Consider the following 249,997-nt stretch of genomic DNA (forward strand, 5'->3'; position numbering starts at 1 on the left):
AAGGACGCGGTCTCTTGACATGTCTTCACCACAAAATTTCAAATGCTATTAGATTATTAATGATAATCTTAAACTATAATTTATTTTATTATTAAGTTTATTTATTTTATTTAGCCTTGTTGTGCAAGTTCTCTGGAGCTTGTGCAGAGGCAGCAGCTTTTGCCAGAGGGGAACTGGAATCCCCTGGTTGGGCCTGGGTTCTCCTGAGGTTTTTTTTCTCGATTAGAGTTTTGGGTTCCTCGCCACCGTTTGCATACTGTTTTTGCACTATCTGCCTGACCGGGGGGGCTGCTTTAGAATTTTATTCTGTCACCATTCTGCCTGTCATGTTTTGTTTTGGCCACTAGGAGTCCCCATTGTGTTCTGGTTTTGATCCCTGTTTAATTTGAGTAGTTGTTTTCACCTGTGCCTTGTTTTCCCGTGTAGTACTTAAACCTTACTTTTTCCTCAGTTCCTTGCACTATGTTTGTATGTCTGAACTCAACCTTGTGTGTTCTACCCATGTGGACTATTGCTTGTTTGCCTGCTTCCCGAGACTGGATTTCTACTGTGACCTTTTTTTGGTATGTGTTTGTTCCCCTGTGAACCCTGCCTTTTTTGAGTTTGTTCTATTTTTGATCACGAGGTTTTTTTGATTTTGGACTTTGTGGATTTACCTCTCCACCTTTTGGATTATTTACTTTTGTGAAGACCCTGCGTTTGCTTTTGGCTTTTTATTTTATTAAACTGGAATACTCAATCTGCTGTGTCTGCCTATATCTTCTGGGTTCCATCTAATACCACGTGGCTCGACTGGTGTAGTGATTATCCCTTACACCAGAGACCCGAGTTCGAAGCCGGGTCCTGACACCCGGAGTGCTGAAAAAAAATCTTAACTGTGTTTAAAGATGTTATGTATGTAATGAAGACTATTTATATATCATTGAAATTTAAGAACATTTGAAGAGTTTGGCTTGAGATAGTATCTTATTTTACTTTATAATATATTATACTAATATTAATATGATTCTAGCAAATACTTATGAGAAATGTGTGTTGTCTATACATTATCGTTAGTGGCCAAACTTGCACATAAAATTAATCTCTCTCACCTCTCTTGCATAAAGATAACCACCCTGTCGATGCTCAGCTAGAATGTAAATATCAGAATTGGCCAGTACCCTGGCATCATGTAAATATCTGTGAAACTATTAACAAAATACGACAAACTGTGATTAAAAAATAAATTGCTCAAGCAAAGGGAATAAAGCTGGATGTATAGTTACAGTACTTGCCACATTTTGTGATCAACTATCCCCTGTAGAATTACTGAATACCAGCCTTTACGATTGTGATAGTCTGCGGGGTTTTCTGTGGGTGCTATAATGGGGATGTGTGTACCATCAATAGCACCCACGCAGAAAGGCATTCCTCATTTGGCAAAACCAGATACGTTTTGTTCAAGTTCATTGCCATATGGAAGTTGTATGTATTTTTTAAGCATTAGTTTTTTAATTCCATGGCAAACTTCACGAATAAGTATGCATAATGTCGCCTCGCCGATGCCGAACAATTCAGCCACAGTCCTGTATTCACAAGGTGTTGCAAACCACCAAAGGACAGCAGCGAGCCGGCGTGTATACTGAATTGGCTTTCGCCAGTTTGTAATTTTCTTCTGAAGAGCTGGTTGAAGTTCATTAGCCAACGACATAAACGTTTCCCGACTCATCCTAAAATGCTTGATCCAATCAGTGTTACTGTAACTCTGCACCGTTATGTTCCAAAACAGATCTCCTTGTGGGCGATATTTCACCCATATACGCCGGTTTGGCGACGCCTGTTGTTCTGACTGAAAAGCTAACGCTAACATCATAGCTCGCTTCTTGTGTATTCTCCAAAGGCACTTTCTGGTTCTTTGAAACCACTTTCGCCTTCGTTTAATCCTACGGCGATGTGCCCGATGCAGTGAGTCAACATTTCTTTCGAGTGTTTGTTCCAGCTGAAACAATTTTATTATAAAAAAGAAAAACGCTACAAGTACCAAAGCAGGCAACATTGTAATAATAGACATCAAAGCGTGCGTCATAACACGCGCAGGAAATATATTTACACGTCGTATTATTTATTCCAAGTTTAATATTATTCATTAAATGTTAAATAATTATTTTGATTAAATGTGATAAATAGTGGCATTATTATGCATAATTTTAATTCCTGTGTAAATGCATTTATGCCGCTTTAGAGCCGCAATAACGGTCTGTGTAAATACATATTTTCGTGGATTTATGCCGCTTCAGATTCGGTTACTGTGCCGCCTTTGCTGTGTAAAGACGACATTGGAATATTATCCATCATGTGCATGAAAAAGATCGATTTGTAAACGTGAGCTAGTTTGTGAAATACGTTAACTTACATACAAAAGCAATGTGAAACTTGATGAAACAGCGCTGAATTTATAATATGAACAAAACCGAACTGGTTAAATAGTGTCTCTGTGGTCACTCACAAATGATTAGCACGAACACCATTTTTATTTTTTATGTCCGAGTGAAAAATGCGGAAAAAACGTATTTGTTAAAAACAAATTCACCCACGCGTTACTAAAAAATTCAAGTTGGTAATGTTACCGCTGAATTCTAAAAGTCTGTTGCCTCTCATCAACAGATATTTATCGTTGAGTAAAATGTAAAGTAATTAAACTCACCATGCGGCAATAAAGCAATAAGTTACAGCAGTGGGTTACAGTGCATGTTATAACAGCTACGGGGTTTTAGGCACTCCGCTTCGCGTCGTGCCACAACGCCCTTAGTTGTTATAACATGCACTGTAACCCACTGCTTCCCGGGGCTTATTGCTTTTATAAAACGGTTATTCCTTATGCTTATCAAGGTTTCATAAAATAATATTTAGGCTATGTGGTGCGGTCAGCCGTTATATATTGAGGTATTTTATAACGGCTTAGAACTCCGGTCAGCCAATCAGAATCAAGGACCAGAACTGACCGTTTTATAAACGTTGATGGAAACGCGCCAAAGTCAACCATGTTGTGATCCAGTGTTCTGACTGATGTCTCGTGTCCCGGACCGGTCCTGCCTCTTCTTCAGCCCGTTGCTATGACAACTGACTAAAATACGCTTTCTTACATTAAATGAACTTAAAACAATCGGTAGGCTTACAAAACATAGGCAAATCGTGCACTTAACTCAAAAAAAGTGAATAATACAGCAAAAGTAATAGGATGTATGTTTATTGTCTTAAATCAATTTGGGTTGAAACAACTTCAGGGATAACAGTGTAGAAAGTTATTGCTTTGTGTTTTGAATATATAAAATCCTCTCTCAAGGATACAATGGAGCAGACCCCAAGCAGCCTTATATATTTGCAAGAAGTAAAATAATCAATTACATTAGAAGCAGAGGGGCAAACAAATCTATCTATAAGCAATTGATGAACACAAAATGGAGAATGCCTGCAAGTGTAAATATTAAGTGCCTCTCATAGGGTGAATGCAGAATGGAAGAATGGAATTTGAGAAGGCATACACGACAAAGAGAGATACTATTGGTCAGTGTTTGTCCTTTTTGTGCATGTGTGTATAGTTGTGTATGTATGCTTAAAAAAAATGTATATATATGTATAGGAAGTGAGAATCACAATTTCACCTGTTATCGTGGCAGAATTGAGATACAAGATCTTTATACAGTATATTTATTTGCGACCCATTGTTAATGTGTATGTGTCATACTATTCATATTGATTCAAACCTAAGGACATATAGAGAAATTAAATGAAAATGTCAGGTTTTTCTTCATTTCAAATGCATATCTTTGGTTTCTAACCCAGAAAAAGGTTGAGTAGATAAGCAAACTCTTTAAAAAATACTTTAGTCTATTGAACACATTTACAGATCACTCTCTCACATCACATTGTCTGAAATACAAACTTGGTTGAGAACACATTGCTTTTCACTGCAGTAAAAGTTTAAATAGGTAGGCACGAAGGCTTTGGTTAATAAATGGATGTTGTCTTGCTTTGATGGTCTCTAAAGACTCATGTCCCTTAAGTTGTTACTTGTACCATGAATTGAAAAAAAAAACATGAAAAGTTCTCCTACAGTCTCAGAGGGAACTAAGCACTATTGATGTTGTTCCTTTCTTGACCTCACAGCTTCCAGATCCGGTGTGGGAGCACTCACGGGGCCCCAGACAAAACGGAACTAACACAATGATAAATTAGCAACGTCCCATGCGACTCATGGGAGAAAATGGGAGGAAGATTAGAGACGTTGCTCTTCTCCCAGCAGGAGCGGCTATCGAATCACAGGCCGCGGACGGGGTGGTTTTTAATGAGCCATAAAACATATTAAGACTGATAAAAACAGCCATATCCTCTAATTTGCCTTCGTTAATTAGACGGAAGCCAGACTCATCAAATGCAACAGGAGTCTCCACATGGTGGGAACAGGAATGGGGTAAAGAGGGGAGATTTGGTTTCAGGGCGATTTAAAGGGATAGTTCACCCAAACATTCACCCAACTATAGGGCTGTGACGATATATATTGTGAATCACACTAATTATACAGTGCCTGTCTACGTCAATTCTGAAATCGCAAAGGCTTCGATTCTGTGTTTTATGCACAGCTCTTCCATGAACTACGGCTCTTTGATCAGTAGGAAGTACTGCTCGATCTAAAATCACTACGAGATTGAATCTTTTATAATGTGCATTTGATAAAGCAACACTCGTCATACATCATCATTTTAAATATACTTTATTATCACGAAAACACCTGAAAAGGTTTGAAGAACAGCGATATGACCATGGGCATTTCCTGGAACTACGTTTGTACATCATTCTTCTTCTGTGTCCTTATTCGGAGTTTCTGCGCGAGAGCACCCTCTGGCTTTCGGATGTGGCGGCATTTAACCGTAATTCATTGAGAAACTGAACATAAATATTACACAATATACCGTCCCAGCCCTACATCCAACATTCTTCAAAATATCTTATTTTCTGTTCTGCAGAAGAAAGAAAGTCATACAGGTTTGAAATGACATGAGGATGAGTACATGCACTGTAAAACATTATAGCATCATTAAGTTATGTCTACTAACAATTTCTATTTAATTTCAATAATCATGACAAGTTTTATATATTAAACTTTAGTTTATACGTTTTTAAAAACTCGGACTTAAATTTACAAGTTGTCTGAACTACTTATGAGTTGTCTCTGGGTAGTCGACATCCATTCAACTCACTTCTGTAAGTTATAAATTAGAAGGAGGGGGAGGGGTGTTTGATTTCTAAAAGACCGCAGAAAGTTCAGTTACGTCAGGCGCCACTAGTGCTGCTCAGCAGCTGAATTGTCATTAATACATGTTATATACGGCGGCGAAGAGGTAAGTTATCATTTTTGTCTTGATTCAATGGTGTTATGCTTTATTATATATATAAAAGACATTTTTATAATGTTAAAAGAAAGTTTAGCATGTTGACGATGCTCTGCGAGTGCGACGGTGTCACGGCCTGAAAACCTAATCCACGGGTCTATATCGGATAATGTAGTTAGTGAGGGCGTATATAGATTTTAAATGCATAGTAACGTTATGGCATAGTTTGCATTAAATAAATATTTTGATTTTCAGTGTGTGTCAGGGAACGTAAGCTAGCTGGCTGCACTATCAAGGCTAACGTTAAATATTCAGGGGCATGCACGTCTATTTTTATATATCAAAGTAAGTAAATGGGTTATGTAGTGTAGTTTTTATGGGGCTCTCAGTTGGACACACAGGTGGACTAACGTTACCAGATTTTGGGAAAGTAACGTTACTCGAGATCTGTTTGTTGGATGGAAACATATTTTTATTATCGAACTGTTCAGTGTTCACAGCTGGCTTCTTGGAGCATCGAAGGTGTTATGAGCTTATCAACGGTAACTGTGGTGGCGCAACTACATCCCCCTGGTTGCATAAAGTTACCCTGTTGAAGGAAAGCTGCTCGACACCTCGAGGACGTTCGCGTTACAATAAGGTGTTGTTAATGTACTGTTTGCCTAATGCTATAACTTTAATACATTTGCTGTAGATTGTGTAGGTCTTTTCTCATTATCAAGGCCGGAATTACCATTGGCCTTGACTGGGCTCCAGCCCAGGGGCCCCGCCCTTCAGGGGGCCCGCCTGCTGTCGTTAATTTGATTTGTTTAGTTATATGCCAGTAATTTTATTTTTCATTTAAACTTTGTGCATTGGCCTACCAATGTTCAATAGCACTGCCTTATGTAAGGAACGATGTCGTTTAATTGGCTAATCGTTCCGTCAGTCATGTTGGCGTTTCCTGATTGGTCATTTGTGGATTCTATCCGTTACGTTTACCGCAGTTGAAACCCGTCTGCTCATTAAGACGCTTGTTCTAATGGCTGACAAGCGCAATCGCAGTGCCGCGCTTAAAGAAAACCAAAAACTGAGAGACAAGAACGCGAAAGAACAGCATTTAGAAAATAATGATTCTTTACACCCATGGCACCACACCTTGATCTTTAGGCAGAGAATCCACAGCATACCTGGCACCATCTCCCGCCAGGCCACCACCCTCCGGTTTTATTTCAGTTATTTCTCCTTTGAAACTCGCGGACCGACGTGAGCCGGAACGCGTTCACGGGGTGGCACTGTGGCTTGAGCCGCTGCCCATTTGCCCTCACAGGCTGGCGCCCGTCTTTGGTAGGCAAATTGAACGGTAGCCGAAGTAGAGTAGAGAGGATTCACATCCCCGCGAAAAACTTTCTCTTATTACACCGCTATATGATTCCACTCCGCATTTTCCATTTGACGCTCGCACCTCACAGTCTGTGTCCGCTCACTGAAAACGACAGATAGATTCATCAACAGGTAGATGCAGTAGAGTCTACTAGCTGTTGTTGTTGTTACACTTTCTTTGCTTTTACAAAAAACGTGTTATGAAAAGTGTTGTGTTCTGCAGACATCTCTGAATAAAAACAGGTAATATAGAGTTTATTTCTAATATTTCCCGTTCTGTGGCCATAAACGGTTCTTGTAAATAATATGCAAACACTGTTAAGTCCATCCATGTAAATAAAAAATGAAAACATTCCGCTAACTAATAAGCAAAGTTAACACAACCGAACTACGGGACGCCTGAAGGGACAAACTGCTCGTGCTTTTTCAAACTGCGTTTAGATAGTTATTTCATGTCTGACGTTGAGATCTCTGGCAAAATGTAAATGCTAAATTAAGATGATACCTTGCAGATATACCATTCATGGATTCGTGGCCTGTGAGCTGCATTAAACAGTCTCTTAGATTTACATTTAAGAATTTGACATGAAAATGATGTTATGTTAGTCATAAAGTAATTAAAAGATTTAAAACGATTTATAACAGAAGGGTGCCCTATTTGCCCTGCAAAACCTCAGTTAACTAGACTTTACAAAACTATGGACCCATCTCATTATTATGAAACTATTTAAGCCATAATAAGACGTTTCATCTCATTATATGAATACAATTTTAATGTGCATTTCAAACTCATAGATCTGTCATATGCTTTACTGATGGAATTGCAATAGAATACTAATATATTTTTAACACTTTACACCGTTGCATTTGTTAACATTAGTTAAGCATTAGATTACATGTCTGCATTTGTTCATCTTTATTTTCAGTATTTACTAATATTTTTAAAAACATGCACCTGAACTAACATGAACAATTGTATTTGGCATTAACTAACAATAAACAAGATTAATAAATGCTGACAACTGTATTGCTCATTGTTGGTTTCATGTTAATGCAGGTGTTCTCAAATTTTAGATCCAAGACGTATAATCTCTCAACATCCTCCAGAAATACAGGGAGAACACACACATTTGTTCCTTTTTAGTAGTTTTCTTATTATGGATCAATAAATTTAATTTTAATTTTAAAATACATAATGGTAGGGCTGTATGATTATGTCAAAAACTATATTAGTCCCCTTGATATTGTAATGTTGATTATTAATGTTGATTGGATTTTACATTTAAGTATGTTTGAAACTTCCTACATGCTATAAACGCACCACTTGTGGCTCCCACTGTCAAAACAAGCATTATAAACGTGTAAACCAATGATCAAGTGTCATTGGAGAAAAAAAACATTTACTAATGCTAACAAACATATGATTTTAAATGGTACGGGGGCCCCGAAAACAACTCAAGCCCAGGGGCCCCCAACCTCCTAAGTCCGGCCCTGCTCATTATACATTGTCTCCTCGTCTTTTTTTTTTCAGTCTTATTTTGTCACTGTGCCTCTCATTGGTTTCATACCCTGTTGAAGGAAAGCTGCTTGTCTATTGAGGACGTTCACTTTACAATAAGGTTTTGTTAATGCACTATTTGCCTAATGCTATCATTTTAATACATTTGCTGTAGATTGTGTTGTTCTTTTCTCACTGTACATTGTCTCTTTTTTTCAAAGAAGAAAGAAAATCATAGGTGATGAGCCACTCATCTCTGTAGTAATGGACAGGTGGCCTGCATTATGTGATCAGAGACAGGTAACATGTTTTTTAAATGTGATGCATAAATAAACTGTATTGTATTGTAAGTATATTCTGATGACAGTATTTGCTCTGAATTTCAGAATAATTTTCAATTGTACTTACTGTGCCTCAACTTTGCTGTTTTCATTATTCAATTACCTCATTACCACTTTGCTGTCTTATGTGTCTATTTCAGATAAGTGCAAAGTTCAATAGAATAGTCACTACAGGTTTGCTGCGGTCCAGCCGTGGTGGTGGAGGAGACGATTGTTCTTTATAACTTCAGAGATGTGCTCACTGCTTTTGCTATGCTAATGGGAACCTACTGCCTAAACCTCCAATATGAAGTACTTGTTTGAATTCCTGCAGAAAGTTGTCATGAAGATTAAACCTGACCACTGTTCAGCTCGGATACACGGACTTAGAAATAAACTGCTGAGGTATCCTTTATAGACTGGTGCCAAGCCTTAAAGGAATAGTTTACTTAAATATGAAAATTCTGTCATATTTTTCTTACTTTCATGTCATGCTAGGTGTTTATGATATCCATTCTTTAGTGTAACAGAGTTATTGTGACTCTTCCTTGTTTTATAATGCTGTTGATGGATATGCGTGAGGAATGGAAGTCATACACACCTAGGATGACTTGAGGGTGAACCAGTTATAACAGAATTTTCATATTTAAGTAAACTATTCCTTTGACTGGATGGAGATGGTGTGCTGACTTGTATAGGCGTGTTCTGAAAAGGACATTTAAATGCTGGTATATCTGAGAGCTTTAGTTACTTGACTTTGTTAGATTAATTTGTAATTTTGCTTACTTAAAGGAAAACTGTCTGATTTTGCACTGTTGATGTTTTGTTAGCATTGAATATATCTGTTTTTATTGCAACTAAGAACGATTTTACTATGTTAATGTTCAGCGTAATAAATGGACAAGTATTGTTTGAACCATTCATGTCAAAATTCTTTTTATTCATCTTACTCTTTATCATTCTCCCAATTAAACATTGAAGAACTCCATGTAATATTTTAAAACTGATGTTTTTAGAATATGTTTGTATGTTGAAATGCATTTTCAAGCCAATGTTAAAATCTGCATAACATGCTTGTTAAAATAAATGTTATATTTTTGGACTAAAGTTGTAAGTTGATTGTGTGAATAACATTAGTCAATATGAAAATTAATTTAAATAAGATGGGAAATTTAAATTTAACAAAAAAAAGAGTTTTCTGTAGTTGATAATGTAATAAAGCAAGTTATTTTAACTCAGATTTACAAGTTAAAACGACAAATGATCATCAGTTAAACACAATGTAAAACATATCTCTTTAAGTTGAAACAAAGAATATCTATAAGTTCAGTTAACTCACGTTCTTAAGGCAGCAGGTGAACTTTCGTTTCTAAGTTTAACCAACTTAAAATGTTTTACAGTGTGATGACAGAATTTTCCTTTTTGAGTGAACTATCACTTTAAATTTGCTCCTGGGATATCTTCTATGTGAGCAACAGACAGAAAGACAGAGAGGCTGTTGGAAAAAGAGGGGCCGGATGAAAGAACATTTAATCACCTCTCCAGGAAATGTTCTTAAATATAGAATTCTTGTACAGATTATGTAAGGCACCAAATAATATGAGTATTAATAGTACCATTATTTGAGCAAACCCTGTATATTAGAATTCAATAACATATGCAACTTGTTTTTGGGGCAGGTCACACTCTTTGTCACAGGCATCCCTGGGTTTCATACTCTCCCAGGGCTGAGTAAATAGAACATTATTGTTTTATCTACTGTGGCAAGTGTGTACTAAAATTGTGTGTTTTTGTTGTTGCTGATGCAGGACACCAGGAGACAGAGACACGTCTTTGACTGTGAATACCTTCTGGCATGTCCTCAAAGAAAACACTCTTGGGAAGAAAAAAGGGAAAAAACAATGGGTTGAATTTGGGATTAACAAATAAAAACTGACCAATAAACCACCATTAATCCTGATCTTTACTGGAGGGAAGTTTACATAATGATGCACTTATGACACTGCAGGAAATTTTGACGGCACCCTTCTGACACAAGCGTGAAAATGAAAACCAGCTTAAACTGAAAGAACTCAAGTGTTCCATAAAGGTTAGACTAGCTAGGGGCGACCGAGGATTTGACAAGAAAACACAGACACTTAAAATAAAGCAAAAGAAGGATCTGCTAGTGCAGCATTGCCTCAGGTTAGCATGAGTCTGCCTTTTACTGTTGGGAGAGCGAATTACAATGGAGTCAATCTTCCTCAATATATTTCTCAATGTAATTCCACTTCTTCTTCAGTCCCTTTACTTCTCGGTATACAACAATTTTCTCTTTAAACCCCACTTGAGCCGGGTGTGAATATATCTCAGCCCCTGAACTGGTGAGGAAATTAAACTAAACCGACACACACTAGCAGGCTTGTATTGCATCTGCATGAATTAGCGCTTTCATTTGTCAGCCAGGTAAGACACGAGCAAAAGCGAGCCTGGAAAAAGCATGCGAGATGGGCCCTGTTGACTTGCTGAAATATGTTGCCAACCTTTACTCATGAATTCTAAATCAGAATGAATTAATTCATGTACAAAGCCCGCTGCAAACAGAAAAATTCCTCGGCGGGTGTACGAGTTCTCTTAGACTCTGTGCGGGAGGCATTTTTCAATGTCGACTCACCTCTGTAGGCCGTGTAAGAATGTGGTTTTCACATTTTGGAGTAAATATTGTTGCACCACTATATTTAGGCCAGCGGTTAGCGCAGAGCTATGTCTGTACGTATTTAGCATCAGGGGGTTGATCTAGGTTTTGCTTTCCTTGTCTATTCTAATCACCATCAGTTGGATGTAAAAGGCATATATTACAATATATTACAAACCATCTGGGGCATGATTATAACATATGCTAAGGCTGGCCTTTAGGTGCACATGCTGAGGTGCTACATGTATAGCAATTCTGGAATAAAGAGTCCTGCTTAGCCTCCAAGGAAATTCCCAGAAATATCTATTGAATGATTGGACTGCCGAGAATGTTCTTGAACACTCTGTAGTCCATTAGGATTATGCGGTAGATGGAGATGACAATTCCAGGAAAAAAAGCTTTATATTCTGTATTAGTATTAGTATTAGTATTATTTTCGATTATTTTAAAGCTGCAATCTGTAACTTTTTTATTTATGAAAAAGCAGTTATCGAGGCAATGTATAATTTTTTTTTTTTTAATTCTTTGGAAAGATCAGTTTAATTTCATTTACGTTTAATAATAAGTGTCAAGGAACACTGAAATTTTTTTTCTAAAACAAGTCTTATTTTCTTGGGTCGTTTTACTCATCAAGAAAATGCATCTTGATTCAAGAATTTTTAGACATTTGTAATGGAAAACAAGACATACTTAGTAAGAAAGTCATTCTTTGCAGTGAATGTCATCTTTCAAGCAGAGATGGCGATATAGTTACAGTACAGATTGCAGCTTTTAGCACAATTTTGTTAAAGTTTTTAAAAAAGTGTTTTTCTGTGTCTTTGGTGTGTTATAAGTTGCCCATGCATGCATGTATTAGACACGTAAAATTGCTAAAATTAAAGTGTCGGAACAAAAGATGCATTCTATATAAAAGCGAATGCGAACCCAGACCTGCCTGAAACACCTCATGTAACCACACCCCGACGAATCTACGTCACTTCATTGGTAACAAACATGATTTGACTTAAGGCCGACTTAAGGCCGCCCAAATCTAAACGCAAGTGAGGTGGGCGTACTTGTAAATCTCATTGTATCGCCATCGCAGCAGCCATGTCACGGAGACGCTGTGTGTTTCATTGCGAAAAGAAACACTCTTTGTTTGCCATACCAAAAGATGAGACAACTAAAAACGAATGGTTTCAAACACTGTTCCAGAAAAGTACAATCCGAATTTTCAAGTTTGTGCAGCACATTTCACAGATGATTGCTTCATGAACCTGGGAGAGATCAAGGCCGGCAATGCACGAAAGCTTTGGTTAAAAAGTGGGGCCATTCCAACCATTAAAACTTCGCTGGCGCTTCAGATTCGCAACCTGTAAGTATATTTTTATTGTAAAAGACTGTTACAGACTAACGCGAGTTGAGTTTGTCGTGTGTTTGTGATCTGCAAATGCAGACACGGGCGCAACGTGGAAAAAAAGACAACATAAGTCCTAATACTCAGTAATAATGTTCCCACTAGAGGCAACAAATGTCGTGTTTATAATGTATTTTTATATTTAGTATTTATTTTGGGTTTATTGTCTTTGTTGAGTCGCGACGAGACGTGGCGTAACACTGGTTGATCAAGAAGGGCCAAAGCGTTCGCGTTATTTATACCATTCCCTGCTGTAATGCGAGCTTGTTTCTGTCTCACTCAAACTCTGTATGATGTATATGGTTGTTTGTTTATAGTCTTTATAACGTCATATATAAAAGGTAAAACAGCTATAGTTTTTAACTATTTAACATCATTTTTTTAAAACCTTACCAATCCTTTACATCCTGCTCAAATTGCGCTGGCAAAGTTGATGTATCGGCTTGATCATCTTCATTTTCCATATCAGATTCAGGCTCGAATTGATATAAGGAAGTACCGATGACATTTTATCACCTGTCTGTACAATTGCGTGGGAACATGATTTTCCGAATATGGTAAGAGGCGTTACATTTCCGTGAAACGCTTGCAGTATTCGACCAATCACTACGCACTGGTTAACTGGACAATCATAGCATACCTCGCTTTTCAGAGCGATGAGCTTTGTAAAAAATCAGCGCGTTTCAGAGAGGCGGGGCAAAGAGGAGATACAAACATGCACGGTATGGAAAATACAGCGTTTTTGAACCTTAAATTATGTATACACATTGCATTCCATCTAAAACAAACGATAATATTAGTTTTAGCCCTGTCATATGACCCCTTTAAACAATTCAGTGATTTTGAAAACCCCAGGGAAGTTCCCCTGTTGTGGCATAACTCACAACATAAAGTGATTTAATAAAAGCTATCACATGTAATTACATTTATATGCTCCCCTCCAGATGTTATTAAGTCTAGCACTCCCTGCGTCTGTCCCACCTATTACTGAAAACTCTATTTGCACACCACTGAGTTAAATGCAAATGGCTGTTTAGAGTTTTAATATAAAAATCTCTCTTTAGACATAATAGTCAGAGGAAATGGCAAACAACACTAAGCATCCAAAATTTAAAGAGAATTCCACACATACAATTACAAAGTTATGGATATGTGGTGGTGGGCAGCACTGAGCCAAACAAGGAATTTGATAGACAAATGCATGGTGGGACTAGGTTATGGTACAATAATTCTCATAAATTCCGCAATTAAACAGCCATTAAAATCGAAGTGTAACAAAGGAAGTGGTTAAGAGTTTAAACCTTTTTAGTGCGAGGAACTCGGTGAATAATTGCAAGCTGCAAACCACAGTGACACACAATTTTTTTCCCCTTTTAAAGGTGTTTGTTCATAATAGTCAATCCTTGTGGTGAATGAGTTTTTATTACTTTTACGAGAAAAATGTTGTAATGACTTTTGGTAGGTACCTGGTTGCACGTCGTCTTTCTCTGGTGAGACATTGTAGTGTAATTGCTAATGGCACTGAAATACTGTCACAATCTTACAATTATGTGTCTTTGATAGAGCACAGTGAGAGCAAATGGAAATGACTAATTGTTACAATGACCTTCCAGCTCCTTTAAGTCATATATGGGTGCATATAGCCACAAGCCTGTCAAAGCAGATTTGTAGGTAAGAAACAGTGATGGCTGGGAAAACGAACAGAAAATGGGGAAGAAATGAGTTATTGGTAAGTCTTTTATACTGTCCGGAAGTAACATGCAACACTCACTGGTTTAGAGGGATAAGGTGTGGGGATGTAACTAAAAGGTTGATGAATGTTATGTGATGTGTTTGAGTTTGAGTGCTGACTATGTGAATGAATGAGTGAGAGACATTATTTTTGAATAAACATCAGAGAAAGAGAGAGGCCACTTGAAAAAGTGTGCTATCAACAACTGTAAACAAATCTGCTCAAATTTTGCTACATTTGATCAGTTTCAGATTCAGCTGTCCTTTTAGAAAAGCTAATTTTTCACTGACTATATGAACTAATAACTGCACAAACCCGTGAGACACCTCTCTTATCAGTCCCTTTCAGAAAACATCACATTTCTCTCTAAATGCTCATGCTGTGAAAACTTCCACAAACACTGAAAAGATGTTATCTCTTTCAGCTCGGAACGCTGGCTCTCCATTTCACCTGCTCATGCGGTGTGCTTCCAACTTTCTGCTCCTGGTTATATTTAATTGAAAACCTGATTAAATTTTAAAACCTCCATTTGGTACAATGTGAAACTGTCTTTTTGTGTGAAGCAGCCAGTTGTGCGTCTTTGGAGGGTGAGACTGCCTAGAGGTACTGCTGAAATATGCCATCCTTAAAACTGCTTCAACCTTACCTGGATATTACATTATACAGTATATCAGGTTGTGCAATAAAATGCACCGTACTGGTCTCAGGCAAGTATTTATATATACAGTATATCATGCATATTTTATTCATTATTTTTATTTCACTACGTTTAAACTTAAACATCCAGTTCATAGTTTAAAGCAAATCAATCAAGCAAAGGTCACTCAATCTTGTTTTTAAAATTTAAATTCACAAATAAATGTACACTTTAAAAAATAATGTTATGCCGTCAGCCTATTTGCACGGTTATCTGCAGTCCAGTGGAGAGTAATTGCTACCCACTGTTTGATAGCAAACATCTCCCCACGTGTCTGTTCACACAGTTTTTCATCCATCTGCGCAAATCAATCACACCCCGTCTCTCGGTAAAGAGCTCTCTCATTTGACATCTCACAATGTGTTAACTCGCTGCTACTCTGAATGCAAAACCTGACACATGAATACTGTCATACATGAATTGCTGGAGCAACAGCTCCTCACCACATGCAGCCTGTTGGGTCAGACAAGGCGACATGCTCCACAGAGCGAGGATCAGATCCTGCAGGCTAAGGAAGCATCAAAGCCTCGGATAGTCGACCCTAGAGTTTCCCTTTCGCCCCCGAGCCAGAGATAAGACAGACTTCATAACAACAGCAAATAGTTTGATCAATGATGCATCGGGGTTCGGTTTTCTGATTACGTGGGATAAAATTCTCATTGATTACGGGGAAAAAAACACAGCTGCCAAATGTGTTTGCATTTTTAATGTTCATTCATTTAAAAATGTCTAGGTGTGCTGACTTGTGATGAGCTTTTTTTCTGTGATATTTAATTAAACAAGTTGTTTTGTTCACTCACCATCTGAAATCCGTACGATCGTTGAGATCTGTACATTTTCACACGATTATGGCGACTTTAAATAATCTAATAATGATCAAATGAGGCGAAAACTGGTTTCAGGTGCTGTGTTGAAGCAATGCTTTATTCCTGTAAAGTATGTCAGATCGCAGTAATCTAATGCATCCTCTACCGAGAACTACAGAGAACTGACCCGCAAGATTGTAAATACGGTGTGAAAATTACATTCAGCACTACGTTTTTGAGCATGTTCGCAATGTTACCTGATTTGCATAATTCCTGCAGAGAATCATGAATTAAAGGACTATCAAATTGATGATCCACGCTTACAATCGAGCAATTCTTGGACAGAATAAGAAAAAAATTGAGCCAGATTGTCGATAGTAAAAAAGCCTGGCTCTGCTGAATTTGCTCTGGTGAGGATATTTAGACACACTTTATCACACTGCCCTTCCTGAGCCTATGTGTGTCACATTACATAAGAATGTGTTGCTGTGTGCCAGTGGCAGAAGCAATGCTGATGACCGCCATGTCACAGCTGGAAGTTTGAGTCTATACTGTCATTTATCTGATGATATATCAGTTTTACTGTCTTTTCTGTTACCTAATATAATCACCTAATACAAGCATGCAAACAGACACAACAATGGTCTAAAAGGTTCAAATATTTTCTGCAAGTTCTGCCTTTTTCAAGAATCAAAGTGATATCTTTCTCTGTGTTCATCAGAACAAAGAAATGTATACACATTAGGAACAACTCGAAGGTGAGTAAATGATGACAGAATTTTCATTTTTGGGTGAAATTTCACTTCAAGATTCTAAAATCCCAGGCATTATAAGAATTTGCTACAGTAGCTCTAATGTTCTACTTACGTTTTTGAATTTGTAATAGATACTTGAGTGCATTTTTGGAAACTTTCAGCGTAAACCCTAACATGGAATTCATGTTATCTTTGATAATCACTAGTTCCAGAAAAGCAGTACTTCAGCAATACAGTTGCACATGATTATGAATCCCTGTGATTCCCAGAACTGCAAAAACCTAATACAAATGTGGAGACCCCTGGTAGCTGTCACTTATCAAATAACAAGCCCTTAAACAGCCCTCTCAATGATGCACAACAATATGATTCTTGTGATGATTCTGCCGCTTCAATGAATCTCCAAAGCCATGCACAATCATCTAGACGTTGAATATCCACACTACAGCTGTCAGCAACCCATTCTTAGAATCTTCTGTTCCCGCTCCATTTCTCATGCACTTCAGGCCAGAGATGTGGATGCTTTGTAATGGCTTTGGCGGCAGAATGATTTACAGATGAATGCAGTGCAGTCTGAATACTGTATACCTCTGTAAAGGTCAGCTGGATTGCGAGAGAATAGGAGCAGCGCCTGTCTGAGACTCATATCATGCTGCCTGTTCCTCTGGGTAGAGCTTGTCCTTTCAAGCTGATTTAGGATCAGGCTTCCCCTGAGTAAATCTTACATTCATGGTGAGAGCAGAAGTACAACAGATTTTGGATCAGTGTGGAACCGGAACTTCAGCCGACTTCTTTCATGTGCAGTCAGGTTGCAGAAATGAATAGCCATCACATGGGAAGACAGCAAGCACACAGAACACAAAAGTACTCTTACTATGCAGTAAAGATGCATCCTTTGCATAATAAAACACTCCTAGGTCTGAAGATATGCAGGCTATTTTTGTAAGAAAGGGGCTGAAGGCTTTTTTATTGCTGATCTGTGTTGGTGTAAAAATGGAGCTGCAAAGATGTACAAGTGCAGACGTTGGTGGCCCACAAACTCATTCCCATGTGTAGAGATTTGTTAAGATACATTTCCACAGGGAATTCTCAGAGATTTAAACAGAAAGCCCATTGTTGTTCACTAAGCCTGATAGAGAAAAGCTCCACTTGACACTCCCCACTGGATTATTAAATTGCAAGTGCAACACTGAAAGAAAGAGGAGCAGGGTGGCTCCACTTTAATTTAATACTCTTTGGGGGGGAAGTCTTTTTAATTAATAGCCATTTCTGCACCATTTGTGAAAGACCATCTCGATGAGCTCCATTCTGGAACATGGCGTAATGAACACTTCTTGGAGTAATGTGCCGCCCCATTACAGTAAACCTGCTTGTACTGCATAAATTAACCCAACATGCTTTTAGTACTACAGCATAAGAGCTCTATAGGACAGGAAAATCTGCGCACAAGTAGCATGCAATAAACAAATCTACTGTAAATGTTGTAATCATCCAAAATGTAGTAATTAGTCTGTGATCGCCCACGAATGGTTCCGTCGTGTTGTTAGTTAAAGCACTGACCCAATTCAACCTTTGTTATTGTACCATTTTCACTTAATGTATTGAAACTTGTAACTTAATTATGGCTGTACGCGTGTAACCTTGTTCGAGCTGGCTGTGGTGTGAACAGCATGACAAATTATCCAAAGACACTCTTGAAACATTTGGCGAAACTCCAGCTTAAATGTTATGCCACTGTTTTAAAGCTATTTATCTCTGGTTAGGGTTAATAAAAAGTGGAGTTAGGAGGATTTTGTAATGAGAACAAAAATAGGGAACGAAACAAAAGTTCAGATCACCTCAAGCACCAGAACATTTAGTAGAAACCATGTGAACGCAATCCAGATTTTCGGTCCCTGCACTTCTGATATCCTAAGAGGCATAGACACCGATCCTTTTGGGATAGCAAGATCAGTGCAGTGTGATTTTGGGATAGCAGGATCAGTGCAGTGTGATTTGGCAATCACCTTTTGGCGTTTGAGATCAAAGTACAATGAGAGCAGACTGCTCCACATATACTCAATATGTTCTCGAATTGCTCTCACGGTACTTTGATGTTGGGGGGATGCAAGATGAGCACCAACTGCAGAAACATAAATTGACACATACAGCATGCTAAATAAAGAACCAGTTATTGCAGATTTATGGATTTCAGATTTAACCTAATATGCTTTTAATATTTCTATGTTGTGTACAAATCACGAGAGAAGGGTTAACTTTAATTCCCATGTGAAACCCAAGGGATCACAAACAAAACGTGATCTCATGTGCAACATGTGGTGACATGTGAAAAACATGTGATCTGTGGAGACATATCACCAAACGTTGAAGATGTGATCCCATGGGTTGCATATGGGAATTCACACAAACGTGTTCCAAAACACACATTTCATGTGTGTTCGCGTGAGTTTTTTTGCACACGTGAATTTCGTGTGTCTTTTCTGTAAGGGAATGGAAGATTTTGATCCTCAGACATTGTGCTTAGTCACTAAGTCCTAAAAAAAGACCAGACATCGGTAAACATCTTTCTTATACTCATCTGACTGTTCTAGAAAAGGTTGAGAATCAACCGCAGGAACAGCCAGAGTTAATGAAGAAGTCTGTAAACTGTCAATGTATGTCTATACCACTCGAAACCAGGCCAATAAGTTCCTCTTAAAAAAAGAGAAAATATTGTGTTTCAGCAACCATAGTGTGTAAGATCCCATTGAACACTTTGGTAACAGTAATCAAATAATGTTTTACAAAAACAACTCCAGTAATAATCCTTTTAGAATTTGTTTGGTAGTAAACAACAAAATATACAAAAGGCTATTAGAGTTTTCAAGTGGTCCTTTGGTATCTCAATAAGGCCCATTTTAAAAATCACAGTTTTAGTGCAAATATTTGAAGGTCACTTTTTAATACATTTAAAGCTCTCAAATTAATTTTCTGTATTACAATGTTTTTAAAAGAGACCAAGATTATTTATGATGTAATAAATATTTAAGTTTACGAAATTGCAACTTTACTTTGGGTGCTGTGTGTCCTCTATGGGTCTGGCCTTTGTATTGTTATTCTCTAGATTAGTTTTCATTAATAACTGGACTTGTGAAATCATCTACTGAATGAAATACAAGTGTTAGAAGTAAATTATAGGATGAATATATTTTACCTTTATCTAGTCCGCCAAGTTCAGCCATCTTAATGCACTAACTTTGCAAAAATATTATTTTATATTTGAAGAGTTCAGATGCAAAACCCTCTAAATTCATCAGAAGACATAACATTTTCCATCAGGCTCCTACATTTACTTTCAGCAATACCAAATATTTACACAGAGTGTAGTATTTAGTGGGTTTTGAAGATAAATTATTTGAGTAACGTTATGTATACTATTGGTGTAGAGCATTCACTTAACACCGTAATCTCTTTTCTGCTTTAATAGTATACATAACGTTACTCCTATTGAATCTGTCTGCTGCCTTTGACACTGTTAACCACCACATACTCCTGTCGACCCTCAAGGCTATGAGTGTCTCTGGAGTGGTGCTACAATGGTTCACGTCTTACCTCACAGGTAGGTCATTTAGAGTATCCTGGAGAGGAGAGGTCTCTGAGTCCCAACATCTCGACACAGGGGTGCCTCAGGGCTCCGTGCTTGGTCCGATGCTATTTTCTATATACACGACATCCCTAGGCTCTGTCATTCGGAAACATGGCTTTTCCTATCACTGCTATGCGGCTGATACACAACTCCACCTGTCATTTCAGCCTGACGATCCGACTGTTTCTGCACGCATTTCAGCATGCCTAGCCGACATCTCGCTCTGGATGAACGACTATCACCTGCAGCTGAACCTTGCTAAAACAGAACTGCTTGTAATCCCAGCCGACACAAAGAGTCATCACAACTTCTCCATTCAACTGGGCTCAGCAACCATCACATCTTCCAGAATGGCCAGGAACCTGGGAGTGGTGATCGACGATCGGCTTAACTTCACTGATCATGTTGCCAGCACCACCCGGTCCTGTAGATTCATCCTCTACAATATTAGGAAAATTAGACCTTTCCTATCCCAGCATGCTACGCAAATCCTAGTCCAGGCTCTTGCTCTGTCCAGACTGGACTACTGCAATGCGCTACTGACTGGACTTCCAGCTTGCACAACCAAACCTCTACAGATGATCCAGAATGCGGCGGCAAGAGTGGTCTTCAATGAACCGAAGAGAGCGCACGTCACTCCTCTCTTCACTAAGTTACATTGGCTCCCTATAGTCGCTTGAATCAAATTCAAGACTCTGCTCCTAGCCTACAAGACCACCACCGATTTGGCACCCCTTAACCTTCACTCACTAATGCAGACTTATATACCGCCAGATCCCTATGCTCTGCAAACGAACGACGTCTTGTGGTGCCATCCCAAAAAGCTAAAAAATCTCTCTCACGTACCTTCTCGGGATCAGTTCCTCATTTATGGAATGATCTGCCTGCTGCTACAAGATCAGCAGATTCTGTAGCCATCTTTAAGAACCGTCTGAAAACACATATCTTCCATCAACACCTGACTGATCAGCGCTGACTTCTATCTCTTTTCTACTCTTTAAAATATAATTATCTTTGTTCTTTTTTTTTGGCTATGTGAGGCCAATTTTCTTTTTTTGCACTTTTGCTTTTTGTTGTCCTTATGTTGTTCCAATTGCTTCCATTGTTTCCCTCATCTGTAAGTCGCTTTGGATAAAAGTGTCTGCTAAATGACTAAATGGAAATGATGTAATGTAATCTGTTGTAGTTTGAACAACCTTGCAGCACTTCATATTTTCCTGCCCTTTGTCTCCTTGAAAAAAGTGTCTGGTAAAGGAAAAACTCTCAGACAACTGAATCATGTGTAAATATGAAATGGAAATGGAAAAACGTTTTAGCTTTTATGGCTTGTTAGCAGCTTCTCCAATCCTAGCAGTGTGCATAATTCCTAAATACTAAATCCAAGTAGGCGTGAACAGAAATTACACCAATCATTGGAGCTGCGTGACATAGAGAGAGCTTCTGCACCAGTGACATCCACTCAAGCAAAGCCTTGAAAATGTAATGCTCAGATATGCCTCTGATGCGTCTACAATGGCAAAGCCTTTGTTACTGAATGTAACATTTCATCAGCACCTTCCAAGGACTTGTCTCTCAAGCATAACAAAAATGGAGCAGGGGATTGAAATGACATGGGGCTTTATGAATGTAATACATATATATATATATATATTTTTTTTTTTGTCGAACACATAATGTATCTCTATGACAACCTTTTAGACTGAATTACACTACACCACTAGCACTGACATTTGCTGTTGGGGCAAGATGGGGTAAGTTGGTGCTGGTTGCTGCGACGAGTCACTCTACAGATTTGGGGCAATCTGAGTTGACATGTTTTACAGAAAATCTCATAGTTTATGATTCTGTTTTTTGTCTTTGGACTATGATTCCATCTAGTTAGTGGATATTAAACATTTTTTACTCAAATCTGAGGTTTCATAAGCCATCATTTCATGGCTGTGAATTTTGAATATAACACAATACAGTTATTTCTGAAAGCACCTGACTTGTGATATGTATGTTTGCATTTCCAGTAAACTAATGTAAGCATTTACCCTTCACTTATTTACCATGGTGGGTTCAATAAATAATCAAATGCAAAAAATCAGCATCTACAGAAGGTCAGAACTTCATGCAGCCCCACTGCTGCTTTCCATTTGAGATGAATGACTTCCGATGTATCAAACATAGTTTGCGGAGAAAGTGAAAAAGTACATTTAGTGTGCGATGACCAGTATTTCAAAACCTGTTTTACAAATCATGCAATGCAATCTAGTCATTTTACTGGCCGTTTCTATTCTGAGCCAAGTTGCACGGAGGCTGTCTGACATTAAAATAAATGTGTGGTGGTGTCTAAAACACAATCAGTTCTAATCCAAATCAGTTACTGCTGGGTACTGTGGTCACATATCGGATGTTCAAGGTTACAGCTGTCAGCATGTAGCCTCTCGGTTTAGAATGACCGCATTAAACAAGCTAAAGTCTCTGTTTGATGATGCTGTTGACACTAACCGATAAGTCTGAATTACGAGGAGGAAAGGCAAAGATAGAGGACCAAAGCCAAAGTAATGCCAGGGAGCAGTTGAGACAGTTTCACTTAATAAAACAGATTGATTTTTTTATTGAATTTCAAGGGTTAATGCTACTCCAAACAAATATGATTGTTAGTTTATGTAAATCGGGAGATTCTGCCTGAGGGCTGCATGCAAGCTGCAGGAATTAATTTCCAAACTACAGGGCGGCACATGATCAACAGCAATCAAATTGCAATTAAGATTTTGCTGTAGTACATACAGCTTGGTTAACCATGGCAATATTGAATGGCACAGATTTATGATTAGGTAGTTTGATTCAATAAATATGCAAACACAATAAGATCAAATTGAAACCTCTGAATATGTGCAGATATGTGTATGTATGGTTGTGTGTATAGAATGGGTATACAATACAGAATCTGGTGTATGTCTGTGTTCAAAAGGTATTTTGAAAAAGTGAACATTTAACTGGAAATATCAAAGACAGACAACAATTTAAGTTTATTAAAGACTAGAATGTCTAGAGTGTGTCTAGAATGTACTGTAGCTCTCCCACACCAGCAAAGAAAAAAAACAGATAAGAATAAACTGCACTAAATAGGTTAAATCATGCATACAGACGTGACAGCCACAAGGGACATCATTGCTTTGCTTTCGTCAGTTCCGCTTTTTTTCTCGTGCACTCATTCGCGAAGCTGAACAGCCAATCAGAGTATGTATTCTTGTAGAAGAGCTCCACACCCACGTGCAGATTCAACACACAGAATCGACTGAAAAACAGCTAATGGTGTCTGACTAGAGTAAACAATGGGGAACACACAGACAAAACTAAAGCTGACACTCAAAAATCACCTAGCATTGCCCAGCTGCCGACTGTCGGCTTGGTGTGTCCCAGGCTTCAAGCCAGCTCAGACTACAAACTACAAAAAGAAAAAAGTCCAGTGGAGTGCTCCCTCTGGCATGTGTGCCTTGTAATGTGAGCATGTTTGAGATTTGAGAGAAGAAAATCTGTCAAGATTCTCCTTGTATGTGTGATTTGAACCCATTTTTCATAGTCAGTTAGGATTTTAAAAACTGTAGTCTGAGCTGTTTTCCTCCATCTCCTCCATTAGAATCTCTGGTATAAGATCAGTTGGATGTTTCAACTGTCCTATCACTTTACGTGTCTGTGTTTGCATTAGTCAGGCTTGTCAGTCTGTGCATTAGAATAAAAAAATAGCAGGTAACATTGGTACAGTATGTCAGTGATTATCTTGACAGGAACAAAACATATCTAATGCATGTAGCTCAAAGACCATCAACAGTCGATTCTGCTTTGATTTCATATAGAGTAATTTTTGTTGACAGAGGAAAATAAACAAAGTAACGGGCAATATTGTGTCAAACATTTACTTAATAATTATTCAAAGTTTCTTATTAAACTGCTGTATAAACATATTGTTGTTTTAATATCAGCACAGCTGTAATTATCTCTGACAACATACCTCAGAGCAGCTGATATTAAAAAAGAACAGTAAGTGTGATATTGCCAAATTATTTCTTATAGAGCCATATAAGGTGGCTAAAACAATACAAATCTTTACATAGTTTGTAACTGTTTATAGTAAGTCATAAAAATGATGGCGATTTAAATGAAAAGTCTTTTTATTCCCAATATGGCAATATTTTCTTTGACTTCTTTATTAGATTGGTCCTATTAACTTACACTGTAAAACTTTGCTGTAATTTCACAGCAGGTTTGCCAGTAACATACTGTAGAGTTAATGTACAATTTTGTTTTAAGCATATGGTATCAGTTTTGCATAAAATATTCAACAAGTGAATTGACCAGAAGCATTCTTGCAAGCACAATGAAGTCCAGCTAGTGCATAAACATTGTGCGTTGTGTAAACTCCCATGTTGTGCCTGACTCCCATGTCGGGCCGATCACTCCCACCCACTTTACTCCCACTTGAAACAGTTTCGGATTAAAGACATACAAACGAAACAGGCCGTTTCACAGAGGTATGTTAATAAAATGCAAGTGAAACTACATTTTGAGAAAAGTGGGTTTAGAATGAGGGTTGGAAAAATAGTGTATTTTCGACATGGTAGCATCTCAACCAGGCCTCGCCCTGTTTCTTGTGTGTTCTATAAGCGGCGTTTATTTAAATGAGGGCCATTGCAGTTCTTGAAAAACATTTTCTGTTAAAGAGAATATATCATTTTGCAGTGGATTTTGAGCTTTGTATCATTGCAGATCTTTTTATGATCACACAACACCAAGTGATGCACTCTACGCAAAAGGGGCCTTACAACGAAAACGTTTGAGAACCACTGATCTACTGTACCTGTATAGTTCACTTTGTACCCCATCTAATATAAGGCAACTTTGACAAAAAGGCAAAGTAACATTTTAAAGTAGTAAAGTGGTGTAATGAAAAGTGTAAACAAGGTAAAACTTTGGAACTTAAACATCATTCTGTGTCTCAAAGAACTTAACTGTACATTTAGACAATGTCACAGAGAGATCAAATGTTGTCACTGGCTAGTCATATCCTTCAGGAGGGGCAGAGGTGCTGGTATTTGACCTGAAATAGATTTTAATTTGTGATTCATGCAACTGCTGCAAGTCTCACAGCATGGACTGTCAGGAAATAGATGATATTAGCCTAAGGGCGTTCGATAACTAATTTAACCCCAGACGCTAATGCTGAGTCTGACAGATCAATCAAGAATGTGTTAGATTTTCTGATGCTTGTGATTCTCTGTGGGACTGTCAACCTGGTCTGTTAAGTGGAACTGACAACATTAGTGAACTCAATCAAACATCAGAAGTCATAAATGCTAATTATAGCTGATTATCACAAATTTAATTCTTTAGGTTCTACTCAAAGAAGCATTATGTAAGATATTACTTAGAGACTGTACTTCAGGAGAATATTTGAAGAGTTTGGTTCCAAAATAAGATAACTCCATTTTTTTTTGTTATCATGTTTTTATTGTGTTTTACTGTGTTAGTAAGCTGTATTTTTTATTATTGCTTAAATCAAAACAAACCAACTGCAGTTTGATTGATATTAATTGGAATGCACAATAAAAAAAAACGTGATTTTTGAAAAATATTATTTTGGAACCAAAACTTTTCATTTGTACCAAACAGCTTATTCATGAAACTAGTCAGGCTAATCCTGCTTGCACCCTGCCCTGACATTGTATTATCTGATCAGTCTTATAAGGGTTGTCGAAGGTGGTAGTGAGTAACATCTGCATCAGAGTAATGTTTATTAAGTATCTGTCAAGTAGGAGACTGGAATAAGTGATTTACAGGGAGAGAGTAAGCTATTTTGAGCACATAATAAAGAAGAAGCTGTGGGTTAACTTCTACCACCAATACCTGTTCAGCCATCCTGTAAAGCTATGATTCCTTTATTAGTAATAACAGACTACCTTCCAGGTCAGCTATTTTACTGTAAGTGCAGATCAAAATATTTTGTGTTGAATGTTTAAATCATGTGTAAAAATAATTTTGTGTATGTGTATTGGGGAAGGCCTATTATCCAGCACTTTAACTGAGAAAAGTACACACTTCATTTGAAATGATCCTGTAGGTAAGTTTTACTTCCAAGCATATTGGGATCAATATGGTCCGATATCAAAAGGGTTACCATGAAGGAAGCAATTATGGCTTCCTATCAAGCAGTCCGAATTTCTGCCACTCATTCAAATGTAATTAAATGGTTGTCGATACTTCACATTTTACAAGAGGCACATGGCCAACTGTCATGGCAGAGCGTGGAAGAACCCAAGCGCAGGCAGAGATGAAGGGGTAAACACTGAAGACTTTAATAAACCCACGAGAACAAGAGGCAACATGAGCACGAACATACACACACAACGAAAGAGCACAGGACAATGAAACAAGAGGGCATTAAATAGGGCAAGACAAACGAGGGATAATGACACAGGGCAAGTGAGGGTAATGGAACACGGCCGGGAAGTAATACGGGAAATGAGAGGGGCGGGGCCAATGACAAGACACTGGAGAGAACGCATATTATTGTCAAAAGGACAAAATGTTTCTCTCCACACATAACCAAAGACTTTGTCATGGCTCTGCCTCAGGACCAGGAAATCCAAGACTAAAAGAAGCAGAACCATGACAGCCAACTCTTGATCTTGCACTCGTCCTTGCTTTCCTTATTTCAAGTGCAGTAAGATGTTACAATAGAATGCAAAATAACTCTCTTTTACAATTGAACAAATCCATTATTGGTGGGAAACAAACAAATTACCTAAAATTGCTATAATAAGATACAAAGATGTTTTGCTGTCGAGAAAAAGGGAGGTTGTTTTCAGTCCTGCTGCGCAGCATGTTGCAATCTGTAAGTGCTGATTCACAAATCGATTGAAGGGCGCGGATAGCTTTTTGATTAAGAACCTCAATCTCTCTCTCTCTCTCTCTCTCTCTCTCTCTCTCTTTGTGTCTGTCTCACTGTCTCTCTGTCTATTTCTCCATGTTCTTCATTTTTCCTTCAATTTTCTTTCTTTTTTTCCCTTCTATACTGTACTTGTCTTCTGTAAAAATAAAGCTTTCCTCTGCAGAGCGTTGATCATGTGAGCACAGCTATCTGAAGATGCACATGGGTTTGTGACGTATGGAATGCATTGAACACACTGTTACAGATGGGCTGCAGGTGGTGTATTGATCGGACCCAAAAACTCCATTCCAGAATTTTTTTCCCATGGATTCAGCATCTTGGACATCACTCTGCATCATGTCCTTCCCTCCTTTAACTGATGAGTCCATCCCATCCTTTTGGAGGCTAAAGACACAGTCCAACATCCCCATGATCAAACAAGAAAAAAATGGTTTAATTTCGACAGGCTGTTTAATTCTCTTTGGATGGAGCCATGATTCATGAGTGGTTGTCAGTAATGAAGTGCAAAACATACATTTAAAGCATTGTTTATTGGAAAAACACTGCTCATGTTGCCCCTGGCAAGCACTGTGTGTAACTGTTTGTCTTCTGATAATGTGAACCCTGTTACCCTGCTATGCTTAGAAAGAAACATAGATGAAAAAAATCAAGCTGCTAAACACATTTGTAAAACATATTTTAGTTTATGTAACCCAGAATATTTTTAAGGTAACCTACGCTGTAAAAAATCCCATAAAAAATCCCGGAAATTTTACAGCAGCTGGGTTGCCAGAAATATACTGTAAAAAAACAAAATCTGTGAAATGATTTGTTTGTTTAAATTTGCATTCTTTTTTCTGTAATTTGATGGTTTTGACCGTATTTCAAAAATACATTAAAATTACAATGTAAAAATGTCTTTTGGACATTATATGTGAAAAAATGTGTAAAAAAAAGAACAGTAAAATTCTATAAAATTACGTTTTTATTTGTAGTGTTCAGAGCTGTGTACCTTCAGTTGAACATTCTAGCATCTACACTGTAAAAAATGATTGCGCCAATTAGTTATCACAACTTAACATTTTGAATTAGGTTAACTTCTCTAGGTTTAACTTGTTGAGATAACTCAAATATCAATGTTTATCATGGCTGCACTTATCAGACTTAAAAGTGGGAGTCAACTGAACTCAAACATATTAGTTAAAATAACTATGCTTAAATTATCTGGCTTTTACATAGTGCAAATGAGACTGTGCAAATATAAAATACATTATATTTTATTATGTTAAAAAAAATGTTTATGCAGTATGCCATACATGTTATACTGCACTGTAAGACCGAACAGTACAAGTAAAAAAAAAGAAAGTGGGTTGTAAATACTCAAAAAAACAAAACAAGTTCATTTGCCTTGAATAGTAATTTCATTATTACCACTTTAAATTCAGGTATCAGTGTTTGAAAAACCTGATATGAATTGGACTGTACAAACATTGAGAGGGAAAAGGACTTTCTGGAAGAGGACACGGTGTTTGCACATTCATTGCCTCAGTGCGCCTCTGTCCACAGGTCTTTGTCCTACCTAGTGTTGTCTACGGTTACACATAAATGTGTGTCTTACACACACACTCAAACTCGAATACAACACATAAACAATGTTTATGTAAAAGAGTTTCTCAGGATAAGTTCTGTCCTGTCCACACTGTGATTCTGTCCTTCAAAGGGAAGATTAGAAGATCCATACTGTGCACATTTGAAACAAATCTTCATCTCGCACAAGACAGCAGTGTGTAATCCCAAAAATTGACATCTGATACCTCTGTAAATCAAATACTCACTCAAGCAGACATTATTGCTATCTTTCCCAATCTGTTAAAACACATCTTCCTAGCCTCTGTTATAGGGTTGTAGTAGGATATCGTCGCCATCAAACTGAAACCTTGTATCTCCATTTTTCATAATTATTCCTTATATCATTACTTTTGGTCACTCTTCATGTTTTTGAAAAAAAGTTGTCAACTTTGACAACAAAGTGCGTAATTATTAAAAAATTGTTTTCATTACCTGTAAAATGGCAGTTTTGGATATGCACGCTTTCAGTCCGATAGTGGCGATATGCTCCTTTTTACTGATGTGAGACCAGTTTTATTAAATATTTAGTCTAGAATCCCCAGGGAAAGTGGTCCGGTAAATAAAATTAAAGGGCACTTTCTACCTAGAGCAACAATATGCTATAGACATTAAAGGACAAATTTATAACATGAGAGATCAACATGCAAGCACCACAGACCTTTTCATTTCAGCTGATGCAGAATTAATTTACTGTGCACTTCTAGCTGGCTTGACTAGCTCACATGACAGAAGAGCAATGTACTGTAGGTTATAGACCATCTGGATTTTGATCAGTGAGCATTATTTTATTGGTGGAATTCTGGGTCAGGTAAGGTTGATCGGTGCAAGAAAGAATTGCATTTTAAGTCGGCTTTGACTTGCTTTAGTATTATGTATGGAATAAAGTATTTGTCCACCAGACTTAAGAGGGTTTAAATGAACCTAAAAGAAAGATCTGTTCTCACTCATGCCGTTCCAAACCTGTATGACTTTCTTCTCCAAGAGCATGATCCTATTGTACTGTATATAAATATATTCATATATATCATCATATATGGGTCATATAATGTTTGCCCACCACGTGCCACAGAGTGTCATGGTTCTGCCCCATCTTGTCTGGCTTTTCCATGGCAGAACCTCTTGTTTCATGTGGAGAGAGGCGTTTTGGCCCTTTTGGTTTGCCATACGCTCTCCGGTCTCGTCATCGTTCCTGCCCTCTTGTTTCCTCGTTAGTGCTCGTTATTAGTTCATGCCCCACACCTGTCCCCTCTTGATTTGGCCACCGGGCTCCCTTCCAGGGTCAAGGCCGCCGGGATCCCTTCCAGGGTTGAGACCGCCGGGCTCCCTTCCAGGGTCGAGGTCATCGGGTTCCCCCCCAGGGTCGAGACCGCCGGTGTCCTGTTCCCGCCACAGATCCCTGCCGGCATCCCAACCGGTACCCAGGCCTGTCCAGTCGACACCCTGTCCTATGTGTTGTTCCTGTCCCGCCGGCGATCCAGCCGGTGTCCTAGTTGCTGCCTAGCTGCCAGAGAGCGCTGCCCAGCCGTTGGAGAATGCTGCCCAGCTGCCAGAGAGCGCTGCCCAGCCACCGACATCCTGTCTTGTCTTGTCGACGCCCAGCCCTGCTTAGTGCTCGTTATTAGTTTATTCCCCACACCTGTCCCCTCTTGATTTGATCCCTTATGTAATGCCCCTTTGTTCTCTGTCCTGTGCTGGTTCAATGTACTGTTGTGTTTGTGTCATCTGTGGTGAGGTCTGTGTTTTGTGTAGTCTAGTGTATTGTAGTTATATGTCAAGTGTTATTATTAGTTTAGTCTACTTAGTCCTTGTTCCCATTGCCATGTTTTGTTAAAAATCGGACTTATTTAATCATATATTCATTTTGAACTGATCCTAAAATACACGTAAAACATTAGTGTTGTGTTGTTTAAACATGAATACTAACTTTGTAGTATCCAAAAACTTTTTTGCTATTTTGACCAGTTTGTCCATTCCCTTCTCTGCAGTAATATTCAATGAAAAACATGTTCTTCATTTGTAAAATAAATTGTTTTCATAAATTCACAGAATGAAACAAAAATCATAATCACTTTTTACTTAAACATACCTAAAACTGTTAATTAAAATCAATTAAAACCATTTGGCGTGATCTCCTAATTTTTTCCACAGCTGTATGTTGAAAAAATTTAAATACCGGAGCAACTTGTACGGAGCCTTGTACTGCTCATCTTTCTAAATGCTACTTATCATTTGGAAGCACCAATGTTTCACCACAGCTGTGTTATCTATTATCACAAGGTTGGGTTGCTTTGGCAATACTTCCTCACTACTCTACCTTTTTTCACAGGAAGACATGACTTAATTGTCCCTACTCTCTGACAAAGACACCAGTTTCTCTAAGAGATGCCTATTCTGTGTCATGATGTTTGATTATTTTATTGCAAAAAATAATAATAATAAAAAAAAGTAACTGCCTCTTCTCCACAAACCAAAAAGAACTAGTGGACCATCATTTAAAAGGACACTCCACCCAAAAATGAAAATTCTGTCCAAGTTGTTTCAAACCTGTATACATTTCTTTGTTCTGTTGAACACAAAGAAATATATTTGGAAAATGTTAACAACTGGAATTTCTGGGGCATCTTTGACTCCCAGGAAAAAGTTTGCTCTAGAACTGTTTGCTTTCCTTAATTCTTTAAAATAACTCATTTTGTGTTCAAAAGAACAAAAAAAATGATACAATAATTTTTCTACAATGATGTCCCAGCAAACATTTTTTTAAATATCTTTGTGTTAAGCAGAACAAAGACATTTATTCAGGTTTGGAACAACTTGAAGCTCAGTAAACAAAGACAGAATTTACATTTTTGGGTGGAGTATCACTTCAGAATCAGAATCAGAAGGAGCTTTATTGCCAAATATGTTTACACAGACAAGGAATTTGACTTGGCGACAGGAGCTTAGTGTAGAAGAAAGTGCAAACATAGACATGTAGATTAAGATAGAAAAAATGAAAATTTTAATAATAACAATAATGCACTGTATACAAAAGTGAAAAAAATATATAGACAAAAAACTACATATAATTGTTTAAATGAATGTTCAGAAGTGTTATTTACAGGTTTATCATATGGTTGCTTACAATGTACAGTTTCCAGATGTGCAATGTGCAAGTGTGCAATGTGATAGATAGATAGATTAATTAAGTGAAAGTGAAGTGAAGTGAGTGAAAGTGAAGTGAAAGTGACCTATTAGTCAGATATGGTGACCCATACCCGAAATGTGACATCTGCATTTAACCCATCCAGAGAGTAGTGAACACACGCACAGCAAGTGGTGAACACACGTACATCCGGAGCAGTGGGCAGCTATCACTGCAGCGCCCAGGGAGCAAGTAGGGGTTGGTGCCTTGCTCAAGGACACCTCAGTCGTTACCCGCCGGCCCTGGGAATCGAACCGGCAACCTAATTATCTGCCATTTCAAACAGCTTACATCTGATTATGGCAATGAGTGAAGATGTACTATAAGATGAGGAATCCTATCCTTAAACTGTTCCTGCATTCATTGTTTCAGCTCCTAATTTTTTTTTTTGGTTCCGTCGCTTGTAACAAGTCATCAACAGCAGATCTTACTAACCGGCAAGCAACTCCCCCAGCGGATCTTTCAGATGTTAAAAAAAAGTGTCAACAGAGAATTTAGTGATGGCTCATGTTCTCACTTAAGTTGGTTCTTTTTAGCATGCTTCAACCAGGAAATCAAGCTCTTTGGTCTTTCGTGGACACCTTCCCCACTGAACAGTTACATTTATTCGAGGAAACTACAGTAGAAGAGTTTTATAAACACCTGACTTTGTTCCACTTCATCTACTTCGTAATGTTGGGCTATTTTTAAAAAATGGGTCTTACTGGGACTCTGGAGAACTTTCTATTTTCTTCGGCGCAAAACTAGTCTACATCCAACTCTACCATAACTAGACACTGTCAAATGTCAACAGTAGCCTGCTTGTGAAGAAGGTATGGGGAATAAACTACCCCCAGAGAATCTTTCAAATGAATGCCACAGTGTAGGAAATGACAATGCTGTGTCCTACTGAACACAACACATGCAGGTAAATATATGCATTCTACATATATTTGGTATCTATCCTCAGCAATCACAGATCATGACCAGAGATCAAGATACATACATCTCATACACAGCTTCAGCACAACACTACCTAAAGGCATTTTAAATCACTGCACACATGCAGCCAAACATGCTTAAAATTACAATAACAAGATTACAGACAAGCTTACAGTTACCACAAACACCACATGAAAACTTAACAAACAGTCACTGAGATATTCAAACAAACCAGAAACACACTTCAACAACCACATACATGTAGTCCTATTCCCAACCATTTTTTGTGGTGTGAGAGGACAGTAAAATACTGAAATAATGCAAATATGTTATCTAGAAAAATGCAATACATGATGTTCAATTAACAAAGTTCGGGAGGAACCGAAGCATATAATCAACACAGCCGGTCAACCATCAGCAATCACCGCTTCTACCTATCAGCTCAAGCAAGCTATCTCATCACAATCAGCCCGGCTGGTCCACCATCAGCAATCACTGCATCTACCCTATCAGCTCAAGCAAGCTCTCCCATAAATAGACAAACCATCTTACCGCTGCATCTCGCCAGATAAACATCGACCAGTCGATATCATGTCCGAGACTCTCGTCATTACCGACGTTTCAACTGCCCTCAAACCTTCAGCGCTGCCATGCGCACCCCATCTTTACAGCTCCGGGCCAGATTCAACAGACGATTCCCAAGATTCGCCATGGGGCTGCCAGCCCCGCTGCTCTGTGCGGAGAGCAGCTAGGAAAAGGGGTTCGTCTTCTCATCCTCCTACGAGGACTCCACCTCCTTCACCGGTGTCGTCATACACCTCAGCGCTCCCCACGATCCCCGCCTTCCACAAATGGACAGTCCAGGGCCTACGTATGGCCCTCTCCAATGCGGAAGTCCATTACAGCTGGCGGCTGACCAAAGCGGAGCTTTACTCTCTATACGTCGCATCCCAGACCGACGCCCCCTCACTGAGGTCTGCTCGCCCGAAAGCCACCGTCAAGACAGGCCCGGCTCATGGGTCTCCCTATTCCCGGCCCGGGCAATCCACCTCCGCGGCTCAATGAGGCCTCCCTCACACAAGCCACCGCAGTGGGAAATCAGCGAATCTGGGTCGCGCTCCGGTTTCCCAAGCCGAGTGCTTCCAGCAGCCCGCTGCATCACAGCTAGCAGCACAGGCCTATGTCTTGCCAGCAGCTGACACTGCTAGCCGCCCAGGCCAAGCAGGCCGGCAACCAACCGGAGCCCCGGTTCAACCATTCACTTTCCCCACCCCAGGCTATTGGCCCGCGGCGCCGGAGTCAGTCTCTAGCGTGAGGCTGCCTCCACTAGAGACTCAGGCAAGGATCTCCGGACCCCATTTTTTCAACGCCGCAGCCGCCGCTAGCGCGAGCTTAACTCCGCTAGACGCCCAAACATCCGCTATTCCCTCCCTTCTCTCTCTTCAGCAGCCACGCTCTCAATTTTCATTTGCCACTGCAACGGCTATACCCGCGCCTTCCAATGCGCCAGCGCTGGAACCACCACCCGTCTCCAGCAGCATCAGAGCCCAGATTTTGGCAGGTACGGACACAGATCTTTATTTTCTCCTCTCACCTCTATCACCTCCATCAACCGAGTGGCAGATTACTTACGGCGATTTATCTTTCACTTTAAAAAACGCATCACCTCACCACTTCCGTACGCTGTCAATTCCAGAATTCACTGTAGCTTTCTCCCGCTACAGCGAAGTCATCTGCACTGTGTTTCCTCATAGGAGATGCGAGCTAAGCGATTACCTAGCCATCGTGGCAGGGCTCACTCTCTCCTATGGGGGTACACACTTTTACACGTACCACAAGCTTTTTGCCGCCAAATGTACCTTGCGTGTAGCTCAGTGGAACCAGTGCCCTTACTGGGGAGCACTGAACACTGAGCTGCATAGTAGAGTATTCCTGGGTGTACGCAACATTTCGTGCGCAGTCTGCCGCTCAGTGGTTCACCACACCAGCAACTGCCCCCTAGTCACTACCTCTCTTCCCTCATTCCCATCTCCGCCTCAACAGTCCACTTCATCGGTTCCACGCCTGCCAAATCGCCCCACACACTCAACCTCGCACGCACGAAGTGTGCAATAATTTCAACCAGGGAAGATCCACCAGACAGAGCTGTCACTTCCTGCACGTATGCAGCTTCTGCAGCGGAGCTCACGCTCGCATAGTTTGCCCAGTCTTGCAATATTCTAATAAAAACCTCAAAAAGTACCTCTCGACTCCTGTGAACAGTTCTTGTTTGTCATTTGAATTGTCTTTGCACCCCGACACACAGTTCACGGATTATCTCCTGACCGGCCTCTCGAACGGATTCGACCCCGGAATTCTCAGTCTCCCTTCGCACAGCCTTATTTGCCCCAACCTCCAGTCTGCGATTGCCGAACCAGAGGCAATCGATCTCCTCTTGTAAAAGGAGATTGACGCTGAATTTATTATCGGCCCCTTCGAGGCTCCTCCTTTTACCGCATTTCGCATCAGCCCCATCGGCATAGCTACACAAATATTTTCTGGCAAAAAACGTCTAATATTCGACCTCTCGTCACCGCATGGCTCTTCCTTTCCGAGCATTAACAGCCTCATTCCAATCGAAGAATTTTCCCTGCACTATCATAACATCGACCAAGCCATCACTCTGATTAAAAATGCCGGTCGAGGTGTTTGGCTAGCCAAAGTCGACATCACCTCAGCGTTCAAAGTCATGCCCATCCACCCAGATTACTGGCATCTATTCGGCATACGCTGGCGCGACAACTTTTACTTTTCAGTCTGCCTAACTTTTGGCTGCAGAAGCAGCCCTAAAATTTTCATCATATTGTCAGAGGCAATCTGCTGGATTCTCTCTAACAATTATGCAATCCCATACCTCATCCATTTACTTGATGAGTTTTTTATAATCTCGCCACCCGATTCCGTGCCAGCCGCGCATCTCGCCACAGTCCAACAAGTATTCGAGAAGCTCGGCATTCCCCTCGCCCCAGACAAAACATCAGGACCAAGCACATCCATCGAATTTCTCGGCATTAAATTAGACTCGCTCACATTCCAGGCTTCTCTGCCAAAGGATAAAATCGACAGAACGATACTGATCGCTTCCTCTCTAATAACCGTTCCCCGTTGCTCAAAACGCGAGCTCCTGTCCGTTCTCGGCCACTTGAATTTTGCGATGCGCATAATCCCGCAAGGCCGGCCATTTGTTTCGCACCTCCTCACTCTCGCTTCCTCCGCCCACGCCCTCGAGGACACAGTCTTCCTATCCACCTCTTGCCGAGATGAGCTGAGTTTATGGATAAAATTCCTCGAACAATGGAACGGCTTGTCATTTTTCTACAGTGACATGGTCTCCTCTCCCGTCGATATTAGCCTGTTCACAGACGCCGCCCCTTCCGTAGGTTTCGGAGGTTTTTACCAATATCGTTGGTTTACATCCACTTGGCCCCCCCAGCTCTCGGAACTTCTGCAGGCTCTCGCATCGTCAGCACTTTTCGAGCTATACCCACTGGTCGTCGCAGCATCCCTATGGGGGAATGAGTGGGCAGCTTCCAGCATCATCGTGCACTGCGACAACGAGGCAACAGTGCATTGCATTAACAAAGGTTGCTCTCACTTCCCCGCCTTAATGCCATTCCTCAGACGCCTCATCTGGATATCAGCCTGTGACCAATTCATGATAACAGCCAAACACATTCCGGGATCAAAAAAAAACTGATCGCTGACGCCCTTTCACGTTTTGCCTTACAGAAGTTCAGGCTGCTGGCGCCCGAAGCGGACCCTATGCCAACACCTGTACCACCCTATTCGGAGTTGATCTTCCTGTAAACCACCCACTGCAAACCCTCCTCAATGCCTCTCTCAAATCCATCACTTAGGCCGTTTCCCCTACAATCATATCTTACAGCGTGGAAAAGTTTCAGGTCGTTTCACCAGGCTTTCAACATTCCCTTCCCCGATTTTTCTCTCCTCACCATCACCCCCTACATCTCCTTCCTTAACACTGCGAATTGCCTTCAGGCCAGCTCTATTAGAGGATACTTGAGCGGAATTCAGTTCTTCCACAAATTAATCTTCAACTCTCCATCAACAGCCATAACCAGCCCCCAAACATCCATGATCATCAAAGGCATACAGAGAGCCCAACCTGCCCGTCCAGACGCCAGGCGACCCATAACCCTGGAAATTCTCACCAAATGCATCTCCACCCTCCGCAAAGGATATCACTTCACGCACGTTGCCAGAATACTCGATGCCACGTTCACCTTGGCATTCTTCGGTTTTTTAAGATGCTCGGAAATCTCCACCACGTCCAAATTTGAACCCTTAGTTCACCCAACCGTGTCTGACCTACTAGTACTGGATTCAGAGACGATATCATACTCGATCAAGCAAAGCAAGACGGACCAAACCAGGAGAGGCCATTTCATCTACGTCTTCAATCTCCAGTCACGATTCAACGGTACCAAACCCTCCTAGCCTACCTTCACTTCAGGAAACCTCGGACCACAGCCGCATCGGATCCCCTCTTCGTCGACGACTCTAATAGCCCGGCCACATGCTTTTGGTTTCAAAAGCACCTCAAAGTCGTCCTGCTACAATCCGGCATCCCAGCAGACCACTTTTCCGGTCACTCCTTCCGCATAGCAGCAGATACCACAGCCGCCCAAAAGGGCATCTCTCAGCCACAAATCTTCCGCTGGTCATCGGAAGATTTCAAAAGCTACATCCGAACAGACCTCTCACTCATCAGGGAAGCCCATAGAACCCTCATTTCCAGTATCATCTAAACAACTCCTCTGTCGCCCTGCACAGGATTGAACCCCAACCACTTCAGCAGTATATTCCCCAGCAGGACACCCCACCATCGCAGCAATCACCAGCGCTTCGATGTTAAGACTTGTCGCTACAGACCACCTCTGCAGGGGCCAGCACTCGCATCTGGCGCTTTGCAGCGACAGACTTCATAGCTGAAGTCAGCAACGCCATAAATCATCTCCGAAGAGGCCAGCGCTTCAATCTCGAATGTAGAAATCAGCTTCACGAAGCCAGTATCGCCGCAGCAACCGCCCCCGCAGGGGCCCGTGCTTCCTCCCATGCTTTGCCGCAGCAGTCACATCACATCTCCTATCCATTCCCTTCCAACCACCTCCCTGAAGCCAGTATCACGCAGTGACTGCCCCCACAGGAGCCCGTGCTTCCTCTCGTGCTCTGCCGCAGCAGTCACATCTCCTATCCAATCCCTTCCAACCACCTCCCCAAAGCCAGTACCCCTGCAGGGGCCCGTGCTTCCTCCCGTGCTTTGCCGCAGCAGTCACATCACATCTCCTATCCATTCCCTTCCAACCACCTCCCTGAAGCCAGTATCACCGCAGTGACCGCCCCCACAGGGGTCCGTGCTTCCTCCCGTGCTCTGCCGCAGCAGTCACATCACATCTCCTATCCATTCCCTTCCAACCACCTCCGTGAAGCCAGTATCGCTGCAGCGACCGCCCCCGCAGGGGCCCGTGCTTCCTCCCATGCTCTGCCGCAGCAGTCACAATCACTATCCAATCCCTTCCAATCACCTCCCTGAAGCCAGTATCGCCGCAGCGACCGCCTCTATGGAGGCCAGTGCTCCCATCATTCATCTCACCAGAGACCCGTACGTCCATAACGCTTTCTTCTACAGCGGAAGCCTCCTTCAGTCGCCCCCTTACCAGTCACAGTTTCACCACCAGGGACACTTAAGTAGCCCAGCCTGCTCCAGCTGGTTATGACATCACCATCATCACAACCTCTAAACACAATGCTCCATGCCGATTCCGGAAATCGACATCCCACCGATCTAACAAGCAAACTCATTTCACTGTCGGAACCTCAACCGTCCCCGGAGGAGTCTCTACCCCAGTTTCCATCTCATCAATCACATTCCCGAAGGGCCCTTATCCTCTTGTCTCACCTGCATTCAGGTCAACACCTCCGTAATGTCTAGAATCGCATTTTGGGGGGGTATGCGTACTCCGGCTGCTGTCCAATTTTTATCATGCCTTTGGGGGGTGTGTTCTGGGCTCGAGCCGGTTCCGAGCCCGGCGCACTTGCCCTGACCCGGGTAGAGTGCTCCGGGTTCGGATAGATCCGGCGAGCTCGGAGCCCGCTCCCTGTACAGCACGCCAAATACACATAAACTGCATACCCATGCTCTATCATTACTATCCCTGCAACATAGCTGTTTATCTGCGCAGGTGAACTCGTGAAGTGGGCTTTTTTGTAGCTGCAACATAAATGGTACATAAAGCAAAGTAATATTGCAGTCAGTTATAACAAGATGATCTCAACCCCTCAGTGGTCAACAACTACAGACCAATCTCACTCCTGCCTTTCCTTTCCAAGGACCTCGAAAGGGTAGTATTTAAAGTGGCCATGCAATGGTGTTCCATGCATTCTGACTTCTTTACAATGTTAAACGTGCTGTCTTCTCATGCTTAACATGGTCAACTTGTCAAAAAAGGAATTGGGCGTATTACGTAGCATTTCTGTGCTTGATACACTCCCCCAGCGATTGTGCAGGTTTCGACATATAAAACTGTTTCGTAACAAATTTTCTTAGTCCCTTATTGAACAATTCTCCCGGAAAAGCATGCAGCACGCCCACGCGGCAGCAAGGAGAGCAGGAGAAGGAGCATGTGCTAGGGCTGTAGTCAAGTCCACCATTGTCGAGTCCAAGACCAGGACTAGTCTAGACCGAGTCAAGTCCGAGTCCAAAGAGGTTCGAGTCCAAGTCAAGTCCGAGTCCAAAGAGGTTCGAGTCCAAGTAAAGACCGAGTCCAATTGAGACAGTCAAGACAGAGACAGAAAAAAATCATGACTACAAGACCACATACTTAACTATTGATAATTTATGTGATGCAAGAGACAGCATATCTTCTATTCTAAGATAATCATTTTCATTATTGTTTGTAATGATCAAAAAGCAGATAAAATAAGGTCATTTTATTTTTACTATATAGGTATAGCACTAAAGTCACAAAGCCGAAGTGTAACTGTTTATTACTGTTGGGTTTGCCCCACTGAAACTGGTGATTATGATATTGATCACTACAGTACTCTGATCAAGGAGTTAGAGACATCGGATTGAGGTTGGCCATCTATTGCACTAGTGACCATATATACATTTGAGGTAGGCAGACATATGTATATAGGTAGTTTCTGAAATAAATAAAATAACAGAAATCAATATGTAAATAGGATAAATGAGATCACAACGTAAATTACAAATTCAATAAACAATATGTGCATTGTTTAAATATACAAAATCTTAACCAAGGCTTGTCCATTATAATCATAAGTTACATAGCGCAATGCAATTTAACACTTGAAATCCGACTTGTATGGCAATTACAAACATTTATACAGCCAGTAATAATGCTAAGTCCTGACAAACGTCAGAGCACCAAGAACATTATCTCTCAGCCACAAATCTTCCGCTGGTCATCGGAAGATTTCAAAAGCTACATCCGAACAGACCTCTCACTCATCAGGGAAGCCCATAGAACCCTCATTTCCAGTATCATCTAAACAACTCCTCTGTCGCCCAGCACAGGATTGAACCCCAACCACTTCAGCAGTATATTCCCCAGCAGGACACCCCACCATCGCAGCAATCACCAGCGCTTCGATGTTAAGACTTGTCGCTACAGACCACCTCTGCAGGGGCCAGCACTCGCATCTGGCGCTTTGCAGCGACAGACTTCATAGCTGAAGTCAGCAACGCCATAAATCATCTCCGAAGAGGCCAGCGCTTCAATCTAGAATGTAGAAATCAGCTTCACGAAGCCAGTATCGCCGCAGCAACCGCCCCCGCAGGGGCCCATGCTTCCTCCCATGCTTTGCCGCAGCAGTCACATCACATCTCCTATCCATTCCCTTCCAACCACCTCCCTGAAGCCAGTATCACGCAGTGACTGCCCCCACAGGAGCCCGTGCTTCCTCACGTGCTCTGCCGCAGCAGTCACATCTCCTATCCAATCCCTTCCAACCACCTCCCCAAAGCCAGTACCCCTGCAGGGGCCCGTGCTTCCTCCCGTGCTTTGCCGCAGCAGTCACATCACATCTCCTATCCATTCCCTTCCAACCACCTCCCTGAAGCCAGTATCACCGCAGTGACCGCCCCCACAGGGGTCCGTGCTTCCTCCCGTGCTCTGCCGCAGCAGTCACATCACATCTCCTATCCATTCCCTTCCAACCACCTCCCTGAAGCCAGTATCGCTGCAGCGACCGCCCCCGCAGGGGCCCGTGCTTCCTCCCATGCTCTGCCGCAGCAGTCACAATCACTATCCAATCCCTTCCAATCACCTCCCTGAAGCCAGTATCGCCGCAGCGACCGCCTCTATGGAGGCCAGTGCTCCCATCATTCATCTCACCAGAGACCCGTACGTCCATAACGCTTTCTTCTACAGCGGAAGCCTCCTTCAGTCGCCCCCTTACCAGTCGCAGTTTCACCACCAGGGACACTTAAGTAGCCCAGCCTGCTCCAGCTGGTTATGACATCACCATCATCACAACCTCTAAACACAATGCTCCATGCCGATTCCGGAAATCGACATCCCACCGATCTACCAAGCAAACTCATTTCACTGTCGGAACCTCAACCGTCCCCGGAGGAGTCTCTACCCCAGTTTCCATCTCATCAATCACATTCCCGAAGGGCCCTTATCCTCTTGTCTCACCTGCATTCAGGTCAACACCTCCGTAATGTCTAGAATCGCATTTTGGGGGGGTATGCGTACTCCGGCTGCTGTCCAATTTTTATCATGCCTTTGGGGGGTGTGTTCTGGGCTCGAGCCGGTTCCGAGCCCGGCGCACTTGCCCTGACCCGGGTAGAGTGCTCCGGGTTCGGATAGATCCGGCGAGCTCGGAGCCCGCTCCCTGTACAGCACGCCAAATACACATAAACTGCATACCCATGCTCTATCATTACTATCCCTGCAACATAGCTGTTTATCTGCGCAGGTGAACTCGTGAAGTGGGCTTTTTTGTAGCTGCAACCTAAATGGTACATAAAGCAAAGTAATATTGCAGTCAGTTATAACAAGATGATCTCAACCCCTCAGTGGTCAACAACTACAGACCAATCTCACTCCTGCCTTTCCTTTCCAAGGACCTCGAAAGGGTAGTATTTAAAGTGGCCATGCAATGGTGTTCCATGCATTCTGACTTCTTTACAATGTTAAACGTGCTGTCTTCTCATGCTTAACATGGTCAACTTGTCAAAAAAGGAATTGGGCGTATTACGTAGCATTTCTGTGCTTGATACACTCCCCCAGCGATTGTGCAGGTTTCGACATATAAAACTGTTTCGTAACAAATTTTCTTAGTCCCTTATTGAACAATTCTCCCGGAAAAGCATGCAGCACGCCCACGCGGCAGCAAGGAGAGCAGGAGAAGGAGCATGTGCTAGGGCTGTAGTCAAGTCCACCATTGTCGAGTCCAAGACCAGGACTAGTCTAGACCGAGTCAAGTCCGAGTCCAAAGAGGTTCGAGTCCAAGTCAAGTCCGAGTCCAAAGAGGTTCGAGTCCAAGTGAAGACCGAGTCCAATTGAGACAGTCAAGACAGAGACAGAAAAAAATCATGACTACAAGACCACATACTTAACTATTGATAATTTATGTGATGCAAGAGACAGCATATCTTCTATTCTAAGATAATCATTTTCATTATTGTTTGTAATGATCAAAAAGCAGATAAAATAAGGTCATTTTATTTTTACTATATAGGTATAGCACTAAAGTCACAAAGCCGAAGTGTAACTGTTTATTACTGTTGGGTTTGCCCCACTGAAACTGGTGATTATGATATTGATCACTACAGTACTCTGATCAAGGAGTTAGAGACATCGGATTGAGGTTGGCCATTTATTGCACTAGTGACCATATATACATTTGAGGTAGGCAGACATATGTATATAGGTAGTTTCTGAAATAAATAAAATAACAGAAATCAATATGTAAATAGGATAAATGAGATCACAACGTAAATTACAAATTCAATAAACAATATGTGCATTGTTTAAATATACAAAATCTTAACCAAGGCTTGTCCATTATAATCATAAGTTACATAGCGCAATGCAATTTAACACTTGAAATCCGACTTGTATGGCAATTACAAACATTTATACAGCCAGTAATAATGCTAAGTCCTGACAAACGTCAGAGCACCAAGAACATTAAATGACAACTAGAAATTGTGGAAACATTTCCAGCACGAGCCGAGATGCTAGCGGGCTAATGTACTGCAGGTGCAAGTGCAAACATAAACGTTATCTCGTAACCAACATAAGAATTACACAGATGGCAATCGCATTACACAAACTGTGCCATTGTTAGCAAACATAAATGCAAACTTACTGGTTTATAAACTTTATCTAGCGCATGAAAACGACCCTAGTGCTAGTCTGCTGACGGACAGCTGCGTCTGATTAACTCTATGAATAAGCAGCTGCGCTAAGTCCGCCTGCCCTAGAAACACTGCATTACGTAACTTACGTACCTCGTAACCTCACGCGTCACACCGGTAAAACACAATATACTTAGAGGGGGAATTCACAACAATTACTTTTTTAAGGAACTTTTTTATCAGCCCTCCTAACAGCAAGGTTGTGCAGCAATGAACACTTTTGTGCGTGTGTGTGTGCGTGTGCGTGCGTGCGCGCGCCTGCCCGTGCACGTGCGTGTTCGATAGAGGAGCCGCTTGAAAGAGCAGAGGCTCCACGGCTCGTTTATAAGCACGTCGGTGCCCATCCTTAAATAACATGTTCATCACAATGACAATAAAAATACGATCAATCTTATCTTTAAGCCCTACTTTCCAAACTTTCTAAAATACTCAAATGCAATGCTAACTCTGAAACATGGCATTAACTTACCTCTCTTTGTGATGCCTTTGCAGGTGTCTTACGAAATTGGATGTTGTCCCACATGTTTCGGGGAAAGTTTTGTTGCAAAAAGTTTCCTTTTAAGCGCACTGTCGATACATTTATTATGGTTTGTAAAACCAATCTGTATTATGCCGCTGCTGGCTGACATCGTGCCTGATGAATGATTGACGCTGGTTCGCGCCGCGGACGAATCGTTCATTTGAACCGGTTCTTTCTTTTTAGTGAACCGGTGGAACCAGTTCAGCTGAATCGTTCCCGTTTAGCGTCTCCCGTAAACACTTAATATTATCCACAAATTAATTCAGTTATTCACTTTATGGCGTGCATGACACTCCCGCGAACTTGAACCAATATACCAGAGTTATTTAGTTACAACAACAGCACACACTGAACTGAACTGCTGTGTGAAGAGAGAACTTATGAGCACGCGCAGCTCTCGTTCTAGAGTCGAGAGTCGGCAACAATTTTCGGATCATTAGTTTTCGGATCACAAGAATATTGCTCTATCAATGTTTTGTTTTGAAGGAGAAAATAAAACATATATCGCTGGACTCGGACGAGACCGATTAGAACATTTTCGAGTCCAATGACCACGTCCGAGACAAGTCCGAGTTCAAATACCAACGAGTCCAAGACAAGTCCGAGACCATTAAAAACGTCTCGAGTCCGGACTCGAGTCCGAGACCGGACTCGAGTACTACAGCACTAGCATGCGCAGACGTCACTTTCACTTGTGTGCAGGAGAGAGAGAGCATACGTTCGCGAAGTTCAGGTGTTTGTTCACTGCATTTGGGTGATGAATGTTATATAAACGGTGGATATAACGCTGGATTTGGAGATCGTTTGAAACTGATATATGGATCCGTCCCAGCACTAAAAGATGCCGGACATGAACCGCATGCGAAACTGTACCGTAAGTGAAACTGAAGTCTGTGTTTTGTTGGCAATGGGTGCGCACGTGCTTTAGTTCAGCTTTAATTTTCTTATGTAAATTGTTGTCACGGATGAGGCAAGCTATTAAAGTGATTAGATACAACAAAGGGCCCTATTTTCATGATCTAAGCGCATGGTTTAAAGCGCACGGCGCAGGTGCACTCAGGGCATGTCCGAATCCATGTTTGCTAATTTAACGACGGGAAAACGGTCAGCGCGCCCGGGCACATGGTCTAAACAGGTTGTCCCGATTCTCTTAATGAGTAATGGGTGTTTTTTGGGTGTAACGTGCAGTAAACCAATCGTCTCATCTCTCATTCCCTTTAAGAGCCAGTTGCGCTCGCGCCATGGCGGATTCGCTACTTACACGGCCGAATTTGGAAGAGCAAAGACTGGACGCTTCTCTAGAGAGGAAAGTGAAAGCGCGTTGTATGTGGACTCGCCCAGAGGCACATTTTCTACTAATGTGCTCTTTTTTTAAACAAAAAAAATATTGCGCCATTGACTTTAGACCAGGTTTGAGTTGGTCTATGGTCCAGTCTTTTTTCAGTTCCTCAAAATAGCAACACGCCAACAATGCACCAGAGCACACCTCTTTTTTTAGACCAACACACCCATGGGCGCACAAATGAGTGCAAATGCATTTGCTATTTAAACAACGCAGCGCCGGAAGGGAAAATGAGAACTGCGTCATACGACCATTAGTATTAAAGTGTATTAAGTATTAGGCTGCTTCAACCATGTAGTATTACCGAGTGTTAAACTTGTGTTAAACTATTGTTTTTCCTAAAAATCATATAACATAATCAATATTAAAATTCATGTAATCCTGGTGGTGGTGTAAGGGGAGGGATTTTCCGCAAGACATCACTGTAAACATCACTGAAGTGGAGCTCTGACAAGAATCTGGCTTGATTAAAATACAGCGGCTGTTTCCGTATATGGATCACAAGTACCCGAAAGTTGTAGTTCCCTTTCTGTCGGTCTCTCGACGTTGTGTCGAACCGACAGAATGGGGTTTGTCTTGAGAACCTATCATCTTCTGAGTATTTAGAAAAGGCCAATGAAAATTGGCGAATGAAATTTGCATGCCGGGCTCCTCCCCGGATGTCCGGGTATAAGAGGGAAGCCGGCGTGCTCATTCATTCACCTTTGTTCTTCAGAGCCTACGCATCTGTGAGCTTCTCTACGATCTGGGTGATCATTCTTTCTGCTGGAATCTACACGTGGACAGCGGACGGTCCCTTCCTGCAGTGACTCTCCCCTGGGCGTCTCGGCAGTTCCGGAGGTGTTCGAGCAAATTTCTTTTCTAAAAGAGCAAATTTCTCCAGCGTGGCTTGTCCCGCTGTTATTGCCTGTGATTGTGAGTTTTGTGTGTTTGCCTTGATTTCCCTGCCATGTTTTTTGTAGACGTTTGGTCGAGTTTTTGAGTTAGGTTTTTTGCTTCTCTTTGGTTTTACGTTTTGCCCCCACGTGGGAAGTCTTTTGTTTTGTGTATATATATATCTCAGTTTCGTTTTCCCCATTGTGGGTGTTTTTGTTTTGTGTTTTTTGTAAATAAATATATCTTGTTTAACCCCTTCACCACTGCCTGCCTGCTATTGGGTTCTTCCACCTCACCATTCATGACAGAATACAACGAGTCATCGAGCCGGCGATCCAGTCGTGCGCCCAGCCGCCCAGCCGCGTCGCCAGCCGCCGTTCCAGCCGGCGTCAAGCCCTGTCCAGCCGGCCTTCAGCCGGCGTCAAGCCCTGTCCAGCCGGCCTTCCAGCCGGCGTCAAGCCCTGTCCAGCCGGCCTTCCAGCCGGCGTCAAGCCCTGTTCCAGCCGGCCTTCCAGCCGGTCCCTGGGAGACTCCCAGGGCAAGGACTGTTCCCCCAGGACTCCCCTAAGTCCCCCAGGACTCCGCGCCCTCGAGCGCAGCCGGGGACGGGACTTCTCCCCACCTCCCTTTTGGACTGCCCCCTATGGGCCCTTGTTTGGCCCCACCCCCCCTCCCATGTTTGTTGTTTTTATTGTCTCACCCTAGTCCCTTTGTATTTTGTCTTGTCTGCCACTGATTTTGTTTCCATGTTTTGTCTGTTCATTGTCTGTCTCAGTCTCCTTGTCTGTCCGTCTACCCCTTGGTGAGCACCTGGAGGTGCTCATTAAAGGGGGGGCTTCTGTCATGGCTCTGCTTCATTTAGTCATGTTTTTCTTGGTCCTGTAGCAGAGTCATGGCAAAGCCTTTGGTTATGTGTGGAGAGAAACATATTATTGTCCTTTTGACAATAATATACGTTCTCTCCAGTGTCTTGTCATTGGCCCCGCTCCTCTCGTTTCCTTGTTATCTTTCCCTGAGTGTTTGATTTCCCACACCTGCCCCGTGTCGTTATCCCTCGTTTGTCTTTCCTTTAAATACCCTCTTGTTTCTTTGTCTTGTGCTCGTGTATTGCGTTGTGTATGTGCTCGTGGTGTTACCCTGGTTCCTGTTCTCTGCCTTGTCCTTGATTTGTGAGTTTTGTGTGTTTGCCTTGATTTCCCTGCCATGTTTTTTGTTGACGTTTGGTCGAGTTTGAGTTAGGTTTTTTGCTTCTCTTTGGTTTTACGTTTTGCCCCCACGTGGGAAGTCTTTTATATCTGTTTCGTTTTCCCCATTGTGGGTGTTTTTGTTTTGTGTTTTTTGTAAATAAATATATCTTGTTTAACCCCTTCACCACTGCCTGCCTGCTATTGGGTTCTTCCACCTCATTCCTTGACAGAACCATATTCAACCATATACCATTTTTTGGTTGGTACTGGGGTCTTGAATGACTGTTCAGTCTGCCATTGGCTGGTATTCTGAGCCTTTGCTGTCAAAGTTCTCTTCAAAGGCATTGTTCTTGTGCATTATAGCAAAATCAATACTGTTCCTGATATCAAGCCATTCATTTTACTTCATCATACATGGACTGTCTTCACTTAGGAAACAAAGCAGACGTTTTTTAGGAAAAATCTGGGGAGTTAAATATGTTACAAGAATTGTCAAACTAGCCAGAACTATAAATAATTAACATTCAGAGGGAGGGAGATATGTGAAACGATAGCATTCAGATTCCATGGAAATCTGTGGAGCTTTCTGTGTATGACTGATTCTATGTCCGCCTGCTTGTAATCATATAAAATTGTTGCTAAGAGAAATTGTGCTTCTGAGAAAAAATATATAGTTCTGCTGGGACAGAGGTGTGCTGCTGTGATGTATAATTCTGTGAAAGTGTTTGTGGAATGTGATATGGGACCACAATGAATTGATATGAATGAAGAAAACTATTTCTGTTCCTTTTAATGGTTTGGGGAAAATATATTTTATTTTAAAGTCAGTATTTATGCAGCTCAGAACAATTCAATTTGATTTCCTGATTGAAAAGTGTGTCTTGTATTCTTAAACTAATTAATATTCAACTATAAACAACAATTGGACAATTGGACAATTACAGTGTTAATGCATTTTTTTAAACTAAATTAGTAAAAAAAAGTACATAATTCAAATATGGTAAAATATCAGTATAAGAAAAGAGAACTATGACAGCAAAGGCTCAGAATACCAGCCAATGGCAGACTGAACAGTCATTCAAGACCCCAGTACCAACCAAAGAATGGAATATGGTTGAATATGGTTCAGTCAAAATAAATGAATCCTTGGCAATAATATCAACAAAACACTATGAATGTTTATCAGAAGCTCAAAAAGGACAACCTTAAAATAAGAGTCAAAATAAGGTGACCATGAGGTGTTGCATTTGCCAAGCATTTGCATTGCTGCTAATAGAACCTCAACCACCCTCAGTTAAACCTGAGGCTTTAAGACATCAGCTGTGTTACACAGCAACTGTACAAAGACTTATTTTTGAAAAAGTGAGAATCTCACACATGCATGCACGCGTGCATATATTTTAATATTATATAATTTAATGTGAGTGTGCGTGTGCGTGTGACTAGGATGTGCAGTTTTATTCATTTTGCCTATGTAAGTGTGTTTATGTTTTTGCTGTGATCTCATATAGAGCTAGGCAACACATTGAATATTTACAATGTAGTTGCAATGGTTTGTATAGCGAGATAATCTTTGTTTTGGACATTTTTTTCTAAAGAAATAGTCTATATTTAGCATACCAATATCAAAACATTCAATTTTGGACTCAATTTATTAAAATAATGACGCTGGCCTTTTCACCTATTAAGTGTTTAGGAAACCTTTCTGATTATTATTGTTGTTTATACATTGTGTATTGTGCTTATTTAAATTATAGTTTTTAAATGATATTAATAAATTATATTTGCTACATTTCACTGTATTTTAATTCTAGCGTTTTGGCTCAAAGGCTGTGTGGATAAAAGCATGGTTCCTCTTGTCAAAAATAAACAACATCTTTTTAAAGGAGCAATGTGGAGATTTTTGCGTCAGCTATAGCGGTCAGGTTGACAAACTGCAACAATTCACTTCACCTCTCCCTTTCAAAGCACTATGGTGGCTGACACTGGAATAAGATGTTGTCACATTGTCACTTCTTTGCCGAAGGAAATAACGTAGTATGAAACGCGCACTGAAGAGAGTTTGTCTATTTGTAAACTCTTAAAATGGATGTGTTATCTTATTTAACACATAATGTGTTATTTTTAACACATGTGTTGTCCCAAGAAATAACACAGAGATGTGTTCGGTAAAGGACAACACTTTAATGTGTTGTCCTTAACTGAACACAAAATGTGTGGTTTTTAACAAACTGTAGAGTGTAGAAACAACATTGTGAATTTCATGCAAGGGGACTTTAGATAGAAAGCTCTTTCTAAGGTAATAAAAACATAACGCTTCATTATTTGAGGTCTTTATACACCTCTGAAGACATAGTTATGTATATTATATTATATTATTATATTGCATTTCAATATTCAATATTTCAGATATACAAAAATCTCAAGATTTATATAAAATGTTATCAGAAAGCTAATAAAAAATAACTATGCATTTTAGATATATTAGACAGTCTTGTGTGTGTGTGTGTGTGTGTGTGTGTGTGTCTCTGTGATTGTCTGGGGAGCTAGAATCACCACATCTGTAAGCAGGTCATTCTTCCGAAACTCCCCATGAGTAAACCATAAGACTTCCAACACTAATGATTCACTACCACTTTCCAAGAAAGTGGAACATTCTATCCTCCTGACCTTATAAAAAAATATAATAAGATACAAACATCTCAGTCATTAAGCCTACTCACCACACCCACCCCGGTTTTATTCTTGTTTAATAGCATTAAAACACAATGAACTCCACACAAGAACTTTATTTGCTTTTTTTCCACTGATCGACAAAAAGACTCTTTAACGTCAAAACGCAATCTGATTTCTACGAAGTGATCCATAAATGTACATATCCAGAATATATTTTACAGTGTTCTCTTTAACATGATGCACCTCAATCACTAGTTCTGTACAATCAGGTTTAAGTCATAACATAATATAGATTGACTGTGTTTAATCAATGGGGTTGAATAACAGATTGCAGTACAGTATGCACACACTGTGTACGGTCCAACTTGGTCAGTATTTTGTCAGAAATTACAGCTGAAAGAAAAATGACCACTCCAAACAACTCTGTGAAAAAAGTAAATGGAAATCACAACCAAGGGATGGATACAAGATGATTTTAATGTGATTAAATATCATTTTGAGGGTTTACAATTAAATAATAAACAAATTGAAACCAAGAGCAGACCATGCAATATGGAGACTGGTGAGGGAGGAGTCAGTAGCTGAGGAGAGACTGTTGCCTGGGTGCCAGTCAAAGCTTTATGGGAGAGTACAGACAAATACACTGTTAAAAAATATGATCTGAATCTCAGCTACAGTTTGCCAGGCAAGGGAGACTTTGGGAGACTTTGAGGCCAGCTGGAAGAAGGGTCTATTGGGTCTATCTCAAGCTTGGACACCTTGTCCTACAGAGCGCTGGCTGAACGTATGATGCACAAGGTACACTTTTGAGACACTTCAGGCGTTTTCTTTGCAAGTTGAACTGTGATTGTTAATTTTACATGTCAGCCAGGTGGCCTCTTGGGTGCACTGTAAAAAATTGCTGTTAAAAAACAGCCAAATTCTGACAGTAACATACCGTTTTTTGTTAAAACAGTAATATACTGTAGAAAACAATGCATCCTGGGCTTGCTGTTAAAAAACAGCCAAATTCTGACAGTAACATACCGTTTTTTGTTAAAACAGTAATATACTGTAGAAAACAATGCATCCTGGGCTTGCTGTTAAAAAACAGCCAAATTCTGACAGTAACATACCGTTTTTTGTTAAAACAGTAATATACTGTAGAAAACAATGCATCCTGGGCTTGCTGTTAAAAAACAGCCAAATTCTGACAGTAATATACTGTAGAAAACAATGCATCCTGGGCTTGCTGTTAAAAAAACAGCCAAATTCTGACAGTAACATACCGTTTTCTGTTAAAACAGTAATGTACTGTAGAAAACAATGCATCCTGGGCATTATTTTGCAGTTTAAGAAACTGCTGTTAATTTACAGCCATCTGTCAACAGTAATCTACTGTTGTACTGTATGCAATGCATTGTGGGCTGTGTTAACCCCTTCAGACCCTGCTTCAATAAGAATGGACATATTATGTCTTTTTTGGTTTAGACCAATAAAACTGCATGTTTCTATCATTTTAATAATACCTCACAGATTGTTTACCAAGTTAATGGTAACCTCATTGTCTTGTCCCTGTTATATTTTATTTGATTATGTTATGTTTTTCAAAAAAATCTAAAGATATTTTAGAGTTGTACAACACAGGATTTTATTTATTTAATGTCCATCCCAGTGGACATGCAGTCTTAAAAATTATAAAATGGCAGACTTTTTTGCACTCCAGCTCATTACACACAATTGGCATTTCACAACATTGATCCCTTGATTACCAAGCACAAGCATAAATATGATCAAATCAGCCATCAAGTATACGCAGAAACCCAACAGGCACAATCAGACTAGGGCCTATATATGGCTACACATGTGGTACACATACTGAAATACTGCAAAAAAATATGTTTTTTCTATTTACTTATTGTATTACTGTATTACAATAAATATGTATTTTGTTAGCATTTTTTTTTTACTTTGACTTCTATCTCACTGTTTAGGTTTAAATTATAATTCACATGATTAAAACATGCGATTTTATGTTGCTTCAGTTGGGGTTTACAGTGTTGTGGACTTGAAAAAAAAACATACAAAATCGTAAATTAAAGAACAGTTAATGTCAACTGAATATTTTTGCATATCCTTTTAGCATAGGAAAATATCAGAGGGTAAATAACAGTACAATGCAGTATTTTTCTGGAGCATGATAATTAGTTTTGTGAAAGTTCGTGATTGTTTCGTCAGTTCAGTAAGTTCATAATTCTTTAGCATCATTTTCAGTCAGGTACTTTTGGCCAGGTGGAGTTTTCCCACAAATATCAGACTTTTATGCCCGAAGAGGACCCACGCAAGGACGGACCATCCGAAGCGCTTTATCTGCACCAACCTGCATTTGCAGGTTCAAATTACACAGTAAATAAAGCATTTTTTTACTTTTATCGAGAGTATGTGGTTCAGAAAGTAAGTATTATCAAGTAACGTTTGAAATTGCTGCCTAACAAGCTGTAGTTAGTAAGTAACTTAAGCGATTTAAAAAGGGCTCATCATCTCCGAGATATAACCCAAATGTTCATATTTACTTGCATTTTACAGACCCCAAGTTTTATCGGCTTGTTTTGTCATCTCTGAACTTTCAAAACTGTGGTTATTGCAAACTAACCTTAGTAATCTTAAACAGTCTGTTGCTAATGCTAATAACAGTAGCTGCAAATCACCACTAAACGTAATGTTTGAAATTGCGATGATTTTCCGTTTAAATGTGGCTTATGTTTGAAAGGAAAGTAAACTGATAGTTTGAGTGTTTAGCAAATACAGATTGATTTAGCATCACTTGCGTAATGATTAGACATGGTGGTGGAAAAAATGAGAGGGAAGAGAAAAATCTTTTTTAAAGCTTTTGCGTTATCTCGCAAAACTTTTGCGTTCACGCGAGAAACATTGCGTTCTCTCGCAAAGATATTTGCGTTATCTTGCAAAACATTCAAACGTCCTGTTGTCCCGCTCCGTACATTAACAATGGAGCGGTTTATAGTAGATTCCCAATAACTCGTGAGCTAAACGTTGTTATAACACAAATAACACACAATTCCTTAGATTAGGATCTACATCCCAGTCTTCCTCAAAATGAGAATATAAATTGATATCATCTGAGCAGGCGACATGGACAAGTCCAAAGGAACCGTCTGCAAAGACACTGTAAATCCGAAAAGCGTTACTAGAAAAATAGTAATTAATAACTTAAATGTTACATACTGAAGTCTCACCAAATTCAGTTTACACATTAATGCTCTCCTGCTGAATTTAAACTGGTTTTAGTTATACTACAGTATGTAACACTGAAGTTAATGACTATTATTAGTAGCCTAATGCTATTCGTGTTTTGCACTTTGCAGACGATCCCTTCGGTATTGTCTCAGCCAGCTCCCGTCTGAGATCAATAAAAGGCTCGATTTGTGGAAAATTAAGTTAAAGTTCATTGTTTACGTTACATAGAATGATGTGTAATTTGTGTTATAAGAACATTTAGCTCACAAGTTATTGGTCCGGGAATCTGCGACTATAGACCAATGTTTATGTAGCCTACGGAGCTAGTCTTAAATTCTGCCAGCGGGACATTAAACATGAAGTGTTTGCGAGATAACGCAAATATGTTTGCGAGGGAGCGCAAATATCTTTGCGAGAGAACGTAATGTTTCTCGCGTGAACGCAAAAGTTTTGCGAGATAACGCAAAAGCTTTAAAAAATATTTTTCTCTTCCCTCTCATTTTTTTCCACCACCATGTCCCTAAAAGAGCTCCGTGTAATACTGATATTGGTCACATGGAAAATTTAGCCATTTATTCTCGTCTCATTTCCGACATATTTGAGCCTTATATCGCTGCATATTTAGTGTTTAGTGTCAACGCTTATATAAATGTTGATTAAATTTAATTTGAGAATTTTTTAGTTTTCTGCTGTTTTACAGTGTTCCATGGAATACATCAGGGAGAAAAACAAGCAACCAACGTTATGGTCATCTGCAACAGATGGTTGATGGATAGTTCCTAATTACATTTTTGAATGCCAGCACCTTCAGTATCTCATAAGACTCTTAATAAATGTACTCTCATGTTTTAAATATGTCAAGTTTAAAGGGGGTAGCCTCTGTTATTTAACCTGTTTTATTGCCATTGTTTTTATTTGTAAGTTTCAATTATTTTTTTTTTTGCTACTGAAAAACTTGACTTGGTTGCTTGGTACTTGAGTCATTCTTTTTTGTGTTGCTGCTCTTAAATAAAAAAGTTGTTTATGTCCTTTCTAAAACATTTGCTTATAATTTATTTTTTATTTTTATCATAGATATTTTATGTTAAGCAGACATGTGTAGCCCAAAGGACAATATTGTGCAATAAAGATGAAGTTAAAAAACAGCTATGTACTGTCGTTAATTCTTACAGCAATATACCGTAAAATAATTCCACAGCATGAATAACGTAAAATTACGGTAAATTACTGGCATCTCTGCTGCCAGCATTTTACCGTTAAATACGGGAAAAACAGCAATGCACTGTATTTTGTTTTTACAGCAATATACCGTAAAATAATTTCACAGCATGAATAACGTAAAATTACTGGCATCTCTGCTGCCAGCATTTTACCGTTAAATATGGGAAAAACAGCAATGCACTGTATTTCGTTTTTACAGCAATATACCGTAAAATAATTTCACAGCATGAATAACGTAAAATTACGGTAAATTACTGGCGTCTCTGCTGCCAGCATTTTACCGTTAAATACAGGAAAAACAGCAATGCACTGTATTTAGTTTTTACAGCAATATACCGTAAAATAATTTCACAGCATGAATAACGTAAAATTACGGTAAATTACTGGCGTCTCTGCTGCCAGCATTTTACCGTTATTTTACGGAACATTTTTTTACAGTGTGGTTTTTGGCCAAAGAACGCAGCTATCGAGCACAAACCTTTCGGGGTCAGTCTGAAGGACTGGCTCAAGACTACAGCATCCATATCATGAAGGCTTGGAAGGGTAGAAGGTAAAATGAATTCTTGGGTGAAACCTCATAAAGAAAAAACTGTTACTTGGGAGAAGGTTTGTTTTCCAGTGAGACAATGGCCCCAAGCAAAAAAAGAAAGTTACATGGGAAGGGCTTCAAAACAATGTTAAAGTCTTGGAGGGCCAGTATGATGACCTCAACACAATTAAAATGCAATTGAATGAGATTTAAAGCTTTCCAGTTCTGTTCTCCAAACAAAGTCTTACTAGAGGACTTTTACTGTATATGCAAAAAGACTGTGAAAAATAAGTACCTGTAATGGCTGCAGAAGGTGCATTTTCACATTAAATATTATGTTGATCAGTGTAAAAATAAAGACAAATTTATAGACAAATGAATCTACCACTGGCACACATTTATTCCTTATATTTTGTACACAAGATTATTTCTGCCATATACAAAAATCTAGTCACATTTATTATTTAAATAATATTAAACAAAACAACTATATTGATTTGTTGGTTGTAATAAAGTAGATGAGATTTGTTTGTTGTAATTACCAATTAAATTTAATATTGTTGCATATTCGCCCGAAGCAATAATTCACTTCCATGTGAAAAGAGCATAATGTACACTGTAAAAAATGATTCTGTGTCGTAGTAGATTTCATGAAATTAATTGAGTAAACTTGACTTAATACAACTGTGTTCTTGTTTTTTAACCAAAATTTAAGTATTTAATTATTTTGTGGTGGAACTACATGAATTATTTAAGTTAATTTCCCTAGCATGCTCTGCATGCGACAGCATTAGGAGAGTCATTTTTGTGAAAAAGTGCTGTTTTATGTGCTTTAGAATAAAATGAAAGACTTGATAGTGTTTATTGTTCAGTTGTCTTTAAGATTTAGAAGATATTCTGTTTGTATTTCTGAGTTTCGTGGTTACCATCTTTCAGAAGAGTGGTGCTTGTGCATAGGTTGTGGGAGTCCTCAAACTGTTTGTTTTTTCACACAGTGAAGACTAATGCTGCTAATGTCAGTACTGAGTCAACTCTCATCTTACTTGTACATCATATATGTTATAAACAATAATAAATGTTAAACTCAAGTTAAAAAAAATCAAGAAGTTACAGTGGCTTGCAAAAGTGTTCAACCTCCTTCATTTTATTCACATTTTGTTATGCTGCTGCCTTATCTTAAACTACTTTAAATGATTATTTTTTACATTAATCTACACTCCATGCACAATAATGACAAAACAGACAACAAACAGACAAAACAAAACTGATTTTTGACAGCTTTGCAAATTTATTAAAAATAAAAAACAAAAATAAGTACATTGCATAAGTATTCACACCCTTAACTCAGAAAATGGTTATAGCGCCTTTACAGACTCAAATATTTTTGGGTATGATGTGAAAAGCTTTACACATCTGCATTTGGCAATTTTCTGTCATTCTTCTCCACAGATCCTCTCAAACTCTGTCAGGTTGGATGGAGATCATCAGTAGACAAACATTTTCAGGTTTCTACAGAGAATGTTCAGTTGGGTTCAAGCACTAGCTGGGCCACTCAAGGACATAGACAGAGTTGTCCATAAGCCACTCTTGCATTGTTTTAGTTGTGTGCTTAGGATCATTGTCATGTTGGAGAATGAACCTTCTGCCCTGTCCGAGGTTCTGAATGTTCTGGGCTAGGTTTTCATGATCATTATCTTCGTATTTTGTGTACAGTCCCTGAAGCTGAAAAACATCCCCATATCATGATGCTGTTTCCACTACACTTTACTGATAAGACGGTATTGTACAGGTGTTGAGCAGTGCTTGTTTTTCTCCAGACATGATGCATGAATCTGAGATTCATCAGACCAGAATATCTTGTTTCTGACTGTTTGAATACTTATGCAATGTACTTATTTTTGTTTTTTATTTTTAATAAATTTGCAAAGCTGTCAAAAATCAGTTTTTTGTTTTGTCATTATTGTGCATGGAGTGTAGATTAATAAAAAAAAAAAAATCATTTAAAGTAGTTTAAGATAAGGCAGCAGCATAACAAAATGTGAATAAAATAAAGGGGGTTGAACACTTTTGCAAGCCACTGTATCTTCAATGCTCAAATTAGTATTTCTAAAGTTTTTCTAAAGATTTTTTAAAGTTTATCGTGTGACGTGCTTAAATACTTTAGGTAATTTTATTTGATTTATTCGTGGAATATTGCGTTAAAATATGTCTTAAAGTACTTAAAAATATTTTGTGTAATATTTTTACCTTATTTTTTTAAAGTAAATATCTGTGTCATTTTTTACAGTGTAGTAAATATTTATACCTCACTGTGATGTAATGCTACACAAGTATGATTTATTTATTTTCATGTGATATGCCTGATTGAACCGTGTCAACATATTCACATGAGATGAGTCAGTGAATGAAGAATTTACGTCAAAACTGTCAAACATTCTAACTAAGATACTCAGTCAAGCATACTCTATGTGGACTTGACAGCATTTAGAGTTTGCAATTAATTGATAGCCCATTCACTGGCCATCTACTCAATAAGTCTTTTAATTATTTATATTTCAGGGAGCATATTTTAAAGTTACAAATATTAATAAGCCATTAGAATGAAAGAGGCACTTTTGAAAACGTTCATAAATTATTAACAGCTCAGGTCAAACCACATCATCCGTATCCATCAACGGGTTCCGTTTTGACATTGATCTTTCCCCTGTTGCCTTCCATATCTGTTGCTGCTGAAGGACAGTAACACTCCAGTTCTTATTTTAGCTGGTCTCTTAATATGGAGATCCTTCAGCATTGGACCACTCTATCTGTCCATCAGCCCTTGTGAAACTGGCAGATGTCACAGAGCATTCGTGTCAAAGACATAGCTTTTCTGTCTGACCTGGGATAATGTGGACCCTGTGGTCGATGTCTGCGTGATGCTTTCGGGTGAGGGAAAGGTTGCACCCTCTTTGGGTCATTTTACCTTGCTTTCTCCTTTTTAACGTCTCATAACCCTGTGACTGTGAGGCATACAGAGCGTTGGAACTCTAGATGTTACGGTTTAGGGAATATATACTGTAAGTGTAAGTGATATAGCTACCCAGAAGTATATTCCTTGTGGTTAAATCGTGCTTTTTACCAACACTTTTTTTGTCGGTAATACATAATAAGCCAAAGACTATACGGGTGTTGTAAATTCGGACTCCAGAATGAATTCAAATTTCACCCTCACATTCTCTAAAGAATATACTGTTCCCTTTCTGTCGGTCTCTCGACGTTGTGTCGAACCGACAGATGGGGTTCGTCCTTGAGAACCAATCACTTCCGACTTCTTAGAAAAGGCCAATGAAAATTGGCGAATGAAATTTGCATGCCGGACTCTGCCCCCGGATATCCGGGTATAAAAGGGAGACGGCGTGCCTCATTCATTCACCTTTTGTTCTTTGGAGCCTTCGCTCATGATCAACAGACTTCGCTACAAGACTGCCGGCTCTACGACGTGGTGCAGCGGACTGTCCCTTCCTGCAGCGTCTCGGCGGTTCCAGAAGTGTTCGAGTTTTTTTCTCTAAAAGAGCAAATTTCTCCAGCGTGGCATGTCCCGCTGTTCTCTTGGGTGCAACACACTCATCGAGGAGGGGGACGGACACGATGTCTGCTTCCAGTACGCTGGGGCAGATGTTGTGGATACGTCCTGCCCGCACTGCGGGCGGCTGACGATTCAGACGTTGCGTCACGGGTGGCTGTGTTCCCACGGGACTCAGTCACCACCTTGTCTTCTTCCCGTTCCATGACGGCAGGACTACGGCCCTGCCGCCCGCTACGGCGAGCAACGAGGATGATATGAGGATTACTGTGAACGCTAATCCGTCAGCCACTGGCTCGCGGACCGCTCGCACCTCGCCTTGCTCGTCTGACCATTCCCCATAAGACGGTCCGCCGTCTTATTCCTCAATCACGTATATCGGACATGGTACGTGATGATGATGAGATGTCTGTTGCAGCATCGGAGGGTGACTTACTGGCATCAGACTCCGACGATTCCTTGAAGCTCCCTCCCTCGGGGGGTCGAGATCAGGAAGAAGCGGATGTCGAAATGTCAGCCATGCTTTCCCGGGCCGCCGGCATTGGGTTGCGGTGCACCGCACTGCCTCTCCCAATGCTAGCAGCTGGATACACGGTACATCGGGCTTGAGAGCGGCTCCAAACCTGGAAAGCCCCATTCGGCGCGTACACGTCAACTAGTTCCATCACCCTTTCTTCCCTCGATGGTGGGGCAGCTAGAGGATATGTCGGTCCCCCCGGGGCTCGACCTAGACTCCCGTCCAAAGCACGTAGGCTTTTCGGCATCTGAGGTGTCGAGAGCTTACTCTGCTGCGGGCCAAGCTGTCCCCTCTCTCCATGCTATGGCCTTCCTGCAGGCCAATGCGAGGAGAGAGCTCCACGAGGGTAAGACCGACCCAGCGCTTATGCAGGAACTCCGCGGCTTCACCGACCTCGCTCTCGGGCGAACAAGGTGATCGCGCCGACCCTGGGTCGGGCAATGTCCACACTTGTGGTCCAGGAGAGACACCTCTGGCTAAACCTTGCACAGGTGAGTAACTCTGAGAAAGTCCGCTTTCTTGATGCACCCATCTCGCAAGGGGGGGCTGTTTGGTGATACTGTCGAGTTCGACAGTTAGGGAGCAGACAGAGGATATCACGTATGTCCTCCCCAGCCACGACTCGATTGCCTTCTGGCCGCCGAGACATCCGTGCACCGTCTGCTTCCCAGCAGCCCTGGTCCTCTTCGAGACATCGAAGAGGAGACCACCACCCCATCAGCAGCCGCAGTGAAAGCCATGTGGCCCTCATGGGAAGACCCCAGGGAGTTCGAGAATACCTTTCTAAAAGTTTTTCTCCCTCTCTGGGAGTTTATCACAGCCGCTCTCACCCTCTACACGACGGTGTTCGGCAACTCGACGTTGCGTCACGGCGAGACCCAATGTCGAGGATAATCAGCAGCCTATGCACTCTCAATCGATGGTGCTTTGTGCCACATCATCATCTGGGTATTATCACAGCCACTCTCACCCTCTGCACGACGGTGTTCGGCAACTCGACGTTGCGGCAAGACCCAATGTCAAGGATAGTCATCAGCCTAAAGCACTCTCATTCGATGGTGCATTGTGCTACATCTTCGCCAGACAGGTAAAACTGCAGAGACAATCTCCTCCCCGGGGGTCCCCCCCACGGCGAGGGATCCGTACTGCCAGCCATCGAACCACCCCCGGGAGGTCGATGAAGCAGAACGTACCCCTAGCCTCCCTGTCGGTCCCTGGGAGCCTGACAAGAGCTTCCCAAACCGTCACGGTGACTACGGGATACGGTCCGTCTCGGCTACGCGATCCAACTCCCCGGACGCCCGCCCAAGTTTCGGGGCATCCTCTTAACCTCAGCAGAGGCAAGGATGCCCCGTGCTTCGGGCCGAGGTCGCCAACCCTCTGGTGAGGAAGCGATCGTGCTTGTCCCTCTAGCCGAGATGTTCAACGGGTTTTACAGCCCGTTCTTCATCGTCCCCAAAAGAGCGGGGGTCGCTAGATCTGCGTACCCTGAACAGGCACCTACTCAAGCTGCCGTTCTGGATGCTCACGCAGAAGCGCATCCTGGGCATCTGTCAGATGTCAAGATGGATTCATGGCAATCGACCTGAAGGACACTTACTCTCATGTCTCTTTCTCCCTCGTCATCGCCCTTTCCTACGGTTCGCTTTCCAGGGTCAGGCATATTAGTACAGAGTAATTCCCTTCGGTCTGTCCCTGGCCCCACGAGTCTTCACGAAGATCGTGGAAGCCGCCCCCACTCCCCTCAGGGAGAGAGGTGTGCGGGTACTAAACTATCTCGACGACTGGCTCATTTGACACACTCGTGAGATCTGTTATGTACACACAGGGACCTAGTGCTTAGGAACCTAGATCGATTGGGACCACAGGTCAACCAAAAAGGAGCTGGCTCTCCTCTGTGCAGAGCATACTCTTTTTTGGTATGGAACTCAACTCTGTTACAGCGCGACTGCGCTCAGTCAGTGTTGAACTGCCTGGAATATTTCAAGCAGTTAGCGGGAGGAGGCTCCTGGGTACATGGCATCCTCGACGGTGGTGATACCCCTCCGGTTGATGCACATGAGACCGCTCCAACACTGGCTACAGAGTCGAGTTCCCTGGAGAGCGTGGCACACCGGCAGCAGGCGGGTGGTGATTACGCTTTTCTGCCAACGCACCCTAACCCCTTGGTCTTCAATGACCTTTTCTACGGACGGGGTCCCTCTCGGGCAGGCGAGACGCGTCAGGGTCGACAGACGCCTCCCTGCAGGGTTGGGGTGCCGTGTGCAACAGGCACGCAGTGTCAGGGCGATGGACGGGCCCCCGCCTGCGCAGGCATATCAATTGCCTAGAGTTGTTGGATGTGCTACCCGCACTGAAGGGGTTACAACCTCTCGTGCGGAACAAGCACGTGCTGGTCCGGTCGGACTGCACTACTGCCATAGCGTTTTTAACAGCCAGGATGGCGTTCGCTTATGGCAGCTAACACGACTTGCCCGACGCCTCCTCCTGTGGAGTCAGCAGGGCCACACATATCCCAGGTGACATGAACCAGACAGCCGATGTGCTCTCTCGTCAGTTGACGCCTCGCGGAGAGTGGCGACTCCACCCCCGCGTAGCCAGCTCATTGGGGACAGTCAGGGCGGGCTCAGGTAGACCCATTCGCCTCCATGGACACCACCCATTGCCGCTAAGGTACTCCCTGCCTAGGCACGGATGCTCTAGCGCACAGCTGGCCGTGGGACAAGCGGAAGTACGTCTTCCCCCAGTGAGCCTCATTGCATAGACCCTGTGCAAGGTCAGGGAGAGGAGCATCAAGTGTACTAGTTGCGCCATACTGGTCCAACCGGACTTGCTTCTCGGAGCTATTGCTCTTGATGACAGCTCCCCACTGGCCGATTCCCCTGACGAAGGACCTGCTTTCCCAGGGGAAGGGCACGTTATGGCATCACGGGCTAGACCTCTGGAACCTCCATGGCTGGCCCCTGGACGGAACGAGGAGATCCTGAGTGGCCTAACCCCATCGGCGGTTAAGACCACTACTCAGGCTAGGGCCCTGGCCACTAGGTGACGATACGCCTAGTGGTGCCTCTTCTCATCCTGGTGCTCTTCTCGAGGAGAAGACCCGCGGAGTTGCTTGATCAAGTGGGTGCGGTCCTTCCAGAGACTCGAGAATAATCTCTCCCCTTCCACACTGAACTTGTATGTAGCCGCTGTTGCCGCTCATCACGACCCAGTTGCTGGTAGTCTCTAGGACAGCACAACCTGATCATTTGGTTCCTAAGAGGCGCAGGAAGGCTACCACCTCACCCACGCTCCGTATCCTCTTACGACCTTGATGCGGTCCTGGAGACCCTCGGAGATGCCGCTCTTTCTCACTTCACGATGAAGACGGCTCTTGGGAGGACGCTCAAGAGGGTAGCGGACCTACAAGCATTCTCCATGTCCACAGATTGCCTAGAACTCGGGCCCGGTTATTCTCACGCTATCCTGAGACCCCGGCCCGGCTACGTGCCCAAAGTTCCCACCACTCCCCCGAGACACCAGGTGGTGAACTTACAGGCGCTCCCCACCGGGGAGGAAGACCCAACCCCATCCGTGTTGTGTCCAGTATGCGCATTGCGCCTCTGCTTGGACCGCACGCAGAGCAGCAGTAGCTCTGAGCAGCTCTTTGTCTGTTTTGGAGATCAGCAGGGAGGGGTGTCTCAAACAGAGATTGGCGCATTGGATCATGGACGCCGTCACTGTGGCGTACCTGTCCTAGTTCACCTACGCCCACTGGGTGAGAGCTCTCTCCTCAGCCTCCTCGTGGGCATTGGCTCGAGGCGCCTCTCTGGCAGACATCTGCAGAGCTGCGGGTTGGGCTACACCCATCACCTTCGCAAGGTCCTACAGCCTTTGCGTAAAACCGGTTGGTGAGTCTTGCGGGCATCAGGCAAGACCGGCGACCGGTACGGTGTACGCCTATGACAGTACCTGACCCTAGGGGGTCAGCATACTACTAGCCTCCCTTCTTCCCCCACTGGGTGAAGAACAGGCACTCCATCCATCACTAGCAAGCACCTCCTGTGGGCGGGCTGGGCAGAGCAGCCCTGCCCCTTAGGCCGGGTATCACCTGAGTTATTCGCAACATAGCTCTAACCGGACCTAGTGCTACCAGACGTTGCAACCCCCCAGCAGGGCGGTTCCGTCTCATGTATCCTCATGCTGGTTCCAACCTTGGTAACCCATGACCTCCTTAGGTGGACCTCCACCTCGCGGTTAACTCCTTCAGTCCGCACTTTCTTCCCATGAGTTCTCCCCCATCGGTGAGACCATGTTGGTATCTCCACTAGTCTCCTCCCTGTGGTAGGAAGTGGTCTCTGTAGCGCATCCCCCGCTTGAGGAAGTAGTGCTTACCCAGTGCCCTTATGGCCTTATGGCGGCTTCTCGCTGTTAGAGAAACAAGGCCGCCGCCTGTGAGGCCGAAGGTAGGGGCCTTCCCACCTTTCAAGAAAGCTCTGGGACCCCCTACCTACCCACTGGTAGGTTACAATTTCGCGGTAGCGTCACGGCTGACATGCCCAGGCCAGTCACCGTCGCTTCGTTGAGATTGTGACAGGGCACAGTGTTATGGCGTTTTCCATTGGAACCCCATCTGTCAGTTTGACACAACGTCGAGAGACCGACAGAAAGGGAACGTCTCGGTTACATTTGTAACCTCGGTTCCCTGATGGAGGGAACGAGACGTTGTGTCCTCTTGCCACAACACGTGCTGTCCACTGCAGCAGTTGTGAGAGGTCTCAGGCTCCTCAGAACTAAGATGAATGAATGAGGCACGCCGTCTCCCTTTTATACCCGGATATCCGGGGGCGGAGTCCGGCATGCAAATTTCTTTCGCCAATTTTCATTGGCCTTTTCTAAGAAGTCGGAAGTGATTGGTTCTCAAGGACGAACCCCATCTGTCAGTTCGACACAACGTCTCGTTCCCTCCATCAGGGAACCGAGGTTACAAACGTAACCGAGACGTTTTCATGCTCAATATGTAGGTACTTTATCTAATTCAGTATCTACTCTCACAGTATGTGATTTTGGATGCAGTCTGATTGTTATTGTTACCCCCATCTAACAGCAATGTGAAAGACTGACAGCATGACAAGACATATGAAAACTGTGATAAAAATCAAGGTCATCACCCAAAATATTTGTTTTTACTTTTCCTAAATTGCACAAATATTACTGTTGTATTGCTTAAATGTGAAATTGAACTTGTTTTCTTTGCAGTATTTGGGGTCTGAAAAAATACAGAGCATCTTTTCTGTATTTTGACGTGTTTCTCCAGTTTTTTTTCTGCAAATAGAAAGAATATTTTAGTTTTATTATTTGAAATTTTCATAAAATTATTGTTAGTAGTTCACAGAATGAAAGAAAAATGCTTTTCCATGGCACCGTAGTACCCTGTGCCTGTCATCGCTGTGTGCTTAGAGCTTTGTCCTTGTTTTCTGAGTTAGATCTATTAAATAGAACATATTTATTATTTGGGGATTAAAAGTTTGAGTACCTTTGATCAGATGATCATGCAAATTACTTTTCCAGAGTTGTCTATACAGCCATTCATAGTCTGCTGTGTCTTTATTTATCTCTTTCATGCTCTTTTCATGTTTTAGATGAACCTGCCCAAATACCCCCCCCCCCATACAATATATTATGGTGTCTATAAGTAAACAATGTTTAGTCTTTTTACATGTTGGGCAAATTTTTCCTCGGGTAGGTCAGAAAAAGCAGAATTTAGAACATGTACAACCTTCCAATGTGAGACGATGATACAAATGGCAACTCACTTGATTCTTTATAACAAGACTGTGACATTTCACCAAATTACATTCTGTCTCATTTAACAGCAGAGGTGGAATTTTCATCAAACCTGAAATCTCATCAAGATATGTCACTGATGAGTAACATGGTTTTCACAATTTACATCTAGTTAAATTCACAAAGAAAACTGTTAAGGAATTAATTCTCAGAAAATATATTTAGAAATGCATTAGGTCAGAGGGAGTTAGTAAATGATTATTTATTCATGCATATATTTAAATTGCATATTAATATTCATTGAGATTAAGAATCCATATTTATCATATAAAGTAGATGTACAGATACAGTATGGGAGTCATTTCTCTCTGAATATCTGCACACAGATTATCTGGCACATTATTCGCTTCACTTTTACTCAATAATCTTAAAGTATGCAAGCAAGCATGAACATATACTATATAAAATATATTATGTATATTATTATATCAAGTCTTTTATTGTAAAATAAAAAAAAAACATTAATCAAATTGTATTGTACAGCACTTTGGCCAACTTAATGTGATTGACTAATAAAGCAGGCTTTACAATTCCACCCCCATCACAAGAAGAAAGATTACTGGTCCCATTTTGACCTAAAATAGACTTCTCAGTATGGAATCATGAATATGGCTCAACCAAGATATGCCAGACACAGATTTTCTACAAGTGTATCTCTAAACCTTTCTGTATTTCAGCTTTCTCCCCAAAGCCTAACCTTTTGTCACAGTTGGATCCACATGGAAACGTTTTTACTGTATAGTACTGAAGTCAAATGTAATTTGCAATATCAGATCAATACAGCTACAGTGTATGGCAAATTAAGAACATTAAATATTAAAGAACATTCGGTTCAGTCTTCTTCTTTTTCTCCCTCATTCTTTCTGACAGGCACACTTCAGGTGTAAAAGCTGATATGATATTCCATACCGCCCACAGCTCGTGGCCAGTTCTCAGCAGCCACTGATGCAAGTGTCATGTCCGATACATCATAGGCTTTCCACTGGAGACATTGCAATTGTTGCGTGGCTGCAGGATGCAGCCAGATTAAATGTGTGAATATGTTTGGGGTCAGCATGCACTAAACAGATCCCTGCTAGACTGAAAACAGGTAGACCGTGAGAAACTGGCTGAAGCAAAGAAGTGAGAGAATATAAAAGATGACCTAAAGTTATTCAGATAGAAAATGTTGATGTCGGTTGACTCAAATGTAATTGAGTAATTGGTGAGCGGTTAGAATGGACTGGAGTTTCCAGTTTGATTTGGAGACTAAGTATTGTATTGTAGGTTTTCACACAGAAGATTGCACATCAAGTGTGTGGTATATGATTACATTTTAAAATAATCATGCTTTGTAAAAGATTTGAAGAATAGCGAGTAAACAGTAACAGGGATCTATATACTCGCATGGGCCCTCAGCTGCCATATGAATCCATTTGCTGCCCTGAGGCAACAACCTTCATCTGTGCCGGGAGTTTGAACGCCTGGAGAAATGAGCGCCCCTGGTCTATGATCTATCTCGCGTTGTGATTGTATCTCTGCAATCTAAAGCACTTAGGCACGCTCAGTAATTTCCACTATAGCCACCGCAGCACAGTGCACCAGCCACTGTAATACCTTCCAAGCAGCGCAAATTACATAACGACTCCTCTTTTCAATGTTAACATCCAATTAAACCTGCAATCAGTAATAATAAAAATAAAAAGGATAAAACCTTGTATTTAAACAAACTGCTTAATATATAAATATTGCTTAAATCTGCTTAAATCACTTAAGTCGTTGCCAACTCAATGATCCAACTAATATCAGGTGTTTTTAACTGCTTTAAAAAAAATATTTTGTGTGTAAGAGACAAACTGTATGTATGTATTGTATCCACAGTACATGTATCTAAAAAACAACCACAAACACTCTGCAATTAGAAAGGTAATAGCAACTGTTTAGAGTGTGATAGAGTGAACGCGGCAATATATTGGTTGTAGGCACTGTAAATTTCATTCAGCGCAGTCCAATAGCAACTGGATAGAGAGAGAGAGAGAGAGAGAGAGAGAGAGAGAGAGAGGGGGGGGGGGGGGGGGGGGGGATTGGTACAGCATCGGTCTCTCTCTCTTTAATCTCTTTTTTGTCAGCAGTCCGTGCTGCCTCTTTCTCTTTCTATGGAGACAATCATATTCTCTACAATTTACTGTTCTTCCGCAGTGATTTCCTTGCATTACCTTCATCTATATGGAACATTTCCATCAAAAATGTTGTGTCTCCACTGAGCAGCCCCCTGTGTGCCACCTCTCTATCGGACGGCAGGATCTTGTTGGATTCTAAAAGGGGTAGAACGGAGTTTTATTCCCCCCTCGAATTGCCCATACATTCTGACCGTACCTCGGAAAGTCGGGGCGGCAGGACCGAAGCCGTACAATGCAGATACCGCAAAGGTAAGACAGGCGAGCAGTCATTGAAGTCAAAGTATTTCTATTTTGTGCCTATACAGAGTTGTAGCTACTGTTGGGCTGGTGTCGCGTACGTGCGTATTTTCAGCTGGCACCCAGGATTTTTTCTCTCCCTCGCACTGAAAGCGCAGCTTCATCTAACGGACGACGCAAAGATTTTAAATTTAGCATTTAATACGCTCAGAGCATATGTGCTGATTTGCATTAAAATCGTATATCATACAACCTGTTTACAATATTTTATTTTGGAAATAAATCATTGCCATACATTTTTTTTACATTGAAATGATTAATATGCTTAACCAAAACGTTATAATATGCCCTATTAGTATCACTAGAAACATTTAGAGGCGCAAATACACAGCATGAAAGAGTCGGTAATCTTTCACGAGTCATATAAATACATGTACGCAGTTGGAGACAGTAGATAGTGGCAAGGGCTTTGTTGACAGGGAATTCGTGTGGCAGAAGTGTTTTATGTATCATTACTTACCTGTGGCTAATCGAAGCTTTGTTATATTGGCAATCTCTCTATGTGAACTATAAGAGATGTTGTGTGTTTGTTTTCTTATCGTCCTACTGTTATCTGCGGTGCGTATCCATATGCGTAACACTCGTCTCCTACAGATCTGGCAGCAGTAAATCTTTCGAGATGTTATTTTTCGAGAGTCATTAATTCGTTGGCCCAGGGTTTCAGAAATGTAATTCAATAGCTATAACATAAATTAACAGTCCGTGGCCAAAACTTTCAAAGTGTCTTCAGATATAAGATCTGTTTTGTACGTTCTCACTTGCCTTGCTATATTTTTGGTTGTTCTCCTGAAAAGAGTCCGGACTTTCATCACATGGACCATTCTCCATCACAAGTTAGTACAGCGGTGAGCCACAAGGTGGTACTGTGGACATCTCCTCGTTTTTGGAACCGATGGTATGAGGTGGGGAAATGGGTCCGTCTCTCGAACATTCGTTCTGTGTTACATTTTAACCTTCATTTCTCTCAGAATAGGCGGCAACATGAGCAAGTCTGTTCATGCTCTGAGTTACGTGTTTTTAAAAGGCACAATTTCAAAACGATAGTTTTGTCTTTGTACTGTACAGTCTCTGGCAGATGTCCAGCTATATCACTGTCAAATTTCTGAAAATAAATAATTTAAAACTTCATTGCAGGTTTTAGTCGCCCTGCACCGATCATAACATTAAGATAGTGTTGGGCAGACAAAAGACAAAAACATGTTTGCTGTGGTATTTAATTGTTATTAATTTTATCTGTGCCAATGCACAAATATAACTAATGACAGAGCTGCATTTGAGAGGTCACCAGAATTAGGGATATAACAAAATATGCTCTTTTTTTAAACATTAAACTGGATCACTGCAGTTTAGATATGGGGTTCGATTTTATCAGTTCTGCGATCTCTTTCTCTCTTTGCTCCCTGGAGTTCTTGTCCTTACTCAGTCTACTGCCAGAAAGATGGAGGGAGTGAATATAGTTGAAAAAAAAACAAATTCCAACCGATTTGCTTGCCCAGGCGCCGTGTTGAATAAGTCATAGCGCATTTGCTGCAGAATCACACCACGTTTATCCGAAGTTCACTGAAAGGTCACTTTGGCTTCTATGCTTTTTTCTTTGCTTTTTTGTCCATCGCTTTGACAGAATCAATTCTGTCATCTTTGCAATGTGTCTGTCTTGTGCAACTGTTACAGCCTCTGTCAAGCATATCATTTATTATAATTAAAATGCAAAGCAAGACCCAGAACCTTAATTGAAATGCGTCATCTTTGGATACCACACAGGCAGTAAATGCTATTTTCTCTCCTTTTAGTCCCCTTAGTCTCATCTCAAACTTTGTGTGGTTGTTATACTCTCTCACGACACGAGATGTATTTATGTGGTAAATTTCCAATGAACAATTTTAACAAAACCTCTTATCCGTGATTTGAAATAGGCCCAAATACCAGTTTGTGTTTTAGAGAAAATTTGACCAGGGATTAAAAATAACACATGAAGTGCTACCCAAACACACGTTCAGGTAATCTAAAATATGATGTGTACATATTTTACATATTTTGGTGTGAATTGGGAGTGTTATTTGATGAGATATGCCGAATTTGTAAAATTCTAATACACATTATTACACTTATAATATAACACAAAATGTGTAATAATGCATTTACAAAGGTACCTGACTGAATTGCATTTTGGGATTTTCGGGCTGGTTTAAGGACAAATTAAAAAATTGTTATATATTAGCACGTTTCACCAGACCCTGTCAATCTTGAGCCATTCCACCAAATGGGTGCCTTTTCCTTGTTGAAACTCTTCAAAATTAAACTTCCTTTTTTTACTTTTTTCAAAACAGAATCTAATAACACACATACTTAACTATTCAAAATGAGTATTGGTCCATTTCGAGTACTTAATTTTATTTTCAGAAGGTTTATAAGTGGAAGATGGATGCACTATGAGTAAAAGGACTGAAAGTAACAGGACTGAGGTTGTAGCATAAAATTAGCAAATATATGCTAATAGTACAAATTGGTTTACCAAATATGTGCATTTTTACACTAAACAATTGACATCTATTCTATTCTATATCTATCTATCTACAGTATTTTCAAAATGGCGCCCCCAGTTCTCATTACAATATCATCAAATATATAATAATAAATAAGAGACACCTTGCTCTTCCCATGGCCTTCAAAATATCCAAATGATGCAACTTCCTGTTGAAAAACAGATTTATGGAAATTCCCCAGTTTTTCAGAGGGGGGAATGGGTTAGGGTAACAGGACTGAGTGAAAACTTGTGGACACGACTAAAATGTGTTTTTTTATCCAAGATATTATATATATATATATATATAGTATACTTATATAATATGTTATTATATAATATAATATATATATTTTATATTTTTAATATTTTAATATTTTATTTGAGCAAGATGATATATGGAGTCCAAAAGTAAGAATAAAAAATTAATTTTATCATATATGGTTATGTGGTACATTTCAGTTTTATCAAATGTTTTCTTAAGACAAGGCCGGACTTACCATTGGCCTTGACTGGGCTCCAGCCCAGGGGCCCCGCCCTTCAGGGGGCCCGCCTGCTGTCGTTAATTTGATTTGTTTAGTTATATGCCAGTCATTTTATTTTTCATTTAAACTTTGTGCATTGGCCTACCAATGTTCAATAGCACTGCCTTATGTAAGGAACGATGTCGTTTAATTGGCTAATCGTTCCGTCAGTCATGTTGGCGTTTCCTGATTGGTCATATGTGGATTCTATCCGTTACGTTTACCGCAGTTGAAACCTGTCTGCTCATTAAGACGCTTGTTCTAATGGCTGACAAGCGCAATCGCAGTGCCGCGCTTAAAGAAAACCAAAAACTGAGAGACAAGAACGCGAAAGAACAGCATTTAGGAAATAATGATTCTTTACACCCATGGCACCACACCTTGATCTTTAGGCAGAGAATCCAGAGCATACCTGTCACCATCTCCCGCCAGGCCGCCACCCTCCGGTTTTATTTCAGTTATTTCTCCTTTGAAACTCGCGGACCGACGTGGCTGGCGCCCGCCTTTGGTAGGCGAAGTTGAACGGTAGCCGAAGTAGAGTAGAGAGGATTCACATCCCCGCGAAAAACTTTCTCTTATTACACCGCTATATGATTCCACTCCGCGTTTTCCATTTGACGCTCGCGCCTCACAGTCTGTGTCCGCTCACTGAAGACGACAGATTGTTTCATCGACAGGTAGATGCAGTAGAGTCTACTAGCTGTTGTTGTTGTTACACTTTCTTTGCTTTTACAAAAAACGTGTTATGAAAAGTGTTGTGTTCTGCAGACATCTCTGAATAAAAACAGGTAATATAGAGTTTATTTCTAATATTTCCCGTTCTGTGGCCATAAGCGGTTCTTGTAAATAATACGCAAACACTGTTAAATCCATCCATGTAAATAAAAAATGAAAACATTCTGCTAACTAATAAACAAAGTTAAAACAACCGAACTACGGGACGCGTGAAGGGACAAACTGCGTTTAGATAGTTATTTCATTTCTGACGTTGAGATCTCTGGCAAAATGTAAATGCTAAATTAAGATGATACCTTGCAGATATACCATTCATGGATTCATGGCCTGTGAGCTGCATTAAACTGTCTCTTAGATTTACATTTAAGAATTTGACATTAAAATGATGTTATGTTAGTCATAAAGTAATTAAAACGATTTATAACAGAGGGGTGCCCTATTTGCCCTGCACAACCTCAGTTAACTAGACTTTACAAAACTATGGACCCATCTCATTATTATGAAACTATTTAAGCCATAATAAGACGTTTCATCTCATTATATGAATACAATTTTAATGTGCATTTCAAACTCATAGATCTGTCATATGCTTTACTGATGGAATTGCAATAGAATACTAATATATTTTTAACACTTTACACCGTTGCATTTGTTAACATTAGTTAAGCATTAGATTACATGTCTGCATTTGTTAATCTTTATTTTCAGTATTTACTAATATTTTTAAAAACATGCACCTGAACTAACATGAACAATTGTATTTGGCATTAACTAACAATAAACAAGATTAATAAATGCTGACAACTGTATTGCTCATTGTTGGTTTCATGTTAATGCAGGTGTTCTCAAATTTTAGATCCAAGACGTATAATCTCTCAACATCCTCGAGAAATACAGGGAGAACACACACATTTGTTCCTTTTTAGTAGTTTTCTTATTATGGATCAATAAATTTAATTTTAAAATACATAATGGTAGGGCTGTATGATTATGTCAAAAACTATACAATATCAAGGGGACTAATAATGTTGATTATTAATGTTGATTGGATTTTACATTTAAGTATGTTTGAAACTTCCTACACGCTATAAACGCACCACTTGTGGCTCCCACTGTCAAAACAAGCATTATAAACGTGTAAACCAATGAACACGTGTTATTGTTAGTCATTGGAGAGAAAAAACATTTACTAATGCTAACAAACACATGATTTTAAATAGTACGGGGCCCGAAAACAACTCAAGCCCAGGGGCCCCCACCCTCCTAAGTCCGGCCCTGATTATAAGTGTTGTGTTAGAGACTGGGGACAAGCAATAAACTCTATTTTTCAGTGTTTAAGGTAGTTTTTATCAATCTTTTAAATGGTGCAGCTTAAATTTGAAGTTAGAATAGTATGTAGGACACTTGCTTAATAATAAAATGTATTTTTGAAATACTTTTCATGCATATGTAAGGGGTGTAATGATACACTCAGCTCAGGATTCTACATACACTGAAAAAGGGGTTTCATTCAACCAATTAAAAAAAATTAGGGTAAGAATTCACATCTATATTTTATAACTTAAGCCAATGAAAAATAATAAAGAAAAGGTATATATTTTAAGTTGGCTCAAGTTATAAAATTTAGATGTGAACCCTTACCCTAAAATATTTTAATTGGTTGAATGAAACCCTTTTTTTCAGTGTATCTCGGTGCTGGGTTCACGATACGATACACATCTCGGTATTTTGAACAAAATTAAAAAATGAAACTGAAAGTCAAATAACATTTATTTTCAAAATATTAACAATTTCAATTATTTTGTTGCACATACAACTTAATCAAGAATTTTAACATTTTAAGGCTTAACTGAAATTATCATTAAGATCAGTGACAATTTTGACAGCAAATTTTGATTTAGTTTTAGTCATAGTCTTTTGACTAAAATGCAATTTAGTTTTTGTCATCCCAATTTATCATAGTTTTAGTCTATTTTAATCGACGAAATCTACATTATATTAGTCTACTAAAATCTATCTGGATTAACTCATTTAATTGGTGTAATTAAATGTTCCATAAAAAGATTGAACTGTTTCGACATAATTTACTTTACCTTGGAATTAAATTAAACTGGTCATTACCTTTATTTTTCAGAAAAGTTGAGTAACTACTGGATATGCATTGTTGTAACACAAAGAATATTAGACCATGAACGACATGTAGCAGTCTCATTTTGACTCAATTGACTCGTTCGTTCAGTGAAAGGCGTGTTCATTCAGTAAATTCAACCAATGAAATGCTCTGACAGAGCTCACACTCAAGCGCTATTGGCTCGTGTCTCTTTGAAGCTGCGCTGTCGTTGCTTGAGACAGTAATGAATGAGAAAAATCTTTCAAAAAGACATGTGATATGCAACATAAAGTAAGCCAAAAAAAAAAAAACAGCGCTGTTCCGATCAGAGAAGTGATGAAGTGAGTCGTACTGTATATTAAAAGATCAAATGACAGGCTAAAAAACAAGTATGTGATTTGCATGATTGAAGAAATGTAATAAAGTTTATGTAATACTGTATAGCTTCTAAACGGAAAAACACAAATCAGATGTTTTTCTGAAAGGATTAAAAAAGTCTAGGAAAAGTTTTTTGGGGGGCAAAAACTCCATTAATAATATAATTATATAGAAAACTCATATCAAGACCCAATTAAAGTTAAACATTGCTTAAACATGTAGCAATATTGGCATGAAGCTACTGAACAAATCCCTCTGGGCTGGTCTAGCCAAGCACCAGACACAGTGCACATGGAAGCTGGTGGATGTTGCATAGTTTTCTTTTCTGCATTGGAAATTAAATTGCCTGCCAGACATTCAGGCCCATCTGCCTCAGAGGACAAAGATGTACGTGAGAGAGATTCTGAAGTGCCCATCCCAATTTCGTGATGTCTGATGATCACGCACAAAGTGATAGAGAGCTAATGTTAGCTTGCCACCTAAAAACCACTACCTGTTAAATCTCTGGGAGGTTTTTTGATGGATGGAGCTGTCTTTTTCACGTTTAAATCATGTTTATTTTTGGTGGACAAGTTCTCTTAATGACTTTGCAATGGCTTTGTTTCAGCATGCAGAAATACAGAGTAAACAACAAAGCACAGGCCTTGATATCTGGGATAAATAATGGTTTTAATTTAAAAAAAGAAAGGACTTAAAACCCTAGGGTGTAAGGAGATGGGTATTTCTCAGACCAACAATAACGTTATTTTAAAGTGTGTCATGTGTGCAGGGACTCGAGTCTTATTAAAGTCTACTCCTTCATTAGATGCAGTCTTAGATGAATATCACCTTTAACATGCTTCTAAACCCCAGTAAATATTTATCAGAATAATGTTTCCAGTCAGTTCTTGGACGAAGGGGTGTTTCTGTATTGCTGAGTGTAGGAAACAATGCTCTCCTCTTGTGACTGTAGGTGCTTTAAATACTTTCCATGTCTTCTAGCATTTTGTTATGAAGTGGTGATAACACCAATCCTTTTGTAATTTAGCATTGTTCAACAGCAATTTCAGCTAATGTCACTGGCTCATTGAGTCAGTGTTATATCTTCACTGCTTTGTTTGCACGATTAGCTTTCCACAGACTTACTATCTACCATCTGATCTCTGCTGAAATTGATTCTGTGATATTATGAACTGAAAAGCTATCCAATCATTTGTTGAATTTTAAAAGATTATTTAGAAGGATTTTGAACATTTCGCTATATGTAGATCTAAGAAAACTGATAGGTTTAATGCAGTCTAGCAGTGTGCTGGCTGTGACATTTGTGGAGGTCACAATATTCACAGCTGTTGGCAAAACCATGTATTTTGTTAATGTCCTTGTATGATTTCTGTTAGACGTTGAATAAGAGGTACAGATCTAAAACCAGTGCTTGGAGGATGCTTCCCCGATCTGCTGTCGCTGACAGAGCTATTAATGGAGAGATCAGAGAGAACGAGCGAGTTCATAGCTATTAGATTTACTCTGGACTCAGGTCATTAAGTTACCCTCCAGAGGCTCCACAAGTCCAGTTCACTAATTTGAGACGCGTGCATGATCAGTGCGTATGATTAACTGTTTATGAATTTCAACAAATCGGAGCAATGCTTTTGTGTGATTAAACTTCAAGAGTATCGAAAGCACCAAGTGGGGATTACATGAATATCATCTTAAACCCTTTTCGTTTTCACACCCACTCCCTTCCCTTTCGTGGATGAAATGCATGGAGCATTCATTATTCACATTCTCACTAAGGGTAGAATTTCTTGTGTATAATTTGTTCTCAGCTTTGAGTGGTTCTTCTGTTTGCTCATTCAGGTGGAAAGATGATCATTTGTTCAGACAATATGTGTGATGCAGACATTTCGTTTGACTATTAACATATATTAAAATTTGAGGCGAATTTGTATTCATGTCTACTCCGGTATATATGTCTCTAAAGAAAATTTCAGTTGAATGTTTTTATTTATTCCAGAGAATTTGCTGGAAAGATTTCTGGACATGCTTTAACCGTCAACGTTTATTTCTTTTTCCATAATTATGTGACAGGTTGCCTATTTTTAAATTCTCAAAATTGTAATGTAACAGACGCAGTCAAGGTTAATGGACAGATCTATTCTAGATGACTAGAGATGACTCAGCAATCAGTGACGTGATGAATTCAGAGAGAATGAAAACTGTTCAAAGCCTATGGTCATTTTATTCATTAAATGAATAGTGAATGTATACAGTGGACTCCACTGTTGCTCTAAACCTAACTGCCAAATCAAAGAGCCTATTTCAGACATACAGTGGATAGACAGTTTCCAGGCCAATAGATCAATAAACGTTCTGAGCGTCCTCATTCAGTTAAACTAACCTCATAAATGGATATACTGCATTTTGTGTGTACACTATGCAGTTATTTGAGACTATCAATTTACCTAACCACTTGTAAAATCATGGACCAGACAATGTGAATGTAGAATCATATTTCAAAATAGCCCGTGTTTGAATCTTGAGTAAATAATGATTTCTGAGTGTTATCATTTATTTTCTCAATATGGTTCCATATCTGATATCCGATATAAAATTAGTACTTTACAATAAATTCTGAATTTCTCAGGCATTTTGCCTGGTTTTTGCCAGCAGGATATTGTTGCACTAGAGTAAAAATAATGTATTTGGCCTATTTATGTTGGTAAGGTACCCCATTGCAGTTAGATCACTGATATTGTGAATATCATGATAATCACATACTGTACAAAGTACCAGTTCATTTTTCATTTTTGTTTGAATCTAGACTATATAATGATGTCTGAGTGCTATCCTTTATTTTCTCAATATGTTTCCGTCTTACAGTGCAAGGTTACTGTGATAACCTCCAATCCACATTGCAAAGTTCACACGTTAATTACAATAAAGTAATATTGCTCTGTTTTGCCCATGATAACAATTGTGAATTTATACAGGCCATGTTTTCTTTTCTGCAGGCAGGCACATAAAGGAGGAATTGAAAGTGGGAAATAGTTAAACCAGTGGACAGCTTAAGGGAAAGAACCACGTTCTGCTACTCATAAAAAAAGGATAGGACTTACAAACAACACAAGAACACAGCCGAGATCCAGAATCGCACTCATGGCATGTGTCAATGCCATGATTGTTGAGCTGATTGGTGGGTCTGTTGTTTATCATATTTTCATTACAGCCTGAGGGCAGGGTTTCACCTTGGCTGCGGGAGAAGGAGTACATACTGTGAATTCAACCATCTCTGCCAACCGCAGCTGGACCATGTCACGGCTCGGAGGAACCACATGGATACCTCTCAGCATGATTCATTCGCTGGCTACTCTACGCCTTTTTACATGGATTGTGCTTGCAGCTGCATGGGTGTCTAAAGCATGGGCACAACAGCACCCTATTGTCACAACAAACTACGGCAAGCTGAGAGGCTTAAAAACAGCTCTACCCAATGAGATTCTTGGGCCTGTGGAACAATATCTGGGGATTCCTTATGCCCTTCCACCCACAGGGGAGAGAAGGTTTCAGCCCCCTGAGCCTCCCATGTCCTGGCCAGGGATTCGAAATGCCACACAGTTTGCCCCTGTTTGTCCTCAGTTTCTGGAAGACAGGTTTTTACTCAATGATATGCTACCCGTATGGTTCACGGCCAACTTGGATACTGTTGTTACCTACGTACAAGATCAAAGTGAAGACTGTCTGTATCTAAACATTTATGTACCCACAGAGGACGGTAAGTGTTCTTCTTTTCTCAGAAACTATATTGTAATGTACTGTATGTCCTTTATGTATTAAATTTGACAAGTTTCATCATCATTTTATTTGTTTATTGGTTTGCTTATTTGTTTATTGTTTGGTAGGTTTCTGAGATCATTTTGCCTTGCTTACAGCGGCAAAATCGGTTTGAGTTAGCACCAACATAAAAGGATCAGATATCTTTCCAGTAAATTCAGATTTCCCTATGGATTTTTGCCTGGTTGCTCCAAGCATGATATTGTTGCACTAGACTGAAAACATATTTAGCCTCTTTTTGTTGGTAAGTTTCCTCATTTCAGTTAGAACACTAATATTATAAATATTGTCATAATTACATGCAAAAAATACAATAGGAGACAGTTCTTTGTTTTCATGCAGATTCATTGAGTATTTTTAGGGGTTGATTCTCTTTTGGAAATGATTTTAGTCTGACTTTAGCTTCTTATTTTTTTTATTTTAGTTAAATAATTAACATTTCAATTTTTTTAGGTACATTTCGTAAAATGTGTTCATTTTACTAAGTCTCAATCGAAAGGAAGAATGGTTTTAATGGCATAAAATTTTTGAGATGTGCTGTGAGTCGTCATTGGTTTGATTGTTTGTCTCATCTTAAATTGAATGACAGTGTATTAAATTTAGCTTGGGCTTTTGACTGACAGTTTGAATATGAGAGAAAAGGAATTAACTCACAATTGAAAATCCAAATGCATATAATAACAGATATAGTTCTGTTAGAAATGTCTCATTATGACATAATTGACAGAAATTTTATTTTCAGCATTTCCGTGAATTACAGTAATTGATGGGAAGGGAAATAAACTATATGTCTCCAGCATTATTTAGGAATATGACTACTGGTAAATAGAATTGCATTTAAATAGAATTGTCGTCAAGTTTTGACATAATGTACTGAGCTAAATCATTATTGAAATTAATTTAAAGGGGTCATATGGAAATACTTGAGTGGAAGCCACTATGTGCCCCACAGACCTTGACTTGCAAAATATTCTGCTGCTGCTGAATAAATACAAATATTTATTATTTTCCAAGTCATGCTTCAACATGCAGTAAAAAATGTCAAAATATTCTGAAAGCCCAGTTTGCCTTAAAAATTCCCTCTTGTGAATTTAATATTCAGTCCAGTTTTGTGGCCCACTGAAGATGGTCATCCCCTGTTAGTTTTCAGAATCCAGCCGCCCATCATGCTTCAGCTCTCCGAAATGCCCTTTTCAAAATCTTGTGTAATATGGGAACATCCTGCCATTTTTGACTCAAAGAGGGACTTTCTCTGCAGTTGTGTTTCTCCTGAAGCAGGATCACTGATAAAAAGTCCTTTAGTGCAAAGACCAAATCAAAAGCAAATGCATGAAATTCAATGTTAGCATGGAATACTGGGATCAACTGTTCCTGATCTTCAGTTGGCTCAGAAAAGAAAGGTTAGTGAAGGATAAATTCCCTTTGTCTGTTAGTGACGGAGTTGGCTTTATCTCCCGAAACAGTTACAAGGGAAGGCTATGGAGGTGGCATCCTGTTTTTCTGTGAATTAATCACAATGAATGGCTCAGCCTGAAGGGACGGTCTGGGTGAAGAGACAATGCAGGCTCCCCTCCATTCTTTAATTGGGAAAGCTAGTCACTTTCATTACCATTGGACTATTCAAAAAGCCCATTCAAGAAAGAGATTCAAAGGAGGCAGTCGTGACAAATCAGCTCTTGTTTCCTTTTTTTTACAGTGTCTACATGTTAATGGATAGACTTCTTTAACATACTGTCTAAAAATCCAGTCTTGTTATAGATATGTAGTGTGCAAAGCAGGAAACTGTCACATATCAATGAATTATTTCCCTACTGTGCAGTGGTCTATTATCGTAACTCTTACTTACTCTTGCTCTTGTTTTCCCCTCTACTTTCTCTCTATGTAGGCACATAACTTAAAGCTATTAAACATTTTCACCAATAATTCATGGGAAAATGTAGTTTACACAAGTGACCTAGTGACAACATGCCTCAATAACAAGGCATGTCCGCACCCTGTTCCCACAAACAGCATTTACATTTTGCTTTTGAAATACATGTAAAAATAAAATAATTATAAAGCACAAAACAATTACTGTAACAGCAAAAAATCATGTTGGTTCCATAAAAATGATTAAACCATTGTTTGACCTTTGTTTTTCAAACTTAATTGATATAGGAAAAAAATGCAGAAAAATTTAGATATGGATAGGTATAGAACATCCATTTTTATTTAAAAAATTAATAGCGGTTAACCAGTTGTCTCAAACCTGCATTACTTTATTTTTATTTTTGTGTTCCATGGATATAAGAAAGTCTTACGCTGTGTCAACACTTAGAATCAGTTGTACCTTGTTGTGCATCACAGTTACGGTTGGTGTACAAAAAGACATGATAACACAATAAAGAAACATGAATTGTTAACATTATTTAGCAAATAAACATATAGGTATTATATTGGGAATAAACGTAAATAAGGCAAATAACTGACAGATTATTTGCTGATCCATATGCTTCTGATTAGTTCAGTTCGTATGTTCTGGTCTGCTCACAAAGCGAATTTAAAAAAGTCCCTCCAAGCTGTTTTACATTTCATCATTTAGTTACCAGTCATTGATCTGCCACTTGAGGTTGGCACAGGGCTTCACTTCTGCCTCAGTGAAGTCAATAACTGTCCTATAGTTTGTGGTGGAGTGGAACTGCTGGTTGACCCAGATGTGTGTTTAAAACAATGAATTACTCTTGCAATAACAAACACTTGTTGTGAAGTTGATGTAATAGAATTGAATGACCTTACAGGTAGATAATGGTGAAAGAAAGATTAAAAATAAAATTCTGATTTGATGTACAGCTCAGCAAATGGCATTAAATGAACTTGATAATGTTATGCATCTGATTTAAAGTTTTTTTTAATCAATTTAAATAGTTATGCTACACAATACATTAAATATATTTGGCACATTTCTAAACTGTGGGATTTATTTGGAAATTTCAGCCACACTTAAAATGTGTGAATGTATGGGCATTATATAACAAAATATCATTCTGAGTGCCATATGCTTAAAAACACACGCACACACGCACACACACACACACACACACACACACACACACACACACGCACACACACACACACACACACACACACACACACACACACACACCCACACACACACACACACACACACACACACACACACACACACACACACACACACACACACATACACACACACAGGCTTTGGTTGACTATCCCCGTGGGGACAGTCCATAGGCGTAATGTTTTTATACTGTACAAACTGTATATTCTATCCCCTATCCCTAACCCTATCCCTAAACCTAAAGATCATAGAACACTTTTTGCATTTTTAGATTTGTAAAAAATATTGTTCTGTACAATTTATTAGCTTTTTTGCCCCTGGGGACCTCAATTTTGGTCCCCACGGTGACACAAGTCCCCATGTGTTGGTGTGTATTCAGGTTTAGGTCCCCACCGGGATATACAAACATGAACACAAACGCACACACACACGCACACACGTGCACACACACGCACACACAGGCACACGCACACGCGCACACGCACACACACCAAAACTGACTTTCCATGTGAAACTTAAAAAAACGTAACCTTGAGTCCAAAGGTTAAAAGCTGTTCTGAAAAAGTTAGCATGATTTTTTTATTTTATTTATTTATTGTTCCTCTTATGCAGCAATATTTGTATATATGTTCAAAGGTGTCTAAATACTTTATACATCCATGACCGTTGATCTTTGAGACTTTTTTCGACATAACAGTTTCCAGAAAATAGGGTAGGCTAGCAGTTCTGTGGGTGAAATAGCTTCATTCGAAAGAGGGGTCATAGGAGAATGGCCAGCTGACAGGATGAGACACCAACTGAATTATGCAGTGCAACAGTGGTATGCAGAAAAGCATCTCTGCACAACATTTTGAACCTGTCTGGGCTACAGAACACACCAGATTGAACTGACACCTGTCAGTTAAAAACAATAAATCAATGCTATGCTGAGAACAGGCTCGCCAATCTCTGTTTCTGCTGCGACATTCAGTACAGACAGGCAGGGTCAGAAATTGGTGTAAACAGAATAAATCCATGGATCCATCCTGCCGGCTCAGGCGGCTGATGGTGTTTAAATTGTGAAGAGACTATTTTCTTCCCACACATTAGGCACCTTAATACCAAATTGAGCATTGTTTAAATGACAGAGCCACCTAGGGTGTATTGTTGCACTTTACGGCCACAGTGTAACCATTTCCTAATAGCTAATGTGACTTGTCACAAAGCATGTCATCTCAAACTGATTCCACAAATATTTCTCAGTGTGTTTTAGTAGCCCCCTAGCAACAAGAACGTGACCACTCAATGTATTAGTTTGTATTGGTAATACAAACAACATGAGTTGTGATTGATGTTGAAATTTGTTGTTTAGTTTTTCATGAATTACATCACGTTTCGTAACAATAACGTACATTACATTTACATTTATGCATTTGGCAGATGCTTTTATCCTAACCTAAGTCCTCATTCTGTACATCCTTATATCATGACTTTTAATTTGTCACTGCCAATGACCAGTAGGAATAATTGGCTATTTCTCCCAGTTAATGTGTTTTGTGTGAAACTTATTAGGACTGTGTGGACAGTATTGACTTTTGGGTAATGACATGTCCTTTGATGCTCAGCTGAAAAATGTGTTCAAAGCTAGTGTGACTTTGTTCCTCATATTCTTGCGGTTGAATTATTAATGAACATCATGTAATGATATAAAAAACGAATTGATGTGCTTCATTTTCATCCTAAAAGTACAGATTCAGCCAAATTTTTTCTTTCTTCTTTTGCACTTAATATAGTGGCAGGTACAGGGTATCCCTGTGATTTTCCATTTAAGTTGCCCACCTACTTTTCAACATAACAAGTGGAATAACAATAGCTGTACATCTGTTTTCATTCATTTTCAATGCAATTAACTTAAAGGAAACTTCATCCAAAAATGAAAATTCTGTCATCATTTACTCACCCTTAGCTTGTTCCATACATGAAGACGCGCGGCAGGCAAATAGGCGAGCAACGTGGTCGGCGCTGCATCGAGATGGAAATAGTTAAACTTTTCAGAGTGCCACGCGCACACCACAGGTCATTTGACTAGAGAAAGCACTGCGGCTTGCATTTTCCACGTGGTTTTAGACACGAAATGTGAATCGCCCCTTAATCTCTTTGTTTTTGGAAGATCTCACCCACCATTTACTGCCATAGTAGGGAAAATAAATACTATGGGAGTCAATGGGGGTGAGATTTGGCAATCTTCCAGATATCTTCCTGTGTGTTCAGCAGAACAAAGACATGTCTACAGGTTTTGAATAATCTGAGGGTGAGTAAATGATGACAGAATTATTTTTTTTGAGAGAACTATACCTTTAAGAACAAACATGCCTAACACTATTACAGCAGAATTTATCTACTTGAATTTTTATTGAATTTGAACACACAACACATATTTGTCTAAGAATAAAACAAGATATTTAAAACACTGGAAAAGCAAGAAATATAATTCTACATTTTACAATTAAGTGTGTGCTGTATAAGGCCCTATTTCGCTGTGGAATTGTGGGTAATACATGAAATATTGTTCATTCCCACATAATCTGTGCACAATTTATTTTAAACAAATTAATCCAAACAGATTAACATTTAAAAAATTAAAAAAATATGTTTAAATCAGTAGAATGAAATCAGTGCTACGGCATCCTCCATCTTTCACATCACACTACTTCTGCCCTATAAGGGAGCTGCCACAAAAACAATTGCTCGTTTGACTAGAAAGACAGCCACATTAAAAGTGTGTCTAATGCTAGAAGGTGAAGAGGTAACAGCCTACTCAAAAGAGACTCCATCATCATTACTTCATAGCACACCCATCACATTTCTAATATCCGGCATCTCTCACTGCTGGGTGCTAGGGGCTGGGAACCAACCTTATAATTTTGTCCCAAGCTCTATGAATTTTAGAGGCAGAACTGCTGAAATATTTCTTGATTGTAAGTGGAAGTGGAAAGAAAAAAAAAACTGTCATGTCATCTTATTGTGAACCATAAATAATAGAAGAGGCGGGAGCTAACAGTATTTTTTGAAAACACAGCAATATGTGAAAATACAGAACAGCTAAAAATCTGCACATTAAATTCTAATTCTAAATTGAATGCTTAATCTGAACTAAACATTAACCCGGTTTCACAGACAAGGTTTATCTTAAACCAGGACTATGCCTTTAGGTTATGCCTTTAGTCGCTTTTATTAAAATGCCTTTATTAAAAATATTACTGGTGTGCACCTTGAGCCAAAACAATGGCAATGACATATCTTATGATATGTCAGGGCAATTATTTTTTCAATTAAGACAGCTCAAACTTTCATTTTAGTCTAGGACTAGTCTTAAACCTTGTCTGTGAAACCGGGCATAAATGTTTAGTAAATTGTCAGGACACCATGCAGGACATTTGTGGTTACCCTAATGCAAAGTCTGCTCACGTAATAACTGTTCTTTGTTTTTTTTTAACCAAAATCCTTCGTTCCAGAATTTTTGCTCATATATTAGACACCCCAATGTACTTTAGAGGCAGATCTTTTTTTCAGAGTAGGCCAACCTTTTGAAATATACAGCTGGCTATTCTAATTTCATATTGATGTTAATTATATTCACCCCCTGTGATGCAGCAGTGTAGCAAAACAAGATAAGCAATAACTAAATAAATAAAAATGGATTGTAAAATCTAGCATTTAATTGATAACATACCAAAAATGTACCTAGAGCTATTTATGTTTTATGGCTTTGGGAATTTAAACTGTTCAAGAACAGTTATTATGTTCTGGGAATTCATCCTTTAAAAGAATTATCATTTACAGTTCGAAAATATGTCCTTTGTGTTAGATGTTTCTCCTAAACTTTGTGCCAAAGATTGATTTCCATGTATTCTTGTTGTTGTCTAAGAGAAACAACATTTCATTTGTGATTTTTATTTTCTTATGGGAAGGGGCAAACATTTAGCAGTCATAGCTGTTCTTGTCAACTTGTGAATAAAATTCTTCTCAGTCTTGGCATCAATAACATATTTTTAGGTAATTTTGTGCAAGCAATCTGTATAAGCCAGTGTATCCATAACATTTAGTTACTAACTAAATGCTAAAACTCTCTTGGGTAGATAATAAACAGTTCTGGAATAGTTTTTGTACTTGAAGCTACACTAGTCAGAGTACCTTTGGGTAATTTGCTGAGCACCTTGGATTATTTATTTATATTTGTATTTCTGTTCAGTAAATGTTAAACTGTTACCACAGCAATTAATCTGTTTTTTATTGTTTGAATTATAAAGTCTATTTGTTAGCCATTTATAGACAGATAAATTAGACATTTTAAAAAAAACATGTTTTGACACTGCACTATGTGTCAATTCCTTGTTCAACCAATGGTGTCATAAGTGTGGAACTACCTTTGTTTGATTAATGATAAATAGGAGTTTGAGCTGATGGGAAACCTATGTGGTTCTTTTTTTTTATTCTGTTCAGTGCCGCTGGAGAAGAAAGTGTATGCTTCTCTTCTTCAGAGTCCATTCTGGCTGTGCACAAGAGATTGATGTGTAAGGTATCTGTGAAAGGAACCTTGGTGCCCCAACTTTGTCTGAGAGCACAAAACTGCGTCATAAGGGGTGGAACATGTCCAAGCGATTACCCAGCAATGTGTAGGGCAGTGAATGTCCTTCTTCTGACAGATACCAAGTCAAATGTGTGGAAAGATGGAGTAAGTGTCTGTGGGGTCGGTCAACCATAGAGAGCAAATGTTCCTGTTGAGCGACACAACACATGGGGCCCATGTGTTCATAGATACGATCACATGCACAGAGTAAACCACAAATGTACACACATGCAAACATGATTGCGCAATGCCCCCTCGGTCCATCGATGCACAATGTCCACACTTAAAGTGAAATCGAGGTGTGATGCAACAAAATGACAGCCAATGAAGAGCTCTTTCTTGTCGTGTACTTCCTACTACTGACAACACCTTCATCTGAAGAGAACAAAACTTACATACATACCTTATATTTTCAAATGTGTCCCATATAGGCTATGCGGTGATTTAATTCCAAATAGTTCATTGATATAATTTCCAATTAACAGTTATAACAATTATATGGGCAAAGGCAAGTTATATTCAGTTAAGACAGGTCACACAATCCTTTTAGTCTGAGACTAGCCTTAAGTCTTGTCTGTGAAACTGGGCCATTATGTTAATAAAAACAAAATATATTATACTGTTGTATTATATGTAGTATGATCGTTTTAATCATGTAAGGCCAATGTCTTGTTTCTACTATTTATACTAATTGCCCTGTGGGGATATAAATAAAGTTGAAATAGAAAACTGTTTCATGCCAAAAGCAAAACATCAAATAAAACTCATTAAAATAAAAATCATTAAAAATTGACTTTAAAAAGAGGCTTAGATAATTTTCTATGTCCATACACCACAGCTACCAAAATAAAATTTAAACATCAAAGTACAAGCTATCTTCTGGTACAACACTGGTGCAAAACCTGGTCAAATCTGTTAATACACACTGAGAAAGGATGAGATGCAAAATCTGAAAACTGCCAGAAAGATGCTGAACCTGGAAAAGTTCCAGACAAAATCATTGTTGGAAAAAAAACATTGTAAAATGTGTTTTTGTTACTGCTATAAATTTAGAATGTAGAATTTAGCTAAATTTGAAAGTTCATAAATGTCAATTTAAGACTCCTTAAATATAAACAGGACATATAAAGATGTCTAGGACATGACACTGTTTCTATAGATATTGGCTGTAATATTTTGCTCATATAAAAAAAAATATTCTGAAGATTAGGCTAATGGATTATCTTTTATATTTTTTTATCAAGCATTGTGTTTTTATGTATAATCAAGTCAGGACTGAAAACAAGCATTTCTGGTGAAATTTTAATCATGTATTACTTTTTAGAAGTTTAATTATTAGCAAAACTATTGCCTACTTTTTTATTGACATTATAGGCTGATTATTTGGGATGGCTCATAGTCATTTCTCTTTCAAGTCAATCACATTCATATTTAGCCTTGAAATCTAACCTTAAAAGACAGTAAGCCTACATTTAAATTATTGAGCCACCAGGAATATAATACAGATGTAAAGTCCTTAGGCTTTGAGTAAAATCTGCCATTTCCCAGCATTTTATGATTATGCACAAATGAGAGCAATTTTCCATCTTATTTAAGGCAGTCAGACCCTTTAGTAAAGGCACAAGCCATTATCCCTACACAAGTCATTAGTTCAGTTTACTTTTTATCAGCAAAAAGACAATTTTCTTATGATAGACATGACACAAATACATAAATATAAGAGTATAAAATAGCAATAGGGGGTGTAAGAAGAGGTTGTACTGTACTTTAAACTTACTAAGAAAGCAAGAAGACAAAGAGAGGCGGCATTAGTTTGAGGTCATGGAGACCAATGGCCAAGAAAACAGTAAAAGTGCACCATTGTAACAGAGCAGCACATAATACAAGTCTGTATGGGAGGGTGACAGAATTAGCCATTACTCAAAAAGTACTGAGTAAAAGTTCAGAGTTTGCTGAAATTCATAATCAAAAAGCTGTATCATAGTATTGTACTTTGTAAGGGTTAGGTTATGTTTAGGACTGGTACAGTGCCAACTATAATCAGTTATTCAAAAAGCATTACAGTACCTAGAGTAAGGACTGTAAAATAAAGTGCTACCACATTATTAAAGCTACTAAGGCTATTTTTATTTTATTTATGTATTTATTGTCAAGATCAGTGATGAAGTTGAAACAAGAAACAAACAGAGCATAAATACCACAGACTCTGGGAGAGTCTATGCATGCTGTGAAATATGTAGTAAAGCAAGATCAGAAAAGTATGTTAATTAGGCTTTTAACCATTTCTTGGTTAAAATGTTTCAACAAATGTTTCTACAGTCAGATTTTATAATCCATGTAGTGAAGTGCTATGGCCCACCATGGTGGGTGTGTTGTTCACACTCTAGTGATTAACACACAACTTGCTTTTGTTTGTACAGCTTGACATCCCACAATCCTTTGTTAACTGAGCGTATATTGGACCCCGCATGCTCTCTCAGCGGGAGCCAATGTTAACACACAGTGTTGTATTTTTAATGAGCCAAGGTCATTTACAGAAACACCGGAATCCTCATGCAAGATTTAATTCATTTAGTTAATCTTGTAGTGTTGGCACTTTATTCAAACTTTACAAAAAAAAAACTACTATTTATATAGTATGTAATAAAATATTTGTATAATTGGACTTCTACTATTGTGTGCATAGATAAAGTTATAAACAAATACTTTGACCTTCATTCTTCTGTCCTAATAACTAATGTATGTTAGCTGTTTATGTATATTCCACTTCAATTTCTATAAAAAAAAAATATTTGTGTGAGCTGATGTTTTAAAGTATGTACCTCCTTTATCCTCTTTACTTTTCCCCTGTTGTTGACAGTAGGAGCCCACACAGTCAAAGGCGATGATTTCACCAAAAATGAGGGTGGCGATAATAAAGGTATTTTTTATGTTTTCTCCATTCTTCCTAGAGACAAAAAAACCTGAGAGACCAGCCTGATACTTGTGCATGAAAGCGAAACCTAGCATCTTTTCCCTTTAATTAACTCTTAACATTTTTTTAATTTTAATTTTACCCTTTTTGGCCATTGAAGCATACCACCACAAAGCACCTCGCGGAACCCTTTTTGACACCTCTTTCCTTTTTGAGGATTCCAAGCACATAATTGAAGTACTGTGTGGAAAGGCAAACATTTGCCTCTGAAGAAAATTCAAGAGCATCGCCTAAATAACAGTTCTCGTACCTTCTCCCAGTGCTGCAAAATGAAAGATGGTCGACTAAAACGCTGCATGCTATTATTCTCTGCTCCTCAAAGAAATTATTGAACAGTCATGTTTCGCCATATTTTTTTTCTCTGTTTGGTTATTTTTTTACCTTCATTGCCCTGCGAAGCATGAGCACTAACCTGTTTTGTTTTGACAGTGAAAATCTGTTCATTTGTAACTTGTGTAAAATGCTGGGGTATAGAAACTGCTCACAATGTAATATTAATGGCTTGCTGCTTTGCAGGCCATTACACTTAGACAAGTGACATTTTGTAAGACACAATGCATTATTAGGCAATGAAAGGGTAGGGTTGTATAAATGAAAGGAGTGGAGTACACTATAGTTCTCAAGCCAGCACAGGTCTGTGATCTCCACGTATATGATAATTAAATGGATTTATGTTTGGTACAGGATGTGGTCGTGTCTTCATGACATGTCTGATAAATTACCAGAGTGGATTCACACTGTGGTTTGTGGAGTTGCTGAGGTAGTCAGGTGTCATGATCTATGAGTGATGCGCATCATCATCGATTGCTGCTGTTTACGCATGTTATACTCGATTTTGCTTTATTTCCTTCTGATACCATAGTAGAGGGTAATCATGAGTGCTTTATTTAGCTGGGTAACTCAGTTGAGATTCATAGCAAACTCCTTTAACCTTCTCAGTTCTTTCTTGTAAACAAATGCAAACTGGTATGAAGGTTCTAAGCTTTCTAAAGTTACCATGTATGTCTAGTTTTGCCCAGAGGTAATGTAGGAATCTGAGTACAACATCTAGTTGAATAACATAAAATTTTACTCCGCCTAAGTTACTACTTATTTTAAAGTGGTCAAGTTAACATTATTTATTAAATAGGTTTCCATTTCAATCAAAAAATGATATAGTAAACCAGATTAGTGTGACCCTTTAAAAGAACAAAGGATGCCTTTGTATAGGTTTTGCAGCAAGGGCGCTGCCATTTTGCAGTACAGCTGACGATGGAATTCACCATGTTGTTTACAGTAGCCCTAAATGGACAAACTGCTCTACGAAGTATGTTTCGTAAATACTTTATCTCCTTCACCAAGGAAGCAAAAATGTGTCGACATCTTAGTTCTGTGTCAGCCACCATAGTGCTTCGAAAGGGAGGAGTGGAGTTAGCCGTTGCTAGATGCTATGACACTAATTTCATACACAGGACCTTAAGGAAAAATCTTAATGGCCTGATTTTTACAGACAAGGCTTAGCTTAAGTCAGGACTGTGCCTTAGTTAAATTAGGATATTTAAGTCACTTAAAAAAATGCCTTAGAAAAAAAACATTACTGGTGTGCAAGATATTTCAGGCCAAGTTATTTTTAGTTAAAAATATCTCCCTTTGCTGTGACCTTTGAGCATTGTAACGTTGCAGATGTTATTTATGCTCAAATAGCTACATACACACCAACTAAAGTTGAAAAAGTTAAATTGCATCCGACATTCCCCTTAAGTCTTGTCTGTGAAACCATGCATCAAATATTATTTTAATATTCCTCAGCGGGTGCCAAAATGGTGAAAAGGTTATTATGTAAATACAAATAAATAAAAACAGAAGGAAGCCTAATGTTTGGTTAGAATGGTAAACCTCACTAGTAAAATTACATTTTTTTACATCCAGCTAGTTAAAACGCATACAGGCTTGTCTTTCAAGTACCTCCACCAAGTGCTCCTTGTGCTGAAAAGACGAAGACAGTGTTTTCAGCAGGGCAGGATCGATGCACTCTGTCTGTGTGTACATCTGCAGTGGCGATGAATTACTCTTCCTGGCTCCCTTGAGGTTACCTATGCCATAAGACTCCCCTGCAAATCACCCTACAGCAATGCACAAGCCTCCACAATTTCCTGCCACCTTTAAAACTCACCCAGAAAGACTCTTTTAATGTATAGATATAAAATAGAGAGCCGCTCTCTTCCTCTGTAGTCTGTTTGTAAGGATCATGCTCTTAAGACACAGTCTGCACAGAGACAAAAAGAGCTTTCGTTTAAATGAACAAATGAAAGAATATCACTTGTCAGCCGTGTCTTAATTGGTTAACATGGCGTCTGAATGCCTACGGCATTACTTTAACAGCTTTATTAAAGGTTGATGTTAAAAGCTTACATTTAAAACCAAGTAGCAGTACATGAATACCAAGCAAGGTTCATGTCCAGCGGCCACAATTTACTACGGCTTCATGTGGAACAGAAGTCTGACCGACAGTCGTCATATAGTTGCCATTAATGATATATGTTTTAGCTTGTGTGCCCATCCCATATCGCATTTAAATTAGTTTCAGAGTCAGCGAACATCTAAAGAGAACATTGCTATTGCACTGCATGGTCAATAACTGTCTTTCCGTACTGTTTAAAGACATAGATCACCCAAAATTGAAATTCTGTCATTAGTTGTATTCAGCCTCATTTCGTTTCAAAATCACATGACTTTTATGTGGCAGACAGGGACAGTCCTGGTCACCATTTAATATCTTTGTACAGAAAAGATCAGCTCGGACATTATTTCTGGACTCAATAGTGTGTTCCATAGAAGAAAGTAAGTTACTTCAGTGGGTAAATGATATCTGTTGAGTCTAATGAAGAATTCAACTCTTTCTCTCTTTTTGTGTCTCTCTATATTTATCCCCCTCTCTCTCATTCTGTATAAAGATGAGTAATGTGTGCGGTGCCGTGCAGCACATGAGGGAATATATTATCCTCCTCGGCCTGTCCTGGCAATGATGAATGTCCAGGGTGTGTGCACTGCAGAGTCACCCCCACACGCTCTCTCTTTCTGTTTGTTCTCCCTTTTCTCTTTGACACTCACTGTTAAAAAAAAATCTGTAAAAAAACGGTAAAAAGTCTGGCAGCAGAGTTTCCAGACATTTTCCGTAAAATTACGGAAAAGAACTGTTTCACAAAATTACATGAAATGAACTGTAAAAATACAGAGCCAATTTTACGGTCAAAATTGGTTAAATTACAGTATAGCACTGTTGATAATTGCTCATTAAACTGTGTAAAAACAGATCAATTATATCAAAATACATTAAAAAGCAACTTCTTTTCAGGGTAATCTCTGTAAATTTAGGAATTTTTAAGTAATTTTATTAAACTTCTCTGTCAATCTACAAAGGAATTTACTTTTAAAAAACATTTTAAATGTATAATAACTAAGAAACTACTAATAAAAACCTAATGTCTGTACATTTACCAGTTATAATAAAGATATATATTGTTAAAATACACCAAAAGTAGCTACATTTAAAACCTACAATACTGTTAATTAAAAGTAATTAGCAGTTATTTGAATCTATCAGGTCACAGGCCTACAATAATTTCCTGTTAAATTCTTTACATGTAAAATAAATACGCAATATTAAAAAACAGAACTTTATTTTGTACCTTCAATGAAACAGAAAAAGACATTCTGGGGAAATGCAAAAATATTTATTTTTTAAAATGTTCATCTGACAGTGGGAATACAAGCGAAGTATATCAGATTCAGAACATAGCTCTGTACATGCAAGGAATTTGTTACACATCTAGACATTATTTGAACAACTTGAGTCATATAGATTACTTATGCTACCTATAGGTGACTTAGATTGTCAAGAGTTTTGGTCCCGCTCACTGTCATTATATGCCTTCTATAAATCCTGAAGTTATCTGCTGAAGAAAGAAAAACATACATTTTAGATGGCATCAGGTAAACGTATTTTTCAGATATCAACGGTCGCAGCAAAATACTTAGACTGACTGCAAATCTCTATGTACATTATACACTATATTCAGTTGACTTTCTTATAGCAAAACCTCCCAAGAGTTACTTTTGCAGTAACACATCTTGCACAGTCACAGTGGACCCACAAGGACAACACAAATTATTAATAATGAATATTATAGGAAAATGATACCGTGTAGATCAAATTTAATTTATTGCCACTGTCAAAGCAATCCTATGGAATCAAATTACTTGTCTGTCTTTGGCAATGTAGATTTTAGATTATAAACAGTCCAATCTTTTCCATACCTGGATTGTTATGGTCACCTGCGGTAGATTAGCACAAGCAGTCGATCCACAGAACCTGAAAATATTTAAATAAATTGTATTACGTTCACACATACAAAGTAGATTTTAGATTATAAACAGTCCAGTTTTTTCCATACCTGGATTGTCATGGTCATCTGCTGTAGATTATCACAAGCAGTAGTTCACAGAACCTGAAAATAAAATATTTAAAATAAATTGTATTACGTTCACACGTACAAAGTAGATTTTAGATTATAAACAGTCCAATATTTTCCATACCTGGATTGTCATGGTCACCTGCGGTAGATTAGCAAAAGCAGTAGTTCACAGTACCTGAAAATAAAATATTTAAAATAAATTGTATTACGTTCACACGTACAATGTAGATTTTAGATTATAAACAGTCCAATCTTTTCCATACCTGGATTGTCATGGTCACCTGCGGTAGATTATCACAAGCATTAGATCCCCAGAACCTGAAAATAAAATATTAAAAATAAATTTGTATTACATTCACACGTACAAGGTAGATTTTAGATTATAAACAGTCCAATTGTTTCCATACCTGGATTGTCATGGTCATCTGCTGTAGATTATCACAAGCATTAGATCCCTAGAACCTGAAAATAAAATATTAAAAATAAATTGTTTGTATTAACATTTACACATACAAAGCACAAGTTCCACAGATAGACATACAAAACATCAACAAGAAAATTAAGATATAACGTTAGAGTATTGCTATGAAATTAAAACAAAATGTATAGGGAAAACATTAGATCATTTTTACCTACACTGCAAAAAGTGCCATTCTTACTAAGCAGCAGTTTTGTCTTGTTTTTATTAAAAATATCTAAAACTTCTTAAATCGATATACAATTACTTGACAAGAAAAGTGACCAAAGGTATTTAGGCTCGGTTTCACAGACAAGGTTTAAGACTAGTCCCAGACTAAAATGAATTTTGAGCTGTCTTAACTGAAATTTTTTAAATATATCAGTGCCATTGTTTTGTTTTAAGATGCACATCAGTAATGTTTTTTCTGTTGCATTTTAATAAAAGCAACTTAAATAGCCTAATTTAACTAAGGCATAATCCTGGCTAAGGCTAAGCCTTGTCTTTGAAACCGGGCCTTAGTCTTGTTTTATGTAAAATTATATAAGAATTAAGTACGTTTATGGTAAAAACAGGCAAAAAAATCTGCCAATGGGGTGAGATTTGTTGTCACTTAGCAAGAATGTCATTTTTTGCAGTGTAACTTTACCTACAGGTGTAATAATCATCTATCTGGATCGGAAACACATTTCTATAACCAAAAACGTTCATAAAAACGTCTCTGAAAAAAAAACTTTTATCTTGAGAACACAAATTACTGTATTATATATACTAACGTTAACGTTACTCCTTAGCTAACATTACAGTAACGTTAGGCCTCCAGGTTTATCAGAAGAGTTCTAACAATTAGCTTCAAGACAAAAAGTGCAGCACACGACATGAAATAATAAAATAATCGTTTAAATGTGTTATAAAACGCTTACCTCATCCGGCGGTCGGTTGCTCTGACTGACATGGTGAGACGAGTATAGTGAAGCAGGCGCTAAAGGCGCGTTGTTTTCCTCACAGTTTCAAAAGTATTGGCGCTTTAAATGTAGCCTACATGTCATATATTTCCATCGGAGCGGAAGAAATTTCTTCACAGTCACTCACTCGCACGCTACTGCTCACTGCTGTTCTCAGAGATGTTTCCCGCGGTGCCTACCTGGCTACCATAGGAATCCACTGGAGTTTGAAAACTCCCGCTCTGGCTCTGCTGCTCGCACTAGTACCGCCACTCACAGCCGTTAGGACGCAAGTGCGCCAAATTTAAATTTGCAGCCTCTGATTGGATGATGGAAGTCTTACAAAACTAAAATATATATGCCCAAAAGGAGAGTTATAAATTTGATTGCAGATTAATTACAATATTGTTGTTTAAATTACAAATACTGCCGTACTGTAATATATTACAGAAATTATTACAAATTGTTAAAATACTGTATGTTGTATTAGCTATAGTGAATCGATAACCGTTGCACACGTAAATACTTTATTTTAATATTTAATATGTCAGGCAAAGTTTCAAAAACGTAATAGGATCTAGCAGTTTTACTACAGTTTACTATATTTAAGTTGTCAAAATGCAAAGTTGTATGTTGTTTAGGTGAGAACAACAATAAATGTCAAAATAAATTACATTTGTGTCTGTAGAATTACCAGTTGACCTCTAAAATACCCTAAATATATAATGATATTCAACTGCATTTAATTACAAAGCAGTTGCAATTTTACATATTTTTTTTACAGAGAAAATCCGTAAATTTTTACTTCATTGCATTTTGGGAATTGTAAAAATACTATAAATTGCTTTTAAAAAAACATAATATTTCTGTAATTTAAAATTACAGGAAATTAACCATAATTTAATAGGTAGTATTTTTTAGTACAGCAAAAATCTGTAAAATAACAGGCATTAACTTTTTAATGGAAAAAAGGAAAAATTCTGTAAAATAATACAGACCATTACCTGTAAAATTACACTTTTTTTTAACAGTGCTTGCTCTCTCTCTATCATTTCCTTTTACTTTCATTTTGTCTTTCATGTTCTCTCATCACCTCTCATCATCTTTACCTTCTACCTCTGCCTGCACAATGCCACAGATAAAATAAAAAAGGTAGGGCCGAATCAAAGGGCCGTGGACATAAACATTACAAAGTTCCTCCAACCTGTCCAATGATGCAACTCAATACCTTCTTTTAAGCTTGTCTGTAAATAAAAAACAGAAATCTAGAAATGTCTAAACTAAGGGGTTTATCTACCAGAAAATTGTGTCACTGTTGCAATGTTGTGTGCACTATTTGTGCTGTTACCGTATTTGCATAATGTCTTTGGTGAAACGGGCGTCAACCCGGAAAATATTTTTTGGTGAATTCTACTGGAGTGCTTTATTTTTAGCCAATTTGTAATTTCTTGTTAGACATTGTTAGCATTGAAAAATGACTTTTAGTAATCCAAAAACAAAAGGTTTTAACAAAAGGTCATTCACAAACAAGGGTCCTTGTTTTGCTCATTGGTATCGGGGAATAAAGGCCCCTAAGAGTCTGAGACCCGAGGCATGTCCCTTACAATTCAGCTGAGTAAACCTGTCTTGACAGAGGGGAACTTTTATAATATCTCCTAAGCTAGTGAAATGCTGGGCGTTGACATCTCACTTGGTCTGCTTCATCATATCTCAAGAGCCTAAATGCGTTTCCAATGTCAATTGAGTTTCGGCACACCTGGGATACAAAATGTGTTTAGATGTTACTGTCTTGTTGCTAATACCCCATCTAATATGTCCCCTTGATCTATTTGTTTTGCTGTGAAGAACCCTAAGATGTGTATCTGTATCTAAGCTTGACAAGTTCATGGCAGAACTCATTCCCTTAATGTGTTTTTTGGAAAGTTCCACTCACTTCCAATAGCTGTTGAGATGAACGATTTAAATGGTCTTCTTGGACACTGTCCATAAAATTAGCAGTCTAGTGCCTACTGGGTAACCATGTAGTTTATTTTTTTCTTCTTAGCTAAAATAACCTTGCTTTGGATGTCTGACAGGCTGATCAGCCTGACCGGTTTAGGCTCAGAGCCTGGGCATTTCCCTCCATCAGGCCACTTCTCTCCATTGGAGTCTGTCAGACAAGAGTGCTAATACCAGATCTTTCTGTGTCTAGTCTGTGTGTCTGGAAAGTTTTATAAGTGGGGACATAATAAGTACATTTACAACTTTGGGTCAGAAAAGGTCATCCTAGCCCAGTGTAAAGGGTAAACCGTGAACTGAAAGCTTGTGTAATATCTCCACTAAACCAGAATTCCCTTCGCAGCTATTAGTCTGCCTGGCTGAGAGGCGTAGTGTTAGACAGGAGGTTCTGGCCTTGCTGACGATCCAATGAAATAAAGGCCCTGCAACGGTGAAAGTTGTACACCAGCAAAGAGCTGCAAAATAGATGCACTCGCATTAGTGCGCTGCCTGGCGCCCACTCAGAACCCGACTGAGATTAATCACCTGTCACGAAGGGTTGTTTTCTACCTCTCTTTCTCTCTCTCTGTTTCTCTCTCCCTCTCTCTGTTTTCTTTTGCGGGGGAGTACGATACACAGACTTGCCTTTAATTCTGCTCGCCTGCCCACAGGCGCTACAGGATTGTGCCAACTCTGCTGCAGACAACAATGTATGTGTGTGTGTGTGTGTGTGTGTGTGTGTGCGTGCGTGCGTGCGTGCGTGCGTGCGTGTGTGTGTGCGTGTGTGTGTGAGCAGCCTCTTCAGTTAATGAAGGCATATGCAACAGAAACCAATAATCAAAGTACAGTCAGGAGGCATATCAATTATTCCCGGTCTTATGCTGGCCCTCTGCTGGACTGCACTCTTGTCTGAGAAGCCAGCAAGGGCTTTTTTAATAGAGACATATTGCTCCCATTGACAGCTGTTTGCAATATGTACACAGAGGATGCTGAAGCAGACACACAGACTTACAAGAATTGTATGTCCCATTGTATCAGATAGTTTAGGCAGGCTGAAACCGTTATCTGTAACACTTTACATTAAGGTTGCCCTTATAAAGCATTTGTAAATGTGTTCATTAATGATTAATAAGTCATTTACAAGTGCATTATAAAGCAAGCTGAAGATAAAACAATGATATACAGTGTAAACTCTATGTACAGGGGTTTTAAAACCTTGGGGTCATGTTAAAATACAATTTTCAATTAGGAAATAGAGGGGAAGTTTCCAGGACAGGGCTTAAGCCTAATGTTAGAGGTGTCTTGATGGAAAAGAATTTACATTTGTATATCTTAAAATATATCAGCGCGGTTGTTTTGTCTTAAAATGCATACAGTAATGCTTTTTGTAAAGTGTGTTTCTAAAAAACGACTTAAATATCCTAATTTATGTAACTAAGCCCTAGTTTTGGTTTAAGCTAATTGCTGAAATATGAAATGTGAAATATTTGAAACCTGTGTAATTTTTAGATAATTAAAATAACTAAAGCAAATTTGTATCATTGACCATGTGAAGGGCAGGGTAGTAAGTGAGTTATCTGTTTTTGCAAATTAACTTTTCAAGTATAGGCACATCTCTGGTGTGTGTGATGCTGAACCCTTATGGTGGGTGGTGTACTAGCTTATGGTGTACTAGCTGCCAGTGTGTCACAATAAACTTTAACAGAGACACTATTACTGTTCTGCTTTATGTATGAGCGAAACGATGTTGACATTTCATAAAATTATTGTTTTTGTCAGTCATCTTATAGTGTATTTGCTGCAGCACTTTTATGGCTTAAAAAAAGCCTAGCTCCTTAATAAAGTATAACCAACCGTCAGAAATGTAAGCCATTACACCAGAAATATTTCTAAAAAATGAAGAGGCCAAAGGGTTCCTGCTGTGCAGCCCTGAGCTGACCAAAGTTGAGTAGCTTTACCATAGAGCGTTAAATACACTTATCATTCACCCTCAAAAACCCCATAACCAGTAATTTCCTAATCCTTCAGAATAACTTTTTTAGTTTTAGAGGTTATACTGAATTCAGATCTTTTTATTACAATTGCAGTTTCCACCAAGATGCATAGATATGAATGTTCTGTAATAAGCTTATTCTTCTAGAAACGTTGAATGCATTTCCATTGCAACTAATCGCTGGAGACATCTGCATCTACATCAGCTGTCCTGTTCAGGACCATTAGATATCTGATGTGTTAAATCTAGTCTAGTAAGCCTGCCTGAAATTTGTAAAATGTTATCAAAGATTCTTCGCCATTCGAAGGCTCCATGTATCCGATTTTATAATCAGCCTCCTACACATGTACTAATCAGAGGCTTTAATCAGAACAAGAGAGCCCCACAAATAATCAACTCATCTGGAGCAATTATGGACTTTCCTCTGCATTAGACACATCTTGAGGTGTATCTCTGAAAGGTGACATTCGTTTCCATGAAAAAAACTGCTTGGTATTTGTATAAAGAAGCTATTTAAATTGAGATGTAGGTCTGGTTTTATCATTTGATGATCGACAGATTATTTTTATAGAGTACAGTATAACTTTTCAAATAGTTAAGCAAAAAGTAGGCTTCTCACACTTCTCACACTTTTGTAAGGTCAATATCCATTGAAGAAACCTTTGTATATTAATTGTCAGGTACAGTATGAGTCTTTATAATGGTTCGTTCAAATGGTTGTTAATTTGTGTTTCCACAGACATCCATGATGAGAATGGACTGAGGCCAGTCATGGTATACATTCATGGTGGGTCATACATGGAAGGTACGGGGAACATGATCGATGGCAGCATTCTGGCCAGTTATGGAAATGTCATCGTGGTGACCCTGAACTACAGGCTGGGGGTGCTGGGTAAGTCCTTCTTTTTATTGAATAACTCTGCATGGTTTTTAAAGAGAAATCTTTCTGACCTTTTATGTTATTTTTATGTTCAGCCTGTAATACATGTAATAAACATCTACACATGTATTGAATAGGCTGATGACCTTGGAATGGTTAAAGAAGGGAAGGATCATCATTTAAAAGGTCTCATTAAAAACTGAGATGATGTGAAATTTGTGCTTTTGTTCACCAGCAATAATCATAAAATGCAATCATGTTGTGGTTTTAAGTGCTTATTGGTTATTATTGTCACGAACGTGGTGCAGAGAAGAACCCAAGCGCAGGCAGGCAGTGAAGGGGTTAACAGAAAATATTTAATTACAAAAACACACAAAACAAAACCCACGAGGGGGTATAAAACAGGAACTAAACTAAGAAACAAACTTGAAATAAAAGACTTCCCACGAGGGGGCAAAATGAAAACAAGAACTAAACTAAAGGACACGACCAAACGTCTTAAATCAAAAACACAACAGGGTAGACCACAAGACTCACGGAACAAGGACAAGGCTGGAAACAGGAACACTGGACAAGGCACGGAATCAAGACGACAGGCATGAACACAATACACGGTACATAAGAACAATCCACGAGCACAGGACAAAGAAACATGAGGGTATATATAGGAACACAAACGAGGGATAACGACATGGGGCAGGTGTGGGACATTAAACACTCAGGGAAGGATAACGAGGAAACGAGATGGCGGGAACAGAGACGAGACACTGGAAAAACACATGAGAGGCATAAACATCTCATGGTCTTCCCACATAAAACCCAAGAACTCTGTCCCGATCCCACCACACGACTAGAATTTCATAAACAAGACGGTGGGACCGTGACAGAGCCCCGCCCTTAATGAACACCTCCAGGTGTTCACCAAGGGGTGACTAACAAGACCTGACAGTCTGGACCAAAGACAAAAACCAGACAAACATGGTGAACAAGACAAGGGGCAGACAGGACAACAAGACCACAGGATTGGGGTGGGACAACAAAAATAACAAACATGGGAGGGGGCGGCCCCTGACGCCGACAACCAACAAGAGACAGGGTATAGAGTATGCAGATGGTAGCGCGGTAGAGCGGCGAGAGGAACACCTCGACCGGGTCTGAACTCTGCATGAGGCGCTCTCGAAAATAGCGACATAATCAGAAAAGGGGGTTGTAGTGCGCGAAAGCCCCCACCGGCAACCGCCGCGCGAAGGGGGCGCGAGTTGCCATAACTAGAAGGGCTGATCCGGGCTCGGCAAGGGAATGGGGCTCAAACGGCCGGCGGGGGGGGTAGCCTCCTCCGGGGCCGACGCAGCCCATAGTGCACTGGTACAATTGAGGCGGAGTTGGTTGGAACGTCACTCGGGGTTAGGGGCAAGTGCTACTAGGCGCGCCCAAGCCGCGCCCATCAATAAGGGCCTCCCAACACCTAGGGGGGGTTTTTTTTTTTATTGGTGGTGTTTTTCTATTTTTTTTTTAGTTTTATTTTTTTTTTTTTGGTTTTTTTTTACGGCCTGGTCTCGGCGAATTTTTTTTTGGGAGCGGCGCCGGCGGATTGCTTTCTTCTTTTTTCAGTTTTTTTGCCGACCATCCCTCTCCATGGGAGTCCCCAACCCCCACCCCACCCCTTCTTACCACCCCCCCTTCTTGTTTCGCCTCCCCCATACCCCTCCCTCCCATCTCTTATCTCCCTTCTCTTCTCTTCTTCTCTTTCTATCTCTAAGTAACCCTATCTGTTGTATTCTTTTATTCCATCACCCTCGCGCTCTTCAGAGGCGCTTATCTTTCTCATTTTTTTATTTCTTCCGGTGTTTTGACATGTCTGATTCTTCTGGTTCTCCAGGGACCGGCTACAGGGCTTGACGCCGCTGGAAGGCGGTTCTACAGCTATCTCTGGGAAGCGGCTGACTATGCTTGACGCGCTGTTTAAGGCCGGTTGACATTGGCTTAGCGCCGCTGGAAAAAGGTGGGGAGGACCGCTTACATGCTTGGACCCGCTGGAAGCCGGTCCGACATGGCTTGACTGGCCTTCATCTTGACGCCGTGCTGGACAGGCTTGACGGCCGGCTGAAAGGCCGGTCTGCATGGCTTGACCCGACTGAAATGCCGCGGACAGGCTTGATCCTCTTTATGAAAGCCGCGGACATGCTGCCCGCTTATATCCTCTCTATGCTTATCTCCTCTATACCTCTTTGTCTTATCTAGTCTGACGCCGGCGAAGTGCCTGCTGGACATGGCTGACGCGGTGATCGCCGAGTCCCTTATCTCTTTCTTCTCTGGTGTCTCCGACTTCTCTCGGAGCGCCCGATCTCTCGCTCTCCTATTTCTGCCGCTGATCTCGCTGCTTTCTCCTGTTTGGATCCCCGTTTATTTCCCTTGTCTGGTTATTTCCTACTCTGGTACTTGTCTTCCTTCTTTTATCATTCCGGACTGGACGCCGGCTGGATCACCGGACTGGACGCCGGCGGAGGACTGGACACGGACTGGACACAGGACTGGACACAAGACTGACACAGGACTGGACACAGCACTAGACACAGACTGGACACAAGACTAGACACAGGACTGGACACAAGGACTGGACACAAGACTAGACTGACAAGACTGACACAAGACTAGACACAAGGACTGGACACCGGCTGCACCGGACTGGATCCGGCTGCACCGGACTGGACGCCGGCTTGCACCGGACTGGACGCCGGCTGCACCGGACTGGACGCCGGCTGTCACCGCTGGAGCAGGCTGGACTGACTGAGCCGGCTGCACCGGACTGGACGCCGGCTGCACCGGACTGGACGCCGGCTGCACCGGACTGGACGCCGGCTGCACCGGACTGGACGACCGGCTCCGACTGCACCGGACTGGAAGGAGCCTGCGCTGCCCGCCGCTGCCTCTTCTTCTTCAGCCGAGCCACCCGCCTGGAGGTCGGCTGAAGGAAGGATGTAGAAGGCATGGCTGGTTCCGGCTGGGACTCCTCGGAGGTGGACTCCCAGGATGCTCGCCTCCCCCGCTTGCCAACGAGGTGGATGGTGGAGAGGCTGCCGAGAGTGGGAAGGATGGAGTGGCGGTGCCCACAACCCCGATCTGCAGGGAACCACGCTCAGGAATCGTGACCAGCGGAGATGGGTAGCTGGTAATTGCTGAGGCCGTGGACTCCGATCGTTCCGCGGCGGACAGCCACACAGCGTCGAAGTCCAACGGTCTCAACGCCCTCATCTCCGCCCGCAAAAGTGGGTCCCTGAGACCGGAGTTAAATAGCACCGCGAGCTCCTCCTCCCCGAAGACGCCATTCTCGACGACGTCCAGGAACCTGTCCACGTACTCATCCATGCTCTCGTTCCCCTGGCGAAGTCCGCAGAGGAGGCGAGCTAGGTGGGACCGCCCGGTGCTCATGCTGCCTGCTGGGTTCAGTGATGGCTCGTGGATTCTTCATCATTGTGGTGCAGAGAAGAACCCAAGCGCAGGCAGGCAGTGAAGGGGTTAACAGAAAATATTTAATTACAAACACACAAAACAAAACCCACGAGGGGGTATAAAACAGGAACTAAACTAAGAAACAAACTTGAAATAAAAGACTTCCCACGAGGGGGCAAAATGAAAACAAGAACTAAACTAAAGGACACGACCAAACGTCTTAAATCAAAAACACAACAGGGTAGACCACAAGACTCACGGAACAAGGACAAGGCTGGAAACAGGAACACTGGACAAGGCACGGAATCAAGACGACAGGCATGAACACAATACACGGTACATAAGAACAATCCACGAGCACAGGACAAAGAAACATGAGGGTATATATAGGAACACAAACAAGGGATAACGACATGGGGCAGGTGTGGGACATTAAACACTCAGGGAAGGATAACGAGGAAACGAGATGGCGGGAACAGAGACGAGACACTGGAAAAACACATGAGAGGCATAAACATCTCATGGTCTTCCCACATAAAACCCAAGAACTCTGTCCCGATCCCACCACACGACTAGAATTTCATAAACAAGACGGTGGGACCGTGACAATTATACTACAATACTGTATATTGGCCGAGGACTGTGTGCTCCAGCCAAGCAACTTACTTTGAAATAAATAGGAAATGGTAGCAGATAGAGAACGCCAGCAAGAGGGCATTAAACTTCAAAATGTTACTATAGGTCGATTCGTAATATGTCGAAATGGGCTATCTTATAACCTTTAAAAAAGTCTGGATTACATAAACCCTTTTCTATCACCAGCCATTGCAGTACAGTTATGCCTCAGTAGGATGTGCAATCAATTAAAGTTTGAGAGACTCAGTCCTTCAATCTATTCCTTTTCCACTTGGCTGTGCCAGGTAAACATTGACATGGCATCATCGTCTTCCATTTCAGCTGTTCTCAGCCTTCATTATCAGCTACAGTAGTCTGTGAGGCTGACTATATTTAGACATGTTAGAGCCAGGGGGAAAAGGTGTAGACCTGCTGGAAAAAGTGTGTACTGCGGACTCAAGACAGGAAATGGTGGAGGGAATGAATCTGGAGGAGAGGGAGAAAAATGTCTTTGTTAAATGTGTTTCTGCTTCTCTGCCTGACAACGCTCAGTATGAAGTTGATGGAGATAGTCTAAAGTGCCTGGCTGTCTCCATCTTGCCTAGTTTTTATGGAGAACAGTTTGAAGCACAGTGGCTGTGAAAAGCAGTGCCCTAGATGTGATTGGGATATGCTCCCAAGGATGGGAAATTGCAGGCTTGTGTCCCCTTTGTACCCCCTTCTCAAAGAGTGAGAGCTCTATCTCCAACTTAAAAGTTCAATTTTTAACACCTCTGAGGTATGCTGCTGACAGAATGTGAGTGTGTTGGTGAAAGCTGCACAGACTTCTGCCTAGTTGGCTGAAGCCCAGTCAGCCACCAGTGAGACAGATTTTCTTCTCAGCTGTTTTTAGACCTAGTGTTACAATGGCTTTATCCCGCTTTTAGACACATGCTCAATGATTAGCGGAGGGTGAGGCGACCGTTCCGGTGTGAAGATACCATTCACAGAAAGTCATACATTTCTCTGCGGGATTAGGTAGTGACAGTAAATGGCAGACAAATTGAGATAGATACAATTATCATATGCTTAACGGGGTTGTTAGTGTGATAATAATCTGGGAATGGTTGCGATTATATGGGTATGCATTAATAAAATAATATTGCATGAGCAAGAGCAAGAGCAAGAGTAAGAGTATGTTTTGCTTATATTCAGTATGTGCAAAGGGTATACAGTGTGTTTGCATGCTGACAGACTACCGTTCAAAGTTTAGGGTTACTTTTTAACGATTTAGAATAATAATTAACTGTAAACAATGGAATAACATATGTCGTGATTCACGGCAGGATCCCTTGTTATGTGTGGAAACGTATTATTGTCCTCTTGACAATAATATGCGTTCTCTCCGGTGTCGCGTCTTCTAGCCCCGCCCTCTCGTTACCTCGTTAGCTTCTCCTTAGTGTTTGATCCCTGTCACCTGCCCGTCACCCTCAGGCCCGGATTAAGAACTCAGAGGCCCCTGGGCACAAGTGTCTTATGGACCCCCCCATACACACACATGCGCACAATAAAGTTTTAAATTAGCCTAGGGTACTATGTGTATGAAACACCTCTATGTTTCAGGATTACAGGATTACACTGACAAATTACAAACTATGATCACAACCTGAAGGACAATATCAACACCTGTACACATCCTCCATCATACAGGATTTACAACAAGATTGCAACAAGGCCTTCCTGGACCAGCAACAACAATATTAAGACCTTTCCCTGCATACTGTAACTCACTGGCATATTCAAGCACACACTACCACACCTCAACCTTTTAATTCAGTTCTATCAGATTCTTCCATAATTCAACACAAACATGCCAGATTCACAAAACTGTTCTTAAGAGAAAATATAAGAACTTTCTTCAGATAAATTACAGAAAGTTTTTAAAAATATTCTTAAATGCAATTCTAAAATATTTCCATCTTCATTTTTTCAAAGACTAAACGGGCAGGGCTTTGTCAATGATTATACTACAAGAGAAATTTGCATTTGTTAAACTTTATTTGTCTAACAAGCACCTCTGGACTCACGTTATTATGTAAGCTTGTAATGTGTTACAGTAAACGACATTAACAAGTATTATAAGTATTATTTAGCATATATATTATGACATCTTTTTTTTAAACATTTTGCAATGTATGTAAAAGCACTGTGGATTACCAATATTTAGCCTTCATTATTAGATAAAGTAAGGCAGTTACTGATCAACATTATATCAATATAAAATAATTCACAATTGGCAAGGAAACACCACCAAATGTAAAAAAACCTCTAATCTTTTAAGATTTAAGACAGCCACGAGGGTATATCAACTCATTATATTTACAACAATAAAATCGTTCTCATTGACATATTTTCAGTTTCTGTTGTCAGTTCATGACGCGACATCATCTAACAACTTAGAATAAAAAGCGGTGATTTCGACTATTTGTTCTTTCACACAGCCTCATGGTAACCATGTGCATATTTACCGACGAACTTTGTTCATATTTATATATCCAAACAGTCGATAACAGTAAGCGGGTTTCCATCACTCTGGTTTTATTCGTATTTTGAAGTTTCGCATCAGACACGAGTGATGGAAACGCCAAATTTCGAATTAAAAACCCTTAATTCGCAAAAAAGTTTTTAAGATCGCTTGAGGTGGTTTTTCATTTTTGCGAAAAAGGGTTAATGCGAATAATAGGAGATGGAAACGCATTTGCCGAATAAATTCCTCCAAAAAGTCACGTAACTGCACTATGAGACGGCCGGTGTAACCTGACTAACCAGAGAACTGATCTTGTGACACAGCATCAGAAATGTTGTGATGGTCATTCTTAAACGCCTGAGCAAAGTCGTCAAGTATTTCTGTAATTGCCTCTTAGAACTGTCACGACTGTGTTTCCCGAACAGCAGGCATCCACAAAAGCACCGCATTTATTGAGTTTTCTAATCGTCTGTTTGCGCAAGTATTATTATATATGAAAACTATTATATTCAGTGGCTTCTCTTACTTTTCTTACTGATATTTAGTGCCAGTTTATTAGGAAGTGACGGTTGACTAGTTGGATGGAAACGGTGCTTATTCGCAAATGTTTTATGCGATATTCCAATTTTGCGCATAAGCTAAATTGGCAACTTTGGATGGAAACCCGGCTAGTGACAGGTTGTTGGAAACGCTGTTTTGTACTCATTTTATTCACGAGTTACCTGTCGTATGGTGCTGCTTCTTCCTGCCGGGAAGAGAGACCTCGCGCTCGTGGGGCAGCACTGGCGATATTTTCCCACTGAATGAAAGCTAAGGTTTATCCAAGAAGTCGCTAGATTTGTCGCTATGCGCTTCTTCTAAACAAAAGCCGCTGGAGGGCTCGTAAAAGTGATTAAATCAGAAGACAGACTTCCTAATTTAGAAACACTGTTTTGTGTGTGCACCTCCATGTGCGCGGGAGAGAGAAGCGCACGGCAGAATGAATATGGCGTAAACGCTGTTATGTGAAAATGTTTTCTCTTGCCTGGGCCCCAAGCGCGCATGGGCCCCTGGGCCTGTGCCCATAATGCCCATTGGATAATCCGGCCCTGGTCAACCTCCCTGTGTTATCATCCCTCGTTTGTATTCCCCTATATATTAACCTTGTGTCTCTTGTCTTGTGCTGATTCGTTTTGTATTACCTTGTATTGTTCCTGGTCTCAAGCTCTAGTAAGTTGTCTCGTATATATTGTTTTTGCTATGTCTTGCGTTTATCTAGTGTTAGTCCTGTCTCAGTTTTATATGGTTCTTTTAGTTACCTCGTCTGCCAGTTTTGTCCCCCACGTGGGAAGTTTTGGTTTATGTTTTATATGTGGTTATAGTGCTGTTCTCTTTTTGTCTTCCCCCATCGTGGGTGTTTGATTTGTGTTTTTTGTAATAAATTCTGTTAACCCCTTCTACGCTGTCTGCATCTGGATCCTCATTGAGAATCATGACAAACATAGATGTAACTTTGGGAATTATGTTGTGACAAAATAAATAAATAAATGTCATGGCTCTGCTTCATTTTGTCATGTTTTTCTTGGTCCTGTAGCAGAGCCATGGCAAAGCCTTAGGTTTTGTGTGAGAAGACCATGGGATGTTTATCTTCTGATATCTCATGTGTTTTCTCGTGTCTTGTCATTGGCCCCGCCCCTCTCGTCTCATGAATTGCTTTCCTGCCGTGTCTAATGTTTCCCACCTGCCCTCGTTAATTATCCTTAGTTTGTCTACCCTTTAAATAGTCCTCATGTTTCATTGTCTTGTTGCTCGTGGATTACGTACGTTCCTTGTACCTGTGATGTCGTGTTTTATTTCAAACCTGTCCAAATTGATGTTCCCTGTTCCCACCGTGAGTCATTCTTGGTCTTGTTTATGTCAGTTTAAGTCAAGTGTTTTATAGTCTAGTTAATAGTTCTTGGTTCCTGTGTTTTCCTGTTATCATTTATTCCCATTGTCTTTGCCATTTTTCCCCTGCGTGGGTTTTTGTTTTATTTGTTTGTAGAATAAAATACCCCTGTTAACACCTTACCTGCCGTTACCTGCACTTGGGTTCTCCCGCCATGAAAATTGTGACAATAAATCTATGTTAACTTGAGTTTAGTATCCAGTGCTGTAGTTAAAATGTGATAAAAGAAGGCACTTTATCAATTCTTCTTAAAGTATCAATACGAGATGTGTTTTTAAACATCTATTCTAGCATGTTATTATTGCTTTCTTTTTCTTCAATATTCAGACAAAACCATCCATTTCAAAAGCATTTTTATTAAATACAATGATATGTTGGATTTGTATTGAAGTAAATTATTATGCATGGCACAGTTAGAGTACGTTTACATGTCTGCTGGTCATAGAGGTACAGTAAAACTTTTTGGCTGGAGAAATGATAATAAGTACAGTATGTCACGCTGCAAAAACATACAGCATGGAGGCTGCCATTATTGTTTTGGGAATACTCGCACATGCCTACAGACTGAATGCGTAATGACATCATCGTTTTTTGAAAATGCCGCCTTCAGAGTTTACACGGAGACGATAACGCTGTCTTTTTCAGAAGCTTGCACTTTGAGACCCATTTTCAAAAGTTAGCATTTTCAGTCCTCCAAAACGCTGTTGTCATGTAAATTAACAGTCAAAACGCATAAAAAGTTTTCAGTTTTTCGTTGAAAACATTTAAGCATATCCCTCAGATCAAAAGTGTCACGGTTCTGCCTTCTTGTTTCTGAACTTCTAGTCGTGTGGTAGGATCGGGACAGAGCCCTTAGGTTTTATGTGAGAAAGCCATGGGTTGTTTATGTTTTCACATCTCAGGTGCTTTCTCGTGTCTTGTCATTGGCCCCGCCCCTCTCGTTTCATGTATTGCCTCCATGCCATGTCTAATGTTTTCCACCTGCCCTGTGTTGTTATCCCTCGTTTGTGTTCCCTTTAAATGCCCTCATGTTTCATTGTCCTGTGCTCATTCGTTTTGTATTGTTTCCGTTACTTGTTCATAGTGCCATGCGTTTGTCTTGCCTTACCTAAAACTACCCTTGCCTTGCCATGTAAGACGTTGTGTCATTGTTTTTATTTAGTTTATTTTTTGCCCCCTCGTGGGAAGTGTTTTGTTTTGAAGTCTTCTTTTGTTACTGTGTCCCTAGGTCGTGCTTTGTTATAGTTTCCCCTATTGTGGGTGTTTTGTTTTGTATTAATAAATTTGTGTTAACCCCTTCATCCCCGCTGCCTGCATCTGGGTTCTCCTCACTGCCAACCGTGACAGAACGAACGAGCCACCACCGAACCCAGTAGGCAGCATGAACGCTGGACGTACCCACCTGGCTCGCCTCCTCTGCGGACTTCGCCAGGGGAGCGATAGTGTCGACGAGTACGTGGAGAGATTCCTGGATGTCGCCGAGAATGACGTCTTCAGGGAGGAGGAACTCGCGGTGCTGTTCAACTCCGGTCTCAGGAATCCACTCTCGAGGGCGGAGATGAGAGCGTTGAGGCCGCTGGACTTCGACACCATGTGGCTGTCTGCCGTGGAGCGATCGGAGTCCACGGTCTCAATGTATACCCGTTACTCGTCTCCGCTGATCACGATCCCTGAGAGTGGTTCCCTGCAGATCGGGGTTGTGGGCACCGCCACGCCATCCTCCTCACCCTCTGCAGCCTCTCCACCGTCCACCAGCCTCATTGGCAAGCGGGGGAGGCGATCATCCTGGGGGTCCACATCTGAGGAGTCCCAGCCGGATCCAGCCGAGCCGTTTGCCTTTTTCCTTCAGCCGACCTCCAGGCTGAAGAAGAAGAGGCAGCGGCGGGCAGCGCGGGCCTCTTCCCAGCCGGTGCAGCAGTCGGCGTCCAGTCCTGCGTCCTGCGTCCAGGAACTAACTGTTGTATAGTTGTGTAGTGTGTTTCCTATAGGATAAATTGATGTGTGTATATATGCAAACATGTCTTAACCTCTGTGTGTGTGTGTGTGTGTGTGTGCATGCGTGTGTGCGTGCACTTGTAAAAGGTTTACGAGGTGTGTAATGACATGTATAACAACATACTGTAAACATGGTTTACAGGGACACTTCCTAAATCCTAATACTTCCATACTAAATGGTAATTTAAAAAATACAAAAATCATTACGTCACTACGCGTGTGTGTGTGTGTGTGCATGCGTGTTTCATGCTCTCCTAGTAATTGCACCATCTGCAAATGGACACATGTGGCCTGCCGATGGAGGCTGTTAGAATGAACTGAGATGTGTCACTGGCACATGACTCTCTCTCTCCCTCTTTCTCTCGTACCGATGTGAGCAGACTGCTAATGCACTTTATAAAACAGCAGCATGTGCCTGTTTCTGCACTTAACCCTCTATCACAGAACATTATTGTACCGCTTCCACAATTTGGATTGGATTTCTCTAAACAACATCCAACAGTTCCAATAATCAGCTCTGGACATCTGTGATTTCATGTACTGATTTGGACAGGACTGGGATCTTTGTAATTATTACTAAAACGGAAGAGTCTATTATCTGTACATGGGCTTTTCAAAAAAGGTTTTATAAGAAAGAAAATAAAGCATGCATGCGTTCAATTCATTTGGTATTAAAAACTAATCAAAGTGCATCTGTGAGGAATTTACCTAACCTTTCCCCCCAACCTCAAAACCTATAACCTTGAAAGCTTGCCCTGTCTGAATAGCACTTAAGTTTAATTTCTCATTATGCTTTCTTAATGCAGTATTAAAATGAAGAGTAATATCAGATTCATGCTCTTTATATCACTGATCTCTGGCTGCATCGTTGGGAACTTCGAGACACAGTGCAGCTGCTTCCTGGTACTTTTCACTAAAGTCTATACCATAAAATTGAACCGCAGAGAGTCTTGCAGGATCAGTGCATATCAGCTTTTATCAAACAGGGCATTAAAAAGCTCCCCAAATCACCCTTCAGTCATTTAACAGGCAGTAGCTTACGCTAATAGACCCTTCTGCATTGGGACAATATCCACACAAAATCTTTATTCTATTGGTTTCTGTCTCTGTCAGTCTCTGTCTCCCATCTTGGCCGCAGCAGCCTGTGCGTGAGTCTCCTTAGCAGGGCAAGGACAGACACTGCCCAGGGGAGGATGGCAAAGCAGGCCTCATATTCTCAATCCACAACAGCGAATGAGAAACACAGTGATTTTGGGTCATGTTTTAAGGCAGGGGTGTCAAATTAATTTTAGGTCATGGTCCACGTCGGATTAAATGTCGCTTCATGTGGCTCCATTTCTGGTATTAGTTAAACCCAGGTGCACCCAAGGAGAGTATCTGAGCAATACAAGCACCTCTGGCGTAAGAATATAAATGGTCTTAACTGAATAGCTTTAATAAGGCACCTGAAAGTGAACAGTAAGGGGATAGTTCACTCAAAAATAAAAATTCTGTCATTAGTTTTGATAGTTCAAAGCCATATGACTCTTTATTCTCTGGGACACAGAAGAAGATATTTTGAGAAATGTCTTTGTTGTTTTTTTCTGTGCAATGGAAGTCAATGGGGGCCAGTTTTGTTTGGTTACCAGCGTTTTTTTTAAATAAATAAATGAATTAATTTATTTATTATAAATTAATTATTTTGCAAAATAATTAAGGTCATGCAGGTTTTACACAACATGAGGGTTTGGAAATGGTGAAAGAATTTCATTTTTAGCTGCAGTAGCCATTTAACACTAAATTAATCCCAAGACTAAAGAGAACTGCCAACACAATGTCATGGCAATTCTTAACCATTTTACAATGTGGCAATTTCTTATGAATTTGTACTCATTCACAATAACCTCAATTATAAATGTCCTGGTTTTGTGCAAGTGAGGGGTCGAATTATCGGTGACGCTTCATTATTGCTTTTTTCCAATAATTGTGTTTTTGTACAATTCACCATAACATTTTTTACAAATTATTATGAATTTTACACCACTAAAATAGTTCTGAATCGCTGTGAAATCTGGCTGGTACTGCTTATTTTAATTATAGCCATATGGTAACATATGGTATGAATTGGAAACAATTGAGAAATGAATACCTTAAAATCTTCCTTATAGAGTGCCGCTGGGATGAAGTGTTGTGTAGACCAACCCAGAAGTTAGCATTGTAGTGCAAAGGTCGCACTTTCGCATTACATTTTTGTGCAGTAATTACTTCATCCACAAGGTGACAACTGTGTCTGTGTCATTTGGCACACAGTGAAACCTGCCTAACTGCACCTTATGGACCCCTGTAGGCCAGAAGAGATATTGCAATTTGTTGGAATGCCCATGCGTTGAACACCTGTTTGCCTTTGACTGTGTGAAATATCAAATATCATTTTTACCCTCAAATCATTTATGGGATATCATTCCTCTGTGTGTCATGTATTTGACAAGTTTTTTAAGCAATAGATGAGCAATATCGTGTTGCAATAATAACATTTTTGTGACTGTTAATCTGCATTTAATATAATTAGTCATTTTAATAATTTGTTGAAATTAGATAATTAAAAATAGATAATACCATCATTAGATAATACCTAGTGGTCTTAAACTTTTGGACCCCAGTGTTTTTAGTATGCCATTATAGCATACAGTATTTCCTGTCCCCACTTCCTGTCATCTGTCTACATTTCTGGTGAATAGTGAATAGGATGGATGCATAAGGAAGAAGAAGGAACAATGTGAAGTTTGAAGTTGAGGCAACTGCCTGAGGGGAGTCTTTATAGCGTGACACATGCAGCACATGCAAAGCTGTGCTGTTAATGTTTTCCCACCACAATCAGCATAGAACACACAAACAATAGGTAAACAAGCTCCTTCTCTTGGCACTGATACCCAAGGCGGGTGAAAGAGCTGATTTGTATTTACCAAAAGAATAAAAACAAAACCTAATTAAAGACAGATCAAGCCCCCACTGGCATTTTCCTTTTAACACGTACACACACACGCACACACACACGCGCGCACACACACACGCACGTACGCACGCACGCACGCACCCACACCCACACACGCACGCACGCACGCACGCACGCACGCACGCACACACACACACACACACACACACCTCAGATGCTTTTAGAAACGCATACCTCAGAATCCTCTCTGGATGATGCAAGTCCTCTTGTTGTGATTATTCAGACATTTTGAATCACCATGGTCCTGGGAGAGGGTCTGGTTGCTCTGATAAGGTAGGCTACCTTGAGAGCCACTTGTTGAAATTCCTTGGTTGTGTAATTTATTACCTTGTAGCATGTTAATCTTTCCAACATAAAATAAGCTCAAAGGGGAGTGGGGTAAACTGTGTCACTTGTTACTCAAATTGTCCTCTAGGCAAAGAGAAAGGTGACTTAAAATGAATACGACAGATTATGTTATAGGATGGCTGAAATCAAGAAAGTGTGTAATAGGTTCATATACAGTGGGGCCATAAAGCCTACTACATAACTTAATGTATTGGTAATTTATTTATTGATTGTAATTTATCAGTTATATTTAGTCAACAAACATTTTGCCTTAAGAACCTTTAAAAATAGGCTACAGGCTGCAATGTTCAGCCCAATTTTGCCCTATAATGTTTGGTTGTTGTTTTTCCTCTTGTAAATGTCATTATTGTCAGTTTCATCATGGGTGGTAAACACACACTCAGATCCCCCCAGACACATCTTGTTGGGTTTCCATGTTTTATAAGGACATTCCATAGAAATAATGATTTTTATACTGTACAAACTATATTTTCTACCCCTATCCCTAAACGCTCACACAAACCTTATTCCATTTTTCCATTTTCAAATAAACACAACTTAATTTGATTTATAAGCTGTTTTAGTCATGGGGACCAAAAAATATTCCCACAGGGTCGAACATACTGGTATTACTATCTTTGTAGAGACATTTGGTCCCCACACTGTATAAAACCTAAACAAGCATCATTCTTAAATACATTTCTGTTAGCTCAGAAGTTTGTGAATTAGACACATTTTTAACAATCCTCATTTGAAAATAAAAGCTATTTTTGCACATATTGTGGCTGGTTAGGCTGAACTGCAGGCACATGAAGAAACATATTCATTTGTTTGTGCTGAAATATTGTATGCTTAAGTACTGTGTAATGCATTACAGGAAAGAGAACAGACCTTGAAAATGACTTGATCACATACTGGATCAATGATTTTTGTTTACAGACCTGCAGTCATCAGTAAACAATTATCTTCCTGTCATCTAAACCTAAGATATACCTTGTCTGGTATAACCATATCGACAGCGAGCTGAATTTGACCTGAAAATTGACCTTTTTCGTGAACCAGATGTACTGGAGAAACCTGGCCTTGTTTTCCCAATAACTCTAGATGGCCTGGTACCTTTGAGATGAGGATCCCTCAGTGTGTTGATTGGTTAATCCTTTGAAAACTGTCTGAAGTGCTGTGGATGACAGCTTGGCATTCAGAGACCCTGTGTGCAGGGGCACAAAGGGCAAAGGGTTAATATGAATCTGGCTGATGGCTCTCCGGCTGGTTCAGGCCTCATGCGCAGTCACGCTTACTCTGTTTTTGACTGCTGTGTAAGGGTAGATGTGCAGTTCTTTGCCCTGTGTTCATCATGTGGATGCTAATGTGTTGTTTATACTGCTTATTTTTTGGTTTTGAGCTGCAATGTTGCAGTGGGATGGGATGCAGTACGAAGTGTAATTGCGAAAAACACAACATCTTATTTACTAATTGCACATAGAGTCCGAAATTTGCGACCTCACTTTGTCAATCACATTTCCACACTGCCTCCGATATTTTCGTCTGTCGTAAAAAATTCGGACGGGGTTCGATTTTCTGCGTTTTTCGCATCCGTAGCAAGCATTTTGAGAGACACCATACTGTACAAACGAGTGCCAAAATCGAGGATGGCGTCTCAGTGCACTTCGTCTCGCAGCACAAGATACTCTATGAGAAACAAAGTGCGTATTAGACAGAATATAAAGAGAGAGTGTGGCAGATGATTGCGGAACAGCTTGATAAGAGGATAGTATGGACTGATTTTCTAGCCACGGTGCTAAATGCAAGAAGAACATACCTCAAAATTTGAGCAAAATTACCAAAATCCGGGAGACCAGTGGGGTTTCGGGGTTCCCGGGGCTTTTCGCGGCCTCCGTCGGTCTGTTCGCGAAACTGAAATAAATGGATTGATGGCGGCAGATGGGTGTGAAAAACGGTGTTGACAGATTCAAGAAAATGCAGGCAGAGAGAGTGAGGACAGCCTACCTAGTGAGCCAGTACTGTAAATGGAGAGAAGCAAGGGATGAAAGTAGAGATAAGGAGAGAGGCAGAGCGAACGCACGGTCAGGATGTATAGTTTTGCATATTTTTCCGCAAAGGATTAAATAATACGCATCGGAGTGTGCAAGGTTTCTGTGCGTGACAAATTTTTAGGATAACAAATACGAAAAAACGCATATGAAAATTTCGGACAGTATGTGCTAAGACCTTTAGACTGTATTGCTCCCTATTGTGTCAGCAGATACACATTAGACGCGTGTCTGATATTATTTCAATGCTCTTTCCTAAGACTGTACTAATGTGTATCTGCAGACAGGTGCTTTTATACTAAATATCTGCACAGCTGTGGCATTGACAAAAAAGACACTTTTAACCACAGGTTGGTACAAAATGGCTTGCATGATATTGCTAGTTCGTATATTCTTGAAAATAACAATTCTTAAATAGCTCCCTGCCATGCTGTATTGTTCCATAAAGAATTGTTAACATCCACAGAACATTTCTGTTGCATAGAAGAGAAAAAAAGGATCTACAGACTATAAAATGTAAGAACGAGATGATTATTTTTGGCAATGTTGCTTTAGCCAAAAATTCAAGTGGCCTGTCAAGCTTTGTATATTTCCGAACAATTTACACACCAGAACAAAGTGTAAATGGAGTGGGGAAACTGTAATTCCACCCAAAACCTTCTCTACTTTGATTTTTCCATTTTCTGCTTGTCGCCCGCCCCATGCTCACTCTTGAGGAAAACATTACTTTTAGTGATCCTGCAGTGAGAGCAAACATTGACACTCACTCTATATACAGTATAACTCCATCTCCATTCCTTCACTTTTACTTGTCTATGTAAACACAAACAAACAGTGATAAACAACGTTCCAGTGCTGCTATATGCTAATAAGAACCGGATCTGTTGTTTTCAACTATTAAATAATAAAGCAATTTTTTGCCCCAAGCCCTGTAATTTCAGAAATTAGTTTAACCTCATAGTAAGAACATCCATGGTCTTGTGAATATACCTGTAAAATAACATGAGTTTAGAAAGCACAGTGCTGCCAAGCTTGCCAAATGGGCACTGCTAATAGCTGCTAAAGTGTGAAATAAACTGCATTTGGCTAGTTATTTTTTCAAGGGGGGGTTGGGGGGGTACTGTTGCAAAATAATTCACATTTTACGTCCTCATCACAGCAAATGCATAGTGACTTAATAACCATTACATTTAAAATGCAATACTTTCACAATTTCTGTGACACATTTTGCTTTTTTTTTGTTGTTTCCAACCTAACAACTTCTCATTTAATTTGCGTTTGAATGAGGACAAGACTGTGCTAAATGCCTTATCTCTCCAAAGGGTGTCTACTGTAAAGTAGCTTCAAATAGCTACCACTTGTAAGGGTTAATGGTTATTATATTCATCCAATCACAGACACAGAGGACATTACTCATATTGTCTTATCGAGAAATTCTATCTATATATTCTTCTATGTTATGTAAATACAATAGAATTGGAATTGGCTGCGTATGGTCATGGGATCGCGATGTCAAGAGCAGTGGGATTTTTTTGATGAAAGATTACTTTTTGAATTGAAAGTTACTGTGATATGACCATGTGAACTGTACTAGCTTTATTACTACAATACACAGAAAACTAATTAATTAACACTACTTAATTTCAGAAACACGTATCACTCTACACTAATATATTTAGCCAATTAGAGCATTATGAAGGTACTTTAAAGCTTAATAGTCAACATTTAGGAAATTGCAATGGCAGATTTTCATTTTGCTCTGGTTTAAGTTCTCCATTCGCCTATTGGCCTGAGATGCATAAAGCAGATTAGCATAATGCAAGAGATTTACGATAAATGTGTGTGTTGCTGTTGCTTAGGAAGTAAAACAAAGGTCCTTGTAAAAACATATTTAAAAATGACACAAGCAAAGCTGCTCCTTGATATGGGAAAAAAGTTCAAAACTTTAATTTATTCTTGATGTTAAAGGTTCCACAGATACTGTGGTGTTTTCTCTAATTAGAATGATTGTCATATCCTCTTTGACATCACTTTCCCTATCAAAATAATCATCATTTAGACTCGTTAATTTTTCCTATTCATCTCCTGTCCTACATTTTTCAACTAATTTTATATTATGCATACTGTGTTGATGCGGTTGTCTGATTAGAATTCATGAATAAGGTTTTAAATATGCTGTTAACAGACATATAAAGGAATGTTAATGGCTTGACAGTAATTACTGGTTGATCCCTGCTGAGGATGATTTTAATTACATGTGCTTGAATCCGATTAGGACCCTTAGTATAAGTCGATATTCAGAATGTCAACATGAGCTGCACTTACCTTATAAGCTGCTCATATAACCAATTTCCTTTCGCCGATACATGTATGTGAAATTTAGTGCAAATAAACATCACTTTATAGATTATAGTTTGTGTCTTTAAGTTAAAGAACACGCAGACAAAAACCTTGCTAAAAGTCACCGGTGGGCTTGTGTTTCAATGTGCCAACATATAGCGCCAGTGTGCTCACTGCAACCCGAGTTTGATTCCCGTCTCAGAGGGTCCTTTCCTGTCACCCCTCTACTTTTATAGCATAAAATGCCCATAAATTAAATAAAATAAATCTTGCTGAATTTGTTAACACTTTAGTATGGGGTACTTATTAAAGTACTTATAAAGGGCATATTAAAGGAATAGTTCACCTACAAAATGAAAATTAATTTTAAACCTGTGTGATTTTCTTTCTTCTGCAAAACTCAAAAGAAGATATTTTGAAAAATCTTCTTAACCAAAAACTGTTGGTCCCCATTGACTTCTATTGTATGGACACAAAACCAATGCAAGTCAATGGGGACCAATGGTTTGCTTTAATGCATTATTCTGCATGACCACATTGAACATCCCTTAATCCTACACTGTAAAACTTTGCTGTAGTTTTTGCAGCAGGTTTGCCAGTAACTTACTGTAGATTTAATTACTACTTAATATACTTTCCAATTAGTACTGTTGTCCACTACTTTAATCAAAATCTAAACACTTTGACTTTTGAGATTCAAAATGAGCAAGAAGAGATTGGCATTAGCACAGCAACACTGCAAAAAATGACATGCTTCCTAAGCATTTTTTCTCTTGTTTTCTGTAAAAAATATTTAAAACTCCTTAAATTATGATACATTTACATAACAAGAAAAATGACCTAAGATATTTAGTCTTGTTTTATGAAAGAAAATATATAAACTAGGTAAGTTTATGCTTAAAACAAAATTGTACATTAAATTTACAGTAAATTACTGGCAATCCTGCTGCGAAATTACAGCAACGTTTTACAGTTACGCGCATTTCAGGCAGGTCTAGGTGAGCACGTACCTAAACCTAAATGCTACAACAACCTTAGTTGTATTAATTAGTTATAGTATTAATTAGCAGTAAATTATTAGTTTATTAAGGCACAATATGTAGTTAATAGTGAATGTGTTCACCACACGAAAATGTTACAAATATTTTTTGTAGACATTTTCAGTTTGTCTGATGACTAGCTGTGAACTAACTGTGAATTCACCTGTAGTTTAAATCACCAAATTATGGCAATTATGTCATCATTTATCCATCGAGGTCATTTTCAGACAAATCAAAAAATTTTCGAATGCATTTTTGCTCGCAGCGCTTGCTTGTGCATCCAGTGTCCAAGCACAAAAACGTGTAAACCAATGAACAAGTGACATTTTTAGTCAAAGGATTAAACAGATTTTAAGTATAATGCACTGCGACAGCCAAGTGACCTTCCCCCAAATGACAGTTTGGGAATCACATACTATGAGAGCTTTAGTAGCCAAAGGACGGACCACCCACTATATATGATAAATATTCCGAACGAGTTATTACAGAAACAATTTATTAAATTATTGTTGCACAAGTCATAAGGGCCACTTTTAATACAGTTTTTTATGCTTTTCTGTCATTTTATACCTTTACAGCCCCAGTCCCCCTTCACTTTAAAGGGGTCATATGGCGCGAATACGTGTTTTTTGTGTGTCTTTGGTGTGTTATAAGTTTCCCATGCATGTATTAGACACGTAAAATTACAAAAATTAAAGTGTTTGAACAAAAGATGCATTCTATCTAAAAGCGAATGCTCACCCAGACCTGCCTGAAATGCCTTGTGTAACCACACCCCCACAAATCTACGTCATTTCGTGGTATGACTTGACTAAGACCCCCCAATTGTATATGCAAGTAAGGTGGGCGTACTTGTAAATCTCATTGTATCGTCGCCACCGCAGCCATGTCGTGGAGACGCTGTGTGTTTCGTTGTGAAAAGTAAGCCTCTTGTTTGCCCTTCCAAACGATGAGACAACTAAAAATTAATGGTTACATTTTATTTACAATACTGTTCCAGAACAGTACAATCCGAATATTCAAGTGTGTGCAGCGCATTTCACATATGATTGCTTCATGAACCTGGGAGAGATCAAGGCCGGCTGTGCACGAAAGCTTTGGTTAAAAAGTGGGTCAATTCCAACCATTACAACTTCACAAGGACAGTCTGCCGCTTCAGATTCGCAGCCTGTAAGTATATTTTCTTTTTAAAAGACTTTGTTACGGACTAACGCGAGTTGAGTTTGTCGTTTGTTTGTGATCTGCAAATGCAGACACTCGCGCAACGTGAAAAAAGACAACATAAGTCCTAATAATCAGTAATTATGTTCCAACTAGAGGCAACAAATGTCGTGTTTATAATGGGGTTTATTGACTTTGTTGTGTCGCGACGAGACATGGCATAACACTGGTTGATCACTAACGGCAAATCTTTATAACGTCGTATATAAAAGGTATAATAGTTAGCTATAGTTTTTAACTATTTAACATAATATATATTTTTAAAAACCTTACCAATCCTTTACATCCTGCTCAAGTCGCGCTGGCAAAGTTGATGTATCGGCTTGATCATCTTCATTTTCCGGATCAGATTCGTGCTTGAATTGATAAGGAAAGTACCAATGACAATTTATCACCTGTCAGTACAATTGCTTGGGAACATGATGTTCACAAGAAGCATTACATTTCCGTCACACGCTTGCAGTATTCGACCAATCACTACGCACTGGTTAACTGGCCAATCATAGCACACCTTGCTTTTCAGAGTGATGAGCTTTGTAAAAAAATCTGCGCGTTTCAGAGAGGCGGGTCAAAGAGGAGATACAAACATGCACGGTATGTGGAAAATACAGCGTTTTTTAACCTTAAATAGTGTATACACATTGAATTACATCTAAAACAAATGATAATATTAATTTTAGCCCTGTCATTTGACCCCTTTAATTATACTGAAAAGAGTGGCCAAGATAGCTCTACAATATTTACTTCTTGTATTCCACAGAAGAAAGGAAGGTTTGGGTGAACTAGTGTTTCTTGTGGCTGTAACGGTTTCAGCACCACCGGCCACGCCCCCCATGTCGTCACCGCCAGCTCGCTTCACCCGTTCCCTCTCCCCGGAGTTCTGAACTCAGTTTCCCAGCATGCACCGCACATCCACCATTTTTGATTAGTCCACACCTGCATCACATCATCAGGATTCTATTTAAGTTTGCACCTTTTTGTTCTTCCCTGTTCAGTCTTGTTGTCTTCACTTCAATTCTATACCCCGATAAACATACTTACCTGTTTTTGGATATACCTGTTTTTGAATACTTACCTGTTTTTGGATATTCCTTTTTTTGAATACTTACCTGTTTTTGGATATTCCTGTTTTTGAATACTTACCTGTTTTTGGATATTCCTGTTTTTGAATACTTACCTGTTTTTGGATATACCTGTTTTTGAATACTTACCTGTTTTTGGATACTTACCTGTTTTTGGATACTTACCTGTTTTTGGATACTTACCTGTTTTTGGATATTTACCTGTTTTTTTTAAATAAACTCCTTTTTCTTATCTACCTCCGTGGTGTGCTCTCCGTCTACCAGAACCCTGACAGTAGACTGAACCGACACACCATGACCACACCACAGACTTCTCCCGGTCCTTCACCTCCAGCTCCCTCTGATCCCCTCTCTGAACTGGTCACCCTACTCCGGAACCAACCCGCACCTGCACTCCTTCCGTCTAACCCACCATCGGCGTCTAGTCCCATGGCCCTACCCAACCGATATACTGGCTCCGTGGAGGAGTGTAGCGGGTTCTGTCTCCAATGTGAGCTCTACATACAGTTGCACCCCGGTCAATTCTCCACGGACAAATCCAAGGTAGCCTTCATCATCTCCCTCCTGAGCGGTAAGGCCCTGAACTGGGCATACGGGATTTGGCAGGCCGGAGGACCACTTACCACTAATCTGAAGTCTTTTCTTGAGCACTTTAAAGGGGTCTTTGGCCAAGCAATGGATTACCTTTCGGTGCACGATCTACTGCTGAGGCTTCGACAAGGACGCCTTTCAGTGGCGGATTATGCCCTCCAGTTCCGCACCCTTGCGGCGACCAGTGGATGGAATGAGCCGGCGCTTGTCTCGGTCTACCGCCAAGGGCTACAGAACTCGATCCGATTACACATGGCCATCTACGATGACTCGGTCGGTCTGGAGGCTCTCATACAACGATCCATTAGTATCGCCCAACGTCTGTCAGCCTGTTCGCCGTCATCACCCGGTACATTTCCTCCACGGGTTACGACCTCTGCTTCCCGGACTCCTTCAGACCCAGAACCCATGGATGTGGATCGTTTTCGACTATGTCCTGAGGAACGTACACGGAGGCGGAACCTTAACCTTTGTCTGTACTGTGGAGGGTCAGGTCATCGCCTAGCCGTCTGCCCCGTCCGTCCGGCTCGACCAGCGGTGAGTTCTATCCATACACCGGCCTCCTTACCTCACCTTGCTCTTACCCAAGTGGTCATTATTGCACCTAACTTCTCTGTTCCAGTCCACGCCCTGATTGACTCTGGAGCCGCCGGGAACTTCATTTCTCTGAATCTTCTTACTCAGTTGGGCTTCCCGCGCCTAAGGAACGGGAGGACCATGTTTGTGCAAGACATCCTAGGAAAACCGCTGGGCCGAGGTCGGATCACACACCATTCCCCACCCATCACCCTTCACATCTCTCCCAGGCATACGGAGAAGATCTCCTTCTGGGTACTGGAGGGGTCCACCTCCGATATCGTCCTGGGACGACCCTGGCTGATGGAACGTCAACCTATCGTGGACTGGCGCACTGGCATCATATCCGGATGGGCGGGTCGCCCCGCCAACACCAGGGTCCCGATCAAGGAGGAAACTTTCCTAAAACCGGTACTACCCATCCTAGCCACTACCGTCGAGAGTCCTGAGGTCCTCAACTCCGGGGAGGTTCCCGTAGATTATCGGTCGTTCCAGGACGTCTTCTCCAAGCTGAGGGCTACGGAGCTGCCTCCTCACCGGCCATGGGACTGCGCCATTGAGCTGCTGCCTGGGGCCACAATGCCCAAAGGAAAGATCTATTCCTTGTCCATCCCGGAGCAGAAGGCCATGGAGGAGTATATCGAGGAGGCATTACAACAAGGTTTCATCCGACCGTCTGTCTCCCCTGCCGCGTCAAGCTTCTTCTTCGTAGGGAAAAAGGATGGAGGTCTTCGTCCCTGCATAGACTATCGGGTTCTCAATCGTCACACCAAGCGCTTCGCCTATCCTCTTCCCCTGATACCTGCCGCCCTGGAACAGTTACGCCATGCCACATTGTTCACCAAGCTGGATCTAAGAAGCGCCTACAACCTGATTCGGATTCGCCCAGGTGACGAATGGAAAACGGCCTTTGTGACTCCCAACGGTCATTACGAATATAAGGTCATGCCCTTCGGCTTGGTGAACGCCCCAGCAGTGTTCCAGAGCTTTATGAATGAGATCTTCCGGGACCTGCTGGGGAAATTCGTTATAATTTACCTCGACGATATACTTATTTACTCCCGCTCTCGACCCGCTCACGTTACCCATGTCTCCATCGTCCTCCAACGCCTACACCAACATAAACTATACCTGAAACTCGAGAAATGCCAGTTTCACCAATCCACCATACAATTTCTGGGTTATATCATCTCTTTCAACCAAGTTACCATGGATCAGGGGAAGGTGGAGGCGGTCCAGAACTGGTCACAACCCCATACGGTGAGGGAGATGCAGCGGTTTTTAGGATTTGCTCATTTCTACCGGCGCTTCATCGCTGGATTCAGCTCTATTGCAGCTCCCCTCACCGCCATGACTGGAAAAGGCTCGAGATCCCTGTCCTGGAATCCCGAAGCTCTCAAAGCTTTTGACCAGATGAAGCAAGCCTTATGTACTGCTCCTACCCTACTTCTACCCGACCCAGACCTGCCTTTTCTCGTGGAAGTGGATGCCTCTTCGACCGGGGTAGGAGCGGTGCTCTCTCAGCAGCAGGGGAAGCCTCCTAGACTCCATCCATGTGCCTACTTCTCCCACAAGCTATCCCCGGCGGAGTTAAACTACGACATCGGGAATAAAGAGCTCCTAGCCATCAAACTGGCTCTGGAAGAATGGCGACACTGGCTGGAGGGCGTGAACTATCCCTTCACCATGATCACCGATCACCGTAACCTGGAGTACCTCAAAGAGGCCCGGAGGCTGAATTCTCGTCAGGCCCGTTGGGCACTCTTCTTCTCACGGTTCGACTTCAAAGTGACTTACCGACCTGGCTCGCAAAATGGCAAAGCTGATGCTCTCTCCAGACAACACTACGTCACCCCAGATTTAACCGAACCTGAACCAGTGCTTCCTCCAGCCCTGTTCGTCTGCCCCATCCAGTGGGCCCTCGACCGGGACATCGCTGAACTCTAACACCCTACTCCGCCGGGAGGTCCCGAGGGTAGGATCTTTGTGCCATCCGAGCTCCGCACTACCCTCGTGGACTCTGCTCATTCTGTTCCGGGATCAGGACACCCAGGCAGACAGCGCACCCTCTCGCTCATCTCCGCCCGATACTGGTGGCCTGGGATGACTCAGGACATCGCCAGATTCGTCAAAGGATGCTCAGTCTGCGCCATCGCAAAGACACCACGTCGCCTGCTGGAGGGAAAACTACTCCCATTGCCCATACCCCAACGACCGTGGTCTCACCTCGCAGTGTACTTTATCACCGACCTGCCCCTGTCTGACACATTCACCTGTATCCTGGTGGCAGTGGATAGGTTCTCCAAAGCATGCAAGTTAATTCCCCTCACTCAGCTCCCCACTGCACTAGAGATGGCTGAGGCCCTGTTTACCCATGTGTTTCGCAATTACGGACTTCCTGAAGACGTTGTGTCAGACAGGGGTCCCCAATTCATATCCCGGGTCTGGAAGGCCTTCTTCGGAATACTGAACGTCTCGGTGAGCTTGACCTCCGGATATCACCCTCAGGCGAACGGCCAGGCTGAGCAGAAGATACAGGACATCGGGAGGTACCTGAGATCATACTGCCATACTCACCAACACAGCTGGCACCGTTTCCTACCCTGGGCGGAGTACGCCCAAAACTCCCTTCGACAGACCTCAACCGGTCTCACCCCGTTTCAGTGTATCCTAAGATATCAACCTCCCCTGTTCCCCTGGTCTGGAGAACCCTCATCGGTGCCAGCTGTCGATCACTGGTTTTGGGAGAGCGAGAGGGTCTGGGACTCAGCTCACCACCACCTCCAGCAGGCTATCCGCAGGCAGAAGCTCCATGCGGACGCCCGAAGATCCCCAAACCCCCAGTAAGCTCCAGGGCAACGGGTCTGGTTGTCCACAAGGGACTTACGCCTGCGACAACCCTGCCGGAAGCTGAGTCCCAAATACATCGGACCATTCCTTATCACTCGACAGATCAATCCCATCACCTTCCGCCTCCAGCTGCCCAAACACTACCGGATCTCCCCCTCCTTTCACGTTTCCCTTCTCAAACCCTTTATTACTCCTGTTTCTGTTTCCTCTACAGACCCTGCTGTAACAACAGATCTGCCTCCTCCTCCACCACCTCTGGACGCCGCCCAACAGATCTTCAGGGTAGAGGAGATCATGGACTCCAGGAGACGGGGAGGTCACCTCGAGTACCTAATCAACTGGGAGGGCTACGGACCTGAAGAACAATCCTGGGTACCACGGATTGACATTCTAGACCAAGCACTCCTACGAGAGTTCCACCAAACCCATCCTGAACGTCCGGGTCCTCGACTTCGAGGTCGACCCCGTCACCCTGGTAGGTCCGCTGGAGCGGACCATGGAGGAGGGGGTACTGTAACGGTTTCAGCACCACCGGCCACGCCCCCCATGTCGTCACCGCCAGCTCGCTTCACCCGTTCCCTCTCCCCGGAGTTCTGAACTCAGTTTCCCAGCATGCACCGCACATCCACCATTTTTGATTAGTCCACACCTGCATCACATCATCAGGATTCTATTTAAGTTTGCACCTTTTTGTTCTTCCCTGTTCAGTCTTGTTGTCTTCACTGCAATTCTTTACCCCTGTATATATTTGATACTTACTTTACCTGTTTTTGAAATACTTACCTGTTTTTGGATATTCCTGTTTTTGAAATACTTACCTGTTTTTGGATATTCCTGTTTTTGAAATACTTACCTGTTTTTGGATATTCCTGTTTTTGAAATACTTACCTGTTTTTGGATATTCCTGTTTTTGAAATACTTACCTGTTTTTGGATATTCCTGTTTTTGAAATACTTACCTGTTTTTGGATATTCCTGTTTTTGAAATACTTACCTGTTTTTGGATATTCCTGTTTTTGAAATACTTACCTGTTTTTGGATATTCCTGTTTTTGAAATACTTACCTGTTTTTGGATATTCCTGTTTTTTGAAATACTTACCTGTTTTTGGATATTCCTGTTTTTGAAATACTTACCTGTTTTTGGATATTCCTGTTTTTTGAAATACTTACCTGTTTTTGGATATTCCTGTTTTTGAAATACTTACCTGTTTTTGGATATTCCCGTTTTTGAAATACTTACCTGTTTTTGGATATTCCCGTTTTTTAAATAAACTCCTTTTTCTTATCTACCTCCATGGTGTGCTCTCCGTCTACCAGAACCCTGACAGTGGCTCAGTGGTAAGAGCATGGCACTAGCAATGCCAAGGTCATGGGTTCGATCCCAGGGGATTGCACATAGTCAGAAACAAATGTATAATACAATGCAATGCACTGTAAGTTGCTTTGGTTAAAAGCGTCTGCCAAATGCATACAATTTAAAAAAAAAAAAGTCAATTTAAGACTCAAATCTTCCCATGCGCAAGTACTCTGAAATAAATACTGATTGCATGTTTTCATTTTACAGTGTTGTACCAAAGACCATACTGTTAGATGAGTGCTTATTACTGTCTGTAATTGTATGTATGAGGTGATACTTTGCCACAGCTGTTCTCGGGATGATGTCTACAAGTAAAGACATCCTGTAATGGCATGTCTTTCTCTATTTTCTGCTTCGTCCAAATGATACTCATGAACACGTTTTCATCTGCCATGCTGAGATAAAAGACAAGAGATCTAATTTAGAACAATGCAATTTCTTTCATGAGGGACAATGCTTGGGGTCACGGCTATTGCACAGTTTGGTGTAGTGTTTAGTTAATCCATCTGTTGGTTGTTTTTTAAGCCAAGGGCACACTGTGGATCCTTCAGAACGAATGCTTGAATTACAGTTGATACCAAGCTGTTCACTGTAGCAGGTATCTGCCTGAGGAGCTGAAACTGAGACCTGTCAGAGCAGATGCTGTCCATTCTTTGCAAATCTTTGATAAAGAAGAGGAAAAGAGAAAATCCAGAGGTTGCCAAAAACAGCGTTGTCCAAAGCCTCTTTTTCAGGGCTATTTAGCTCCAGTTCTGCATACTGTCCTCCACAGTTTATCTCCAACCCTACTGTACTTAAACACTCTAAAAATGTCAATTAAAAAACTTCAGTTCTAAAGTTGTCTTATATTTTTAAGTTAAATAAAATTGACGTAAATGTTATTAAAACTTTGACTTTAACAATCTACACTGTAAACCCTAATGAGTTGAGACTACTCAAACGATTTGAGGAAAGTGATTGTCTCCGTTTATTTGAGTAATGAGGAGATTAACAACTCAGTTAAATTGAGTTGACCTAATGTGGTCTTTTCATTGAATTAACTTAAAATTTTAAGTACAGATAACTTAAAGGGCAAAAAGACTGCACTCAAAATGTACCCTTTTTTGTTTACTTTTATTAAATAATAAACCATTAAAACGAGTCGATTTCACATCAACAGCTTTATTAGTGTCAAACTTACAGTATATATCAATACTTTGATTAAGATCAAATAATTGATGAAGGATTTCTTCAGAAAGCAGCCACTTAAAAGTGACATTGGCCATATGACATTTAAAAGCAGACTGTAAGAAACAACAAAAGACATGTTTGTCACTAACAGAAGCAAAGCTTAAAAACAGTTAGCTCACAAACTCATTTTCAGATACGTTTTAACAATTCTAGAAAGATGCACTTGCAAATTACTAATTGATTTAAATGTGCAAAGACAGTCCTGGTGTGGACAGGGAAAAGGGACAATCTTTGTATTGCCTCTATGCTTTAGACAATAATATCTAAGAATTTCTCGTTTTCTCAGACCTAAAAATGCAGTATTTACAATTCCACATTTTCTTCCGACAGGTCACCTATAAAAAATAAACAAAATCAGTAGGTTAGATATTTAAATTACAAAATATTAAAGTAAATTTTTTACTACAATTCTTATCAAAATGATAATGTGTCTTTTCGTTTGCATCCATCTAGTATAGGTACAGTTCACCCAAAAATAAAAATGTGTTATTAATCTACTCATCTCCAGGCCATCCATTTCTTACAAACAATAAAGCAAAACTACAGGCGTTATAAATGAGCTTACCAGAAAACTACATGGGTCTTTATCATGACAGCTCTCTCCACCTCCCAACCTGTTTCATGACGGCCTGTCTGCTAGTGCAGCTGCAGGAGGAAAACATAAATGTGTTTAACGTTATACTAGACATGTTCACAAGTCTATGAGTTTCAAGTCCAAGTCCATTTTTAATACTTCAGCTAATTGCTGAAATTAACTGTGTTAGTGCACAGACCTAAGCACTAAACTAACCAATGTAAAATTAAATTCCCTGCTCTATTGTTTTATAACCACAATAAATATTTTTTGAGCAGTCTGATTGGTCGTAGACAGCTGAACGAATAACTAACAGTTATAAAGAAGCATAATTTGGAAAATGCTTACTAAACAGTCGATTGTCATGATATTCAACTATATGTATTTATCCTCATAGATAAACAAGTACAGACACACTAACTATTAAGTTTGCAATTCATCCGGTTAATAGGGGATTGTGATGCATTGGGGAAAACACTGTTCCTGAATCAATATGTGACGCAACTTGTCCCGTATTTTTGTCAATAGACTGTTGGTACGAATGTTTTCTTACCGGGTAACCTGCATAATCATGCTCATCGCGTCTTGACACGTCTTAGCTTTGACGCTTTAATAATAAAAAAAGCTTTGGCGCTTAGTTAATAAAACCGAATCAGCTGCATCCTTAGCTAGTGAAAGAACATTTGTGAGAGAAGGCAAAGCCAATCATAATGCGACTTCGGTTAGAGAGGCGGGACTCAAGAAAGGCAAAGCCAATCCTATTAGCGAAGTGAGCTACGGAGGCGGGACTCATTACAGAGAATGAAACTTAATTTGTGTTCCACAATATGCGCTCACAGGAGGTCCTCAGATAATACTATTCCAGTGCGATTCGGCTTTGACATTTACGTTAGGCAACAACAATTATAAACAATTATTTAACAATAATTATTATTTACAATGAACTTACCAGCGTTCTTCAGTGAGCCTATCACGAGGTTTCTTTGCCAGCCTACTTCACAATGACCCCAATCCGCTAACGTTAGTACCACTGCAGAAAACCGGAAAGTATTTATAACCTGCAAAATCGTTTTAGAGCAACTCTTTAAGCAAAATTTACACATGTATTTTACCTTTACCTTACCAGCGTTCTTCAGTGAGTCCTCACGATGACGCTCTTTTTAGGCCTAACGTTTCTTCACGACGACATCGTATTTGTTAGTGCTTCCGAGGGAGGAAAGCGGTAAAGTGTTAAAACAGTGCAAACAATACTACGATAAAACGTGGGATGCAATTAAGGAAAGTGTATGCGTTTTAATCTGTACTTACCAGTCAAAATTCACGTTTTACACATTTCTTCCGTTCCGACTAGTGATATCAATGCCTGATTCTCCTCGTCAAATTCACAACGACCAAAAAATTACCGCCTTGTGTAGGCCTAATACAGACCAATCAGCGCGTTCCTCAAGGCATACTTTCAAAACGACCAATCATTTTAAACAAAGACAGAAAATAATTTAAATAACTTACAATTTTGAGTTCATAACACTTACAATCCTAATTCGAAAGGTTTTTGCTGCCAAATAATTTGATTAAACACATTTGTTTAAATTTTGATGCCAAAACGTGGTATTTTAAATAATGTTAAGTTATGATAACTTAATGTCTTTATTAATGACAACATTGGGGTTTACAGTGTAGTTGTGTTCTACATAATGAATGTAATTCAATTACACTATACAAAATATAACTAGATTTTTTAAGTCAGCCTAATATAATTTAAGTCCGGATGAATTTAACATTTTTAAACAACATTTGAACTAAAGTTGAAATAGGTAGATTTCTTACAGTCTACATACCTGAGCAAACATATCCATTTCCCTTAATTATTTGTAAATAATGGTGTTACAATGTACAAATTGTGCTCTGTAGCTAGATTTCAGAACAGAAAATTAAGTAAAGAAAACATTGTGTTGCTTAGCAGTTGCTCTTTCATTACGCAGAAGACACAAACGTTCTCAGTTTTAAGTATGAATCTTGTATTGGGTGTTTGTCTCTTACAGACATGAAATGAATGTGCATAGCAAAGCTCAGATAATTTTGTAGAGAAATTTGATGAAATGTTTGTAAACTTGGTATTATGAAAAATAAGAACTCAGTTTGTGATTTTTTATGATCTCTTCTTAAACAACAGCTGACATACTATATGTGAGACTATGACCTCTGTGATACGATGACTATGATGATATTTTTAATAAAGATTATAAAAACCCTTCAATTTTCTTTTTCTGTATGATAAACATATCAGGCAACAGTAAATGACGCTGTGAAATTTAACAGTGACGTTTTAGGCTTGTTTTGATTTCTCTGAAAAAGGACTCGGGTAAAGCATTAGAAAACCAAAAAACAATAGCAAGTTCATTTGCATGTTTCTTCTAAGGCACACAGGAGAAACGCTGTTTATATTCCATCTAATTAAAGGGGCGATGAATTAAGACCTCAATTTTAACCTGAGCTTTTGTTGTATAAGAGGGAATCGTATTCAAGCGAACATCCTGTAAGTGTCAGAACTGAAAACGCCCTTGTTACTGAAATTACAACTGTTATTGACACCAGGCCCAGTGAACGCCAGGCCGTAATGCACCTATCATAGATAGGTTGAACACTGAAGAAAAATATCAACGACTACTTATCTACGGTTCGCGAATGACTTTAGCCACACACAGTACACACTCCCGCATTTGTGATGATTGACAAACTGGTAACCATAGCGACATATTTTACGGCTAAAGATTTGTTTTGTTAGAGATCGCTTGATATGTCCTGATAATGTGTAACCTAACGTTTCGTGTCTAACCAAATTCACACAAGGCTCCAACTAAGTTTACTACGCAAACTGCTATCCAATCATAGCAGTGGGCGTTTACTTCAAAGTCTTCAATGCGGCATGCCCATTAAAACAGAGCGTTTGTTGAGATGGCCTCAAAACCCGGGTAGAAAATAGCCTATTACTTATTGATTTTTATGTTTTCGAATGTAAAAACCACACGAACATCATAAGTGTCAGGGTCCTGTACTTACTGTCCTGAGTTTTCGTGCCTTGTGGACAGGGTCGTGACAGTACCATGTCTTGTGTGTATATGTTTCGTCGTGTGTGGAGACACGTGGCGGTTTGTTGTGACATTTCGCCGCGTGTCCTCCTGTCTTTCGTTTAACTCCGCCCCATTGTTTCTCCGTTAGTGTTTCATCTACCTCAACTGTCCCAATCATCTTCCCGCAAGTTCCCATTTATGTTAAGTCTTGTCACCTGTCCTTCACCGTCCCTGTGTAGTTATCCCTCCTCAGTGGTTCCCTTAAATAATCCTGTTCTTCCCCCAGTCTTGGTGGGTTCATTGTGTGTGATATTGTGTTTGTATTTTCACGTCGTAGATTTCGCTGTTCGTCTCCTGTCAAATCGTTGTGGATTTGGCATGGCCATGTATTTGCTTAGTATTGATCCACGTCGAATGTGTCCTCTCTACTCCCCTCTCTGCATGACACAACAAAGAATCTTTGCAGCCAAGTACTTTCTACTTAGAACAAACTCTATCAAGGACTTACTTTGTGCCAGACAAATGAATTTGAAACAAAATGAGACTAAATGTCACCACTAATTGGTACCATCCTTCATATTAGTGTATCAGTAATGAGCTATTAAAGTTGCTCTTTAGCTTAGAATTTGGTAGGAAAATAAAGCATGGTTTCCTTGTAAGCATGTATGTACAGCCACATAAAAAACTAAGAGACCATTTCAGCTACTAACTTTGTGAACTACTAACAACATTTCTTCCCGATTTCAAATTAAAATATTGTTTCTATTTGCATTTATTTGCAGAACATGAAAACTGGAGAAACAGGTCGAAATAACAAAGAGGTGCTCCGTATTTTTTCAGACCTTAAATACTGCAAAGAAAACAAATTTATATTCACGTTTAAGCAACAGGCTACAACAGTAATATTTGTATGTATTTAGGAAAAGTTCAAAAATTATTTTTATGTGATAACCTTGACTTTTATTACAGTTTTCATGTGTCTTGTCATGCTGTCAGTCTTTCACATTACTGTTGGATGACTTTGGGTGTGTCTAAATCAGCTCCCTTGTTCAGTAGTCAGTGCACTGATCGGAGTGTCGACCATTTTAAGGGCTGTCTCAATTGCTAAATTGTTCGTTCCCTAAATATTCCTACAATGCAACGCAAAAGTCAGGGAGCATCAATGCTCATCATGTTCCCTTACCGGAAATCATGTGACATTTTTTAAAAATCCGATTAACCGAAATTGCACAAGCCAACTCAATAAACTTAATGAAATGCGAACTTTTAAAAACAAAAACATTTATTTTATTTTATGTATAAACATACATTAGACAGGCAGGGAACAAAATATACTTAACAGTTGAATTTAATATTTAATATTGCCTTATGCAGGGGGACGCAGTCAAGAATATAAACAGTGTTGTGCAAGTTACTTCCAAACTGTAATACATTACAGATTATTTGTTACTGTTATTTAAAAGTAATCCCTTACCTTACAATACTACTGTCTCAGAATTATAATACGTTACATGACTCCTGTATTACTTTTGAGTTACTTTCACCAAAATAACTACAGAAGTAGAACTTAACATTCTAAACTTTTTGTATTTTCAAAATACAAAATACTTTTTGCCAATCAACGTCTTTAGACTGCTGATTTCTTGAATTAACTAGGCTATACACAAATACATACAAAAAATACTAGATTAAATGCATTTAAATTCAAAATACTATTACAAAATAATAGTATTTTGTATTTCAAATGAATGTATTTGAACACTACCCATCCATGCAGTCTAATAAGGAGGTTGATTGGCAAAAAGTATTTCAGTTTGAAAATACAAAAATACTAAGATTAAACACATTTAAATACAAAATACAATAAAAAATTCAAAGTTATTTTAATACAAAATAGTCCCATCTCATCACTGAACTAGATTATATAGAATTCTAGCTAGTCATCATGTAAACGTTAGCATACCTTGTCATTGCTGCTGGTCACAGGGATCTTGCTAACCAGTTTCCTGAACGCAGCCCAATGACCCCTCAAAACTCGCCCAAAAGGAATGAAAACTAGCCCAATTATTTCCCAGTGTCAAATCAAAGTTAACAACTGCCAAAAGACGTTTATATTGCTATATTTAATTATCTGAATGGTTTCCTAGGTATTGTATATACTTTTTGTTCTGATGAACTCAAAATATGTTTTGGGGGATTTAGGAAAGCAAACAATTCTGGGTCACCTTTGACTACCTACCATGTTTTTCTGCTATGGTAGTCAATGATGCCAAATAATTTTCAGTTGCTAACATTCTACCAAATATCTTTGTGTTCAACCCAACAAAGAAATTTATACAGGTTTGGAACAACTAGAGGGTGAGTAATCTATAACAGAATTTTCGTTTTTGGGTGGAGTGTCGCACGGAATTGGACGAGAAACGTGTTTTCTCTTCCTAAGACATGCAAAACTTGCTTAAGAAATAAGCATGGTTAAATGTATCGCATATGTATAATGTGTACAAGTACGCCAATGTTTTAGTTGTTCTAGACTGTGTATAGCGGTGCTCAAATGTGATATTTGGCAGCCGTAAGAATCAACTGTTGAACACTCACGCGTGATTTCTTTCATTGTGCAACGTGACATGCACCTTACGAAACATTGGTAAAAGCATAATTCGGGTGCATTGTCTAATACCACAGCTATATTTTCGTCTTTGGTTGAGCTGAGCTCCCGCGTCCCTCCCTGTACAGTAGCCTGTCAGACGCTCGTTCCCCACACTTTTGAGAACGGCCCGGTCCTGGAGTTGCCATGTATTCATCTGAGTATGAATACACATTAAGAATCTCATCAATTAGCATTTATCCTTAGAATATAAATAAACATTTTGGCGGCCGCAGTACATTATGAAAGTAGCCCAAAAAACTGCAACCCGGGGCTCCATATTTTTTCCCGCAACTGCATTTTCAAAATAGCCCAATTGTGCGGGAAAATCGCAACCCTGGCAACACTGGCGCTTACAGCGAACCGGGCGGGGCCAATAGCCTCGGACCTTTAGCTCAGAGGCTGAAATCATGCCGTGTTACAATACAAAATTGTTCCACCAGCCAGAGGGAGATGAATGACACCACACGCGTCTGTTCACGAACAGGAAATAGCACTTACTTGAAAGATTTTTGATTTGTTAATGTCTCTCGGGCGAAAAGTTTGTTTTAACGCAAGCATTACTGAACATGTACCGAGTAAAATATTACTGAAAATGGATTAGTAATGCCTTACACTACTGCGTTACAGCAAAAAGTAATATGTTACTGTAATGCATTAATTTTGTAACGCATTACTCCCAACACTGAATATGAATAGAGGAAAGGAGGTCTGAGGTTTCACTGGTTCGTATGGTAGGCATCCTCTGTGTTTGAGCATAAATTATTATAGAAATACATAGCATACTTACCTTTCCTTGCCATTATCAGAGAGACAACTCATGAGTTGTGTGTCCCAATTTCATCACATTATCCTGAGTGAAAGATGCCTTTTGGTGAGGTGCTGCTGATAATGCCCTTTGTGTGGTTTCCATCAATGGGACACATCTTCAGTTGTGCACCTCAGCCTTATTGGGTGTTTCGGCCCCCTCAGCCAAGGGAGGCCCACCCCAGGTTGATCAGACCTGGGTGTGTGTGGCAATGTGACAAGGTCATCTGGCAGAAGCAGTGGGCAGCTATCACTGCAGCTCAAAGGCACCACAGTCGTTACCCGCCGGCCCTGACAATCGAACCGGCAACCTTCTGGTCATGAGTCCGACTCTCTAACCATTAGGCCACGACTACCCAAACCGTTAATGCATGTTCAGTGCCCCCAGTACCGTATGGCATACCATTACAAGACATTACCAAAATCAACGCAACCATACACGCCAACCCGTTGGCTAAGGCTGTTATAGCCCCACTGGCTCCATTAATGCAAGCTCAGTGCCCCCGGTCCCGTATGGCACAACAATGCAACACGATTTTATTACCTGGTCACTTGGCAGCCCATATTGCATCCTTCTGTGTCAACCACAGCCAGTGGCTGCTTCTCTCAGCGACAGTGGCAAGTTCTTTGATTACCGTCCGTTGGGCCTGTCCTCTGATCCCCACTTCCTTAAGCAGCCTTGTAGTGGAATTGGAAACAAAGCCCCTATAGCCCACTTCCATCGTGAACACTTTCGCTGTCCATCCCCGATCTTCAGCCTCCGCTGCCAAGTTGCCATACCGGAGATTCTTTCTTTCAAATGCTTCGTTAATGGCCTCTTCCCAAGGTACAGTCAACTCAACTATGAGGACTGTCCTACTGGAGCTGGATCACAGAACCATGTCCGGCCGCAGGTTTGTCGCTGCAATTTCCAAGGGGAAAGTAAGTCTGTAGTTTAAATCAACTCGCATTTCCCAATCCCTGGCTATACTCAGCAGACCTGAATCTAGGGTTAAGGGCTTGGCCCGCGGTTTCTGCGCCTCCCGAATAAAGGGTTGCCTTTTTAGCAAGTTAGTCTTGGCATTTTTGGGGATGGCATTTGCTGCCACTCTCTTGGTCTCTACTGCTGCAGCCAAGCACTTTAGTACTTGATTGTGGCGCCATGTGTATCTGCCTGTGTCAAGCTCTTATTACAACCCACAAGAATATGTTTGAGGTTTGCTGGAGCTGCACATACTGTAGGTGGCAGGCTGGATCCTGTCCATACCAAACATGCAGATTTTTTGGTGAGGGTAGCACATCATATGTAGCTCTTATGATAAAACTTTGCCTGTTTGTTCCATACTTCACAGCTCACTCCAACTGATTTTGCGCCGTTCAATGCCTTCCCACCTCATCCAACAGCCTTGCTGTGCTTGAGAGACCGCTCGGGCGCATCTACTTGCTTCCTCTTGATGCCGAATCTCCTTCACTACTAGGTGACGCTGTTCCTTTGGTGTCGCTTTTCGCCACGTGGGTGTGGTTGATGCAAAACCAAGTCCCCCTCTGCCATGTTGCACTTGTCCCACAATGTCCTTATGTCTGAGGGCTGCCTTTGCATCTCCTACCGCTGTTGTTGGGTTCCATTTCCTTCCTGTCGCTACTGTTGGAGAAGCATCTCTTACACAGGGATCACAGGATTCTTTGAGCATCATCTCTATTCTTGTTTTGGTGCATTTATATTCCTCCACAAGGCTTGAAATGGGAAGAGAGCTCCATTCCCATACAGCCCTTTGTTGCTAAGGTATCTTGGTAGCCCACGCCATTTCCTAACTTGTGTACTCACAAATCTCTCCAGCTTACTGGCATAAGACACCGTGAGCTCATACATTGAAATTGGCCACATCAGGCGTGGCAACAAGCCAAATTGGAAGCGCCAGAGTTTCAGCTTCCCAGCAAGAGCTGTATTATTGATTTTCTTAAGTCCACTGGCTGTCTCTTGCCTGAGTTGTTCCACCTGTTTGGCATTCCACCTGTTCGGCGTCTTTAAGGTCTGTGGTGTACCATCGTCCAAGGCTTTTGATGGGCTTTTCCGTGACCGCTGGTATGGGCTCACCCTTTATACAGAACCTGTCATTGGTAAGCCTGCCCTTGACAATAGAAATCCTGCAGGATTTGCTTGGTTTGACCTCCATTTTTGCCCTACTAATGTTCTCCTGGAGCTTATCCAGCAGCCGCTTTGTACATGCTTTGGTTGTTGTGATGGTTGTCATGTCATCCATGTATGCCCTGAAAGGAGGGAGGTGCAACCCATTTTTCAAACGCTCTCCTCCAACCACCCAATGCGATGCCTGGATTATTTTTCCATTGCCATTGTGAAAGCCAGTGGTGAAATAGTGCAACCTGCCATTATGCCAACCTCCAGCTGTTGCCAACGTTAGCAACAATGACCAGATACAATTAAAGGACCAGTGTCCAGGTTATCTGAAGACCAGTACATCACGTCGCTAAACGTTATCCATGGGATTAATTCACGACGTTATTTGTGGACGTGGCTAGGACGTTTCTGGAACATACGCAACAATTTTAAGAAACGTAACGTTGCAGAGACGTCCTCAGAACGTGGTCACAAAGTAATGTCATAGTGACCAAATGAAGACGAACTGGCGACATCGTCAGAACGTACTTTGTTATCTGGGTGTCCGTTTAAAGGAAACAACAATCAAAAGCTTCTTTAGTCACACTAAGGATGCTGCATTTCGGGTGGAGGCTGGTAGTTCATTCCACCACAGGGGAACCGAATGAGTAAATGTTTTTGCAAGCGATTTGGTGCGTCGCTTATTTTCAAGGAGGGTCATCCCGTCATCTACAGTAATGTGTTTTTGCAGTATATACAATGCTTCATGAGAAAAATGCCATGCACCACAGTCATGATAAATATGTTAACAAACAAACAAAAAGTGTCTTTCAATATTTATACAGTAGTGACTATTATCATTCTGGGGGGTTTGTGCAGAAACTATTTGTTTTCAAAGTCTCTAATTTTTAAGAACCTGTTAAACCAGCATTGTATTCTCACAACATGTTAACAGGTTAAATATTTTAATTATCACAGTAAGTCTTCCTCACTCCGGCTTCGTCATTGCCTGGCTGTTTCCCCAAAGTCCAAGGGGAAAAGCATTGCATTGTGTTTGGTTCTTCTGAGCCTTGAGGTGCAGATAACCTGTCTAAATGAGCAAAGCAGATTCTGACATCCATCATCCTCAGCGACAGGAAAGCATTTCCCAGGCGTGATGTTCATCTTGTGAGTGAAAGATGGTAGCCTGTAAGGGACAGTAGACTTCATCATGAACCTGTGTGGTTCCCACTAAACTTCTGAGGAATGTGTACTCACTTCCCTGCAAGCAGATTATGATGGAGTGTTTTGAGGATGTCTGAGTTTAAAACTGAAAGATGATTGTGCTGGTGTTATAGTTGTCTAGAGGTTAAAGGACTGGACAGATCAGCTTTAAAACTGCCTGATTGTAAACAAAGCTATACATGTAGCGACTGGAGTATGTGGTGTTCATACGTTGGCGATGAGGTGCCCACATGAGCAGTATAGGTTTGAGTCTGTCTTGCAACTATCTTAAGTTTCCCAGCAACATGATTGGGATATATTTTAGACTCCATTGTAATTGTTAACACATATCTTGTATAAAACTACTAAAACATTTCACCAACATGTAAAACATTGATTTGGATTTGAGAAAACTGTGGAGTATTATGAGAGATACTTCATTAAATCAGCAACTTGTGAGAGATGACAGGATTGCAAAATGTTCAGTGTGAGTATTCAACAAAATATAGGCCTATAGGTGAATTCTGATGGTGAATTTAATCAGAATCAAGTAATCCGACAGCCTCATAATAAATGCATGTGTTAATGCAGCAGCATTTTATAACTAGCAACAAACCCAATGAATAATGCTGTACTTGGTGTACAGAGCGATCAGATTTTTGCCTGTAGTGCGCCAGCACTTGCAGAGAGTTGGGTGATAGTAAGAGAGAACTCAGTGTATTTGTCAGATGGCATGGACACGTGTGTTTCGCTGCCCTGCAGATAGCAACCTGGGAGACTCTGATGGATCTGATTGCCATGCTTTTGGAGGACAGATGGCTTGTGTTGAGGTGTGTGTGTGGACTCGCAACAGTGGGATTTAATTCCCTCTGACCCTGATCTTGGTTAAGCAGTCTTCATGTTTTACCCTGTCTGTGGTTGTAGGAATCCTGAGAGACAATGTGTTCTTTTCTGCTGTACTGTAATATATATATACATTATACATATACTGTATACTGTATATATATAAATATATATATTTTGTTCAATCCCAGAGTATTTATGGAGGCCTGTCGTAGCCTCTGCCTTTCCTGCAGCTTCTGGTCAAGGGCAAATTCACATTTTATCAGACATCAAAAAACAAAAAAATTCCCTCACATGTGGTTTGGGAAATCAGTCTTTACTGAAGAAGTTTCATCTATGGATCTCCTTACTCAGAGACACTGATGAAACCCAAGTAAAGGGTTTGATCAAAATTCGTATTCCTGCTTTGGGACAACATGCAGTTCAGAGCGTGTTTTATTCATGGTCAGGAAGTGAAATCAGTCTTACGTCTCAGTTTCTGACCCCAGTGCATGACAAGAATTGGAGAACATAATTTGAGGTGACTAATAAAACCTTGATTTTAACTTTGTTATTCTTTATGGACACAGATGTATGCTCTCCCATAGGATAGAAGTGTTATAATTTTAATAAATCGCAAATGAGATGGCTTTAATGTCTTTGTTTCTTCTTAGAAAACAATTAGATGAAATAGAGAACAGAAAGAGACTTGCTGAAGTTTGCTTTAGAAGCTATTAAAAGTAAATTTTTGCTTAAAGCTGCATTCAGTTATTCATTAAAATGAAAGAAAAATGTGTTACTGCCTGTGGAGGATTATAATGTTAAAATCGGTCTGTGGTCCTTATGTTTGCGATTTTCCACAGTTTAAGAAAAATAATAAAAAAATATTTGTCAAAGGTCTGAGGTCTATAGTGACCAGCAATTTTATTTTCAAACATACTGTAGATGGCAAAGAAAGGCAAAAGTTGTGGATTACAGCAATATTTAGATGTAGATAGAAATAGCTCATTCTAAGGTAATAAAAACATAACGCTTCATTATGTAAGGTCTTAACAAACCTCTCTATACATAGCTAGCTGTTTTTGCTCTTGTATTGTTTGTATTATAGCATAGTACTTTTAAAAAACAGACTCTACAAAGACCACGACACGCTTTATAAGTTGTTCTTCATGTAAGACATTTTCTGTATGTCCACTAGAAATGTTTAGGCCTACATCAATTTTCAGATCTCTATTAAGTCTCCTGCCCTATAAAAGTGCAATCTCCAAGCAATACATTTAACTCTGTCCAGACATATGCTATACCTCCCCCATTCCTATCCATCAATGTCACATGTCTGTTCTTCAGATGAGCTGTCGCTGTCCAGTGATAAGCCATCCCTGTGGACAGACACCCACACACACTCATGTCCTTCACCTGAGTGACCTGTCATTCTGAATACTTTCCACAACCTCGATTCCTGTGACAGCTGAACCATGCATCAGAGCAGGAAAGACCTTCATGATCAGAGAGTGTCTGGACCCCATCACCCAAAGGGCCCCTCATCAGTCTCCCACTCACTACTGATCCTTGTCCAGTCAAACTGAGTAGACTGGACACCTGTCTTAGTGTGAAGTATGAGACAGACATGGAAGGAAGGCTAAGGACACTACTGTGTGCATACTGTCCAGCAGAAGATGATAAGTGAGCAAATAAAGTGAGGTAGAACAGGAAAGCATCTTTTGATTATGCATTTTTAATCACTCACATTGAACTGTAAACATAACTCGCATATTGATCTCTGTGAGGCATAAATTGCCACCAAGGGTTTTTATTCATATTAATACTGTTTTTATCATGAGATATTGCACTTCAAATCATACTGTGTCCTTGTAAGCAGTTTGGACTCAGAAAAAGTGTTTTTTTCCTCCTCTAGAGAGCCGACCAACAGGCGTTCACAGCTATAAAGCAACAGCTTAGCTTCCTGCCCTTACAGAAAAGACACACGAAATTCACATGTGCAAAAAACACAATATTGGGTTTTGGAACATTTTGGTGTGAATTCCATGTGAATTCCCACGTGAAACCCATGGGATAACATATGCGACATGTCTCCACATGTGATCACATGTTATTCACGTCACCACATGTTGCACATGTCATCCCATGGGTTTTTACATGTTATCCCATGGGTTTCACGTGGGAATTCACATGGAATTCACACCAAAATATTCCAAAAACACACATTTCACATGTGATCACACGTGTTTTTTGCACATGTTAAACACATGTTGTATACATGTGATCACATGCGAAAAACATGTGAAATTCATGTGTCTTTTCTGCAAAGGTGTAGCCGAGCTGGGTAATATGTATACCATGAATGCATTATAAGTCGCTTTGGAGAAAAGCATCTGCCAAATACATAAATGTAAATATAATCTACAGCCTAGGTCCAGGAGACATAACAGACCTAGGTTATTGAGTTTCTGGGAGTCATTCATGCTTTTATGAGCAATAGAGATTCATATAGACACAGACGCAAAACCTCATAGATGCCTTGGGAGCGAGAATCCCCACAAACAGAAAAAAGTGAAAATAAAGCACCAGACAGAGGCAAAAAAGAGCATATTGGGAATATATCATGGTCCAGAAAAAGACATCATCCATCAAAATCTGTCCATCTGACAAGTGCAGAATGGCAGCAAGTGGAGTAGAAAGAGGACTCCATCAATTACCGGTGAGTTTTTTGCTTATATATGGGAATATTTTGTCCTTTACAACATCCTGGCCCTGAAGCTTATCCACTGCTCAACACAATGCTGCCAGGACTAAGTCTAATAGAGTCATATATTAAAGACTTACTTATTTGTGCCTCGGGGGCCAAAGATAAAACACCTACCCACAAGGGCTAAATATTCAACATCTCGCTGTGGCTAATTTCATAACAGTCTATGGAAATTAATTCATAAATTTATGAAGGCAATTACATTCACAGCACAAATTGGTCTAACTGAGTGCAGACTGAGGTCTAACTGCCTCTTAACTCAGCGTGTGCATGCACACACACACACACACACACACACAAAACATATACTTCCTGAACTTGCATGAGAACTTATTAAGAGTTATGCACTGTTCGTTCCCTCAGCATTACAGCTATTTTTTACTGTAGGATCCTGCAAGCCATGCAGTACTTCTCTTAGGGGTGTCAAATAGATTCTAATTACCTCGGCAGAATTAAATGAACATACGCTAATGGATCATGGGAGGCATAGCCTGGCTCCAAGGATGTGTAACCAATTGCACTCTTCACGGTTCAGCGGGACTGGAGGGGATGGAGGATTTCTTTACACCAGACCTTCTATATGTATTGCCTTTCCATCAGGCTGTTTTGTGAACAAAAGAGGGGAAGTTATTGATAATTTAGTTTTGTTCCTTTAGTCGGGACAGCATGTGTTATGCATTGTTACACATGTGAGGATAAGTGACCTGTAATGCTCTATTAGACTGTTAAAATAAAAGATTCCTGATTGACAGCCCGTTAGTATTTCTCTGTTGTGCTTGTCAATGCACTTAAGGGACACTTATCGTGTCACTCATCGTCGTGGCAATGGTTTGTGATCAGTTCAGATAACGCCAGTTCGTCTGTTTCTCGTATCAGTGTGAATTTAGCATGTAGCTTTAGCTTTAACATGTAGGCCCAATTAACTTTCATGCTTTGTCCTTTCCTGTCGTGTACATCAATCAACAAAACCAAAGCATAAATGCTAAATTTAACATGCCAGAATAAAATAAGACTTCTTCCATTTCAGAGTTCCACTCAGAGCTTCACTCGGGCTGACGTACCAAAACACGATATTTAATAGATTATATAAATTGAGTTCTTTCATTTGCCCAGCTGCAGTTTTCACTCTGAAATAAACTTTTGGTGCTTGGTAACATTTTGAAAAGCTATGTAGAATTAAGAACAATTATCATGTGTGTTATGTCTTAATGTAGACAAGACGCTGGAGACCGTAGATTCCTTTCAGTAACATTTATTAACAAAATAACACATACAGGATAACATGCAGGCACATGCTCCGTACTCTAACTTCTTCTCTACCTCTCGATGCAACTCGAGTAGATCGAGTGCCACCTAGCGGTACATTGATGCAACAACATCACATAATCTCCTCTTAGTTAAGTGATGCTCCTGTTACCAACAAGTAACATAAAACAGAAAGAACAGCAAATCTGCCATGCATCAACAATTTCACACATAAATGAACTACACCAAGCAACACACCAATTGAATGCAGAAGAATATTCCAAACAACAAGCAACATGAACCAAACTACTCACTAGTATTCAGTACTCGACTTTCATGTAAGTATATGATATGTATATTGCAAAAATCCATGTCAAATTCTGTGACTAATAGACATAGTCCTTTAGCCAACCTGGCTCACGTCTTTGACGTTGTTCTCTTGGACCAGCCTCAGAAGACACTGAATTTCCAGACAATGGAACATGAGAGGGCATCACGTTTTCAGCATTGGCTGTCATTCCATTATCCAACTCTCTAGTTGGCACGGGTGCAAGACACGATGCATGCCACTTTTTTCCATCATCCAAGAGGTAAGTGTAAGGACCAACTTTTTTCCTGACTTCAATTGGAGAAGTGAACTTTGGATAAGCTTTTGGTACATGCACAGCCTTTTTAATGCGCACTTTATTCCCTGGTCGAAAAGAGAAATGTCGCACACGATGCTTGTGGTCAAAGCGAGATTTCATGACATCCTGACGTGAGGAAACACGTTTCTGCAGTGGTGTCGGCTCATGACCAGAAGGTGAAGGTTTCAGGACATTGAGACGGGTACGCATTTTCCTTCCATGAAGCAATTCGAATGGGGAAACACCTGTTACAGCATGAGGTGTAGCGCGGTAAATCTGCAGGAAGTCAGTCACTGTTGATTTCCATGGTGCTGATTGTAGGATTGCTGATTGGATTGTACTCTTGAGAACTCTGTGAAAGCGTTCAATAGCACCATTTGCAGCAGGATGATACACTGAAGTACGAATGTGCTTAATATCTCTGTCTTTCAGGAATGCAGCAAACTCAGGAGAAGTGAACTGAGGCCCATTATCACTGACCAGAGTGGTCGGGTTTCCGTGTCTGCTGAAGATAGAGGTAAGAAATGCAGTCACCTGTTTTGTTGCAACAGACGCAGTAAAGGCTACCTCAGGCCACTTACTATAATAGTCAGTGAGTGTCAGAGCATATCGACAGTCCCAGACAGCAGTCTCGAACGGGCCCACAATGTCTATCGCCAGTTTTTCCCACGGTGCAGAAGGTAAAGGAACAGGCTGTAGTGGAACAGCAGAGGCTTTCGCAGTTTTGTCCAGAGAAAGACATAAATGACAGGCAGCAATTTTCTCTGTCACAAATGTGTCCATGTTTGGCCACCAATACATCTCACGCAGGCGTTGCTTCGTTCTCACAATTCCCTGATGACCCTCATGTGCAATACGGAACAATGACTCACGCAATTTTCCAGGCACAACCAGTCTAGATCCTCTAAACACAAACTCAGCTTGCACACTGAACTCATGTCGGAGCTTGTAGTATGGACGAATCACAGGATCCACAGCAGCGGAAGATGAAGGCCATTTACTCGCAATTTGTGCGCGCAACGCAGAGAGTTCAGAACAGTGAGCAGAGGCAGTAGCAAATTCTTCCTGGGATATGGCAATCGGCCCAGAAGACAGTAAAGCAACAAACTCGGGTTCTGTATCCGACTCAGCATCCAAAGGAAGAGGCAAGGGCAAGCGGGATAAACAATCTGCAGTGTAGTTCTCAGATCCAGCACGATACTCAACTATGTAGTCGAAACAGAGCAACCGAGCAGCCCACCGAGCAATACGCATACCAGCTCTATCAGTCCCTTTTGTGGTCAGCAGTGTCGTTAACGCTTGATGGTCAGTCCGCAACGTAAATCTGCGACCCCACAAGTACGTTCTCCATTTTTCCACCGCCCAGACACACGCCAGAGCCTCCTTTTCAACAGTGGAGTATTTCTGTTCAGCTGAGGACAGTGTTCTGGATGCGAAAGCGACAGCATGTTCTTGACCATCAGTGCCAATTTGAGCGAAGACAGCACCTAGTCCATATGCAGACGCGTCAGTAGAAATGACCACCGGCATCTCCGGGTCAAACAGTATAAGCGCAGGACTGTGAACCAGCAGCTTCTTCACATCATCCAAGCTTTGTTGAGCATCATCAGACCAGCGAAATCCACTCTCATCTCTCAAGCACTCACGCAGAGGCATCACCACGGAAGCGAAATTAGGAATGAATTTGTTGTACCAGGAGAGAAGACCCAGCAAAGAACGCAACTGAACAGCATCCGTTGGTGCAGGTGCATCGATTATTGCAGATAGATGTTCCTGATCCAACTGAATACCCTGCGACGTCACCATGTGGCCTAGAAACTTCAAGCTCTGTTTTCTGAATTGACATTTTGACTCATTCAACACCAACCCAGCATCTTTGAGACGTTGCATCACCTTCTCTAGCGCTTGATCATGTTCTTGCAGCGAGCGTCCCCACACGATGATGTCGTCCAGATAATTTGCAACGTTCTGGATTCCTTTTAGAATGATGACCATCATCTTTTGGAATGCAGCTGGAGCAGACGCCAAGCCATAAGGTACCCTGCAGAATCTGAAGAGGCCCTCGTGTGTAAGAAAAGCAGTGAGGTCCCGGCAATCTTCATGAAGAGGTACCTGATGGTATGCACTTTCCAAGTCTATAGTTGAAAACACAGTCGCACCTTGCAGTAATGTCATCATCTCCTCCATGTGTGGCAATGGGTAGCTGTCTACTATAACTGCCTTGTTGGGCCCTCGCAAGTCCACACACATGCGGATCCCCCCCGTTTTCTTTTGGACCACAACAATCGGAGAAACCCATGGAGAAGAATCAATCCGTTCGATCACACCAGCCTGTAAGAGACGTTCCAGTTCTGCGGAAACAGCATCTCTCACGGAGAAAGGTAAGCGATGTAATTTGCATCTGACAGGAGGTACAGAGTCAGAAATGTTCACCTTGTGCGTGAAGTTGTTCACACAGCCTAATGCAGCACGCTGTGATGGAGAAGTGGAGAGAGCACAGACTGGAGAGGATTGTGCCGATGGCAGCACAGTGTGTCCAGTAAATTGCAGCTGAAGTCCCTTAATCAGATCCATGCCTAGCAAAGCAGTGCCAGTGTCAACAATGAAGAAGTGTGCAGGACAGGTAATGCCATATTTAGTGACTGTAGCAGATAAACATCCTAGTACTGAAATCGGCTCTTGTAAGTAAGTAACTAAACGGGCAGCAGGGGCTTGCAACGGCACAGTGCGAAAATGCTGTTCATACAGTTGTTTCGGCAGGATGGACACAGACGAACCAGAGTCCACAGTAAGTTGAAGAGACACAGGGGTAGCAGCAGGTGAGGCATGTACGGTCACTTCACACATCAGACGGTCAGTCGCTCCAGGCAGATGGAGAATACAGACCTCTGGCAATTCAACTGAATGCACTGAATGAGTAGGAGCAGAACGGCAGACTCGTGCAAAATGTCCAATCTTATTGCAGTTCTTACATTTAGCAGATGCAGCGGGGCAGTTCTGTGCGTTTGCAAGATGTCCAGCAGAGCCACAGCGAAAGCATGTTCGAGCTGACGGAGCAGAAGCAGGTGGTTTTGATGAGGTACGTGCTTTGAATTTGGCCTTAGGACGCTGTCGTCCAGAAGCAGGAGTGGCATGTACAGCTTGAACTGGAGCGAAGTTACTCGTAGCCAGCGATTTCGCCTGAGCATCAGCGGTCTCTAGCTGTGTGGCAATTGTAATTGCAGTCTCCAGTGTCAATTTAGATTCCACTAATAATCTTTCACGAATGCGAGGGTTAGCAATATTTTCAACAAGTTGATCACGCAACATATCGTCAAGATTGTCAGCAAATTCACAAGTAGTCGCTAAATCTCTTAATGCAGCAATGTATTGTACTACCGTTTCATCTATCCTCTGTATGCGTTTCCTGAAAGCATGTCTTTCCACGACCACATTTCTTTTCGGAACGAAGTGTTGTTCCAAAGCCGTAATAGCATCAGCTAGATCGTCACCGGTATTGGGCAGTGTATAAAACAATCTCTGACCTTCGGTTCCGAGGCAGTGGAGAAGCAAAGCACGTTTTCTGGCTTCTGACCATAAATCCCCAGTAGCATTGATGACTAGCATGTAGTTCCTGAACATTTTCAGCCATGTGACTAGCGGTATAGCAGGCTCACCGGGATAAGGCAAAAAAGGATTGGGAAATGGAGCACTTACTGAAGCCATCCTCAGAAAATCTTGTACAAAAAACGTCCTCGTCGCCAATTTGTTATGTCTTAATGTAGACAAGACGCTGGAGACCGTAGATTCCTTTCAGTAACATTTATTAACAAAATAACACATACAGGATAACATGCAGGCACATGCTCCGTACTCTAACTTCTTCTCTACCTCTCGATGCAACTCGAGTAGATCGAGTGCCACCTAGCGGTACATTGATGCAACAACATCACAATGTGACCTAGAAATGCTGTCATCTTTATTGTCACACAAGCTGGAACGATGACATTGGAAGTCTATTTTGTGTTGTTTACCCTCACGCTGCAGCTTTTAACTTTTTAAAAATATCTTTATTTTAGGTATTTTATATGGTCTAAACCAACTAAACTAAATTAAACCAAAATAAAGTTGACGGAGTTTATGAGTTTTTTGCAAAAAAAAGGTGAGAGAGTGATTGTAAGGTATATGCCATATTCATTTGCTGCATGTGGTGAACAAAGTTGAAGTTGAACCTCAGTGTTGCCCTGTGTGGTGACTGTTGCTTCAGTTTCCCTGCTGTCTGTACTTTTCCTCTCCTTTGAAATGAATGGTACCTGACTGAGCATAGAACTCTTGTTAGCACGTTATTTTACAGTCCTGTTTCCCATGTACATACTGTGTTCTTATTACAGTAAATATAATAAAACTATTTACTTGCTCTATACTTAATAGTCCCTTATGCAGCCTTCTCTGATATTATAGCAAATGACTGCCCATCAGAAATTAACTTTGTTTTTAATGATATTTAATAGAGATATAAGAGATATAATTTTTTTAAAGCTTTTTTTATTTTGCTTTAAAAAAAACATACAACATAAAAGAGAGATACATATAACAGATCCTACTACATCATTATACACAAACAAACAAACAAACAATATTGTTACACATACACATACACAGAACAATAAACACATATACAGAATACAAATTAAGATAATCTATCCAGTATTTAGAATGTTTAAAGCTAGTTTATGTCAAGAGGTTTTATTGAAATCAACTTTATATTAGATACACATTTAACAAGGCTTGCTTCTGAAGAAGTAAATAAAGATATCTGACAGCTACAGATCACTGTGGTATCTGCAGAGATGCTAAACGAATATTAAAGTACAGTGAACAGGTGTGGAACACAGTAATGATGCATAAAGTGTGAAATATATGTGTTAAGATAACGAATAAAAGAAAAAAAGAAATGACTCAATTTAAAAATATAGGTGCTAAACAATTGGATTATAAAAACATTGTTGGCTGTATGGTTCCATAAAGAACATTACAGTACAACTATTTTTCTTCAAAAAAGGTTCTTCAGAGTAAAAAAGGATTTACAGACTATAAAGAAATGACTCTTTTTAGAGCCTTTGACTTGATGCAAATAACACTTTTGAACCTTAGATTTTTAGAGTGTACGGAGACCTTTTCTACCCTTACATCTGGAGCATTTGATGTGAATTTTGTCCTGGTTAGGGAGAGGGCAGAGACATGGCCTGCAAGAAAAGGAATCACATCTTAGTCATAATGACCTTGAATGACTTCAGGAAGTAGTTATCCTAAGGGGGACGCTCACCGGACACGCAGCACAGTGCGGTGTCACACCAGATGTGTACAGTCTTTATGCTTGAGATCAAGTTCAAGTCTTCCCCTGATGCAAGATGAAGTCATTTGAACTAATTTTCAATTATTTCTTGTTGACCAATAGAGATACAAGAGATATATACAGTATCTCTTATATATATATATATATATATATATATATATATTTTAAACATTATTTAACTAATAGGCTCTATATCACATTGGTAAATCAATTATTATTTTCCTGTATCTGTTAGGTTATTAATGTGGTAGAATCGAATAACAAATTAAGACTTTCTGTGTTAATGCGCTGTTTTGTTCCGTTGCTCCCAAACAGATAAATATATATTGCAGTCTCTATTATGAAGTTAAGTTGTACATTAAATAGGATTTTACTAAAAATGACATGTAGCCTAATTTACGGTTAAACTGTGTGGGTGGTGCTTTGATGCGCGGCAGGATTTTGAGCTGTGTCTCGCTGGCGTGTATACAGTCACAGAAAACAATATATTAGAATTTTAGATATGGCGTGACGCTATGCAACGTGGCACTACGCATCCGGTGTGCGCTTCCCTTTAAAATGGTAGTCAAAGGTGCCCCAGAACTGCTTTCTTTCCTTAATTCTTCAAAATATCTCATTTTGTGTTCAACAGAAAAATATATATACAGACTTGGGACAATTTAAGGGTGATTAAATGATAGAATTTTCATTTTTGAGCGGAATATCCCTTTACTGACATGATATTTTTTCATCAATGCATTTAAATTATCAAAGTGTGCTTTTATTCATGGTTCTTTGGTAGACATGTATACTTTTTTGCTTTTCAAAATCAGGTAGACAGCGTAAAGGTCTATCAAAGTAGAATTACAGATTTGGAGCCATTTTCATGGACTTAAGCTAAATGTAGCAGACTGGTGGTAGAGAAGCACGATATGCTTCTGGACTGGCACAATTCTCCCTAAATCAAGAACAGATGGTACCTTCACCACATAAAATAGACTCCCTGATAATTACACATGCTCATTTAAATCACTGTGGTTCTCCATTTTATGCATATGTGTGTTAGAGTACTAATTCTTCCTGATTTTATCTTTTAGCTGACACATTGGTCAAAAAAAAGCAAAATTATATTTGCAATACTAATTCAGCATGTTTGAAATGTATGTTGTGAACAAATCTTTATCATGTAACCATAATCATCTGTGAGACTGGGCTGACTACTGATTTTTATTGACTCTAGTTTGGTCTCTTTCTAGTCTTAGAGAATCACTGTGACAGAGTGACTCAATCTCTGCAACTGAGCCGCGGAAAGATGGTACACTCAAACATTCAAATGTTAATAACAAAAAGAATGTCTCTGAAACACTAACGGCTATAGGTAATTAATTACCATATATACCATAATTATTTATGGAACAAGCCACAGGAACAGTCCAAGTTCTGATTTTATTTATTCCAAAATTGTCCGAATTTCTCATTTCAGAGTATTAGTCATGAATTATCTACATCATGCAGTCTCTCAAGCTGAGAGCAAATCTTCAGGATATGACCTCAGGCTGACGGCACAGTTCTACATTAAGTCCACAGTGACAGACAGAATCCTGTTGTTTACTCAGAACCAGTGGCGTAGATCTAAGACAAATAAGTATACTAAATATTGTGCCATTTCAGTTTGCATAATATCAGTGATTGGGAGGTCAAATAAAAGGAATTAAAAAAGTTTAAAGGGGTTTGAGGTGAGAATGAGTCAAAAATATTGTTTTTTATAAGCATTAGGAGTGTGAACATAACTCATTAAATATCACAAGCACTAATACACCCAGCTTTCACTATGTAAGCAATTTGACAGCTCACCCTAAGCTATGTTAAATGAACTCGCCTACATTTAACAAGTGCTTATGGCTTAGTTTTCTCATTTTAAGCTATCTGATACCCGTTTCTTATTTTCTGAGAGCAGTTCTTTGGCTTTTCTGTAATGGATTTCAGTATTCTGGCTTGGTGTCAGTTATGGAAATAATAAGTGTTATTAAGTATAACCCACTCTTTGATATCATCTGTGGGTGTTGCATTAAAACTATTCATTTGATGTTAACCTTGGCAAAACTGACAGGTTTTAGTTATTTCTAACTGGATGATTATTACGATTTCAGAAGATTAAGATCTAATTGAGTTGGAAAGGATAACTTAATGCAAGCCAGCCTCAGATATAAAATTCTTAGAATTTAAAACAGTACGTTTTCTTAATCTTTTTCCAGAATCTATGCATAAAACAATAATAATACTGCAGACAGACAAAAGAAAACAAAGGGGTATGTTTACCTGTTAAGACTTGAAATACACAGAGAATTAAATAAGCTGCAATGTCAAACAAACCCTTTAGAGTAAGGATTTCTGCAAATGTCAAGTGTTCATCGCCTTGTTGTTTGATACATAAACATTATGATTTATTCATGTACATCCAACCTGAAAAATAACCTACATATTAAACATGGATATATTCATATTTGTATACAAAAATAAAAAGAAATGTAGATCTCATACATAGTAAATTGCCGTTGTTTCAGCGTTGTGTTATCTCTTATATAACCATCATCTATCATAATAAAAAGTGGAAATAGAAAGAAGGCCATGAAGCAGGTGTTGAGAAACATTATAATTCTGAAACACATAATATGAATTTATTTGTTGCTATTTTATAGTAAAATATATATGACATGGCTGCACGTAAATCATTCGATGATTAATAGTTTTCAATTATACACCAGCTAAAAACCTTTTGCTGTTGAAAACTCACAAACCCTGTACCTATAGAATACCCCACAATACAGCATGTCTCCCCTATTAAAAACCTGTTTCAAATCATCGACCAGAGTCCTCCAAACACTGAAATGGCTATGTTAGATAAGGGAAACATGTAAAACGGGTTATGTTGGAGGAACTTAATGAACAGTGATGGACATAACCTAATGTAGTCCATTTGATTCATTTGAAGGTCCAGTGTATGAAATGTAGCTGCATCTAGTGGTGAGATTGAGAATTGCAACCAATGGCTCACACCACCCCTCCCTTTCGAACCACACGGAGGCTGACACAGGGCTAAGATGTCGTTATGTTTTCGCTTCTTTGCCGAAGGAAATGACATATTTTCGAAACGCGCTCTGTAGAGTAGTTTGTCCATTTAGGGCTACTATAAAACAACATGGTGAATTCCATGTAAGGGGACCTGCGCTGTATGTAGATAAAAACAGCTCATTTTAAGGTAATAAAAACATAACGCTCCATTATGTAAGGTCTTTATACACCTCTGAAGACATAGTTATGTACTGTATATTATTTAGCATTTCTGTCAATAGATCCTGCAAAAAATATATACACAGCACATTTAAACTAGATAACTCAGCTATTGTCACATAAAACACATTTTTCTTTAGTTAAACAAAATGTGTTGTACAGTGCATTCACCTAATATACCTTTTAACAAACATTTAATGTTGTATTTTTTGGCCAATGCTTAAGAACACATTTATTTGGCACACACTTTACAGTGCACATATAATAGGTACTTTCCCCCTGGAGCAACTTACAGTTATGTCTTTATTTAAAGATACAATGGTGAGGGTTTTAATTTCCACATGGCTGCCAGCCCAGAGCTTTGGCTACCAAGCTCCACTGCCTCCCCTCAATCTCCACTGACCAATTTTTATTTTTGTCAATAACTATTCCAAAAGATATTTGCACACACCCTGACTGTACTGTATAGTCATACAGAAATAAAATGTACAGGACAATGAGGTCTAGTGTGAATGTGATGATAGGAGTCGATGGACTGGGGTTAATCTCCCATTTCTAATGGTGGTCATTTTAGCCAGCACCTGCACCTCGGAGATGCCACACCAGGGATCATTACTCTGCTGGCATTTTGAAGCAAAAACAGAGAGAAAGTGTCAAACTTCTTGGGATTGTGCTTGTGTGTGACCTGACCTCATTGAGCTTATCTAGAACGTTTTCTCACGTCGCTTCCTTTGAAAATTAACTTTCATCTGGGAGCCAAAAGGATTATCTTTCTGACAATAACACAATTAGGCGCTATTACTGTCAGCCTTTCAAAATGTCGACTTGCTTTTTTTCAATTTCTCTTTCCTTTTTATTGCATATTTTGATTAAAAGCAGTAGTTAATGACTGCCAAACCTGTGTGTTAAAGACAAGAGAATGATTTGGCACTTGCAACACAGTTTGATGATTGTGACAGTTAATTATAAAATTAGAGAGTGTCACCACAAAGGAATGAAATCAATATGTGTTATGTATTTCAGTATTATAAGAAATACCAAAGAAGAGACGGGACTACATATTAATCAGGGGCTTGCCGTCTTTATTTCGTCTTGTCACACTGAACGCCAAATTACAGCAGTTACGTAACAACCACGTAACGCCGGAGTGTGAAGGCATAACAAAAAGGTCAATTCGCGTTTCGTAAATACACAACATATTCCTTCCTCCTAAAATTAGTTGTCACCCGATGAGAAAAAAAAAATTATTACCTTCAATAACATTACACTATTCATAACATAACATTTTAATTTTCTCACTAGGAAAAGAGGGTAGACTACCTCTATTCCCGAACATAACCCCAGGGGATTATTCTGCCCCGTTGTTGAGGGTTTGTCACTAACTAGAGTGTCAGTCTCTGTGGAGGTCGATGCTCTCTTTTAGGATATCGTGGAATTGGAGGTACATTTACAACCACAGTCTCTTCAACCGGTGTTTGACTTGACAGCGGTAATGACTGACTTGCATCTGGGACAGACTTGTCCACCTGACTCGGAAGAGTCTCAGTCCAGGTATCCTGCATGGTTGGTGTAATTTCCAAAGAAGGATTGGTTGTTGCAGGCACATCTGAGCTGTCACAGGGATTTGCGTCTAGTAACTGGTCAACATGCCTTTTCCAGATGAGATGACCATCATCCAGTTCGACCGTATAAGACACTGGACCTGTTTGTGCAATCACTAATGCTGGTAGCCACTTGACACCCTTTCCGTAGTTTCGAGCTAACACTTTGTCTCCGGGGTTAAAGCAACAATGTTTTCCTTTTAACCGTTGTTCCACCTGACATTGTTGTTGCACTTGAACAGTGTGCTTTGTTTTCTGGGGTTTTAACAGATCCAGACGGGATCTTGTCTTTTGTACATAGCAGTAGCAGGAGACACCTTGGTCGTGGAATGGGGGGTGTTTCTGTAAGAGAGAAGAAAAGTATTGAGGCGTTGATTCAGTGTTCCTTTATTCTGTGTCGACTTAAGAGCTTGCTTCATTGTCTGAACAAACAGCTCAGCCAGACAGTTAGTAGACGGGTGATAAGGAGCTGATCGGATATGTTGAATCCCATTGGACTTCATGAACGCCTCAAACTCCTCTGAAACCAGCTGAGGCCCATTGTCACTGACTAATTGCTGTGTCAAGCCAAAACGCCCAAAAATTGAACGAAGAGCTTCCACTGTTTTCATTGATGAAGTGCTCTTCATTACCTCAACCTCTGGCCATTTGCTATGGGTATCAAGAAGAACTAGAAACATATGGTCTTCCAATGGCCCTGCAAAATCAATATGGACTCTTACCCACTGTTCCTCAGGCCATTGCCAGGGATGTAACGGTGCTGGTTGAGGGGTATTCCGCAGCTTCTGACATGCGCTACATGCTTTTACTTTTTCCTCAATCTCCGAGTCCACACCTGGCCACCAAAGGTAGCTACGAGCAATTTCCTTCATTCGAACAATCCCACAGTGCCCAGAATGAAGTTCCTCCAGTATGCGTTGTCTCAGTGGTGGCGGGATGATGACTCTTGAGCCCCAGAGTAGACAACCAGCCTCTACTGTTAGCTCATTCATTCTGGACACATAAGGCCTTAAGAGCGGTGACATTTCACCCATTTCGCCTCTAAGCACAAGATTTAACACCTTGGACATTACTGGGTCAGTACGTGTGTATTTTTTTACCTGAGCTGCTGTTACAGGGGAATCGTCAACCTCCTTGAAGTAGAAAATATCTGCCTTTGCTGGTTCTGGACGTGTTGTGGGCAATGGAAGCCGAGAGAGCCCATCTGCATTGGCATGAATTTCAGATCTTCTATATCTGATATCATACTGATGCGCCGAGAGAAGAAGGGCCCAGCGTTGCATTCTTGCAGCTGCAAGTGAAGGGATGCCCGAATGCGGGCCAAAAATGGACGTGAGAGGTCGATGATCCGTTATGAGCGTGAAACGCCTTCCAAACAAGAATTGATGAAATTTCTTTACTCCAAACACAATGGCAAGTGCTTCCTGCTCAATTTGAGCATAGTTACATTCTGCCTTGTTCAAAGTTCGTGATGCGAAAGCGATGGGCTTTTCTTCTCCAGATGGCATGATGTGTGATACTACTGCTCCAAGGCCATAAGGCGATGCATCACATGCCAGCTGCACCGGCAAAGCTGGGTTAAAATGAGTGAGAACTTCAGACTGGGCCAAGGCTATTTTCACCTCATTGAAAGAGTCCTCGCATTTTTTTGTCCATTCCCACTTTTTGGTTTTGTTCAACAGCTCGTGCAATGGTTTCAGTCGGTTAGCTAGATTAGGCACAAATTTTGCGTAGTAAGTCAACAGCCCCAAAAAAGACCGAAGCTGACTCACATTCTGTGGAGCTGGCGCCTCCACTATTGCCTTAACTTTCGAGGGTGCCTTGTGGAGTCCGGAACTATCGATCACGTGCCCCAAGTATTCAACAGAAGGGCAGAAAAACTCACACTTGTCTTTCTTGACTTTTAGTCCAAAACTCTGCAATCTCTGCAACGTAGCATCCAGATTACACAGCTGTTCATAGTCATCCTTTCCCGTAATCAACAAATCATCACTGTAACACTGTACCCCGGTCAGTCCACTGAGAATTTGGTCCATGGATCTCTGGAACAGTGCGGGTGCAGAGGTAATTCCAAACGGAAGTCTCTGATATTGGAACATCCTTTTGTGGGTCACAATGGTGAGAAGTTCTTGTGAACTCGGGTCCACACGCATCTGCAAGTAGGCCTGACACAAGTCAATCTTACTGAACCGTTGGCCCCCAGCAAGACCAGAGAAGAGGTCCTCAATCAGAGGCAGAGGGTACTGCTCCAGGGTCAGGACCGGATTTACAGTCACCTTAAAATCTCCGCATAATCGGAGGGAATTGTCTTTCTTTATGACTGGCACGATTGGCGTGGCCCACTCACTTGTGTATATGGGTCTCAAAACTTCTGCCTTCACCAGTCTTTTTAATTCAGCTTCAACTTTGGGTTTAATTGCATATGCCACCGGTCGGGCTTTCAAACACTTTGGCCGACTGCCTGGTTTCACTGTTAATTTGACTACAATGTCCTTCATCCTCCCTAGTTCCTCACTGAACACTTCTGAGTACTTGTTTAGAATCTCTTGGAGTTTTGTGCTTTCGCTGACCAGACGGACCTCTTGCCAATTCATTTTGAACTTTTCCAGCCAAGTCCTTCCTAGCAAAGCTGGATGATTTCATTCGATAATGTACAGAGGCATCTTTCTCTTCTTTCTATTTATTTCAACTGTTACCTTGATAACCCCATTAACAGGAACCATCTCACCTGTGTAGGTCTTCAGTTTAATGTTAGATGGCTGAGGTGTGAGATGTGACAACGTTTTATTAAATACTGTCTCTGACACCAGTGATACCGCAGCTCCAGTATCCACCTGCATACGTACTGGTTTCCCATCTAAAAGAGGAGTCACCCAGTAGCCTTGTTCATTACCTGAAACAGATAAGACACACAAAACATCCTCTTCCTCTGTTTCCGAATCACTGCGTGTTTGCTGAGCATTTTCCATTTGATTCACATGCTTCCGTTTGAATTTATGATCGTTTTTCTTTTTAAATGCTGCATTTTTGCTTGGTTTTGCAGTTTTATTTTTGCAGGCACGCTCAATGTGGCCTTTCTTTCCACAATTTCTGCAGTTCATGTCTTTGCACCAACAATTTTCAGGCTGGTGCCCCATTTTACTGCAGCGATAACAAGGTATATCTGATGTTGACTTCTTTGAGTCTGAAAAGACCCTGTGCACTTGGGCAGATGCACTTAGTTCTTGTGCCTCTTTCGCAGCCATTTCCATTGATGTACTTATCTCTATGGCCTTTTGCAATGTTAAATTACTTTCAGTTAGTAATCGCTTTTGTATTGCTTCACTTCGAAGACCACAAACAAGTCGGTCACGTATGGTGTCACTTAATCCTTGGCCAAACTCACAATGTTCAGATGAACGTTTCAAAACGGCCACAAACTGAGAGATAGATTCCCCTTCTAGTTGATTTCTTTTATGAAACCGGAATCTCTCTGCGATGATCAGTGGTTTGGGTGAATAGTGGTCCTTAAGTAAGTTCACTATCTCCTGAAGGGATTTATCCCCGGGTTTCTCAGGCTGAGTTAAACTACGCAGCAAGTTAAACGTTTTCACACCCATAACACTTAGAAATGTGGGCACAATTGCTTCAGCTTTAATTTCGTTTGCCAACACAAAGTAGTCAAAACGTTCAGTATATGAGCTCCATTGCTCCACTGATTCATCAAAAGGCCCAATGCTGCCGATTAATCCGGCCATTGTAATTCTTACTCACGCCCCTCTTTGTTATCGTTCGTCAACTCTTGCGGTTTCTCTCCCTTTTTACTTGATCCGTGGTCCGTCAGCAGCTGCTCTTCCGGGGAAAACTTCTTGTCCGTGCCAATTACTGCGGATGTGTACGGGGCCGCCGAGCATTTACCCTGTCATGGAGAACGGCGTGCTCAGCCTGGGGAACTCGCGCTGCGAACATCCTATCGTGTAACATCAGCTAACGTTCAAAACAATAAAACGTTGCGTGGTACGAAAGATCCTCGTCGCCAATTATGTTATGTATTTCAGTATTATAAGAAATACCAAAGAAGAGACGGGACTACATATTAATCAGGGGCTTGCCGTCTTTATTTCGTCTTGTCACACTGAACGCCAAATTACGGCAGTTACGTAACAACCACGTAACGCCGGAGTGTGAAGGCATAACAAAAAGGTCAATTCGCGTTTCGTAAATACACAACAATATGTACATTATTTTCCTATGCACAGTTATCCTCTCCAATCTGACATATTTATTTGTATCAGTAACGGAAATTAGTGTTCCAGTCAATTTGGAGCACCACCACTCGTCATGGTATCATTTCTGAATCTTTGTTTATGGAACTAATTGATATTTCTTCTGGATGTGCAGTCTAGACATACCAGGTAATTTACAAGTCACAAAGTAAATGGAGCCATTGCACATCTCAGCAACCTCTAAGAAAATTTGTAATAAATTGTAACTGTTTGTTTTTCACCTGCTTAGAATTTAGCTAAAAAGCATTTTAAGACTATGCTTCAGTTCCCAAAGTCATTAAAATCCAAAGGACACAATGCAATACCTAGTTTGTAATACATTATGTTTATGTAAATTTGTAATTTATAAAAAAAATAGAAATAGAAAAATAGAAATAGATCCCCAGTGGGGAATTTTGAATGTTTTGTTCTGATATATGACATTCACCTCACATAACAGATAACAAATACTGTCTAATGCATTCACAGAGTATGATATGAGACATTTTATTCAGCCTGCAGATAACTTTATACTTTGATCCCATATGCTCTTTTTCATGTCCCCCCGAGGTTTATCTGTTTGGTTTATGGTTGCTTACATGTTATATCTGCATTCATCCTCTCAAAGAGCAGCATAAAAGGTACGTAACTGTGTTACATAGGATTCGTGAGGTTTGGTTTTGGGTGAGTGTTCGAGTTTTAAAGGGATAGTTTGAACTCTCTTGTTGTTCCAGACCAGTATAAATTTTGCAGTTCTGATGAACACAGAGAAAGATATTTGGACGAATGCTTGTAACCAAACAGTTCTTGGACCCCATTGACTAGCATAGTAGGAAAAATTACAATGATTGTCAAAAGTGCCCCAAAAGTTTGCTGTCCTACATTCTTCAAAATACCGTATTTTGAGTTCAACAGAAGAAAAATAACAATTCTAAAGTATTTTTCCTACTATGGTAATGGGGTCCAAGAACTGTTTGGTTACAAGCAACAGTATGTTGTTATCCTCCCTTTATGACGCTCTCCTTCTTCCAGCCAATGAATCTTAAAGTCACCATGAAATCAAACAGGAAAATGTGTTTTACAGTGTTGCAGTGATTATTATACATTATTTATCCATGCACACCATTATTTTTTCAAAATTAATTTGCACCTGTAATCTTTAATAAAAAACATTAAGCTCATCTCTCCCTCTCAACAACAATTCTTCACCACATGACGTCAGCAACAAAAAAGAGGTCGGACTAAACTGACTGTCCAATGGCCAGGCATTTTAAGCCCTCCCCTCCATGCCCAATTTACAACAAACCAATCAAAAAGGGAAAGGCAAAATAAAGCCTCGCCCTACATTTTTTCAAATTTCACAAGCTGTTTCACTCAGATAAACGTCACGATGCAGAAAAGAAGTCAATCGCAACTTCCGTTTCATGGTGACTTTAATGATTGACTCTTACATATGAGTACTATGCAGATAACAGATTCCAATAATCCCTTTTATTCCTAAAGGGGCACATTACCATATTCCTCTTCAGTCAAATCTGTCATCAGTCTGTAGTTGTCAGGAATAGCAGGCTGACGGGTGGAAGTGTATGAAAAGATGTTTGTCTGCAAGCACAATTTATAAACCACTAAACATGCCTACAGGTACAGTATTTTTTAAGCTGATTTTTATCATGAGTGTGTTCTTTCATCCTAAAAAGAGACCACCTTACCCATATTTTCCTAAAAAAAACATCTCGTCAAAATCTGCTGTCATCTTTTCAGGTTTCCTGTTTACTTTACTGCTTCAAGAAGTCATAACTGTCAATCTAAACCTCTTCAGGGATTTTTGCAGGTGCATAATTGTGCAACTCACACCATGGTGTCAGGAACAGCATGATCACTTTTTCTTTCCAAACAGCCTGCTGAGGTGGGTTAGGGATACATTTGGAAGTGTTTTAGCAACAGGAACTGGCTGTCAGGCTGGCTAGATGCTTTTTGTCACTGTTGCTCAGCCTTCTGATCTCTTAATAGTTGTTGGAGTCGTTTATTCGAGTGGTGACCTACATTTCTGTGCACGTCTCTCATCAGCTTCGCCATTTAATACAGAAATGGATTAGTGAGGGACTTACTTTGAGCAACATACCGGGAACTACATCAATCCTTGTTGAATTTTCCGGAGTGTCTATCCTAATACTAATACAAAAACATCCGGAACACGTGGCCAAGTATTAATGTAATACTTCACTCAGTAAAGGGGAAAATGTTACTTTAAGCTTCATGGAATATTCAGTTTTTCGGGCTCTTTATAATACAATTATATTCATGAATCTCTCAACGCTTACAGTTCAATGCATTCGTGCTACATTTAACAGTTTTTCTCGGTACTTTTGACAAAACTGAGGTTTGACTACATACTGAGTTTTGACAATAGTAAATTCTAGTATAATTACATTTTACTGCAAATTAAACAACAAATGTAGCATTATGTTAAGGACTGACAGTCTCAGTTACATACACTGAATGAACAAAAAAAATGTAATTAAAGTGAACAGTGACTGAGGCTGTATGTTATCACCTTTTACTGTGTACAGCTGAAGATATGAAAATGTCATGAAAATGTCAAGCTCAATGAAGACATTTTAGGAGAGCAAAGGCTCAAAGAATATATATGGATATAAGAGAATACTTTACATGGCTGTTGACTGTCCGAATATTTTTGGTAGCATTTATATTGCGGCTTCACATAGATGAGCTGGAATCCAGACTCTTATTGCATTGTTCCATGCTGTTAAATACAATCATTTTTCAATTCTCCACAAATGGCATTAGCCATTACCAAATCAACTGAAGATTTTCTGTGAGCACCAGATCTTTCTCTAGACTACTTCTCCTTTTATAACATAAATCGATAGAGTGGCATTCTGCTCTGTTCTTGGGACTTTTTGAAGTCAACAGTATGGGCAAACCTCTAAATTGCCACATTCTTGTTACATTAGTAAATGATGGCAAAATCCCAAAGATAAGTTTAACAAAAGAAAAGTAAGATCTTTTTATGTTTATTTTATTATTTAATTTGCTAATGAATGAAAATTGATAATTAGCAATTAAACTCTTATTATTATTACTCAATTTCCTTAAATAATATTTATTCATGTTTTACACCGCATTTTTACATTTACATTACACATTTAGCAAATGCTTTCATCCAAAGTAACTTACAAGACTGAGTAAAACAATAAAGTAATTCATGTTTTAGATAAAAACAACAGACCAAAACTTTATTTCACAATCATTCCATCTAAGAAAAATATGACACATTTTATATAATCATTTTATAGATACAATTAAAAAAAGGAATTGTCCCCCAATACAGTACTATAAAAATAATTTAGGGGTCACATACAATCAAAACATGTCAGGAATGTATCCATACACATATAGTGTACTAATGTTTCAACGGTCGATAAGCAGGTTCTTCATCTATACTCTTTTGGATGCAGGGACTGCTCACTGGCTGTGTGTTTGCTGTTGAATGTTGCCCCAACGTTTAATAATAGCTTCTTTGGCTCAGCCCAGCCATTGGGTAGATAAAACAACCCCACTGTTTTTTAGTGTACACAGTTTTGAGTTCTGAAAGTTGCAATATTTTCATAAAAGTTTTATTTCAAAAGTTAAGTCCTGGAGGAATGCTTTAGACTGTCGGCCTTGAAGCACTCACTGTGAATGGATTATGGAACAATGTTAAAAAAAAGAGAGATACAATGGTGGACAAGGTGCAGTATGCAACCGGTGTGCCTCATCACACACTGCCAGCAATGTTCCGTTTCATCGGCAAGTGCATTCATAAGCCTGCTGTGGGGGCGTTGATGATTGTGTTGAAATATCTCCTCAATACTGTCAATCTACCAATGGCATTCAAAGTCCTAGTATAAAAGTTTACAGCCTTTATTTTCTGAATGTGTCAAAGTGATATTCTGAGGATAACCTTGGCATTGGGTTTTCAGTTCTGCTACTGATGTTCTCTGGGTTTTTGTGCAATCCCCTACCCAAAGCAAACCTGTACTTTGTAGGCATGACCAAATGGATCTGTCCCCCTATCAAAAAGCCACAGTGACTAGCCCTCCTTCCATTGCTTCTCATCCTATTTGTCCAGAACTGTTTGGTCTGGGACTAGCCCCCATGCATTATACCAGGAGAGTGTCTTTGCCAGCGGTCAGAATCGGATATCCATGCCTGGGCAGGGTAACAGACTCGACCCCCTTGAGGCCATTCTGGGTGTCGCTAATGGGTTTAGAACAGTCTGCTAATTTGTCAACCAGTTTGTGATTTTGTGCTCATTGACAAGCCTGTTAAAGAATGTTGGCACACATACCATGAGCTGATCAGAGCAGTGGGGTTTTAATCTAAGGCCTTTGAGGAAATATCTGTTGCTGTATGTTGTCACTTTTGATGTAGTGTCACTCCAAATATGAAGTGATTTTGTGAACCAAAGCCTAGAGACTAATCACAATTTAATAGGAAGGGACTGCCTGCTGCCAGCAATTCAAATGTTAATTTTGATTAGAATCTAGTTCTTTTTTAAAGACCCCAACAAAAGTTGCAGTCAATCCATCATTTTCATGTCGTTCAAGTGATTTACCCTTAACCCAATGGAAATACCAGCATATTCATGTTCCAGTATAAATGAGTTGCTAAATTGCATCAATTAGTATGGACGTATAACCTCAGCTTTTTCCATAAAGACGGTAGAATAACCCTATTATAGTTCAAAATGCAACTTTGAACTTTCCTCTATTCCTGTCTCAGCATGTCTCTCATACCTGAAGTGGGGTCTTTTTGATTCTTTTCTCTCAATGATGGCTTTAGTGAAAGAACAGATTGGGTACAGAGGTAATAGTGAGAGGATTAGGAGGGCAGCCATTAGTGACATTAACGTGAAATAACAGCGAAATGCCATTAAGGTCTCTCTTCTCACAGTTTTGTGTTCACCCTTTTTACATGTCTATTGCATTGTTGGTTATAAACACACATGAAAAAGAGCAATTTGTTATTTAAAGGCACAAAATGAAAAACCACAAGATGATAAAAAAAGAATTAATATAATCTAATATCATAAAGCAACAAATTACTTTCCACATGTATTGATGTCAAAAGCAATATTCTCTAAACTTTGTTGATCTTTGTTGTGTCACTAGGGTTCCTGAGCACAGGTGATCAGGCAGCCAAAGGGAATTATGGGCTGTTGGACCAGATCCAGGCACTCCGGTGGATCAAAGAGAACATTCAGGCTTTCAAAGGCGACCCGAAGAGGGTGACTATATTTGGATCAGGAGCTGGGGCCTCTTGTGTAAGCTTGCTGACTCTGTCACACTATTCAGAAGGTAAAGAGATTATTAAAAGATTGTCAGTTTTCAAATGTATATGGTGGTATGAGTCAATATGACACTTATTTTCATAGCTTACACTATGAATAATTGTACTTCTATTAAATATAATAATTATAAATGCAATAAATATTGTAACATGTTAAAGTGATCGTTCACCCAAAGATTAAAATTATGTCATCATTTACTCACCCTCTTGTCATTTCAAACCTGTTTGACTTTCTTTATTCAGCAGAAAACAGAAAGTTGGTAACCGAACAGCGCCTGCACCAATTCACTTCTATTGTATGGACACAAAACCAATGCAAGTGAACGAGGGCCAGTTAACAACATTCTGCTAAATATCTTCTAGAATGTTTATTTTTGGGTGAACTATCACTTTAAGACACTACTGTATACTATTATATTCACAAAACAAAAAAAATGGCTTTTATATTTACACTTAAACCATGTCCTGTGCACTGATATACCGAGCTGTTTTATAACCCAGAAGACCTTGGTCTCTGTGTGACAGGCTGCATCTAATTTTCATGTCCAACAACACCCCACAAGGCATTCGTCTAGAACTAAATTGTCCCACCATAAAAAAATAGATTTTACCATTCAATGTTCAGCCTGGCTAGATAGCAGACAAAACCTAGTAATGGATCAAATGACCTCGAGCTACAGTTACTCCAACGTAACACAGCCCCAAATAAGGAAATGCCATATTTGATCAAAATAACATGGACAAGATGTGCTGATCACTCTTAGTGTTCCTGTTTAGAAGGTCGGACATGATTTATGAATGATTTATGAATTGCATCATGTAAATTGCAAAGTGCAGAGAGAGACACATTTTGCTTGTGAGCCCTTCCGAGCCTTTTCTACAGTATGTCTACTGTATGTCTAAAGAGTATAATGTGTACCATTGAAATTGGGCTTGAGCTCTTTTATGTTTGCCAGACACACCAAATGCATATGAATTGCATTTGGATAAGTGCATAAATGCTGTCCATTTCTTGGTATAAAATAAATATCTCACACATTACTTTCATGCTTAATCAGTACCAGTACATTCTGACCAATAGAAGTGCTTTTTATGTATACAGCATATAACATTTTCCATGTTTCTTGTTACATTATTCAGATCCTACAGCTTAAAATGACTGGCAGACCAGTTTGATCTGAACCCCTTAAATTTAGTCAATTATTTATTTATTTTCTGCATGTTTCCCCCCTATGTTTATTTGAAAATCTAGACGTGAGTGAAAGCTATTTTTCACTCCCTGTCAGTTCATGAGAGGCCTCGGTTCAGTCTAGCGAGATGTGTGCCCCAAGGTATTGCTATTTTATAGGACACAGTCTGTGTCATCGTGTTATGGCCACATCTGGCTGAGCTGACAAAGGTACAGCATGCATATTACTTGGCAACTATGTCAAGTATTATTGTTTTTTTTTCAAATGACAATATAGAGGGGAAATAAACAACTCAACCAGACAAGGAAAAAGTATCTTTAATATTATGCCTCAGGCATCATTACATAGCATTCTTATACATGTTTTTGATTTCCATGCTGAGTGATTTATGTGCTTTCTGGCAAGGTACCTCAACCGAATGACACACTTTAATCATGTTTTTGTTTTGCTTGTTTTATTTCTCTTTGATTTCGTTATTTCAGTACCTCTGTCCTACTCATTGTTTTCTTCCATTCTTACACTGATCAGTCGCTCACCATTTCTCTCTTTTTATTTTTCTTGTCAGATTTGTTTCAGAAAGCAATCATCCAAAGTGGGACTGCTCTGTCAAGCTGGGCTGTCAACTACCAGCCGGCTAAATACACGCGCATCCTGGCTGAGAAGGTGGGATGCAATATGCTAGACACTATAGATTTGGTAGAATGTCTGCAGAACAAAAACTACAAGGAGCTGATAGAGCAGTACATCACACAGGCCAAGTACCACATCGCTTTTGGGCCAGTTATTGATGGTGACGTCATCCCTGACGATCCACAAATACTGATGGAACAGGGAGAGTTCCTCAACTATGACATAATGCTAGGTGTCAACCAGGGGGAGGGTTTTAAATTTGTAGATGGCATCGTGGACAGCGAGGACGGTGTCTCTGCAAACGACTTTGACTTTGCTGTGTCTGATTTTGTGGACCACCTCTACGGTTATCCAGAGGGCAAAGACACGCTTCGAGAGACCATCAAGTTTATGTACACCGATTGGGCTGACAAGGAGAACCCAGAGACCAGGCGAAAAACTTTGGTCGCACTTTTTACCGATCACCAGTGGGTGGCTCCAGCGGTGGCAACAGCAGATCTGCACGCGCAATATGGATCTCCGACGTACTTTTACGCCTTCTATCACCATTGTCAGAGCGAAATGAAACCTAGTTGGGCGGATTCGGCACATGGAGATGAGGTGCCCTACGTGTTTGGAATTCCCATGATTGGTCCCACGGATCTCTTTAACTGCAATTTTTCCAAGAATGATGTCATGCTGTCAGCTGTGGTAATGACCTACTGGACGAATTTCGCAAAAACAGGGTAGGATAAGTTTCAAGTAATAATGTTCCATTAATAAAAATAAACACTGTATGACTGCATGAATAAAGGTACCAATGTGGTTAAATGTGGGTCAGGTGTACACTACCAGTCAAACGTTAAAATATTTTTAAAATAGTTTTAGTTATACTGGTGTTGTGCTGTAATGTTGTCTTATTGGCGAATGAAACAAGGTTATTTGAAAGCGTTGTATTTCACCCTTCCACCGGCGCTGTCTCTTGCAGTCATGTGTTTAGAAGGAGGCGTGGCTTTGGAGAGAGCTGTGGAAAGAGGGGGATATTTTTCCCTTTTATACTTTCAAAGCTAGCTTGCTATTGGTAGCATTCTATTGAAATGGCCAATCCTAAAATATGTGGGGAAAATATGTATACTGTAAGTGACCTTAAAGTGGAAATGAAGCATCCAGTCAAGTTAACATTATTTATTAAAAGGGTTTCTACTCCAATCAAGAATGACATAGTAAACCAGATTAGTGTTACCATTTAAAAGAAAAAAAGGATGCATTACTATAGGTTTTGTAGCAAGGGCACCAGCATCTTGCAATACCGCTGATGGTGACGTCACAGGGTCGGTTGCCTTGCCTGAGTTTCTCAGACACAATAAGAGAGACACGGTTAAATACAGAACAGGGGAGGACAAATAAGGAAAGATAAATACTGATAAAGACGTTTCCCACATATTATATAATGAACTCATCAAAACTATTGAAATAACAAATGGAACTATGAATTTTGTTGAGATTAAAAAAATTGAAAATAAGTTAAAATACGTGTTATGCATTATTATCTTAAAAGTAAACACCCTTTGCTTAATGTATCTTGGCATTTTTTTAACTAGCTTCTGGGGGTATGATCGTGAGATGCTTTTTATGAGCTGCTTTACTTCATTATTCACTTCATTATTCAGACCAAGTCATCCATTTCAAAAACATTCATCTTTCACATTTGTACAGCATTTATTAATCTTAGGATAACACTTTATATTAGGTTACCTTAACTTATACTAACCTGCAAGACTATAAATTTACTGTATAGCTACATGTTATTCTGGATTTTTTTATGAATGCTGCTAATGAGTTTGAAGTAATATGGGCCTAGCTAGATATATAGGATTAGGGATTATGGTAAAAAATGGGTTACGGTTGGGGTGATACATTAAGTACAAGTACTTGAACTGGCACTCTGGATGTCAAGAACGGTGGACAAGAAGGACCCAGGTGCAGACAGCGTAAATGCACAAAAATACTTTAATGAAATAATAAACCTACGAGGGGGAAAAACGACAAGAGAAAACAATACAAACAGAAAACTTCCCACTTGGGGCAAAACAAAAAAGACTAGGTAACAAAAGATATAATTCAAAATGATATAATCCAAAACTCGATCAGAAAAAGACAGGACCACGATCTATGACGAGGGAATACTGGACGTGGATGAACAAACACAAACACAATGAACCGCACAGAACAAGAAACGGGAGGCATTTAAATAGGGACAAAAACCAAGGGCAATAATGCAGGGCAGGTGAGGGGAATGAAACACTAATGGGATGCTAAACAGAGAAACAAGGGGGAGGGGCCAAGGACGAGGCCGGAGGACAACGTCAAAACAAAGGCCACGTGTCTCCACACATAACATAACAATATAGAAGACGTGGTACTGTCACGACCCTGTCCACAGAATCTAGTAAACTACTGACCGGTAGGACAGGATCATGACACTGGAATTCTTGATTCTGATTGGCTAGTTATGACATTCCAATGAATGTCTTATATCACACTGAAGGGTTTACTTTGTGATAACAACCAACTGGATGTACGTTATCATACTTATTATACAGCCTGTCCCAAGATTAAAATATTGTAAATATTGTTGCCTGGGCAACAAAACCAGTCTTAAAGGTCAATTTTTCGAAAATTAGATTTTTACATCATCTGAAAGCTGAATAAATAAGCTTTCTATTGGTGTATAACAATATCTGGCCGGGATACAACTACTTAAAACTGAGGAATCTGGGGGTTCAAAAATAATAATAATATTGAAAAAAAAGCTCTCTATGGGGTTACTGATGTAATGACGTTGTTGAGAGAACCCGAAAGCAGAAATCCTAAACTTTACATAGATGCATAGCGGGGAGCAGCGAGTGAAGTTTGTAGGTATGTTTCCGGGTATTTTTATTAGCAATTTTGCTGCATCCACTCACAAAGATAAAGTTTTTGTATATTTACGGTAGGCAAAAGGCAATTCATAAAATATCTTCATGGAACATGATCTTTACTTAATGTCCTAATCATTTTTGGAAGAAAAGAAAAATCGAAACATACGGTATATTAATGGATTACTACAAATGTTCCTGTGCTACTTCAGACTGGTTTTGTGGTCCATGGTCACATTGGTTTAAAATATTTTATTTGCTCATCTGTAAAAAAATACAATAGGATTATATATAATAAAATAATAGGAAAATAATGTTTCCTATTAACCCAAAACACAACCCACAAACAAAAAAAACACAATTTGGTTTTATTATTTTAATATTATTATTTTTTTCTAGACCAAAATAAACAAGAGAACCAAACTACAAATGTGAATGCACATAAACAAATGCGCTCTTTGTTGTTAATGTTGAGGTTATTTCGCCGTTGTATGAAGTTTGCTTTGTACATTTGGTTTAACTGCACTGTTAAAGGAGTTATGAATTAAGACAATTTTAACCCGAGATTTTGTTATATAGGAGGGAATCGTATTCACGCAAACATCCTGTAAGTGTCAGAACTGAAAATGCCCTTGTTACTGAAATTACAATTGTTATTGACACCAGGCCCAGCGAATGCCAGGTCCTAGAATGCACGTATTGATAGGTTGAACATCGCCTCCACAGAAGAATATCAACGACTACTTCTCTAGCCCCACCCACTGGTAGAGTGAGCAAGCAATAAACATACCGTTAAAGATCGCAAAATATTGTGCAGTGCCTGATTGTGGAAGAACACAGTCGCAGCATAACCTTTCTTCGGATTCCGAAATTAGTAATGCGTGGTTGAAGTTTATTTTTAAAGACGTTCCAGCTCACGTGGGTAAAACATTGAGCGTTTGTTCCCTCCATTTCACCGTGGGTTCCTTTGTGAACAAAGCACAGTTCGACGCTGGATTTGCGGAGAGACTAAAAATAAAAAGCACTGATGTGCCGTCAATATTGGATCCGATAGGAATGGCGCAGCAATCTTATGTGAGTGAAACATATTTGTACTATGCGTCACTATTGCTTTGTTAGAGATCGCTTGATATGCCCTGATAGCCCTATTCGCACAGGATTAGTATTATCTGGGGACGTCTAGTAGTTTGTAATAATTGCAGAGATTATCAGTGATCTTAATCCTGTGCGAATCGGCCATGTCTGTAATTTGTAAAGTAAAAATTCCCCCATCAATTACCTACGAACACCGAGGTCCTGTGATAATATTAGTCCTGTGCGAATCGGCATCTCTGTGATTTGCGGGCTCATATATCACTTTTCAAGGTTTCCACAGTTTGCGAATAATGGAGGCTGTTTTGAAGTGTTTTGATATTATTTCGGGTGCTGGGTCATATTCATACCTGCCGACACTGTCGTTTTGGCCGGGAGTCTCCCATTTGTTTATTTATAATGGAAACTCTTGTAACATTTGAGACCCGCGATCGCGGTGATCTTTTGTCCGGTTCACGATCATGGGTCACGGTCATGACAGGTATGGTCATATATCATTAAACACCATACAACTATACGCTATATAAACTGTACACAAAGCGTTGCCATCACATCCGGGAAACAAGTCAGTAAATTTGAGTAAAATCACAAGCTTCACTTATCCCGTACGAATGCACCACATGAAATACAGATGTGGGGAGGTCATTTCTAAATCACACGAAGTCCCCAGATAATACTAATCCCATGCGAAAGGGGCTAATGTGTAACCTAAAGTTACATGTCTAACCAAATTCACAGAAGGCTCCAACTAAATTTACTATGCAAACTGCTATCCAATCATAGCAGTGGGTGTTTACTTCCAAGTCTTCAATGTGGCACGCCCATTAAAACCAAGCGTTTGTCGAGCCGGCCTCAAAACCCGGGTAGAACATTTGATTGTTATAGAACATTTGAGCCTATTACTTATTGATTTTGATGTTTTTGAATGTAAATACCACGCAAACGTCATAAGTAGACCTCAGACAACAGTATAAAACAAGAAACAAGGCCAGTTCATGACACATTGTCCTCGCTCTGTCAATGCAATAATTGGGTCCTTGTATGAGCCGAGTTTTCTATTTACCTCAGCTGCTCAGTGCTCTGGTAATATCAATTGTATGACCCATTTCAGGAGCTGACTAAGAGGCCGTTTACACAAGATCATTTTCAACTAAAAACTGAAAACTTTTTATGTGTTTTGGCTGTTAATTTACACGAAAACGGCTTTTTGGGGGAATGAAAGCTCAAACTTTTGAAAACGGGTCTCAAAGCGGAAGTTTTTGAAAAAAATGATGACGTCATAAGCATGCGTATTATGAATTCAGTCTGTAGGTATGCGCGAATATTCCCCAAACAATAATGGCTGCCTCCATACTGCATGTTTGTGTCACGTGACATACTTATTATAATTTCTCCAGCAAAAAGTAGATTTACTGCACCACTACAACCAGCGGAGAGATAGTATTTATATGCACACTACTATAAACACATACATGCCGACAACGTGTATAAAAAGCGCTTTTAGATTAAAACAGTGTATGCGGATGTGCGCAAGCACCTAGGGTTTCTTTATAGTGCAACAGCGCCATCGACTGGCCTGGCATGCATAATACATCATTTTTATTCGGTTTCCTGGATCCATGTAAATGCAGATCGTTTTGATAAGTTGTGGTGTATACGTGAAACTTTTCAAAAACGCAAAGGAAAAACGTTTCCGTTTTTTATCATGTAAGCATACTCTTAATCATAATTTACAATGAGAATATGAGCAAAGCTCGCAGACATTAAATAAATACCGGAACATATGATAATTCAAAGCACCAGTGATTGAATGTCAAAGCGCAGTTTAAGCGCCCCGCCAAACCCCCCGCCCACTGAACTGGAAGTTTTAATAGGTTTTGCCCCCAAAAGACCTGTCAGTTATTGTCTGAAGTCCACAGATGCAGTAGTTTGAAAAGTGCCTGTCAAACGCAAGCTCGACCTAATTTTCGGTTGGCAACTTTGTTCATGTTATACTTTTTACTTTTGATGAAAAATAAATGTAACGAAGTTGAATACTTTGTTTTTATTCAACTCAAGTAGGAGTAAAAGTACCACAATTGAATTATACTTAAGAAAGTAGAAAAATAGACAAATTTACTCAAGTCCTATAAAGAACGTATTTGTAATTGGTTACTTTCCACCACTGTGGCCAACAGCCGATAGTAGGAAAAATTGCTTTTAACAATCAATACTGATTATTGGCTGATATATCAGTGCATCTCTACTATTCTGTACATTGCTGTACTGGTAGAAGTACAATACATAGTCAGTCATCCTTTGTGCATATTTAGGCATTGATGGGGTGCCGAGGCTCTTGTTTAAATGTTTTCTCATAATAATGTGAACATAATAAGTAATCTATCTATTCAGTATTATACAGCTTGTGCAGTGTTGAATATATTTCTATTTGTCTCATATTAGAAGCACAACGATTATTGTGTTGAGACATTCTGTTATTTGAACATTCTTGCTGTATTACTGTAAGAGCCACACATGACATATATGCCCGCTTTCACAGACAAGTCTTAAGACTAGTCCCAGACTAAAATGAAAGTTTGAGTTGTCTTAACTGAAATTAACGTGCACTGACATACCTTAAAATATACCATTGCCATTGCTTTGACTCAAGATGTACACCAGTAATGTTTTTTTACTGAGGCATTTTAATAAAAGCGACTTAAAAATCCTAATTCCACTAAGGCATTGTCCTTGCTTAAGCTAAGCCTTGTCTGTGAAACTGGGCCTTGATGTGTGTTGTCGTGAATAACCCAGATACTGTTTTTTTCAAGCATAACCAGTGAAAACAGTTTGGAGGCTTGTGCACAATACTGCTGTTGAACACTGCACTTTCTACTTGGGGACCTTAACGTAAAAGAGTGATGTTTTTTTATTAAAAAAAAACACCTTCAGTGGTCTTCTTACTGTATCAGAATTTGAAGACATAACATTGCCTGCCACTCAAGACCATCCATTTATACATGGCCCCTCTTACATTTAGGGTTCTATTAACACCCCATGGGTTGTTTAAGGCCAAACAAGGTCTCCACTCCAGCTGATGCCTGTGTGTCAGGAGATGGATTGGCAGGCTCATCAGTCCCTCACGTCAAGCTCCTCTCCACCCTCTGGCTAAGTGTTTCTCACTCAGTGCGAGTACTTTAAAACTGAGCAGAGAAACAAAAGCAATTTCAGCAGCACTTGGAGAATGCTCACTTTGCAGGAGAGTCACTCCAGCCTCTGGTAAACACTCCACTGGTGATATCAGCCTGAGTGTTTCCAAAAAATGAGACGGATAAATCACGTATGGGGAACGCCAAAAGTAAATTGCACTCTGTAATAGCACATGCTATCTGCGTTGTTTCAGCAGCTGATTCTATACTGCAATTGGTGGAATTGGCGATTTTGTGGGTTGTTTCTCAGTGATGCCATTTGATAAATTACTGCTACAGTACTGTGATCAAAAGAAAATGTGCATCATTTATAGTGAGTGTTGTGAATAAGGTTTAATATATAATATGTCTAATTTACACAGAAAGGAGGTGTGATTGCACAGAAAAAAATGGCAATGCCGTGCTATTTTCAGTGCATTTTGTGCAGGAGTTTTGTGAATAAGACGCAGAGGTTTGCGTTGAAATGCTTCAAAATGCGAATGGATTGGCCTTTAGATATTGTGCACTATTTTCAGAGCTTCTCATTATTTCTCCAATATAAATTAATGTGGTAACTGGATTTCTGTAAAACACCTTCAGTTTAAAATTTGACTGTAGCTTTTTTATTTGATTTAAATAAGTAATCAGTCGATATAAAGGACAAGTTCATACATCTGTAAAATATATTCTACTATTAATCTGTTGATTGTTGGTTGTAGGTTTTTTAATTTAACTGATAATTGACGCATATACTGTATCCTGATGAAAAAAACAAAAGAAACACAAATCATTACAGAAATTCTAAAGGTTTCCAATAAAATACCATTATGAACCTTTAGCTTTTTCCATTAAAACCATTACAGTTTTGTAGTTGTTTTGGGCATTATTCCAATAGGATTTAAAGGTGTTCTATTGGTTCCCATCTGTTAAATAACACCCCACCAATAGAATCCAGCACATACTGTACCAGTAGACACCATTTTAGTTGCCATTAAATCCAATACAATTTGCATTCTGTCCATTGAATCCATTATATTTTCTATAGTTTTTTTTTCAGCAGGATATGTAGGACCACAACCCTGATATCCATATACTTTTTTGAGAGCAAGGCATGGTACATTAATATCAGCACTGAGGAAAATAAACATCCACTAGTGCTCTGTAAGTCAAGTGGACAGATCAAGTTGGGAAACCAAGTTCAATGCAGCATTTTGAAACATTGACCCTGAGGATTTTATATGTCAGATATATTGTACACATACATTTTATTACACTTCAACAACAGATCTGGCATAAAAACCTGAAGGTAAACTTCAGTGGATGTATATTTCTCTCTGGAGGCAGAACACTTCCACTGTGAGCTTTAAAGAAGAAATAAGATTAATACATAACCGCAATGATATTACATTGTTCTGCCATGCATCACAGCGACACTGGACGATGTGATGAACTGGACATGACTCTTTTTTTATGTGCCACTTCTCTGGCATTTCAGTGCAGTCAAAATTATTTATTGTTACTGCATAACACAATAGTTTAGCATTGCAGCCTCTAAAATGTGGAGATGCATTACATTAACAATCACAATAATGGCTTTACACGGCTATTAGATTTCTTAATATCAGGATGGAACGGAGTATAAGAGACTGTGGAAAATTAGTATTTTCAGTCATATTCTACACACACCATTAAAGGGATCTTTAAGTAAATATATTTTTACATCATGAAATCACACCGTTTACCAAATTCTGGCTGGGCCATTCAAATGGGGTCCTGAATGCAGTCAGCTTTCCGGGTTGGCGTGTTAATGGGATCTGCCAATACCCTTTAGAGAGATTAAAGGTTGTTAGATATTTACAGCTACCCAGACACTCAATAAGATCACTTATTAGTTTGGAAACAGAGTTGAGGTTAGTCTCTTATGGTACCTTCTGTCTTGGAGACCAGGACCACATGATGACACCATTCACTTTTAGACGGCTCAAGGATACCCAGCTTTAACAGCAGATCCACTTCTTTCCTCAGACACTCTTGAAGCCGTTCTGGTACCCTGTAACTCATTCTCCTCTATTCTGCATCAGGTTTTAGCACAATGTTATGCTCTTTGTAGGTTGTAAAACCAGGATATTCAGCTAAGACATTTGGTAGGCACAAGCCCCTCACCTCGGACTGCTGTTGCAATGACAGATGATCCAGATTAACCTTTGTTAGAGAGAGCTGTGGCAGACATTCATCCTCACATTCATCCTCCACTTTCTTAATCACCAGGGCTTGAGCAGTCTTTACCGGGCAAGGAATCCATTGCTTAAGAAGGTTGACATGCAGAATTTGAGTAGGACGATCCTGGCCTGGTCTGACAATTTCATAGGTAGTGGAGCCCACTCTTCTCTTGACCTCAAAAGGGTTCAGCCATTTTGCCAGCAGTTTACTTTCTTGACTTGCCAGCATTACTAATACTTTCTGACCTGAGTAATTCCTTCGTTCTTGTGCTGCATGATCATACCAGAACTTCTATTGGGTTTGGGCCTCAGCCAAGTGAGATTGGGCCAGTGCTGTCATCTTTTCCAGTTGCTCCCGCATCTACAACACATAAGATACAACATTCATTTGCTCCCCCCACCGTGGCTCTCCCTCCCATGTTTCTATGAGCAATGTTAGAGGTCCCCTTACTTCACAATACCTGGTTGCATAATAGTTAATCACCAGCATGAATTAATTACCCAAGCGGCTTCTTTCAACCGGGCCAACTACATCCATTCCAAATCTTCCAAATGGAGTACCTACGGTTGGGAGAGGTTGGAGAGTGATTCACCTAGGAGTTTGAAGGGAGACTTTTTGACATTCAGGGCAACTTTTTCAGTATTGAATCACATCTGCCTTCAGACCATGGCCAGTAAACTGTCTTTTAATTCTAGCACTGGTTGTATGACTCCCTAGGTGGCCAGCCCAGGGAATAGAGTGGCCCAGATGGAGAATGACGTCCCGCACCACCAGTTGCATCATTGACACGTGCTGACTGTAGAGTATCCCCTGCTGGAAGACATATCTCTCTTTGGTGCTGTTACAATCAGACTCACTCACCGTTTCCTCCTGCTTTGCCCTCTCCAGGTATGGGAAGAGACCGCCATCCTCATGTTGTAACTTAGCAATGTTCACAGGTAGCTTGAATCCCAAGGAAAATTCAAAGAGAGCGTTATCCAACATTTTAGCAGCATTATATTACATTTTGTTCAGTCTTTTCTGCCTATGGGACTTTCTATGCTTTGCGGTATCTGAGGTTTCCATCTCAGCCTCAAAGAAAGGCAGGGCATGACACAACTGCTTTGCCTTCCCTTGTCTTCTTACTTTGGCTCAGGTAACTACCATATTGCATATGGAGGATGGCTGTAATAGGTCCCAGAACACTGGCAAATCACAACCCAAGACTACAGGAAATGGTAGGTAGTCTGCCAAAATGACCTCCATTAGATAAGTTTGCCCCTTCACTTTGAGGTAGATGTCTGCAGCGTATAGATCTTTTATCAATGGAGGAGACAAAACCAGGAATATACTTCTGTTGAACTAGGGTTTGCTTACTACCGGGGGCTTTCAATACTCTACCATTCACTTCCACAGTTGTCAGCTGTGGAGGGTATTCAGATTCTACTTTAAAATGTGTCCTAATCATAAAACATGGGTGAGTATCCTTGGCATTTTTAGGACACATTGGCTTTGTATGACCTTCTTGTTCACACAAGTAGCAAATTTGTACCTTTTTAGGACCCTTAAAGGCAGTTACATATTCAGGCCCAATTTTTTGGGGCAAAAATTTGGCAAAATGTTGCTGAGGCTGACGAGGGAGAGTTTTTGTCGGCTTTGTTCTCTGTTAACTTTCCACCAGGGCTGGCCTTTCTTGCGTACAGCTAAAAACACATCAGCTAGTGTTGCCGCTTGAAAACCAGCACGAATCCAAACCTGAAGCTCAGGAGAAAGCATTCTTATAAATTGCTCAAGAATAATAATTTCCCCAACTCCCTCAACTGACTTATTCTTTGGCTGGGTCCAAATAGAACTGGGCGGCTAGAGGCAGCATCCTTATTTCCTGGACCTCCCATGGGGTCATCAGCATCAGCATATGACAATAATTCAGGTGTTGGGGTTGTGCGGGCCTGCACCTCCAGCTGTAACAGACTAAACTGATGTTGAAGAGCTTTGAAACGTCCTTCCTGCTTTGCATACTCTCTATTCCTGTGAGCTTCACGGGCATGCCATATGAGCTTGGAAGAGGCTTGTCAAGTCAGCAAGTATAGGCTCTCTGAATTTCCCACCTGTCCTTCTTCCTGCATTGTTCCATCCCCACACAGATCTTCTAACACTTCCTCAGACTGCTCTACTGGTACAGTCCTTGAAATTGCCAAATGAGACAACAGAGAGACATTTATTGGACTAGTCCATCCAGAATCAAAAGGGGGTGGAAACAAGACAACAGATACATTGAAATGCAATAAACATTAACTTAATCAAAACTACATAAACTACAAAATTTAAAAATAAACCAAAACCCATCTACATTTATCATTACAAAAATATATAAAAATAAATCCCTGAACATGCCATTGTACACCCCCTTCAGTTCAGCGTCTATTGGAAACCAGCAAGGGGAACTAAAGAGCAGTGGAAACAGCACGCCGGTCCTTTATATGGATGGACTCCAGAAATGGAAACCCAGGATCTCTCCACATCTCCCCACACCACGGTAACGCTTAGAATGTGTGGCCGCATCACAAGCCATCACGTTTATGAACAATGTGAATAGATATAATGTTCTGAGTACCTCAGGCACTGAGGATCAGAGATAGATTTGGTGCTGCTCTGTGCAAATTCAGATTTATAAGAATCTTAGAGAAATCAGGCATCTTTAACCTTTCATTACAGGACAAGAGCATATAATGAAAAACTCGTACATGTTTTACATGTTGTGTAATTTAGTATATTTATTTATTACCTGCAGTACAGCTGGGTTTGCAGACTCCCAGTTTTTTATATTCTTAAAATTGTATATACAATATACCCCTGGAGATCATTTCTGATAACAAGCAAAAGAAATAACAAGAACATTACATTAGCTAGCAAGCTGAATTTATCTCTAGGCAGTATTATTCTGTGTTACCAGTAGAAGAACCAGGGGTGGACTGGCTGTTTTCCCTGTGAGACGCTGCTTATGTGGGCAGCATTGTGAACACGATTGCGACAGACCAGGGGAACCGGGACGCAATATATATTATACTGTTTTTTAAATATTGTTTAACTCTTATGCACCAGCTTACCAAGGAAAATTCCTTGTACATGTTAGCTCATTGTAATTGGCAATAAAAGTTGTTTCAGATTCTGAAGTGCCCTGTTGTAAAGTTACATATCATTATTGCTTTGTGTGTGAACAGTTAAAATGTATGCATGTGCAATAGTAAGTAAGTCGTCGTTACTTATTTACGTACCTGTCTGGTTGTAGAAATAACAATTAGAATGTAATGGGATATATGGTGAATACTATGCCACTTTACTGAAATGCTCCTCTTATCTAAAATACAGCCACTGAAGAGCTGTAGATTATTTTGGTCTGTAAAAAATATCACAGCAATTCTTGTATTCACAGGTCTGACATTTTGCGATTCATTATGTAGCGGTTTTAGCTAACGTTATTATATTGATGAGCAAAGCTCACCAAATATGGGTCTCCACCAGATCTTTCAAGATCACATCCATGAAATGAGTTATTTAAAACATCAATTTCAGTCAAGGAATTAGTTTAGCTCAAAGGAAAATACGTATAATAATCGTGATCAAACATACATATTTTATGGTCTCTGATTCGTAATATAAAGCATAACAATACTTGTATACATTCGTCCAGCAAATGCCTCAATGATATTATATACTTTACATTATCTCATGGCCATAAGTAGCGTGACTTTACCAAACAGGATTTAGAGCAAAGGGAGCGTAAATCGAAACACAGTAAAAGGGACCAAGTTTGTGAGCATGAATACAGAAACCCATCACAAATAAATATATATGGTTGTTTATTAATCTCCTACTCTACATGGTAAAAAAAACAATGACGATCGCATAAAACAACCAAAACATGAAACACAAATGCGCTAGGAAGCGCGGAGAGAGAAAGAGAGAGAGAGAGAGAGAGAGAGAGAGAGAGAGAGAGAGAGGGCATGGCAGCAATTTCTGAACACCAATAAAATCATCTTTAACAAAGAGGCACAGACTTAACGCTGCTATTCTATAAATAGAAACGGATACTTGCAAGCTCTGTGCTGGACCGATATCCATATGTGCGTGTAGAGATGGAATTGTTCAAAAGGTTTCAGAAGGCAGTCCTGCAGAAAGTTGTGGGCCTCGTGATTGGCCGCATGGCTTAACCACATGGCAGCAGAAGTCCATTGTTCCTTCTTTCCCCCCCAGTGGAAGAGAAGAGAGGAAGAACGTCTTTTAAGAGCAGGCTTGATATTTAACTTCATAAGAGGGCATGCCCACCTGAGTTTGAATCGACCAATCAGAGTTGAGCAGGGAAGAGGTTTTTTGTCTACTCAACAGCTAATTTGCATCTTTATGACCTCCTGGCAACTTTACAAAATACCATTCCAAATTATAAAATAATGAAAAGAGAATGTTCTATGGTCACACAATATATGCAAACAAAGAGGAATTGTAAAGACAAACATTTATATATCAAATATGCTAAGGTTTGAATTGCAACAAGTCATGATTCATTCGGAGGTACGAATACAAACAAAGCCTGAATTAACTTTCCTATTTAACAATTACAGATTATTTAAAAATGGCAAGAGCGACAACATATAACCTAGATATTTAGATATATTTATAGAAAAGGACAGTTGAATCACACAAGTTCCTATTTGTCAGAGAAGTTTCTCTGGTTAGCCTCAGATGTTAAGTTTCAGATTAGACAGAGAGACTTCTCCCCTCTGCTTTGAAGATTAGGAGTCGTAAAATATCCAACAGAGAAACAAAAGGTTATCAAAACTCTCAGTGAGAGGTTTTGACTCTGGTCTTTTGATGATGGTATCAAGAAACCAGGAGAAAGGGGAGTGAAGGGGGTTGATGGCTCTTCTTTCAATGACTCCAACCATTTGGCTTATGATAAATTCTCTACAATTAATACAGTTTCCCTTTCTGTCGGTCTCTCGACGTTGTGTCGAACCGACAGATTGGGGTTTGTCTTGAGAACCTATCATCTTCTGAGTATTTAGAAAAGGCCAATGAAAATTGGCGAATGAAATTTGCATGCCGGACTCCTCCCCGGATGTCCGGGTATAAGAGGGAAGCCGGCTTCTCTACTATCTTCAGTGATCAATATTCTTCTGGAATCTACGATGTGGTGCAGCGGACGGTCCCTTCCTGCAGTGACTCTCTCCTGGGCGTCTCGGCAGTTCCGAAGGTGTTCGAGCAAATTTCCTTTTCTAAAAGAGCAAATTTCTGCAGCGTGGCTTGTCCCGCTGTTCTCATGGGTGCAAGACACTCATCGAGGAGGGGGACGGAAACGATGCCTGCTTCCAGTACACTGGGGCAGACGTTGTGGATGCGTCCTGCCCGCACTGCGGGCAGTGACCATTCAGATGTTGCGTCACGGGTGGCTGTGTTCCCACGGGACTCAGCCACCACCTCGTTTGCTCCCCGTTCCGTGGCGGCAGGCCTACGGCCCTGCCGTCCGCTACGGCTAACAGCGAGGGTGATATGAGGATTACTGTGAGCGATAGTGAGACACCGCCGTGAGTGTTGGGTTGCAGTCGCGGCTGGCTACATGGCGCCTTGGGTCTGAGCGCGGCTCCAAGCTGCGCCCGCCCCCAGTGCCGTGTTTACCGTAAGTGCATGAGGAACTTAGTAAGACCTGGAAACGCCCCCTTTCCGGCACGTTTCACGTCAAACAAAGTTCTGGCACCCTCTCTTCCCTTGAGGTTGAGACAGCTAGAGGATACGTCGATGTCACGCAAGGGCTCGACCAAGACTCCCGTCCAAAGCATGTGCGGTCTCGACATCTCTGGTGTCGAAAGCTTACATTGCGGTGGACCAAGCTGTCTCCTTTCTCCACGCTATGGCTCCTGCCAGGTCAGGGCGTTGAGAGAGCTCCACGGGGGTAAGACCAACACAGCGCTTATGCAGGAACTCCGTGCCGCCACCGACCTCGCTCTACGGGCGACCTAGGTGACCACGCGGGCCCTGGGTCGGACGATGTCCACACTTATGGTCCATGAGAAACTCCTCTGGCCGAACCTTGAGCAGATGAGTACGCCGAGAAGGTCCGCTTTCTCGACGCACCCATCTTAGCAAGGAGGGGGCTGGTTGGTGTTACTGTCGAGCCACAGTTCTCGACAGTAAAGAAGCAGTCCTCCCGTGCCGCGACTCGGCTGCCTCGGCCGTCTTCCCAGCAGCCCTGGTCCTCTTCAACGCCCTTCAGTTCTGGCACCCCCTCCCCACTCAGGCGGCCCCCTGGAGGAGACAGTGAAGAGGAGACCATCGCCCCATCAGCAGTGGAGGTAGTCGCCCTCATGGGAAGACCTCAGGGAGATTGAGGCTACCATTGGGCCCGACCCCAGCAACATCGCTGGGAAATCGGATAGGGACGGATCCTGCCCCGTCTCACCATCTGCTGGCCCCCTCCGGGGGGCTAGCACCCACTTACTCTCAAAAGAGAGTCTCCTCTCTCTCTGGGTTATCACAGCTGCTCCACCCTCGGCAGGAGTATAAACACCAGCCCTCAGCACTCTCAGTCAGACAGTGCGTTGAACTGCGTAGTCGCCAGGCAGGAAAAACAGTAGAGCCGATCTCCTCCCCGGGGGACCTCCCCCGGCAAGGAATCCTTACTGCTAGCCATCGAACCACCCCCCTGGGGGACGATGAAGAAGATCGAACCTTTAGTCCCCCTGTCACAGTTCTGGGAGCCTGGCCGGGTTCCCAGACTGTCAGGCTGACTAGGGAAGACGATCCGTCTCGGCTACGAGATCCAGTCGCCCGCCCAAGTTCAGGGCATCGTATTTACCTCAGTGAGAGGCTAGGATGCTCCCGTACTTGGGCCAAGTTCGCCACCCTTCTGGCGAAGGGAGCGCGTCCACCAGCCGAGATGTTCAACGGGTGTTGCAGCCCGTACTTCATTGTCCCCAAGAAAGGCAGGGGGCTGCGCCCTATCTTGGATCTGTGTGTTCTGAACAGGCACCTACACAAGCTGCCTTTCAGGATGATCACGCAGAAGCGCATCCTGACGTCCGTCAGGTGTCAGGACTGGTTAATGGCAATCGACCTGAAGGACGCGAACTTTCATGTCTCGATCCTCCCTCGACATCGGCCGTTCCCACGGTTCGCATTCGAGGGACGGGCATATCAGTACAAGGTCCTACCCTTCGGTCTGTCCCTGTCTCCATGAGTCTTTACGAAGGTCGTGGAATCCGCCCTCCTTCCCCTTAGGTCTCGACGACTGGCTCAGCTTGGCGCACTCTCGAGATCTGTTGTGTACACACAGGGACCTGGTGCTCTGGCACCTAGATCGGATGGGGCAACAGGTCAACTGAGAAGCGCAAGCTCTCCCCTGTGCAGAGCATCCTCTTTCTCGGTATGGAACTCGACTCTGTCCTCATGAGTGGCCCTGCTCACCCCCCGCTTGTCGGGGGGTGCGAGACCCGCGACGAGGAAGCCCACGCACACGCGGCCTCCCGGAGGCAGTGCGACTGACTACAGAGCGCACCCGATCAGTGTTGAACTGCCTGAGCTTTCAGGCAGTCAGTGGTCCCCCTGAAACAATTTCAGAGTCTCCTGGGATACATGGCATCCTCGGCGGGGGTGGTCCCCATCGGGTCAATGCACATACGACCGCTCCAACACTGGCTATAGAGTCAGGTTCCTTGGAGAGCATGGCACACCGGCAGCAGGCGTAGGGTCATCAAGCTTTTCTGCCGACGCACCCTAACCCCTTGGTCTCCCATGACCTTCTTGCGAACAAGGGTCCCCTCAGGGCAGGATGCCTCCCTGCAGGGTTGGGGTGCCGTGTGCAACGGGCACGCAGTGTCGGGGCGGTGGACGGGCCCCCGCCTGCGTTGGCATATCAACTGCCTAGAGTTGTTGGCTGTGCTACTTGCACTGAGGAGGCTACTACCTCTTGTGCATGGACCAGCATGTGCTGGTCCGGTCGGACAGCACAACTGCCGTGGCATATATCTATCGTGCTCACGGCAGTTAACACGACTCGCCCGATGCCTCCTTCTGTGGAGTCAGCAGGTGATCAGCTCCCTGCAAGCCACACACATCCCAGGGGTCCTGAACCAGACAGCCAATGCGCTCATTCATCAGTTGACGCCTCGCGGAGAGTGGCGACTCCATCCCCGCGCAGTCCGGCTCATTTGGGAGCAGTTCGGCCAGGCGCAGGTGGTCCTGTTTGCCTCCCCGGACTCCACCCATTGTCCACTTGGTACTCCCTGACCGAGGCACCCCTAGGCACGGATGCCCTTGCGCACAGCTGGCCGCGGGACAAGCGGAAGTACGCCTTTCCCCCAGTGAGCCTCATTGAACAGGTCCTGTGCAAGGCCAGGGAAGAGGAGCATCAAGTAGTACTAGTTACGCCCCTTTGGCCTAACCAGGACTTGGTTCTCGGAGCTAAGATCCTGCTTCCCTAGGGGAAGGGGCACGTTACGGCATCCCAGGCAGAACCTGGACTCCATGTCTGGACGGGACGAGGAGATCCTGAGTGACCCACCCCCGGTCTGGTTGGGACGTCACTCAGGCTAGGGCCTCGGCCACTGGGCGGCTATACGCCCATAAGTGGCGCCTCTTCTCGTCCTGGTGCTCTTCTCGGCGAGAAGACCCGCTGAGCTGCTCGATCGGGAAAGGGCTGTCCCTTCCTCAAGAGAAACTGGGGAGTAACCTCTCCCCTCCACACTGGGAGTGTATGTAGCCGCTACGGCCGCTCATCATGACCCAGTTGCTGGGTAGCCTCTGGGACGGCAAGACCTGGTCATTAGGTTCCTAAGGGGTGCGAGAAGGCGACCACCTTATCCGCGCTCCGTACCCTCTTGCGACCTAGGTGGCGGGCCTCAAGAGGCACCGCCCCCTTCAAGCCTCTCGGAGCTGCTGCTCTTTCTCACTCTCAATAAAGACGGCTCTCCTGATGGCGCTCACCTCCAAGATGGTAGGGGACCTGCAAGCACCCTCCGTGTCCACAGATTGCCTAGAACTGGGGCCGGGGATTCTCACATTATCTTGAGACCCAGCCCCGTCTACGTGCCCAAAGTTCCCACCACTCTCCCAAGAGACCAGGTGGTGAACCTGCAAGCGCTCCCCACCGGGGAGGAAGACCCAACCTATCCGTGTTGTGTCCAGTACGCGCACTGCGCCTCTACTTGGACCGCACGCAGAGCCGAGAAGCTCTGAGCAGCTCTTTGTCTGTTTCGGAGGTCAGCAGAAGGGAGGTTGTCTCCAAACAGAGGCTGGCGCACTGGATCGTGGATGCCGTCGTTATGGCATACCGATCTCAATTCGCCCCTGCCCGTTGGGAGTGAGGCACACCCCTCGTGGGCACTGGCTCAGGGCGCCTCTCTAGCAGACATCTGCAGAGCTCGGGTTGGGCTATGCCCAACAACTCCGTGAGGTTCTAATACTTACGCACGGAACCGGTGTCAGCCCGCGTCCTGCAGGGCAATGTGTAGGACCGGCAGCCGGTAGGGCATATGCCTGCGAAAGCCCTTTCCCCTTCCTCTAGGGGGATCAGCGGCTATTACGCCTCCCCTTTCCCCCACTGGGTAAAGAACAGGCATTTTATCCATTACTAGCACCTTCCTCGGGGCAGGCTGGGCAGAGCAGCCCTGCCCCCTTATGCCGGGGAACAGTTGAGTTATCTCCCACATAGCTCTAACCGGACCTGGCGCTCCAGACGTGGTAACCCCCCTCCGTGGGATGTTCCGTCTGATGTATCCTCATGAATGGTTCCCACCTCGGCAACCCATGACCTCCCTAGATGGACTCCCACCTTGCGGTTAACTCCTGCAGTCCGCACATTTTCCCATGAGTTCTCCCCTGATGGTGAGACCATGTGGTGTCTCCACTAATTCCTCCCAATGGTAGGTAGTGGTCTCTGCAGCGTTTTCCCCCAGGGGGGAATAATGCTTACCAAGTGGCCCTTACGGTGCCGGGCGGCTTCTCGCTGGTTAGAGAACTATGGCTCCGCCCGTGACGGCCGGTGGCAGGGGCTTCCCATCTTTTCACAAAAGCTCTGGGACCCCCTACCTCTGCACTGGACGGTCACAATTTCGAGTTAGCGCCTACGTCTGACTCGCCCAGGCCAGTCAACGTCACTCCGCTAGAGATTGTGACGCGGCTCAGCGCTGTGGCATCTTCCATAGGAACCCCAATCTGTCGGTTCGACACAACGTCGAGAGACCAAAAGAAAGGGAACGTCTTGGTTACGGATGTAACCTAAGTTCCCTGATGGAGGGAACAAGACGTTGTGTCCTTTATGCCACAACACTGGCCGCCTGCCGCAGTGTTCGGGGGCATGCTCTCAGGCTCCTCAGACCAAACGGTGAATGAATGAGCACGCCGGCTTCCCTCTTATACCCGGACATCCGGGGAAGAGTGCGGCATGCAAATTTCATTCGCCAATTTTCATTGGCCTTTTCTAAATACTCAGAAGATGATAGGTTCTCAAGACAAACCCCAATCTGTCGGTTCGACACAACATCTCGTTCCCTCCATCAGGGAACTGAGGTTACATCCGTAACCAAGACGATTTATTAGGGGTGTAAATCGGAAAGTTCATCACGGTACAATGCAATAGCGATTTTCTCCACCAACGATGTGATATTTGCAGATACCTTGGAATTTTTTGCAATTTTATTTGATTCATTTAATAAATATTTTAATATTACTTGCCTAGTTTACAAAAGCAGTAAAAGTTTTAATAACTCACACATGCAACCAAAATATATAAGATGAACGTTTAATGAAACTCTTTGAATACAGCACACACTCTGTCCAAATGGGACATTTACCAAATTTAAATAAACTACTGAGTTTCTGCTAGGATTTTATGGAACTGTGGGGATTGATTACGTCATAGGCTAATTAACATATTCATGACGTTATCACATACTTTTGTGTGTTGCAACTTCAGACTTTTGCTTCTACTTTCTAAACATTTCCTAATACAGCATATTGCCCAGTAAAGCCGTTCTCTTGTACATATTGTCTGTATCATATTTATATATCAAACAGCAAGTAACAGTGTCATGTTTTTGGAAACGCTGCTTTTTGTACTCATTCATTCACGAGTCGGCCGTCATACGGTGAACTGAATGTGATGCTTCTCCAGAGACACTCTTATAATGCATCCCAGATTGATCCGAAAAGATCCGAAACGGGATCAGTCCTGGAAAGCTCCTTGTGTGTACAAAAGGCAGAAACAATGCCGTAAAAGCCGTGTAATGAAGACACACATCTATAATAAATCGTATATAATTTGACAATGAAAACAAATATAGTTAAGCAAGTTTTTTTTGTTCGTTAGTAAATCGAAAACTAAAAAATAGACCTACTGTTTGTCTTTAGCTAAATCATGGATGAATGCAAGAGTCTTATCAAAACTATTAACACGAAAATACACCACGTTTCAACAAACGTGATTGCTTACCAACCTTTCAAACATGGCTGTGTGCTTCTGCCGTGCTCATGCTGCGCTTCAGAGAATCCCAACAGTTTCTGTGCAGACACTGTTAACAGTCTAACTCCAAACTTTCACCCGAACATTTATGCACTTGTTTTTCTCAACAAAATGTAAACAATATAAACATGATGATCATATACTGACCTAAGTGTTTATTAACGGTTTTATAGCATATGTGCAATATGCTTTAGGCCCTATAAACGGGTTTTTCATTCGATCTGCTTGAGCTTATTCGGAAATGGTTACAAAATCTAAATGCTAAAAAACTTTTCTCAAACTTTGTTTTAAAAAAACGATAAACTTATTTTTAAACTCACATAATGTAACCTACATCATATTACTGAAAAAACATTATACCGTGCCTTTTGAATTGCAGTTAGGCTATGTTGCCAAAATACTGGCAAATTTTTGCTTCACAGCATTCCGTTATATTTTTTCATTAAGGCTGTGTAAATTTGCACCGAACAATTTGCTTTCATTTGTTTTCATGTGACATTTTATTTTATTCTTATATTTAGCTTAATCTCGTTGGGCTATAGCCGACCTTGCGTTCTTGTGCCTCATTCCTCTTCGTTGTTCTGCCTTTACCAATAAAAAAAAAGTTTGTTTTAAAATTGAGGTCTTTGTCATTTGCAAAAGGCAATAATATATGAAGAGTTTGGTTCCAAAACGCTATGAATCCATTTAGATTAATTTGAGTAAAAATGTGTTTTCTTTACAAAGAAAGTGGCAATATGAAAATGACTATTTTCTGTTTCAAAGTTTCACATAGCATCTTTAGGTTCTATTCAAATCCAGATTTTGATTTTAAAAGATTTATTATGAAAAAAATGTCCCGCAATAAATCAATGATATTTTTTTTAAATGCAATACATCCATTGAATCAATATAAAAGTTATTTTTCAAATTGAAACTGTTGAAAATACACAACAAAGTGAGTTGATCCGTATATGACAGCCTCTGAGCTCAATACAATTCTCATCTTACATACAGGCACTGGACTAAAAAAAACATTAAATCAATCATCAATGTAATGTGTATACACGATTTAAGGTTAAAAAACGCTGTATTTTCCACATACTGTGAATGATGGTATCCCCTCTTTGCCCCGCTCTCTGAAACGTGCAGATTTTTTACAAAGCTCATCACTCTGAAAAGCGAGGTGTGCTATGATTGGCCAGTTAACCAATGCATAGTGATTGGTTAAATACTGCAAGCGTGTGACGGAAATGTAACGTCTCTTACCATATTCAGAACATCATGTTCCCAAGCAATTGTACTGACAGGTGATAAAATGTCATCGGTACTTCCCTTATCAATTCGAGCCCGAATCTTATCCGGAAAATGAAGATGATCATCAACTTTGCCAATGCGACTTCAGCAGGATGTAAAGGACCGGTAAGGTCTTAAATTTTTTTTATGTTAAATCGTTAAAAACTATAGCTAACTGTTTTACCTTTTATATACGACGTTATAAAGATTTGTCATTAGTGATCAACCAGTGTTACGCCATGTCTCGTAGCGACTCAACAAAGACAATAAACCCCATTATAAACACAACATTTGTTGCCTCTAGTTGGAACATAATTACTGATTATTAGGACTTATGTTGTCTTTTTTCACATTACGCGTGTGTCTGCATTTGCAGATCACACAAAGTAACAACATGCGCTACAAACACATGACAAACTCAACTCGCGTTAGTCCATAACAAAGTCTTTTACAATAAAAATATACTTACAGGCTGCGAATCTGAAGCGCCAGACTGTCCTTGTGAAGTTGTAATGGTTGGAATTGCCCCACTTTTTAACAAAAGCTTTCGTGCACAGCCGGCCTTGATATCTCCCAGGTTCATGAAGCAATCATCTGTGAAATGCGCTGCACACACTTGAATATTAGGATTGTACTGTTCTGGAACAGTATTGTAAATGAAATGGAACCATTCGTTATTAGTTGTCTCATCTTTTGGAAGGGCAAACAAAGAGGCATTCTTTTCGCAACGAAACACAGCGTCTCCACGACATGGCTGCAGCGGCGACGATACAATGAGATTGATAAGTACGCCCACCTCACTTGCGTATAGATTTGGGTCTTAGTCAAGCCATACCACGAAATGACGTAGATTTGTGGGGGTGTGGTTACACGAGGCGTTTCAGGCAGGTCTGGGTGAGCATTCGCGTTTAGATAGAATGCATATTTTGTTCCGACACTTTAATTTTAGCAATTTTACGTGTCTAATACATGCATGGGCAACTTACAGTATAACACACCAAAGACACAGAAAAACATGTATTCGCGCAATATGACCCTTTTAATCTCCTCACGTAAATTATTTTTAGATAAGATTTACGTTTCTTCCCCACCGCAGAAACCAGCACAGGTTCATCAATGCCGTCAAAATTATTAATTTTTTTGTTTGTTTGTTGAACACAAAGTACAATGTAGATCAGGGAAACTAGGATGCAGACCGTATTCACTGCGCCGCCATTACTGTTTACAATGCGTGGAATGGTGTGCTGTGATTGGTTGAGCGGATATATTGCATTCTGCAGTGAAGCGAGACTGGAGTATATTGCGGTTTGGAAAGAAAGGGGGAAAACATGACAGAATAACACAGCGGATATCACATTTTGCGTAAAATTAAAAGTTATTTTTCAATACCGACCTTTACAATACTGATTTTGGCAGAAACTCGTTTTTTTTAAATGGCGTTTATCATGTTTTGGAACCAAACTCTTCATATTCTACAGAATAATAAAAAAGATCATTTTTAGGCCTATTCGGCACTAAGTAAAGGAAGGCAGTAATAATAACAATTGCGCTATTTAGCCACCTAAAAACACCTCAATCCAAGGACATATCTTACATCGTGATCAACCCTATTTTCACGACAAAAAGAAAATGCACATAACATTACATTGCAGTATATTACGTCACATGTCTTCACGGGATGTGTGGGAATGCACCCACATATTACAGAAAATCACTGGCAGTGTGAATAAACAAAACAAAATGATCCTGGGATAAATTCCTGGACACATTTTCCGTGTATTTTCCAGGATCTCTGTGTGTAAAGGGTTCAGACGCTGAGAGAGAGGTGATCCCTGCTTCAGGAAAGCGAGACCTTGCGCTAGCAGGGCAGTAGTACTACCGACAATTTCCCACTGAATGAAATCTAAGGTTTATCCAAAAAGACGCCAAGTTTGTCTGTATGCACCTCTACTGAACAAAAGTCACTAAAACTAGTGAAAGACTTGCTAACTTTACAACACTGGCGAGACAAATTAGGAATGAATGGGAAACAGTGTGTTACCGAGAAGCTGCAGCCGTGGTGGGGAAGATTTTTGATGTGACGGCTGAAAAATGAATACACAGCGAAAACGCTGAAAAAACACACGTATAAGAATGTTACGTGAGGAATGTTGGGGGACATGGAGAGTGTCAAAATAAAGGTACCTCATAATCAATATTTTACGTGTGGCGTGAATGCATCATATCCTATATGTCATCGATCCATGTCGATGTATTGATACACCCCTAGTATTTATATTGCTTAATTACATAATTGCAGATGTGTTTATCCAAAGGAACATAGGCCTACACTGCATTCATGCTATACTTTTCATAGTATTTCATTGTTGCCCTCGGGACACATGACCTTTGCACTGCTGAAACAATCAACAGTTGTAGATATTAAGACACAGCAGTTCTGTTACACAGAAAAGGAAAGAGTACAATATAGCCACTGTAGTGAATTGTTGTCTAATTCACTAAAAAAATAGTGAACTTAGTTCTTGGTGTATCAATTTTAGTTTCCTTTTATTCGTTGTACTTTTTTTTCGTTTATTGTTTGTGCTCTTGGTCATTGGTGGCTTTTATTGTAATAGGCATCTTCCTCCCATCTGTCTCCCACTTTTTTTGTGTACTGTAAAGAAATTACATGTATCATGACAAAGCTTGTAGCTCCTGCCACATGATTTAAGTTGCTTGATTTAAGTTGTCAGGTTATGTTGGGGACTCATTAATTCTATAGTATGCTGTTTAAATTAGAAGGACTCTTATCACAAACTGAGGCTAAGTAGACCATCATAACATTTTAGTCATCCTTTAAATTTTTCCACAGTGACATAACATTGAAGCATGATAATATCTTAACTGATTGTGACATCAGAGCATAGTTTTGAATTATTTTACAATGCCATTTGACTATAAGATAATTATGATAATGACTGCATTGGTTTCTGTATGTGAATTTAAATTAAAGGAGCAGATTGTTCATGTGTACCATTATTAGTTACTGTATGGTATTCATTTGGACAGTCAATGTCATATATCAGGTCATTTTGAAACAAGCAATAAAAAAGTTTATTATTTCATTTACGGGCCATTTCACTTAGCATTCTATTTTCAGAAACCTGTAGATATATAATAATATGCTGCTATACAGCAGTCCATTTACAAAAGCAACTCATACAGATTTTATTAAAGGGAAAGTTCACCATAGTTTGTCATCATTTACTCACTTTCGAGTTGTTCCAAATAAGATGAACACAAATATATATATATATATATATATGTATATACTGTATATTTGGAAGAATGCTTGTAAACAAACAGTTCTTCGACTCTATTGACTTCCATAGTCAGGGGCGGACTAGGAAGCAAAATCGGCCCTGGATTATTCAGCCCACAACGGCCCTCCACCATGACGGGGGGGGGGTTGGGGTGTTTGATGGCATCGGCCCTACACCATTTCTGTCGACGGGGGGGGGTGTAGGTGGGTGTTTGATGGCATCGGCCCTCCACCATTTCTGGGGGGGATGTTGTATGTAACGTGTCATTGCGTTACATGCATACGTGTCCGGCTCGCTAATGCCTTCGCGTTGCGTGCATTCGCGTTTTTAATACGTTCCGACTGTCCGGCCCAAGTGTCTATTCTGGTCACGGCCGTAGGCCGTCGGTGGGATGGCCGTTCTGGACTTTGACAGAATGTCCTACCGGTCAGTCCACCCCTGACCATAGTAGGAAAAATTACTTGTTTTTTTGTTTGTTTTGTTGAACACAACAGAATATATTTTGAAGAATGCAGAACAGCAAACAGTTCTGGTGCCCTTTTGACTACCATTGTAATTTTTCCTACTATGGTAGTCAATGGGGTCCAAGAACTGTTTGGTTACAAGCATTGTTCCAAATATATTTCTCTGTGTTCATCAGAACAAACATTATTATTACAATTATACAGGTTTGGACAAACTAGAGAGTGAATAATTCATGTCAGAATTTTCATTTTTGGGTGAACTATCCCTTCCCTTTAAATGGCTCAGAAAACTGAATTCACAGTTAACTTAATTGACTCTTAATTGAAAAAAAACAGACACACATAAGATTGTCCAGTTTCTATTAAAGGTTCACTTAAAAGGACTGAATTTACTATTCTAAATACTATAAACAGCACCAGAGTAAAAATCTAATCAGTCAATAGATTCAAATTAATGAATATATAATATTTATGCTTTACTGTATTGTACTTACATACTGTGCTGTACATACAAAAACAATATTTTTACAAGGCCATTTAAGACATTCAAAAATAAGCGTAAAATGTTTTTAAACACCACAGCAAAATCAAATTGTCATTGTTTTTCATATTAAAACAAATTTGTTGACAAAACAATTGTGTTTTGCTACACTATGTAAAAATCCTGTTGACAAAAGATGACTGCCAGGGTCATTTTTTTAACAAGCATATTTTGATCTGTGGAGGAGGGAAGCTACTGCTCCAGCAGCAAACCCTGACAGTGCTAATGCAATCAGAGAGAAACACCGGCCTGGTTTTACCACCTCATCTCCATAATTAGAAACCTTGTATGCCTGTCTAGGTTGTCTGCTGTACTCCCAGACTGAATAATGTGTAGGAGTGGTAAATTGGCTTTCCTGTTGAAACCTTTAGCACCAGGTATGCTCTTTCTGTGGCTGGGAAATGTACACCAGTAATGACTTTTCAAATACACAGCAATGTTGTATTTTTGAGTTCAAGCGTGTCATTTATGAAATTGTCCTGGGCAGCATTGGGTCGGTTATGAAAGTGCATAAAAAATATGTCTGGGCGTCATATCCTGTTGCCTGGAGCTCTGTGTGTAAATAAAAGGCAACTGAATTGCATCTATGTTTCTATGTTATCCTTAGGTTGAAACTCTTAAGGTTAAGCTATTGATATTGTGTATTGTATGTGTTCTCATACAACACAATCTCTAGAGGTTGAAGGACCAGTATGCAGCTTTTTGGAGGATCTATTGACAGAAATGCAATATACATAACTATGTGTTCAGAGGTGTACCTTACATAATGAAGTGTTTTGTTTTTATTACCTTAGAATGAGCTATTTCTATCTATATACAGCGTGGGTCCCCTTGGATGGAATGTTGTTGTCATGTCGCTATGTTGATTCTAAAGTAGACCTAAACAGACGAACTGCTCTACAGAGCACGTTTCATAAATATGTTGTCTCATTCGGGAAAGAAGCGAAAATGTGACAACATCTTAATCCTCTCTCAGCCTCCGTAGTGCTTCGAAAGAGAGGGGGGAAGGGTGGAGTCAGCAGTTTGTTGCAGTTCGCAACCTCACGGTTAGATGCCACTAAAAATTACACAATGGTCCTTTAAGTCTCTAAAAATGATGTTTGTATTATCCTTGGTTAAGCTTTAGTTTTTACTGTAAAAGCACAAACTTTAATTAAAAAGCTTTATGTCTATCTTTATAGACTGATGTTATTTTAATTCTCTTTACAGGGATCCAAACCAGCCAGTTCCACAAGACACCAAATTCATCCACACTAAGCCTAACCGCTTTGAGGAAGTAGCCTGGTCTAAATACAACCCCAAGGACCAGCTCTACCTACACATTGGGCTGAAGCCAAGGGTGAGGGATCACTATCGTGCGACTAAGGTTGCCTTCTGGTTGGAGCTAGTACCTCATCTTCATAACATCAATGAACTATTTCAGTATGTTTCAACCACGACTAAGATACCCCCTCAGGATACTACCCCTTTTCCTTATACTAAGAGACTAGGTAAAACATGGCCGTCCACCACACGCCATCCTGGAGTCCCTCCTGCCAACACCAAACAAACAACAGACCAGCGTAAAGGCAATGATTTGAGTGATGACTCAGCAGTGGTGATTGAGACAAAGCGAGATTATTCCACTGAACTCAGTGTGACTATTGCGGTTGGTGCCTCCCTCCTGTTCCTTAACATTCTGGCCTTTGCAGCACTCTACTACAAGAAGGATAAGCGACGACATGAGTCCAACCGACGAGGGCCCAGCCCACAGCGAAACTCTGCACCGGCTAATGCAGCAGCTAATGCTAATGACATAGCACATCTGCAGAGTGAGGAGCTTATGTCACTTCAGATGAAACAGCAGCAAATGGAGCATGAGCACGAGCACGAGCACCATCATGAGTGTGATTCTCTCCAAGCCCATGACACGCTTCGTCTTACCTGCCCGGCAGATTATACACTTACTCTGCGACGGTCACCTGATGACATCCCGCTCATGACGCCAAGTACCATAACAATGATTCCAAACTCACTGGCCGGAATGCAACCTCTGCACAATTTCAACACCTTTGGAGGTAGCCAGAACAGTACCAACCTGCCCCATGGGCACTCCACCACCAGGGTATAGCTCTGTGCTGTGCACTGGAAGCGGACTGAAATGAGCTTTTTCAGAACTACATGGTCTGCTGAAGCATGGGTTAACAACCTTTGTTTGTCATGGCGAACTGAGCTGACTTTGTTCCACTCTGAGACTTATCTTGGTGGATGAAATGTTATTTTCCTATGAAGCCTTGTTGCAGAATATATCAACTTTAAAAATATCCTACTTGCGAAAAAATGAATGTTACTAAAGTAATACTTTATTTGGAGCCAGGCTTGATAAAGGCAAAGGACTTTACACCAGAAGACAAGAGGAACTCTTTCTGAGGAACTGTTTTGCTTGCATAGAGAACATATAAACACAAACAATAAAAGGGTTATAAAGGATCTGACTAAACTTTGTATGTGCCATACCTTATGTCATACTCCAAGAGCAACAAAGAGCAATGTAATTATGTGAGAAGTATATTTCAAACGTTATTTTCCGAGTGTTGTCACATACAGAACATGTGGACTTAAAAATCCCAGCCTGAAATGTAATTATAACAAAATTTGTAAAGGTGATAAAAATGTAAATACTCTTGAGTCAATACAAATATTAAAATAATTACAAAAGCTTTTATTGCTATTTAGTTCAAAATATGACTATTAATGAGCTTACACTTTTTTTAGGGTATGTGTAAATATATATAATTATCTTTTATTGTTTTATTTTATTTATTATTATCTTTTTTTATTTCATGTCTGTGCTAAACAGCTTTTACACAGAAAAATAAAATAAAAGAAGATAGCTTTCTTATTCCAAAGCCTCTTAATATCCGTTTCAATCATCTGAATGTTCTTTTGTCCCAGTCCTTAATGAATATTGCATGTTTCAGTGTTGCTTTACATTTGATGACCCCCACAGTGACCCCTTACAAATCGTAAAAATGAAAGATTGCCTCTAATTACATTGCAGTGCTGGGCTAAATTGCCAATTCAAGCTGTCCAGAGACTTATTTTTAACATTTGTCTCATTTTGCTTAATCTTAGTGTTTTGATGGAGGGGGGTTGTCTCAAATCAGAGCAACTTCTACCCACCCAAATTTGCTTTACATGCATAAATTTCTCTATTTTTAAAATGTTTTTGTTCTGTATCATCACTGCCTGAGCTTCATATGTGACCAGCATTGTATTCTTAAAAATATCTATAAAGAAATAATCCAGGCAGTGAATTTGGATATCTTTATTAGTTGGATATGTTTGTAAAGAAGTAAATGTTAGATATTTCTATTCGTAACATGCTAGCAATATGTAAAGTACTGTGCCAGGCTTGTGATATTTTGGGTTAAAACGTAAGCGAATGAGTGTAAATAAATAAAAATATGATTACTATAAATAAATACACGGAAATAAAATAAATTAACCCTTAATTTACCCTATAACAAAAGATGTTGAAAGCGGAAGAAAAAAAATGAAGTTTATAAATGCTAAATGGGAGTTTATAAAGTTACATTTGTATATAAAATCATTATTCATTTTAGCCCTTGGTTCAGTATAACAGGGGTAAAGTGTAGGACTCTTAATAATAGTTTGTCTTATATTGTTTGCTGTTTTTGCCTTAAGTGATAGATAATATTTCTGGCTGGACACCTGTATAAATTTTTCTGCAGCATTTTTAATAAAGTATCACAGTATTTTCTAAAACTTTGTCTGCAGATCTTTTGAGTAAACCTTTAATGGAAAAAAAAAAACTTTTACCCAGGATTATGAAGATACCAAGGTGAAACTGTTTCGTTTGTTAACAACAGCATATTATGTTAGCCAAAATGTTGCGTTATGTTTCCAAAATGGTCTTGACTGGTATTGTTTAAATGGGCAAAATGTTGTGGCTATCCAGATTTTTTATCATTTTTAATCACATATGTGTTAATGTAGTTACAAAAAGAATGGTTCTTTGGAAGTTTCACAAAAATATCCCTTAAAGCAAAACCAATTAGACAGCAGTAGGGGGAGAAAATGCATTTGTTCCTGTCATTTTCGCTTTAGCAGTTTCAGCTCTCATTTATACTAAACACAAGGCTTGTTTACTAATAGAGTATATATACATATATTACCAACATAATTCTGGTAAAACGTATAAATGCACAATTTTCTTTTAACACTGCAGGATATTGGGATTTGAATCTTGCTAATGTGACAACAATAAGAAATAAAACTGCTGAGATTGCTACAGTCATCATCATATGTATGTAGCCACTGGCTCTGCACCCAGCATCAATAGCCCAGGGCCATTTTAAACCATGGATAAATGTAAGGATGGATTATTTTGTTTCATAAATTTACTTTACCATTTAATCCAACCTTTACCCAAGATTAGTAACTAGTAATTTAATCTTCATACAAATTGTACCTACAATGTTTTTGTGTCAAGTTTTTGCAGTTTTTTTTTACTTAAAAGTAAATTTACTTAAAAAAAAACTCTGCAAAAACTTGACAAATTAACACCAAACAAATTAATAAAAAAAATAATTCTTCTAGTTGTTGACTGGATGAACATAGCTGACTGTCACATACAACCATTAGAGGTGACTTGAATTGAACCCATGTCCAGTTTAATAACAAAGCAAATAAACAGAACCTTAACAATGACATGACTGAAAACTAAAAACCAACAGCAGTAAGATATGAACAAAGCTTGGCAAGAGACAATAGATTTGTTTGACTTAATATGGCGCTGAGAAGACAGATCGGCAAGATTTGTTCCACTTCTCGGCTGCAAGGGGTCAGACACCTGCTGCTTGCCATATAAGTAGCAGCCAGAAACCCATCATATTGGATATGTTATGCGCTATTTAATACTTTAGGCCCCGAAATAATGGGAAAAATAAGTAAAATACCAGTATAGTGGAGTTTATAATCTTTTTGTTTTATTTTACCAAATTACACAATATTACAATTACATTAACAGAGTTTTCACATTGCATTGTTCTGTATACCTCTGACACTGCATTTCTGTGTTTTGCAATGTTTGACACTTTTGAAAAAGCTCCATATTTACCTTGGGTTAGAGAAGGATTCCCAACCTCAACTTCCTGCCAGCTCAATAGTTCTCTCAGATTTTAAGATTATGCAAAAAGGAATACAAAAATAGTGCATAACCTTCCATTGACTTTTAATGGATCTTTAAAATGTATTTGATAAGGTTGCAAGGTGATTATATAGGAGTTTTTTTTCTCATAAAGACACACAAACAAATTAAAGATTGTACTGCATCAGTAGCAAGAAGGAAACAAATGCCCTATATCAGCAGTTGCTCAACAATGACCTTTATTTTGCACAATGTTTCATTTCCTTACCTAATGGCATATGTATCATGCACAAACCCACTCAAATCAAGAGAGCACGGAAAAGGTAGAAGAATCAGTCTCACTTTTTGTAATTCATTGAGTTCTTAAATAAGAGTTTATCAACTTTGGCAATCTAAGTTATAAGAACTTTAGAACACTAAATTGAACTCTAAATTGTTTAGTTCAACCAAGTGACTTTGTTATGGGTTAGAATAGCTGTTAGGGAAAAACAAGCCGTATATAAATATATAACGTAAATGCACTGTATATCACAAATCTGGTCTTTATAGGTTCTCCAGTAGGAATTAGGATGGACTGCATTTAGAGCTGCGATAAATTGCTTTTAAATTCTGTCACTCATTTTCATTGCTGTTATTGATCTTTTTTTTAAATGATGCTAGCATTTGACTTGAAACTGAAGTGACAGAAGAAAATACAAAGCTTAAATAGTTATTTGCAATTATGTGATAGATGTCTCTGTACATTCCACTAGGTACTTTTGAGTAAAGCAGGGGATCGAAAGTCATAGAGGTAACTTAATGGATTCTTTGGATCTATCAAAATGTAAGGGTGCAGTAATCTCTCATTAAAAGGAGCTATTACACATTGTATCATTGTACTGCAAATATTCACTGCTGCAAATATTCACTGAACAAGTACATTTTCATTTTTACATGTTATAGATAACAAATATGTAAATTTTAGGTATAGATGTCTGAGACAACATTTCAAATCTAAGTCCCAAATAAAGTTTTACAATTTAGAAAATGTCATATTAATGAAACCTTGCATGAACAAGATAATTATGATTTTGCCTTAATTTAAAACTAAAACGTGACCATGTTATCTCAAAAAGGCACTAAATGTCAGATTTCCTTGCTTCCATTGAATCACTCAGCACTCATAACATATGATTAAATGTAATTACACAGTACATTAACAATACACTATGTTATTCATTGAAATAAAACTAGATTACAAAAAATAAATAAGCATACTAAATTCATCTACAGTGACCATCAAATTGACATGATAAAGGGGTTTAGTAATTAGTCCGTAAAGTTAACTCATAACAGACATGTGATTTAAGAACCCTCTGAAAACACATATCTTCCGTCAACACCTGACTGATCAGTTCTGACTTCTATCTCTTTTCTACTCTTTCAAAAAAAAACACCTTAGCTCTGTATACTGTGATAGGCTATATGAGACCAATTTTCTTTTATTGCACTTATGCTTTTTGTTGTCCTTATGTTGTTCCAATTGCTTCCATTGTTTCCCTCATCTGTAAGTCGCTTTGGATAAAAGCGTCTGCTAAATGACTAAATGTAAGTGTAAATGTAAATGTAATGATTTGCAGGCAAAGGCAGTGAAGCAAAAGAGTGAGTGGGCCTGAATATTCGTGACTCAACTGTAAGTTAATTAAGCTAGCTGCAGCATTCCATCACTCTCCCTGCCCCCTGTCTGTCATTCAAGAGTGGGTCTTTCTAAGCAGTCATTACTGTGGCATATCGATCCTAGCTGTGACAAGGTAGCCAGCCAAAGAGGAGGAATGTGAAATGAAAAGGACTGGGATACAGAAAAGAAATGCAAGAGTGGACAATAGTGTCCGTCGATCAAACCATGGAAACGTGTATAAACCATGTTTTCCTGCCGCATTTTTAATAACACATCACAGTTTTTTCTAAAACAGGTTGTCCCATTCATATATATGAAAGACTATGCATGCAGGGTGATGATGTATTTCAGCTAAAATCTCAGCCGGCTAAGCCACTTCCGCTCTCATAGGGTTTGGGTAATTTGTCACCAAGTGATAAGGATGTTTACTATAAAACGTTCAAATTTCAGTGAACCGACAGCACTTACAGTTCAGCATTGTTGAGTGCATCTATGATCATGCCTCAAGTGAGTGCAAAAGTTAACTTAGTTTTTTATCATATTTGGGGATGTAGCTTGAAACGGATAGCCTGAAACCTTTCCCCTTTTCGGTTGTCAATGTATGATGTAGTGTTTGGATAATTTGACTCATGTCGTTGACCGTAATCCTATTTTAAGTGAAAATGTGGTATTGTCTATTCGCTTGAAGAGACCAAAGTTTAAAAAAAGAGTCTGATTTGAGTCAGATTTTACCCCAATTTGAAATGTTTTTGGAACATCACCAACGGTTTTGGTATTTCCAATTCAGATAGATATTTTATGTCTGATTACTGGAAATAGGGCTTGCCAAGGGTCATTACCAATATGGCTGCCAGGTGAACTGACTCGCCTTAAAGGGGCTTTGAAAGAAAAGTACCACTAGGCTACTTTAAGTCATTTTTTACTTAAAAAAATCTACACACCCATTTTTTTTCAAACACACTCACCCTCTTTCTCCCCACATCTTTTCTACTCTACAGCTTCCTCTCTCTCTCTCTCTCTCTCTCTCTCTAAACCTGAATTAAGATTCAGGTAAATACCTCTGCATCTAACTCAGTTGATTGCCTTTGCTCCCTCAGTGGCAAGACCTTAATAGATGAATATGAAATCTTCTGAGCCAATATATATGCTGAACAGTTAAGTGGAGAGGAACACCTATGCCGCCCTGCTTGAGTACTGCATATAGCCTGGAGAAACTCCTTTCTTCTAGTTTTTCTTTCTCTGTTTTGCCTCTTGTCAATAGTGCATCATCAACTTTTCAAGAGTTAAAGAAGTTAATCTTAAATTTTCACTGATGATCAGCTTTTCTTTATATAAATGGATGACTAATTTCTTCAGTGTAATACCAGAAAGAACAATCTTTTGAGCATGGCAGTCTTAGTCTTAATATAGACAAGGCCAGCGGCACAACACTGATCATTAGTGAACGTGATGGTGTTGGAAAACTCCACCCTACAGTATTTATCTGGAGGGAATAGAAACGGATGGAACCTGCATTGCAGGGATCGGAAGGACAGCAGTAAAACGCTTAGCTGAGTCTCAAAAGCCTGCAATTTTTACATGGCTGAAAGTGAAAGCAACATGAGGCAATTCGTAATGGACTAATATTTCAGTATGTGGGCTAATGTGTGCTTGCATAAAAAGTGCATTTGAGATATTGAGATCATTTTCTTTCATAGGAAATCATACAACGTTTATTACAGGCAGGAAACACTTGATTTAATGGGGGCATGAATGAGGCAAACAATGAAGTACATTAGGTCTAGAGTTATTAATAAATGTACATGTGCACTTTCTCACGAACACTGTTTTACACCTTTAAATGCTTCCTTATACTGTACATTTCCTACAAGCACTGTGTGACCTTGTATGAAAATTGCCCTCTGAATCCACTGTCCAGACTGTTCCATTATTTTAATGAACTGTCAGCGACAACTTTTTTTACAACATAAAACTGATTAATAATTAGCAGTTCAGCATTTACAATACAGTTTGTCCAGAGCAGTGATTCTCAATCAGGGGCTCATATCAAACTTTGGGGGGGGGGGTGTTCTCTACACTGTAAAAATAATACTGTGAAATTTACAGCAACTTGCTGGCAGCAATTGGCAAGTAAGTTGCTGTAAAACATTCCACAGTATGCTAAGTGTAGGTTTAATCACAGTAACTATTAAATACTGTAATCCTTTATTACAGTAATAATTACAGTTCTGTAATTGCAATTAGAGTATTAGAATGCTGTGTTTTTTATCACAGCAAATATTAGACTAGTGTAACATGCATTGATTTTTGTGTACTGTGAAAGAAAAGAAACCACTTTTACCACAAAAATGACATTTATTGACTTACAACATTTCTTATGTGACAATGCATAAAGGCATAAAATAGGTTGTAAACATGTAAACATTATTTATTTTGTAAATATATATTTTAGTTTTGTAAAATTAAAACTGGAAATGAATAAAACACAATAATTTTAAAATGATATAATATACATTAGGTTTATAATAAAAAACGTACTCGGTTACTAACGTAACCTATACGGGAACGAGTACTGCGTAGCAGGACGCTATGGGGAAAACTCCTTTTTCTCCAATGACTGAAGCTTGACAATAACGCAGTGAATACTGCACGGCCATTGGTGCGTGCAAAGTAAAACTTTGAGCCAATGGCAGCGAAGCTGCACGGACCTATGGCGATGGTGCCCGCCAAAATGGGCGGGGCTTATGGCTATATAAGCAGACACATCGCCGTAGGGTCTTAGGTTATTTCGACTGAAGCGACGACCATATGCAGCTTGTAAGCACGGCCAGGAACGCAGTACTCGTTCCCGTATATCAGGGAACCGAGGTTACGTTAGTAACCGAGTACGTTCCCTATCGATACTTCACTCGTACTGCGTAGCAGGACGCTATGGGGAACCAGTATAATCCCGCCGTGCTACAAGGGGAACGAAAACATCATATAATCCCGAAGCCGTGGCTCGAGGATAGGTATGAGGCAGAGAATCCTGCGGAAGGCGGAAAAACCAAGATAATAGGTGGCCTAATCCGGTTAATCGTCCCAGTAGTGTGCTAGGTGCTGGTGTGGTTGAGGGCAACCACAGCCCAGCAGTAAGTAGTCTTAAGCAGAAAGGACCCGGGCCTGTAAGGCCGGAACGTCCAGACTGTAGAATCTGGTAAATGTGGAAGGCGAAGCCCAGAAGGCCGCCGCACAAATATCCACTATGGCGACTCCGCTAGACCATGCCCAGGAAGAGGCGACACCTCTAGTAGAATGGGCTCTAACTCCCGTGCACTGTAAAAAGTAATAACTGAAACTACTTAAGAGGATCTTGTAAATTTAACTGATTTTGTAAACTTTGTTGACTTTACTTGATTATGTTGTGTTAAATGAACTTTTAGGTGGATTCAAGAGTTAAACTAAACAATTTAAGTACACTGTACTTTATAGCATCGAGTGAGTCTTACTAAAGGCCTGTTTACCAAATATGGTGCCAAAGGTGTTATTAAAAATAATACATTCCATAGTGAATACAACTAATATATATATATATATACTGTATATACAAACACACACACACATGCGCGCACGCACACAAATGTATGTTCTGATTCTTGTCTTTGTCACAACCAACAACGAATTTTCTTAAATAACAACCAATAGGATATAAGCTTATTGCAAGCCCATAATGATCGATATTTACGTCTTCCTCATTGTATCAGAGTTTGAATTTTATAGGGCCTCTGTAATTAAGTTCCAGCATTAAGTTCCAGCATAGAACGAAACTTAATATGTGTTCATGTATTGTACTGTTTTTGTAACGTATTCAACACATTTTTGATCTCACGTGGCGGAGTCTATGCGCGTGCGCATGCGCAAAGCGAGAGTGCACATGCAGCTAGCACAGGTAACCGCCGTAGCCGATGGAAGACAGCGAGGCAGAGACGAAGAACTTCACGTCTTCAGGATCTGGCAGCACAATTAGGTATGGTGGTGACCTTCTCATGAATCTCATTCTAATCGTGTATTTAGTCGTCATTGTATTGAACATAATAAGTTAAGTAAAAAAGGATTACGCGGATAGATGAAGAGGCGCTAGTTTTCCATCTAGTAATTACTCTCTAACCGCCATTTGAGACCAGTGACTAACAAACTAAATTACAAACGTCGATTTTCACAGAATATTTGATTTTATGTACAGTTTGTAAATTTACCTAATCCGCGGTAAGTGTGTGGGGCATCAATATTGATATGTAAAAACCACGCAGCTTACTTTGCACGTGATGCTATTTACGAATTATGATTGTTCCATTAATAAGTAATTATTCATTGTAATTATTTTTTCCTGTTTTTTTTTTAAAATTCTAACGACAGATGTTGAAACACTACAGTAGAAAAGAACCGATGGAGAGGGAACCTGCTGTGAAGGATACAGTGGAAAGGTGGCCAGCACTCTTTATGGTGAGTCAGGTTAGTAAATATTCTTGTATTGTATTGGGTTCATATTGTATCATTAACCTGTTCTATAGAAATAATAGAGCATAAAATGTAATTCATACTTTTACATTTCAGTGAAAAGTGAATGCTTAATTGCTGATTGTCACTTTTTTTAGATTCTGGCAGAGTTCACTCATATCTGGCAAAGACCTACAAACCGAAATATTTCAAGAACTGGACCGTTGACATCTCAGAGCCAAAGGGGGAGATATTGGCTCTAAACTTAAGAAGATTCTGCAACAGAATTTCAACATTCAACATTGAAAATAATGTAAGCTCCACAGACTCCCAAGTTCTTTGCATTTGCAAGTGTTGTTTGCTCTGTGTTGTGTGTATGCTATTAAATAATAATTTTTAAAATAATTTTTCAGAAATCTGACATCATTGGGAGACGAACAGCAGTTCTTTATGGCCTTCCACTCCTCCTTGGAGAAGACCCCACAGATTTTTACAAGACATGTATTGTAAGTAGTTTTGTCTGTTTTGTTCTGGTATTATGGGGCTTTTGAACTGCAGGAACGATTTCATAGTTCCGGGAAGATTTGGCGGAAGTACCTTCTTTTTGTTGTTCGCACTGCAGGAATCGGCCGGAATTTTAGTTTGGAGGAACACTTTAGCTCCTTCTCCTAGGCAGGGATTAAACCAGCAGGACGCGAACGATCCGTAACGTAAGCAACCGCTGACAGGCCAAACTTCTGTTGTTGGTTGTTTGTCATTGTTCAACGGACGTGCTTAAATGACATCGCTGTCGAGCGGCTTACATCACTAAATAGTACCTTTTGCCGTTGCGAATGCGATTGAGGGAAAACGTTTTGGTTACGGATGTAACCTCGGTTCCCTGATGGAGGGAACGAGACGTTGTGTCGAACCGACAGAATGGGGTTTGTCTTGAGAACCTATCATCTTCTGAGTATTTAGGAAAGGCCAATGAAAATTGGCTAATGAAATTTGCATGCCGGGCTCCTCCCCGGATGTCCGGGTATAAGAGGGAAGCCGGCGTGCTCATTCATTCACCTTTGGTCTGAGGAGCCTAAAGCATCCTCCCCCGACCGCTGGGGTGGGCGGCCAGTGTTGTGGCATGAGGGACACAACGTCTCGTTCCCTCCATCAGGGAACCGAGGTTACATCCGTAACCAAGACGTTCTCTTTCTGTCGGTCTCTCGACGTTGTGTCGAACCGACAGAATGGGGTTCCTATGGAAAACGCCACAGCACTGAGCCGCGTCACAATCTCTGCGGAGCGACGTTGACTGGCCTGGCGAGTCAGAGAAGACGCTAACGCGAAATTATGACCCTCCAGTGGAGAGGAAGGGGGACCCAGAGCTTTCCACAAAAAGTTGGAAGCCCCCTAACGCCGGCCGTCACGGGCGGAGGCCTATTCTCTAAATGACGAGAAGCCGCCCGGCACCGTACGGCCACTGGGTAAGCATTATTCCCCCTGGGGGAAAAACGCTGCAGAGGCCACTACCTACCGTAGGGAGGAATTAGTGGAGACACCACATGGTCTCACCATCAGGGGAGAACTCATGGGAAGAAAGTGCGGACAGGAGTTAACCGCAAGGTGGGAGTCCACCTGGGGAGGTCATGGGTTGCCAAGGTGGGAACCATTCATGAGGATACATCAGACGGAACAGCCCACGGAGGGGGGGTTACCACGTCTGGAGCACTAGGTCCGGTTAGAGCTATGTGGGATAACTCAACTGTTCCCCGGCCTAAGGGGGCAGGGCTGCTCTGCCCAGCCTGTCCCCTGGAAGGGTGCTTAGTGATGGATGGAATGCCTGTTCTTTACCCGAGGGGAAAGAAGTGAGGCGGGATCGCCACTGCTCCCCCCGGAGGGGGAAGGGCTTCCGCAGGCGTACGCCCTACCGGCTGCCGGTCCCACACCTTGCCAGGATGCGGGCTGACACCGGTTCCGCGCGTAGGTATTAGAACCTCACGGAGTTGTTAGGCATAGCCCAACCCGCAGCTCTGCAGATGTCTGCCAGAGAGGCGCCCTGAGCCAGTGCCCATGAGGGGTGTGCCTCACCCCAACGGGCAGGGGCGAAATAGAGATCGGTATGCCCTAACGAGGGCATCCACGATCCAGTGCGCCAGCCTCTGTTTGGAGACAGCCCTCCCTTCTGCTGACCTCCGAAACAGACAAAGAGCTGCTCAGAGCTTCTGGGCTCTGTGTGCGGTCCAAGTAGAGGCGCCGTGCGCGTACTGGACACAACACGGATAGGTTGGGTCTTCCTCCCCGGTGGGGAGCGCCTGCAGGTTCACCACCTGGTCTCTCGGGAGAGTGGTGGGAACCTTGGGCACGTAGCCGGGGCGGGGTCTCAAGATAACGTGAGAATCCCGGCCCCGAGTTCTAGGCAATCTGTGGACACGGAGGGTGCTTGTAGATCCCCTACCCTCTTGGAGGTGAGCGCCCTGCGGAAAGCCGTCTTTATCAAGACTGAGAAAGAGCGGCAACCCCGAGAGGCTCGAAGGGGGCGGGGCCTCTTGAGGCCCGCCACCTAGGTCGCAAGAGGGTAAGGAGCGCGGGTAAGGTGGTCACCCTCTCGCGCCCATTAGGAACCTAATGACCAGGTCGTGCTGTCCCAGAGGCAACCCAGCACTTGGGTCATGATGAGCGACCGTAGCAGCTACATACATTCCCAGTGTGGAGGGGGAGAAGTTACTCCCCCATCTCTCTTGAGGACGGGACAGCTCGTACCCGACCGAGCAACTCCGTGGGTCTTCTAGCCAAGAAGAGCACCAGGATGAGAAGAGGCGCCACCTACCGGCTTCCACGACCTTCGTAAAGACTCGTGGAGACAGGGACAGACCGAAGGGGAGGACCCTGTACTGATATGCCCGTCCCTCGAACACGAACCGTCGGAACGGCCGATGTCGAGGGAGGATCGAGACATGAAGTACGTGTCCTTCAGGTCGACTGCCATGAACCGGTCCTGACACCTGACGGACGTCAGGATGCACTTCTGCGTGATCAACCTGAAAGGCAGCTAAGTGTAGGTGCCTGTTCAGAACACACAGACCCAAGATAGGGCGCAACCCCCCCCACCTTTCTTGGGGACAATGAAGTACAGGCTGTAAAACCCGTTGAACATCTCGACTGGTGAGACGGGCTCGATCACTCCCCTCACCAGAAGGGTGGCGACCTCGGCCCGAAGTACGGACCATCCTAGCCTCTGACTGAGGTACATTGGATGCTGAACTTGGCGAGCGTGAGGCGACTGGATCGCGTAGCTGAGACGGATCGTCTTCCCTAGCCAGTCTGACAGCCTGGGAAGCCGGACAGGCTCCCAGAATGAGACGGAACTAAGGTACGATCTTTTTCATCGTCCCCCCGGGGGGTGGTTTGATGGCTAGCAGTACGGATTCCTTGCCGGGGGAGGTCCCCCGGGGAGGAGATCGGCTCTGCCATTTTTCCTGCCTGGTGACTGCGCAGCTCAATGCACTGTCTGACTGAGAGTGCTGAGGGATGGTGTTTATACTCGACATTGCACTTTGCCATGACGCAACGTTGAGTTTGCCGTTCACCGTCGTGAGGAGGGTGAGAGCGGCTGTGGTAACCCAGAGAGAGAGGAAACTCTCCTTTTTTGAGAGTAAGTGGGCGCCGGCCCCCCGGAGGGGGCCAGCAGATGGAGAGACGGGGCAGGATCCGTCCCTATCCGATTTCCCAGCGATGTGGCTGGGGTCGGGCCCAATGGTAGCCTCGATCCCCCTGAGGTGTTCCCATGACTGCCGCTGCGCCGCGGCTGCTGATGGGGCGATGGTCTCCTCTTCGCTGTCTCCTCCAGGAAGGGCCGCCTGAGTGGGGGGCGCCAGAGCTGGAGGGCGTTGAAGAGGACCAGAGCTGCTGGGAAGCAGACAGTGCACGGGACTCGACGGCCGAGGCGGCCGAGTTGCGGCACGGAGGACTGCTTCTTACTGTCGAGAACCCTCCGGGGAGGCCGCGTGCGGGTCTCGCGCCCCCCCCGATGGGCGGGGGTGAGCGGGGCCACTGCGCCTGGACAGTAACACCAACCAGCCCCCCCTTGCGAGACGGGTACGTCGAGAAAGCGGACCTTCTCAGCGTTACTCATCTGCGCAAGGATTGGCCAGAGGAGTTTCTCATGGACCACAAGTGTGGACATCGTCCGACCCAGGGCCCGCGTGGTCACCTTGGTCGCCCGTAGAGCGAGGTCGGTGGCGGCGCGGAGTTCCTGCATAAGCGCTGGGTCGGTCATACCGTCGTGGAGCTCTCTCAACCCCTGGCCTGGCAGGATCCATAGTGTGGAGAGAGGAGGCAGCTTGGTCCGCCGCAATGTAAGCTCTCGACACCAGAGATGCCGAGACACCACATGCTTTGGACGGGAGTCTAGGTCGAGCCCCCCCAGGTGGCCGCCACCTACGGGCACAAGTGCACCGCGGCGGCATACTCCACCTGGGGGACCCGACGTATCCTCCAGCCGTCTCAACCTCGAGGGAAGAGAGGGTGACAGAACTTTGTTTGATGTGAAAAGTGCAGGGAAGGGGCGTTCCAGGTCTTACTAAGTTCCTCATGCACTTCCGGTAAACACGGCACTGGGGGCGGGCACGGCTTGGAGCCACGCTCAAACCCGAGGCACCACGTAGCCAGCCGCGAGTGCTGGGAGAGGCAGTGCGGGCACTGCAACCCAACACTCACAGCGGCCCGGGATAGCATGGCCGACATCTCGACATCCGCTTTTTCCTGGGCTCGACCCCCCGATGGAGGGAGCCCGAGGAATCGTCGGAGTCGGATGGCAGTACGTCACCCCCTGATGCTGCAAGAGAAATCTCATCATCACGCATCATGTCCGAATACGTGATTGAGGAATAAGACGGCGGACCGTCTTTTTGGGGGAACGGTCAGACGAGCGAAACGAGGTGTGAACGGTCCGTGAGCCGTGGCTGGCGGATTATCGCTCACAGTAATCCTCATATCACCCTCGCTGCTTGCCATAGCGGACGGCAGGGCCGTAGTCCTGCCGCCACGGAACGGGGAGCAAACGAGGTGGTGGCTGAGTCCCGTGGGAACACAGCCACCTGTGACGCAACGTCTGAATCGTCACCGCCCGCAGTGCGGGCAGGACGTATCCACAACGTCTGCCCCAGCGTACTGGAAGCAGGCATTGTGTCCGTCCCCCTCCTCGATGAGTGTGTTGCACCCATGAGAACAGCGGGACAAGCCACGCTGGAGAAATTTGCTCTTTTAGAAAAGGAAATTTGCTCGAACACCTCCGGAACTGCCGAGACGCCCAGGGGAGAGTCACTGCAGGAAGGGACCGTCCGCTGTCCACGTCGTAGATTCCAGCAGAAAGAATGATCACCAGATCGTAGAGAAGCTCACCAGATGCGTAGGCTCTGAAGAACAAAAGGTGAATGAATGAGCACGCCGGCTTCCCTCTTATACCCGGACATCCGGGGAGGAGCCCGGCATGCAAATTTCATTCGCCAATTTTCATTGGCCTTTTCTAAATACTCAGAAGATGATAGGTTCTCAAGACAAACCCCATTCTGTCGGTTCGACACAACGTCGAGAGACCGACAGAAAGGGAAAACTTAGTTCACGAACAAAAGCCACATTTACTCGTTCTGGAACTTTGCTTTAGTAATGCAAATAGTTCTTGAACCAAATATTCCGGACACAGAAACAAAGAATGGAAAAGAGAAAAGAGAAATATAAATGAAATATCTAGACGGGAAGAAAAAAAATAGATTAGGCATTAAGAAAATTAACTTAGAAGACTAAAGAAAAGATGGAATGAGGCTAGAAATTTAGACAAAAGAATAAAGACACAACTAAGATGGGAAAAAATAAGTCAAAGAAAGAACAGAAAAGTGGAGGAAAGTAAAAGAAAAGTAGGACAAAAGAAGGTTAGAAATGACAGAAAAAAGAAAAGGAAGTCAAATGTGTTATGGCGAATTAAAATCCACTAGAAACATGCAGAACAAAATGTAAACGTTTAATCAATTATTTTCAGAAATGCTACATTTAGATCACCTTTCAAGTGTCAAATTAGCAGTTTCAGAAGAGGTTTAATTTGTTTAGCTGGCCTTCAATTGCTATGATCTTTTTGTATATTTAACCCCTTAACATGCACCAGGCCCATGGGCAGGCCAGAAGGGATCCAACAGAGTTTTGAGGTTTCATCACAAGATTTTTAAAATACTTTATATATTGGTTAAATATTTGCAAAACCCACATGCAGACGTTACACATGACTAATGATTTATGGAAAAAAAAATGAAAATGAACAAGTTTGGAGATTCCAGGTTTCTGTCGGACAGTGACGATATGTTGTCTTAAAATATGTTGTTAATTATTTTGACTAAATTTTTGTTATGTCATTTTTAGGACTATGATGATGAAGGCAATTCAAGCGGAATATTGACATTGAACCCTAAGGATACCTAACTCGCTGAACCTTGACGCCACATCCACTGCCATCTTTTTGGAAGGTACAAGTCTAATGGATGAAATCTTACCCAAGCCATGTGCCTCCTTTTTGGGCTCTTTTATGCTCTGAACTTAGAGTACCCTCCAGTAATGAATTCATCCAGGGGGTGATTTTGTCACTCGGGCACAAGTCTCTGAAACTTAAAATACTATCTCTGAAACATATTCTAATGCAGTAACGTCACTTTTCTCCAATTCTACATTTAACGTTTTGTGAAAAGTTAAAGATGTGAAAAAGTTACATTGATCTTTTATCTTTCCAGAGTGCAATACAGTATGTGCATTTATCTCAGAATTGTTGACTGATGTCAGAAGGACTTGAATGAACATTTTTGTTAATGTTTTATAGAAATAAATGACTTGTTGTGCCAACGATCTGTTGTCTGTCTTTGTATTAACAACTTAGAGGTTTGAGTACAACTTGCTTGAGAAAGTTAAGGTAATCAGTTTCCACACATTTTTCTAGTAATTTCAACTAGTAGACATGTTGAAATAACTCTTTTATTTAAGTTCTCTGTGTTGAGCTTAAATTAAATCTGTAACTTAGCTGAACTTATTTTACCGAGTTTCCTTTACTCAAGTTTTCAGGTAATTTTTGCAAATACAGAAGTTAACTATACAAAGTTGTTGTAAGTTTACTCAACTTAAAAATTATGAATGAATTTACTTGAAAATTCTGAGGTAATCAGTTTCCACAGGTTTTCTAAGTAAACTCAACTCATTACTTTTTACAGTGTGGGGCATAGAAGGCCCAAGGAAGAGTATGCCAGCGAGATAGCCTCAACTATCCATGTAGATAGTCTATGCTTCCTGACCAGAGACCCTCTGGTGCGGTCGCCAAAGCAGACAAAAAGCTGTTCCGACCACCTGAATGGGGCGGAACGCTCAATGTAGATCTTAAGCGCTCTGACTGGACAGATTCAGCTCCGGGTCCTGCTCGGAGGAGGGGAGCACAGAAAGTGTCACTACCTGTGCTCTAAATGGAGTAGAGAGCACCTTAGGTACGTAACCATGTCTAGGTTTGAGGACTACCTTAGAGTTGTCAGCCCCAAACTCAAGACAGGAGGGGCTCACAGAGAGCGCCTGTAGATCGCCCACACGTTTTACCGATGCTAATGCTAGCAGCAGAGCAGTTTTAAGCGTTAAGGGACGGAGGTCCGCAGACTGCAGAGGCTCGAAGGAAGGGCCCTTCAGAGCTCTCAACACCGTGGGCAGATCCCATATGGGAACGGTGAGGGGGCGAGGAGGGCGTAGCCGCCTGGAACCCTTCAAGAAGCAAATGACCAAGTCATTCTTTCCCACTCCTTGGACCGCTATGGGGACATGAGAAGCTGCAATTGCTGCCACATAGACCTTGAGCGTGGAAGGGGAGCAGCACTTATCCAACAGCTCTTGCAGGAAGGACAGAATTAGTGATATGTCACAGGATTCTGGGTCTGCGCCGCAGGTTGTACACCAGGTGGAGAAGACAGACCACTTGAGGGTATAGAGTCGTCTAGTAGATGGAGCTCTAGCCTGTGATATCGTGTTCATGACACTCTCGGGGAGGACCGTAGGCTCCCGTCGAGAGGCCAAAGGTGCAGAGCCCACAGCTCTGGCTGGGGGTGCCAAATCGTGTTGCCTGCCTAAGAGAGGAGGTCCCGTCTCTGGGGAATAGGCCACGGGGCTGCTACGAGCAGCTGAGACAGTTCCCCAACCCAAGGCTGGTTCTTCCAGAGTGGGGCTACGAACAGCACCTTGTGCGCCTGTTCTCTGATCCTCCTGATCGTCTGTGGTATGAGAGCGATCGGGGGGAAGGCATAGAGGAGCCAGTTGGGCCAGTTGTGAGCCAAGGCATCCCTGTCCTTCGAAAAATAGGTTGGGCAATGAGTGTTGTCTTTTGAGGCAAAAAGGTCGATTTCTGTTTTGCCGAAGACTTCCCAAATTTTCAGAACCGACTTGGGGAGGAGCGTCCATTCCTCTGAAGGGACGTTGCTCCGAGATAGCATATCTGCTCCCTGGTTCAGTCTGCCTGGCACATGAGTTGCCCTTAGTGAGCACAGATTGCATTGAGCCCATTCCAAGAGGCCTCCCTGGTGATTTATGAAGACACCACTGTCATGCTGTCCGATCGGACTAAGACGTGGCGGTCCCGTAAGACCGGCAGGAAGTGGCGAAAAGCCAGCCATACTCCCTGCATTTCTAGGCAGTTGATGTGCAAGCCCTTTTCCTGAATCGACCAGTGGCCGAAGGCCAGTGTGCCATCGCACAGAGCCCCCCAACCCATGTTGGAGGTGTCTGTTGTGACCACCTTTCATCTGCATGTGGTGCCCAGGGGCACACCCTGCTCCAACCAAAGAGGATCCCTCCATGGGGCTAGAGCTGTTACACAGACCTGATCCACCCAGATGCGTAGGCGTCCGAGACGCCAAGCGTGTGGCGGAACTCTCGGTTTCAGCCAGTACTGCAGCGGACGCATCTGAAGAACGCCCAACTGCAGATCTTGAGACGCGGAGCCCATGAGACCCAGCATCTTCTGAAACGCCTTGAGGGGGCATGACGCTCCGGGCGTAAAAGAGGCCGCGAGCTGCTGAATGGCTAGGGCACGGTCAGGCACGATTCTGACCGTCAGACGGTTCCAATCGATAACCGCCCCCAGGAATGAAATCCGTTGGCTGGGGGACAAAGCGCTATTGGCAAGGTTGATTCTGAGCCCCAGGCATTCCAGGTGACTGAGGAGGAGGGACCTGTGGGACCTTAGCTCTTCCTCTGACTGTGCTAGAACAAGCCAGTCATTGAGGTAGTTCAGAATGCGGATTCCCGTCTGCCTGAGAGGGGATAGAGCCGCGTCCATGCACTTCGTGAAAGTGCGAGGAGCTAGAGACAGTCCGAATGGAAGGACCATGTATTGATATGCAACCCCTTCGTAGGCGAATCTCAAGAATCGTCTGTGATGGGGGCTGTCTGGATGTGGAAGTATGTGTCTTTCAGATCCAGGGAGAAAAACCAGTCCCCTGGGTATATTTGCGAGAGGATCTGTTTCAGTGTAATCATTCTGAAACGCCGTTTCATAAGGGAGCGGTTCAGATGTCTGAGATCGAGGATGGGGCGGAGACCGCCATCCTTTTTGGGTACGAGGAAGTAGCGGCTGTAGAAGCCCGACTCGGTTTGATCTGGAGGAACCAGTTCAATGGCTCCTTTGTCCAGTAAGTTCCCCAACTCCGTGCGCAGAACGTGTGAATTCGCACTCTGGACTCGGGTGGTGATCATCCCGCGGAAACACGGGGGTCTGCGAGCGAACTGGACTGTATATCCTCGAGATATTATTCCCATTACCCAATCCGATACCCCAGGGATTGCCCGCCAGGCCTCGGCCCGTATGGCAAGGGGTTGAATGCATTGGGGAGGTATGCCGCCTTTCGGGGGCTTGACTCCTGTGGAGAGTGGAAGAGGAAGGTTGCTCTTTTTCTGACAATGTTTGTGTTTTATATAAGAGCCCGCTATAACAGCGGTGGATTGTGCGGGCTTCAGAACAGACCCGGTATTCACATTGTGGAACAAAAACACATTTTCACCGGCACCCGAAACAGAACGGGGTGTTTGGGGGCACAAAAGAGCCTTCTTTGAAGGAGGTCCAGCCGCAGCGAGACACGGTCCCTTCCTCTTCTTTTCCTCGGTCTCAGGATGGTGCTTGAGGCGCAGAGTCCAGCGTGATCTTTGGCCGGGGTCCCTGACGCTGAGGGTGGGGGAAACGTCTCCCAGAGCGAGATCGTTGACGCGTCTCTGCTCCTGTTATCTTCTGGGCAGCGGGGGGAGTGGCCTTCACCGGCTGCTGAGTCGGCGCTGGCTTGGGGCGAGCCGACGCAGGTCTGGACCCGGGTCTCTTGGGCAGGAAGTGCTTCATGGCCTGCGAATATTTCTGCGCTGCGGTGACGCGTTCCGCAAAAACCCTCCACTGCTGGTCCGAAGAGGCCGGCAGCGGATATTGGAGCATCGAGGAAGGGGACCTTGTCTGCTTCCTTGATCTCTGTGAGCGTCAGCCACAGATGGCGCTCGAGCACCACGAGACTGACCATCGATCTGCCTATCGCCTGGGCCGTGGCCTTGGTGGCGCGTAGGGCGAGATCCGTCGCGCTCCGCAGTTCTTTGAAGGGCGCGATATCTGTACCGGACACGTCCATGCCCTGGAGGAGTTTGGCCTGGTACACTTGAATCACTGCCATGGAATGCAATGCTGAAGCTGCTTGGCCAGTGGACAAGAATGCGCGTCCAGCGAGGGCCGAGGTGGTTTTGCAAGGCTTAGAGGGATGGGCCGCTTTTGCCGTGCAACCGATGGCCGAGGGTGGACACAGATGTGCGGCCACCGACTCATCCAGGGAAGGCAGCTTCTCATATCCTTTTTCCTCTGCGCCGTCAACCGAGGTGAGAGCGGAGGAAGAAGAGGGTCGTAGACGGGCCGAGTAGGGAGCGCGCCATGACCTGGTGAGTTCATCGTGAACCTCCGGGAAGAACGGTGAAGTTCGCTGACGAGGGGCTTGGCAGCGCCCCGGCAGGAACCATTCGTCCAGGCGGCTGTGAGCGGGTTCCTCCGGAGAGGACCACTATAAGCCCAGCTCCTCCACAGCCTTAGTAAGGACCCGAAAAAGCTCGGAATCCAGACCCGGCGCGGGTTCGCTGTGCTCTACAGTATAGACGGCAGGGGGGCGGGGTCGAAAACCGAGCCCGACAGCTCCTCCCCGTCTGAAGCCGCTAACGACATGCTGTCGTCTTCCTCGAATTCACTTCCGCCAAACGAGACCATGCCGCCAGCAGACGCCGACAGACGCTGGTCGGCCTGGGAAAAACGAACCGGTGAATTTTCTCTCTGTGGAGAGGGCGAGGCACGCTGAGGGGACGTGAGCTCGCGCTTCCCCGAGCGCTTAGTTCCTCTACCCGCTGCTTCGTCTTCGTAGAGTGAAGCGGGAGGGATCGAGAAGCAGATTCGCTCTCTGAGAAGAAAGCTATCCGCAAGCGCAGAGAGGAGAGACTCATGCTATCGCAATGAGGGCATTCCGTCTCTCTGAGTGTGTCTTGAGCATGGGAAACTCCCAAGCATGAGACGCACTCGCCGTGACCATCAGCGGAGTGTAGGGATATCCCACACGAATGACAGTGACAGCGCAGCATTTGCAACAACGCTGCAGGAAATTTGCTCAGGAAATTTGCTCTGGAAATTTGCTGTTTTAGAGCTTGCCGGATGGAGGCAGGGAACAGGAACCAGTGCTGCTGAGAAAACCAGTGAAATCGCTGAGCAGAGAGGTCCAGTCTGCTGCGATGCTTTTCCGACGGTGAAGCTATCAGTCCGAGTAGCGAGGTAGAAGTCGTCGCTGAAGGAGAAGAAATCTGGGACCCTACGGCGATGTGTCTGCTTATATAGCCATAAGCCCCGCCCTATTTGGCGGGCACCATCGCCATAGGTCCGTGCAGCTTCGCTGCCTTTGGCTCAAAGTTTTACTTTGCACGCATCAATGGCTGTGCAGTATTCACTGCTTTATTGTAAAGCTTCAGTCATCGGAGAAAAAAGAGTTTTCCCATAGCGTCCTGCCACGCAGTACGAGAGAAGTATCGATAGGGGACTACATTGTTAGATCTATACAATATATAATTGAAAAAAAAAACATTATTTGTAACTGACTCTGGTCCTATATGTTTTTTTCCTGAACTGGAGTCATCCTCCTGGACTGAAGTCTTCTTCCTTGCAGTAAAAGACAAAAGACATCGACTCATTATATTCAGTGATATTTAATCTGCAGAAGCTGCATCTGGTTTATTACACAGACTACTGCTCAAATGTGCAGTAACTGTATTTACACCACAACTCCATAATGTTATAAGATTAATGTAATTGTAAATGCATGTGTATACATTATGAAAATATAAAAGATAAAAAAAGACAAAAACAAAGTTTAAGGCTGATGCTGTCTTTAAACTGAGTTAGAGGAGCATATCACATGTCATAGATTTAAGAAACAGGCACTCATTACAGTGGACTGAAATATTAAAAAAAATCTTAATATTACTATTGATTGTCATGGTTCTGCCCCATCTTGTCTTGCTTTTCTTGATCTTGTGGCAGAGCATGACAGAACCTCTTGTTTTATGTGGAGAGGCGTTTTGACCCTGATGGCCTTCCACTCTCCGGTGTTGCGTCTCTGTTCCCGCCCTTTCGTCTCCTTAATTGCTCGTCATTGGTTTCATGCCCCACACCTGTTCCCTCTTGATTTGTGCCCTTATTTAATGCCCCTGTGTCCTCTGTCTTGTGCTGGATCATTGCTGTGTTATGTTTGTGTCATGTGGGTGAGTTCCTGTCCTGTCATGTAAGTCTAGTTTATTTTATAGTTAGGTGATGTGTTATTAGTGTAGTCCTGTTAGTTTAGTTAGTCTTGTTCCTGTTTCCATGTTTTGTTATGTTCCCCATCGTGGGTTTTTGTTTTGTTTTATTAAAGTCTTGTTTAACCACCTCCCGTCTGCACTTGTGTCCTCTGTCTCGCACCTCACCCGAGAATCATGACATTGATATTTTAATCATGATTATTGTCAAATAATAGAATATGTTAAAAATTGTCTAGCATGTCATTCTTATAGTTCATTCTTATTGACTATAAAGACAAATGGTTCATGGGTGATATTGCTGTTTTTGGCTTAATACATCTCCACATTGTTTCTTTTAGTAGCATGAAAAACATTTTTTTTCAAACTGGGAATAAACCCATAACTGAAAAAGTAAATGCCTTTTATGTTGAATTTTGAGGGCATTTTTTGCACAAAGCCCCCGTTATTCTCATAAATGGGTTGCTGCAGCTTGCCCTGCAATGGATCTTATCAAGAATATGAAATGTTAAACCATTAAAACTCTTTAAAAGTCTTACCTGTTATTGCGTTTTCTTTCAGCTCAGCACACTTCAGTAACTTATTGGTTTCCTTCACATGGCTACGCACAAACACATACATAAAGATTGTACTGTTAAGATACAACACACAGACTTCACAAGAGAAAACTGTGCTAAATGAACAATAATGGAAACAAATAATATATGTGGAATCTCTTCAGATTTGTACTGATAAAAATCTGTAAAAATTTACTGTATAATGATTCACAGGATAAATATATTTACTTTAAGTTACACAATTCCGGTTTATTTTTTTATCCAGAAGCATCAATCCTTTGCCAAACTAAAGATGTTATCAATAAAATCTTGCCAGATAAGAAAATATTTAATTATATGAGCAAAATGTTTATTTTTGTAATATGCACATGCTATCATAAGAGCTCATGTCTGTGTTGTTCTCTCGCTTTCTCTCCCAGCGCACTCATATACAAAGCACAGATAACCTGACAAGAGGAAACTGTGCTAAATAAACAATAATAGCAACAAATAATGAGAAAAATGAGAAAAAAATACTTTGCTGAAGTCAAGATTTTGAAGAATCTGTCAAGTCTCTTCAGATTTGTACTGAAAAAAAAATCTGTTAAAAGTTACTGTATAACGATTCACAGTATAAACATATTTACCGTAGAATTTTCTTGCCATCAAATTTTTCACACAATGCTTTGCATATCTACAGCAAACTGCTGTATACAGGTTCTACAGTAAGGATTTGATGATTTTACAGTAATAATGCTGTAAAAACTATAGAAATTTGTTACAGTGTATTTATCTACAGAACATTGTGGGGTTGGCCCACCATTACCACTACTCTGAAAATCACTTATACTACAGAAATGATAGATAAAAAGATCTGTTAGTAATGGGCAGGAGAACTCCTCTCCTCTGCACATAACTTTTCAACTTTTAGATCGTGGTTTAATTTTGTTGTCATGTTGAGTGCTGTTGCCTTTTTGTTAAATGCGCTGACAAAATGGTGATGATAAATGTTTCAACCTATAGTCCCTATGGCTATATCATTTCTTCTTGCTTGTCTCTCTTTCTCTCTGTTTGTATCACACATAAGAACAGACACACGCCAGCATACACAGCTGTCGAAAACAAGAGCTTCCCATTTACAAGTTGCAACATACTTCATTATTTCTGAGCTGCTTGGTACAACACGTACCAACATGTACATTTCCTACAAGCACTCTGTGACCTTGTATGAAAATTGCCCTCTGAATCCACTGTCCAGACTGTTCCAATATTTTAATGAACTGTCAGCTACAACTTTTTTTTATAACACAACAATGATTAATAATTAGCAATTCAGCATTTACAATAAATTTTGTCTAGAGCAGTGATTCTCAATCAGGGGCTCATATCAAATTTAGGGGGGGGAGGTGTTGTCTATTTATCTAGAGAACATTGTGGGGTTGGCCCACCATACCACTGCTCTGACATCCCCACCCCCATACATGAAAATCACTTATACTACAGAAATTATGGATAAAAAGATCTGTTAGTAATGGGCAGGAGAACTCCTCTCCTCTGCACATAACTTTTAGACCTTGGTTTAATTTTGTTGTCATGTTGAGTGCTCTTGCCTTTTTCTTAAATGTGCTGACAAAAAGGTGATGATAAATGTTTCAACCTATAGTCCCTATGGCTACATCAACTCTTCCTTCTTGTATCTCTTTCTCTCTGTTTGTATCACACTTAAGAACAGACACACGCCAGCATACACAGCTTTCGAAAACAAGAGCTTCCCATTTACAAGTTGCAACATACTTAATTATTTCTGAGCTGCTTGGTACAACATGTCCAGCTGGCAGAAGCTTTCAGTGGCCTTCTGGTGTAAAACCTCTATATCAGCTGTCAAGATTTTGTTGGCCTGTTTAGAACTGATTAATTGGCTGAGTAGATAGCAGAACAATATATATTTTTCTTTAGATCTGTTTAGTCAGTTTAGTAGTCTACAGTAGAACACAAGATGCTTTGCACGTAGTGTGTATTTGCCTTAATCTAGGTTATTTTAGCTCCGATTTTAAGGGATAGTTTAACTAAAAATAAAAAAGGTTGTCACCATTTAGTTCTATGTTGTCTGAAGTCTGTATACTCATATAAAAAAGGAAAATCACAGTTGAGTTCTCATAAATATATCATTTAACATCCATGAGATTAAATGGAGAGCAAATGGAAACCTTCGCTTAAAGTTCAACCAAAAGCAAAAATTCTGTTATAATCCAATCACCACATTTTAAACCCCTAAGAGTTTCTTTCTTCCGCAGAACACTAAGGAAGATATTTTGAAGAAAGTTGGTAACCAAACAGCGCTGGCACCCATTCACTTCTATTGTATGGACACAAAACGCAAGTGAATGGGAGCCGGTAAACAACATTTTTCAAAATATCTTCTTTTGTGTTCTGCGGAAGTAGGGAAAGTCATGCAGGTTTGAAATGACAAGAGGGTGCGTAAATTATGACAGAATTTTCATATTTGAGTGAAGTATCCCTTTAAGGACTAACCAGTTCTTAAAAGTAAATGACAACCTCATAATAACATGTTTTAATTAACTCTACAACTTCCTGACTCAGAATTACTCAGCTGGATAAGAAGGAAAGGAACTTCAGCGTGAAATGGTTCCTGTCATGATTCTTGAAATCTTATCAAGACAAGCTGTCAGGGAGAAATGGAAAATAATTCACAATGAAGAGTTTGGCTATTGAAATCTCCCCTCACTAATGGAATGAACTTGAGCTCTGTGTCCCCTTGAAAAGACATTTCCATGGTTACTAGTGTAATCTGCAATCTGCCGCTAGCTAAGTGGACAGAGAGGAGGCAGCGTGATGAATGACGAGGACAAAACATTGACATGTAAAAGCAGAAGCTTATCACACACTTGAAGCACAACCAGCATGAATAAGTGAAGCACTGTGCCAGACTCAAGAACAATTTCCCAACATTGTTTTTAGGGATTTTGTAATTGTAGAAAAAGGATCCATCCTCTAAGTGATACTTAAGAGGATAGTGTTCTGTCTGAAAAGATAACTCGTTTCGAACTTTCCTTTCTTCTTTATTCAACAACAGCAACAACAACTTGTTTTATTTCCTCAACTGCGCTTCTTACAATAAAGCATCAACGTCACTTAATATTTACCATGACTCTTAAAGTGACCGACGTTCATTCTCTTTATAACATAACAACCAAATAACTTAAATCAAACATAGGATGATTAGTCATGCAACCGATCCAAATTTGTCATTTATTCACTATTCTGTTGGTGCTTTAGACAGTATGTGCATCCAGTCAGTTGTCATTGTGCAATAAACACTTCTAGGGTGATAAGGTCTTGTACAGCATAATAGGTTTATTATGCTATAATACACTGAATGTACACATTTATTGCACAGCTACAGTACTTGCCGTGTAAATAGTTGCACACTATGCAAACTTTCTTCTGTCTAGAACATAAAGGGAGAAATTACGCAGAATATTATACAGACTGACAGCCTCAGTCACCCTTCATTTTCTTTGCAATGAAAAGAAAAATATATATATTGAAAGTGAATGCTGATTGAGGCTGTCAGTTTGTTGCATTGTTTGTTCGACAGTTTCAATTAACTTTAATTTGTTAAGCTAATTAGGTTAAAAGAGGAAAGTAGTACTCTTTAAATAACACGTTACGCTTTTTAAATCCATTCTCCATTTTACACGATTATGCAGATTTCACCACAAATCCTAAACAGTGATAGCAAAAAGCTGATTCCGACTGAGCCTGCTCACTAACACTGAAAATGAGCCGGATTTAAATTATCAGTTGGACAGCCTGATCATATACAAAGTGAGCAGCAAAATATGTAATTTGTGTTCAAAATTCAGAAGGCAAGTTTCAGTTCCCATTTCCCCCTCCAGTGTTGCTGGGACACTTAATGACTCCTCTCAGCGATTTGTCAAATTCAAAACATTAGCCCTCATTCACAACCAGAGCAAAGCTGAAATCTAATTCCTCTTAATGGCTAGCTGTGCATGCACTTGACTGTTAGCAGGGAAGAGGCCTAACAAAACAGAGTAAATGCGCTCATCACTCTTCCTGACTGTGTTGATTAGATTTAAACCCGTAAGGCTCCTCCATTCCTACTGATCTAGGACCAGCGTTCACATCTCCAGCACTAAACTTACTGATCATGAGGCATGAGAAACCAGCCTGAGATCAGTGTGAAATGGCAAAATAATTCTAGGTTAAGTGTGGTGTGTAATGGCATTGGTAGTAAAAATGACCTAGTTGGATGCGAAAAGTATAGTGATACAGAGTTCACTCGCAGCAGCTGGCCAGCCAGCTGTGATTCGCTAATATGCTCATTTTTCTAAATGGTTTGCTTTCCATCACCAGCTCATTTGACTAATGTAAGTCAATTACATGGACACAAGCAGCCACTGCAATCAAAGATACAGCCAATGACAACCTTTTTGGGGGGTTGGGGAAAGAGCAAAGCAATTATATAATTCCACGTTGTCTGAATTTGTAACAGATGTAGTGCCATCTTGACTGCTAAGCCATATTTGCCATGGAGTGCTTCCAGCTTGTTGTTCTTGCTGATGATGGACATGTGTGCAGTGTTTAAGCACCATTAGATGATTGTTGTTGGATATTAACTCAGACAGACTATATTCTATAGCAGAACCATTAAAATGAGCTGCGACTAAACTGTGTTGAACAGTATCTCTCCAGGACTGTACTGGAATAGCCCAGGATGACAGAATCTGTCATGAACACTGGGGAAGAATGTCTTGGTTACGGATGTAACCTCGGTTCCCTGATGGAGGGAACGAGACATTGTCTCGAACCGACAGAATGGGGTTTGTCTTGAGAACCTATCATCTTCTGAGTATTTAGAAAAGGCCAATGAAAATTGGCAAATGAAATTTGCATGCCGGGCTCCTCCCCGGATGTCCGGGTATAAGAGGGAAGCCGGCGTGCTCATTCATTCACCTTTGGTCATTCATTCACCTTTGGATGGAATGCCTGTTCTTTACCCGAGGGGAAAGAAGTGAGGCCGGATCGCCACTGCTCCCCCCGGAGGGGGAAGGGCTTCCGAAGGCGTATGCCCTACCGGCTGCAGGTCCCACACCTTGCCAGGATGCGGGCTGACACCGGTTCCGCGAGTAGGTATTAGAACCTCACGGAGTTGTTAGGCATAGCCCAACCCGCAGCTCTGCAGATGTCTGGCAGAGAGGCACCCTGAGCCAGCCACAAGGGGTGAGCCTCACCCCCAACGGGCAGGGGCGAAAGAGATCGCTATGCCCTAACAAGGGCATCCACGATCCAGTGCGCCATCCTCTGTTTGGAGACAGCCCTCCTGCTGACCTCCGAACAGACAAGAGCTGCTCAGAGCTTCTGGGCTCTACGTCCGGTCCAAGTAGAGGCGCCGTGTGCGTACTGGACACAACACGGATAGGTTGGGTCTTCCTCCCCGGTGGGGAGCGCCTGCAGGTTCACCATCTGGTCTCTCGGGAGAGTGGTGGGAACCTTGGGCACGTAGCCGGGGAGGGGTCTCAAGATCACGTGAGAATCCCGGCCCCGAGTTCTAGGCAATCTGTGGACACGGAGGGTGCTTGAAGATCCCCTAACCTCTTGGAGGTGAGCGCCATGAGGAAAAACCGTCTTTATCAAGACTGAGAAAGAGCAGCAATCCCGAGAGGCTCGAAGGGGGCGGGGCCTCTTGGGGCCCACCACCTAGGTCGCAAGAGGGTACGGAGCGCGGAAAGGTGGTCACCCTCTCGAGCCCCTTAGGAACCTAATGACCAGGCCGTGCTGTCCCAGAGGCTACCCAGCACTTGGGTCATGATGAGCGGCCGTAGCGGCTACATACATTCCCAGTGTGGAGGGGGAGAGGTTACTCCCCCGCTCTCTTGAGGACGGGACAGCTCGTACCCGACCGAGCGACTCCGAGGGTCTTCTCGGCGAGAAGAGCACCAAGATGAGAAGAGGCGCCACCTATGGGCGTATAGCCGCCCAGTGGCCGAAGCCCTTAGGATCTCCTCGTCCCGTCCAGACATGGACACCAGGTTTTGCCTGGGATGCCGTAACGTGCCCCTTCCCCTGGGGAAGCTGTTCGCCAGGGGGAGCGGCCAGGGGGGAGTTGTTGTCAGAGCCTCAGCTCCGAGAACCAAGTCCTGGTTAGGCCAAAGGGGCGTAACTAGTACCACTTGATGCTCGTCTTCCCTGGCCTTGCACAGGAACTGTGCAATGAGGCTCACTGGGGGGAAGCGTACTTCCGCTTGTCCCGCGGCCAGCTGTGCGCCCCCGGGGAGGAGATTAGCTCTGCTGTTTTTCCTGCCTGGTGACTGCGCAGCTCAACGCACTGTCTGACTGAGAGTACTGAGGGCTGGTGTTTATACTCGACATTGCGCTTCACCATGACGCAACGTCGAGTTTGCCGTTCACCGTCGTGCAGAGGGTGGGAGCGGCTGTGATAACCCCGAGAGAGAGGAAACTCTCTTTAGAGAGTAAGTGGGCGCTAGCCCCCCGGAGGGGGCCAGCAGATGGAGAGACGGGGCAGCATCCGTCCCTATCCGACTACCCAGCGATGTGGCTGGGGTCGGGCCCAATGGTAGCCTCGATCCTCCTGAGGTCTTCCCATGAGGGCCGCTTCGCCGCGGCCTGATGGGGCGATGGTCTCCTCTTCGCTGTCGCCTCCAGGGGGGGCCGCCTGAGTGGGGGGGCGCCAGAGCTGGAGGGCATCGAAGAGGACCAGGGCTGCCGGGAAGCAGACATTGCACGGGACTCGACAGCCGAGGCGGCCGAGTCGCGGCACGGAGGACTGCTTCTTTACTGTCGAGAATCCTCCTGGGAGGCCTCACTCGACAGTAACACCAACCAGCCCCCCCCCCTTGCGAGACGGGTGCGTCGAGAAAGCGGACCTTCTCAGCGTTACTAATCTGCACAAGGATCGGCCAGAGGAGTTTCTCATGGACCACAAGTGTGGACATCGTCCGACCCAGTGCCCGCGTGGTCACTTTGGTCGCCCGTAGAGTGAGGTCGGTGGCGGCGCGGAGTTCCTGCATACGCGCTGGGTCGGTCTTACCCTCGTGGAGCTCTCTCAACGCCCTGGCCTGGCAGGAGCCATAGCGTGGAGAGAGGAGGCAGCTTGGTCTGCCGCAATGTAAGCTCTCGACACCAGAGATGCCGAGACACCACATGCCTTGGACGGGAGTCTAGGTCGCCCCCCCCACAGGTGGCCGCCACCTACGGGCACGAGCCCGCGGCGGCAACTCCACCTGGGGGACAACAACGTATCCTCCAGCTGTCTCAACCTCGAGGGAAGAGAAGGTAACTGAACTTTGTTTGACGTAAAACGTGCCGGAAAGGGCCGTTCCAGGTCTTACCAAGTTCCTCATGCACTTCCGGTAAACATGGCACTGGGGGCGGGCGCGGCTCGGAGCCACGTTCAAACCCGAGGCGCCATGTAACCAGCCGCGAGCGCCGGGAAAGGCAATGCGGGCACTGCAACCCAACGCTCACGGCGGCCCGGGAAAGCATGGCTGACATCTCGACGTCCGTTTCTTCCTGGGCTCGACCCCCCGAGGGAGGGAGCCCGTGGAATCGTCGGAGTCGGATGGCAGTACGTCACCCCCGATGCTGCAAGAGACCTCTCATCATCACGCATCGTGTCCGAATACGTGATTGAGGAATAAGACGGTGGACCGTCTCCTGGGGAATGGACAGACGAGCGAGATGAGGTGTGAACGGTCCGTGAGCCAGTGGCTGGCGGATTATCGCTCACAGTCCTCATATCACCCTCGCTGCTTGCCGTAGCGGACGGCAGGGCCGTAGTCCTGCCGCCACGGAACGGGGAGCAAACGAGGTGGTGGCTGAGTCCCGTAGGAGCACAGCCACCCGTGACGCAACGTCTGAATCGTCACCGCCTGCAGTGCGGGCAGGACGTATCCAAAACGTCTGCCCCAGCATACTGGAAGCAGGCATTGTGTCCGTCCCCGTCCTCGGTGAGTGTCCCGATTGAGGAATAAGACGGCGGACCGTCTCCTGGGGAACGGTCAGACGAGCGAGACGAGGTGTGAACGGTCCGTGAGCCCGTGGCTGGCGGATTATCGCTCACAGTAATCCTCATATCACCCTCGCTGTTTGCCGTAGCGGACGGCAGGGTCGAAGTCCTGCCGCCACGGAACGGGGAGCAAACGAGGTGGTGGCTGAGTCCTGCTGGAACACAGCCACCTGTGACGCAACGTCTGAATCGTCACCGCCCGCAGTGCGGGCAGGACGTATTCACAACGTCTGCCCCAGCGTACTGGAAGCAGGCATTGTGTCCGTCCCCCTCCTCGATGAGTGTGTTGCACCCATGAGAACAGCAGGACAAGCCACGCTGGAGAAATTTGCTCTTTTAGAAAAGGAAATTGCTCGAACACCTCCGGAACTGCCGAGACGCCCAGGGGAGAGTCACTGCAGGAAGGGACCGTCCGCTGTCCACGTCGTAGATTCCAGCAGAAAGAATGATCACCAGATCGTAGAGAAGCTCATCAGATGCGTAGGCTCTGAAGAACAAAAGGTGTATGAATGTGCACGCCGGCTTCCCTCTTATACCTGGACATCCGGGGAGGAGCCCGGCATGCAAATTTCATTCGCCAATTTTCATTGGCCTTTTTTAAATACTCAGAAGATGATAGGTTCTCAAGACAAACCCCATTCTGTCGGTTCGACACAACGTCGAGAGACCAACAGAAAGGGAACCCAATTGCAGGTAGCAGTTCAGGGGTTAACAAGGATTTTTAATAAGCAAAAAACACAAAACAAAGACCCACAGAGGGGGATATAACAAGACAAGCAGGGTAAAGACAGGACATAGACTAACTATCACTAAACTGAAATAAACAACACTAGACATAAACTAGACTGAACACTTACTAAACTAGACTGGGGTTTCCACAGCAAACAAGAACACAGGATCACAGCAATATTTCACACACCACACACAATGACCGAACACAGGACAATGAAACATGAGGACTATATAAAGGGAACACAAACAAGAGGGAACAGGTGTGAGACATGAACTAATAACAACCAATAACGAGGGATACAAAAGGGCGGGAACAATGACAAGGACCGGAGAGAGTATCGAAAGCCGAAAGGGTCAAAATGACTCTCTCCACACATAACAAGGGATCCTGCCGTGATTCTGCCACATAGCCAAGAAAGACATGACATGATGAGGCGTCACGACAGAATCTAGCATTTAAAAATAGCAACTACTTTGCAGTGTCTACACAATTAGAAACCCATTTTGAAGACACAAATGGACAAAAAAAAAATTTACACTGCCAGTCAAAACTTTAAATGTTTCTCTCTTTTTTATTGAGACATATGCCTATTTGCTTGAAATTATTTATTTATATACATTTATGGAACAAAATTTAAAATTGGTTCCAGTCTCCCACTACCATGCAGAGGAAATGTCGGTTTGGAGAATGGAGGATGTTCTTTAAATTGATTGTGGAATAATGGAACACTGACAAAAAGCAGCCAGCAAGAGCAGCAGATACTGTAGAAACTTCAATACTGTTTAAAAACCATCATAGGGTGATACGTTAAGAAACTTGTTGATAAAATAACATAATTTGATTTATTTTTAATTATTTTCAAACTTCCATTACATCATTGAGTCTTGATATATGTGGGGAAACATTATCAAAGAAGGAGAACATAACTCTAAACATTGGAACCTCAGTATCTACTTCAATAGTTTTAGAGCTTACTGACACTCAAGGTAGGACAAAAGGGCAGAGAGAGATTTTTTTGTGTAACGAGGAAGGCGGGACGAGTGCCGTGAGGGAACGGTGCAACGCGCACCGGTCCCTCACGGCTCTCGTCCCGCCTTCCTAGTTACAGAGAGATTATTTTTGCCACTTTCTCTAAGGGGATGAAAACAATACAGTCATTTATAGGGAATATGTAGGATGACACATGCCGAGCAAGGAAACGATTTAGTGAAATTAAAATTGGGTCATTCACGAAATGCAAAAGGGTTTGTTTCAGCCTTACAAACTCCATCAGTCATCAGATCCGTAGAGGTCATTTTAATAACGCCACATGACAGGGATCTCTTGCCAAACAAAATGCAATCTCTTTACCTACTCAACTGGGAATTTAAAAAAACAGCATCCCCTAGAATAGTTGGAATATAATCTCTATGACAAGATAGAAATTGGTTGCAAAAATGAATTGGTCTTAAAATGATGATAGACCATCTGCATCATGTCTTTTTATAACATACAGTAAAGTATTAAATATTTCAAATGATTAAAGTAATACGGTAACAGTTTTGACTCACCAAGGGACCAAAGTCCTAGTGTTTACTGTTAGTCCAATCTAAATTTGTGTTCCCTTTCAAAAGATACTCTCGATGCTGCGTTTCAAATGCTATGGGAGAACATTCTTTGTTCGACCGGTTGTGAAGCAAGTGTGTCAAACACGCCAAGAATTGGCTTTAAATAACCTCGGCAGGTGACGTGGCTAATTACCCCCGCACCTGCAGGTTATAAATACACGTGAAGTGGACGCAACTTCAGGTTTTTTTTTCTTCAAAGACCGCTTTGCGTGCATCTGTGTTGTGAGGGAGAAGTCTCCTTCTTGTTTGTCTTAGCTTATTGCAAACAATTGCAAAATATAGTAGATTTTACGCTAGTGTCTAAGCACTTTTTTAGTCACTTAGCCTAGGGTAAAATAAGTGGAAGGAAAGACTAACCATGGCTGACTCGGATCAAAGATGTGTCCCTCCCTGTGAGAGGATCCTCTCCGATTCCGACAAGCATGAGTTCTGCTTTAAATGCTTGGGGGCTGATCATGCCGCCCGAGGACTTGAGGGAGAGTGCGAACTCTGCGATGTCTTTGACTTCCGGGTTCTGCGTGCTCGGCTCGCCTTTTTTAAGCGAGACCGAGCCACTTCTTACTCGTCCTGGGGTTCGCGGTTTGATCTCGCTGAGGCACGGGAGATGGCTCCGTCCACTTCTCCCGTGCATTCGCCGAACCGCGATGTCCTCGCGGCACTTCTTCTGAGCCGGCGGAAAACGAGGCTTCCCTTGTTTCTGCGGTGTTAGAAAGTGCTGCCTCAGGGCGGTCCTCTCGCGACGTGAAGGTGATTGAGGATTTAATCGGGGCGGTAACCAAGGCAGTCGATAGGCTCAAACTCTACTGGCCGCAGGAACAAGATGCCCCCAAGGGATCAAAACTTGACGACAGATATCTGTCGGGTGGCCGGGGGGATGAGCCCCAACATCGGGCTCTCCCTTTCTTTGACGATCTCCACGACGAGCTGTCTCAGTCGTGGCAGAAACCTCATTCCTCCCGTGTCTTCGTGCCATCGACGTCGATTTATTCGACCATCATTGGCGCGAGGACACCGGGGTACACGGCGATGGCGAGCTATTTCTCCCCTGGGACATCGTCGTCCCTGAAAAAGCCTTCTCTTCCCACCAAGCCTTGCAGAGTTACATCTGGGCTGGTGGGAAAAGCTTTTCAGGCAGCGGGTCAGGCTGGTGCTGCCCTGCACACCATGTCGGTTCTGCAGGTGTACCAGGCTGAACTGCTGGATGATGTCAGCACCGGCGGGGTGATCAACGAAGCAGCGTTCTCAGATCTACGCTGCGCCACAGATTTGTCTCTCCGTGCGACCAAGCAAATGGCCCGCGCCATTGGCCGTTCTATGGCTGCTTTGGTCACCGCGGAGAGGCATCTGTGGATGAACCTCACGGGAATCAAGGACAGGGACAGCTCCTTCCTCCTTGATGCCCCGATCTCGCCTTCCGGACTGTTTGGCGATGCAGTTAATACCGTAGTCACCAGGTTCCGGGAGGCGAGATGTCACGAGGAGGCATTCGTCAAATATCTCCCCCGCCATGCCCAAACGTCTGGAGTGTAGGCCACCCACTCCGGACCAGTTCCCCAGTCCCGACCAGGCACACAGTCTCGGTTGGGTCTGGTCTAACTGAGGCGTGAGGTCCTCAGGGAGAGTGTGGCGAGTAGCACCCCCCCTCGCAGAGGCAAGGGAGCGGCCCACCATGCCCCTCAGGCAGCCTCGGGAGGGCAGGACCTGAGGTGCTTTATCTCTTCCAAAAAAAGAGATCCTGAGATTTGTGTGCCCGGGACTGTGGGGGTGTGCCCCCCCTGGGAGGGGTGTGTCAAATTCCAAGAGAAATTAGAGGCTCCTCTTTGGCACCCTCACAGGGCCGCTTTACAATCTCCACCGCCAACAGTGTTTCAGGGATTAGCGATTTCAAAAAGAATGCTACATGTTCGGTCGTCTCCTGCCAGACCTCAGGACGTCAGGCATTTGGCATCCCCCCAACAAGACGAAGTGTCGACATTGATACCCCTTTCACAGGAGCTGGCAGCGTGGAAAATACTGCCAGGTATCTCTCCATGGGTAGAAAGGACTGTAGCCAACGGCTACAGGATTCAATTTGCATATCGCCCTCCGCATTTCAACGGCGTAGTCTCAACTTCCGAGCAACTAGAACGAGCGCATCTGTTGGCACAAGAATTACAAGCTCTGCTGGACAAAGGAGCCACAGAACGTGTTCTCCTACCCGACAGAGAGACAGGCTATTACAGCCGGTATTTTCTAATTCCCAAGAGGGATGGGGGTTTGCGTCCGATTCTAGATCTTCGCAGATTAAACCGCTACCTGAAGACGCACAAATTCAAAATGTTGACAATCAAGATGATTGTGTCTCAAATTCAGTCACACAACTGGTTCGTGACGATCGATCTCAAAGATGCATATTTTCACATAGAGATCTTGCCACAACACAGGACATTACTGAGGTTCGCTTTCGGGGGCAAAACGTACCAGTATCGGGTTCTTTCATTCGGCCTAGCCTTGTCACCCTGCACATACACAAAGTGCATGGATGCAGCTCTTGCTCCTCTGCGACTCCAGGGCATCCGCATTTTGAATTACATAGACGACTGGCAGATTATGGCTCAGTCTCGGGAGCTAGCGCTTCGACATCGGGATGTTGTCTTAGCTCATCTCGAAGCTCTCGGGTTGAGACTCAACGTCAAAAAGAGAGTTTTTTTCCCCTATGCAGAATACAACGTATCTGGGGGTTATATGGAACTTGATCACGGTGCAGGCACAACTGTCTCTTGCATGTGTCAAATCCATTCAGAACACCCTGAGGAGCATCAGGCTAGATCAGGAAGTCACTGTTCATCACTTTCAAAGAGTTCTAGGTCTCATGGCGGCGGCTTCCACAGTGATACCTCTGGGCCTCCTGCATATGAGACCGTTTCAGTTGTGGCTCAGGGCCAGGGGGTTTCATCCAAGGGCCAACCCCCAAAGGCAGATAAGGGTGACACGCCAGGGGCTTTGCACCCTTACTATGTGGTTTAGACCTCGGTTTCTGACTTTAGGTCCCACTCTCGGTCCGTGTTGTCGTCGCAAGATTCTAACGACAGACGCTTCCCTCACGGACTGGGGAGCAGTCTTAGATGGCCGTCCAGCCCAGCGGGTCTGGAGTGGTCAACTTCTCGATTGGCGCATCAATTGCCTAGAGATGATGGCTGTATTTCGGGGCCCTGAAATACTTCCTCCCAGAGTTACGAGGCTACCATGTCCTAGTGCAGGTGGACAACACTTCAGTAGTCTCGTACATAAATCACCAGGGCGGTCTGCAGTCGCCCCACCTGACCAAACTGGCCCAGCAGATCCTGCCATGGGCAGACGGCAAATTCCTGTCCCTCAGAGCGATTCACATCTCGGGGCACATGAATGTGGGAGCAGACTTGCTGTCCAGACAAGCTGTGACAAACGGGGAGTGGAAACTCCACCCCGAGATAGTCAAACAAATCTGGGAAAGATTTTACGAAGCAGAGGTGGACCTCTTTGCTACACAGGACACAGCGCAATGCCCCCTCTACTTCTCTCTGACTCATCCAGCTCCCCTGGGTCTGGACGCGATGGCCCATACATGGCTCAGACTGCATCTTTACGCATACCCTCCGACAGCTCTGCTCCCGGAAGTCCTGGCGAAGGTCCGTCAACAGGGTGTCGCCTCCTATTGGTAGCTCCCCGTTGGCCAACCAGAGTCTGGTTCTCGGACCTAGTATCCCTCCTCGACGACTCGCCATGGGCGATCCCAGTCAGGAGGGATCTCTTGTCTCAAGGGCACGAGACAATACTTCATCCCCGTCCCAAGCTCTGGAATCTCCATGTCTGGCCCCTGAAGGGTACCAGCTGAGAGGTGCTGGGCTTCCGCCCGATGTAGTAGAAACTGTTCTAAGTGCTAGGGCTCCCTCCACTAGAAGGAGCTACTCCCTTAGATGGAGTTTTTTTGACAGTTGGTGCATGGCACACCACGCAGACCCAATTCACTGCCAGATTGTTTCAGTGTTGGAGTTTCTGCAAGATAATCTGTCCTCAGGAACAAGCCCCGGTACTCTCAGGGTTTATGTGGCCGCCATTTCGGCCTGCCACGCCCTGATTGATGGGGTTTCTGTGGGAAAACACCCTTTAGTTGCCCACTTTATTCATGGAGCGAGGCGATTGAGGCCTCCTTCTAGACAGACAGTCCCTTCATGGGACTTAGCAATAGTGCTCGAGGGCCTGGTTGGCGCCCCTTTCGAACCTATGGAGTCGGCACCTTTCAAGCTTCTGACCCTTAAGCAGAGGTGGGTAGTAACGCGCTACATTTACTTCGTTACATTTACTTCAGTAACATTTTGGAGAATATGTACTTTTTAAGTAAAATTAAAAGTGTGTACTTTTACTCTTACTTGAGTAAATTTCTAATAGAAAATCTGTACTTTTACTTCGTTACATAACTTACATTGCGTGATGTTCCTTCGTTCCTTCATTTTAAAATATGCATTATAAAATGCGTTGTTTATTTCAAGGTTGTCGTCTCTTTTTACGGGCATTCCCGAGTGATCGATTCTTTTGAGTCGATTCTTTTGAAAGCATTAACTGAACAATGGGAAAAATTATTTGAATAGGCTAATGAATCAGTTCAAATGATTTGTTCAGTTCGCAGCACGATCTGAATCATCTGAAGCAGGATTACTCACTCCTCGTAGCGCGAAACTTAAGAACACGCAGAACACAAAGAGCGTTGGATGAAGTGGATATTAATCTATATCTATACAATCAAAACTGCAAATGTGTCATATTGTTTGCCAGCAATGATAAATGCCCGCCATATGCGCGCACCCGCGCGACCTGTTCGTCAGACACAGAGACGTGGGCTTGCAGAAATATACATTTGAAGAACAGAAGGAAGAAAACTTGTTGATGGGCGTGTGGTTCACTGTTTACTGTTTGTTTACAAGTAAGAGCGTTTCACAACACACACGTGACACAACACGAGAAAACATGAGCTTTGTTCAAAAATGTGTATTTCATTTAAGAGAGCACTGCAGATGTTCTAGATCATCTTAGGAAATGCTCTGAGTTTAGTTCATGCTTTAGTTTGACATGGTCTATTATTCTAAATAAGTTGTGTAAACTACATTGACATCAGGACTAGATGAAATTTACAGAAATGCTTGTCTCTTCTGTGTTTGTCTATTCTTTAGTCTCTCTAGTATATCGCAAAGATATCTGCTTATGATAATAAAAATATTGCCGTTAATATTCATTTTATGTAGTAGGCCTATATAATCAGATACAAAGTAACTAAGTAACTAGCTACTTGAGTAGTTTTTCATTGCATACTTTTTTACTTTTACTCAAGTAATTTTTAAAATAGTGACTTTTACTTTTACTTGAGTAACAATTTCTCTAGCTACTTGTACTTTTACTTGAGTAAAGATTTTGGCTACTCTACCCACCTCTGCCCTTAAGATGGTTTTTATAACGGCAATCACTTCTCTTAAGAGAATAGGAGATTTTCAGGCACTCTCAACCTCGCCCTGCTGTTTAATTTTTGCCCCTGGGATGGTCAAAGTTATTTTGCATCCTCACCTGAGTTATCTGCCTGAAGTTCCGTTCTCCACCGTGCATCCGGTTGTTCTTGAGGCCTTCTGCCCTCAGCCGTTCACGACGTCGGAGCAGGAACGATTACACTTACTGTGTCCAGTACGTGCTCTTCGGAATTGCGTCCACCGCACCAGCCAGTGGCGTATATCAGAGCAGCTTTTCATATGTTATGGGGGCCACAACCGGGGGGCGGCTGCCACCAAGCAGACTATATCACATTGGGTAAGGGATGCTATTGCTCTGGCCTACGATGCGCACGGTCAAGCTTCACCTCTAGGAGTCAGAGCTCATTCAACAAGGGGGGTTTCATCTTCTATGACCTTATTCTATCTGTGACGCTTTCCCTTTGATAATGTCAGTGTTTGCCTCAAAATACCAGCTGCTGTATATCCGTTCTTATTTTTTTTCAGAATATAAATACATCGAAGGTTGTGGCCGACATCAAAAATGTATATTTGTTATTTTGTATAAACATTAACTTGGATTTGAGTATTATGAATTTTTATTACAGTGTTATTGTCTTAACAATTGTCCAATCACTGCTGCATTAGATGCAAAAAATTCAATATTAAACCCATGTTCTTAGCTATATTCTATAGTAAATTACATTAATTATGTCTGTAAAACAGTATTACTTGAAGAGAACTGTGAAAGCTGAATTTTTCAAACATATTTATGAGCCTGACAGACTGATCTCCTTACTGAACTCACAGTCAACCATTTCACAGCCTATTTTTCCCGAACATCTGAATCTGCTTTGCTGTCTCAGTGACTGCTCACATATTTCAGGCAAACACATTAATAATAATCTCTTCCTAATTTTCACAAGTGTTTCATCCTGATCTGGGTGCTTTCTATGACTTTGCATGTGCAGGAACACTTGCCACTCTAATATAAGAGAACTAAAAGACATACAGTTAACCAACAATAGCCATTAATTAGGTACCATTTCCAAAAACTGTAAAGGCGGATGGAGATGTTTAGTGCCAGAAAATTGGCATTGGTAATGTTTGAGTTTTACATGCAAGTTATATCTGTCATCCTTCATTCTATTACAGAAATCAAATTACCACTAACATTAGCTTTAAAATGCTTGTTCATTCTATACTGAAAACATATTAAATACATATATGCATTTTAGGCTGATATACTGTAATGTCAAATGAGAATCTACCACATAAAGAACACAATGTCTGGTTAAAGGAACCACAATGCATGCGATGCAAAGTCACATGTAAGGAAGAAAATCCACATTGACAAGAGGTGGGATGCTGAACAAGATGTTTCGAGTTTTGTCGATATATCAACGGAAATGTCAGAGGAAAAGTTAGGTGACAGACAGCAATGGCAAACACCAGTAACAAATCACACTGGGCACATCCTGTCTTCACATGGCATGATATGTAGCGTTAATGCATGCTTTCTTTTAACTTATTGTGCTCAGCACCCATCACAGTATCCAACTAACAAGATTTGATTAATCATTAATATTGATATTCTCCTTTATTTGAAATCATGAATTATTGACCTAACTCCCTGGTAGGAATGCTGTTAGCTAGTAAAATGGTAACTATTAACACATGGTCTGAGTAGACTTTGATTTCAGTATCACAGGGAACTGTGTTGTTTGTTTAAAGAGATTTATTCATTTATAAAAAAAAATAATGTCTAAACAAGCTTATGATAGAGCATCTTAAAAACAGTGCATACTAATCTTTAATTACTGATCCAGTCCAATACACTAGTGTATGTTTATTAACATTGTTCATAAAAACGTTTCACCTTGTGTCCTACTTCAAGCAAGGCATGCTAAAGTCAATAACAGTCTGATATGGAAACCAGGCAAGGACACACATCCCTTCGCCAAGCTCTCTTAGGATTAGTCGACTCTGTAGCAACGAGGTCACGCGTGATTATTATGCCCCGGCATACAGTGTGTCCTTTTAATGACACAGAGGAAATGAACGGAGAAAAGTGATTCAGTGGTTTTCGAGGGACTCACCTGAGGTGCATGGCAATTGGAGAGCATTAAGATGCGGTCAAGTACACTACAGGGCTGCTGAGAGGAAAAATCAGGGGTATGTCAAGAGCCTAAAAGAAAGCGGGCTCGTCTGTCAAGCAGGAAACAAGATGCAGCATGCCGACAGCTGCAGGAGATTGCATTGATTTTCAGTTCACCACTTCCCGCTTCACATCTTTAATGTACACAAAAGGCGATCGCTTTATGATTCGTAAAATATGTGTCCTCTGCATATACTGTAGAAGGCCTCGTTCGGGCTATGAAGAGAAGAACATAAAGTAAAAAATTGCTTATGCATCAAGATTCCACTGAAATAAATTACAGCCTATTCACCTTTTCAGCGCACCCTGTGATTTTTAGATGGTAAGAAGACTTGCATTGTAGCATGTATTAAAATGAATTATTTACAGGTGATTATCTACAGGTTGATGGATTCTAGTCGCTCTGATGGAGCACAGAAAGAACTGCTGCGTAAGGCACATCCATGCGCATAGTGCAGCACACACATTTGTAATAGATGAAAGGAAAGAAGAAAAGAAACATTCAATGGAGAAAAGATCAAAGGTAAAAGAGGTGTAGTCATCACGTTTTCATCTAACGTTATCCTGCTCTTACTAAGGCAAATTAATCTGTAAAGGACTTTAATCTGGTGACAAGGGGAAGAGCACAATCATGGAAAATCAACAGACTCTTGTTGATTTTCTTGACATCTTGACAGGCTTAAAGGAACAGTGCACCTAAAAATAAAACGTTCAACCATGGAGCATTTTTTGCAAAACGCAATATTTTTTTATTTACTTCACTGTAAGGAATTTTCACAAAAGAGTTTCCTATTTGTTCATCGAAAAAAATCACGTAATACACACATTTTTGTTTTGTTTGTAATAACAAAGATAAACAATGCCAGCATTTACATGTTTGCTTGAACTATTCATTTTACTGTTGCCCTGACCACATTCACAGCATACAGATCCACTGGTTCTCCTGAACTGTTTTCTGCCTCTTTCTTTTAAAGACAGCTTGAGGGGGTCATACCATTTACCACAAACAACCTCCGAGGCTGACATCACCTTAGGGTGTTCAAAATCTCAAAAAAGATGTTGAGGCTCTGTCTCTCTGGCCAGACATCTATCAGGGCTTTACTTTGCCACCTACAGAAATGGTTTAAAGTGCTTGGGAGACATTTTAACACACCCTTGTTTCTGTTCATCATTTTTCAAGTCCCTAGAAAGACATTTTTTCCAATGTTGTGCTCCCCGCTTCGTTCAATACGGCAATGCACTGGCGACACAATATAATAAACGCTGCTTTAACTCATGACCATGAGCATGCTGGAACGAGCAAGAGAGAAAGAGAGCGAGAGAGAGAGACGTCTATAAACAAAGGAATCTGCCATGTTTCACAAAGTGCTCGGCCACTGAGCGGAGGAGAGCTGACAAACAGAATCACAGCCTTGTCTTTTTGAGCACAAGTTTCAAGCAGCTCAATCAGAGCTCTATGTATGTGGCTTTTAGGCTCTGCCTGAGATGCCTAATTGGAGAGAAATGTGCTTGACATCTGTGAACGCTGCACCAGTGACTCAGCTGTGCTGATACTGTGTTGCTCCCTTTGTAAAAAATAAAAAATATATATGGTCGGCCAAATTATTTAGTATTTATTTGGATGTTTTGTCACCTAAGGGTTCCGTTGAGAGTTAAAGCAAAGTTATCTCATGTTAAAACAAAACAGTGAAAAATGTGAAATGATCTTTGGCCTTATTAAAGGCATGTGTATAAAAAATATCACAACCAGAGCCTATAAGCAAACTCAAATTACAGAGGCCAAGCAGCATTTCAGCCAATAAAACCGAAGAAGACGGAACGTTCAGCCAATCAAATTGACGAAGGCAGTCTTCGGGCGGGCACTAATGACTGTAGTGAGATATGAGAAGGCAAACATAACAAAGCCAATGGTTTTACAATAAAAATGATAAATGGTAATATTTCAGCGATGCAAACTACTTATCTTTTGTGAAGTCTGTTGTTTTAAATGAAAACTTAGGTGGATTGTCTCAATGTAATATGTGTTCGACTTGACATGCCTAAAAACATAACAGCATATAAGGCATAATATATGACTATGTGTAGGCTATATGATGGATTTAATTAACAGAAGAATTCGACTGGAGATCTATTATCACAGGTTATGAAATGACTATAAATTTGTATTTAACATTATTAAATAAGTTGTTTGGCAAATGTTTCCTTTAGTAAATAAATATTTTGTCCAAACACTTTTTTTTCATTCTAGAAATTTCAAATGTGGTCATAATTTGCATATGGCAATGTGCACAAGAGAGTACCGGAGCCTTTTTTTCCCACTTCAAGCACTGGATTTAGATGAAAAATATGTAATTTACGTGATTCATGTAATTTATAATTATCTGTCAATTCAGGGTTTTATTTGGGATGAAGTTAAGAATAATTGTTTGCATATTGTAAAATATTGTAATGGTTATCAAGTAAATACACTAAATAAAATAATACAAAAAGAATAAAGATGAAATCATCCTCAAGGGCTGTGTGACTTTAAAAGGGTGTAAAATAAAAATGATTTTTAAAATAAAATCTTTGCAAATAGTTAAATTCATTGAACAATAAATTCCACAACCTTTGTATTGCCAAATTTAAAGGGACAGATCATCTAAAATTGGAAGTAATTAAATGATCAAATGTTTTGACAATCACAATCCACTTGTGATGCAAGGTTTATGTGTTTTTGTTTTTATGACATTCCTACATCCCAAACACAGCTACAACTAATAGAATTGGGTGTGTTAGGTTTAAAGTGTGCGTGCAAATAATCAAACATTGACAATAGTCGATTGTATTGGGGGCACAGAGGTTCCCCCAAATAAAATTCTGCTTAGGGCCCCGTAAAGGTTTGGGCTGGCCCTGATAACAACAAATCATGTTGGATGACATGCAGCAGGCCCATTTGGAGACTAAAACAGAATATTACCATAAGAGTAAAGATGACAGCATTGAAAGTTAAATTCCATTTCCGAATGAATATTTGCAATAGTATTTTCCTTCAGCAATGTGCAATCGTCTACATCTCTAATGGCAGTGGTTCCTCTTACATCAAAGACGGAGGTGTGACCCCTTTGGGAGAAGGTAGGCTCCGGAGTTATAATAAAGGGCTATGACAAGGCTTACGTATACTGTAGTGATTTGGCTGTTGCAGGGAGGTGAGTAAAATTATAACTGAATGATGGATAGTTTTGCCTGAGGCATTGAAGCAATGAATGCTGTAAAGACTACTTCTAAATTTTAAGACAAATGGCATTTGTTCACAAATTTTTGCCATGATGAGATAAGCATCTCTTCCAACTTCATAAAAAAGCATGTGCGCAACAATTTTGAAGCAGAAGAAACAGGGTTGTCAAAAACTCGTCATGACATAAGGTGCTTTCCGACCAGATATTTCATGAACAAAGTTCTGAAACGAGTAAAGAAGGCTGTCCTATGCAAACTATTTTTTTCCTCAGGCCATTTCCCTGATCACATTCGCACCGGCAGAAGGAACTATTTAGTGATGCAATCTGGTTGACAACGACGTCATTAAAGCGCATTCGTAGAACAACAACAAGCAACCAATGTTGGAGGAAAGTCTGTAAACGGTGCTATGTTTGGCCAATCACTGTTAGCTTACTTCACAGGCTGTTCCTATCCTGCTGGTTTAGACCCTGCCTCAGAGAATGAGCTAAAGTGGTCCTCCAAGAAGGTTCTCCGGAACTAAAATTCTGTCCGGTTCCTGCGGTGCGAACACAACATAAAGCGACTACTTCCGGCAAATCATCCCAGAACTATGAAATCGTTCCTACGGTGCGAAAGCCCCTATATACAGTAGGTAGAAATAGGATATAACAGAACTTGCAGAGGTTTTTTCATATGTATGATATATGAAAAACACTCCACACGAGACCCACTGCAAAATTATTTAGAAGAAATAAAAGAAAAAAGTAGTTATTTAAATGATAGTACATTTGAATTGACTATTTATGATATTTTTTGTTTCATTCTGTGAACTAGTGACATTTCTCCCAAATTCCCAATCGAAATATTGTTTTTATTTGCATAAAATTGTATCTAGTCAAAAGAACAAAAAAAATCCAGTTTTTGGTGATCTTGAATACAGCAAAGAAATACGTTAATATACATGTTAAAACAGCACAATACTTATAATTGTACATGTGTTTTAGGATAAGTTTAAAAATTAATATGATGGATTAAGCCTGGAGTTTTTGTACATTGCTGCTGGGTGACGTCATTTCTGAGGTTTGTTTCGTTAAAATTAAACAGACAATGGACTGGAACTGGCACAATACAGACACGCTGTTGCTGCGGTCTCTTATTTTTTTCTGCATATATATTTGCATGCTAGGTTCATACACTCTTGCCCCTGGTGATATATGTGATACGATGATTAAGAAAGCTAGACATAAATCTACAGCTGTTAATTGCCTGGATTAGTCTGGGCAAAGAAAATTTAGCTGGGGGGATTCAGTGGTCACCAGCATCCAATACCTTAAAGCGACTGAAGAGAAAGGCATTTCATGGAGGTTGGCAAGGATATCCAAACAGACTAATTATCACATCTTGTTAAGTGTTAATTGCCACCATGAGAAGCTGCTTGTCTGCACCAGTGCCTGCCTTCCAAAACATACACACACACACACACACACACACACACACACACACACACACACACACCCTACCACTAACATGAACAAATATATGATCACTCTCCAGCTTTGTTGTACTATTAAATCCAACATATTCCTGCAGGCACACCAGTGGGTTCATTAGAAACTGCAAAGGAATGCTATAATCTTTACAGCATTGGGCAGAGCATCCATTGTTAACAGCCATCTACATCTTACTAGCATGGTCATTTGCACATATTGATTGTGTTTATGTGTTTTAATGCAAGGGTGTAATTGGTCTTTGCTATAGCGATCTGTTTTAAGTGAGATTTAATGGTACTGATTTTGATTCCGTTCATCAAACAAGCTTGTTCAGATTTATTTACTGATTCATCCAATGACCCTTTCGATGGATTACATCGATCTAGCCCTTACAAACAAAACAAGTCCTATTTTGCCAGAATTGTTGGCATTTATGGAAAAACAATTTGATAATGCTGTACGCAATTGAGAGTAGGCTACTGAGAATTCAAAAAAATAAAAATGAACCTTGAATAGATGGACCTGATTAAACAGGCAAGATACCGGGTCTATAAGGGAGATGGAGAGATGCCCGGAGAACTGACACCGGGACAAGGTTGAGGTTGCTTTTATACCCCTATAACAAGACATTAATAGAGCTATTCTTTTTTTTGTTCTAACATCTGTAGCATTTTTGATCCATTGGTTCCCCTTGCGAATTTTGAATGGGCTTTTAGAGAAGCAGTTTCAATGTATGAGTTAAAAGTCTAAAGTATTTTGTATTTATTGAAGTAAATTTCTCTCACCTTTTTGCTCCCAGTTCCAGCTTGTTGCGCCTGAGATTCAGGGATTAAAGGTCGATAAAATGTTTCAATCATAAAATAGCATAAAATAAATAAAATAAATAATTATAAAATAAAAAAGATTCTCTCATGATTTACTCAACATCAAGTTGTTCCAAACATGTAAAAATGTATTTGATCAGTTAAATATAAATAAAGATATTTAGAGGAATATTAGCAACTGACAGTTCTGGGGCACCACTGACTACCATAGTAGAAAAAATATTGTATATTTTTATGCATTTATTTGGGTATAGGGAAGTTTAGTCGAGACAGGAAATGACAGGGATGGACCTCAGTCCAGGATTCAAATTTAGGTAGGCTAATAATGGTATGAAGTGTTAGAGCACTGACCACAAGTTAATGGCTCTGTGTGTGTAAATATTTGTTAAGCATTTTCTTTTTAAACAATCTCTGAAGCACTTAGTAAATAATCGTTCATGAGGAAAGCAGAGATTGGCCAAACCCCTGCAACATAGGCTCAGGACAAAATTCTACTAGGTTACAAGATAGAATCAATTGTTCTGGGAAGACCCAGCAAAGTTCTGTTTCAAGCTGAAGCTCATTTAGAAACTGCCCACAGAATCTATTAGAAGGTGAATGGAGGTCATGTGGAAGGTCACAGTGTAGTTTGTAGGCAGGGGATTAAATGGCTAATTGCTGGGAGGCTGGCACACAGAGGTGGAGCATAACTGTTCATAACCAGAAAGAGCATTGCAGTTACCATACAGAATACATTTGTTATCAAAATGATCATAGATATTAGCTGTACCTTGTTGTTATTTCACTAGTGTGCAGGACACCTCTAATCTACGTTCGTTACACTTAAATGTCTTTTTAACTACTGCGGAAAAATAAATCTGCATCCATTTTTGTGTAGAGGACATTATTCAATTAAAGTTCCAAGAGGTCCGGTCTTTATATTTTCTTCCAAAACGGAGGTCTGGACAATGTCAAAATACAAAAAAATACTTGTCACGGGGGTGGCAAGAAAGAACCCAAGCGCAGGCAGCGGGAGTACGGGGATAACAAACAGACTTTTAATGACAACCAAAAACACAAAACAAAGACCCGCGATGAGGTAAAACTCATGAACAAGCAAAACAATAAACAAGTACAGAACGAAGACTAACTAAACAATAGACTGAATAAACACTTGACAAACTAAACTAAACTAAACTAAACTAAACACTTACTGAGACGACGAAACAGGGACAGGAACAGGCAATACTGAAATACACTGGATATCATGCCTGATGCATGATTGATGCTGGTTCGCGCCGCGGACGAATCATTCATTCGAACCGGTTCTTTCTTTTTAGTGAACCGGTCGAACCAGTTCAGCTGAATCGTTCCCGTTTAGCGTCTCCCGTAAACACTTAATATTATCCACAAATTAATTCAGTTCTTACTTTCTGGCGTGCATGACAGTCCCGCGGACTTGAAATAATATACGGGAGTTATTTAATTACAACAACAGCACACACTGAACTGAACTGCTGTGTGAAGAGAGAACTTATGAGCACGCGCAGCTCTCGTTCTAGAGTCGAGAGTCGGCAACAGTTTTCGGAACATTAGTTTTCGGATCACAAGAATATTGCTCTATCATTGTTTTGTTTTGAAGGAGAAAATAAAACATATATCGCTGGACTCGGACGAGACCGACTAGAACATTTGCGAGACCAATGACCAAGTCCGAGTTCAAATACCAACGAGTCCAAGACAAGTCCGAGACCATAAAAAAAGTCTCGAGTCCGGACTCGAGTACTACAGCACTATTGAAAACCCAGCAAGTCTTTTTACTATTTCTACATAAAATCATCCAACAGAATATTCTGTGAAAATATAACAGCAATATCTTCAATATGGACTTAATATTGCCATTTTAAAGATTGAAATCTTAGTGAAATTCATGCTTGAAATTAATATTTGATTCTTGTTATAATAATTATTTAGATTATTATGGGATTACTTTTGTGTCAATAAAAATGAACGCAAACTTTTAAAAAACTAACAAAAATATACAATGAGAAAGAAAACACTTTGATAATGAAAACAATAAACTCAATTGCAAGAATGTGACATGATTTAAAAATTTTCTTAAAGAGTACATTCCTCAATATTTTTAAGGGCTTATTTTGGTTTATGGAGTGTCCGACAACAAGTTTATGTACATACATGATGTAAAAATACTATTATTTTGTAATAATAAGCAGTTTTTATTACCTTACTTCTTGACTGACTCTCAAATGATTCGTTCCGCGATTCATCTGTGTAATCTCCGCCTTTCCGCCAGCGTAGTCTGATCTGATTGGTCAGATAGTGTAGTCTGCTGTGATTGGTCAGATGGTGTAGTCTGCTGTGATTGGTCAAATGGTCTAGTCTGCTGTGATTGGTCAAACGCGTTCAGCATGTGTCGCAAATGGACCGCCTATCATTACTACTGTATTATGGTTTGCAGGTGGTTGGATATTAACAGTGTATAGAGAGAGATGGCGTCGATTTTACCTTACCAGTTCGAGCCCGAGTCTGACGAATCATTCTTTAATCCTTATACAGATGCCAGTAAGAAAAAGGACTGTTTTAGACACTTCTCTTGTAACAGTTAGTTATCACGGCATACAGTGTACGGTGTTCGTATCTTCAGATGTTATTATAACTATAGTACACCACGCAGTTCTTGAAATAAAGACTTTGCGAGTTAATATGGTTGAACACTTACATTAGCGCAACGAGTTTATAGCTAACGTTAGGTAAACAAACAGTAACAACCCCAAAAATAACGGTAACGTTAGCTAAACACAGACATGAGATAACGTCACACAAATTTAATTTTAAGTAAAGACAAAAATAAAGAGTCACACTTACAGGTTGTGATTCGGTGGAGCTTACAGGTCCAAATAAAGTTGGTATTGCAACATCTTTTAAGGAAAGACGTTTAATGTATCCTGCAGTAAAGGCGCCAAGATTGATGAAGCAATCTTCGGTAAAATGACGCGCGCAAAGTAAAACGTTCGGTTTATACTCCTTTGGTGTCGTTTGAAAAATAAATAGTAACCATTTTTTCCTCAGAAGTTCTTCCTTTGGTAGTGAAAATAAGACTGACTTAGTTTCACTACATAGAACACAGCTTCTCTTAGACATGATGCACACGTCACGAACGAGCTAGTACAGTGTTTGGGGAGGAGAGAGTTAAGTTTTCGCAGTCAGTAGGCGGGGATTTTTCTAGTGACGTAGGTACATTGTGGTTAAAGATTCGGACAGGTCATGGCTTGTTCGCGTGATTCAGAGTCGATTACCTTTTTTATAAGCTAATAACTTTGTTATTCGTTCACCTTCGGATTTACAACTTGGCAGATTGCTTACATTCAAACACGGCAAAATTAAACACTTCATGAAATGTATTTTTTATGATCTCGAGGAATGTACTCTTTAACAATTTTCCAAGTTTCGTTTTTGCAAATAATAGTTTTGAATTCGTTGCTAGATTTTTCATTTGCGCTTTTCAAGTTTTCGTTTACACTTCTCAAGTTTTCGTTCGCCTCGCTGGCACAAATCTCACATGTAGGTGGGACTTATGGCCGCTTTACGCTGATTGGCTAGTGAGTTTTTGATTGATAGCTCCCTGACAAGGAGGTCGATACTGAAGACAGTACAGTGCAACAAATTTTAGAGAACGATCTGCATGCTGTTATCTTTATTGTTTGTACTTAAAACTACTTTCTTATTTAGTTAGTATATTAGTAATTGGTATTTGAAGTTGGTAAATCATGCGTGGTGTGGATCCAAGCGTCTTCCTCATCATAGTCCTCCTCACCCTCAGGTAAATGAATGTAATTCAGATAATAAAGAAAATCTCTAAAAGTTGTATTCCTGTACAGTAGCAATTCTGTCTTTACTTAGCTCGTTCATTGTGTGCTTTATATTTTTTGTCAGGTATTATTTTATGGACTATTAAGATTATTTTCTTAAAAAGGAACGAACAACTTGCATTATAACATCCAATAAAGACACATTACAGATTATTGGGTTGTGAGAAATTAACGTGGTAAATTAAAACATTGCTGCATAGTTACTACAGAGATTAAAACTTTTAGCGATTTTATTATCTCGGTTACATAAATGTACCTGAGCGTGACTTGTGTCCAGCTGAGCAGGAGGATGACGATGTCGCTCTTGCATACAGTCTCCTTTTAAAGAATTAAGTCCACTTATAAGTCAAATAATGAATCTTTCTTTGTAAACTCATGGTGAATGTACATAATTAAGGGTTCAGCATAGCCCAGGCGAATTGCGCTTTCGTTCTGCGTTTTGGGGTAAAACGAAGCTCTAAAACGTTGAGAGACGGTATAGTGTTTTCGAACAATCCAACACCTCTTTGTTTCTGGAGGCGGGGTTTACATGAGGTATGCAAATAGCCTCTGCGCACGTGGCCACACAAACAACTCACCCACCTATTACGTAATGGCCATGGACCAATGGTGGCTCGAGGGTGTTTACCGGCCAAAACGAACTTTCCCGGAAAGTTCTGTTTGGTTTGCTGCTGCGAACTAGTGAAACGAATTGTCGTTTGGACCAGAATTTGTTCGAAATCAGGTCACAGACGTGACCTTCGTTTTTCCATTTTGAATGTTCTTTACATTCACAGAAAGTACACCTCATACAACAGTACCAATACATTCAAATGACATTTATGTTTTTTAAACGCTACAACAAAACAAATTCATAGTCACACAATTAGAGACCTTTAGAATGTTTTATTAATTTAGTCTGCCTCTTGCAAACAACAATTTCATTGTTTTTACACACCTACATAAAACAGGTTAAAGAAAAGAGAGACTTCTTAAAATATAAACAAACATTTAAAGATAGAAACTATACATAAAACGCCACCACGATTATAATATAAAATATAAATATGAATTGGAAGCATAACACTTTATTGTATATCGCCTCAAAACTCACCAGGCATCTTGTTTTCCTGATATCATTGTAATTTTAAATTATAGACTGCTGTCTTGACGGTCTCTAAACCCACGTAAAGTTGCATGTGAATATGGCTATCTATCCTGTATTTACTCGACGTTGGCTTGTTGTTACGGCATGATACCCAGCCAACATTTTTTTGTGGGGCCAATGTAGGCCCCATATGGGCTTGAGGCATGGGCCCCAAGTGGGTTTGTCGACGGGTTCCATGTCGGCCCTATGTGAATTAGCCCATATGAATCCTACGTAGAATCTGAGTGGGGCCCATGTGGGACCCAAGTGGGCAACATGCATAAGGCCCATATTGGTCCCACTTTATAAAGCCCATGTGGATTAAACCAAGGCCGTGTGTGTTTAATGGAGGATCCCTGCATAGTGTATACTTGAGTGGTTCTAGATTATGTTTTTTGAGGTTTCCTACCTGGACAGTACACTTTTTGTTATTGTCAAATTGTAATTGACCTTTTCCATTCTTTCATTCTGAAAATGAAAAACACATGGATGTTCAATATCAAATTTATTATAATTTTCTGATCCTTAACACAGAATATTTAACTCAACCTTAAAAACAGTCATAAATGTTAAATTCATTAAAAATAGTTTGATAGATTTCAGATTAGAAAGGGTACTTTAAACTCAACTGAACAAAACATATTTTGAAAGCTTAAACTGCTGACAGTCTGTCAAACAATTCAAAAATGCATCACCTCACAATAACAGATTTATTAGTTGACAAGTACAGTATATACTACATACTCTTATGAACAATCTGTTATGTGTAGTCTGCATAATGAAGGCAATGATGCTGCATCTATGTGCAGATCAATCATTTAACCCCCCCTGGGGTCCGAGTGGGTTTTAAATCCTGAAGAAATTTTGTCATGTCCTGAGATTTGTGCTTTTTAGTAATGCACCCATATTTTAATAAATTGTTATAAGTGGTGTGAAATTATCACGTCGTGCTGTCAATCACTCTCTGGTAACTTTACGCTGAGAACCCTCAAAGGCTTTTCATTTATAATTAGCACTACACGAACCAGAAATATCACGCAAACAAAGCAAATACAACAAATCCGTGTTATATGATGTACACTGTCAGTAAAAAAACAAGGTTCTTGAAGAACACATTAACGTATTTAAAATGTAATGGGAACTAGCAATCTAGCACTACACAGGCTGCAGACAACAGCGCGGGCTGCATAAATCTGGTCTCAGAACAGATAACAATTTATGTCCTAACGTTACATCGTTTCTGAAATCAGCCTTTTGAGCTTTAGACGTCTGGGGAATTAAAAAGAATGGCATTAAATGGTTAAATATCGTAAATTAGTGTCACTCGTCAAAGGCTGTGGTAAAGTCAATTCAAGTTTACCACTGCGGTTAAGCCAGCCGCGGTTTGAAAATACACTGTCAAGCCAGCCGCCGTTTAGGTTCAGATGCGCGTTTATTGAGTGGTTTACGGTAAATTACGGGAACACCGCTTGTAAAGCTTTATTTAAATGTAGATGTTACGCGTCTCTTGTCAATAACATATTTCTTGTTTTACGTTTAGAATATCTCGTTTTTGTCGTAATTTATGCAGGTTTTTTTCTCCGAATGTTTGCATTATGATTGCTGTAACGTTATATTGTGAAACCAATGTCTCTGTCTGTATCTTAAATATGTATAATTTTAATGCCTTCTAGACCTTTGTCCTGCAAATAAAACTGTTTATGCAGTTTGCAATTACAGTACCCATGGATTTGAACAGATTTAATTACAGTATGTTTTTTGAAAGCATTTTGTTTGAAAAATATTATTCCAATATAATTGACTATACAAACATTATTTCTCATAAGTAGAAAAATATGATGGTGGGTTTAAGTAGGAGCTATACCCCACTATATGCACACAATATGGATTTATTTCACTGTAACGTTTTGGAGAAATACAATATTTTCTACTTCAAATGCCTATAGAAACTATATTTCTAATGTCATGGCTCTGCTTCCTTAGTCATGTTTATCTTGGTCCTGTAGCAGAGCCATGACAAAGTCTTTGGTTATGTGTGGAGAGAAACATATTGTTGTCCGTTTGACAATAATATACGTTCTCTCCAGTGTCTTGTCATTGGCCCCATTCCTCTCGTTCCCTCGTTATTGCTTGTTGATTAGTTAATGTCTCACACCTGCCCCATGTCGTTATCCCTCGTTTGTCTTCCCTATATATACCCTCTTGTTTCTTTGTCCTGTGCTCGTGTATTGCGTTGTGTACGTACGGTGTACTGTGGTCTCGCGTGTTCTTGCTGGTGTTGTTACCCGTGGTCCTGTTCCTTGTCCTGTTCGTGTTTTGTGAGTTTTGTTCATTGTATTATTTAAGACGTTTGGTCGTGTCTTTTAGTTAGGGTTTTGCTGTTCTTGTTTTTCCTTTTGCCCCCTCGTGGGAAGTCTTTTGTTTTCTGTTTGTTTCTTAGTTTAGTTCCTGTTTGATACCCCCTCGTGGGTTTTTCCTTTTGTTTTGTTCATTTAATAAATATCTGTTAACCCCTTCACTGCCTGCCTGTGCTTGGGTTCTTCTCCTGCCACAGTTCGTGACAGAATACACGAGCCCTCCCAGAACCCAGCAGGCAGCGGTATGAACACTGGACGGTCCCACCTAGCTCGCCGCCTCTGCGGACTTCGCCAGGGAAGCGAGAGTGTGGACGAGTATATGGAGAGGTTCTTTGATGTCGCCGAGAATGGTGTCTTTGGGGAGGAGGAGCTGGCAGTGCTGTTCAACTCCGGTCTCAGGAATCCACTCTCAAGGGCGGAGATGAGGGCGTTGAGGCCGTTGGACTTCGACGCTGTGTGGCTGTCCGCCGCAGGGTGGTTGGAGTCCACGGTCTCAACAAGTGCCCGCTACCCATCTCCGTTGGTCACGATCCCTGAGGGTGGTTCCCTGCAGATCGGGGTTGTGGGCATTGCCACGCCATCCCCCTCACTCTCGGCAGCCTCTCCACCGTCCACCAGCCTCGTGGGCAAGCGGGGGAGGCGAGCGTCCTGGGGAACCACCTCAGAGGAGTCCCAGCCGGAGCCAGCCGTTCCGTATACCTCCTTCCATCACCCGACCACCAGCCGGGTGGGCTAGGCGGAAGAAGAAGAGGCAACGGCGGGCAGCGTGGTCTCCAACCAGTCCGGTGGTCCAGCCGGCGTCCTGTCCGGCATCCAGTACGGATCAGTTTTTTCTACTTATTAGAAAAATGTTTCTATAGGCTTTCAAAGTTGAAAATGTGTATTTCTCCAAAACGCTACGGTAAAATAATTCCATATATGGTGTGCATATGGTGTGGGATGGCCCTACAGAAATCCATCATCAGTTTTTAATACTTATTAGAAATAATGTTTCTATAGGCATTTGAAGTGGAGAAATGTGTATTTCTCCAAAATGCTACAGTAAAATAATTCCATATATGGTGTGCATATAGTGTGGGATGGCCCCTACAGAAATCCATCATCAGTTTTTTCTACTTATTAGAAATAATGTTTCTATAGGCATTTGAAGTGGAAAATGTGTATTTCTCCAAACGCTACAGTAAAATAATCCATAATGGTGTGCTATAGTGTGGGATGGCCCCTACAGAAATCCATCATCAGTTTTTTCTACTTATTAGAAATAATGTTTCTATAGGCATTTGAAGTGGAAAAATGTGTATTTCTCCAAAACCTACAGTAAAATAATCCATATATGGTGTGCATATAGTGTGGGATGGCCCCTACAAAATCCATCATCAGTTTTTTCTACTTATTAGAAATAATGTTTCTATAGGCATTTGAAGTGGAAAATGTGTATTTCTCCAAACGCTACAGTAAAATAAATCCATAATGGTGTGCATATAGTGTGGGATGGCCCTTACAGAAACCGACCATCAGTTTTTTCTACTTATTAGAAATATTGTTTTTATAGGCATTTAAATGAGAAATGTGATTTCTCCAAAACGCTGCAGTAAAATAAGTCAATATATGGTGTGCATATAGTGTGGGATGGCCCCTACAGAAATCATCATCAGTTTTTTCTACTTATTAGAAATAATGTTTCTATAGGCATTTGAAGTGGAAAATGTGTATTTCTCCAAAACGCTAAAGTAAAATAATCCATATATAGTGTGCATATAGTGTGGATGGCCCCTACAGAAATCATCATCAGTTTTTTCTACTTATTAGAAATAATGTTTCTATAGGCTTTAATTGAAAATGTGTATTTCTCCAAAACGCTACAGTAAAATAATTCCATATATGGTGTGCATATAGTGTGGGATGGCCCTACAGAAATCCATCATCATTTTTTTCTACTTATTAGAAATAATGTTTCTATAGGCATTTGAAGTGGAGAAATAGCGCTCACAGCTGAAGTGGGCTTAACAGTAATATTTATTATGAACAAAAAATGGAAAAATCCGCAACGAGGGGGTATCAAACGGAACTAACTAGAAAACAACAGAACAACAAAGACTTCCCAAGCAGGGGGCAAAGAGAAACAAGAACAGCAAAGTACTAAAGACTAAGACACGACAAAACGTCTTAAATAATAACAAATGAACAAAAACTCAAAACACGAACAGGATCAACAGGAACTAGGACACGGGTAACAACACCAGCAAAGAAAAAATCAGACTTACGAGGAAGACAGATAAAACATCCGTACGTACAATAATCAACCTCAGTACACAAGCGAAAGAATAACACACGAGCACAGGGGACGCAAAGAAACAAGAGGGTATACATAGGTTAGGAAAGCAAGACAAACGAGGGATAAGATGGGGCAGGTGTGGAACATTAACACCAGGGAAGAATACGATGAAACGAGAGGAATGGGGCCAAGACAAGACACTGGAGAGAACGTATATTATTGTCAAACGGACAAAATATGTTTCTCTCCACACATAACCAAAGACTTTGTCATGGCTCTGCTACAGGACCAAGAAAAACATGACTAAGGAAGCAGAGCCATGACAGAAGCCCCCCCTTTAATGAGCACCTCCAGGTGCTCACCAAGGGGTAGACGGACAAGACAAGGCAGACCGAGACAAAGACAAAAACCAGACAAACATGGTGAACATGACAAGGGGTAGACAGGACAACAAGACTACAGGACTGGGGTGGCATAACAAAAATAACAAACATGGGAGGGGGGGTGGGGCAAAACAAGAGTTCATAGGGGGCAGTCCAAAAGGGTGGGGGGAACAGTCCCAGTCCCCGGCTGCGCTCGAGGGCGCTGAGTCCTGGGGGACTTAGGAGGAGTCCCGGGGGGAACAGTCTTTGGCCCTGGGAGTCTCCCAGGGACCGGCTGGACAGGGCTTGACGCCGGCTGGAAGGCCGGCTGGACAGGGCTTGACGCCGGCTGGAAGGCCGGCTGGACAGGGCTTGACGCCGGCTGGAAGGCCGGCTGGACAGGCTTGACGCCGGCTGGAAGGCCGGCTGGACAGGCTTGACGCCGGCTGGAAGGCCGGCTGGAAGGCGACGCCGGCTGGACGTGGCGCCGGACTGGACCCGACGACACGGACTGACTCGGACTGGACGCACGGACCGGACTGGACGCCGGACTGGACCGGTGCACCGGACTGGACGCCGGCTGGATCACCGGACTGGACGCCGGCTGACGGACTGACCTACCGGACTGCGCCGGCTGTCACCGGACTGGACGCCGGCTGGATCACCGGCCTGGACATGACTGGACAGACTACAAAGACTGGACACAGACTGGACACAGACTGGACACCAGACTGGACTCCGGACTGGACGCCGGCTGCATCCGGACTGGAGCGCACCACCGGACTGGACCGGCTGACGGACTGGACGCCGGCTGCACCGGACTGGACGCCGGCGCACCGGACTGGACGCCGGCTGCACCGGACTGGAGCCGGCTGCACCGGACTGGATGCCGGCTGCACCGGACTGGATGCCTGCTGCACCGGACTGGGTGCCGGCTGCACCGGACTGGATGCCGGCTGCACCGG

The 249,997-nt window shown here is 41.3% G+C and overlaps 1 protein-coding gene and 2 long non-coding RNA genes across 4 annotated transcripts; 2 read left to right on the plus strand and 1 right to left on the minus strand.

Moving 5' to 3' along the window:
- The first annotated feature begins 66,903 nt into the window (after positions 1–66,903).
- nlgn4xa (neuroligin 4 X-linked a) lies at positions 66,904–194,574 on the plus strand. The gene is made up of 6 exons (XM_057332232.1): positions 66,904–67,244; positions 76,551–77,311; positions 98,597–98,749; positions 162,366–162,551; positions 164,299–165,088; positions 192,022–194,574. The coding sequence occupies exons 2-6, from the start codon at positions 76,849–76,851 to the stop codon at positions 192,920–192,922; spliced, it is 2,493 nt and encodes an 830-aa protein (XP_057188215.1). The 5' UTR covers positions 66,904–67,244; positions 76,551–76,848; the 3' UTR covers positions 192,923–194,574.
- LOC130553332 (uncharacterized) lies at positions 91,797–94,219 on the minus strand. Of its 2 annotated transcripts, XR_008962847.1 has the most exons (7): positions 93,867–94,219; positions 92,894–92,948; positions 92,750–92,804; positions 92,608–92,661; positions 92,466–92,519; positions 92,329–92,383; positions 91,797–91,967 (listed from the first exon to the last, which is right to left on the minus strand). It is a non-coding gene; the product is annotated as an uncharacterized LOC130553332 (long non-coding RNA). The 2 variants fall into 2 exon arrangements; XR_008962846.1 differs by having other exon boundaries at positions 91,803–91,967; positions 92,894–94,213.
- On the plus strand, positions 144,734–146,847 carry LOC130553333 (uncharacterized). Its single transcript, XR_008962848.1, has 3 exons — positions 144,734–144,849; positions 144,945–145,122; positions 145,188–146,847. It is a non-coding gene; the product is annotated as an uncharacterized LOC130553333 (long non-coding RNA).
- Positions 194,575–249,997: the final 55,423 nt, after the last annotated feature.

The sequence above is a fragment of the Triplophysa rosa genome, linkage group LG4 (assembly GCF_024868665.1).
Source record: "Triplophysa rosa linkage group LG4, Trosa_1v2, whole genome shotgun sequence".
Classification (NCBI taxonomy): Eukaryota; Metazoa; Chordata; class Actinopteri; order Cypriniformes; family Nemacheilidae; genus Triplophysa; species Triplophysa rosa.

What these genes read in the sequence shown, in the direction of transcription:
- nlgn4xa (XM_057332232.1), top strand. Translation starts at nt 76,849, where the DNA reads ATGTCACGGCTCGGAGGAACCACATGGATACCTCTCAGCATGATTCAT. An exon ending in TTATGTACCCACAGAGGACG is followed by an intron (nt 77,312 to 98,596) that starts GTAAGTGTTCTT and finishes GTGTTTCCACAG; the next exon opens with ACATCCATGATGAGAATGGA. An exon ending in TCTGTCACACTATTCAGAAG is followed by an intron (nt 162,552 to 164,298) that starts GTAAAGAGATTA and finishes TTTTCTTGTCAG; the next exon opens with ATTTGTTTCAGAAAGCAATC.